This window comes from Dendrobates tinctorius, unplaced genomic scaffold, assembly GCF_039654945.1.
Source record: "Dendrobates tinctorius isolate UK_male_01 unplaced genomic scaffold, ASM3965494v1 ptg000103l, whole genome shotgun sequence".
NCBI classification, from domain to species: Eukaryota; Metazoa; Chordata; class Amphibia; order Anura; family Dendrobatidae; genus Dendrobates; species Dendrobates tinctorius.
Window position 1 is genome coordinate 39,515,609 of NW_027361771.1, and position 288,358 is coordinate 39,803,966.

A 288,358-nucleotide genomic window follows, 5' to 3' on the forward strand; every position below is an offset into this window, starting at 1 on the left:
TTCCAAAAGTTAATCATTTTATTTGATAAGGAAAAACTTCCTCAATTGTAGACATTTTTTTTTAACAAATATTAAGGTTGGCCCTTGACTTTGTGCTAGCATTTAACTTTGGCCCTCTGTGTATTTGAGTTTGACATCTCTGGCTTAAAGGGTTATTTTCATCATGATAAAGAGTTACAATTGCAAAGAGGTTGTAAAAACAAACAACTTTGCAATTTTACTTTTGATTCAAAATCCTCTCCATTCTCAAGAACAGACCTTCACTGCAATCGGTGGCTAGTATCTTAGGCTTGGAGTGCAGCGCTTACAAGCTCTTTCCCATAGACTGTATAGCGCGCTAATGTACAAGTTGTTTTTCTAATCTAACACCTCAGTATTCAGGTTAAATTGCCGTGTTGGCACTTTGCGATAAATAAGTGGGTTTTGGATTGCAGTTTGGGCACTCGGTCTCTAAAAGGTTCGCCATCACTGCAATAGGCTCATACTTTAACCCCATATACCTTCAATTTTATATGGAGGCATGAAGAGGTTCTTCTCACAGGTTACAACGCCTGCTGTGCTTTGAAAGGTATTTTTACCTAGAAACATTTTTTTGAGTGAACATGACCTCAATATCCAGTCCTAAACAAAATCGTGCATCCTCCTAATTTTTTCGACCTTTCTTCTCTTTAGCTCTATGCACAAGTGGCGCTGATTCTAGGAGATGGCAAGCAGACACTGATTTTCTAATACTGGTCATCTTTTCTAACATGCCATGTTATTGTCATGCTCTTATCCAGTAGTAGGTAGAATTAGCAAAATTACGGTGTCATCTGCCATCCTTAACACATGCCTGTCTATTGGTCCCTGAATCAGTTATAGTCTCTAGTAAACCTGGTCTAGTAATGAAGACTACCTGCAGCCACACTCCACTACTTTCATATCTTCAAGATTTTTCTTGATGACTATCTGTTTATTTTCCCGGTGTACCACATGCAAACTTTCCAACTTGGTTGGCACACAGCAAACATTTCCAACATCTTTTGGTTTGTTCATATGCATAACTGACTGGACTAGGGCATGTCTCGTTGGCTTCAGATTGTCTGTCAGGGGATAGTAACAAGTTCCTACACATTGGCCAGCATCATAACTTGGTGGGAAGATTATGAATGAGTCCCATCCAATGTCTTTGAAGTTGACCATTAGTGAAACTTTTGTGCAATGGTCCCTTTCTGCACCGCGCTTTGACCTTTTCTTACCTTCTAAGGGTTCATGTCCTTCACCATTATCAGTTGTAGAATTTTTAGACAATATTCCCAGGTCATTACTTTGCTTAAAGAGCATTATTTGTGTCAGATCCATGGTATTCTCCTTCACATTGTTGTCACTTTGATCATCTGAGAAAATTATTAGAATTGGAGGATGACTACGGTCAGAATCTATGGCAAACATTTTGGTTTTGAAGCATCTTTCCAATGGAGACTTCATCTTGAGAAAAATTTCCATTTTATTCAGTTGCACCTTGGATTTTATCCATCGTTTCACAGCCCTGGTGACATCAATTGTTACAGATTCATCTCCTTCAACATCTTTGGAAGCTAAAAAGGCACTGGCGTCCCTTAAGTTCTCTGAGGGCTCAATGTGTATGACATCAAACAAACTCAGGTGTCCCAAACTGGTGCTGCCTAAAGAAATTTTCAGCTTAAGTTCAGCCTTTGTGACCTCCTCATGTGGTGGGATTGTCACATTAAACAACAGGATGTGACTTTGTAGAAGATTTTCTTGAGAAAACGATGACAAAATGTCTGCAAGAGAATAAACATCCTGTTATTTCCAGAAAAGCATAGTGAAATTTTTAAGTTAGTATTCTGGTTTAAAGGCACCCAGAAAAAAAAATCAAGCCATGCATTTTGGTTACCCAAGACTTTTTTGGCTCAAGTTCTCTAGTCTTCATACTGCATTGTTCTATAAACCCCAATTCTTTGCATTGTGGTGTAGTGACCACTGTGTCTGCTAGGGGGCACTGTGTGGGTGTCCCAGGACGAGCGTATAGGCATATCCAGCGTAGTAATAGGAGTAGGATGCTAAAGGACGGTTATGTATCCCAAGGTGGGTGGCCTTGGGATGAAGGCTGGATTATGTGTTGATCAGCAGAGGTACTGCTGATGTTCTGCTTCAGTGGGTTAGGGAAGCCTTCAGGTGGTTGGTGAGATGGGTGGGACCAGCCACCTACAAACCCACCCAGGGGCATGTGTCTAAAACGCCCATAGTAAAGTGTATGAATGGTTGTAGGACCTACAATGAGGTCATAGCCATGTGATCTGGTGGGCGTGGCTACGGACCATATAAAGGTGACCAAGGTAGGTCACATGACTGAATGCCTGGACCCGGTTGGTATGTATGGAAGGTCTCTTCAGGTCGATGTGCTGGAAGATGTGGCTGCCTTCCTGAGAGCACATGTGGACGCTGAGTGTAATGGCTACGTATGTCTGACAGTTCCTGGAGGGAACAGACGTCTGCAGTGTGAAGCAGCCTAGAGGTAACCCGGACACCGGGAAAGTATAACTGAGAGACTGTATTACCTATTGGCTGGATGAGGCACAGCCTGTGTGACCAGAGGGCTATGGGGAGCAGAGCTCCACTATGAAGATACCCTGTTGTTTGCTGTAAGACTGTTGCTTGCTGCTTTGGTTTATGATGCCTTATAAACCGCATGGAGTATGTTGATTGTTTTATGAAAAACCAGTGCTGGACCTGGTTATTTGGCTGCACAGTGAGTATACCCAACAAGAACAACAGGCGCTACTTTACATCATATATAAAAAAACAAGAAGGTCTCATAGTAATCAAACATGGTTAAAACTGTGTAGATAGTCACAAGACTGAACACGTTCATTCAGAGGTGTAGTCAACATCCAAATGAAGTATGGGGGTGAAACTTAGAAATTTATACATACACAATCAAGTCAAGGTCTGCAGAGGTCAAACATGTAATCAAGGAAGCACAAGTGATTACATCTGGGCAATAACAAGTGATTACATCTAGGCAATAAAAATGAAAAGAGCATATATAGAATGGGAGGAATAGGGCTAAGTGACAGCACATGTGAAAAAGACTTGGGTATACTAATAGATCACAGACTGAATATGAGTCAACAGTGTGATGCAGCAGCAAAAAAGGCAAATGCAATTCTAGGATGTATTAACAGAAGCATACAGTCTAGATCACGTGAAGTCATTATTTCCCTCTACTCCTCTTTGGTCAGACCTCATCTGGAATATTATGTCCAGTTTTGGGCACCACATTTTAAAAAAGACATCAACAAACTGGAGCAAGTTCAGAAAAGAGCGACCAGAATGGTGACCGGTCTGCAAACCCTGTCTTATGAGGAAAGGTTGCAGGATTTGGGAATGTTTAGTTTGCAAAAGAGAAGACTGAGAGGAGACTTAATAGCTGTCTACAAATATCTAAAGGGCTGTCACATTGTAGAAGGATCAACTTTATTCTCATTTGCACAAGGAAAGACTAGAAGCAATGGGATGAAACTGAATGGGAGGAGACACAGATTAGATATTAGAAAAAACTTTTTGACAGTTAGAGTGATCAATGAGTGGAACAGGCTGCCACGAGGAGTGGTGAGTTCTCCTTCAATGGAAGTCTTCAAACAGAGGCTGGACAGACATCTGACTGGGATGATTTAGCGAATCCTGCTTTGAGCAGGGGGTTGGACCAGATGGCCCAGGAGGTCCCTTCCAACTCTACGATTCTATGATTCTATGATTCTATGATAAATGTGTCTTCACCTCAAGAATACTCCATACTTGACTCATTCAACATGAGAACAAATTCATCAAAGGGTTTGCCTATTCTCTCATCAGGAGCATACCGCTTCTCTGTCTCCTGGCTTCCTGTTTGCCAGAAGGTGGTGAGCTGTTGGACATTGACACTTTGGATCAGTTGCATGGTCAGGTCACACCTCTGATCGTGGGGGTAGTGCGGGAGACTGAAACGGGGCAGATCCATCAATCCGGTTAGCTTCAGAGCAGTGCTTGCTTGCAGTCTAATCACATACTCCTTGTTTTGTTAACCAACCTCTCTGAGAATGCAGGGTGGCTGGTAACTTAGGAAATGAGCAGGACACAATATAAATAAAATTCCCTCCATTTTGAGAATTGAGAGGATTTTTAATAAGAGGTAAATTGCAAAGTGGCTTGTTTTTAGAATCACTTTGCATTACCCATTACTGAGGATGAGATAACCCCTTTAAAGAATAATGCATATATTAAGGAGCCTCCTACTCAGGACCCCTCTAATAACCAAGGGAAAAAACAGTGAATGGCTGTATGAATATTTCCCACTTTCCTTAGCTATATCTGCTGTTTGCCCGGATTGTTGAAGCTTTAGGCCTGTTTCACACATCAGTTTTTTTGGTCAGTCAAAATCCGCTAAAATGTACTGACCACAACGTTTGGCACCGGACCGTTATTTTAACGGACCCGTCAAAGGAAGCATTTAGCATTTTAAAGGAACCGCTGCCTGGGGGGGGGGGGGGGGAGAGAGAGAATATTTTTCAGCTGCCAGAAAAGAGTTTAGGGTTAAATTTCCGGCTGAGTGAAGTCTTTCGGGCATGCGCGGTGAGAAGTGCGGATCCGGACGCCCGAAAAAACGTTGCATGGTCTGTTCGGGCATGTCGGCGGACGTCAAAATTTGGGCAGATCCGCAAAAAAACGGATCCAACGGATGGCCATCTGTCAAGATCCACCGGTAATGCAACTCAATGGGAAAAAAAAGCGGATCCGCCAAGGAAAATGGCGGATCCTTTTTTTTGCAAAACGGCGGATTTTTACTGATGGATACAAACGGAAGTGTGAAACAGGCCTTGGCCGCAAGCAATGATTTACCACATATAAAAATAAGTTGATTTATGGTACCAACCTCTTAAGCTGACCATACACATAATAGTTTTGCCCTGATTTAGCAGTGTACTCATGCATTTTCCTAAGAATTCTATTCAGAAATATGTAAATTTGAACAATATTTTCCATGTTAATGATTTTCCCTTTGGAAAATAATTGCCTCCACCTAATGACGAGAGCTGACACAGCAGCAAAGAAGCTATAACTAACAGGATGGATAATACCATCATAAATTACAGAGCCTACAAAATAATGCCAGATAGCAGGCCATTGTGTTACTCCCTACAAGATCCAATGCTCATACAAAAGAGTGGTCCTCTCAACCTCTGGACCCCGTAACAGCTGCGACATCATAGATTCTTAACTATGGCTGTATTGCAGCATTCTAAAAGTATCCCACTAATTATAATGAGGTGATATTCAATTTTTTTAGTGGGTAACAAATAGAATAACCTTACCCTGCAATTGATTTTGAGACACTGTACAATCCATGTATGACAGCATTTAAACAGCAGATGGCAGCAGCTGTCAAAATATCAACCATCATTTCCATTTCTTCTGTTTCTTCCCCTGATAATAAAGTGTAGTATAATGTCTTGGTATCACGTAGATAACGCTAGTCTCTCTGTTGCAGCATGCTTTTGTAACCTAACCCCCCCTAAATAATGTGATCTATACACTGCAAATAATCTGACAGCTGTTTCACCTCTAAGGCCAGGGTCACACTAACCGACGCAAAATACGGTCCGTAGTTTACATGCGTAATACGGATGAATGACCCCTAAACAGTGCTCCGTACGTCATCCGTAAGCAAGGTGTGGTCGCGTATTTTGCGCATGTAAGAATCCGTATGTAATCCGTATGCCATCCATATTCTGAGATTTTCTCGCCGGCTTGCAAAATGGACATATAATGGAGCCCTATGACAGGGTTTCTAACACAAAAGGAAGAATAGATATAGACACATAGAATACATATATATATATATATATATATATATATATATATATATATATACACACACACATGTAATTGAGACACATATATTTATATTTCACAGAGTTCTTCATAGCAGAATAGCCGCTAATTCAATTGCCGGCTTTTGTGAAATCATTCCCCAACCCGACATGAAATGAGACATGGTTTACATTCAGTAAAGCATTTCATTTCATGTTTTTTCATATGTCCCTGACTAATAATTAGATTAGGGTTTATGTGCCAAATTTGGGAGTTGTAGTTGTTATTTTAAGGGGTTAATTCGTTGTTAAAAATGCGTGGGCTTCCCATTGCCCTGTAGCGGTGGCGAATGGGTTAATCTAACAAAGGGTTAATGTCATCTTACAATCGAATGGTGACATTAACCCTTTGTTAGATTAACCCACTCGCCACCACTATAGGGCAATGGGAAGCCCACGCATTTTTTAACAACGAATTAACCCCTTAAAATAATAACTACAACTCCCAAATTTTGCACACAAACCCTCATCTAATTATTAGTCAGGGACATATAAAGAAAAACATGAAATGAAATGCTTTACTGAATGTAAACCATGTGTCATTTCATGTGGGGTTGGGGAATTATTTCATAGAAGCCGGCAATTTAATTAGTGGCTATTCTGCTATGAAGAACTCTGTGAAATATAAATATATATATATATATGCTACAATGACATGTATGTGTACGTTTGTATATATATATATATATATATACACACACTCACTGGCCACTTTATTAGGTACACCATGCTAGTAACGGGTTGGACCCCCTTTTGCCTTCAGAACTGCCTCAATTCTTCGTGGCAGAGATTCAACAAGGTGCTGGAAGCATTCCTCAGAGATTTTGGACCATATTGACATGATGGCATCACACAGTTGGCGCAGATTTGTCGGCTGCACATCCCTGATGCGAATCTCCCGTTCCACCACATCCCAAAGATGCTCTATTGGATTGAGATCTGGTGTCTGAGGAGGCCATTTGAGTACAGTGAACTCATTGTCATGTTCAAGAAACCAATCTGAGATGATTCGAGCTTTATGACATGGCGCATTATCCTGCTGAAAGTAGCCATCAGATGTTGGGTACATTGTGGTCATAAAGGGATGGACATGGTCAGCAACAATACTCAGGTAGGCTGTGGCGTTGCAACGATGCTCAATTGGTACCAAGGGGCCCAAAGAGTGCCAAGAAAAAATTCCCCACACCATGACACCACCACCACCAGCCTGAACCGTTGATACAAGGCAGGATGGATCCATGCTTTCATGTTGTTTACGCCAAATTCTGACCCTACCATCCGAATGTCGCAGCAGAAATCGAGACTCATCAGACCAGGCAACATTTTTCCAATCTTCTACTGTACAATTTCGATGAGCTTGTGCAAATTGTAGCCTCAGTTTCCTGTTCTTAGCTGAGAGGAGTGGTACCCGGTGTGGTCTTCTGCTGCTGTAGCCCATCTGCCTCAAAGTTCGACGCACTGTGCGTTCAGAGATGCTCTTCTGCCTACCTTGGTTGTAACGGGTGGCAATTTGAGTCACTGTTGCCTTTCTATCAGCTCGAACCAGTCTGCCCATTCTCCTCTGACCTCTGGCATCAACAAGGCATTTCCGGCCACAGAACTGCCGCTCACTGGATTTTTTTTCTTTTTCGGACCATTCTCTGTAAACCCTAGAGATGGTTGTGCGTGAAAATCCCAGTAGATCAGCAGTTTCTGTAATACTCAGACCAGCCCTTCTGGCACCAACAATCATGCCACGTTCAAAGGCACTCAAATCACCTTTCTTCCCCATACTGATGCTCGGTTTGAACTGCAGGAGATTGTCTTGACCATGTCTACATGCCTAAATGCACTGAGTTGCCGCCATGTGATTGGCTGATTAGAAATTAAGTCTTAACACACAGTTGGACAGGTGTACCTAATAAAGTGGCCAGTGAGTGTATATATATATATATATATATATATATATATATATATATATATATATATATATATATATATATATATATATGCATTCTATGTGTATATATCTATTATTTCGTTTCTTTATTAAACCTGTCAGTGTGAGTTTACTGTATAGTGCACTGAGTTGCCGGCTTTTCTAAAAGACACCGGGTGCGTATTTCTCGCAAGTCACACGTGTGGTCCGTGTGTAATGCGTATTTTTAGCGCACCCATAGACTTTTATTGGCATACTATGGGCGTAGTACGCTGACAATCGCAGCATGCTGTGATTGGCACGGACCGTAGAATACGCCCGAGAAATATACAGCTGTTGGGAGCAAACCCATAGAGAATCATTTGTCCGTGTGCAATGCGCGCTTTTCACGCCTCTCACTCGTCTGTATTCCTCTCTAGTGTGACCCCGGCCTAAAAGTTAAAACATTATCTCCCCATAAACAGTGATAAACCTATAGTTTTATAGCTGTGTAGGTTGCAGATAGGTCCATAAAATTCAACCTGTAACCTAAAATGATGAGGAAGGCAAAAACCCCATGAGTCAGATACTCATTACACCATAAGAGGGACTAAGAAAACCCTTCTCGATTTCAAATATGGAAATTAGATTAACTGTCTTGATCAATATCCCATCTACAGAAATCTATTAACCTTAATCTGCAATATTTAAGAATGAGTGAAAGTGCTTGGTGATACTCGAATGTCACTCCAGTATCCGAGTGCTAAGCAATTGGCGGGCATTAGCCGACGTTCGATTTCAAACTCAAATCCTCCCCCCCATTATGGTTTGCGCCTGTTACACAGCCAATAAGCATGCTGGGATTGTCTGCAAGTCACTGTCATGCCATAGTCATTTTGGTGGTGGCATTACTGTGATTGGCTGGCCATGTGACATTATCATGGGTATAAGAGGACAGACGCTGCCACGCTCGACACACTGACACCATTGCACAGCTCTGTGACAGTTGTTATTGAGGGGAGAGATTGCTTGGTTAACTAATCAAATTCCATATTATTGATGCTGAAGCTGAACCACGATACTAGCAGTCCTTGTAAGGGCCCCATCACACATAGCGACGCACCAGAGATCCCGACAACGATATGACCTTGTCAGGATCGCTGGTGTATCGCTACATGATCGCTGGTGAGCTGCCAAACAGGCAGCTTCACCAGCGATCAGCACCAGCGACAGGAGGGTAACAAGCGACCCACGTCGCTTAGTTACCCACTGTGTACCTTAGTTACCAGCGCGCTGGTACAGGGAGCTGGTAACCAAGGTACACATCGGGTTTCTAAGCAGCACGCGGCACTTAGAAACCCGACGTTTACCAGCTCCTGCTCGCTGATCGCTGGTCTCCCGCCTGTCACACGCAGCAATGCGTGCAGATCAGCGGGAGACCAGCGATCAAAAAAAATGTCCTGGCCATTCCAGGATGATCAGCGATACCCGGCAGGGGGGCCGGTCACTGGTCAGTGTCACACACAGCGATCTTGCTGGTGAGATCGCTGTTGGGTCACAAAACTTGTGACTCAGCAGCGATCTCGCTTGCGAGATCGCTATGTGTGACGGGGGCTTAAGGGCCAAATCTGTGCTTTGTTTGTATCAGATATATTCTGCATTTAGCCTAGAGAGGAGAGAGAGTTGCAGGGGCAGAGGGAGTGGCTGAATATAGTCTCTAGACAGGGAGTAGGGCTTTGCAGTTGACCACATTTTTTTTTTTGGGGGGGGAGGGGCAGCTGGGTGAAAAAATGACTAAAAATTGTTATCCATAGAGTATTACCTGTTATACAACACTCCAAAAATGCATTGAAACATTTTTCCGTATTCAGTTAATAATACTCACCCATTGAGTATTACATGCTTTACATTTCAGTGTTATATAACTGTCCCAAAAAGGCTTAAAACACTTTTCTGTATTCAATTTTTCATTTACTCATCCGTATACCGTATATAGTCTAGTATAAGGCGACACAAATATAAGCCGAGGCACCTAATTTGGCCACAGAAGACTGGGTAAGCTTATTGACTCAAGTATAAGCCGGGTATGCATTGTCACTTCATCCCTGTCCTGGTGTGCATGGCTCCCCCGTCCCTGTCCTTGTATGCATGGCTTTCCCATCCCTGTCCTTGTATTCGTGGCTCCCCCGTCTGTCCTGGTATGCGTGGCTCCCCCTGTCTCTGTCCTGGTATGCGTGGCTTCCCCCCTCCCATCCTGGTATGCATGCTTCATATTACAAAAAAAACAAACATCCTATTCACCCTCCTCCAGCATGCCCTCGCAGCATTTCGTTGGTGCCAGCTTCCAGCAACTCTTCCTGTGCAGAGCGATCATGTGGCACGGCTCATTAAGGTAATGAATATTCCCTCCACGCCTATGGGAGCGGAGATACGTGCATATTTATTACCTTAATGAGTGGTGCCACGTGAACGCTCTGCACAGGAAGAGTTGCTGGAAGCCGGCACCAATGAAATGCTGCGAGGGCACGCTGGAGGAGGGTGAGTAGTATGTCTTCTGGAAGCCGGTGGCTGCAGCTGTCGCTGTGCATAATATAAGAGAAATGAATATTCATTTCCCTTTAGCAGCAGCACAGGCTTTAGCCGCAGCTGCCGGCTTCTACCTCTGTGACCCACTGCTCCGCCCTCCCCCTCCCTCTCTGGCTTTGTCGGACAATGATTCATGTATAAGCCGACTTATACACGAGTATGTACGGTACTACTACTCGCTCTGTGATACATTTCTGTGGCATATAACACTCCCAAAAAACATTTAAAAATATTTCTGTATTCAATTACTCATTCATATACTATTACATACTCTGTGATACATTTCGGTGTTTTATAACAATAAAAAAATGTGTTGAAAAACGTCTCTGTGTTCAGTTACTTATCCATACACTATTACTTCTTCTGTGATACATTTTGGAGCATATAACACTCCCAAAAAGTGTTGGAAACTGTTTCTGTATTCATTTACTCTTATGTATTTTCAGTACATTTTGGTTTTATGTAACAGTCCAAAAATCATTAAAACATTTTTCGCTATTCAAGTACTCATCTGCATACTATTACGTGCTCTGTGGTACATTTCGGTGACATATAAAACTCCCAAAAAGCGTTGAAACATTTTTCGGGATTCAATTACTTACCCATAGAGCAGGGAGGTGGGGAATCTTTTTCTGCCAAAGGCCATTTGCATATTTATACCAACCTTCGGGGGCCATACAAACTCCGCCCACAAAGTACATCCTGACTTTGGTGTCAGGACGTAATCTTTCACTGCATGCCCTTCAGTGTTCAGTAGTGAACACTGCGTGTCTGTGCTCACAGAGCAAGAAGAAATTAATGAGCTGGTGGGAATCAAAATACAGCTTCCTGCCCAAGAATGCAGTCCCTGAGAATCTGCCTGGGGGCCTGATAAAAGGTCATCGAGGGCTGTAAATGGACTGGGGGTCTGAGGTTCCCCACCCCAGCCATAGAGTGATACGTGGTTTGTGGTAGATTTTGATGTTATATCGCACTCCAAAAAAGAGATGAAAAATGTTTCTGTTTTCAACTACTCATCCATAAAGTATTACCTGCTCTGTGGATGACAAAGATGGCAGAATCACACGAGATTCCTGAGGGTGTGACCGGAGGAATATCGGAGACAGAGGAAGCTGGCACGACAGTGTAGGTGGCAGAAGCCTGTGGTCCAGACCTGGCTGCTTTCCCAGAACCATCAAGGCCTAAACCCAGGTAAGAACCCAGGCCAGAACCTTCAATGCCAGGGCTCTTGCGTACTGCGCACAGTAGAGCCAGGATCCAGGAACTGGTGAGCAGACTGGATGACCCTCCTTATAATTAAGTGCTTTTCCATATTCAATTACTGATTCATAGAGTAGTACGTGCTCTGGGGTACATTTCAGTGGTATATAACATTCAAAAAAGTGTTGAAATTTTTTTCTGGATTCAATTAATCATCCATAGAATATTACATACTTTGTGGTACATTTCACTGGTATGTAACCTCCAAAAAGTGTTATAAAATTTTTCTGGATTCAATTTGTCATCCCTAGAGTGTTTTGTGCTTTCTATGACATTTCGGTGGTATATAACACTCCAAAAAAGAGTTGAAAATTTTGTCTGGTTTCAATTAATCATTCACACAGTATTACTTATTTTGCGGATTAAAAGATGCTTACCTGTGGTGGTGGCTGCGGTGAAGCTGTTCCCATTGTCGCTGCTGGTGGAGGCAAGAGTGGAGCATTGCTGCAGGCCGCAGGTTGGGGTGAGGGGGTGTTCGGATGTGCGGTGCGCCGCTGCAGGTGTCCGGTGCTGCTGAGGGTGTCCAGTGCTGCTGCAAGGGCTCTGCTGACATTTTGTGAAAGGCCAGAGTCCTCGCAGTTCCATTGTTTCCTATGCGGTGTACTCCAGGAAAATGTCTGCTCGGGGCGGTGCATGCGCAGATGGAGATCTCAGCACCAAGATCTTGGGAGATGAAATCTCAGTGCTGACATCTCATCTCCCGAGATCTTGGTGCCGAGATCTTCATCTGCGCATACATCTGCGCATATAATCCGAAAAATACAGTAGCTGCTTTCTGTTAAATTTCAGTAGTATATATCTCTCATTGAAAATTTTGTCTGGATTCAATTAGTCATCCATAGAGTATTAGATTTTTTCTGTTACATTTTTGTGGTATATACTGCAGCTGATTTATGCTTGTAAGCAGCGCATTGCAGTGACGTCATGCTCTACTAAGGCCTGTTTCACACTTCATTTTGATGTCATTCTAGTTCCGCCACTTTTAGAAAAAAAACGTATCTGCCCCTTTTTTTGGCGGATCCGTTTTTTTCCCCATAGACTTACATTAGCAGCGGATTTTGACTGATGGTCATCCGTTGCATCCCTTTTTTGATGGATCCGCTGGAATTTTAGCAGTTCCCAGGCAGAGCAGATGGACAATGAAACTTTTTTTTACACTGACGGACCTCTTTTTCTGACTGCGCCTGCCCGGGAGAATTTCTCGGCGATGCACTTTACCCCTAAACGCCGTTCTGGAAGCAGCAAAAAATCTCTCTCTCTCCTTTACCAAGTTGCTTTAAATTTCATCCACAAAACAGATCCAGTGACATCCCTTTGACACAAGACGGAAATGGATCCGTTTTTTACTGCTCTGGCGGATTTTGACTGACATAAAATGACGGAAATGTGAAACAGGCCTTAGAAGCCAAGGACAGCTGCCGGAATACTCTTTTTTTTTAATCAAATTTTTTTTATTGATTTTTATAAAGATTTACACAATGGGAAAAACAACAACCAAACATTAGAGAAACACAGTTCTCCACCCCCCAATCTTAAGAAGCATTAAACATGAGTTATTTATACATCTTGGCTCTGCAAAACCAGCATGATTAGATGAATAAATATTTGAACATGGTCACAATAGTCAAACCAATCACATATAACTTGCGGAAATACTAATAACATTTTAATTCATTTTCAAAGAAGTTTAATTTGAGGCATCAGATAAACATAACTCAAAGCATGCCTAGGCGAAATCTCCTCAGTTTCCTAGATGTTAAGCTAGAGCCATCAATCCATAAACCCCATATCTTGTCAAATTTAGAGATAGCATCTCTTTTTAGGTATATGCCTTTTTCCAAATTTACTAGCCAGTTAACTTTATCAATAAATTCTGATATCATAGGCTCCTGATCTGCTATCCATTTTTGGGCTAGCAATTTCTTGCCATATATAATATATGTGCTGCCGCAATTTTGCCGTACTTATCAATAGACAGATCTTCAACATATCCCAATATACATGCTAATGGTGAAAGCTCTACATCAATTGAATAAGCCCTGTTAATCATTGCTACAACACTCATCCAAAAGGACACCAAACTAGGACAGTTCCATATTATATGAAGCATATCTGCTATGTTAGTTTTGCATCTAGGACAGTGGGTACTTGAGCGAAATCCTATGTTAAATAAGAATTGAGATGTCCTGTATACCTAGTGTATCACATATACTGTATATGGTACAGTCTATAGGATAGCTGTCGGAATACTCACTGCTCCCATGCTGGAACTATGGACATGTGGAGCAGTGAATATTCATCATCTTTAATTGCAGACACAGTAACCTCAGCTGCAGGCTTCATTCAGAGGTTGTGGGATCACATGTGCCCACTACTAAAGGTAATGAATATTCACTGCTCTCCACTTCAATGGAAATGGATAGCAGTGAATATTCATTCCCTTAAGTAGCGTGCACCCTTCAGAGCCAAGCCACTGTAGGAAGTAGGCGGCTAACAGCGTGTCCACTATTAAAGAGAAATGAATTTTCACTTCACTCCCATGGGGGCGTGGAGAGCAGTGAATATTCATTTCTCTTTAGCAGGGAACACAGGTGTTAGCCGCAGCAGCTGGCTCCAGCCTCCAGTGACCCGCTGCTCCGCCGCTGCCGCTCCCCCACCTCCCCATTCAAAGCCACAACAGGTGCATTTGGACTATAAGACGCACCCCCATTTGCCTCCAAATTTTTGGAGGAAAAAAAGTGCATCTTATAGTCCAAAAAATACAGTAACACTCCAAAAATACTTTAAAAAATGTGTCTGTATTCAGTTAGTCATCCATAGAGTACTAGGTGCTGTCTGTGAAATTGGGATGGTATATAACACTCCAAAAAAGCATTGAAATTTTTTTGTCTTGATTCAGTTACTCACTCATACAGTATTGCATGCTTTGTGTTAAATTTCAGTGGTATATAACACTTCAAAAAATGTTCCAAATTTTTTTATGGATTCAATTAGTTATCCATACAGTTTAACAAGGTTCTTGTTACATTACGGTGAGATATAAAATGTCTGGGTGAAATGGTGGAGGAGGATGAGGAAAAAGCCAATATGCCAAATGACTTTTTTTCAAACAGTGTTTACACAAGAAAATCCCATGACGGATAACATGATCAGGGATAAAAATTCTCTATTAAATGTCACCTGCTTAACCCAGCAGGAAGTACGGCGGCGTCTAAAAATCACTAAAATTGACAAATCCCCGGGCCCGGATGGGATACACCCCCGAGTACTGCAGGAATTAAGCACAGTCATAGATAGACCATTATTTATAATCTTTAAAGATTCCATAATAACAGGGTCTGTACCACAGGACTGGTGTATAGCAAATGTGGTGCCAATATTCAAAAAGGGGACAAAAACTGAACTTGGAAATTATAGGCCAGTGAGTTTAACCTCAACTGTGGGTAAAATCCTGGAGGGTTTTCTAAGAGATACTATACTGGAGTATCTGGAGAAGAATAAACTTATGACCCAATATCAACATGAGTTTACAAGGGACCGTTCCTGTCAGACTAATCTGATAAGCTTTTATGAAGAGGTAAGTTCCAGACTGGACCTGGGGAATGCAGTGGACGTGGTGTATATGGACTTTTCAAAAGCTTTTGATACGGTGCCACACAAAAGGTTGATACATAAAATGAGAACAATGGGGATAGGGGAAAATATGTGCAGGTGGGTTAAGAGCTGGCTCAGGGATAGGAAACAAAGGGTGGTTATTAATGGAGCATACTCAGACTGGGTCACGGTTAGCAGTGGGGTACCACAGGGGTCAGTTTTGGGCCCGCTTCTTTTTAACATATTTATTAATGACCTTGTAAGGGGCATAGAGAGTAGAATTTCAATATTTGCAGATGACACTAAACTCTGCAGGGTAATCAATTCAGAAGAGGACAATTTTATATTACAGGAGGATTTATGTAAACTAGAAGCTTGGGCTGATAAATGGCAAATGAGCTTTAATGGGGATAAATGTAAGGTCATGCACTTGGGTAGAACGAACAAGATGTATAATTATGTGCTTAATTGTAAAACACTGGACAAAACTGTCACTGAAAAAGACCTGGGTGTATGCGTGGACGACAAACTCACATTTAGTGGCCAGTGTCAGGCAGCTGCTGCAAAGGCAAATAAAATAATGGGATGCATTAAAAGAGGCATAGATGCTCAGGAGGAGAACATAATTTTACCTCTATATAAGTCACTAGTGCGACCACACTTAGAATACTGTGTACAGTTCTGGTCTCCGGTGTATAAGAAAGACATAGCTGAACTGGAGCGGGTGCAGAGAAGAGCGACCATTGTTATTAGGGAACTGGGGGGTCTGCAATACCAAGACAGGTTATTACACTTGGGGTTATTTAGTTTGGAGAATCGAAGGCTTAGGGGTGATCTTATTACAATGTATAAATATATGCGGGGACAATACCAAGACCTATCTAATGATCTTTTTACTCTTAGACCTGTGACGGGGACAAGGGGGCATCCTCTATGTCTGGAGGAAAGAAGGTTTAAGCATACTAACAGACGCGGATTCTTTACTGTAAGAGTAGTGAGACTATGGAACTCTCTGCCATATGATGTTGTAATGAGTGATTCCCTACTAAAATTTAAGAAGGGACTGGATGCCTTTCTTGAAAAGTATAATATTACAATGTATATACACTAGTTTCCTTAGAGTTGCGTTGACCCAGGGAGCTAGTCTGATTGCCGTATGTGGAGTCGGGAAGGAATTTTTTTCCCCAATGTGAAGCTTACTGTTTGCCACATTGGATTTTTTTGCCTTCCTCTGGATCAACATGTTAGGGCAAGTTAGGATAGGATATAGGTTGAACTAGATGGACTTAAAGTCTCCCTTCAACCTTAATTACTATGTTATTATAAAACTCCAAAAAAATTCCAAACATTTTTATGGATTCAATTATTCAGCCATACAGTTTAATGCAGTTCTTTTTACATTATGGTGGTATATAAAACTGATAAATACATATACACACTGGCGCTTACCTACTCGAGAAAGGAAATAAAATGAATCTCAGCTGCAGCTGGTGAAAACAACAGGCTCTGTGCCAGTTCCTGTAAAAATGCTAAGTAAAGTAAATAGTGGATCACTGCGCAAATGCTGAGATAGATTGAATACTGTATACTCACACAATGAAAGAGTTGGTATGGAGCGTACTCAGAGATAAATGCAAATTTTCATCCATTTGGAGAGCAAAGCTGATGAAATATGGATGAAAAAATTATTGAATAGATTATTAAATAGAGAAAATATCAGAAAAATAGCGATGCACTGATGAGGGAATCCGAGTACTCACTGACTCATGCAGAGGTCCATGAAAAAGGAGAGGTCTCCCAGAATAAAGTGCTGAGTGCTAATTGTAACAGAGTGGCTAGAGCCAGGGCGTTAGCTGGTAACGTACTTTTGCAATCAAGAAGCTGTGTGCTTCAGGGAAAAAAAAAAAAAAAGCTACTGGTTGGTGAGTATATTACCCTTGTTAGTGATATAGACGCTGACTCACAAATTTGACAATTACTCTGGTATTAGCAGAAGTAACAAACAGGTTGATAAGCGATGGCAGCCCAATAAATGGAGACACTGGTGGTGCGCGCTAGATAGATGATGGTGACAGTTATAAGTGATCTCAATTGCATCTAAATGCTAAATATAGTGCGCTTACTTGTGAAGCCTGATGTTCAGATGAGTGGGTAGCATGGAGGTGCTGAGCGCTGAAAGTGCTGGCAGGCAGTGAGCTGGAGGGGAACGCCAACTCCTTGCGTGCTCCGGCCGGTAGTGATGTTGAGGGTTGCGACGTGGGGAGAAGCTTCAGTGACATCACAAGGAAGCAGGGATGGGTGATTGAGGTGCACAATTCCTACGTATTTCAAGGGGTGTCGCCCCTCTTCAAAAGTTCCAACATTTTTTATGGATTCAATTATGCATCCATACAGTTTAACGTGGTTCAAATTTTGAAAAATTGCTTGGCCTGGTACAGTTTACAGAATATTTTTTTTAAAAAATTGATTATTGTTCATTTGGTATTCGTTTCCCAGCTGTCACTATTTCTTCTGGTGTGGGATCCCCGATATGAACTGTACTGGTTTAACTCAGGACCCATGAAAAAAAGAAACGAATAAGAAGGGTACAAGCTGCAAAATTAAAAATAATGAAGAAATGAAAAAAAAAATAAAAATAGGAAGGGAAAAAGTAAAAAAAAGAAAAAGAAAAAACAACAAAATGGAAAAACGAAAGAAAATTACAAAATGGGGGAAGGAAAAAGAAAAACGGAGAAAAACTGAATAAAAACTGAAAAAAAGGGAAAGAAACTAATGTAAAAAGGAAAAATATGTGAGAAAATGTACAGGGTAATAATATAGACCAGGTATTACCTGTATTGAAACGGGTCTCTACTTATAATACGGAATTTTCAAGCCTGAAAGAAAGACATGGATCACTAAACTAAAGATTCTATAAGAAAAATTTATCAGTCTGGTGTGATAATTCCGATAAAAATATAATGGGAGGTATGAGGGTATATAACATACCAATAAAGGAGCAGATTTCCATGCAAGTGTTAAAGACAATCTAACTAAATGTCCATGCTTATATTTATATAGTTACCTTAGTGGTGCGGTGCACATGTGCTAGTGGACGCGCTCAGGGTGCTGGCATGGGAATTAGTGCTTCACAGGCTACTATTTATGCGCCCAGAGAGCATACACTAAATGATATCTAGGTCAGGACGGCACAGGGCCTCTGATCTTGGTGCGCGTTCGCAAAGAAAAATTGAGGCTGTAAACCACTGCATAAAAGATTGTGCGCAAGCGCAGAAAGTGACAATAAACAGAGACAATGTGCGCGTGAGCAGCCGAACAAGGACCGACAAAGAAGACACGCCTGTGTGGAAGAGGACAGGCTCAAGCGAGCCAATGCGCATGCACGCTACAGATAGAAGGTGGTTGAAGGCAGCTAAGTGACTATGACATGTCATGTGCTTAAGAGCAACGCATGCATACGGGATATCTGGGGCATTCCAAAACTAGGCAAACAATTGGGAGTTGAAAAAGCAAAGAAAAAACGGCATGTCCAAAAAATCCGTGAACACATAAAAGCTGGACATCCGTTGCACAAGAAGTACTGAACAAATTAACTAGAATAAGGAAAAAAAAGAATGAAAAAAGAGAACAAAGAAATAAAAAATAAACAGAATAGGAATGATACATAAATACCAGAACTGATAAAATGTAAAGAATATGAATGCACAAAAAATAAAATGAAAAAATGAAAAAAATAATACTACTATTGGGATTATTTACTTCAGAGCACCATAACCTTTAACAGTGTGCACCCCTTAGATTATTAGATCTCATCTACTCAGCGTGGATTGGTTAACAATGACATGAAGGCTGAGGAGGAGGTGGAGGAACAGGAGTTGTCTGTACAGAGGCTAGTACCCACACTAGCTTTGTCCCATCTCTCTTACAAGCATGAGCTAAGTAGGGAAATGAGGAAGAAGAGATGGAGGAGGAGATGGTGAGTAGAGTTGAGCGACTTTTGTTTTTTTAGGGTCGAGTTTCGTTTCGTGAAACCCGACTTTTCCAAAAGTCGGGTCGAGCAAGATCGGCCGATTATAGGGAAGAGTCGGGGTCATCCCGAAACACGAAACCCAATGTAAGTCAATGGGGAATAAAAGTCGGCAGTGAGAGGAGGACAGGAAACACACCTACAGTGCCCATTTGAATGCCAAAAGCATCAATTCTTCTTACTTAAGCTTGTCAATCTTAATTAACTTCATAATACAAGTTACGCACTGAAAAATGGGGGTTATTTGGCTAAAGTTGTGGGGGGTAGGGCTGGCTCCAGGTTTTCATGTGCCCTGGGCCAAAGAGCGCCCCTTTAACACATACCACAACTCATCATGCTTCGATACGGCAGAGAAATAGCGGTATAGTACAATGAAAAATACTTCACTTTTTACATCTCATGACGAGGCCCATCTATTTCTCCATACAGAATCATTGGTCCCATATAATGTTTGAAACAGTATATGATGAGCTCCACATAATGCTACAGTATATGTTGGTCCCCATGGATGAAGCTCCACTGTCCTATGGGCCCAAATAATGCTCCAAACATAATGGGCCCCATTTCTAATGCTCTAGTGTATAATGGGCCCTGTAAATGCTGCTCCAGTGTCTGATGTCCACCTTTGGAATGTACCAGTGTATGGTGGGCCCCATCTATCATTCTCCAGAGTATAGTGCTCCCCAAAAATTGCTGTCCCAACATTGAAAACAATCAAATAAGTCTCCTCGCTAGGGAATCCCTGTACTAGTCTGGACTCCTCGTCGTCCCCATCTTCCATCTCACTGCACAGTATTTCAACCTTGCAAGTGCTGTGATCCTGAGCAAGCAGGGGGGGCCCACTCGTTGGCGACGGCACTGGCACAGGGCCCCTGATAGTACGGTGGTGTGTCTGATGGCGGGTGGGCCGAACCTGCACTTTCATCTGCAGCTTCCTCTTTGTCACCATGTAAGATGGAACTGTATATGGGAAGGGTAACCTGAGTTTCATCAGGGTCAGATTCAGGCCGTGTAGCGTGCGAGGGGAATGTAGTGGTCTGGGTCAATGTACCAGCAGATTCATCGAGCAGTGGCTGGGCATCAGTGCACTTGTGTCGCCCCCAGGAGTACAGTCGCCACAGTGGCATTACCTTCCTCCTAGGGAGTGTGATGTCATGCTTGGGAGCAACGAAGGATCTCTCTAGCAGGTTAACTGATTGGGCGGCGTTATTCCCACGAGTCATGACCCTCCAAACAGCGTTCATGAAGGCAAAGTGTTTGTTTTACATGGGCAGTATGGTTGCAAAGCTGAACCTTAAAGGAATGTCCAGAAGGGCACCACCAGGAGTGGAGCCTACGGTTAAATTCGACTCCACCTGGGAAACCTCAACCATGCCAGCTACAGAACAGATGCACACATTGCAAGCTTAATTCCGTTAACGAACGAGACTCCGTCATGCCCCGCGGTCCGAGTCCGGCTTACTAGAGGGACACGTGAGGCTCTGGCACATGAGATTGGCCAATAACTGGTGTGTCATGCCCTTACATGTCCGTGGCTGCATGTGCGCTACACTGAAAAGGCCAGCGTTTGTCGCTTACAGGTGCAGATAACCCGCTGAACAACGTTAGTGATGGGGATCACTGATTACAATTATTACCCGCGAACAATGATTTCCCAGTAAGTGCAGGTCAACCGCAGTTCCGGAATTAGGCCTAACCGTCATTCCTGAAAAAATGAAAAACTTACGTGTGCAAACCACAGGTGCTGTAGCTTGCTTAACAGCTCGCCAGCCGTTCTCACGCCCTGTATGGATTACACGTGATTGCACAAAGGTGAGAAAGGGTACCGTATCCCCAGATAACATGTATGGATAGCGTACACATTCAAAATATATGTCTATACATCAGGAGGCAGGCTCAGACGGTGTCAGGCACAGTATGGATTTGACGGCCCAGACTACACAGCGGAGGAGCAGGGAGAGGTAAAGATTGCAAATGCTGCGGCCCTGCCCAAGCAGGGGGGGCCCACTCGTGGGCGTCGGTACTGGCACTGGGCCCCTCATAGTATGGCGGTGTGTCTGACGGCGGGTGTGCACCACCACCGTCAGAGACACTTGATGGCACTATGAAGGACCCTGTGCCAGTGCCCGCGCCCAAGAGTCGGCCTACCCACCTGTCCAGGGCAACGGCACTCGCACGGTGTCGTGCGCTAGGTGGTGACCCCGGCCATGGGGGGGGGAGGCAGCACAGTTAGGGAGTTTTAGAAAGTGGCATATGTTGATGTTGGACATTCAGCTGATGCAAAAGGTGAAATAGGTCAAGTCCCAGGAAGAGGTGGACCAAAGCAAGCCATTTTTCTGTCACCCTATGTGTCATCAGGGGAAGGTGGGACAAAATCCTTGGAAACCCATGCGTGGTTCATTTTAATGAAGGTTAGATCATCCACATTTTGGGTTGACAGACGGGTCCTTTTTTCTGTCAGTATTGATCCAGCTGCACTGAAGACTCTTTCCGATAGCACACTTGCAGCTGGGCAAGCGAGCTCCTGTAAGGCATATTGTGCCAATTCAGGCCAGGTGTCCAGTTTAGCGGCCCAATAGTCAAAGGGGAATGACCTGTGTGGGAGAACATCGATATGGGAGGAAAAGTAGTTTGTAACCATAGTTGACAACTGCTGTCTCCTGTCACTTTCCATCGATGCAGTATTACCAGTTGTGTGAGCGGTACTTGAAAAATCAGTCCACAACATTGTCATGAAACCCCTGTCTCCAACGCCACTTCTGCTGTGTGCACCACGAACACCTCTGCCAAGCTGCCCCCGGCCCGTACGGCTCGTGTGAGAACCATCACCGCTGCTGTGTGCTGGGAATGCCTCAAGCAACCGATTTACCAGAGTTGCTTGTTTATTAGCCAATATTAGGTCAAGGTTCTCCTGTGGCATGATGTTTTGTAATTTGCCTTTATAGCGTGGATCCAGGATGCTGGCCAACCAGTAGTCGTCATCGTTCATCATTTTGGCAATGCGTGGGTCCCTTTTTAGGATCTGCAAGGCATAATCTGACATGTGGGCCAATGTTCCCGGTGTCAATGATGCACTGTGAGTGCTGGTTGGAGGAGCACTTTCTGGCAAATCCACATCCCTCCAGTCACGCACAAACCCTGTACCAGACCTTGCCACGCCAACATTTTCACTTGCCCCACGAGATGCATCCTCCTCCCCTAAGTAATCATCCCCATCATCCTCCTCCTCCTCCTCTTCTTCCTCCACCTCGTCCAGCAGAGGTCCCTGAGCAGACAATGGCTGAATGTCATCAAGGATTCCCTCCTCCTCATCAACATTGGCTGCAGACGCCTGCTCCTTAAGGTGCGTCAAAGTTTGCATGAGCAGACGCATAAGTGGGATGCTCATGCTTAGGATGGCGTCGTCTGCGCTTACCAGCCGTGTGCATTCCTCAAAACACTGAAGGACTTTACAGAGGTCTTTCAGCTTCGACCACTGCACACCTGTCAACTCCATGTCTGCTCTCAAAGTGCCTGGCCGTGTATCCTCCCACAAATGCATTATGGCCTGCCTCTGCTCGCACAGCTGCTCCACCATGTGCAGGGTGGAGTTCCACCTTGTTGCAATGTCGATAATGAGGCGGTGGTTGGGAAGGTGGAGCAATCGCTGCAGCTTCTGCATACGAACGGAGTGTACAGGCGACCGGCGGATGTGCGCGCACAGTCTTCGCACCTTCTGGAGCAGGGCTGTTAACTCCGGATAATTTTTGAGGAAGCACTACCAGGTTCAAGGTGTGAGCCAAGCAAGGTATATGGCTGAGTTTTGAAAGGGCTATGGCTGCCACAAAATTACGGCCGTTATCACTAACTACCTTGCCTGCCTAAGGATGTACACTGCCCAGCCATGACTCAGTTTGTCGCTTCAAGTACTCGGCCAGCACCTCGGCGGTGTGTCTGTTGCCCAAACACATCATCTGCAACACAGCCTGCTGACGCTTTCCACTAGCTGCTCGATAGGGGGACACATCGTGTGCAACAGTGGCAGCTGCAGATGGAGTGCTCGTACGACTGCGCTCTGTGGACGAGCTTTCGCTTCTGGAGGATGAGGAGGAGGAGGGTCGAACGCCTACAGCCAACTGTTTCCTATACCGTGGGCTAGGCAGCACTTTCCCACCACCGCTGTCCCCTGTGGACCCTGCATCCACCACATTAACCCAGTGCGCAGTGATGGACACGTAACGGCCCTGGCCATGCCGACTGGACCATGCATCAGTTGTGAGGTGCACCTTTCCGCTCACTGACTGCTTGAGTGCATGGACAATGCGGTCTTTCACATGATGGTGGAGGGCTGGGATGGCTTTGCGAGAGAAGAAGTGGCGACTGGGTAGGTCATAGCGTGGTACTGCATAGGCCATGAGTTCGCGGAAAGCTGTGCTTTCCACCAACCGAAAGGGCATCATCTCAAACGAGATTAGTTTGGCAATATGGGCGTTCAAACCCAGTGTACGCGGATGAGAGACTGAGTACTTTCTTGACCTACTCATAGTGTCTGGGAGGGTGAGCTGGACTTGAGAGCTGCATATGGTGGAAGTAGCGGTGGACAGGGCGGACTGAGAGAGGGTTGATGATGGTGATGGAGTTGGTGTTCTTTCTGATGGCCTAGAATCAGTCTTTCGTTGATATAACAGTGGGATTCCCTGACTGCTGTGGCCTTGCAACGACACCTCAACATTTGCTGCTGTGCTAACCGGTGGGCTTACAGTGGGGGAAACAATGTAGCGTTGCTGACTACCTTCATTGTGATCAGTTGCACATGTGGCACTTGAGGTTTGGTGTTGTGTCCACGCTTGCAAGTGCATGCTGGTTAAATGTCTAAGCATGCAACTGGTATTCAAATTTTTCAGATTTTTCCCTCGGCTAAAGGTCTTTGCGCACTTCTTACAGATAACCTTGGCCTGATCATGAGGATTTTGTTCAAAAAAGTGCCACACTGCACTCTTCCTACTTTGGCAGACATTTTGCGGCCTAGCACGCTGTGATCTTTTGACCCTCTGGACAAGCTGTCCAGCAACTCTTTTGATTTTTGGAACCTGCCTTTGTAGTGCTCCGGGCCTGCCAGATAGCAGCTGTTGCGATGTCGATGTCTGCTGTGGATGCTCCTCATCTGAGCTATTGGAAGCAGCACCCTCTTCCCCCAATGGATGCCAATCTGGGTCAACAACTGGGTCATCCATCACCTCCTCTTCTATGTCATGTGCACCTTCCTCTGTGTCACCGTGTATGGTGGTATAGTGTGCGGGAAGGGGCACCTGAGTCTCATCAGGGTCAGAATCTGGCTCTGTACACTGCGAGGACAATGTAGTGCTCTGAGTGAATGTACCAGCAGAATCATCCATCAGCGGCTGTGCATCAGTGCACTCCATGTCAGATTCATCTTGGCCTGGGTAATTCACCATTTGACTTGATAATCCAGGCATGGTATGTGAAAACAGCTCCATGGAGTAATCAGTAGTATGGCCTGCGCCATCCTTCAATCTTGGTTGGGGTGAAGGACACAAGGAAAGGTGTGGTTCATGAACATGAGCCTCCAATGACGACTCAGTGCTTTTACTTTTTACAACTGAAGAAGAGGAGGCGATAGAGCTGGAGGCTGAGTCAGCAATGTAAGACACAACTTTTTCCTGATGCTCTGGCTTTAAAAGCGATTTGCCAACTCCTAGAAAACTAAGCGTTCGAGGCCTTATGTAGCCAGACGATGACGCAGGCTCAACACCTCCTGCATTCGGTCCTATTTTGCTCTTGCCACTACCATCAGATCCACCACCAACACCATCATTACCAGCTGCCAACCCCCGCCCAATTCCACGGCCTCTTCCACCAGCCTTCCTCATTTTTGGTAGAAATGTAGACAAAATCCAACAAACTATATAGTAATGTAAAACAAGGTACAAGGTGTCTATAGGACAGGGGAGATTTTGAATTTCTGCAGACACTTGTGGACACTGGACACTTTTGGATTGTGTGAGGCCCACTGAATATCACAGCGCTATGTCACTGGCTCGATGTCGCAGGTGTGAAAAATGTCACTAGAGGATAAGGGAGATTTTGAATTTCTGCACACACTAGTGGACACTGGACACTTTTGGATTGTGTGAGGCCCACTGAATATCAGAGCGCTATGTCACAGGCTCAATGGCACAGGTGTGAAAAAAGTGACTACAGGATAAGGGAGATTTTGAATTTCTGCACACACTAGTGGACACTGGACACTTTTGGATTGTGTGAGGCCCACTGAATATCAGAGCGCTATGTCACAGGCTCGATGGCACAGGTGTGAAAAAAGTGACTACAGGATAAGGGAGATTTTGAATTTCTGCACACACTAGTGGACACTGGACACTTTTGGATTGTGTGAGGCCCACTGAATATCAGAGCGCTATGTCACAGGCTCGATGGCACAGGTGTGAAAAAAGTGACTACAGGATAAGGGAGATTTTGAATTTCTGCACACACTAGTGGACACTGGACACTTTTGGATTGTGTGAGGCCCACTGAATATCAGAGCGCTATGTCACAGGCTCGATGGCACAGGTGTGAAAAAAGTGACTACAGGATAAGGGAGATTTTGAATTTCTGCACACACTAGTGGACACTGGACACTTTTGGATTGTGTGAGGCCCACTGAATATCAGAGCGCTATGTCACAGGCTCGATGGCACAGGTGTGAAAAAAGTGACTACAGGATAAGGGAGATTTTGAATTTCTGCACACACTAGTGGACACTGGACACTTTTGGATTGTGTGAGGCCCACTGAATATCAGAGCGCTATGTCACAGGCTCGATGGCACAGGTGTGAAAAAAGTGACTACAGGATAAGGGAGATTTTGAATTTCTGCACACACTAGTGGACACTGGACACTTTTGGATTGTGTGAGGCCCACTGAATATCAGAGCGCTATGTCACAGGCTCAATGGCACAGGTGTGAAAAAAGTGACTACAGGATAAGGGAGATTTTGAATTTCTGCACACACTAGTGGACACTGGACACTTTTGGATTGTGTGAGGCCCACTGAATATCAGAGCGCTATGTCACAGGCAGAAATTGGCTAGTGTATCACAAACTACAAGGTGTATGTAGAATTGGGCAGAATAGGAATCTCCCTAGAGTGTAGGTCTGTAAGAACGGAACAAGTCCTCCACAGTGACACACAGATAGCTTCACTGTGGCTGTGATAACAGCCGTTACACGGTACTGTGTGAGGAGCGTACACCGCTGTATGGTGTGAAAAAATGCACGCTCAGTACCTCAGCAGGACAAAAAAAAAATTGGGATTGCTTTTAAAAAAGCAGTTTGCAGGGCAGTGGGTAAACAGCAATGCACCTGTCAGGAAGCCTTAGAAGGCAGCCTAACAACCAACACCGCTGATCCACCACAATATAGCCTCCCCTTGCACTTCACACACAGTGACTGGTGTGTTGTACAGGCAAAATCGCTAGCAGCAGAAGCAGTTTTTTTTTCTTCTTCCCTGCCTAACGCTCTCCCTACAGAATCAGCAACCTCTCCCTATGCTAAGATCGGCAGAAGTAAGATGGCGGTCGGCGTGCACGCCCTTTTATAACCCCTGTGACGCCCACCAAAGCAAGCCAATCACTTGCATGCCCTTCTGAAAGATGGTGGTGACCCCTGCCTATGTCATCACGTTGCCCACAGTGTCCGTGGATCCTGATTGGCTGAAAAAGAGCGCAAAACAAACTTTTGAAACGCGACTTTGGCGCGTAAGTCGCCGACCTCGTGGCCGACCTCATCCTAGGGTCGGGTTTCGTTTCATGAAACCCGACTTTGCCAAAAGTCGGCGACTTTTGAAATTTTTCGACCAGTTTCGCTCAACTCTAATGGTGAGTAGTCATCATTGTGGAGACAGAAGTGTTGACTGTAGGGACCTTGGTACATATGGCAGAGTTTATGTACCGATGCCTTTCCCGTGACCCTTGCGTTACATTCAACTTGGCCAAAAAAAGAGTGCTCATTGCTCACACTAATAGACCCATGCTACAAGGAGAACTATGCATATTTTCTTCCTGAGGGGGAGAGGTATTCTAAAATGGTGCTATACCACAAGACAATTGTGGAAAATATGTTGAAAAAATTGCAATCAGACAATGCTAGCGGCAGGGGGCAAGCTTACTTGGGCAACCAAGGAGGAGAGGCATGGGAGATACACACCAGGTACAGCAAAGGCAGGGGTAAACTGTCAAAGGCCAGGGCCAATTTCACGATACCCTCTCAGCATCCATGCCCTAAAGACTGGGTATTTTTGACAAGGAGGGAAAAGGTTTTTGACAAGGATGGTCGAGCAATACTTCACTGACAAAACCAGTATACTCCCTAATTCCTCTGTGACCTTTAGCTATTGGGTCTCACAGCTGGACATCTGGCATGAGCTGACCCTCTAAGCCTTGGTGGTGTTGTGCTGCCTGCTGCTAGCATCTTGTCTGAGTGGGTTTTCGTGCCACCAGGGAGTCATAACAGAGAGGGGCTTTCGCCTCTCAAAAGAAAGTACTGACAGGCTCACTCTGATAATAATGAGCAAAGCCTGGATTAAACCTGACTTTTCCGCACCACCAGATGACAGCAGCACGTAAAATGTTGTTAATGTTCAATATTTGAATGAGGTCCATGAGCTGCTGCCTTCTAAGGTCTATGGATGACTCGATGACCGTTCTTATAATTTTTTCCTGGCTTTGCACTTTATCCTTTATTAGTGTAGAAGTACCACAACTACACACTATTAAGTTTTTTATGAGGCACTCCATTTGGTGTCTTAAAGGGTATATGGATGACCCTGCTTGTAATTATTGGCAGGCTTAGCACTGTGTGCAGAGCTTTTGTGAGGCTAGGAGTAAAGCTGGAGTCTCACTAAACATATGAAAAATCGGTCCAAGTCTCCCTGCCGAGTGTCACAGGAGTGTAATGCGAGTGTAATATGAGTGTCATGCAAGTACAATCTGATTTCTCACATCTAGCATCCGATTTATATCTGAGTGCAGTACGATTGCAATCCAATTTTAACATGAGCTTTTACATAAAACAATTCTCTATGTAATTCACACATCGTTTTCAAAGGAAACAATCTTCAAAACACACATATATATGATAGATACACACGTGGTCAAAATTGTTGGTGCCTCTTGTTTAATGACAGAAAGACCCACAATGGTCACAGAAATAACTTGAATCTGACAAAAGTAATAATAAATAAAAAATCTATGAAAATGAACAAATGAAAGTTAGACATTGCTTTTCAACCATGCTTCCACAGAATTTAAAAAAAAATAAAACTCATGAAATAGGCCTGGACAGAAATGATGGTACCCTTAACTTAATATTTTGTTGCACATCCTTTTGAGGCAATCACTGCATTCATATGATTCCTGTAACTGTCAAGGAGACTTCTTCACTTCTCAACAGGTATTTTGGCCCACGCCTCAAGACTGCTCCAGTTGTCTCGTGTTTGAAGGTTGCCTTTTCCAGATGGCATGTTTCAGCTCTTTCCAATCATTCTCAATAGGATTTAGGTCAGGACTCATAGAAGGCCACTTCAGAATTGTACAATATTTTCCTCTTAGCCATCTTTGGGTGTTTTAGCTGAGTTTTGGGTCATTATCCTGTTGCAAGACCCATGACCTGTGACTGAAACCAAGCTTTATGACACTGGGCAGCACATTTCCCTTTACAATCCCTTGATAGTCTTGAGATTTCACTGTATCCTGCACAGATTCTAGACACCCTGTGCCAGATGCAGCAAAGCAGCCCCAGAACATAGCCTCCTCCATGTTTCACAGTATGGACAGTGTTCTTTTCTTGATATGCTTCATTTTTCCATCTGTGAGCATAGAGCTGATGTGCCTTGCCAAAAAGTTCCATTTTTGTCACATCTGTCCATAGGACATTCTCCCAGATGCTTTGTGGCTTGTCAACATGTAGTTTTGCAAATTCCAGTCTGGCTTTTTTATGATTTTTTTTTCAACAATGTGTCCTGCTTAGTCATCTCCCATGAAGTCCACTTTGGCTCATATGACATATGGTGCGATCTGACACATGTTCCTTGAGCTTGAAGTTCACCTTTAATTTGCTTAGAAGTTTTTCTGGGCTCTTTTGTTACCATTCGTATTATCCGTCTCTTTGATTTGTCATCAATTTTCCTCCTGCGGCCACGTCCAGGGAGGTTGGCTAGGGTTCCATGGAGCTTAAATTTCTGAATAATATGTGCAACTGTAGTCACAGGAACATAAAGCTGCTTGGAGGAGGTCTTATAACTTTTACCTTTAACATGTTTGTCTATAATTTTATATCTAATCTCCTGAGACAACTCTTTCCTTTGCTTCTTCTGGTCCATGTTGAGCGTGGTACACACCATGTCACCAAACACTGTGGGTATCTGTAGCCCTATATACAGACCCACTCCCTGATTCCAAGATTGTAGAAACCTGTGATGCTAATTAGTGGACACACCTTGATTTAACATGTTCCTTTTGTCACATTATTTTCAGAGGTACCATCAATTTTGGCCAGGTCTATTTCATGAGTTTTTTTTGTTTTTTTTTAATTCTGTGGAAGCATGGTTGAAAAGCAATGTCAGACTTTCATTTGTTCATTTTCATAGATTTTTTTTATTTATTATTACTTTTTTTAGATTCAAGTTATTTCTGTAATCATTGTGGGGTTTTCTGTCATTAAACAAGGGGTACCAACAATTTTGACCATGTGTGTATATAGACAGATGTATCACTGACAAGGATCCCCAGACGAAGGTGGGTAAATATAGCCATCCTCAAACCAAAAGGATGCCATCCAAAATTAACCCTAAGAGGATAGGGAAGGAGCCCTCTCCACAACCACAACAGTAACCCCCTCTTAATGGGGGGCCACTGGACCCCCAGGCTTCCCAGGATGCCTGACATGAAAAGCCTGAACCAACCAATCGGCATGCACTGAACCGGCCGAGACCCACGACCGATCCTCCAGACCATACCCCTTCCAGTGCACCAAATACTGCAGATTCCGGTGCACCCACTGAGAATCAACGATGCGCCCAACCTCATATTCCAGGTGGCCTTCCACCAATTGTGACAAGCGTCAGCTTACGCTGAGTCATTTTTCCTTTTAGAGTGGACCCTCTGGGCCGTGGCACCCACCCACCTAGGGCGAGCAAACCTAGTGAGACCCCACCCCCTGTACAGGGAGTGTCAGGGGCAAGACCAAGGGGGTGAGCCACCACGGCAGCTGGACCAGACGGCCGGCTCAGGGAGACACTATTGACGAACAGGATATGAAACATAAGCGAGGTCACAGGGTTTCTTCAGCAAATGTGGTTACACACTTTAATCAGATACAAGGCAAAAACAGAGAATTAGATGCAGGGCACCAACGGTGAAACACGGCAAGGTGCATGCAAGGGCATGCCAAAAGTTCAGACATAACACGTGCAGAAAACATACCGGAGTCCAGGGCAGGGTACGTGTTAGGGATCACACAAGAGTTCCTAGGAGGGATGCGTGCTAGGAAACGCCAGAGTCCAAGATAAGGTGCGCGCCGAGAGACACGACAGAGTCCAAGGCAGGGTGCATGCAAGGAGACACGCCAGGATCCTAGACAGGGTGTGATGGCATCGGACTCCGGACTACTGGCAACAACCAACAGGATCCAGGCATCAGGCTGCGGAAATCAGCTCCGGACATCAGGCCGCAGTCATCTGGTTCCGGACCTCTGGCAGCGGTCGGCAGGTTTTGGGAATCTGGCAGGCAAGCCAGGGTTCAAGGCAGGGTGTGTGCTTGGAGCCAAGCAAGGGTTCAAGGCAGGGTGCATGCTTGGAGACACGCCAGGGTTCATTCAAGGACGGAGGCCTGCGCGTGCAAAGGGCACACCAGGGACAGATTCAAGAATGGAGGCCTGCGCGTGTAGAGGGCACGCCAGGGACAGGTTCAAGGATGGAGGCCTGCGCGTGTAGAGGGACACGCCAGGGACAGGTACAACATACAAACAAGGTGCGCGTATAGAGACACGCCAAGGTCAGAGTTCAAGGCAGAGTCCTGCGCATGCCGAGGGGCATGCCAGGGTCAGGTTCAAGGCAGAGTCCTGCGCATGCAGAGAGGCATGCCAGGGTCAGGTTCCGAGACAGAGTGCATGCCAAAAGTCATGCCAGGGTTCAGACTAAGGAAAAACATGCGCGTGCAAGGGACACGCTAGGGTAAAGGATAGGGCCTGTGTGTGCAAGAGGGCATGACAGGTTATATGGCAAAACCTGCGCGCACTTTTACAGAAGCACGGGGAGGTATGCCAAGGGCAGGCGAGAACCTGCACGTGCTATAGAGAGCACGTAGAGCACAGTGCAGAAACAGCGTGAAGTGTAAGGAAGCACAGAAAGCACGGCTGGGGCACTGGCTAGCTGATCGGTCTGCAGCACTAACAGGCAGGCAAGACTCCAGCGAACCCGGCTGAGTAATAGCAGGCGACACAGCGGTCACTGACCGACGAGCACGGCTGAGGCACAAGCAGGCGGGCACGGCTGAGGCACAAGCAGGAGGCTAGGAAGGCCAGGCACATGCAAAGGGCACACAAAGCAACAAAGCAAAGCAAGACAAGAAACAAGGCAGAGCTAGGCAGGTACGGAACACGGAGCGGAAACTTAGGCAGAGACACAGAGTCAGATCAGAGCGAGAACAGCGCTAGCAGCGGAGCGTAGGCCGAAGCCCAGAGCCGGACCAAGGCAGAGCCTTGGGACTTTCGTGGAAATGTGCAAGAGAGCACGATACGACAGGGTCTAGCATCGGAGCGTAGGCCGAAGCCCAGAGCTGGGTCAAGGGAGCACCTTGAGACTAGACTTGGAAATGTGCCACCATAGGGCAGAGTACGGAAAACCAGGCTGAGACAAGGCTCAGAATAGCAAAGACCAGACATGGCGAAACAGGCTAAGGCAGAGGACAGTGGAAGTACTACAAGGCAAAGCAAGTCAAGGACAAACATGGCACGAGAGACAACACAAGACATGGCACAAGACAAGAGGCAGAGTACAAGCACAGAGCGTGTGCAGAGACGCACGACAGGGCAGAGTGCAGGTGCACAGAATACAGGGAGCGACCGAGCAGACCAAGCAGCCATGCAGGGAAGCAACACAATACTCAGGCCCTGACCATAGGGAGGGGCGGTCTGATATAGCACCATAGCACCAGTACTTCCGGGTCAGAACCAGGGAGGGACTTTGGGTTCAGATATTTTAGGATCATAGAGAGCATCGCTGGAACAGCCTGGGTAGAACCATAGAGGAGGTCACATGATCAGGGGTTTCCAGGAATACAGCGGATTGCAGAATCAGAGCAGGACTGGAACATAGGAAGGGTCACATGATCAGGGGTTTCCAGGAATACAACAGATTGCAGAACCAGACAGAGACGGATGGTTACCCAGCAACAGCGTGCAGCCATGAGGTAAGGCGCGCGTGCACACTGCTCCAGGCATCTTGCGGCATGACAGACATGGCGGACATGACAGACATGGCGGACATGACACCAGTACAGGAGGACTGACGGATGAGGAGTCCTCCTTGACCATTCCCAATAGTTTCAAAAGGGACCTTTGAAAACCATTGGATATTTTGAAGGAGGTGGGAAGCTGTAACTTGTAGGCCACCGGGTTGACAACCTCAATAATTTTAGATGGGTCAATGAACTTAAGACCCAGTTTGGCCAAGAAGACCTTGAGCTTAATATTGCGGGTGGATAACCACATCTTCTCTCTCACTAGGAACGCAGGACCCAACCCCCTTCTTGTCAGTGAAAAATGTATACCTTCCCTGGGCCTTGGTGATGTTTCGCTGAACCTCCACCCACAGGGCCTTTAAGCGTTGCACCATACCCTCCGCCCCCGAACAACCTGAGTCAATGCAAGAAAACTCCCCAAAATGTGGGTTAAACCCATAGTTGACCAGGAAGGGAGACATTCCCGTGGACTGACTCACACGACCGTTGAAACAAACTCTCCCACAGGTAATGCATCACACCAGTCATCCTGTCTGGAAGATGCCAAACATCTCAGAATTTGCTCCAGGGACTGATTAGTGCGTTCGGTTTGCCCATTAGACTCCGGATGATAGGCAGAGGAAAAAGAGTGATTCCCAACTTCTTACAAAATTCCCTCCAAAACTTGGCCACAAACTGCACACCTCTGTCAGACACCACATTCATAGGCACCCCATGCAGACGGACCACATGCTGCACAAACAAACTTGCCAAGGTTTCAGCAGATGGTAAAGCGGGCAGAGGTACAAAATGAGACTGTTTGGAAAATCTATCCACCACCACCCACACAACAGAGTTACCCCTGGAAGGGGGGAAAATTAGTGATAAAATCCATGGACAAATGTGTCCATGGTCTATCCGAAATTGGTAAAGGCACCAATTCCCCGGCCGGCTTGCAATGAGAATTTTTAGAATGGCACAAACCCCACATGTAGACACAAACCTTTTAACATCAGCAACCAAAAAGGGCTACCTGAAAACCCTAGACTCTGCCTCCCGGATGGCTGAAATCCCAGGATGACGTTTCAGCTACCACCACTCCAGTCTGAAGAATGGAGGATGGGGATTCAGGAGGAGACACTGGATCAAAGCTTTGGGACAATGCATCTGCCTTAACATTCTTAGACCCTGGACGGAAGGTGATGCAAAATTGAAATCAGGGGAAAAAAAGCGACCACCAGGCCTGCCTGGGGGTCAATCTTTCGGCTGACTCGATATAAGCTAAGTTTTTGTGATCGGAGATCACGGTGACCGGATGAACAGCCCCCTCCAAAAAATGCCTCCATTCTTCAAAGGCCAACTTGACAGCCAGAAGCTCTCTATTACCCACATAGTAATTTCTCTCGGCAGATGAGAACTTTTTGGAAAAGAAGGCATAAGGTTTGAGGTTGGTCAGAGTAGCAGGACCCTGAGACAACACTGCCCTCAATCCCACCTCAGAAGTGTCAACCTCCACGATAAAAGGTCTAGATGGGACTGGCTGAACCAACACTGGGGCGGACCTAAAACACTTTTTTAAAGTCAGAAAATAGTTTTTCGCAGAAGTCGACCAATTTTTCACATCAGCCTTCTTGAGTGTGAGATCAGTCAGGGGCTTAACCACCTGGGAAAAACCCTTAATGAATTTTCGATAGTAGTTTGCAAACCCTTTATATGATGAGTTTGAACCCAATCAATAATAGCCTGGACTTTTTTCGGATCCATGCAAAACCCCTGACAAGAGATAATCAAACCCAAAAATGACAATTCCTGTACAAAGAATAAACACTTAGCATAAAAATGATTTTCTCTAAGTTTCAGAACAACAGTTCGCAGATGGTGCAAGTGGCATTGACTATCAGGTGAGTACACTAAAATGTCATTGAGATAAATGACCACAAAGCACCCAATCAGATCAGAAGAAAATGACATTAACCCCTTTCTGACATCAGACATACTATCCCGTCCATGGGACCCGGGCCCCTATGCCCATGGACGGGATAGTACGTCTAGCGCGATCAGCGGTGCCCACGTGGTGAGCGCCGCTGATCGCGGCCGGGTGTCAGCTGATTATCACAGCTGACACCCGGCACAATGTGTCAGGGGTGGTCACGGACCGCCCCCGACACGTTAACCCCTTGCACACCGCGATCAAACATGATCGCGGTGTACCGGGGGTTAAAGGGAAGCATCGGCAGGGAGGGGGCTCCCTCCGTGCTTCCCTGAGCCCCCCACGGCAGCGCAATGTGCAGCGCGGCTGCGGAGGGCTCTTTCCCTGCAGGCCCCCGAATACAAGATGGTGACGGGGGCCTTCGGAGGCCTGCAGAGAGCTGGCTTCCTCAGTGCCTGCAAAGCGCAGGCATGAGGAAGTCTGCAGTAGTGCCTGTGACAGATCGCTGATCTGTCACAGTGATCTGTAATGTGACAGATCAGTGATGTCACAGGACAGTGATGTCCCACATGGGACTATGTAATAGAGTAAAAAAAAAAAGTGTTAAAATAATTTTAAAAAAATTGCCAAATAAATTAGAAAAAAAAAAATATTCCCCCAATAAATCCATTTTTTGGAAATAAAAAAAACCAAAACAATAAAAGTACACATATTAGGTATCGCCACGTCAGTAACGACCCGCCCTATAAAACTGTCCCATTAGTTAACCCCTTTAGCGAACCCCTTAAAAAATAAAAATAAAAAATGAAGCAAAAAATAGTGATTTATTATCATACCGCCAAACAAAAAGTGTAATAACGCGCAATCAAAAAGACGCATATAAATATCCATGATACCGCTGAAAACGTCATCTTGTCCCGCAAAAAACGAGCTGCCATACAGCATCATCAGCGAAAAAATTAAAAAGTTATAGCTCGCACAATAAAGCGATGCAAAAAATAATTATTTTTTATATAAAATAGTTTTCATTGCATAAAACCACCAAAACATAAAAAAGACCTAAATGAGGTATCGCTGTAACCGTACTGACCAGAAGAATAAAGCCGCTTTATCAATTTTAAGTTCGTTCAGCACACCGGCATAAATGAAAAAAACTTTATTAGGCTAATATGCCATATTAAAATGCAAAAAACACCTGACGCGTTTCCGGTGCACAAAGGCACCCTTAGTCATAGGCCTATGACTAAGGGTGCCTTTGTGCACCGGAAACGCGTCAGGTGTTTTTTGCATTTTAATATGGCATATTAGCCTAATAAAGTTTTTTTCATTTATGCCGGTGTGCTGAACGAACTTTTTCTTCTTGTGGACTTCTGCTGTGCTCACCAGCGTATTCATGCACCCACCTGTGGATCAATGAACTCAGCCCAAAGTGGTTTTCATTTGGATGCGATGGAAGCTCCCAGTCCTCCCTCTCCTTTATCAATTTTACTGCACGCGGAACGGTGTAAACGCACCCCCCCCCCAAAAGAAATTCATGAAACGCTGGTTTTTGTTCATTCTGCGTCCCAAAAATCTGAATAAAAAGCGATCAAAAAAGTCACGTGCCCGAAAATGGCACCAATAAAAACGTCAACTCGTCCCACAAAAAATAAGACCTCACATGACTCGGTGGGTCAAAATATGGAAAAATTATAGCTCTCAATATGTGGTGATGCAAAAACTATTTTTACAATAAAAAGCGTCTTTTAGCGTGCGACAGCTGCCAAACATAAAAACCGCCATAAATAGTAAATCAAACCCCCCGTTATCACCCCCTTAGTTAGGGAAAAATAATAAAATTAAAAAAGTATGTATTTCCATTTTCCCATTAGGGTTAGGGTTAGGGCTAGGGTTAGGTCCAGGGCTAGGGTTAGGGTTAGGGTTAGGGTTAGGGTTAGGTTTAGGGCTAGGGTTAGGGCTAGGGCTAGGGTTAGGGCTGAGATTAGGGTTAGGGGTGTGTTGGGGTTCGGGTTGGAGTTAGAATTGGGGGTTTCCACTGTTTGGGCACATCAGGGGCTCTCCAAATGCAACATGGCGTCTGATCTCAATTCCAGCCAATTCTGAGTTGAAAAAGTCAAATGGTGCACCTTCCCTTCCAAGCTCTGCCATGCGCCCAAACAGTGTTTTACCCTCACATGTAGGGTATCAGCCTACTCAGGACAAATTGCAAAACAACTTTTGGGGTCCAATTTCTCCTGTTACCCTTAGGAAAATAAAAAATTGGTGGCAAAAATATCATTTTTGTGGAAAAAAATGATTTTTTTATTTTCACGTCCGAGCGTTATAAACTTCTGTGAAGCACTTGGGGGTTCAAAGTGCTCACCACACATCTAGATAAGTTCCGTGGGGGGTCTAGTGTCCAAAATGGGGTCACTTGTGGGGAGTTTCAATAGTTTAGGTACATTAGGGGCTCTCCAAATGCACATGACACCCGCAGACCATTCCATCAAAGTCTGCATTCCAAAACGTCACTACTTCCCATCCGAGCCCCGACGTGCGTCCATACAGTAGTTTTCTCCCACATATGGGGTGCCAGCGTACTCAGGACAAATTGGACAACAACTTTTGGTGTTCAATTTCTCCTGTTACCCTTGGGAAAGTAAAAAAATTGGGGACTAATTGATCATGTTTGTGGAAAAAATACTATTTTTTTATTTTCATGCCCGGGCATTATAAACTTCTGTGAAGCCCTTGGGGGTTCAAAGTGCTCACCACACATCTAGATAAGTTCTGTGGGGGGTCTAGTGTCCAAAATGGGGTCATTTGTGGGGAGTTTCCACTGTTTAGGTACATTAGGGGCTCTCCAAAGGCAACATGACACCCGCAGACCATTCCATCAAAGTCTGCATTCCAAAACGTCACTACTTCCCTTCCGAGCCCCGACGTGTGCCCATACAGTAGTTTTCTCCCACATATGGGGTATCAGCATACTCAGGACAAATTGGACAACAACTTTTGGGGTCCAATTTCTCCTGGTACCCTTGTGAAAATAAAAAAAATGGTAACTAAAAGATCATGTTTGTGGAAAAAATATGAATTTTTTATTTTCACGCCCGGGCGTTATAAACTTCTGTGAAGCACTGGGGGGTTCAAAGTGCTCACCACACATCTAGATAAGTTCCTTGGGGGGTCTAGTTTTTACAAAATGGTGTCATTTGTGGGGGGTTTCCACTGTTTTGGTACATCAGGGGTTTTCCAATCGCGACATGGTGTCCGATATCAATTCCAGCCAAAAACGTCAAATGGCGCTGCTTCCCTTCCGAGCTCTGCCATGCGCACAAATAGTGGTTTACCGCCACATGTGGGGTATCAGCGTACTCAGGATAAATTGCACAATAACTTTTAGGGTCCTGTTACCCTTGGGAAAATAAAAATTGGGGTGAAAAGATCATTTTTGTGGAAAAAATATGATTTTTTAATTGTACCGCTGTACGTTATAAACTTTTGTGAAGCCCATGTGGGTTCAAAGTTCTCACCACATATCTAGATAAGTTCCTTGGGGGGTCTAGTTTCCAAAATGGTGTCATTTGTAGGGGTTTCCACTGTTTAGATACATCAGGGACTCTCCAAACGTGACATGGCGTCCGATCTGAATTCCAGCCAATTTTGCATTGAAAAAGTCAAACGGTGCTCCTTCCATTCTGAGGTCTGCCATGCTCCGAAACAGTCGTTCCCCCCACATATCAGGTATCAGCGTACTCAGGACAAATTGCACAATAACTTTTGCAGTCCAATTTCTCCTGTTACCCTTGGTAAAATAAAAAAAATTGAACCTGAAGTATTTTTTTTGTGAAAAAAAAGTTAGATGTTCATTTTTTTTTAAATATTCAAAAAAATTCCTGTGACGCGCCTAAAGGGTTAATAAACTTCTTGAATGTGGTTTTGAGCACCTTAAGGGGTGCAGTTTTTAGAATGGTGTCACTTTTGGGTATTTTCTATCATATAGACCCCTCAAAGTGGCTTCAAATGTGATGTGGTCCGTAAGAATATACTGTAATGGTGTTACAAAAATGAGAAATCGCTGGACAATTTTTAACCCTTATAACTTCCTAACAAAAAAAATTTTGGTTCCAAAATTGTGCTGATGTAAAGTAAACATGTGGGAAATGTTAGTTATCAAGTTTTTTGTGTGCCGTATCTCTGTGATTTAAGGGCATAAAAATTCAAAGTTGGAAAATTGCAAAATTTTCGCCAAATTTCCGTTTTTCTCACAAATAAACGTAAGTTATTTGAATGAAATTTTACCACTATCATGAAGTAAAATATGTCACGAGAAAACATTGTCAGAATCACCAGAATCCATGGAAGCGTTCCAGAGTTATGACCTCATAAAGGAGCAGTGGTCAGAATTGTAAAAATTGGCCCGGTCATGAACGTGCAAACCACCCTTGGGGGTGAAGGGGTTAATAAAAAATTTTAAAACAGCAGGAGTGTTTGTCAGACTGAAGGGCATGACCAGATTCTCAAACAGGCCTTCAGACGTGAGAAATGCAGCTTTCCACTCATCCCCTTCACGCACCCTTATAAGGTTATGGGCCCCCGTAAATCAAGCTTGGAAAACCATTTGGCCCCCGAGAGTTTGTTACACAGGTCCAGAATGAGGGGAAGTGGATACGTGTTTCTCACGGTAATCTTGTTGAGTTCCCGAAAGTTGAGGGACGGCCGCAAACCAACATCTTTTTTCTTAACGAAAAAAAACCCAGCGGCAACAGGTGAGACAGAAGGGCGGATATGCCCTTTGCGGAGACTCTCCGCAATGTACTCCTTTAAGGCTTGGTGCTCGGGCCCGGATAAAACAAACGAGTCAATGGCACAATCGAAAGGTCTATGTGGTGATAGCGCCTCAGCCTCGCTTTCGGAGAACATGTCTTCAAAGTCTTTTAGGTACTCCGGAATACTTTCCAGACCAACATATGACACAGATACAGATTTTAAAGGGGTGGACAATGGCACAGAATTGCAACACAGACTGGTACAATTGGACCCCCATTGGACAATTTCCCCAGTTACCCAATCAATAATGGGGTTATGAGCGTTGGAGCCAAGGTATACCTAACACTAGATCTGCAGGCAAATTATTCAAGACAAAACAGCTTATGTTTTCCACATGAGCAGGACCCACTCTTAGTGAGAAAACCTCTGACACAAAACAGATTCCCTCCTGGGTGAGAGGAGAGGAGTCAATGGCCACCACCTTGACATAGGATTCAAGCCTAACTGTCCCTATCTTATAAAGATAATGAAAAACTAGGCACTCAACTTCAAAATTAATTTTTTGTGATTTTTTAATGCAGCCCAAAATAAAACGTTTCAGCCACATCTGGCCATTGTCAATTACTACATAAAGAAATAATAAGAAAAAATCAAATCAAATCAACACCATTATTAAATTCATAATGGATGAATAAACAAAAATAAAGTATATACAAGATTGGTGTCGATCCAGGTCATAGAAATATCTTTATACATTCAGTTAGAGCATCAATATACATTCAGTAGTATCCCTTTTCCACAGTTCTACATATACCGGTAGGCACCTAACTTTAACTCACTGTTAACCTATTGTGACATAAGGGTAATTATACCTATCTATCCTTAATAGAGATATGTCTTGCCTTTATACTTTGGATTCCCACGAATCCATGTCACTCTTTTCAGTCTGGTATGTTTTTATTTACTTGTCCTTCTTTTCACTCCTAGAGTGCACCTTAGTATTGAATTCTCAATTTGTATCTATTGTCAGGGTAGCACTGAATTTGAGTAATGTGTATTGATCCTCTAGCTGAATGTATAAAGATATTCCTATGACCTGGCTCAACACTCATCTTGTATATACTTTATTTTTGTTTATTCATCCATTATGAATTTAATAATGGTGTTGATTTGATTTGTTTTTTTCTTATTATTTCTTTACTAGCTATGAACCCATTCTACGCCTGGGTGGCGAGCATTTTTATTGGTATATGGTCTCCCATCCTGGTATGTGCTGCCCCCCTCCTATCCTGGTATGCATGGCACCCCTCTCCCCTATTCTGGTATATATGGTCCCCCCTCATCACTATAATGGTATGCATGGCCCCCTCATCCCTATCCTGGTATGTATAGCTCTCTCACCCCCCCTATCCTGGTATGCATGGTCGCCTCACACCCCAATCCTGGTATGCATGCTACCCCTCATCCCCCAATCCTGGTATGCATGGTCCTCTCGCCCGCCAATCCAGGTATGAATGGTCCCCTTGCCCCCCTTTTCGTGGTATGCATGGTCCCCTCACCCCGCTTTCGTGGTAAGAATGGTCCCCTCACCCCCCCCTTTTGTGGTATGCATGGTCCCCTGACCATCCTTTCGTTGTATGCATGGTCCCCTCGCTCCCCTTTCATGGTATGCATGGTCCTCTCACTCCCCTTTCGTGGTATGCATGGTCCCATCACCCCCCTATCCTGGTAAGCGTGGTCCCCTCAACCTCCTTTCCTGGTATGCATGGCCCTCTCACCCTCCTTTTGTGGTATGCGTGGTCCCCTCTCCCCCTTTCCTGGTATGTGTGGTCCCCTCACCCCCCTATCATGTTATGCATGGTCCCCTCACTCCACTTTCGTGGTATGCGTGGTCCCCTCACTCCCCTTTTGTGGTATGCATAGTCCCCTCACCCCCCCTATCCTGGTATGCGTGGTCCCCTCACCCTCCTTTCCTGGTATGCATGGTCCCCTCACCCTCCTTTCGTGGTATGCATGGTCCCCTCACCCCCCTTTTGTGGTATGCATGGTCCCCTCACTCCCCTTTCGTGGTATGCATGGTCCCCTCACCCCCCTTTTGTGGTGTACATGGTCCCCTCACCCTCCTTTCGTGGTATGCGTGGTCCCCTCACCCTCCTTTTGTGGTATGCGTGGTCCCCTCACCCCCCTTTCGTGGTATGCGTGGTCCCCTCACTCCCATTTCGTGGTATGCATGGTCCCCTCACCCCCCTTTCGTGGTATACATGGTCCCCTCACCCCTCTTTTATGGTATACATGGTCCCCTCACTCCCTGTTTCGTGGTATACATGGTCCCCTCACCCTCCTTTCGTGGTATGTGTGGTCCCCTCACCCTCCTTTCATGGTATGCGTGATCCCCTCACCCCCTTTCATGGTATACGTGGTCCCCTCACTCCCCTTTTGTGGTATGGGTGGTCCCCTGACTCCCCTTTCCTGGTATGCGTGGTCCTCTCACCCCCCTATCCTGGTATGCGTGGTCCCCTCACTCCCCTTTAGTGGTATGCATGGTCCCCTCACTCCCCTTTCCTGGTATGCGTCGTCCCCTCACTCCCCTTTTGTGGTATGCATGGTCCCCTGTCCCCCTTTCCTGGTATACATGGTCCCCCTCACCCCTATTAAACTACACACATACAAAAAAAAACATTTATACTCACCCTTCTTCCCTGTGCTCCAGCGCTGCCTGTCACGTTCTGCTGGAGGCCGGGGAAGGAGTCTGGCGCCAGAGTACGCGCATGCCCATAGCGCTGTCTGGTGCCATATTGCTTAAGACACTGCAAATGCGTCTTCAGTAAAATAGCGCCGGATCGCACTATGCGCATGCGCGATTCCGGCCGCTCTCCTGGCCCGGTCTTCGGCCGAAGAGAAGCACCGCGGCAACGCTCCTCCCGGTCAGGTAAGTATGGCGCCGGACATAGCGGTATGCAGTGTGTACGCGTACCACCATCTCCGGCGCCATACACACTCCTCACCGCTGGCTGCCTCATTCTGTCTGGAGACAGACTGCGCTGGCACGTCGCGCTTGCGCATCCTATAAAGACTTCGGACAGAGTGACGCCTAGCCGGTTATATTATAGATAGCTATGAACCCGTTATACGCCCTGGTGGTGAGCATTTTTATTGGTATATGGTCTCCCATCCTGGTATGTGCTGCCCTCCTCCTATCCTGGTATGCATTGCACTCCTCATCCCCCAATCCCAGTATATATGGTCCCCCCTGATCCCTATAATGGTATGTATGGCCCCCTCATCCCTATCCTAGTACGCATGGTACCCCCTCATTCCTATCCTGGTATGCATGGTCCCCTCACACCCCAATCCTGGTATGCATGCTACCCCTCACCCCCCAATCCTGGTATGCATGGTCCTCTCGCCCCCCAATCCTGGTATACATGGTCCCCTCACCCCCCTTTCGTGGTATGCGTGGTCCCCTCTCTCCCCTTTCCTGGTATGCGTGGTCCCCTCACCCCCCTATCCTGGTATGCGTGGTCCCCTCACCCCCCTATCCTGGTATGCGTGGTCCCCTCACCCCCCTATCCTGGTATGCGTGGTCCCCTCACCCCCCTATCCTGGTATACGTGGTCCCCTCACCCACCTTTCCTGGTATGCATGGTCCTCTCACCCCCCTATTCTGGTATGCGTGGTCCCCTCACCCCCCTTTCCTGGTATGCGTGGTCCCCTCACCCCCCTATCCTGGTATGCGTGGTCCCCTCACTCCCCTTTCGTGGTGTGCGTGGTCCCCTCACCCCCCTATCCTGGTATGCGTGGTCCCCTCACCCTCCTTTCCTGGTATGCATGGTCCCCTCACCCTCCTTTTGTGGTATGCATGGTCCCCTCACCCCCTTTTCGTGGTATGCGTGGTCCCCTCACCCCCCTTTCGTGGTATGCATGGTCCTCTCACCCCCCTTTCGTGGTATACATGGTCCCCTCACCCTCCTTTCGTGGTATGTGTGGTCCCCTCACCCTCCTTTCGTGATATGCATGGTCCCCTCACCCCCTTTCGTGGTATGCGTGGTCCCCTCATTCCCCTTTTGTAGTATGCGTGGTCTCCTCACCCCCCTATCCTGGTATGCGTGGTCCCCTCACTCCCCTTTAACGGTATGCGTGGTCCCCACACTCGCCTTTCCTAGTATGCGTGGTCCCCTCACCCACCTTTCGTGGTATGCATGGTCCCCTGTCCCCCTTTCCTGGTATGCATGGTCCTCCTCACCCCTATTAAACCACACACATACAAAAAAACCATTTATACTCACCCTTCTTCCCTGTGCTCCAGCGCTGCCTGTCACGTTCTGCTGGAGGCCGGGGGAGGAGTCTGGCGCCAGAGTACGCGCATGCCCATAGCGTTGTCCGGTGCCATATTGCTTAAGACACTGCAAATGCGTCTTCAGTAAAATTGCGCCGGATCGCACTATGCGCATGCGCAATTCCGGCCGCTCTCCTGGCCCGGTCTTCGGCCGAAGAGAAGCACCGCGGCAACGCTCCTCCCAGTCAGCTAAGTATGTAAGTATGGTGCCGGACATAGCGGTATGCAGTGTGTATGCGTACCGCCATCTCCGGCGCCATACACACTCCTCACCGCTGGCTGCCTCATTCTGTCTGGAGCCAGACTGCGCAGGCGCATCGCGCTTGCACATCCTATAAAGGCTTCGGACAGAGTGACACTTAGGTTATATTATAGATAGCTATGAACCCGTTATACGCCCGGGTGGTGAGCATTTTTATTGGTATATGGTCTCCCATCCTGGTATGTGCTTCCCCCCTCCTATCCTTGTATGCATGGCACCCCTCATCCCCCAATCCTGGTATGTATGGTCCCCCCTCATCCCTATAATGGTATGTATGGCCCCCTCATCCCTATCCTGGTATGCATGGTACCCCCTCATTCCTATCCTGGTATGCATGGTCCCCTCACACCCCAATCCTGGTATGCATGCTACCCCTCACCCCCCAATCCTGGTATGCATGGTCCTCTCGCCCCCCAATCCTGGTATGCATGGTCCACTCACCCCCCTTTTCGTGGTAGGCATGGTCCCCTCACCCCCCTTTCGTGGTATGCGTGGTCCCCTCACCCCCCTTTCCTGGTATGCATGGTCCCCTCACCCCCATATCCTGGTATGCATGGTCCCCTCACTCCACTTTCGTGGTATGCGTGGTCCTCTCACCCCCCTATCCTGGTATGCGTGGTCCCCTCACTCCCCTTTTGTGGTGTGCGTGTTCCCCTCACCCCCTTTTCGTGGTATGCGTGGTCCCCTCACCCCCCTTTTGTGGTATGCGTGGTTCCCTCACCCCCCTTTCGTGGTATGTGTGGTCCCCCCACCCCCCCTTTCGTGGTATGCATGGTCCTCTCACCCCCATATCCTGGTATGTGTGGTCCCCTCACTCCCCTTTCGTGGTATGCGTGGTCCCCTCACCCCCCTATCCTGGTATACGTGGTCCCCTCACTCCCCTTTCGTGGTATGCATGGTCCCCTCACCCCCCTATCCTGGTATGCGCGATTCCGGCCGCTCTCCTGGCCCGGTCTTCAGCCGAAGAGAAGCACCGCAGCAACGCTCCTCCCGGTTAGGTAAGTATGTAAGTATGGCGCCAGTCAGCGGTATCCAGTGTGTATGCTTACCGCCATCTCCGGCGCCATACACACTCCTCACCGCTGGCTGCCTCATTCTGTCTGGAGCCAGACTGCACAGGCGCATCGCACTTGCACAGTCTATAAAGGCTTCGGACAGAGTGACGCTTAGCCAGTTTTATTATAGATGTAATTGACAACGGCTGGATGTGGCAGAAACGTTTTATTTTGGGATGCATTAAAAAAATCTCCAAAATTAATCTTAAAGTTGAGTGCCTAGTTTTTCATTATCTGTTGTATGGTGTGGGAACCTTCGACGGCACCTTCTCTGATAGTGCACACGGTCCTCTCTTTACCCTACTTTATAAAGAGTCACAACACGAGAGTCAATTAAATTGATGGTAGATCCACAGTCAACAAAAGCGGTGGTCAAAACGATGCCACCAACAACCTCCAACTCCACCTGGAGAAGGATTTTAGAAAATGAGGAAAATTGTACCTGGAAGTCTGGGCAACCTCCTCGATCGTTACCCAGACAGGCATTTCTCGACATCTTAGATGAGGAGGGACAAGAAGGGCAGTCCTTTTTCCAGTATCCCGGGGCTCCACAGTAAAAGCACAGCTCATTATCTCTGCAACGTCTCCTCTCTCTCTCTTTGACCGAGATGGCTCTCACCTTCATGGGTTCTGTAGGCAAAGCAGTGTCCCCTGAGCTGTAGTATAAAGGGGTTTCCTGCTGCATCACCCCTTTGTCACAGAGCCTACGGTCCATATGGACAACCTAGGTCATGGCGTCCTCCTGGGAATCCGGGGGAGGATGCAAGGCCAAAGCATCCTGCAAACGGTTTGACAGGCCTCTGTGGAGAACAGCCCTCTTAAGGCGGCATCGTTCCAGGACATCTCAGCCGGCTAGTGTCTGAACTCGGAACAAAACCACTCCGCTGAGTGCTTCCTCTGTGTCACACTCATCACCATATCCTCAGCCAGATGCACTCTATCAGGCTCATCATAAATATGCCCAAGAGCCTCAAAAAACAGATTCACAGACATAAGATCAGGAGCAAAGGGAGAGAGAGAGAAAAAGCCCAAGCTTGTGGAGCCCCCCTTAATAAAGAAATAATAAATCCCACCCTCTGGCTTTCATTCCTAGAGGCACATGGACGCAGAGAGAAAAACAATTTACAATCCTCGTTGAACCCTGAATATTTTTTTATCCCCAGAAAAGGTGTCAGGCAACTTAACAGGTGGTTCGGGGGAGATTAAGGAATCATCTGTGGTACCCTCACCCCAGGCCCCAGAAGGAAAAGAACCCTGTACGGCATCAACATCCTCTCTCTAAACCTGTTGATGTGACTGAGCCAGTGTTCGCTTCTCCACAGATAGTTTTTGCATCATTTGAGTGAGGCTATTCACTTGCTCAGAGATAGCATGCAGCAGACCAAAGGAAAAAAAGTGCAAAATCTCGCTTAAATGTTTAGGTCAGTGATAATATCAAGAACCCTGCTGCATACAGCAGCAGTCTGTGAACGTGTTACAGAAGGACAGATAGTGTGTGAGGAGCACTACGGTGAGCTTACCTGCTGGAGTGCAGGACCTGAGACACGTCACCACCAGGGGAGTGGCCGGAGGTGGAGCCAGAGACCGAGTATCGGCTGTGACCTGCAAAGCTGGAGAGTAGTCTGAACATGCCGAGGTTAAGCCAGGAGGTCGATAAAGTGGAAAAGGGTTAGACACTAAGAGTGGTCAGGACATAGCAAAAGGTTGGGAAGCCGAAGATAGTGGTGCAGTACAAACAGGGCAGACAGGTGGGAAGTTAGAGTACCAAGTCGAAGGTCAGAGCCAGAAACAGACAATAAGCACAGAGTCACAAGGCAATGCACAGAACGAGAAAACAGACCGGGTCATACACAAGAAAGCAATCGGACTAAACAGTATGCAAGCACACCATGGGGTCATACACACAGCCAAGACAAATGTATCCCTGACAAGGATCCCCAGAGGAAGGCAGGTAAATATAGCCCTCCCCAAACCAAAAGGAGGCCATACAAAATTAACCCTGAGAGGACAGCAAAGGAACCATGTCCATAACCATGCTTCTACAGAATTAAAAAAAAATAAAACTCATGATATAGGTGTGGCGCCCCCAGGAGTATGGCCACCACAGTGGCTTTGCCTTCCTCCAGGGAGGGTAATGCCAGGCTTGGAAGCAGTGAAGGGTCTCTCTCGCAGCTAACCTATACATGCAACACAGTTCCACTCCAGGCCAGCAGGGGGGACCCTGAACCGGAATTGAAGGGAGGAGTGCGCTCTGAGGGCCAAGAGGAAGGAGTGGTCAGTTAGTGTGAGGAAGATGAAGTGTGCAGACGTGAGAGAGAAGCGCGGAGATCGAGCAGAGAGGAAAGGCTCATCTCCAGTGAAAGCGCATGAACTGGAGCCTGGTCTCCACGGTTGTACGGATACTTATGTTCCTGTAACAGACACCAGAGGAGTAGGAGGCTGTATATGCCCTACCCCCATCTAAGACACGGAGGCACAACAGCACGGAGTGAGCCAAGAGAGGAATAGCGGCTACAGCTGTCTGCCATACGAGTAGTGCTAGTTGAGGAGAATTAGGAGGAACTTCAGTGTAACTCAGTACTAGGAGTACTTCATTCAAATAAGCGCTAGGGAAGGAGACTGCACAGCCCATCTGCTGAGAGAGAATCCTGAGCTGCTTCCAGGCTAGCCTCCTTCGGTACCATCTGTAATCAGGACCCTGGACTGCATTTATCAAGTAAAGGTACAGAAATTGCACCCTGCTGTGTCTTTGTCTGCTTCCTACCCTTCCGGCACTGCTACATCCCCATGCCAACCACATCTACACTGCCCTGGGACTACAGCTTCACCTGTGGGGAGCTTTTACATCTTTGCTGCACCATACCATCAGTCCCAGTGGATCTTCATGCAGCGTCGGCTTAACATCTCACTTGCCAAAGACCACAGGTGGCGTCACAAACTATTCATTTGACCAACTACACTCCACCATTCAATCTCCCCCATTACTTGGGCGCCCAGGGCCACGGACCGGGTCACCGCTGCTGTGACACATCCCGCTGACACCGGCCCGGTACCGAGTACCCCACAGCCCTGGGAGGGCGACCCATAGGCCTGGACAGAAATGATGGTACCCTTAACTTAATATTTTGTTGCACAACCTTTTGAGGCAATCACTGCAATCACAGGTATTTTGGCCCTCTCCTCAAGAGCAAACTGATCCAGTTGTCTCATGTTTGAAGGTTGCCTTTTCCAGACGGCACGCTTCAGCTCTTTCCAAAGATGCTCAATAGGCTATAAGTCAGGGCTCATAGAAGGTATGTGCAGATGCATAGTGCAGATGCATTTAGGCCTCTCTGGTTTGTATCTGAATTTTTTGGAGGATTTTTTCCTCTTTTTGAGGTTTTCAGGTTAGAGTAGGACTGGCAAGAGTAAGGAACTTTGACGCAGTTTGCCAGCTTCCGTATTAATGCCTTAATATCAACCAATACCTTACATATATTGATATGTTTTTTGTGCACTTTTTATATTTCTTTCAGGGTGCAGTTGGGCCCAAATGGTTCTGCAAACTTGTGGCCTCTGTTCACATGGGATGCATTCTAGTTGGCACTGGGCAGCCCCCCTATATGGTGTTACTAAGAGGTTGTGAACCAGAAGCCCTGCATTCCCTGTGTGAACACTGCCACATGCGGATTATTTCTTCTGCACTGGTGTACCACACGGCCAATCCCTGATTGTAGGCTGGCTGTTTCATTTGGTATTTATGCACCTGTGCAGCTGCCACTTTACTTCGGTCCACTGCTCCCTGTATTAGTGCAGATGCATTTAGGCCTGTCTGGTTTGGGCCCTACTCTACTCTAAATTATTAAACATAAATAAATATATTTTTTATGTATTTTTCTTTAAGGGAACGAGTGACATACATTTACTTTTTTTTTAAAAAAAAAACAACCATTAATACCACATGCAAGGGACAAATATCGTCACACCATGACCAAACCACATATTACCACCACATAGTGACTGAATGCTATCACATACAAGGAACAAATACCGCCACCCCATGGCAAGACCACATATTACCACCACATAGTGACCGAATAATACCACATACAAGGAACAAATACCACCACACCATGGCCAAACCACATATTACCACCACATATTACCACCACATAGTTCAAATTACTAATACTGACCTAAAAGACCATCTATAACCTGCCTCCCCCATATGTCTCTGAACTAATCTCCCGATACCTTCCCTCATGTAATCTCCGGTCCTCCCAAGACCTCCTTCTCTCCTCCACACTTATTCGCTCCTCATCCAACCGCCTCAAGACTTCTCCCGAATTGCCCCTATCCTCTGGAATTCTTTGCCTCAAAAAGTCCGACTATCAACCACATTTGGATCCTTCAGACAGAACCTGAAAACCCACCTCTTCAAGAAAGCCTACAGCCTGCAATGACCCCGCTACCTCCTTCTCTCTCACAACTATCAGAGATATCACCTCAACCAACACCGGAACTGCTGCAACCCACCAACCTACTGTCTCCTTCCCCACCATCCTGTAGCATGTAAGCCCAAAAGGGCAGGGTCCTCTCCCCTCTGTATCAGTCTGTCATTGTTAGTTTGTTTACTGTTAGTGATATCTGTAATTTGTATGTAACCCCTTCTCATGTACAGCACCATGGAATCAATGGTGCTATATAAATAAATAATAATAATAATAACAGTGACTGAATAATACCACATACAAGGAACAAATACAGCCACACCATGACCAGACCACATATTACCACCACATAGTGACTGAATTCTACAATACTGATCATTAATTTAAAAAAAAACACAATACTAAGTGTCATTGTATACAGGAGCTCTGTATTTACTGTCAGTGTACAGGTAATACAGTGATCACTGGTGACATTATACACAGGAGCTCTGTATATATTGACAGTGTACAGGTAATACAAGGATGACTAATGACATTATACACAGTAGCTCTGTATAGAGTGTCAGTGTATAGTGTCAGTGTACAGGTACCAGTGATGTCTCTAGCTGATGTCCTTCATCTTTGCTTTTGTTTTTCATCCAGAACAGACCGTCATCACTGCTTCCAGCCAGGATTCGTCACTGCATAAAATAACACAGTTACCTAGAGCACCGCTTCCAGAGCACGTTCCCCACTTTTCCCCTTCTACACTTCACATCTGAATACAGAGGTGCACCCACAATCAATTTATAATTGGTTATTAAGCAACCTCATAGATTGCAAGCTTGCGAGCAGGGACCTCATTCCTTTTGATATCTGTTGATCTATGTGTTTATTGTTATGCTTAATGTCCATTGTCTGTACAAGTCCACTCTAAAATGTAAAGTGTTGCGGAATATGTTGGCGCTATACAAATAAAATTATTATTATTAACTCACCATTCCAAATATAAATTATAATCCACCACTGTGCACCCACTAACTATAAATAGCCACTTTCCCCATTTAATATATAAATTAATTAGCACCTTTACTCTTTCTCCCAATTCATTACAAGTCAGTTCATCCTCAACGCCCCCTACTGTGTACCTCCCGCTCTAACCCTAACCCCGATTCATTATATTTACATGCCCCTCCAGTCCCAATTCATTTTCATGTCTTCTCTCTCTCACCCTCTATTCATTATCAACTGCTCTACCCCACATTCAATACATCATTTACTCCCCCACCCTCAACATCATTATTTGTTCTCCCCCACATCATCATTTGCTCCCCCACCCCCTTCAATTTAGTAAATCCTGCTTTGAGCAGGGGGTTCAAAGTGCTCACCACACATCTAGATAAGTTGCTTGGGGGGTCTAGTTTCCAAAATGGGGTCACTTGTGGGGGAGCTCCAATGTTTAGGCACACAGGGACTCTCCAAACGCGACATGGCAACCGCTAAATATTCCAGCATATTTTCCACTCAAAAAGTCAAATGGCGCTCCTTCCCTTCTGAGCCCTGCCGTGCACCCAAACAGTGGTTTATGACCACATATGAGGTATCGGGGGACTCAGGAGAAATTGCCCAACAAATTTAAGAATCCATTTTATCCTGTTACCCATGTGAAAATGAAAAAATTGATGCTAAAAGAAAATTTTTGTTGGAAAAATTAAAATGTCCATTTTTTCCTTCCATGTTGCTTTCGTTCCTGTGAAGCACCTGAAGGGTTAATAAACTTTTTGAACGTGGTTTTAAATACCTTGACGGGTGCAGTTTTTAGAATGGTGTCACTTTTGGGTATTTTCTGCCATATAGATCCCTCAAAGTGACTTCAAATGTGAGGTGGTTCCTAAAAAAATGGTTTTGTAAATTTTGTTGTAAAAGTGAGAAATCTCTGGTCAACTTTTAACCCTTATAACTTCCTAACAAAAAAAATTTTGTATCCAAGATTGTGCTGATGTAAAGTAGACATGTGGGAAATGTTATTTATTAACTATTTTGTGTCACATTACTCTCTGGTTTAACAGAATAAAAATTCAAAATTTGAAACTTGCGAAATGTTCAAAATTTTCACTAAATTTCCATTTTTTTCACAAATAAACGCAAAAATTATCGACCTAACTTTGCCTCTAACATGAAGGCAATATGTCACGAAAAAACATTCTCAGAATCGCTAGGATCCGTTGAAGCGTTCCTGAGTTATTACCTCATAAAGGGATACTGGTCAGAATTGCAAAAAATGGCCCGGTCATTAAGGTCAAAATAGGCTTGGTCATGAAGGGGTTAAAGCAGGCACCAGCAAGCCTCCTGCACTGCCTGTCAGATCAGCTACCTGACACTATACAGTAATGTCCCAACCTGGGACAAAGTAAAAAAGTTTTTTTTTTAAATTAACATGTGTAAAAATAATTTTTTTTTAAATTCTTAAATAAAGAAAAATAAATAAATATTCCCCAATAAATTAATTTCTTTATGTAAACAATAAAAAAATAAAAGTACACATATTTAGTATCGCCGCGTCTGTAACGACCCGCTTTATAAAACTGTCCCACTAGTTAACCCCTTTAGTGAAACCCGCAAAAAACAATGCTTTATCATCATACCGCCGAACAAAAAGTGGGATAGCACACGATCAAGAAGACGAATATAAATAAACATGGTACTTCTGAAAACGACATCTTGTCCCGCAAGAAACGAGCTGCGATACAGCATCATCAGCGATAAGATTAAAAAGTTATAGCTCGCAGAATAAAGCAATGCAAAAATAATTATTTTTTTACATAAAATTGTTTTTATTGTATAAAAGCGCCAAAACATAAAAAAAGATATAAATGAGGTGTCACTGTAATCGTACTGACCCAAAGAATAAAACTGGTTTATCAATTTTAACACATACAGAATGGTATAAACGCCCCCCCAAAAGAAATTCATGAATTGCTGGTTTCTGTTCATTCTGCGTCCCAAAAATCGTAATTAAAAGCGATTAAAAGATGTCATGTGCCCAAAAATGGTACCAATAAAAAACGTCCACTCGTCCCGCAAAAAATGAGACCTCACATGACCCTGTGGGCCAAAATATGGAAAAATTATAGCTCTCAAAATGTGGTGATGCAAAAACTATTTTTTGCAATAAAAAGCTTTTTTTAGCATGTGACAGCTGCCAAACATAAAAACACGCTATAAATAGTAAAACAAACCCCCCTTTATCAGTTCCTTAGTTAGGGAAAAATAATAAAATAGAAAAATGTATTTATTTCCATTTTCCCATTAGGGTTAGGGTTGGGGGCTAAAGTTAGGGTTAGGGTTGGGGCTAAAGTTAGGATTAGGGGAGGGGCTAAAGTTAGGATTAGGGTTGGGATTAGGCTTAGGGGTGTGTTAAGGTTAGGTTTCTGGTTAGGGTTATGGTTAAGGTTGGGATTAGGGTTAGGGGTGTGATGGGGTTAGGGTTAGAGCTAGAATTGGGGGGTTTCCACTATTTAGGCACATCAGAGGCTCTCCAAACGCGACATGGCATCTGATCTCAATTCCAGCCAATTCTGCGCTGAAAAAGTCAAATGGTGCTCCTTCTCTTCCGAACGCCAAAACAGTGGTTTACCCTTACATATGGGGTATCAGTGTACTCAGGACAAATTGCACAATAACTCTTGGGGTCCAATTTCTTCAGTTACCCTTGGGATAATAAAAAATGGGGGCAAAAATATCATTTTTGTGGAAAAAAATATGATTTTTTATTTTTATGGCTCTACGTTATAAAATTCTGTGAAGCACTTAGGGGTTCAAAGTTCTCACCACAAATCTAGATAAGTTCCTTGGGGGGTCTAGTTTCCAAAATGGGGTCACTTGTGGGGGTTTCCACTGTTTAGGCACATCAGGGGCTATCCAAACGAGGCATGACGCCCCCAGACCATTTCATCAAAGTCTGCAATCCAAAATGTCACTACTTCCCTTCCGAGCCCTGACATGTGCCCATACAGTAGTTTTCTCCCACATATAGGGTGCCAGCGTTCTCACGACAAATTGGACAACTTTTTGGGTCCAATTTCTCCTATAACACTTGGGAAAATAAAAAAATTGGGACTAAAAGATCATGACTGTGGAAAAAATATGATTTTTTTTTATTTTCACGCCCGGGCGTTATAAACTTCTGTGAAACCCTTGGGGGTTCAAAGTTCTCACCACACATCTATATAGGTTCCTTGGGGGTCTAGTTTCCAACATGGTGTCATTTGTGGGGGAGTTTCCACTGTTTAGGCACATCAGGGGCTCTCCAAACGCAAAATGGCATCCAGCCATCCCTTCCGAGCTCTGCCATGCGCTTAAACAATGGTTTACCCCCACATATGGGGTATCAGCGTACTCAGGACAAATTACACAATAACTTTTGGGGTCCTGTTACCCTTGGGAAAATAAAAATTGGAGGTGAAAACATAATTTTTGTGGAAAAAATATGATTTTTTAATTTTACAACTGTACGTTATAAACTTCTGTGAAGCACTTGGGGGTTCAAAGCTCTCACCACACATCTAGATGTAAGGCTTCTAGGGAGAAACTCGAAAGTGGACCCTCTGGGTCACAGCTCTAGAGCCCCCGAGGGCGAGCGAACCAGGTGAAGACCACCCCCTATACAGGGAGTGTTAGGGACAGGCCCAAAGGGGTTGGAACCACGACAGCCAGAGCCAAAGAGGTGACTTAGGACAACACAGGAAAAGTAGAGTGGAAGACTGGAAGTAAGGACAATGTACAGATATGAGCCGGGAAGTACCAGAGGCAGAGGAGTACTGGAGGCAAGATGGACCAGGAGGACCTGGGTTGGCAGGGACTTGATGCTGTGAGAGAGGAAGGACAGCAATGAGTGAGGTGCAGGGAGATGGGGGTACGGCCAGGAGGACACAGACTGGTATGGATTGGGACACAACTGGGCAAGCAGGAATGACAGAAACACAGGACTGGCAGGCAGGGCAGAGACACGGGACAAGCAGGAACGACAGAACAGAGACACAGGACTGGCAAGCAGGGCAGAGGCACAAGGCAGGCAGGGCAGAGACACTGGACAAGCAGGAACGACAGAGACACAGGACTGGATGGAAAGCCAGAGACACAGGACAGGTGCTAAGACACAGGGCCTGAGAACAAAGAAGGACGCTAAGCAGAGGATGCTAGTGCCACAGCGTTAGTTAAACAGGCGTCTTACCGCCGCCAATGCCGAGTTGAAATTCCCAGTGGGTGCTGCCATGATGGGGCTGGACCACCGGGTCACGACCTCCCAGAAGACCGAGTGGCGAGGGAAGTGCGACCGCGCATGCATGAGCTGCTGATGTGCCGCAACCCCGAGAAGACAGGCGGGGACGGCGTGGGACCATGTTGGGGATGCGCCGGGAGGCGGAGACAGACGGGTGATGGATCGAGGATGTGACACTAGATAAGTTCCTTGGGGGTTCTAGTTTCCAAAATGAGGTCACTTGTGGGGGGATTTCACTGTTTAGGCACATCAGGGCGCTCCTTCTCTTTCAAGATCTGCCATTCGCCCAAACAGTGGTTCCCCCCACATATGGGGTATCAGCGTACTCAGGACAAATTGCCCAATAACTTTTGGGGTCTAATTTCTCCTGTCACCTTTGGGAAAATAAAAAGAATTGAACCTGAAGTAATTTTTTTGTGAAAAAATGTTAAATGTTCTTTTTTTTTTAAACATTTAAAAAATTCCTGAGAACCACCTGAAGGGTTAATAAACTTCTTGAATGTGGTTTGAGCACCTTGAGGTGTGCAGTTTTTAGAATGGTGTCACTGTTGGGTATTTTCGGTCATATAGACCCCTTAAAGTGACTTCAAATGTGATGTGGTCCCTAAAAGTAAATGGTGTTGTAAAAATGAGAAATCGCTGGTCAACTTTTAACCCTTATAACTTCCTAACAAAAAAATTTGGGTTCCAAAATTGTCCTGATGTAAAGTAAACATGTGGGAAATGTTATTTATTAAATAAACATGTGGGAAATGTTATTTATTAAGTATTTTATGTGCCATATCTCTGTGATTTAAGGGCATAAAAATTCAAAGTTGGAAAATTGCAAAATTTCCATTTTTTCAACAAATAAAGGCAAGTTATATCAAAGAAATTTTACCACTAAAATGAAGTACATTATCCTTTGCTAGGTGAAGAAAATGGGGCATCAGACTGCGCTGCTCGCCTGTCAGGATGATGTACCAGAGGAGTCCCAGTGGAAAATAGACTTTATTTCTACACTTTTCGTGGTGATCACACCACCTCCTCAGGACAGTCTGTACACATACACATACAGGGTCTGCTATTTATAGCAAGGAAGCAGATGGAGACGCCGCCTTTCAAAAAAAGGCCAAACCCAATGGGCGGGGAATCAGACTTAAGCACATATATATGATTTTGGTCTGTAAAGGGCCCATATATTGTTCTTGCACAGGAGTACATTTCTGTCTGTGTCTGCCAGTTACCTGCATTCAGCATAGGAAGAGTTGATCTGGGAGGGATAGTTTGGGATTAGAGGCATATAGGCAAGGTTTATTGCCTTACAGTCCTTTGAAAGGTCTACTGCTGCTGAAACCTAAAAAACAAAACTCCCTTTCAGGGCTATATATTTTCTTTTCCCTATTAATACCAGAACATTGGCAGGCATATATCATATACCTAATTTAAAATGCGCAAGGCGTGTAGTAAGAAACACATGTACTCAGGAGTGGACACTGAGAGCTTGGGGCCCTGTGCAAGAAATATTTCTGGCCTCCCCCTGCCTGCCTCTTATGATGAGGACAGTCTGGCCATGGAGGCCTGTAAGCAAGGGCGTACATAGAGTTCACAGGGCACCATAGCAAAAGTTCTATTTGGGCCACCCCATCGCACTAAAAATATATAAATTTATATTTTTTTACTGAAATGGAGATATACAGCTATGGCAAAAATTAAGAGAACACCACATCAGCCCATTCTCCAGACCTGAACCCCATTGAAAACCTCTGGAATGGAATAAAGAGGAAGATGGATAATCACAAGCCATCAAACAAAGAACTGCTTACATTTTTGCACCAGAAGCAGTGTGAAAGACTGGTGGAAAGCATGTCAAGACACATGAAAGCTGGGATTAAAAATCATGGATATTCCACAAAATATTGATTTCTGAACTCTTCCTGAGTTAAAACAGTATTGTTGTTTCTAAATGATTAGGAACTTGTTTTCTTAGCATTATTTGAGGTCTGAAAGCAATGGTTTGTTTTTTTTTTAAATTTTGACAATTTCTCCTTTTTAGAAAAAACCAACAAAATTTATTGCTTAGAAATTCGGAGACATGTCATCAGAAGTTTGTAGACTAAAAGAACAATTTACATTTTGCTCAAAAATGTACCTATAAAGAGAAAAATCAGACAAACTGAAAATTTGAAGGTGGTCTCCTAATTTTTGCCAGAGCTGTATATCTCCGTTAGGATTGGGTTCTGTTGAGACCAACAATGCATATATTATATTAAATATGTCTGGTATCTATATCATCTGGTATCTGATAAATGATTATTCCTGAAATTAACCAAGTTATCCCCAATCCTCAGAGGTGGGCATTGACAGCTTGGGGCCACTGTGCAAGAAATATGTCTAGGTCCCCACCTCCCTGCCCAGCATGCCACTTATGATGAGGACAATCAGGCCATGGGACCCCCAGAGGCTTCAGCTCTGAACAACAAGCAATATTGTCCTCATTGTCTCCGCCCTGCAAGTACGAGCGTACATAAGAGTTCACAGGGCACCATAGCAAAAGTTATATTTGCGCCTCCCAAATATACATTATATATAGCGGTACTTAGTGTTTTTTTTTAATGAAATTTAGATATATATCTCCATTATGATTTGGCGCTGCTGAGTCCAACCAAGTATAAATTATATTAAATTATATGTCTGGTATATATACACCATCTGGTATCTCATAAAGGGTTATTCCCGAAATAAATCAAGTTATCCCCAATCCCGATGATAAGGGATAACTTACCGACTTTTGGGGGACTGACTACTGGGACCCCCAGCAATCCTGAGAACAGGACTCTGCAGCTCAGCCATGAAAGGCTTGGAGAGGGTGTGTGGCGCCCCTGAGGCTCGGTCGCCACAGAGGTACTGCACCTTCTCCTAAGGTGTAGAGCCCCACCGTCCAGGTAAGGTGGGAACTCCTTTCCACACTCCAACACTTGCACCCCACACAACAGGGTAGTTCTGCACAACCACATTGCGGCTCAGTGCTTATAGAGTAGCAGAGCACCTTTGGTGGTTCCCTGCTTGGAACACTGGATGTGCTGGGAGGTGGGTGGAGTTGAGATACATAAAAAGAGTGGGAAAGTGTAGGATGACAGGTCAGTCTGACAGAAGGTCAGTCGGGTAGGAAGTCACACAGACAGGAGTGAGGATCCCTGGAAAAAGGGATGGAGGAAAGAGTGCTGCAACTGCCTCAGTGACCTGAGCCAGCTGGCACGGGAAAGGAAAAGAAGGAGAAAGACGTAGAACTGAAATCTAAGCTTCCATAAGAAAGAAAGACAAGTACGGAACGAAGGACTAGAGAGAACAGAGAGGACGTGGGTTAGAAGATGAACCCTGCCTATAGGTTCTCAGCGCAAGGCCGGGGCCCGGTCCCCGAGGTTGTATGGCCACTTATGGTCCTGCAGCAGACACCGGTGGAGTAGTTGGCTGTAAATGCACTACTCCCATCTAAGACTTGGGGCACAACAGCGATTGGATAGAGAGCCGGGACTCAGGAGAAGGGAGTCCCCGAAGCAGGCTACAGCTGTCGGCCGTACAAGTAGAGTTCTTGGGAACATCTGACAGGAGGAACTCCAGAGTACCACGGTACTGGAGATCTTCACACTTAAAGGTGCTATAGAGGAGAGGTTCAGGAAAGGCACATAAGTTGGCGGAGTGTTGGAGGGGAGCTTTCCATCTTGCCTGGAGGTTGACCGAGACCCTGACCCAGAGGACACGGTACAGAAGCGGGCATTACTGACTGTGAGTAAAGCTTTGGAACTATATGCCCTGGTGTCCTCCCTTTCTGCGTACGTCTGCCTGACAATGCTACATCCCCTGTGTCGGACACTACACCACCTAAGTGTCCCCACATCTACACTGCCCTGGGACAACAGCCCTGCCTGTGGAGGGCTATACCATCCTCGCTGCACCACACCATCTGTCCCAGGGGATCTGTTTGCAGCGTCGGCTTAATACCTCCCTTGCCGAACACCACAGGTGGCGTCACAAACTATTCCATTCCACTTAAACTACATTACAAACTCCCATTGATTTTTGGGTGCCCAGGGCCACGGACCGGGTCACCGCTGCTGTGACACATCCCCCTGACACCGGCCCAGTACCGAGTACCCCATGCCCCTGGGAGGGCGACCCAACTTGGCGTCACGAACAGGATGACGAGACCCAATGCCATCGGGTTCTGTGTGCCTGAGATTTGTTGGACGTTGAACTTTTGAAAATGTGTAGAAGACCCAATTTAATAGACTGTGACATGAATATTAAAAATGGCCGCTGGCGCGGAGAAGAAGGGCGTGAAGAGATGGAAGGTCCTAGGAAAAGACCGCGAAGAGTCTTGTGCCTTCCCTGCCTGAATTACTATGTGACAGCAACATGGCCCTCCCCCCGAGGGGTTCGTATACTGGCTTGGTATGGAGGCGCTGGAAGAAGACGCCGCCCCCGGAAGGAGGGGCAGAAGAAGCCAGTGGCAGGAAAGGGGCCGAGGTGGAGAGAAGAATGCCATTTTGGAGAGAGAGGGAAGGAGGCCTGTAGAGCGCGCAGAGGTTAAGTTGGATCTCCCCGGCGCCATGGCTGAAGGCTCCAACCCCATAGTGGAGATGAACCGTCAGTAGCTGGAGGACGAAATTGCCCAGCTGACGCGCCGCCTGCAACTGAGACAGGAAGCACTATGGACATTGAATCTGCAGCACGCCCAGGAGGGGCCTACACCTGCGGTGCCCGCGACACCGGTACCCGCCACTGCTGCACGTGACCTTTTCCCGGCCGACCCTGTGGAGCCTGCAATCGCTGCCATGTCACCAGCAGCGTGCCCTGTTCCCTCTCTGCCGCTACTATGGGAGGAGTTGTACACAGCCCAGGGAGCTCAAGCGGAGGAAGAGAAGCCCCTGCCCGGACCTGACGCGGCTGCGCAGGTCCCGCCAGCAACCCCCACTGAGCTGGAGCTGCGATTGGCTCCACCGCCGTCCCCGGTGTCTCACCGGGTGGCGCCCGTTGCCACCATGCCTGCACCGGAGCGGAGGCCACACCGCCAGGAGGCACCAGGTATATACCCCGGCCCTTCTAATGGGTTGACCTCCGAATTCATGTTGTCCGAGGTGGGTTTGCGACAACTCGAAATGGGGCAGTTGGAAGAGTCCGCTGGGGGTGCTAGTCAGTCAGAGATGGGACGGTGGAAGAGGTCCCTACTGAGAAGGGTACGGCTGGAACAGGCGCGCACGATTCGACATCTTCGGGGAATAGATGAGTCTCTGTCGCTTTGGGATAGTGACCTTGGGATCCCTTGGCGGCCGAACCCTCGTTTAGTTGCTTATCAGCGCCAACAAGCTGCGGAATCCCTCAGTGCTAAGCCTCATACCAGAGCAGCGGAATCACCTATTGAGGAGGAGCAGTTGATGGGCATTGAGATGCATCATGGGTTCCCTTTACCACAGCTTCAGTGCCCTATAGCCAGAAACCAGAATCAAGATGAAGATACAACATCTGGTAGCAGTTCCCAATCAGCTTCCAGAACCCCAGGAGGGGACCAACACTTACAGTAACTCTCGTGACCCAGGAGGGTATTTAGCACCATTGTGCCTTTTTGTTTGCATATCATGGTTTAGTTTTTGGTTTTCCAGAGTTGCCCTGTTTTGATTGGCAGCGTTTCTACATTTGGAACTGAGGAGATCATGAACGCTGTGTGATCAGGACTGTTATTGTGGGTGGTTGAACCTCTTTAGGTGCCCTCTCTTGGTTTTACATAAGGACACTTTGCGAAGATGATGTCTACCTCAAAGGACACTGCAAGAGATCCCGGCTGGGAGCAGTGTCCAGCACGTACAAGAATAATTGTTGAAAGTTTTAATGTGAAGTATTTTGATAATGATGTATCTTATGAGAGTATTAGTAACTAGGAAATGGCTTTTATATAGAATTAGGAATGTTTTTGAGTTGAAAGATTTGAATAAAGAGTTGAAAATGTAAATGGTGAACCAGGTCACAGTTGTCACTTGAAAGAAAGTAGAAAATGTGCACTAGAAAGAGAAGAAGAAATGTGTACTAGAGAAGGAAAGATGAAGAATACTGAAGTGATAGTGAGTCACAGATAATAGCACTTAGAATTACGTGAAGTATGAAAAATTGCACTTTTGACTTGAAATTTAGATAGTTAATTAAGAATTGTTTGCAATGTTCAAGAAACAATGCCTCCTATATTAGGAAGTTTAGTATAAGAAATGTTTATGCAGCAATATAAAATTTTGTATGTTCCTGTACTGTCAACTTTGTTTATCTTGCAGCCCGCGGACGTGCTGTGTTTAACGAGGGGGGTATGTGGCGCCCCTGAGGCTCGGTCGCCACAGAGGTACTGCATCTTCTCCTAAGGTGTAGTGCCTCACTGTCCAGGTAAGGTGGGAACTCCTTTCCACACTCCAACACTTGCACCCCACACAACAGGGTAGTTCTGCACAACCACATTGCGGCTCAGTGCTTAGAGAGTAGCAGAGCACCTTTGGTGGTTCCATGCTTGGAACACTGGATGTGCTGGGAGGTGGGTGGAGTTGAGATACATAAAAAGAGTGGGAAAGTGTAGGATGACAGGTCAGTCTGACAGAAGGGTAGGAAGTCACTCAGACAGGAGTGAGGATCCCTAGAAGAAGGGATAGAGGAAGGAGTGCTGCAGCTGCCTCAGTGACCTGAGCCACCTGGCACGGGAAAGGAAAAGAAGGAGAAAGACCTAGAACTGAAATCTAAGCTTCCATAAGAAAAAAAGACAAGTACGGAACGAAGGACTAGAGAGAACAGAGAGGACGTGGGTTAGAAGATGAACCCTGCCTATAGGTTCTCAGCGCAAGGCCGGGGCCTGGTCCCCGAGGTTGTGTGGCCACTTATGGTCCTGCAGCAGACACCGGTGGAGTAGTTGGCTGTAAATGCACTACTCCCATCTAAGACTTGGGGCACAACAGCGATTGGATAGAGAGCCGGGACTCAGGAGAAGGGAGTCCCCGAAGCAGGCTACAGCTGTCGGCCGTACAAGTAGAGTTCTTGGGAACATCTGACAGGAGGAACTCGAGAGTACCACGGTACTGGAGATCTTGACACTTAAAGGCACTATAGAGGAGACGTTCAGGAAAGGCACATAAGTAGGCAGAGTGTTGGAGGGGAGCTTTCCATCTTGCCTGGAGGTTGACCGAGTCCCTGACCCTTAGGACACGGTACAGAAGCGGGCATTACTGACTGTGAGTAAAGTTTTGGAACTATATGCCCTGGTGTCCTCCATTCCTTCCTGCGTCCGTCTGCCTGACACTGCTACATCCCCTGCGCCGGACACTACACCACCTAAGTGTCCCCACATCTACACTGCCCTGGGACAACAGCCCTGCCTGTGGAGGGCTATACCATCCTCGCTGCACCACACCATCTGTCCCAGAAGATCTGTCTGCAGTGTCGGCTTAACACCCCCCTTGCCGAACACCACAGGTGGCGTCACGAACTATTCCATTCCACTTAAACTACATTACAAACTCCCATTGATTTTTGGGAGGGTGACCCAGGTGCATGCTTGACTTCTGCTTTATTCATGATCTAAGGAACTGTTGGAGAAAGCTGAGCGCAACGCTCAGCAGCTCTATAGATAATGAAAAGCATGCACAGCTCTGCTCAATTCAGGATAAGTCTACAGACCCCTTTTCTCAGACTCTCGGAAAGGGGCTCATGGGGGGGCAGTGGTGGGACCCTATTGAGAGGAGATAACTTGATTATTTGGTGAATAAGCCTTTAACCCCTTAATGACAGGGACAATTTGCTACTTAATGACCAGGCCAATTTTTACAATTCTGACCACTGTCACTTTATGTGCTTATAACTTTAGAACACTTTAACGGATCCCGCTGATTCTGAGAATGTTTTTTCATGACATATTGTACTTTATGTTAGTGGTAAAATTTCTTTGCTATGACTTGCGTTTATTTTATGAAAAAAACGGAAATATGGTGAAAATGTTTAAAATTTTGTAATATTCAAACTTTTAATTTTTATGCCCTTAAATCAGAGAGATATGTCACACAAAATCTAATATATAAAGCTCAAAGTGTGTATGTATGTATGTATGTATGTATGTATGTGTGTATGTGTGTATGTCCGGGATAGGCATCCGCACCGTCGCAGCTACAGCCACAAAATTTGGCACAGTCGCACGTCTGGACCCCGAGAGCGTCCTAAGCTGTGTTGTGAGGCGAAATTTTAACCCCGTGCATTCCAATTCACCAAGCAATTTTGCCCCTGTCTAAATACTGGTGAAAAAGTGTTTGCGCGTCAAGCCTCGCCCCTCATTATGATGTCATAATGCCCCTATTTGCATACTGGGGAAACAGTGTGTGCGCACCAAGCCCGCGCCTCATTATGATATCACAATGGTTGCCATGGCGACGCTGATGTCATCATAGGTTGCAAGCCCCGCCGTTCATTATGATGTCATAATGGTTGACTATGGAATGGAGGATGTGTGATGGGTATATGGGCACTGGACTATGGGATGGAGGATATGTATGACGGGTATATGGGCACGGGACTATGGGATGGAGGATGTGTGATGGGTATATGGGCACTGGACTATGGGATGGAGGATATGTATGACCGGTATATGGGCACGGGACTATGGGATGGAGGATGTGTGATGGGTATATGGGCACTGGACTATGGGATGGAGGATATGTATGACGGGCATATGGGCACGGGACTATGGGATGGAGGATGTGTGATGGGTATATGGGCACTGGACTATGGGATGGAGGATATGTATAACGGGTATATGGGCACGGGACTATGGGATGGTGGATATGTATGAAGGGTATATGGGCATGGGACTATGGGATGGAGGATATGTATGATGGGTATATGGGCACGGGACTATGGAATGGAGGATGTGTGATGGGTATATGGGCACTGGACTATGGGATGGAGGATATGTATGATGGTTATATGTGCATGGGACTATGGGATGGCAGATATGTATGATGGGTATATGGGCACGGGACTATGGAATGGTGAATATGTATGATGGGTATATGGTCATGGGACTATGGGATGAAGGATGTGTGATGGGTATATGGGCATGGGACTATGGGATGGAGGATATGTGATGGGTATATGGGCACTCGACTATGGGATGGAGGATATGTATGATGAGTATATGGGCACGGGCCTATGGGATCATGGATATGTAAGATGGGTATATGGGCACGGGACTATGGGATGGAGGATAATTATAATTTGCTATAACTAACCACAGTTAGTTACTATGCCTGGGCAGCGCAGGGCTCTTCAGCTAGTACTTAATAAATAACATTTCCCACAGGTCTGCTTTACATCAGCACAATTTTGGAGACAATTTTTTTTTGGTAGGAAGTTGTAAGTAGAGATGAGCGACTTTTCCTTTGTTAGGGTCGAGTCGGGTTTCATGAAACCCGACTTTCTCAAAAGTCGAGTTGAACGAAATCGGCCGACTATAGGGAAAAGTCGGGGTCCGACTGAAACAAGAAACCCAATGTCAATGAGGAAGCAAAGTCGTCAAGGAATGGAGGACAGTAAACACACTTACAGTGCCCATTTCAATGCCAACAGCATCAATTCTTATTACTTAGGCTTGTCAACCTTAATGTACTTTATAATAATAGTTACGCATTGAAAACGGGGTTATTTGGCTAAAGTTGCGGGGGGGGTAGGTCTGGCTCCAGGTTTTCGTTTGCCTCGGGCCAAAGAGTGTCAGTGGGCCCCTTTAACACATAACTAGAGTTGAGCGATACCGTCCGATACTTCAAAGTATCGTATCGGATGGTATCGGCCGATCTTAAAAAAAAGTATCGGTATCGCCGATTCCGATACCGGAAGTCCCATTCAAGTCTATGGGACTTCCGGTATCGGAATAAGAAAAACCCTTTCCTGCCCTTGTACAGCCTCTCTGGGGTCTGTACGGGCCTTTCGGGGGGCTGTGCCGGCCTGCCAGGGGGTCTGTGCAGGCTCCGGTGGTCTGTGCCGGCCTGCCGGGGGGCTGTGCCGGCCTGCCGGGGAGCTGTGCCGGCGTGCCGGGGGGCTGTGCAGGCTCCGGGGGGCTGTGCCGGCCTGCCGGGGGGCTGTGCCGGCCTGCCGGGGGGCTGTGCAGGCTCCGGGGGGCTGTGCCGGCCTGCCGGTGGTCTGTGCAGGCTTCGGGGGTCTGTGCAGGCATCGTCCGATGGGACTACAAGTCCCATCGGGCGATGCCTGCTACCATGACAGTGATTGACACATTAGCCAATGATGGGACAGTAGTAGTCCTATCATCCGGCTAATGTGTTAAATGTAAAAAAAAATAAAAAAAAAAAAAATTACATGCTACATACATGCTACATTCATACAACATGCATACTACATACATGCTACATTCATACTACATACTACATACATGCTACATTCATACTACATGCAACATACTACATACATGCTACATTCATACTACATGCAACATACATACTACATATATACTACATACATGCTACATACTACATACATGCTACATTCATACTACATAAATACTACATGCAACATACATACTACATATATACTACATACATACTACATATATACTACATGCATGCTACATACATACTGCATGCTACATACATACCACATACATACTACATACATACTACATGCATGCTACATACATAACACATATATACTACATGCATGCTACATACATACTACATGCATGCTACATACATACTACATACTACATATATACTACATGCATGCTACATACATACTACATGCTACATACATACTACATATATACTACATGCATGCTACATACATACTGCATGCTACATACATACCACATATATACTACATACATACTACATACATACTACATGCATGCTACATGCATGCTACATGCTACATACATAACACATATATACTACATACATACTACATATATACTACATGCATGCTACATACATACTACATGCTACATACATACTACATATATACTACATACATACTACATATATACTACATGCATGCTACATACATACTGCATGCTACATACATACTACATGCTACATACATACTACATATATACTACATGCATGCTACATACATACTACATACATACTACATGCTACATACATACCACATATATACTACATACATACTACATACAATACATTCATACAATACATACATAGACATACAGTACATATAACATAGAGTAACATACTTACCAATACTTGTCACATTGTTCCCCGAAGCCATTGTCTTTTCCGGAATAAATATTAACATAACAAACCACAAAAATACTCACCCACGATCCGAAGCAGTCCACGAGTGTGTCCCACGACGATCTTGGGTAGAGAACTGCAGCATCAGATGATGCTGCCGTTCTCTACGGGCTGCAGGAATCCAATGACGGAAGGTAGGTATCCTTCCGCACTGTATTCCTCCGCCACTTAAAAAAAAAAAGTCCCTAGTCTCACTTTATGCCATTGCTGTGTGGGAATTTCCCACGCAGCAATGGCATAAAGTGAGACTAGGGACTTTTTTTTTTTAAGTGGCGGAGGAATACAGTGCGGAAGGATACCTACCTTCCGTCATTGGATTCCTGCAGCCCGTAGAGAACGGCAGCATCATCTGATGCTGCAGTTCTCTACCCAAGATCGTCGTGGGACACACTCGTGGACTGCTTCGGATCGTGGGTGAGTATTTTTGTGGTTTGTTATGTTAATATTTATTCCGGAAAAGACAATGGCTTCGGGGAACAATGTGACAAGTATTGGTAAGTATGTTACTCTATGTTATATGTACTGTATGTCTATGTATGTATTGTATGAATGTATTGTATGTAGTATGTATGTAGTATATATGTGGTATGTATGTAGCATGTAGTATGTATGTAGTATGTATGTGGTATGTATGTGGCATGTAGTATGTATGTAGCATGCATGTAGTATGTATGTAGTATGTATGTAGTATGTAGCATGTATGTAGCATGTATGTGGTATGTATGTGGTATGTATGTAGTATATATGTAGTATGTAGCATGCATGTAGTATGTATGTAGCATGCATGTAGTATGTATGTAGCATGCATGTAGTATGTATGTAGCATGCATGTAGTATGTATGTAGTATGTATGTAGCATGCATGTAGTATGTATGTAGCATGCATGTAGCATGCATGTATGTGGCATGTAGTATGTATGTAGCATGCATGTAGTATGTATGTAGCATGCATGTAGTATGTATGTAGCATGCATGTAGTATGTATGTAGCATGCATGTAGTATGTATGTAGCATGCATGTAGTATGTATGTAGCATGCATGTAGTATGTATGTAGTATGTATGTAGCATGCAGTATGTATGTAGCATGTATGTAGTATATATGTAGTATGTATGTAGCATGTAGTATATATGTAGTATGTATGTAGCATGTAGTATGTATGTAGCATGCATGTAGTATGTATGTAGCATTTTTTTTTTTTTTTTTTTTTTTAACATTTAACACATTAGCCGGATGATGGGACTACTACTGTCCCATCATTGGCTAATGTGTCAATCACTGTCATGGTAGCAGGCATCGCCCGATGGGACTTGTAGTCCCATCGGACGATGCTTGCACAGACCCCCGGACATCAGCACAGCCCCCCGGCAGGCCGGCACAGCCCCCCGGCAGGCCGGTACAGACCCCCACAGGGTGCACAGACCACCGGCAGGCCGGCACAGCCCCCCGGCAGGCCGGTACAGACCCCCACAGGGTGCACAGACCACCGGCAGGCCGGCACAGCCCCCCGGCAGGCCGGTACAGACCCCCACAGGGTGCACAGACCACCGGCAGGCCGGCACAGCCCCCCCGGCAGGCCGGTACAGACCCCGGGCAGTCCACACAGCCCCCCGGCAGGCCGGCACAGCCCCCCGGCAGGCCGGCAGAGACCCCCGGAAGGCCCGAAATGACGGCGCATCATGATGCGCACACACCGCGCATCATGATGACGTCAGTCTGTCAATCAACTTGGAACTTCCGATTCCGATGCCGAATTCCGATATTGAAAAAATATCGGAAGTCGGTATCGGAATTCCGATACTTGCGGTATCGGAATGCTCAACACTACACATAACACAATTCATGATGCTCTGATACGGCAGAGAAATAGTGGTATAGTACAATGAAAAATACTTCACTTCTTACATGACATGACTGATACCTATTTTAAATTCAACAATAGCTAAAAAAAGGGCGGTATATTACTTCATGCAGTATTATGGCCACCACATAGTGCGCCATACAGAATAATGAGCCCCATATATTGCTCCATACAGAATAATTGGTCCCATATTATTTTCCATACAGTTTATGATGAGCTCCACATAATGCAGTATATGTTGATCCCCATGGATGATGCTCCACTGTCTTATGGGCCCAAATAATGCTCCATATATAATGGGCCCCATTTCTAATGCTCCAGTGTATAATGGGCCCCATAGATGCTGCTCCAGTGTGTGATCTACCCCATTTAGAATTTTCCATTATATGATGGGCCCCATAGATGCTGCTCCAGTGTGTGATCTGCCCCATTTAGAATTTTCCATTATATGATGGGCCCCATGGATGATGCTCCAGTGTCTTATGGGCCCAAATAATGCTCTATATATAATGGGCCCCATTTATAATGCTCCAGTGTATAATGGGCCCCGTAAATGCTGCTTCAGTGTCTGATGTCCCCCCTTTGGAATGCTCCAGTATATGATGGGCCTCATGGATGATGCTCCAGTGTCTTATGGGCCCTAATAATGCTCCATATATAATGGGCCCCATTTCTAATGCTCTAGTGTATAATGTGCCCCATAGATGCTGCTCCAGTGTCTGATCTGCCCCATTTAGAATGCTCCAGTATATGATGGGCTCCATGGATGATGCTCCAGTGTCTTATGGGCCCAAATAATGCTCCATATATAAAGGACTCCATTTCTAATGGTCCAGTGTATAATGGGCCCCGTAAATGCTGCTCCAGTGTCTGATGTCCCCCATTTGGAATGCTCCAGGGTATGAAGGGCCTCATGGATGATGCTCCAGAGTATGATGGGCCCAAATAATGCTCCATATATAATCTGCCCCATTTAGAATGCTCCAGTATATTATGGGCCCCATGGATGATGCTCCAGTGTATGATGGGCCCCATATCTCATTCTCCAGTGTATAGTGCTCCCCAAAAATTGATCCCAACCTTTAAAAAAATTAAATATCTCTCCTCATTGGGCACTGCTCTACTCTGGACTCCTCAGCGTCAACATCTTCCAGCTCTCTGCACTTGGACTGTTTAGGCAGAGGGCATACAGATGTGATGTCATCACGCTGTCTGACCTGAATGTCATGGTCAGGAAACGCGGAAGACGTCACGGCGGTGGAGCAGGGAGAGGTAAGTATTGCAAGTGCTGTGGCCCTGAGCAAGCAGGGGGGGCCCACTCGTGGGCGACGGCACTGGTACAGGGCCCCTCATAGTACGCCGGTGTGTCTGACGGTGAGTGGGCCCTCCCACCGGCAGAGACACATTTGCGTACTATGAGGAGCCCTGTGCCAGTGCTGTCGCCGACGAGTATGCCCCCCCACCTGCTCAGGGAGCCGGCACTTTCATCAGCACCTTCCTCTGTGTCACTGTGTAAGGTGCTATAGTATGCGGGAAGGGGCACCTGAGTTTCATCAGAGTCAGATTCTAGCTCTGAAGCGTGCAAGGGGAATGTAGTGCTGTTGGTGAATATACCAGCAGAATCATCTAGCAGTGGCTGTGCATCAGTGCACTCCATCTCTGATTCATGTTGGACTGGGGAATTCAGGCTTTCACTTGATAACCCAGGCATGGTATATGAAAACAGCTCCATGGAGTAATCTGAAGTGTGGCCTGCCGCATCTTTCACTTTTGGTGGGGGTGAAGGACACAAGGAAAGGGGTTGTTCCTTACCAGAAGCCTGCACTGACAACTCAGTGCTTGCATTTCTTGCAACTTCAGAAGAGGAGGCGATAGAGCTGGAGGCTGTTTCGGCAATGTAAGCCAAAACCAGTTCCTGGTGCTCCGGCTTTAAAAGTGTTTTACCTACTCCGAGAAAAGGGAGCCTTCCAGGCCTTCAGGAGCAAGACCATGCCGCAGTGTCAACCCTTCCTGCCTTACCTGGTATTGTACTTTTGGCACTACCAGCAGATGCACCACCACCACCATCAGTATCAGCTAGCCACCCACACCCACATCCGCAGCCTCTTACACCATACTTCCCAATTTTTGTGAAAATGGACCCAAAATACCAGCAGATATATGGTATTGTATCAGAAGTGTACAGCTTTATACAGTGTAGGGGTCATTGTAAATCTCCGTATATATTTCCGTAGTCCCCCTCAGACAGTCACCCAGTAAGGATTTGACTGTAAGACAACATGTCTAACAAAGGTACTATATCACAAGATAGGAGGTGTATAGAGTATAGGGTAAAATGTTTTTCTCCATATATATTGAATGAGTAAAGCATACATGCTCACTGAGTATGGATTATACCGTAAGAAAAAATTTAGAACTAAGGTACTGTTTCATCAAATACCAGGTGTATATAGTGTAATCGAAAATGTTAATCTCCCTATATATTTCCGTAGTCTCATACAGATAGTCAGCATGTATTTCTCCTTGATACCATCCGGTACACGGTAGTGTGTGAGGAGCGTACAGCTCTATATGGTGTGTGAAATAACGAACGTTCGTTCACTGCAGGAAAATAGAATAAAAGTAGGAGTGCTGTGTAACAGCAGTCACAACAGCTGTGTCCACACATCAATACTGCTATAAGGCAGGCTAATAATCAGCGCTGCTGCACACAAGAAAATTGTCCCTGTCACTGGCAGGCAGCCTAATAACCAGCGCTGCTGCACACAAGAAAATCCTCCCCTGTCACTGCACACTAACAGAACACAACAATTGCGTTCAGCGCAAGCACATAGCAACTTCTGTTTACAGGCCTAAGTGTCTCCCAAATCATAAGCAACATCAGCAACTTCTCCCAACGGTAAAGATGGGCAGAAGAAAAATGGCGGTCGGCGGGGAGGGCTTTTATACACACTCCGTATATACAGGGATTGGACAAAATAATGCACGCAAACACCTAACGTGTTGTCATCATTATCTTCAACCATGTTCTAAACATGCAAACCGTGACATATGTTAATGTTTTGGAGTTGATTATTTGTGTCATGTGATATGTGTATGTAAATTAACTGTTTGTTTTGCATAATTCTAAGAACATTGAGGAAAACCTGCTACCAATGGCAGACCTCTCTGATTTTCAAAGAGCCCAAATTGTTGATACTGGTATGGCAGGCGCTAGTGCAGCTGAAAGTGACCGTATGCTTGGCGTGTCAAGTGGTACTGTCTCCAAAGTAATGACTGCGTTTGAAAGAGAAGGAAAAACGTCCGCGCAAAGCACAGGTCCGGCCGAAAGTCGAAGTTGACTGAGAGAGTTACTGTCGGACTGTAAAGCAAATTTGGAAAGAGGATTGCAAGACCACTGCTCAGAAAATCAATGCAGAGCTCAATGAACACCTACAGAAGACAGTTTCCACGAAAAAGTTTGTTGCGAGCTGCACAAATATGGATTCCACGGAAGAGATGGAATTGTAAAAATGCTTCTCTCAATGACAAATTTTTCCATGCAGTTAGAGTGGTGTAGAAACCTCCTGAATAGGTCTGTCGAGCTGTGAAAACATTTTATATTCTCAGATGAATCATTGTTTACCCTATTTCCGACCTCCGGCCGAGTGTACGTTTGGAGACAGCCTAAAGAAGCATTCCATCCAGACTGCCTTCTCCCAACCGTAAAACATGGCGGACGTTCTGTGATGATCTGGGGTGCTATTTCGTTGAGATACGCCGGGCCAATTATATCCCTTCATTGAAGAAGTAACAGCGGCGATTATTTAGGCATTTTGGGCAACCAAGTCCATTCTATGGATCAAGCACTGCTCCCGGAGGGGAACGCCATCTTTCAGGATGATAATGCACCAATTCATACAGCTCGAATCGTTAAAGCATGGCTCGAGGAACATTGTAATGAAGTTGAGCATCTCATCTGTCCCCCACAATCCCCAGACCTCCACATTATTCATCATTTATGGCAGATTTTATTGATTCAAGGTAGGCATCGAATTTCGCCACCATTGTCGCTCAAAGAACTGGAGGGTGTTTTAACTGAAGAATGGGCTACAATTCCTTTGGAAAAAATTCACACCTTGTATGAATCCATACCTCGGATTATCGAGGCTGTAATCGCCGCAAAAGGTGGACCTACACCATATTAACCTAAGTTTTTTTGATGTTTCCATGTCTTTCCATTACTTTTTCCAGCCACCAGATTTCATGAGTCAGCCACACCCGCTCACTCTGTCAGTATGGATTTAACCGTACTCAAACATGTTTAAAAAAGGTACTGTATCAGCAGATACAAGGTGTATCCAGTCCAGGGGTAATTGGAAATATCCGTCAATATATCCGGAGTCAGAAAAAGACACTCACAGGCTCAGTAGGGATTAGACAAGAATATAAAAAGTACAAAAAGGGTAATATATTACAAGCGTACAGCTGCATACAGTGTTGGTGTGATTTTAAATCTCCCAGTCCCTATAGTTTGAAAGCGTCAGACACAAACTCTGTCTATATATAGCCAGGGTTTTTATTGCCTTAAATGCAAACCTATCCCTCATCCAGCACCTATCACTACACTAAACGCTGCTAAGAGTGGTATTAATAGGGAATAGAATAGATGTATCCTTAATAAGGACTTATTATTTTAGGTTGCAGCAGCAAGAACTGTAAGGTAATAATCCCTGCTTAGATACCTCTATTTCAAAACTGAACTAGCGGCTGTCCCTTCATTACATACACCTAAAAGCAGTATGTATATGAATAGAATAGATGAAGCCTGAAAAAGACATTTGGTTATAGGTTTCAGCTGCAAGGACTGTAAGGCAATATAAACCCTGCCTATATGCCTCAAATGCAAACATTCCCTTCTCCAGCAACTCTCCCCAGGCTCGGACTGACCAATAGGAGAACGCGGGAATCCCCCCGGTGGGCCCCTGTGCAGATTTGGGTCCCCAACCACACTCTATTTGACATAATTCACTTTATTCACTCTGTACAGAAAAAAACAACATCTCATTCATTAACCAAACTACCCAGTTTATAATTATATAGAGATATAGGTAAATTTGTGAATGAGGGTCGTGTCATATTTGCATACATTTGAACAGTTGGCCCCCCAAAGCTAATGTTACTGGTGGGCCTTTGGTACCCCAGTCTGACACTGACTCTCCCTACTCTGTGTCCGGGGTACAGTGTGGTGAGCATCGCAACCCCGGATGTTATAAAAACTCGATGATGTGATGCGGCCAGCCAATCACAGTAATGCCAGTAGCCAATATGGCTACGGCATTAGCGTAATTAGCAGGCAATCACTGCATGTTTACTGACTGAAAAACAGCCGCAAAAAATCAAAAAATGCAGGACGGGGACTCGAGCATATTCTCATGCACCATGCAATATTGGGCCGAGTAATAAGAGAAGCCCGAGCACCCCGTTGCTCGAACGAGTATCGAGCAGTGCCGAGCACACTTGCCCATCACTAGTAGGTATGTTTACCCTCTACTGTGTGCAAAATCTTTGATGGTTTTCTGAGAAATGCTTTCCTGGAGTATCTCAATAAGAGTAGACTCGTTACCAAGTATCAACATGGGTTCATGAGGGATCGTTCCTGTTAAAATAATCTGATCAGCTCCTATGAGGAGGTAATTTCCAGACTGGACCACGGAAACATAGTGGATGTTGTCTATATGAACTTTTCAAAGGCGTTTCAAATGGTGCCACACAAAAGGTTGGTACATAAAATGAGAATAATGAGGCTAGGGCAGACCTGGGCAAAGTGCGGCCCGCGGGCCGGACTGAGACAGCCAGAGGGCTAGATGTGGCCCACGGGCCGCACTTTGCCCGATACAGCCTTGGGGCTGGAAACCTGAGGTCCGTGGGTGGCACTGTGCCCTCCCGCACGCTGTCTCCCGCCCGCTGTCAACATTGGTGGAAGAGGGGCCTCCGGCTACTTCCTCCACCAATCAGCATGTGAAACAGCTGATGCGATGACGTCATGTCATCGCGTCAGCTGTGTACCTCAGGAGAGTCAGTGCATTGGAGACACAGAGATGGGAGCAGAAGCAGGGCACGTGGGAACGGGCCGAGGTGAGTATGTGTTTTTTTGTTTTGTTTTTTTTTTCCATGTGTATGAATATGGGGGTGAATATGGGGATTCTGTGGATGCAAATGGAGATTCTATGTTTGTCAACATGGGGATTCTATAGGGGTGAACATGGGGATTCTATGGGGGTGACAGTACAAGGGGATTCTATGGGGGTGACGTACAGCACATGGGGATTCTATGGGTGTGACAGCACATGGGGATTCTATGGGGGTCACATGCTGCACATAGGGATTCTATGGAGGTGACATACAGCACATGGGGATTAGACGGAGGTGACATGCAGCACATGGAGATTCTATGGGGTGACGTGCAGCGCATGTGGATTCTATAGGGATGACGTGCAGCACATGGGGATTCTATGGGGGTGACGTGCAGCACATGGGAAGGCTATGGGGGTGACATGCTGCACATGGGGAGGCGGCTATGGGAAGGCTGTATACTGTCATGCTGTATATGCGAAGACTGTGTGGGGCTCAATCAGTATATAAGGAGGCTGTGTGGGGATCATGCCGTATATAGGGAGGCTGTGTGGGGCACATGCAATATATGGGGAGGCTGTGTGGGGCCTCATGCAGTATATGGGGAAACTGGGGCTCATGCAGTACATGGGGAGGCTGTGTGGGGCTCATACAGTACATGGGGAGGCTGTGTGGGGCTCATGTTGTATATAGGGAGGCAGTGTGGGGCTCATGCTGTATATAGGAAGGCTGTGTGGGGCTCATGCTGTATATGGGGAGGCTGTGTGGGGCTCATGCTGTACATGGGGAGGCTACGTGGGGCTCATACCATATATAGGGAGGCTGTGTGGGGCTCATGCTGTACATGGGGAGGCTGTGTGGCACTCATGCTCTACATGGGGAGGCTGTGTGGGGCTCATGCTGTATATGGGGAGGCTGTGTGAGGCTCATGCCGCATATGTAGTAGGCTGTGAGAGGTTCATGCTGCATATGGGGGAGGCTGTGTGGGGCTCATGCTGCATATGGGGAGGCTGTGTGGGGCTCATGCTGTATATAAGGGGCTGTGGGGGGTTAAAGATACATAGGGGTGTCAGCATACTTAATTCTGCTCAATATTAAGTGATACAATTAACATTAGTAAATTAATATTGAGTAGAATTAATTTCAAGCTATTGGTTTGGCCCTCCACAACAGTCAGGGTCTCTCATGTGGCTCCTCGGAAAATTAATTGCCCACCCCTGGGCTTGGGGAAATAATATGTAACTGATTTATCAACTGGCTCAGTGATAGAAAACAAAGGGTGGTTGTGTGGAGCTGGCCTTGTTATAAAGACTACTGGACCAATGGACATAGAGCGGAGTCTAAGGGATTCAGACTTTTTACAGCTCTTAGCATAGGTTACATCTAACTTCTGAAATCTCATAGCTTTTGCTAGTATTGTAAAACACAGTTTAAAATTTGCATAAAAAAGCACCCAAAAACGCAGCAAAATCTGCTTTTTGTAAGCAGCTTCTTTACTGCCAAGAGAGCAGGTTTTCCCTGCAGAAAGAAAATGCAGCAAAAACGCAAAGGGTGAACATAGCCTTAAGAGCACTTTTTCAGCCTCCCAATACAGGTTATTAATGATCCCTGAACCCGGTAGTATATCTAAACTCTACATGTGTGTGTTTAAAAAATGTTAAATGTGAGCACCTATACGAGAAAGTAGTCAATCCCTTTAAACTCTCAGCTTGTTTTTGTTGCTTGGGATAAAATTGCCACAGCTTTACTATGAAATGAGGGCAGGACACATTCACAGTCAACAGGTGAAAAGTTGCCAAGATCCACTCGCAGTAGTTAACAAGATAAATGTCAGTGTCAATCATTGATCATCATTTAACATGCGCTGGCCGGATGCGTGTCACATGTCCTTCCCATCGCCGCCGCTGTCACTTGTTAATGGGACTCGATGGGTTGTCATGAGAGGCGGGGTCTGCAGAAGACCTTGTGCTTGTCATTGTGAATCTCCTATGAATGACAGCCCGTGTACGGCATTCATAAAAGATCTTCATTTTTGCTAACGGCTATTAGGAAATGAGGTGCGGCAAAGAAGACCCTAAACAACCTACTCAGAAGGAAGGTAAGTAAATTTCAAAAACAATCCACATTGAGGAGATTGGAACTAAATCCTCTAAACTTCATGCTTGCAAACGCCAGAAGCCTGACAAACAAGATGGAAGAACTAGAAGCAGAAATATCTACAGATAACTATGACACAGTGGGAATAACCGAGACATGGTTAGATGAAGCTATAACTCGGCAGTTAACTTACAGGGTTACAGTCTGTTTAGAAAGGTTCGTAAAAATCGGAGAGAAGGAGGGGTGTGTCTTTATGTAAAGTCTTGTCCAAAGTCCACTTTAAGGGTGGATATTAGCGAAGGGAATGAGGATGCCGAGTCCATATGGGTCGAAATACATGGAGGGAAAATAGTAACAAAATTCTCTTTGGGGTCTGTTACAAACCCCCAAATATAACAGAAATCATGGAAAGTCTACTATTATGGCAGATAGATGAAGCTGCAATCCATAATAATAATAATATAATAATACATTTTATTTCTATAGCGCCGACATATTCCGCAGCACTTTACATTTCGGAAGGGATTTGTACAGACAATAGACATTACAGCATAATAAAAATCACATAGATTATAACAAATACCAAGAGGAATGAGGGCCCTGCTTGCAAGCTTACAGTCTATGAGGAAAGAGGTAGACACGCAAGGTGGGTGGTAACAGTTGCCCTGATTATATGGACCAGCCATAATGTTAAGTGTGTAACAGTACAGACACAGAGGGCTAATGGATGCATAAAGCATGTGGGAACATGATGCGGTGAACCTGGTTATGGTAAAACTTTTGGCTGTGCCACACAGGGATAGATTAGGTTAATGTGTTGAGGCGATAGGCCAGTCTGAATAAATGCGTCTTCAGGGCACGCTTAAAATTGTGGGGATTGGGGACTAATCGTATTGACCTGGGAATTGCATTCCAAAGAATTGGCGCAGCAAGTGTAAAGTCTTGGAGACGGGAGTGGGAGGTTCTGATTATTGAGGATGCTAACCTCAGGTCATCAGCAGAACGGAGGGCGCGGGTAGGGTGGTATACTGAAACAAGGGAGGAGATGTAGGGTGGTGCTGAGCCATGGAGGGCTTTGTGGGTGAGGGTAATAAGTTTATACTGAATTCCGTAGTGGATGGGTAGCCAGTGTAATGACTGGCACAAGGTAGAGGCATCGGTGTAACGATTGGTGAGGAATATGATCCTGGCAGCAACATTCAAGACAGATTGGAGAGGGGACAGTTTGGTAAGAGTTACAATAGTCGAGATGAGAATGAATAAGAGAAACAGTAAGAGTTTTTGCAGAGTCAAAAGTAAGAAAAGGTCGAATTCTAGAAATGTTTTAGAGGTGCAGATGACAAGAGTGAGCCAGTGATCGAATGTGGGGGACAAAGGAAAGCTTGGAATCAAGTATGACCCCAAGACAGCGGGCGTGTTGCTGGGGAGTAATAGTGTAGCCACTCACAGAAATGGCAATGTCGGGTATAGGTACATTAGTAGCGGGTGGAAACACAAGGAGTTCAGTCTTTGACAGGTTCAGTTTCAGATATAGTGAGGACATGATGTTAGACACAGCGTTTAGACAATCGCCGGAGTTTTCTACAAAGGCTGGCATGATGTCAGGAGAAGAAGCGTATAATTGGGTGTCATCAGCATAGAGATGGTACTGGAAACCAAATCTACTGATTGATTGACCAATAGGGCAGTGTACAAGGAGAAGAGGAGGGGGCCTAGAACCGATCCTTGAGGAACCCCAACAGTAAGGGGAAGGTGAGAGGAGGAACCGGCAAAAGATACAGTAAAGGAGCGGTCAGAGAGATAGGAGGAGAACCAGGAGAGAACGGTGTATTTGAGGCCAATGGGACGGAGCATAGTGAGGAGGAGCTGTTGATCCACAGTGTCGAATGCTGCAGAGAGATCCAAGATAATTAGCATGGAGTAATGACCATTTGATTAAGCTGTTAGTAGGTCATTAGAGACTTTAGTGAGTGCAGTTTCAGTAGAGTGTAAGGAGCGGAAACCGGATTGGAGAGGGTCGAGAAGAGAGTTATCAGAGAGCTAGCGGATAAGATGGGAGTGGACCAGGCATTCCAGGAGTTTAGAGATGAAGGGAAGATTAGAGACAGGTCTATAGTTAGCTGCACAGTTTTGGTCGAGGGATGGTTTTTTAAGTAGTGGATGTATGATGGCATGCTTAAATGAGGAGGGAAAGATACCAGAAGAGAGAGAGGTTAAATATTTTAGTTAGGTGAGGGGTGACAGCAGGGGAAAGGGACTGGAGGAGATATGATGGAAATGGGTCACTGATGCATGTGGTTGGGTGAGAAGATGCAAGGAGCCTGCTTACTTCTTCTTCTGTGACTGGTTCAAAATCAGAGAGTGAGCTAGATGCAGTGGAGGAGGGAGCACAGTGCATGGTATGAGGTGATTGGGAGATAATTTCCTGTCGAATCTGGTCAATTTTTTCTTTGAAGTAATTGGCCAGATCGTCAGCTTGGAGCTCCGTGGTTGGGGCCTGTACTCTTGGGTTGAGTAGAGAATGAAAAGTGTCAAAGAGACATTTCGGGGTAATTGGACAGTGAGGTGATGAGGGTGTTGAAATAGGTTTGTTTGGAGAGGTGAAGGGCAGTGTTGTATGTTCGAAGCATAAGCTTATAATGGACGAAATCTTCGTGTAGATTGGATTTTCTCCACAGACGTTCGGCGCACCTGGAGCACCGCTGCAGGAAACATGTTTGCAGGGTGTGCCAAGGTTGTCGCTGTCTGTGTTGAGGTGTTCTATTTATATGGGGTGCAAATTCATCCAGGGCACTTTGAAGTGTTTCTTTGTAATGCTTCAGTGCAGAATCAGGACATGAGAGGGAGGAGATAGGGGCCAATGAAGACTGCAAGTCCTTCATAAGTTTCTGGGTGTTAATGGCCTGTATGTTTCTATAAGTATGAACAGTGTGGGTGACCTGAGCAGCCTGGCAGTTCTTGATAGAGAATGAAAGAAGATTGTGGTCAGAGAGCGGGAGAGGGGAGTTTGCAAAATCATCCACTGCACAAAGCCGAGAGAAGCCATAACCCATAATGAGGTCCTTGTTATGGGGGACATTAACTAACCAGATATTAACCGGGATACAGAGGCCTGTGAAACCCATAAAGGCAACAGGTTTCTGCTAATTTCCCCATGGTGGGACGATTAAAGGACTATCTTATCTTAATAACCAAGAAAAATTATCTTTCACATTTGGTGTAGAATCCAACCAGAGGAGCAGCACTTTAGACCTAATACTATCTAATAGATCTGACAGAATAACAAATCTGCAGGTCATTGGGCATCTAGGAAATAGCGACCACAATATTGTACAATATTGTACAGTTTCACTTGTCTTTCGCTAGGGGGACTTGTTAGGAAGTCATAAAAACACTGAACTTTAGGGAGGCAAAGTTTGACCAGCTTAGAGATGCCCTTAATCTGGTTGACTGGGGCTATGTCCTCAGAAATAAGAATACATTGAGCTTCAAGTCCTTTTTATAGTAAGCGCGAATGTTATTGTATATATTTTTTGTTGTGCTTTTATTTTTTCATTTTTTATGTTTAGTATAACTAGCACATTTGGGTTCTGACTTCTGTGCTCATGCATGTGTAATTACTTACCACGTAAATATATAGAGCAAATGGATATATTGGTTATCCTGAATATCTGACATGGAAGAATTTTGCTGCATTCTATGTTTGGAAAATATATGTTAATTTGCAATTTATGTACCAATGTTATGAAAATGATTACAACAAGAATGTCAATAATAACCCTCTATGGTTTTTTTTAGAAAGGGTTTCTATATACAGTTAGGTCCATATATATTTGGGCAGAGACAACATTATTCTAATTTTGGTTCTAGACATTACCACTAGGGATGAGCGACTTTGCCTTTTTTCTGGTCGAGTCGGGTTTCATGAAACCCGACTTTCGCAAAAGTCGGGTCGAACGAAATGGGCCGATTATCGTGAAAAGTCGAAGGCCGACTGAAACACGAAACCCAATGCAAGTCAATGGGGAAGCAAAGTCGGCAGGGAGTGGAGGACAGGAAACACACCTACAGTGCCCTTTTGAATACCAAAAACATCAATTCTGATTACTGAAGCTTTTCAACCTTAATTTACTTCATAATGCTAGTTACGTACTGAAAAATGGGGGTTATTTGGCTAAATTTGTCTGGGGGTAGGGCTGGCTCCAGGTTTTCATGTGCCCTGGGCCAAAGAGCGCCCCTTTAACACATACCACAACTCATGATGCTCCGATACCGCAGAGAAATAGCGGCATAGTACAATGAAAAATACTTCACTTTTTACATCTCATGACTGATATCCATTTTTAATAGCTCCAAAAACGGACAGTATATTACTCCATACAGTATTATGGCCACCGCATAGTGCGCTATACAGAGTAATGAGGCCCATATATTTCTCCATACAGAATCATTGGTCCCATATAATGCTTGAAACAGTATATGATGAGCTCCACATAATGCTACAGTATATGTTGGTCCCCATGGATGAAGCTCCACTGTTTTATGGGCCCAAATAATGCTCCATACATAATGGGCCCCATTTCTAATGCTCTAGTCTATAATGTGCCCTGTAAATGCTGCTCCAGTGTCTGATGTCCACCTTTGGAATGCTCCAGTGTATGGTGGGCCCCATATATCATTCTCCAGAGTATAGTGCTCCCCAAAAATTGCTGTCCCATTTTGAAAACAATTAAATAAGTCTCCTCGCTATGGAATCCCTGTACTAGTCTGGACTCCTCGTCGTCCTCATCGTCCATTTCACTGCACTTGTCTGTTTAGGCAGAGGGCATACAGACGTGATGTCATTGCGCTCTCTGATCAGACTATCACTGTCAGGAAACGCGGAAGACGTCATGGCGGTGGAGCAGGGAGAGGTAAGTATTTCAACTTTGCAAGTGCTGTGATCCTGAGCAAGCATGGAGGGCCCACTCATTGGCGACGGCAGTGGCACAGTGCCCCTGTAATAGTACGGCGGTGTGTGGCGGTGTGTCTGACGGCGGGTGGGGGTGGTGGGCCCTCCCACCGGCAGAGACACTTTTGCGTACTATGAGGGGCCCTGTGCCAGTGCCGTCGCCCATGAGTATGCCCCCCCACCAGCTCAAGGAACCTGCTCTTTCATCTGCACCTGCCTCTTTGTCACCGTGTAAGGTGGTATAGTATGCGGGAAGGGGAACCTGAGTTTCCTCTGGGTCAGATTCTGGCTGTGTAGAGTGTGAGGGGAATGTAGTGGTCTGGGTCAATGTACCAGCAGAATCATCTAGCAGTGGCTGGGCATCAGTGCACTTGTGGCGTCCCCAGGAGTACGGTCACCACAGTGGCATTACCTTCCTCCTAGGGAGTGTGATGTCATGCTTGGGAGCAACGAAGGATCTCTCTAGCAGTTAAACCAACACACAACACATTTCCCACTCCACACCAGCAGGGAGACCTCTGAACATGACTGCTGAGGAGCTGCTCTCTGTGGTCGGGAGGAGGTAAGTTAGGCCATTCTGTGCAGGGAAGGGGAAGTGTGTGGACGTGAGAAGGGGAGCTGGAGGATGAGCAGAGTTAAGGCTCACTCCTAGCTGGAGCGCATGGTCCGGATTCCGATCTCCGAGTTTGTAGGGACACTGACGTTCCTGCAGCAGAATCTGGAGGAAGTAGCAGCTGTAAATGCTTTGTACGCAACTGAGGCTCGGAGGCCCCAGCATCGACGTGTGTGAGCCAGAAGGAAAAGGCTATGGCTGCCAGCCATACGAGAAAGTTCCAAAAGAGAGTCAACAGGGGGAACTTCATTGAGCTCAGCACTGCGAGTACCTCAGATAAGCGCTAGAATGGAGGCCACACTACCTATCTGCAGAGAGAGAAATCCGAATTGGCTTCCAGACTGACCAATTCCTTCTCCATCTGTACTCTGGGTCCTGGACAGCACCTACCAAGTACAGGTAAAGGAACTGCACGACTGTGTCTGTCATCTTTCTCCTGCGCCTGGCGCACGGCTCAGCTACATCCTGCACTGCACACCATCTCCCAACTCTTTCATCTGCCCTGCGACTACGGCCCTACCTGTGCAGGTCTTCTACATCTTAGCTTCACCACAACATCTGTCCCACAGAAGCGACACTGCAGTGCTGGTCAATCTAATCAGAAACCAGAGGTGGCTATTATTCGCCTATAAACGTAATTCACCCCTTTGCATGGACGCCCAGGGCCACGGAACGGTTCACCACCACCGTGACACATCCCTGTGAGTCACCGGCCCAGTACCGATTAACCCTACTGCCCTGGCTGGCCACCCACACTCCATGTCAGATTCATCTTGGACTGGGGAATTCACGATTTGACTTGATAACCCAGGCATGGTATGATAGAAAGAGCTACATGGACTAATGTGAAGTGTGGCCTGCTGCCTCATTCAGTTTGGGTGGGGGTGCAGGACACAAGGAAAGGGGTTCTTCCTGACCAGGAGCCAGCACTTGACCACTCAGTGCTTGCATTTTTTGAAACTTCAGAAGAGGCGGGCATATTTGATGGAGTCTGTTTCGGCAATGTAAGCCAAAACCAGTTCCTCATGCTCCGCCTTTAAAAGCGGTTAACCTACTCCCAGAAAAGGTATCATTCCAGGCGTTCCAGAGCAAGACCATGACGCAGGCTCAACACCTCCTGCCTTAGCTGCTATTGTGCTTTTACCACTACCAGCACATGCACCACCACCATCATCACCAGCTGGCCCCCCCGCGCCCACGTCCGCGGCCTCTTCCACCAAACTTCAAAATTTTGCACAAAATAGACACAAAATAACACCAGATATATGGCACTGTATCAGAAATGTACAGCTCTATTCAGTCAAAGGATAATTGTCAATCTCCATATATATTCCATCAGTCACACAGAGACGCTCACAGGCTCAGTATGGATTAGACAAGAATATAAAAAGTAGACAAAGTGTACAGTATCATCAGATAGCAGGTATATATAGCATAGTTTAAACATTAACAATGTACGTCTATAAATCAGGAGTAGTGTTGAGCCACCCCGCTAGTGTTTTGGTTCGTCACACAGGAGGCAAGTTCGTCGAATGTTCGTCGAACCCCATTGAAAACAATGGCAGGCAAACCCAAACACATACAAACACATAGAAAACAATTACAAAACACTTTAAAAGGTGTCCCAAAGCAGAGAAAATGCTCAGAAGACAAAAAGTACATATGTTAAAGGGCAACTACATTTAGAAAAGAGGTGGAGGAGTAAAAGGAGGAAGTGGAGGAGACACAGATATAGGCTTGTCATTCCCTTATGAAGTCAAGAAAGGCTGGAATAAAAATGTAAAATACCAACCAAAAAAAAAAAATTCTGAATTCGAACACGATCATATACCGTCGGACTTCCCACCAATAAATTATGCCAACTGGCGATCGGGCGGCGTTATTCCCACGAACCTCCAAACAGCGTCCATGAAGGCAAAATGTTTGCTTTCCGGGGGCAGTATGATTGCAAAGCTGAACCTTAAAGGAATATCCAAAAGGGCACCACCAGGAGTGGAGCCTGCGGTTTTAATGGACTCCACCTTGGAAACCACAACCATGCCACCTCAAGAAAAGATGCACATATTGAAAGCTTTGTCGATTGTGTGTGTGGTGTGGTATGTCCGTTTGTAGTTGTGCTAGCAATTTGTCAGCTTTATTCCGTTAACGAACGAGACTCCGGCATGCCCCCGCAGTATGCGTCAAGCTTACTAGAGGATACGCGAGGCTCTGGCACTATCATGGTCTATCATGGCGTTACATGTCCGGGGCTGCATGCGCGCTACACTGAAAGGACTAGCTGTTGTCGCTTAGAGGTGCAGATAACCAGCAGAACACCGTTAGTGATGGGGATCTGTGATTCCAATTATTCCCCGCGAACGATGATTTCCCAGTAAGTGCAGGTCAACTGCAATTCCTGAATTAGGCCTAACCGGCATTCCTGAAAATATGCAAAAAATTACGTGTCCAAACCACAGTTGCTGTAGCTTGCTTAACAGCTCAGCAGCCGTTCTCAGGCCCAGTATGGATTCGACAAGATTCTAGAAAGTTGATAAAGGGTACAGTTTCAACGGGTAACACGTATATGTGTAGCATAGTTTACACATTAAAAACCTATGTCTATATATCAGGAGGCAGGCTCAGATGGTCTCAGGCCCAGTATGGATTAGACGTGATTGGACAAAGGTGAGAAAGGGTACCATATCACTGGATAACAGGTATGTATAGCATAGTTTACACATTAAAAACGTAGGTCTATATAACAGGAGGCAGGCTCAGACGGTCTCAGGCCCAGTATGGATTAGACGTGATTGGACAAAGGTGAGAAAGGGTAACGTATCACCGGATTACAGGTATGTATAGCATAGTTTACACATTAAAAACCTATGTCTATAGATCAGGAGGCAGGCTCAGACGGTCTGAGGCCCAGTATGGATTTGACCAGCTTGTACAAAGTTGAGAAAGGGTACATTATCACTGGATAGCAGGTATATATAGCATAGTTTAAATATTTAAAATCTCCATGTTCTCAGTATGGATTAGACAACAATCTAAAAAGTAGAAAAAAGGAAATGTATTTGAAGCATACACCAGTATACACTTTTGGTGGTATTTTTAAATATTCATATATATTTCTGTCTCAGTAAGACAGTCCAGACTCTCCGCAATAGGAAATGAGATGCATACAATTACTGACATAAATTCTAGTGATTGCAGAAATCTAGGAATTCCTATTCACGGGATAAACTTCTGTCACAATTCTCAGAGGCGATGCAGACCCTCAATTAATTAGTGTGTGGAGACAGCGAAAACCTTTCTTTGTGAAGAAAGTGTTGCTGTATCGCAGTACCGTTGATCCCATCGTCATTACTCATATCCATATAATTTTGATCACAGGGAGAGATGTAAACATGGTGGTCACTGCCTATCATGCTCTGTCACGTAACTTTGGAGTGCAAAAGACAGAAGCCACAGGCCGTAGGCAATTCATTTAGATTGGCATGAGAGGGCACATTTAAAAATGTGCGCTGGAATGACACACGTCTGTGGGTAGGAAAACTGTGAAAGCTGATGAGAAACCACTACTGCATCTCATTTTGAGTCGACGTCCATAAGAAATGGAAGCCATTGATCATCTGAAGCTAGATCCCGGCCAGCGGGACAGGGCATAGCTACGTCTTAACCATCATCTTCTATCAGTTCACCAAATTTGTAGTGGCAGTCCCGGTGAAGGATTTGACAGCCCAGACTACACAGCGGAGGAGCAGGGAGAGGTAAACATTGCAAATGCTGGGGCCCTGCCCAAGCAAGGAGGGCCCACTCGTGGGCATCGGTACTGGCACTGGGCACCTCATAGTATGGCGGTGTGTCTGACGACGGGTGTGCACCCCCACCGTCAGAGACACTTGATTGCACTATGAGGGACCCTGCGCCAGTGCCCGCGCCCAAGAGTCGGCCCACCCACCTGTCCAGGGCAACGGCACTTGCACGGTTGCGTGCGCTAGGTGGTGACCCCGGCCATGGGGGGAGGAGGCAGCCCAGTTAGGAAGGTTTTCAAAATGGCATATGTTGATGTGGGACATTCACCTGCTGCTAAAGGCGAAATTGGTCAAGTTCCAGGAAGAGGCGGACCAAAGAAAGCCATTTTTCTGTCAACCTATGTGTCATCAGGGTAAGGTGTGACAAAATCCTTGGAAAACCATGCATGGTTCATTTTAATGAAGGTTAGATCATCCACATTTTGGGTCAACAGACGGGTCCTTTTTTCTGTCAGGATTGATCCAGCAGCACTGAAGACTCTTTCCGATAGCATACTTGCAGCTGGGCAACTGAGCTCCTGTAAGGCATATTGTGCCAATTCAGGCCAGGTGTCCAGTTTAGCTGCCCAATAGTCAAATGGGAATGATCTGTGAGGGAGAACATCGATATGGGAGGAAAAGTAGTTTGTAACCATAGTTGACAAGTGCTGTCTCCAGTCACTTTCAATTGATGCAGTATTACCAGTCGTGTGAGCGGGACTTGAAAAATCAGTCCACAACATGGTCATAAAACCCCTGTCTCCAACGCCACTTCTGATGTGTGCACCACCAACACCTCTTCCAAGTTGCCCCTGGCCCCTACGGCTCATGTGACAACCATCACCGCTGCTGTGTGCTGGGAATACCTCAACCAACCGGTTTACCAGAGTTGCTTGTTTGTAGGCTAATATTAGGTCTAGATTCTCCTGTGGCATGATGTTTTGGAATTTGCCTTTATAGCGTGGATCCAGAATGCTGGCCAATCAGTAGTCATCATCGTTCATCATTTTGGCAATGCGGGGGTCCCTTTTTAGGATCTGCAAGGCATAATCTGACATGTGGGCCAATGTTTCCGGTGTCAATGATGCACTGCGAGTGCTGGGTGGAGGAGCACTTTCAGGCAAATCCACATCCCTCCAGTCACGCACAAACCCAGTACCAGACCTTGACACGCCAACATTTTCTCTTGCCCCACGAGAAGCATCTTCCTCCCCTAAATAATCATCCCCATCATCATCCTCCTCCTCTTCTTCCTCAACCTCGTCCACGACAGTTCCCTAAACAGACAATGGCTGACTGTCATCAAGGCTTCCCTCCTCCTCTTCCTCATCATCCTCGCCTGCTCCTTGATGTGCGTCAAAGTTTGCATGAGCAGATGCATAAGTGGGATGCTCATGCTTATGATGGCGTCGTCTGCGCTTACTAGCCATGTGCATTCCTCAAAACATTGAAGGACTTTACAGAGGTCTTTCAGCTTCGACCACTGCACACTTGTCAACTCCATGTCTGCCCTCAAAGTGCCTGTCCGTGTATCCTCCCACAAATGCATTACGGCCTGCCTCTGTTCGCACAGCTGCTCAACCATGTGCAGGGTGGAGTTCCACCTTGTTGCAACGTCGATAATTAGGCGGTGCTTGGGAAGGTGGAGCAATCGCTGCAGCTTCTGCATACGACTGGAGTGTACCGGCGACCGGCGGATGTGCGAGCACAGTCTTCGAACCTTATGGAGCAGGCCTGTTAACTCCGGATAATTAGTGAGGAAGCACTGCACCACCAGGTTCAAGGTGTGAGCCAAGCAAGGTATGTGTCTGAGTTTTGAAAGGGCTATGGCTGCCGCAAAATTCCGGCCGTTATCACTAACTACATTGCCTGCCTCAAGATGTAGACTGCCCAGCCATGACTCAGTTTGTCGCTGAAAGTAGTTGGCCAGTACCTTCGCCGTGTGTCTGTCGCCCAAACACATCATCTGCAACACAGCCTGCTGACTCTTTCCACTAGCTGATCGATAGTGGGACACATCATGTGCACCACTGTCAGCTGCGGATGCAGTGCTCGTGCGACTGCGCTCTGTGGACGAGCTTTCGCTTCTGGAGGAGGAGGAGGGTCGAAAGCCTACAGCCAACTGTTTCCTATACCGTGGGCTAGGCAGCACTGTGCCATCACAGCTGTCCCCTGTGGACCCTGCATCCACCACATTAACCCAGTGCGCAGTGATGGACACGTAACGGCCCTGGCCATGCCTACTGGACCATGCATCAGTTGTGAGGTGCACCTTTCCACTCACTGATTGCTTCAGTGCATGGACAATGCGGTCTTTCACATGAAGGTGGAGGGCTGGGATGGCTTTGTGAGAAAAGAAGTGGCGACTGGGTAGGTCATAGCGTGGTACTGCGTAGGCCATGAGTTCACGGAAAGCTGCGCTTTCAACCAACCGATAGGGCATCATTAGTTTGGCAATGTGGGCGTTCAAACCCAGTGTACGCGGATGAGAGGATGAGTACTTTCTTGTCCTACTCATAGTCTCTTTTAGGGTGAGCTGGACTTGAGAGCTGTGTTATGAATGAGTCACCGAAGGAGGAAAAAACAAAAATACAAGCTAAGTCCAGAAAACCGGAGAGGTTGGTAGCTATCGGATTGCAGACCCCTGATCCTATTCACACAACTAACAGTAGCCGTGGGGGGTTCCTACGGTGCCCTAGACCCCTCGTTCACAGCCGGAGAACTAAATAAGCCTAAAGAAAGAAAGGGGAAATCTAAACTACCCCAGAGCAGACCCCAAAGCAATAGACAGCCCCCAACATGTATTGTCGGTGAAAAGCAGATGAAAACACAAACACAGACAGAAAGACAGTTTGAGCAAGCGATGGGGCCCAACTATCTAAATAGGAAAGGACAGAAAAGATGCTGGCTGCAATCCACAAAAATTCTGCCAAAATAATGTCCAATACGTCTGATAGAAAAAAGGCCCTGAAGTCACTAGACTTCAAAATCACTATATCAGCACTCAGGTATATTCTGAAGACTGAGCAAAAGATCAACTTGACCAGAGACAAAAATGGAGCTCAGCCTGTACCAACAAGGGCAGGCAGAACACAAACACTAAGTAAACAGACAATATCTCATGGAAAAAAAAAAAGAGAGCAAATACTCAGCTTTCAGAAGACAGGTACTGAACTGGTTTGCAAGAGCTCAGAGCAGAAAGGATCACCAGCACCCCTGTAGGGCGTCGGCTGCCTTATATCCACTCAGTGATTCCGGGTGTCCAGTCAGGCTCCACCTGTTCAGATGACAGGTTCTTCCCAACCCAATCAATTTCACTACCTCACTTCACCAGCAGAGGGAGTTCATCAGACATCAACGGTGAAGGGGAAAATGAACTCACAACAGAGCTGCATATGGTGGAACTAGCGGTGGACATGGCGGACTGAGAGAGGGTTGATGATGGTGATGGAGTTGGTGTTCTTTCTAATGGCCAAGATTCAGTCTTTCATTGCAATAACAGTGTGATTCCCTGACTGATTTGCCCTTGCGACGACAACTCAACATTTACTGCTGGTGGTGTGCTAACCGGTGGACTTACAGTGGGGGAAACAATGTAGCGTTGCTGACTACCTTCTTTGGGAGCAGTAGCACATGTGGTACGTGAGTTTTGGTAGTCCGTCCACGCTTGCAAGTGCATGGTGGTTAAATGTCTTAGCATGCAAATGGTATTCAAATTTCTCAGATTTTTCCCTCGGCTAAAGTCTTTGCGCACTTCTTACAGATAACCTTTGCCTGATCATTAGGATTTTGTTCAAAAAAGTGCCACACTGCACTCTTTCTACTATGGAAGACATTTTGAGGCCTTGCACGCTGTGCTATTTTGACCGTCTGGCCAAGCTGTCCTGCAACTCTTTTGATTTTTGTAACCCGTTTTTGGATTGCTCCGGGCCTGCCAGATAACAGCTGTTGCGATGTCGATGCCCACTGCGGATGCTCCTCCTCCTCTTCTGAGCTATTGGCAGCGGCACCCTCTACCCCCAATGGATGCCAATCTGGGTCAACAACTGGGTCATCCATCACCTCCTCTTCAATGTCATGTGCACCTTCCTCTGTGTCACCGTGTATGGTGGTATAGTATGCGGGAAGGGGCACCTGAGTTTCAACTGGGTCAGATTCTGGCTCAGTACACTGCGAGGACAATGTAGTGCTCTGAGTGAATGTACTAGCAGAATCATCTATCAGTGGCTGTGCATCAGTACACTCCATGTCAGATTCATCTTTGCCTGGGTAATTCACGATTTGACTTGATAACCCAGGCATGGTATGTGAAAACAGCTCCATGGAGTAATCTGTAGTGTGGCCTGCCGCATCCTTCAATTTTGGTTGGGGTGAAGGACACAAGGAAAGGTGTGGTTCATGAACATGAGCCTCCAATGATGACTCAGTGCTTTTATTTTTTAAAACTTCAGAAGAGGAGGCGATAGAGCTGGAGGCTGAGTCAGCAATGTAAGCCAAAACTTGTTCTTGAAGCTCCGGCTTTAAAAGCGGTTTACCTACTCCCAGAAAAGGAAGCCTTTGAGGCCTGGTGGAGCCAGACGATGATGCAGGCTCAACACCTCCTGCATTAGGTGCTATTTTGCTTTTGCCACTACCAGCAGATCCAACACCATCATTACCAGCTGCCAACCCCCGCCCACTTCCATGGACTCTTCCACCACACTTCCTCAATTTTGGGGAAAATGTACCCAAAAAAACACCAACTATATGGTACTGTAAAACAAGGTACAAGGTGTATATAGTAGTGGGGAGAATTGGAATCTCTGTAGACTTCAGGACACAGTTGGATTCTGTCAGGCCCTGTTTATTTTACACCGCAATGTGACAGGCAGATTCTGGATGGTGTAATAAAGGTGGATAGAGGACTGTGGATAATTGGAATCTCTGTAGACTTCTAGACACAGTTGGATTCTGTCAGGCCCTGTTTATTTTACACCGCAATGTGACAGGCAGATTCTGGATGCTGTAAGAAAGGTGGATAGAGGACTGTGGAGAATTGGAATCTCTCTACACTTCAGGACACAGTTGGATTCTGTCAGGCCCTGTGTCTATAACACCGCAATGTGACCGGCAGAAATTGCCTAGTGTATGACAAACTACAAGGTGTATATAGAATTGGGCAGAATTGGAATCTCCCTAGAGTGTAGATCTGTAAGAACGGACAAATTCCTCGGCTTTTCCTTACAGAGTCACACACTTAGATAGCTTCAATTTGGCCGTGATAACAGCCGTTACACGATACTGAGAGAGGAGCGTGCACGTACACCGCTGTACGGTGTATGTAAAATTATCAAGCTCCGTGTTTTTGTATACGGACTGACACACGCTGTCTCTCTCTAGTTTTGAATGTAATCAAACAGCAAATATACTAAACTGTTTGAAAAACGCACAAAACTATAAGGTGTAGGTCTGTAAGAACGGACAAACTCCTCGACTTTTCCTTAAAGAGTCACACACGTAGATAGCTTCAATTTGGCCGCGATAACAGCCGTTACACGGTACTGAGAGAGGAGCGTGCACGTACACCACTGTACGGTGTATGTAAAATTGTCAAGCTCCGTGTTTTTGTATACGGACTGACACACGCTGTCTCTCTCTAGTTTTGAATGTAATCAAACAGCAAATATACTAAACTGTTTGAAAAACGGACAAAACTATAAGGTGGAGGTCTGTAAGAATGGACAAACTCTTCGACTTTTCCTTACAGAGTCACACACGTAGATAGCTTCAATTTGGCCATGATAACAGCCGTTACACGGTACTGAGAGAGGAGCGTGCTAGTACACCGCTGTACGGTGTATGTAAAATTGTCAAGCTCCGTGTTTTTGTATATGGACTGACATGCGCTGTCTCTCTCTAGTTTTTAATGTACCGTATATACTCGAGTATAAGCCGACCCGAGTATAAGCCGACCCCCCTAATTTTGCCACAAAAAACTGGGAAAACTTATTGACTCGAGTATAAGCCTAGGGTGGGAAATGCTCCATAGATTATTCCCCCATATGCTGCCCCCAGAAGAAGCTCCATAGATTGTTCCCCCATATACTGCCCCCATAAGAAGCTCCATATTGTTCCCCATATGCTGCCCCCATTAGAAGCTCCATATTGTTCCCCCATATACTGCCCCCATTAGAAGATCCATATTGTTCCCTCATATACTGCCCCCATAAGAAGCTCCATATTGTTCCCCCATATGCTGCCCCCATTAGAAGCTCCATATTGTTCCCCCATATGCTGCCCCCATTAGAAGCTCCATATTATTCCCCCATATGCTGCCCCCATTAGAAGCTCCATATTGTTCCCCCATATTCTGCCCCCATTAGAAGCTCCATATTGTTCCCCCATATCCTGCCCCCATAAGAAGCTCCATATTGTTCCCCCATATACTGCCCCCATTAGAAGCTCCATAGATTATTTCCCCATGTGCTGCCCCCATTAGAAGCTCCTTAAAATTATTTCCCCATGTGCTGCCGCTGCTGCAGCATGTAAAAATAAAAAAAATGACATACTCACCTCTCCGTCGCTGGGTGTCAGATACTCATCTGTCCTGCGTCCATGGCTGCTCACCGCTATCTGCCACGTCATCAGTCAGTGACGTTCAGACTGCAGAGGGCGCGGCGCGCGCTAATCACGTCACCGCGCCCTCTGCTGCCTGAAGTCACTGACCGATGGCAGACAGCAGCAAGCAGCCATGGACGCAGGACAGGTGAGTATCGCTATACTTACCCGTCCTGACGCTGTGTCTTGAGCCCCCAGCTTCTCCGCGCTCTCTCTTCCTGCCTTCAGCAGTCACGCTTTAGATTTACTCCGTGTATTATACACTGATACATTTGCATGTCTGCTGACCAGTACCAGTCACCGGAGCCAGTGATTGTATATAGCGTTTCATCGCTATCATTGGCTTGGCCATTGATCTAACTATGCGCCACATGGCATGCGCAGTAAACCCTGAGTATGGGTGACATGGTAACTGTGAGTTGCGATACACTTCCTGGTATTACACGCCGGCGCATGCGCAGTGTCTCTGAAAACGGCTAGTCATCGGCGCCACAGGACATGCGCAGTAACCCTGTGTATGGGTTCACATGGCAACTGTGAGCTGTGACGCACTTCCTGGTATCGGACGCCGGCGCATGCGCAGTGTCTCTGATTACGGCCGGTCACCGGCGTTTATGCCTATGGGACAACAATCAATCCCCATGCTGGTCTGGTGTGCGGCGCAGCTGCGCGGTTTGTTCTATCAACTCCATCTATATAAGGACATGTCTCTACTGCATTCACTACCCCTGACGAAGCCACTGCGGGTGGCGACACGCGTCGGGCATCTGTCCTCCCTGATCTTGCTCCACATGGGCCCAGTGCCTTGATGCCATTTATACCAATATTGACAGGCTATTGATCCTGTCCATCAGTGATCATGAGCTCTTGTCTTTTTTATTTTCTTTGGGCTTGAGTGTATTTTGATTGGTGTATGATCATGTGCATCCATGACTCTCCATGACTTTCATGACGGGTACTGTGGGCGATGGTGACTAGGTGTGATATTTATGATCTCAATTTAGGGGATACAACACCATTGGTTTTCATCTTTTTATATGTTTCATGGTTGGTGGGTGTTATTTCATGCCCATGTATACTCATATCCCCTCTTTCATTTATTCATTTTTTTGATTTCTTCATTTTCTACACTAGCCACCAGTTGGTATGCTGTTTATATAGGCGGGTCTCCTGTGGAGTGTATTTGCAGGGTGTAGGTTCTATGGTGAGCCAGTATATGCGTTTGTCAAGTCACATGTGTGACTTTTTAATGTTTTTAATCTGTGTGTGGTTTATACATGTTCAATAAAAGCTGTCATTCTAAAATGCTAACCAATTGTTTGTGGTGATCCCCCCGTTCATAGCCCATTCCTGCTCCTTCGTTTTGTTCATACAGTTTTGTTGTATGGGCTGGGGTTGGATCCCACTTTGTTATCCATTGATAGTGGTGCCCCTACTCTTGTTTTGCATGTACTTTTGCCAGTGGTTGCTCTTCTTTCTTCCACTGTTTCTAGGTGTGGCACACTGTTGGTTGGTTTTTTTCCAACCTTCATTATAGTTTTATATAATATCTGTATTTATATATTCTTGCTGATTATGGATTTAGCGGCTAGAGAGGCAGCATGGAGTACCCAGGCCAATGGGCTTTTTGACACTGCACCTATACCATCAGGTGATTACAGTATTGGAGACACTGATTTTCAGAATGTTTCAAGGGAACTGATAGGGTTACATAAATCATTGACCAAGACTTGGTGGAATGTGAAAACATTGGAAGAGTAGAAGAGGCTTAGATTGGTTCCCAGGGGGTTGAGAGTTCAAATTTTCCCCGCATGGGAAGCAGATCTGGACTTTCAAAAAACCAGGGAGAATGGTCTATTGAACTGCTCTAAAATAATCATGGATATGCTCATACAACATGATCAAAGTATCCTGACTGTGGTTAGAGATAAAATCAAGACTCTTGAGGCGAGGTTGGACAGATTTGACAAAAAATCTTTGGTGGAACCATTTCAACTGCAACTTAAGTCTACCATTGACAGATTCGAGAAGGACGTAATCGGGGGTAAGAAACAAAAATTTAAAAGGGATCAAACAGATTTTGAAAACGGACGTGCCTATAAATGGGTACATAAGGCCAATAAGAGGGCCACCAGAACTCATGATGGGGTCACCAGCAATGTGGCTAATCTGCATGAACTTCCCTCGAGCGACGATTTTTTGTCATCCGAGCCAAGCGATGCCGAGGGCGCAATAGGAGGGGTCGACGCAAGAAGTTCCACATTGAGAAAGCGGACCCGCAATTACAGGACCTGGTCCCCCAAATACAAGCGGGAGACCCGACAAAACAGGAGACATTGATACCACTACCTGGTGTGGGGACCCCCTCTAATTCTGGTAAGTTACAGATTATTAATCTATCATCTTACAACTTGTCACCGGCTGAGACTGCTGTTCTAGAGAAGGGTCTCTCGTTTTGTCCGACCAATGTTTTGGATAAATTTGTCTTGATTAAAGATTTGTATCTGTTTTGCAGACAGTTGACTTTTAAACTTTTATACCATCAGCCATCGATGATGGATGATCTGCCCATGACGGAAAGACAGGCCTTGAGAGACCTATTAGATTTCGTTTCATGAAACCCGACTTTGGCGAAAGTCGGTGACTTTTGAATTTTTTCGACCCGTTTCACTCAACTCTAATTACCACAATGAGTTTTAAACAAAACAATTCAGTTGCAGTTGAAGTTCAGACTTTCAGCTTTCATTTGAGGGTATCCACATTAAAATTGGATGAAGGGTTTAGGAGTTTCAGCTCCTTAACATGTGCCACCCTGTTTTTAAAGGGAACAAAAGTAATTGGACAGATTAAATAAAATGTTCATTTCTAGTACTTGGCTGAAAACCCTTTGTTGGCAAAGACTGCCTGAAGTCTTGAATTCATGGTCATCACCAGACGCTGTGTTTCCTCCTTTTTGATGCTCTGCCAGGCCTTCACTGCGGTGGTTTTCAGTTGCTGTTTGTTTGTGGGCCTTTCTGTCTGAAGTTTAGTCTTTAACAAGTGAAATGAATGCTGAATTGGGTTGAGATCAGGTGACTGACTTGGCCATTCAAGAATATTCCACTTCTTTGCTTTAATAAACTCCTGGGTTGCTTTGGCTTTATGTTTTGGGTCGTTGTCCATCTGTAGTATGAAACGACGACCAATAAGTTTGGCTGCATTTGGCTGAATCTGAGCACACAGTATGGCTCTGAATACCTCAGAATTAATTTGGCTACTTCTGTCCTGTGTCACATCATCAATAAACACTAGTGACCCAGTGCCACTGGAAGTTTTACAGATGATGTGGCATGCTTTGGATCGTGAGCTGTACCACGCCTTCGCCATACTTTTCTCTTTCCATCATTCTGGTAGAGGTTGATCTTGGTTTCATCTGTGCAAAGAATGTTCTTCCAGAACTGTGTTTGCTTTTTTAGATGTTTTCTTTAGCAAAGTCCAGTCTAGCCTTTTTATTCTTGATGCTTATGAGTGGCTTGCACCGTGCAGTGAACCCTCTGTATTTACTTTCATGCAGTCTTCTCTTTATGGTAGATTTGGATATTGATATGCCTACCTCCTGGAGAGTGTTGTTCACTTGGTTGGCTGTTGTGAAGGGGTTTCTCTTCACCATGGAGACTATTCTGCGATCATCCACCACTGTTGTCTTCCATGGGCGCCCAGGTCTTTTTGCATTAATGAGTTCACCAGTGCTTTCTTTCTTTCTTTCTCAGGATGTACCAAACTGTAGATTTTGCCACTCCTAATGTTGTAGCAATTTCTCAGATGGGTTTTCTTGTTTTTGCAGCTTAAGGATGACTTGTTTCACCTGCATGGAGAGCTCCTTTGACCGCTTGTTTCCGTCACAGCAAAACTTTCCAAATGCAAGCACCACACCTCAAATCAACTCCAGGCCTTTTATCTGCTTAATTGAGAATGACATAACGAAGGGATTGCCCACACCTGTCCATGAAATAGCCTTGGAGTCAATTGTTCAATTACTTTCGGTCCCTTTAAAAACAGGGTGGCATATGTTAAGGAGCTGAAACTCCTAAACCCTTCATCCAATTTTAATGTGGATACCCTCAAATGAAAACTGAAAGTCTGAACTTCAACTGCATCTGAATTGTTTTGTTTAAAAATTCATTGTAGTAATGTCTAGAACCAAAATTAGAAAAATGTTGTCTCTGTCCAAATATATATGGACCTAACTGTAAGAACTGAGAGAGTTGTTAGTCCAAAAAAGCTTCATCTCCTTTTCCAGTAAAATGCCAAATTTGTGTTCCAAACTCTTGGTACTCAAAGAAAAAACCTCATCTCGTTGATCGCATTCCTTAAAAAACGCATCCACATTCTCCCGACCTGCTAAGAGGCCACTTGACACAGAGAAAGCCGCCGGCTCAGTATTGGGGTATCAACTGCAGTAATAGGGACACATACGGCAGCAGCGGCTCAGCATTGGGGTATCAGGTGCAGTAATAGGGACACATCGGCAGCAGAGGCTCAGCATTGGGGTATCAAGTGCAGTAATAGGGACACATACGGCAGCAGCGGCTCAGCATTGGGGTATCAGGTGCAGTAATAGGGACACATACAGCAGCAGAGGCTCAGTATTGGGGTATCATGTGCAGTAAATAGGGACACATATGGCAGCAGCGGCTAAGTATTGGGGTAGCAGGTGCAGTAATAGGGACACATACTGTGGGGTATGGTCGCCTGTTATGAATGGGTCACCGAGGAGGAAAAAACCTAAACATGCTAAGCCCAGAAAAAACAGAGGTTGGTAACTATGCAGATTGCAGATCCCTGATCCTACCACACAACTAGCAGCAGCTGTGGAGCGTGCCTACGATGAACCTAGACGCCTCGTCACGGCCGGAGGACTAAATAAGCCTAAAGCAAGGAAAAGGGAAAACTAACTGCCCCAGAGCAGACCCCAAAGGAATAGACAGCCCCCACACATGTACTGACGGTGAAACAAGATGAAAACACAAACACAGGTAGGAAAATAGGCTGAGCAAATGATGGGGCCCAAACTAACTAGATAGGAGAGGAAATAAAAGACACGGTCTGCAATCTGCCCAAAACCCTACAAAATAAAGTCCAACACTTCTGATAACAAAATTAACCCTGAAGTCACTAGACTTCTCCCACTATATCAGCACTCTGAAATATTCTGAGGCAGAGCAAAAAGAGGCCAATCTAATAAGGGACAAAAAGCAAATTGGCAAATACAGATAAATAAGAGTGGAAATTCAGCACAGCCCAAGCCGGGGCTGGCTGACCACACAAAAAACTGAATAGAACAACAAAATCAAGTGTGAACATTAACAGAGAAACTTAGCTTGAGCTGACTGGGACAGAGCTGAGAACCAAGACCTGACAAGCAGAAGGAATCGCCAGCACCAGAGTAGGGCGTCGGCTGTCTTAAATCCAATCTGAGATTCCTGAGTTCCAATCGTCATCCTCATTATCAGGTGGCAGATCTCTACTGATTAAATCAGCCTCACTACCTCCTGTTACCACCAGAGGGAGCCTGACTGGTAGACCAGAAAATGAACTCACAACAGTCGCCACAGTGGCATTACCTTCCTCCAGGGAGGGTGATGTCAGGCTTGGAGGCAATGAAGGGTCTCTCTAACAGTTAATCATTTTCATGCAACACAGTTCCCACTCCAGGCCAGCAGAGGGAGCTCTGAACCAGAATTAGGGGAGGAGTGCTTTCTGAGGGCCAGGAAGGGAGATGAGGAGTTAGTGTGAGGAGGGCAATGAGTGTAGACGTGTGGAGAGAAGCTGGAGGTTGAGCTGAGGACAGAGAGCTCCCTCCCAGTGATAGCGCATGATCTGGAGCCCGGTCTCCACGGTTGTATGGATACTGAAGGTCCTGCAACAGAAACCAGAGGAATAGGAAGCTGTAAATGCTCTATTCCCAACTAAGACTCAGAGGCACAACAGCGACGGGTGAGCCAAGAGAGATAGAGGGCTACAGCTTTCTGCCATGCAAGGTAGTTCTAAGAGAAGATAAGAAGGAGGAACTTCAGTGTAACACAGTACTGGATGTACCTCAAGCCAGTGCTAGGAAGGAGACTACACAACCCATCTGATAGAGAGATCCCTGAGTTGCTTCCAGGCTAGCCTGCTCCTGTGCCATCTGTAACCAGGACCCTGGACTGCGTTTGCCAAGTAAAGGTAAAGAAACTGCACCCTGTTTTTTCCTGGCCTCCTTCCTGCAACATCCTCAGCACTGCTACATCTCTGTGCCAAACACTGCACCCTCTTCCTAAACATTCCGCTACACTGCCCTGGGACCAACAGCCCTACCTGTGGAGGGCTGCAACATCATTGCTGCACTACACCATCTGTCCCAGAGGATCTGCTTGCAGCGTCGGCTTAACACATCCCTTGCCGAACACCACAGGTGGTGTCATGAATCACTTATAAACTTTATTTCCAACTCAACCCCTTTTACATGGGCACCCAGGGCCACGGACCAGGTCACCGCTGCTGTGACAATCCCCTCTGAGAGACCGGCCCGGTATCGAGTACCCCACAGCCCTGGGAGAGCGACTTATTTTGGCGTCAAGAACAGGATTACGGAGCCCGGTATCCCCAGGTCCTGTGTGCTAGAGACTGTGTTTGGTGCTATAGACTGTGTGCGAAATTGGCGCCATTGCCACCATTATCCCGCTGATTGGCACGCGCGGGAAGAAAAGGGGGCAGGCCTTCGTGGGCAGAGCCAGCCGAGAAACGCGAAAGGAGAAGAGCGCGCGGGAAGTGAAAAGCTGAGGCCTGCAGTTCCGGCGTCCCCTGATCCAGCCGACGAGCGGCATCCGGTAAGCCAGCGCAACCCCACGGCCTGGCCCACGTTAACTGGGGGGAGAGAAAATGTCTGAGGACAACGCCAATGCAGCGGCGGACGCCCCCGCCGACCCCACAGCGCCGCTGAATCCAGCAGCCAGTGTTGCTTCCAGGGCACCACAACAAACAGTGGGTCGCCCTCACACCCAGGACAGTGGGGTACTCGGTACCAGGCCTGATGTTCCTCAATGGGAGATGTCACAGTAGCTGGAACCCGGCCCGTGGCCCTGGGCGCCCATTGTAAATGTTCAGTGTCAATGCGTAAGTCGTGACGCCACCTGTGGTGTTCGGCAATGAAGATGTAAGCCGACGCTGCAGACAGACCCTCTGGGACAGATGGTGTGGTGCAGCAATGATGTGGCTCTCCACAGGTAGGGCTGTAGTCCCAGGGCAGAGTAGGTGAAGTGACATGTAGATGGTGTATTGTCAGGCACAAGGGATGTAGCGGTGCTGGGCAGGTTGGCGCAGGAATAAGTGGAGGACACCACGGCATGTAGTTCCAAAGCTTTACTTGCAGTCTGTTGTGCAAACAGGTGCCTGCCTCCGTGCCGTGTCCTCCGGGTCAGGGACTCAGTCAACCTCCAGGCCAGATGGAATACTCCTTTCCAACACTCCGCCAACATGTGCCTTTCTGAACGCCTCCTCTTATAGCGCCTTTAAATGAAGTATTCCTAGTACTGAGTTACACTGGAGTTCCTCCTGTCTGATGTTCTTATGAACTCTACTTGTACGGCAGACAGCTGTAGCCTGCTTCGGGGACTCCTTGCTACTAAGTCCCAGCTCACTATCCAGTTGCTGTTGTGCCCCCAAGTCTTGTGTGGGAATAAAGTGGTCACTACTTCTATTACTCCAGTGGCTGCTGCAGGACCATTAGTATCCATACAACCTCGGGGACCGGGCCCCGGCCTTGCCCTTAGAACTTCTGGGAAGGGTTCTCTTCTAACCCATGTCCTCTGTTCCCTTTTACTCCTCACGTTCCGTACTGATCTTTCTTTCTATGGAGAATCAGGCTTTCAGTCTATGTTGCTCTCTATCTTCCTTTCCCGTGCCAGCAGACCCAGGTCACTGGGATCTGCTGCAGCACTTCCATCCATCTATCCCTCTCTCCACGGATCTTCTTCTCTCCAACTCTCTAACCAACTAACTAACTGTTGTCCTAAACTCTTCCCGCTCTTTTTAATGTAATCTAACTCCACCCACCTCCCAGCACGTTTCGTGTTCCAATCAGGGAGCCACCAATGGGTGCTTTGCTATACTCCAAGCAGGGAGCCGCCGAAGGTGCTTTGCTACTCTACTTTGTGGTGTGGGGTGCAGGTATTGGAGCGTGGTCAGGAGTCTCCACCTTACCGGGATGGTGGGATACCACACCTCAGGAGGAGGTGCAGTACCTCTGTGGCGACTGAGCCTCAGGGGCGCCACATACCCCTCGTTAAACACAGCACGTCCGCGGGCTGCAAAAGAAGCAAAGATGGACAAATACAGGAACATACAAAATTTTTGTAATGCTATTAAACAGTTCTTTTCTAATCTTCTCAATATGAGAGGCAATCATTCTTGAACATTGCAAACAATTCTTAATTAACTATCTAAAGTCCTTATTCAAAAAGTGCCTTTGGCAATAACTCACTACCACTTCAAGTATTCTGCATCAACACACTTCTTCATTATATCTTCTACTTTCCATCATTAACCTTATGTGATAACCGCTGATGCCTGGTTCATCACCTACATCTTTCAAATCTTTATTCTCATTTCTCATCTCTTTATTAAAATATTCCTATAAAAGTTACTGTGACTAACTACATTTTTCATAAAAGCTGTTTTATACCTATTAATACTTTCATAAGACACATATCAAATACTTCACATCAAAAACTTCAATAATTCTTGTAAGTGCTGGACACCGCTCCCAGCCGGGATCTCTTGCAGTGTCCTTTGATTGGAGCTATGCTCCAGGTGAGGTAGTCTTTATCTTCAAAAGGTATATGTAAAATCAAGAAAGGGCACCTAAAGAGGTGCAAACTATTTACAAACACAGTCCGGATCACTCAGTGTTCATGATCTCCACAGTTCAATTATGAAAAATATGCTGCCAATACAACTGGGCAATAAAACTGAAAAACAGAAAAAGAACCATTATAGACAAATAAGGCACAACGGTGCAAATACCCTCCTGGGTAACGAGAGTCAATGGAATGTTTCTTTATTGGGGGTCCCCTCCTGGGGTACTGGAAGCTGGTTTTCTTGGCTGCTTCTTCCATGGAAGAATTTCTTGATATCTTCTTCCTGCAGACGGACTGACATAGGACGAGGTGGTGGCAGCTGGGTGGATTGCTGCCTGGGGTACTTTTGCAGGGGTGATACCACTGCAGGGGGTGTTCTTGCTGGGGGTACATACGCCCTCTCCTTTTTATAAGTTGCCAGCAATTCTTCAGGTATGCGGTGGATGTTCATGGCATACAATCCTCTTAACCCCTCATGCCGGGTGAAGGTCACGTACTCCACTGGCTGCAGATCTCTAGCAGGGTGTCCCTTCCTCAGGTGTGATTCTACGTCCCGCCGGTTAAAGAAAAGGTCACTAATTCTTTTGTGGTCTGCAATGAACCCGAATCCTCTTTCATGGTTCACATTCAGAACCTATCCCCATCCAGCTGAGTCCCGGGGACTGGATTGACCAGCACGGACCTTCTCCTTCCGGTCCAGATCAGATCTCCGCTGATCCCTCTCCCTCTGCTCCGCTGCCAGTTGGCAGAGGGTCTGTTGATAATAAGGTTCTTCCTCCTCTTCCTCCTCCCGTGACCTGCCTCTATCCACTGTGGACAAGGGTGCCACTGCCGGGGGTTCGGGTGTTTCCCCCCAGGGTTCAGCGTCCCGGTCCCAGACAAGGTCCAGCACGACCTGTCCTGACGCTGCCACGGGCTTACACCCCAGGGCCTTCCCAGGTGCAGGGACAGCAAACGTACCTGGGGCCTCCTGGCAGTGTTCCGGTGCAGGCCTGAGACGGTGGGCAGCTGCAGGGGTGTCCACAGGAGTGGCAAAGGAAACCCATGATGTACGGTGACACCCCTCAGCTGCTCAGCCTCTTCTGCTGAGATCAGAAGATGTCGAATGGGACGCGCTTGTTCCAGCCTTACTCTTTTCAGCAGGGACTTCTTCCATTTCCCCATCGCAGTCAGCTTGGTACTTTTGAATTGGGAACACAGCTCTTCCATTTGTCCCAAGCGGAGTACTGGCCCGTTGCACACGGTGTACGGGAACTCAGGGGGCAACCCGGTTGCAGGGGCGGCGGTCGTACCTGATGTCTCCGGTGGTGTCGCATAGAAGTTCAGACAGGGGAGGCCCAGGACAGTTCACGGTCTTTTCTTAGGACCACCCAGGCTGTCACGCCCTTCTTCACCGCACCGGTGGCCATTTTTAACATTCATTTCACAGTCTATCAAATTACGTCTTCTGCACATTTCCAACAGTTTTAAGTCTTAGGCACACAGAACCCGATGGCATCGGGTCTCGTTATCCTGTTCGTGAAGCCAAAAATGGGTCGCCCTCACACCCAGAGCAGTGGGGTACTTGGTACCGGGCCCAATGGTCCTCAATGGGAGATGTCACGGTAGCTGGAACCTGGCCCGTGGCCCTGGGCGCCCATTGTAAATGTTCAGTGTCAATTTGTAAGTCGTGACGCCACCTGTGGTGTTCGGCAATGAAGATGTAAGCCGACGCTGCAGACAGATCCTCTGGGACAGATGGTGTGGTGCAGCAGTGATGTTATAGCCCTCCACAGGCAGGGCTGTAGTCCCAGGGCAGAGTAGGTGAAGTGACACGTTGATGGTGTAGTGTCAGGCACAAGGGATGTAGCGGTGCCCTGCAGGTTGGCGAAGGAATAAGTGGAGGACACCAGGGTATGTAGTTCCAAAGCTTTACTTACAGTCTGTTGTGCAAACAGGTGCCTGCCTCCATGCCGTGTCCTCCGGGTCAGGGACTCAGTTAACCTCCAGGCCAGATGGAATACTCCTTTCCAACACTCCGCCAACATGTGCCTTTCTGAACGCCTCCTCTTATAGCACCTTTAAATGAAGTACTCCTAGCACTGAGTTACACTGGAGTTCCTCCTGTCTGATGTTCTTATGAACTCTACTTGTACGGCAGACAGCTGTAGCCTGCTTCGGGGACTCATTGCTACTAAGTCCCGGCTCACTATCCAGTTGCTGTTGTGCCCCCAAATCTTGTGTGGGAATAAAGTGGTCACTACTTCTATTCCTCCGGTGTGTGCTGCAGGACCATTAGTATCCATACAACCTCTGGGACCGGGCCCTGGCATTGCGCTTGGAACTTCTAGGAAGGGTTCTCTTCTAACCCACGTCCTCTGTTCCCTTTTACTCCTCACGCTCCGTACTGATCTTTCTTTCTATGGAGAATCAGGCTTTCAGTCTATGTTGCTCTCTCTCTTCCTTTCCCGTGCCAGCAGACCCAGGTCACTGGGATCTGCTGCAGCACTTCCATCCATTTATCCCTCTCTACAGGGATCTTCTTCTCTCCAACTCTCTAACCAACTAACTAACTGATGTCCTAAACTCTTCCCGCTCTTTTTAATGTAATCTAACTCCACCCACCTCCCAGCACGCTTCGTGTTCCAAGCAAGGAGCCACCAATGGGTGCTTTGCTATACGCCAAGCAGGGAGCTGCCGAAGGTGCTTTACTACACTACTTTGTGGTGTTGGGTGCAGGTGTTGGAGCATGGTCAGGAGTCTCCACCTTACCTGGATGGTGGGATACCACACCTCAGGAGGAGGTGCAGTACCTCTGTGGCGACTGAGCCTCAGGGGCGCCACAACAGCACCCACCGCAGCGGTCCCCATAATGCCGCTGTCTATGCCTTACATACCGGGAGCAGCCTGGCTACTGCAGTATTCAGGGGAGTCACATGCCCTGAGTGAATTTAAAGAGAGACTGTGCAGTTAATTTGAGGTGTATCCTCTATTTGAAAGCCAGAAGGTGAACATCCTGATTGGGCAGCTAACAGGTGCAGCACAGAGAGAAGTTAAAGCCTGGCAGGACACTGACAAAGAGACTGTTGAAAAGATCCTGGCTAAGCTAAGGAGCACCTTTGACACCCGCACTGCCGCTGAAATCAAGATGAGATTCTTTGGATGTAAAGGAAAGCACCGGACAATATAAGGGACTATGCTCTTAACCTGCAGGAGGCGCTGTGAGCCGTCAAGCAGATTGACCCTGACAGTGTGAAAGATGGAGACAGACTGTTAAAAGAGCAATTCATTGAGGGCCTCCTATCCAGCACCCACAGAGCACAGCTGCGCATCATAGCCCTACAGAACCCTGATCTAGACTTTGCTGATTTCAAGGACAGGTTTATCCGGGTGCTGCAGGAACCAACTGTCAGCCGTCCAGCGCCCCCTCGGCGCCCAGCGATCACCTACCACCAGGAAGCAACATCTTTCTCTTCTATCCCTGTGGAGGCTGATGCACAGACTCTGGATAAAGATCCAACTGAAGAACTGCGTCTTCAGGTCCAGGAGTTGACCAAAGGTATGGCTGCACTTACTAAAACTGTGCAGTCCCTGCAGGTGTCCTCCAAGGAGAAGATCCAGGTGGCTTCCAGTCCAGAGGATGTCCCGTGGCTCTGGAAGAGGAGAACTCCACCACTCCGAGGGAGGAGCAGCGATCGCTATGACCAGGACGGACGTCCCATCTGTCGTCACTGCCACAAGGCAGGTCACCTTGCAAGATTCTGTTATTTAAACGAGCAACCCCTGGGGCAGAGGGCCAACCCCCAGGAGTAGGACCACAAGGCCCAAAGAACTGGCGAGCCAAGTATGTTGGAGGGAGACCGATCCTTCCAGTAGTGATTGATGGCATCCACATGAACGCTTTGCTGGACACTGGCTCCCAGGTGACCACTATGCCCTATATCCTCTACAAGCGGTATTGGGCTGACTCTGAACTCACCCGTGGCCCAAGTGATGAACTAACAGTAGTTGCCAGTAATGGTCAGTCTTTACCACAAGTGGGATGTAAAGAAATTACTATTAAAGTGGGGAGGGTGGAGTTAAAATTTCAAGGTCTGATAGTTGTGGATATTGATCGACGAGAATGATGACTCTTGGTACAAATGTAATTGAAAATTGTCTCTCCGAGGTTATTGTGTTGTTGCATCAGGTGGCTGAGACTGCTGGTTCCAGTGAACAACGAGTCCTGCAGAAGGAGATCAAGGCCCTGATGCATAGACAGCAGGTAGAACTCTCTGGCGGAGAAATTGGCAGTGTCAGAGTGAGTGATGCTTTCCCCATTGCAATACCCCCCAGATGTGAAATGTTGATTTGGTGTCGGGCAGCCATAAGCCTCAGAGGAAAAGATTACCAGGCATTGGTGGAGCCAGTATACTCTGATAGCAGGCCCACTGTCCTGACAGCCAGAGGGGTAGTTGATGTACGTAAAGGGAGAGTACCTGTACGCCTTTTTAATTGTGGGGAAGAGGAGGCCACAATACCTCGGTATGCCACAGCTGCTAAGCTGCTCACTGTCAGTAATAATGCAATGCAGGCAGCAGAGCCCTTGGTCTCATCCGACCAGGTGGAGGACAATGGCTCTGTAAAGCAGTAGGAGGAGTGGTGTCAGCAACTGCAGGTGGGAACTGACTCCACACCTTCATACCACCAGAAAAATGGGGTTTACAGAAAAGTTCCACCTTTGAATGGACTGAGGAGTTGGAGAGATCCTTCACCAGACTGAAGATGGCTCTCACAGGAGATGAAGTTCTGGCCTACCCAGATAATGACAAACCCTTTGTGTTGTATACTGATGCCAGCATCATGGAACTTGGAGCAGTACTGTCACAGGTACAGAATGGCAAAGAAAGAGTGATCTCCTACGCCAGCAGGAAGCTTCGTCCAACTGAAAGGAACCCAGACAACTACAGTTCCTTCAAGCTGGAGTTCCTGGTCATAGTCTGGGCTGTGACTGAAAGATTCAAGCATTACCTAGCTTCAGCCAAGTTTACCATCTTCACGGACAACAACCCGTTGACTCACTTGGAAACTGCAAAACTAGGTGCACTGGAACAGCGATGGATGGCTCGGCTGTCTAACTATGAGTTTACCATCAAGTACCGGGCAGGGCATACGAATGCCAATGCTGATGCGCTGTCCAGAATGCGTAATCTGCCAGATGCAGGAGAAGACCCTGAGGCTCTTGAAGAAATTGAGTTACCTCCTTTCCACCGGCCAATTGCGGCCCAAAGTGCTCAAGGAGTGAGAAACAGACGGTCTGGCTTGAAAGAGGTCACTCTAAATCCATTGCCCCATAATGACTGGGCAGAAATGCAGGATAGCGACCCCGCAGTCCGCCTGGTGAAGGAGCTACTGTCACAAGCTGACTCACGCCCAGAGTCGGATGCTCCTGAAGAAACCCAGCAGTTGTGGAAGGAGAGAGGCCGGCTATTCATTTATGAAGGAAAGCTGTGTCGGAGGAGTATCAATGCCCGCACTCATGAGTTGGTCTGGCAGGTGGTAGTCCCAAAGAGAGAGGCATCAATGGTCCTGGAAGCATACCACAATGGAGCTGGCCACTTCGGATGGAAGAAGTTGGAAGCATTGCTCCGGGAGAGATTCTACTGGGCTGGTATGAGGAAAGCAATTGAAAAGTGGGGCTGGGAGTGTGGACAATGTAACCTGCGCAGAAAGGCTCGAAACAGCCAGAGAGCTCCTCTACAGCCAATAATAACCAAACAGCCACTTAAGTTGGTCGCCCTAGATCATGTGAAGCTGGTCCCAAGCCGTTCAGGCTACCTCTATGCTCTTACCATCGTGGACCACTACTCAAGATTCCTGGTAGTTGTGCCTGTCAAGGATCAAACAGCCAGGACAGCGGCCAGAGCCTTTCAACAGCACTTCTGTAGACCACATGGATACCCAGAGCGAGTGCTTACAGATCAAGGTCCAGCTTTTGAGGCAGAAGTGTTCCAGGAATTCTGTAACTTGTACGGTTGCAAGAAGATCAGGACAACACCGTACCATCCACAGACCAATGGCATGTGTGAAAAGATGAACCAGGTAGTGATTGACCTACTGAAGACCTTGCCTTTGGAGGAGAGGAATCTGTGGCCAGAAAAGTTGTCAGATCTGGTAGACCTCTACAACCACATTCCTGTGAATTCCACCAACTGCACTCCAGCCTACCTAATGAGAGCGAGGCCAGGCAAGTTGCCTATTGATTTGGATATGGGAGTCCTTATCCCTGAAGTAATATCCCCAGATGCTGACTGGGATACAGAAAGGCAACAGCAATATCGAAGAGTACAAGAGTGTGTGGAGAAGAGTCTAGCTCAGGCAAGACAAAAACAAGAAAGGCACTACAATCAGCATGCACCTGCAGTCCCCTTGTCACCAGGAGAACAAGTCCTCAAGAGGAAAAGAAGACTGCATAAATTGGATGATCAATGGGAAGCTGAACCCTACACCATTCTACCCTCAAATTTTGACAATACCAAGGTGTGCCTTATTAGTAAAGATGGAAACCTCAGCAGCAATATCAAGGGATCATTTGAAATTATGCCTTGACCAGTTAAGAGAAAGAATGGAAGAACAAAATAACATCCAACCCATAGAAGAAGAAAAGGTCAGCACTATACTTGGAGAATTCCCTGCCAATTGGACTAAAGTAAATGATGCCATAGTGGTGCCAGTGTTGACATTTCCCCAACTGGTAGTACAAGAAGAAGTGACTCATGAGAACTCTGAAAATCAGGAAGTTCAGGTAGCAGATGCCATACCAGCAGTGGAGCCAGAGAACCCTCGCCCACTCAGTGGTGAATCTGTCATACCCATGGTGAGACTAAAAGTCGGTAGGAGAATACTACCTAGTTTACCTACACCAGAGTTACGCGGGTCTACCCGTACTACACGCCCATCAGATATCGTGTATAGATAAGTTTATGTAAATGTTGAAATTGTGCATATATGTAACTGTTCTCAAGTTTTGTTCCTACAGATAACCTGTAAGAAGCTTTTTTGAAGTTCTTGTTTCATGTTTTGATGGACATTTGACCACAGGACTTGTGTGGTCACTACCCTTGTAAATAGTTCCCCAATTGCCCAGGAATGGACCATGGACATTGATGCTTGGACTTATCATCATAGGACTATTTTTGGAGCATGTGGTTTTTGTAAATTTTTCATTTTTCTTAAATCTTGTAACCTTCCTATTGTTTTCATGTTTATTTGTTTTTCATGTTTTTCTTTTATCAGTCCAGGAGTACTGACTTGCACTAGGGGGAATGTGGTGCCCCCAGGGGTATGGTTGCCACAGTGGCATTGCCTTCCTCCAGGGAGGGTGATGTCAGGCTTGGAGGCAATGAAGGGTCTCTCTAACAGTTAATCATTTTCATGCAACACAGTTCCCACTCCAGGCCAGCAGAACCAGAATTGGGGGAGGAGTGCTCTCTGAGGGCCAGGAAGGGAAATGAGGAGTTAGTGTGAGGAGGGCAATGAGTGTAGACGTGTGGAGAGAAGCTGGAGGTTGAGTTGAGGAAAGAGAGCTCCCTCCCAGTGATAGCGCATGATCTGGAGCCTGGTCTCCATGGTTGTATGGATACTGAAGGTCCTGCAACAGAAACCAGAGGAATAGGAAGCTGTAAATGCTCTATTCCCAACTAAGACTCAGAGGCACAACAGCGACGGGTGAGCCAAGAGAGATAGAGGGCTACAGCTGTCTGCCATACGAGGTAGTTCTAAGAGAAGATAAGAAGGAGGAACTTCAGTGTAACACAGTACTGGATGTACCTCAAGCCAGTGCTAGGAAGGAGACTACACAACCCATCTGATAGAGAGATCCCTGAGTTGCTTCCAGGCTAGCCTGCTCCTGTGCCATCTGTAACCAGGACCCTGGACTGCGTTTGCCAAGTAAAGCTAAAGAAACTACACCCTGTTGTGTCCTTGCCTCCTTCCTGCAACATCCTCAGCACTGCTACATCTCTGTGCCAAGCACTGCGCCCTCTTCCTAAACATTCCGCTACACTTCCCTGGGACTACAGCCCTGCCTGTGGAGGGCTACAACATCATTGCTGCACTACACCATCTGTCCCAGAGGATCTGCTTGCAGCGTCGGCTTAACACATCCCTTGCCGAACACCACAGGTGGTGTCACGAATCACTTATAAACTTTATTTCCAACTCAACCCCTTTTACATGGGCGCCCAGGGCCATGGACCGGGTCACCGCTGCTGTGACAATCCCCTCTGAGAGACCGGCCCGGTACCGAGTACCCCACAGCCCTGGGAGGGTGACCCAATACGGCAGCAGCGGCTCAACATTGGGGTATCAGGTGCAGTAATAGGGACACGTACGGCAGCAGCTCAGCATTGGGGTATCGTGTGCAGTAATAGGGACACATACAGCAGCAGTGGCTCAGCATTGGGGTATTGGGTGCAGTAATAGGGACACATATGGCAGCAAGTCAGCATTGGGGTATCGGGTGCAGTAAAAGGGACACATACGGCAGCAGCCACTCAAAAAAGAGAAGAGCCAGCACTGCCAGTGGTCAGAACGCATAACATGAGGTGCATATGCACATATCTTACTGCATTCAAAATGAGACATTTAGCAAAATATTGATCAATATATTGAGCCACCCCGCCATGCCAAGGCAATCTCATATGGGGGGTCCTACTCTACATTTTTATTTATTCAATGTGCCATTGCGGCCTCCTAAATGTTTTAAAAGCAAGACCATATCAAATGCAATCCATACCTGAAGCATATCTGCATCACTCCCGTGCAGCCAGATGGAGCAGGTGTAGATGAAGGCCAACCAGGTCTGAACACAGACATCTCAGGTTTGACTTCCACACACTGCCTGACCACCAAACACAGATGAAGGGCAATGCAGGCCCAGACATGGATGCAAAAATAAATAAAGCCTGGGGCAGGGCGGGGCTGCCGTGAGTGTGCACAGCAGCCTAGATCAATCACAATAAACACAGAAAAGATGGCGAACATGACCCAGCGTGCACGGCAACAGTGGTGGTCAGCCACAAAACCAATTTGCAATAAAAAAAGAGAAGAGCCAGCACTGCCAGTGGTCAGAACGCATAACATGAGGTGCATATGCACACATCTTACTGCATTCAAAATGAGACATTTAGCAAAATATTGATCAATATATTGAGCCACCCCGCCACGCCAAGGCAATCTCATATGGGGGGTCCTACTCTACATTTTTATTTATTCAATGTGCCATTGCGGCCTCCTAAATGTTTTAAAAGCAAGACCATATCAAATGCAATCCATACCTGAAGCATATCTGCATCACTCCCGTGCAGCCAGATGGAGCAGGTGTAGATGAAGGCCAACCAGGTCTGAACACAGACATCTCAGGTTTGACCTCCACACACTGCCTGACCAGCAAACACAGATGAAGGGCAATGCAGGCCCAGACATGGATGCAAAAATAAATAAAGCCTGGGGCAGGGCGGGGCTGCCGTGAGTGTGCACAGCAGCCTAGATCAATCACAATAAACACAGAAAAGATGGCGAACATGACCCAGCGTGCACGGCAACAGTGGTGGTCAGCCACAAAACCAATTAGCAATAAAAAAAGAGAAGAGCCAGCACTGCCAGTGGTCAGATCGCATAACATGAGGTGCATATGCACATATCTTACTGCATTCAAAATGAGACATTTAGCAAAATATTGATCAATATATTGAGCCACCCCACCACGCCAAGGCAATCTCATATGGGGGGTCCTACTCTACATTTTTATTTATTCAATGTGCCATTGCGGCCTCCTAAATGTTTTAAAAGCAAGACCATATCAAATGCAATCCATACCTGAAGCATGACTGCATCACTCCCGTGCAGCCAGATGGAGCAGGTGCAGATGAAGGCCAACCAGGTCTGAACACAGACATCTCAGGTTTGACCTCCACACACTGCCTGACCAGCAAACACAGATGAAGGGCAATGCAGGCCCAGACATGGATGCAAAAATAAATAAAGCCTGGGGCAGGGCGGGGCTGCCATGAGTGTGCACAGCAGCCTAGATCAATCACAATAAACACAGAAAAGATGGCGAACATGACCCAGCGTGCACGGCAACAGTGGTGGTCAGCCACAAAAACAATTTGCAATAAGAAAAGAGAAGAGCCAGCACTGCCAGTGGTCAGAACGCATAACATGAGGTGCATATGCACATATCTTACTGCATTCAAAATGAGACATTTAGCAAAATATTGATCAATATATTGAGCCACCCCGCCACGCCAAGGCAATCTCATATGGGGGGTCCTACTCTACATTTTTATTTATTCAATGTGCCATTGCGGCCTCCTAAATGTTTTAAAAGCAAGACCATATCAAATGCAATCCATACCTGAAGCATATCTGCATCACTCCCGTGCAGCCAGATGGAGCAGGTGTAGATGAAGGCCAACCAGGTCTGAACACAGACATCTCAGGTTTGACCTCCACACACTGCCTGACCAGCAAACACAGATGAAGGGCAATGCAGGCCCAGACATGGATGCAAAAATAAATAAAGCCTGGGGCAGGGCGGGGCTGCCGTGAGTGTGCACAGCAGCCTAGATCAATCACAATAAACACAGAAAAGATGGCAAACATGACCCAGCATGCACGGCAACAGTGGTGGTCAGCCACAAAACCAATTAGCAATAAAAAAAGAGAAGAGCCAGCACTGCCAGTGGTCAGAACGCATAACATGAGGTGCATATGCACATATCTTACTGCATTCAAAATGAGACATTTAGCAAAATATTGATCAATATATTGAGCCACCCCGCCACGCCAAGGCAATCTCATATGGGGGGTCATACTCTACATTTTTATTTATTCAATGTGCCATTGCGGCCTCCTAAATGTTTTAAAAGCAAGACCATATCAAATGCAATCCATACCTGAAGCATATCTGCATCACTCCCGTGCAGCCAGATGGAGCAGGTGTAGATGAAGGCCAACCAGGTCTGAACACAGACATCTCAGGTTTGACCTCCACACACTGCCTGACCAGCAAACACAGATGAAGGGCAATGCAGGCCCAGACATGGATGCAAAAATAAATAAACCCTGGGGCAGGGCGGGGCTGCCGTGAGTGTGCACAGCAGCCTAGATCAATCACAATAAACACAGAAAAGATGACGAACATGACCCAGCGTGCACGGCAACAGTGGTGGTCAGCCACAAAACCAATTAGCAATAAAAAAAGAGAAGAGCCAGCACTGCCAGTGGTCAGAACGCATAACATGAGGTGCACATGTGCATTTTCTGTGTTTATTGTGATTGATCTAGGCTGCTGTGCACATTCACGGCAGCCCCGCCCTGCCCCAGGCTTTATTTATTTTTGCATCCATGTCTGAGCCTGCATTGCCCTTCATCTGTGTTTGCTGGTCAGGCAGTGTGTGGAGGTCAAACCTGAGATGTCTGTGTTCAGACCTGGTTGGCCTTCATCTGCACCTGCTCCATCTGGCTGCACGGGAGTGATGCAGATTTGCTTCAGGTATGGAATGCATTTGATATGGTCTTGCTTTTAAAACATTTAGGAGGCCGCAATGGCACAGTGAATAATAAAAATGTAGAGTAGGACCCCCCATATGAGATTGCCTTGGCGTGGCGGGGTGGCTCAATATATTGATCAATATTTTGCTAAATGTCTCATTTTGAATGCAGTAAGATATGTGCATATGCACCTCATGTTATGCGTTCTGACCACTGGCAGTGCTGGCTCTTCTCTCTTTTTATTGCAAATTGGTTTTGTGGCTGACCACCACTGTTGCTGTGCATGCTGGGTCATGTTCGCCATCTTTTCTGTGTTTATTGTGATTGATCTAGGCTGCTGTGCACATTCACGGCAGCCCCGCCCTGCCCCAGGCTTTATTTTTTTTTGCATCCATGTCTGAGCCTGCATTGCCCTTCATCTGTGTTTGCTGGTCAGGCAGTGTGTGGAGGTCAAACCAGAGATGTCTGTGTTCAGACCTGGTTGGCCTTCATCTGCACCTGCTCCATCTGGCTGCACGGGAGTGATGCAGATATGCTTCAGGTATGGAATGCATTTGATATGGTCTTGCTTTTAAAACATTTAGGAGGCCGCAATGGCACAGTGAATAATAAAAATGTAGAGTAGGACCCCCCATATGAGATTGCCTTGGCGTGGCGGGGTGGCTCAATATATTGATCAATATTTTGCTAAATGTCTCATTTTGAATGCAGTAAGATATGTGCATATGCACCTCATGTTATGCGTTCTGACCACTGGCAGTGCTGGCTCTTCTCTCTTTTTATTGCAAATTGGTTTTGTGGCTGACCACCACTGTTGCTGTGCATGCTGGGTCATGTTCGCCATCTTTTCTGTGTTTATTGTGATTGATCTAGGCTGCTGTGCACATTCACGGCAGCCCCGCCCTGCCCCAGGCTTTATTTTTTTTTGCATCCATGTCTGAGCCTGCATTGCCCTTCATCTGTGTTTGCTGGTCAGGCAGTGTGTGGAGGTCAAACCTGAGATGTCTGTGTTCAGACCTGGTTGGCCTTCATCTGCACCTGCTCCATCTGGCTGCACGGGAGTGATGCAGATATGCTTCAGGTATGGATTGCATTTGATATGGTCTTGCTTTTAAAACATTTAGGAGGCTGCAATGGCACAGTGAATAATAAAAATGTAGAGTAGGACCCCCCATATGAGATTGCCTTGGCGTGGCGGGGTGGCTCAATATATTGATCAATATTTTGCTATATGTCTCATTTTGAATGCAGTAAGATATGTGCATATGCACCTCATGTTATGCGTTCTGACCACTGGCAGTGCTGGCTCTTCTCTTTTTTTATTGCTAATTGGTTTTGTGGCTGACCACCACTGTTGCTGTGCACGCTGGTTCATGTTCGCCATCTTTTCTGTGTTTATTGTGATTGATCTAGGCTGCTGTGCACATTCACGGCAGCCCCGCCCTGCCCCAGGCTTTATTTATTTTTGCATCCATGTCTGAGCCTGCATTGCCCTTCATCTGTGTTTGCTGGTCAGGCAGTGTGTGGAGGTCAAACCTGAGATGTCTGTGTTCAGACCTGGTTGGCTTTCATCTGCACCTGCTCCATCTGGCTGCACGGGAGTGATGCAGATATGCTTCAGGTATGGATTGCATTTGATATGGTCTTGCTTTTAAAACATTTAGGAGGCCGCAATGGCACAGTGAATAATAAAAATGTAGAGTAGGACCCCCCATATGAGATTGCCTTGGCGTGGCGGGGTGGCTCAATATATTGATCAATATTTTGCTAAATGTCTCATTTTGAATGCAGTAAGATATGTGCATATGCACCTCATGTTATGCGTTCTGACCACTGGCAGTGCTGGCTCTTCTCTCTTTTTATTGCAAATTGGTTTTGTGGCTGACCACCACTGTTGCCGTGCACGCTGGGTCATGTTCGCCATCTTTTCTGTGTTTATTGTGATTGATCTAGGCTGCTGTGCACACTCACGGCAGCCCCGCCCTGCCCCAGGCTTTATTTATTTTTGCATCCATGTCTGAGCCTGCATTGCCCTTCATCTGTGTTTGCTGGTCAGGCAGTGTGTGGAGGTCAAACCTGAGATGTCTGTGTTCAGACCTGGTTGGCCTTCATCTGCACCTGCTCCATCTGGCTGCACGGGAGTGATGCAGATATGCTTCAGATATGGATTGCATTTGATATGGTCTTGCTTTTAAAACATTTAGGAGGCCGCAATGGCACAGTGAATAATAAAAATGTAGAGTAGGACCCCCCATATGAGATTGCCTTGGCGTGGCGGGGTGGCTCAATATATTGATCAATATTTTGCTAAATGTCTCATTTTGAATGCAGTAAGATATGTGCATATGCACCTCATGTTATGCGTTCTGACCACTGGCAGTGCTGGCTCTTCTCTCTTTTTATGGCAGCAGCCACTCAGTATTGGGGTATTGGGTGCAGTAATAGGGACATGTACGGCAGCAGCGACTCAGCATTGGGGTATCGGGTGCAGTAATAGGGACACATACTGTAGCAGCGGCTCAGCATTGGGGTATCAGGTGCAGTAATGGGGACACATACGGCAGCAGCGGCTCAGCATTGGGGTATCAGGTGCAGTAATAGGGACACATACGGCAGCAGCGGCTCAGCATTGGGGGATCAGCAGGATGAGGGGTTTGTGCAGGTTGGGGATAGATGGTGATGGGGCTGGAATATGAGAAGTGAAATGTGGCTTTGTTGTATTCTCTCTAGCCGAGTCCTGGCTCGAGGAGTTGTCATGTCGGTCTGGGCCAGATGGAAAAGACGTGAAAAGTGAACGATTCCATCAGAAAGAATGTCAGCGGTAAGACACCAACTATAACTGTGCAGTAGTCACTTATATGTTTTGTAGGACTGGTATTTACCACTGACCATGTAATATCCATGTTTGTCTTTTTATAGAGATTTTCAGTAACAGCGCAGTCATCTCCTACATCCACTAGTAGGGTGCGTCACCGAGTTGTAATCAAAGTTACCTAGTTAGGGGCCCACTCAGAAGTTTGGCCCCCCTGAACCAAAACCCTAGCAACATCTCTGGATGGGGGAACTACAATACCAGAGAGTTTTACAAAATTAGGATTATTTAGTCTAGAAAAAAGACGACTAAGGGGCGATCTAATAAGCATGTATAAGTATATAAGGGGACAATACAAATATCTCTCCGAGGATCTGTTTATACCAAGGAAGGTGACGGTCACAAGGGGGCATTCTCTGCGTCTGAAGGAGAAAAGGTTTTTCCACCAACATAGAAGAGGATTCTTTACTGTTAGGGCACTGAGAATCTGGAATGGAATTCCCTGTCTGAGGAGGTGGTGATGGCGAACTCAGTCGAAGGGTTCAAGAGAGGCCTGGATGTCTTCCTGGAGCGTAACAATATTGTATCTTACAGTTATCAGGTTCTTTAGAGGGATGTAGATCTGGGGATTTATTCTGACAAAATGTAGGATGGACAAATGTATTTTTTGGCCTTGCTAACTATGTTGCTGTGTTACTATTAAATAAAGTAAAAAATAAGTTTTAAAAAATATTTTTTAAAAAACACAAATGTTCAAATCACCCCCCTTTTGCCCCATTAAAAATAAAACAATCAAAAAAATAAAAATAGACATATTTGGTATCACTGCGTTCAGAAATGTCTGATCAATCAAAATATAAAGTAAACTAATCAGATCAGTGAGCTGCATAAAGAAAGAAAAAAAATCAAAACTCCATAATAACGTTTTTTGGTTGCCGCAACATTGAAATAAAATGCAATAACAAATATCAAAACATTGTTTCTACGCCAATATGGTATCAATAAAAATGTCAGCTCAGGGAGCAAAAAATAAGCCCTCAACCAGACCAAGATAATGAAAAATGAAAACATTATGGTCTCATTATGGCGGCAAAAAAATGTTTTCATACAAATTTCAGAATTTTTTTCACCACTTAAATAAATAATAAACTATAAATGTTTGGTATCTGCATACTCGTACTAACCTGGTTATCCATATTACCTGTATTACCATATAGTGAACATGGTAAATAAAAAACTAGAAAAAAATAATTGTGGAATTGCACTTTTTTTTTGCAATTTTACCTCAGTTGGAAATTATTTTTTTTACAGCACACTATATGGTAAAACCAATGGGATTATTCAACAGTACAACTTGCTCCGGTAAAAGATTAATAGCTGCTGAGTAAAAAAACGGATTGTACCCGGATGACAAGTGAGAAAAAAAAATCCCACTCTCCTGGATGAGTCTCTGACCGATGTTTTATACGCCACTGTGAGCAAACCCTAAGGCCCAAGATTAGCTTCAGCGGTCAGCCAACTAGAATGGTTTATGATCGATTGTTTCTCTGAAAACACGCCATTCAAGTCACCTGAATGCTGCATCCAATCACAGACCTTCACAGTCCTTAGACAGAAGAACAGCGACGTCACGGCATCTGATGCTGCTGCAGACCACCAGAGCAGCCTATGCAACAGCAGGTTACAATACCTCACTTTATTATTTTGGACTGGGGTAGTGTAATGGGGTGAGATAGAATTACCTCCTTGCTTCCCTTCCTTTGATTGTCTTCCATCTGTTGATGTTTACATATGCTAATGTTGATAATGTCTTTGATAAATATTTGTGGTACTGCTACATAGTAAGATGTATTATCGTTCACATTTATGGTACTGACACATTCATACATGTGTACTAATGTTCATGAACAGTTTAGGGAAAGTAAGGTGCATCCTTTTGGGACATTAGAAGAGGGCACCTTAGTATATAGTTCTAATAGCTAAGGGTAGGTGTAGTCCCTTTATGGGCCACTAGATGGGGGCATACTAGTGGGCACTGTAAGTATAGCGTATAGGATGGCTATAGAGGATTAAGTGTAGGAGGGGCTGCTGGGTAGTAAGACAGGGGTTTGTAGGAAGTTAGTTCAGACATGGCCAGGGTGCCCATAGTGTCCACATGGGCTATAGGCCCGGGCAGCTTGGCAGCCACGTAACGTTAAACGCTGCAGCCCACGTTATCCATGGCCACTATGCATCATTGCGGTGGGCCATGACAGGGAAGGAAATATGTGGCGACTCTTTGCTTGGACAGATGCCTTTAGGGCAGGAGTCGGTTGGACTAAGGAGATGAAGGAAGCTGGAGCTTCGACGAAATTAGTACAGATGGGCCGGATGCTTTACCAGAGGCAACCAAACCTGGTGGCTGATGATTTCGAGTCTGGGCCGAAACAGGCAGAAGGATTTGTCATCATGGCGATGTTAGGCCAGGAAGGAACTGGGGAGCAGTCTAGGACAGTCTGGTCCGGGCGTGTACTGCACAGAAGCGACAGCCAAACAGGGAAAGATGAGGAAACAAGTGAATTCCATGATGTACCAACTGTGGATGTAACTTGTGAAGTGTTCAGTAAAGAGAAAGTTAAAGTTATCTAGGACTGTGTCTCCATTGCTGGGGGAGGGACTGTCATCACCTGGGAAGTGCCCGGGGGAAGCTGAATTTGGAGATGCAAGTACGCTGAAGAGAAGAACACAGTTTTCTGTAGGAGAAGGACTAGACATAGATGTTTCAGTAATTCAGGTCACGGCTATAGTCCTGTCTTCCCCTTACAGTGCCAATGATACAGCAATAACTGTCATTATGGAGCCCACTCTACAACTATATGCAGGGGCCCACCTATATTGAGGCAAGTTGAGCCTGTTGCCTCAGGCAGCAGGCAGCTGCTGTGCACAGGGGGCGGCATATGCACTCTGCTACCCACAGCACCTACAATTTAGCCTCTGCACACTACCCGCAGCAACTAGAATTTAGCCTCTGTACGCTACCCGTAGCACCTACAAGTTAGCCTCTGCACACTACCCGCAGCAACTAGAATTTAGCCTCTGTACGCTACCCGTAGCACCAACAATTTAGCCTCTGCATGCTACCCGCAGCAACTAGAATTTAGCCTCTGTACGCTACCCGCAGCACCTACAATTTAGCTGCTGCGTGCTGCTTGTGACCCTGGTGGATGTTGAAACGGGACATGTGAAGTCAGAGAGGTGAGTGCTTACAGTGTGCGCTGCCATCTGAGATATACTAACTAGAGAGCGATATACTTGAATCGCTCCGGTGTGCTTTAGCTGGAAAGGCAGAGCGCATGTTAGGTGTGGTGCCGGTGATGGCCGATTCATACCACATAGCGGTCGAGGACAGTCGCCCAGGCCTGGATTGATAATTTGCCCAGGAGGGCATTTGCCCGGTGGGCTGGAAGCTCTGAATTGCAAATTCGCCACGGGCCCTTTAAAACTTTTGAAGAAGCTGGTCAGCGCGCACTGTCTCTTGTGCACGCGCTGACAAGGCCACATGACGGTCCTCCCTAAAGCTTGCACAGTGGCCGAGGCCAGCGTCGGACTGGCCCACCGGGGAACCGGAGGATTCTCCGGTGGGCCCTGGCATCTGGTGGGCCCTGGCACCTGCTGGCATACAGGGCCAGCAGTTGCCTAGGGCCCCCGCTGCTCCAGGGGCCCCCAGCCAGTGGTGTGTCGCACACCATGCAGCTGCTATGGGGGCCCCTGCCAGCGGAGCAGCAGCGGGTGTCAGGACGCAGGAGCCCCTGTCCCCGCTGCTAAAGAGAAATGAATATTCACCGCGAAGCAGTGAATATCATTTCAGGTCTCCACCCCAGAGGCCCCGCCCCCAGCCCAGTGAGCCGCTCTGCAGACTACAGCTGTAAGGCGCTGCCCTCAGTCCTCTCTGCTCCTGGCTCACAGCCAGTGCGCGATGACGTCACTACATCGCGCACCCGCTGTGTGTCTGGCAGAGGGGGTAGCTCCTGACACTGAAGCCGGGATCAGCGTGGGAGCGAGGAGGAGAGGTGAGTATTGTTTTTTGTTTTTTTTTTATATCTCTCTCGCTCTCTCTATCTGTCTCTCTCTATCTATCTATCTCTCTATATATCTCTCTCTCTATCTCTCTTATATCTATCTATTATCTATATCTATCTATCTCTATATCTATCTCTATCTATCTCTATATCTCTATATATCTCTATATATCTCTCTCTCTATCTCTCATATCTATCTTTCTATCTCTATCTATTATCTATATCTATCTATTTCTATATCTATCTCTATCGCTCTATCTTTATATCTATCTTTCTATCTCTACATCTATCTCTATATCTATCTATCTATCTCTATATCTATCTATCTTACTCTATCTATCTCTATATCTATTATCTCTATATTTATTATCTATCTAGCTACCATCTATATCTATCTATCTTTATCTATATATATCTCTATCTAATATATATATCTATCTATCTCTATACCTATCTATCTATTTATCTATCTGTTATCTATCTCTATATCTTTTCTCTGTATCTATCTATCTCTATATCTATATCTCTCGCTATCTATCGCTCTATCTCTATATCTATCTTTATATCTATATCTATATATCTATCTCTATTTCTCTCTATATCTATCTCTATATCTCTATAGCTAGCTATCTATCTATCTCTATATCTATCTCTCTGTATATCTATCGCTCTATCTCTATATCTATATATCTATCTATCTTTATCTATTTATCTCTATATCTTTTCTCTGTATCTATCTCTCTATATCTATATCTATCTATCTCTCTCTCTATATATATATATATATATATATTATCTCTATATCTATATCTCTCTATATCTATCTATCTATCTCTATCTCTATATCTATCTCTCTGTATATCTATCTATCTTTCTATCTCTATATCTATCTATCTTTCTCTATCTATCTATCTATCTATTTATCTATCTCTATCTATTATCTATATCTATCTCTATCTATCGCTCTATCTCTATATCTATCTTTCTATCTCTACATCTATCTCTATATCTATCTTTCTATCTATATCTATCTATCTATATCTATCTATTATGTTTCTATATTTCTATTATATCTATCTTTATCTATCTATTTATCTCTATTATCTATATCTATCTATCTATCGCTCTATCTCTATATCTATCTTTCTATCTCTACATCTATCTCTACATCTATCTTTCTATCTATATCTATCTATATCTATATCTATCATGTCTATCTATCTAGCTATCTCTATTATCTATATATACCTATCTCTATATCTTTCTATCTTACTCTATCTCTATATCTATCTGTTATCTCTATATTTATTATCTATCTCTATCTATTATCTATATCTATATCTATCTCTCTATCTATTTATCGATCTCTGTATCTATCTCTCTCTATATCTATCTCTCTCTCTATCTACCGCTCTCTCTATCTCTATCTATCTTTATATCTATATCTATCTATCTCTATATCTATTATCTCTATATCTATCTACCTATCTGTCTCTATATCTATCTCTATATATATATATCTGTTTCTCTCTATATCTATCTCTATATCTCTCTCTCTATAGCTATCTATATATTATCTCTATATCTATCTATCTATCTATCTCTATATCTATCTATCTATCACTATATCTGTTATCTCTATATCCATATCTATCTCTATATCTATCTATCTCTATATCTATCTTTCTATCTAACACTATATCTCTATATCTATCTCTATATCTCATTATCTATCAATCTATATCTCTATCTCTCTCTCTTTATCTATCTATCTATTGATCTATCCATCTATCTCTATATCTATCTCTATATCTATCTATTATATATATCTATTATCTATATATATCTATCTAGCTATCTCTATCTATCTCTATATCTCTCTATATCTATCTTTCTAACTCTATATCTATCTATCTCTATACATATCTCTATATCTAGCTATTATCTCTATATCTATCTCTATATCTATCTTTCTATATCTATCTGTCTCTATATCTATCTCTATATCTATCTATCTCTATATCTATTATCTCTATATCTATCTATCTCTATATATCTCTATATCTATTTTTATTTATAGCCATCTATCTTTATATATTTATCTCTATATCTATCTATATATGTCTATATTATTATTATTATTATTATTATTATTATTATTATTATTATTATAGCTGTCTATCTCTATCTATTATCTATCTCTATCTATATATCTATCTCTATATCTTTCTATCTATAGCTATCTATCTATCTATCTATCCATTATCTATTTTCTATCTATCCATTATCTATCTACCTATCGATCTATCTATCTATATTTCTTTCTATATCTATCTTTATATCTATCTCTATCTATCTCTATCTATCTCTATGAATCTTTCTATCTATATCTATCCATTATCTACTTTCTATCCATTATCTACTATCTATCTCTATATCTATCTATTTCTACATCTATCTTTCTATCTATATCTATCTAACTCTATATCTATATATCTATATAGCATTATACCCTATGAGGGGGTGCATTATTCCCTATGATGGGGGCAGTATTATACCCTATGAGGGGGGCAGTATTATACCCTATGAGGGGGTGCATTATACCCTATGAGGGGGTGCATTATTCCCTATGAGGGGGGCAGTATTATACCCTATGAGGGGGGCAGTATTATATTCTATGAGATGGCTGCATTATATTCTATGAGATGGCTGCATTATACTATGTGAGGGGGCTGCTTTATATTCTATGAGGGGGCTACCCCAACTCCTGCTACATAATTAAGACATGTACAACCTTATATTATACCCGGATATTAGCGTGTTTTACCGCATAATTGGTGGTCTGGCATTTAACTCTATGCAGCTACATAGTGGGCCCCAAGAATGATTTTCTCTGGTGGGCCCAAGGTGTTCCAGTCCGACGCTGGCCGAGGCGGCCCCTGTTGATGATGCGCACACGGCAACTGTGGTGGCACTTGTCGTGACGCGTGCACGGCGGCCACGATGGCACGGCACTCAGTGGGAACGGCGCACACAGGGGCTTTATGTAAAAGGTTTTTTTTCCTGGTTACTGCCACCGGCGAAATTCAGGATCCGCTCCAGCGTCCTCTCCTCTGTATGTCCGACACTGCATGTGCTGCAGCTCCTTATCGCTTTCCCCCTCAGCACAAGGATCTGGGTAAAGGCCCCGTCACACTAAGCGACTTACCAGCGATCCCGACACCGATATGAAGGTGTCAGGATCGCTAGTAAGTCGCTATGTGATCGCTGGTGAACTGTCACACAGACAGCTTCACCAGCGATCAGCACAGCGATGCCGAGCGCCCGGCATCGCTGGCCATCCTGTAAAAAATAGAATCAAAATAAAAAATATAGTTATTCTCACCTTCCGACGTCCCGCTCAGCCATCCTGCCTCTCTCCACGCTACAGTCCCAGTGATCCTTTGCACGAATGACCGCGAGATGTCACGGTCTCGAGGGATAACAAAGTCTCGCGGTCATTCGTGCAAAGGATCACTGGGACCGGAGTGTGGAGAGAGGCCGGATGGCTGAGCGGGACGTCGGAAGGTGAGAATAACTATATTTTTTATTTTTTTTATTATTTTTTACACCTGATCGCTGGTCTCCCGCTGTCACACACAGCGATGCGTGCTGGCCAGCGGGAGACCAGCGACCAAAGAAATGTCCAGAGGTTTCTTCCAGCGATCAGCGATACCGGCAGGGGGGCCGCTCGCTGATCGCTGTCACACACAGCGATCTCGCTGGTGAGATCGCTGTTACGTCACAAAAGTTGTGACTCAGCAGTGATCTCGCTACCGAGATCGCTTAGTGAGACGGGGCCTTAAGTCCCAGCCAAGATCAATGTGTCCATGTACATACTATATGTAATACTGCTGTTATGTAGGTGATGCTGTAGTAGCATTGTAACCTATATAAGGTATATACAGCACTAGCAGTATCACCTATATAATGTGTATGCAGCAGTGTACAGTATATACAATATGTAGGTGATACTGCTGCTGATTTATATAATTGCACTATCACCTATATATTGTATATATAACCATTGCAGTATCACCTATATGATGTATACAGACTGCTCTCTATACATTATGTAGGTGATTCTGCTCTATATACATTATAGAGGTGATACTGCACAGTATTTCCTATACATTGTATATAAAGCACTCTGTGTACATTATATAGCCAATACTGCAATTATACACAGCAGTTGCTGTAATATAGATGTACTTCTGTGTATAATTTCAGTGTCGCCTACATAACATATATACATATACCTACAAAGATACGGAAGCAAATGCCAAATATTAAAAAAAAAATAGATAGATCTTTATTGAACAAAAAATTACATAAAATTTAAAATTTCAATGGGAAAAACAAGTTACAAAACAGATCTGCAAACACAGGGGTAGCTATACCTAAAGTATATGGTAAGTTTGGTTTATTTTTTTAGAAGTAATTAAAATCCTTTTTATATAACGGATGAAAAGGTGGTTAAAAAATGAGCAAAAAAGTACTTCCCTTATGTGAATTTAACCCATATTCATTACATCAAGAAAAGGGGTTGGACTCTCTCAGGACATATATTTGCACGGTTAGTGCTTGTGAGAGTCAACGTACAAAAACCAAGTACTAGAAAAAAAAAAAGAGATTTTCTGATATGGTCAGAAAATTTTTAAGGCCTAATAGCAGTTTGGAAGTCTAAAGATTGCTATATGTTGAACAGCAGTTAGAATATATATCCAAATAGACACAAATTGAGTGCAATAATGCGGAGGTCTAATTTAGAGAGGACACTAGTGTGAAATTCAACACCAAGAAATAAAAATGGGTATTCAGTCAGACATATTTGATATCACGGTTAGTGCTCATAAAATTAATGTATAGAGCAACCTACTCACTGAAAGTAATGCACACAAACCTTATACATCCAATAGGTAAAGTATAATATAAGGTGCAATTAACAATGCTCAGAGCTTCCAAATGAAGATAATGGCAGTAAATAGTATCTGGGATGAGTCCCATAGTATCAAGAGTATACATAGTGCTAAGGTGCATGGTCACGACCACTGACCCCCAAAGGAAGAAGCTAACGCGAAACTCACGTAGGAGCGCTACTATGCAACCAGGTCATGAATACCTTTTGTTTCTAAGAGCTTTCCTCTCTGCCTTACCATCTACCTAACCAGCTAGCACTTATAGTGGCACCATGCACCTTAGCACTATATATACTCTTGATACTACAGGACTTGGTTTTTGTAAGTTGACTCTCACAAGCACTAACCTTGCAAATATATGTCCTGAGAGAGTCTAACCCCTTTTCTTGATGTAATGAATATGGGTTAAATTCACATAAGCGAAGTACTTTTTTGCTCATGTTTACCATCTTTTCATCCTTTATATACAAAGAATTTTAATTACTCCTAAAGGTGATACCTAACATACCATATACTTTAGGCATAGCTACCCGTGTTTGCACATCCATTTTGTAACTTGTGTTTCCCATTGAAATCTTACATTTTTTGTAATTTTTTGTTCAATAAAGATCTATCTATTTTAAAAAAATATTTGTCATTTGCTTCCGTATGTTTGTAGGTATATCTTTAATTGTGGAAGTGTCACTAATAGCTAGGCCATCTTTCATTTGCTTGTATAACATATATACAGCAGTCATAGTATCACCTATATAATGTATGTACACCAATCTATATACATTATACAGGTGATACTGCTGTATATACATTATATAAGTGATACTGTGACTATACACAGCAGTTGCAGTATCACCTATGTAATGTACAGTATATATAGCAGTCTGAATGTGATAGTTGACACCGCATGTGCTGAATATATATCACATTGAGACTACTGCATATACATTATTTAGATGATACTACGACTGCTGTGTGTATATACATTATATAGGTGATACTGTGACTATTGTATATATGCCATGTAGGTGACACTGCAATTATACACAGCAGTCTATCTATATTACAGCAACTGCTTTGTATAATTGCAGTATCGCCTATATAATGTGTACAGAATGCTGTATATACAATATATAGGTGACACTCCTGTATATACAATATATAGGAAATACTGTGCAGTGTCACCTATATAATATATATAAAGACGCAGCAGTATGACCTACATAATGTACAGAGAGCATATCATCCTACAAAATGGAGAACAGGAGCACATAGCTCAAAAAAAAGAAAATAGTACATAAAATTGACAAAGTCAGTATAAAAATGTACAAAAGTCTTTATCATTGAATTACTCACTTAGAAAAGGTATGGGCATAAATAGCCACAAACTACAACAACAGGATGAGAATAAGAGGGGTAGGAAACTAGGTGGCACTGTTCACATTGAGCCTCTCATACTTTTTACTGGTGTATAATCATATGCCGTGTGCACCCCCATAAAGTGGGCCAGCCCCAGACAACAGGGTACAAACAAATCACTATTACTATCAGTCCAATGGACAATTATATACAGTGGGGCAAAAAAGTATTTAATCAGTCAGCAATAGTGCAAGTTCCACCACTTAAAAAGATGAGAGGCGTCTGTAATTTACATCATAGGTAGACCTCAACTATGGGAGACAAACTGAGAAAAAAAAATCCAGAAAATCACATTGTCTGTTTTTTTTTTTCATTTTATTTGCATATTATGGTGGAAAATAAGTATTTGGTCAGAAACAAAATTTCATCTCAATACTTTGTGATATATCCTTTGTTGGCAATGACAGAGGTCAAACGTTTTCTGTAAGTCTTCACAAGGTTGCCACACACTGTTGTTGGTATGTTGGCCCATTCCTCCATGCAGATCTCCTCTAGAGCAGTGATGTTTTTGGCTTTTCGCTTGGCAACACGGACTTTCAACTCCCTCCAAAGGTTTTCTATAGGGTTGAGATCTGGAGACTGGCTAGGCCACTCCAGGACCTTGAAATGCTTCTTACGAAGCCACTCCTTCGTTGCCCTGGCGGTGTGCTTTGGATCATTGTCATGTTGAAACACCCAGCCACGTTTCATATTCAATTCCCTTGCTGATGGAAGGTGGTTTGCACTCAAAATCTCACGATACATGGCCCCATTCATTCTTTCATGTACCCTGATCAGTCGTCCTGGCCCCTTTGCAGAGAAACAGCCCCAAAGCATGATGTTTCCACCACCATGCTTTACAGTAGGTATGGTGTTTGATGGATGCAACTCAGTATTCTTTTTCCTCCAAACATGACAAGTTGTGTTTCTACCAAACAGTTCCAGTTTGGTTTCATCAGACCATAGGACATTCTCCCAAAACTCCTCTGGATCATCCAAATGCTCTCTAGCAAACTTCAGACGGGCCCGGACATGTACAGGCTTAAGCAGTGGGACACGTCTGGCACTGCAGGATCTGAGTCCATGGTGGCATAGTGTGTTACTTATGGTAGGCCTTGTTACATTGGTCCCAGCTCTCTGCAGTTCATTCACTAGGTCCCCCCGCGTGGTTCTGGGATTTTTGCTCACCGTTCTTGTGATCATTCTGACCCCACGGGGTGGGATTTTGCGTGGAGCACCAGATCGAGGGAGATTATCAGTGGTCTTGTATGTCTTCCATTTTCTAATTATTGCTCCCACAGTTGATTTCTTCACTCCAAGCTGGTTGGCTATTGCAGATTCAGTCTTCCCAGCCTGGTGCAGGGCTACAATTTTGTTTCTGGTGTCCTTTGACAGCTCTTTGGTCTTCACCATAGTGGAGTTTGGAGTCAGACTGAGGGTGTGCACAGGTGTCTTTTTATACTGATAACAAGTTTAAACAGGTGCCATTACTACAGGTAATGAGTGGAGGAAAGAGGAGACTCTTAAAGAAGAAGTTACAGGTCTGTGAGAGCCAGAAATCTTGATTGCTTGTTTCTGACCAAATACTTATTTTCCACCATAATATGCAAATAAAATGAAAAAAAAACAGACAATGTGATTTTCTGGATTTTTTTTTCTGTTTGTCTCCCATAGTTGAGGTCTACCTATGATGTAAATTACAGACGCCTCTCATCTTTTTAAGTGGTGGAACTTGCACTATTGCTGACTGACTAAATACTTTTTTGCCCCACTGTACATAAAGTTAATGATGTCCCTGTGCCAAGCAGTGCGGAGGATCAGAATACACTGAGGAGACCAGAGCAGCGGGGTATGGGGAGAAGAATTATATGGGGCCCATTATGCTGTATGAAGTAATATATGGTGCCCATTTTACTGTATGAAGAAATATATGGGGCCCATTATGCTGTATGAAGTAATATATGGGGCCCATTATAACTGTATGCAGTAATATATGGGGCCCATTGTACGGTATGAAGTAATATATGGTGCCCATTATACTGTATGGAGTAATATATGGGGCCCATTATGCTGTATGAAGTATTATATGGGGCCCATTATACTGTATGCAGTAATATATGGCTCCCAATATACTGTATGAAGTATTATGGGCCCATTATACTGTGTGAAGTATTATATGGAACCCATTATACTGTATGGAGAATTATATGGGGCCCATAATACTGTATGCAGTAATATATAGGGCCCATAATACTTTATGGAGCATTATGTGGGGATAGGGGATGACTTTCTGTTTATTGTGGATCTGACCGCTGGGACCCCCATGATCCTGGGAAACGTAGCTTTGAACAGCACCATGTAAATGGAGCTGTGGTCGATCATACGCACTGTGGTGCCATTCACATGTGGTCTTCAAATAACTCCTTTAAGAGAGTGATGAGGGGACAACAAAGTATAGCAAAAACTCACTGATCGGGGTGAGGAGTGCTATAGTTTGTGGGCTGGTGGGATTTGTGTGGCAGGGCTGCATTTTTGTCCCAGTCTGGCCCTGTGCCAGGCCTACCATTGCCATTATTGACCCTTGTTCTGGATACTTCTGTGTTGCTCTTGTATGTGCGTGTGATGGCGCTGACATCCTTGTGTTTGGACACCTTTTTTTTTCTATTTATCTAAATCAAAATGTCCACTATTGTACTCAGTTTTACAGGATAGATATAAAAATTTACTTTGTGGGGGGTGTGTCATTTTGCTGTTCGCCTCAGGCAGCAGAGAGGCTAGGTTCACCCCTGACTACATGCAGTAGTACCACACAACACTGCAGTTTTAAAATTGATTGGTAATGGCTTCATCAGCTGTTAGCAGTAAACAGTGCATGGAACTGGGGACTGCAGCTCAGCTCCTATTCAAGAAGGTTTGGCCTGGAGAGGGTGGATATTCAGTGATCTGCTACTACTTTGTTACGCTATCTCAGCCTGCCTCTTCATATAATAATAATATGTCACTTCCTCTGTCTGTATACAGAGAATCACGTGTACGTATTATACCAAGAAAACACTACTCATGTAGTGGCATTTGGAGCTAAAGAACCATCTCTATGCAGGGGCCCTTCAGAGGATTCCTCTGTTCCCCTGAGGACCAGTCCGACCTTGTATATAAACATGTATGTGATCAATACAAAGTAGCTCATGATTTATTTATTCCAAGTATATCAGAAAGGGCTAGCAGATACTGTTTAAAAATGAAGGACCCGTCTTTGGACAGGCATTTTAGTCAAATGTCAGACCACAAGATGTAGATGACAGATGATACCATTGCATTGACCCCTTGATGCAATATCACATACGCAGAATTAGAAAACTCAAAAGTAAGCAATAATACACAAACGTATGTCAATACTGTAAATACATATTGACTGAAATCAGACCACATGTGGAAAGGCACATCCCCATGAAGGTGCAAGCGTGTAAATGAGTCTACGAGAGACAATGTATGGGAGCAGCAGGGACTTACATGGGGGTGCGCCCACCCCGACGTGCGTTTCAGCCTGACATAGGCAGATGTCGAGCATACGCGTTGGGGTGGGCACATTCTCGTGGAGAAGTCCCTGCTGCTCCCAAACAGGTATATGCGTACCTTAATTATTGCTGCACTTATATATACTGGGAGCATCTATTCCTTTAGGTATCTATGCACTATGGAACTTTATTACTCTCATGTAGACACATTTACACACTTGCATTATTTTCCATGGGCTTACACCACAATGCTTATTATGCCATTATACTTCTTTTTATATACCTCATGATATTTTTTATATATGGCATTCACTATTGTAACTACATGTGTGTGTTGCATAACCCATAAGTGTGTCTTCTTTTATACCTATCTACAGTGGGTATGGAAATTAGGCCGGTTTCACATTAGCGCTTTTTAAGCGCACGCACGGCCGGGGGTAGCTCCGCCCCCGAGCCGGCTCTCTGCCCGGCGTGCCCGCCCCTTGCTTGTAGCGCCGCCTCCTAGCGGTCAGCGGCGCCTGCGATCGGCGCACCCTATCTTTAGCATAGGGTGCGCAGATCGTGCACAGGCCGTGCGCTAGTTGCGCTTTGACCTGCGCTGCGCACTTTTGACGGTGCGCCGTGCGCGCCAAAATCGAACTTTTCGGATTTTGGCGCGCACGGCGCACCGTCAAAAGTGCGCAGCGCAGGTCAAAGCGCAACTAGCGCACGGCCTGCGCACGATCTGCGCACCCTATGCTAAAGATAGGGTGCGCCGATCGCAGGCGCCGCTGTCCGCTAGGAGGCGGCGCTACAAGCAAGGGGCGGGCACGCCGGGCAGAGAGCCGGCTCGGGGGCGGAGCTACCCCCGGCCGTGCGTGCGCTTAAAAAGCGCTAATGTGAAACCGGCCTTATTCAGACCCTTTTAAATTTTTCACTCTTTGTTTCATTGCAGTCATTTGGTAAATTCAAAAAAGTTTGCAAAAATTTCTACATTTCTGTTTTTTTTTCAGTCAAGATGGGGTGCAGATTGTACATTAATGAGAAAAAAATGAACTTTTTTGAATTTACCAAATGGCTGCAATGATACAAAGAGTGAAAAATTTAAAGGGGTCTGAACACTTTCTATATCCACTGTATCATTCATGTTTTCCATTTGGATTTGTGTCCGATTTTTTTCTCCTGGTTGTTTTCCTCTGTGCATCAATTGCTTGATCAATAAGCTTGTGATTTATTTTTCAACTAAACATTATTAGCCATTTTTTGTTTTTTCTTCGCTTTTGGTTTTTAATATCACATATACGTATGTACAGTATGTCATCTGCATGTTGTGTTTCCTGCAGAATGCTGTACAGTCCATAATAATAATTTTTATTTCTATAGCGCCAACATATTCCTCAGCAGTCTATGATCTTATGGGCTCAAAAGCTCATGGAATTTTGTAATTAGATAAACTTCTGATTTTGTCTTTTCAGCCCATCAGATGACACAAATATCAACTAGCAATAAGTGGATCAGACAAAATTCGAATTCACCTCTTTGCTCATTTTTCCCGAGAAATTTGATTCTTGAAGCAGTTATTCTCCACAAATTAAATGTCCCTTATTATGCTCTGAGGTCTCTACGGCTGCTCTGCTTCTCACTGCCACTAGTCCAACTGTTGCCATATCTTATGATCCCCTGCCACTTGTGTTGGAAATTTTGGGCCTTTTGCACTGTGCCGGACTTTCAGGGTGTCATGGTGTCCTGGAGGGTTCTGCACAAGCACAGGAGGTCAACAGCGCACGTCATGATGCCTTTAACCTTTCGTACACCTGAGCAGAATCTTCCCAGATGCCATGAAACCCGGTAACCGGCACAGTACTAGAGGACTGAAGATTCAATCGCAAGCGGCACGAGATCAGAAATTACAACAAGCACTGGACAGGTGGTGAGGGGCTGAAGAGGTGAGCAGTGAAGTGAGTAATGATTTTTAATTTTTTTTAGCTTTTAGATTACCCATTATGGTTACAAAAAATGGTGACCACTGAGCGCCTTTTTGCCGAATCCGCTCTGAAGCAAATTACAACAAAAAAACCCAAAACGTTTTGGCGAATTTAGATTTTTGTAAAATTTGAGTAGAATTCAATTCCAATAAAATTTATTAGCTCATCTCTAATAGTAACCACTATAGGTTAAACAAAGGGTGTCTGTCCCATCAGTCATCCCATTAGCTCTTATGATCGCAGGTTATCAGCAAGTTGCCATGACCTATCAGATTGTCTTTTGGCTTATTACTGACAGGCAATATGCTTTGGCATATTGTGTATACAAAAGCATAATGTAAACGATGAGAACATCTCTAGTAGGAATTAAGAAAAATTATTAACAATAAAGGGATTGTGAGGTCCAAATCGATAAGTCTGCAGTCACTCTGTGTGACTGCAGTCTTATGAATCCCCCAGTTAGTCCACGCCCACTAGACAAGCTCTGGCCGGGAGTATGTATAACCCATGCATATCCTATGGTTATGGCTCAGAAACCGGCGACTCCTTGCAACTCACAGAGCATGTGCTGTGGGGATTCATAAGTCTGCAGTCACACAGAGTAATTGCAGACTTATCGATTTGGACAGGACAACCCCTTTATGGAACTTTTTTTAAGTGTTAATATTAAAAAATTACAATCAAAATTATTCAGTCCCACTGTAAATTAGGTTTATTAGCAAAATTTACAAACATTCTGTTTGCGATAAACGGGTCACATAAAAATAGTTTAAATAGCTCAACATAATTAACATATCAAGTGGTTCCTCTAATTTCAGCAAATTTTCGATTGCGTTCAAGTCAGGCAACTGTATAAGCCACTCCAAGAATCTTTCAGGGTTTCTTCTGAAACCATATAAGGTGGACTTTGAGTTATGCTTGAAATTATAGTCCTGTTGAAAGTTCCAATGACAAGAAAGCTTAATCTACCTCTCAAAAGACATGATGTTTTCTCCCAGGATTTCCTGATAACTGATTTAATCCATCTTGCCCTCAACACACTGCAGGTTGCCAGTATCAAAAGAAGCAGAAGAGGATCACGGAGCCACTGTCATGCTTCACTGTAAACAGGGTGTTCTTTTCAACGTATGATTCGCTCTTCCTCTTCCAGTCATACCAATAAACCACAGGCCCAAAATGTTTCATTTTTTTCCCCAAAATGTTTGTTGCTAATCTGTATGGCCTTGAGTATATAGGTGATTACTTTTCTTATGCTTTTGGGCCAGCAAAGATGTATGTCATGGAGACCATCAGCGTTTATTATGCACCTTCCTCGGCAAACTGAAACCTTATAGCCTGCTCCCACCCAATCTTGCAAGTATTTTACAATCCTTAGAGGCTTTTGACCAACTGCCTTCTCAGGAACCTGGTGGCACCTGGTGATAGTTTCCTCTGTCTTCCACATCCAGGTAGTGTAGTCATTGTTCCTATAACTTTGAACTTGTGAACATCCATTGGTTTTGCTATCTTATTGTAGGTAATAACAGCCAAAAGGTGCTCTATTAAGTATGAAAGACGGTCTTCGCGAAGGGGTTGAGTTATCAATAAAAATTAAATTTTGTGCTAAATTTGGAGAGATCACCTGTTATATTAGTTGTGTTGAGCTACTGAAATTGCTCTCGTTTCACTGGTTTATTGCAAACAGAAGAAAATTTGTAAATGTTGTTAATAAACCTGGTTTGCAATGAAGGTTGAATCATTTTGATTTCAACTTTTAAGGGGGTGCAAGGATTTCAGTAACATCAAAGCTCTAGTGCCATGACAGTCAAGTTGTCTATGCAATGCAAACCTTATAGATTTTGCATTGCAGTCAATGAACTTAAATTACACCTATATTTTACGTTAGGAAACAGAAACATTATAAAATAGTAACGCGAGGAAAACAGAAGGCAACTTAATGAAATGACATATAGGCATGCATAAAAGTTGATAATATTATGGGCAATGACATGAATTTATAAATATAGAACAATCAATCTATTATTATTTGATTTTAGGCAGTATGTAGAAACATGGCTAATATTGTAGTGGTGGGGCAAATATGGTATTTTTGAAATTTGATAAAGCATTCAGTGATGTCCCTCATGTATACCTAAGTTAGTTCTGTTGGTTTAGAAAGCATAATTTGTGATTGGGTAAATAGCTTGCTCAAGAACTGATTCCAGAGAATTGTGGTCAATGATTCATAGTGTGAATGGTCCCTATAAGTGATGTACCCCTAGATACCGTATTGGGGCCACTATTCTCCAACCCATTGATTAATTATTTAAAAGTTAGAAAAATTAAAATCGTTTGTATATCTCTAAGTTACAATTAACCTATATTCACCAGATGTTATAGGGGAGTAAAAATGAGAGAGTCACTTTTAGAGAAGATCTGAAGGAGAATGCAATGCCAATCTCTGCTTCTTATTATATTCTTTTGTATCCAAAGAGGTATAGACTCAAGAGAGAGGAACATGTTTTCTTTACAATTAGTACAACCATATTTTATAAAAATGTAGATCATTATAGGGCACCAATTCTTACATTTCCAACAACGTGCACTGAATTTGAAAAAGGAGCAAAGATTGTTAACAGAACAATTCAGAAGCATAGAAAATTTTGATTTGGGGAAAGATAATGCCTGGTGGATAACATTGGAAGTTATAGAAATGCATAAGTGACCCATCAAAAAATATTATGTCCATTGTAAGAATACTTCACAAAATAATCTTCAAAAAAATAACCAAAAGCTATAAAACTGTGGAATAATCAACCCTAGGAATTATCTTTAGGGAGATACTTTCTTGAAAACAACACAATGCAGAACGTTGTAATAAATATTTTATTGGATGTCTATTCAAGAGTGCACAGTTTTTTTTTCCTATTTTAGGGAAAATTTAACTCAAGTCTACCCTTTCTATTGGTAGACAAGAGTTCAAAAGAAGCCTTCACCATTTAGTGATACACCTGTTCTCAAGCTTACCCCTTCTTCATTAAAATATACATTTCTTAGTAAAAGCACTATAACTCGAACAATTGAAGCAACATGTTATTACATTTCAGGTTGCGTGAATAAGTACATAATAAATAGATGAGTAGAAGGTATATTCACATCAGCCATACAAAAGTCACATCCTACCTTCCACATTAAAACTTCGTATTATGTTGGACACTGGCATAGACGTCCTATTATCTGCGTATCGGTTATAGAGATCAATCATATACTGAGGAAGCTTCATTGGGGTCTTCTCGTGAAATAAAAATCCTGTAAGGTTCAGACTCTCTTTAAGATGCTCTTCAATGGTTCCATTTATGGAGCTCAGAATTCCCTCAGCTTCTTCTTCATGATGCATCAGAAGATCTTCTTCAACTCTTTTAGGCAACGGTTTGTTCAGTGTAAAGTTTGCTTGGAATATAACTAGAGAACACAGAATGGGTAACCTGACATACTTCATCATGTTTGGATTTCCCCTTAACGTTGGAGCTGCTTATATTATCTCAAGATTCCTCCAGTGGTAAATCGATTTAGCAGGAATAAACCAGGCAAGGCTCTTCTTTAAGTTATTTTTCAAGCTACTATCCCGACAGTTATGAAGCAGACCAAAGTGCTCACTGTCTCTTATCTGGGGTTTCAATTGCAATGTATCAACTGAGCTTATCACACTGAAGTCCTTCGTTAATGAAGATTCTATAAACATCTTGAACTGGTGTGGGGCATGAAGGGAGGCCCTCCATATATTACATGGAAGAGGCTACTGCTTAATTAACTGTCCTTGACCAAATATCCGCATTCTTGATTTGTGAAATTTCCTAAAACTTTGTTTATTCCACTAGACATGACGCCATCCATCATTTTGTTCTTTGAAAGGTTTGTATCCAGAAATAAATATATTAAACTATTTATGGAGGATTAAGACATAGATTTTCAAACATGCCTACCTAATCCTGCATTATTTTCTTTTTTTTTCTTTGAGGACATGAAATTACTAAAATTTCAGCCTTACAGAACTAACAAATTTGTAACAGGGACTTGTACCTTATGTAAGGTATATTACTAGTCTCCTCATATGGGGCAGACACAAAGGCAGACCGGGGTTCTTTATTGTCAGGGCTAACATCTATACAGAATATGTTCTCTTTTATTTGAAAGTTTTTTAATATCATTATACACTGAAGACATATCATTATGATATGATCTAATAGGATATTTGTGACCCACAAGAAGCAGACTCTTGTGTTAATTAATTTTCTCCAAATCCACCTCATAAAGGCTTAGTCGTAAATTTACTTCACTTGGTCCTGTGTTTTGTCTCCGCACTATAGTAAATTTCTGGCGTAGGGTTAAAACTTGTGCTCTTGCAAAAGTAATAGCAGCGGGTTTGTGTGTCCAGGTGTCGGACACTGTTATGAATCCTGGGGAGAAGACAGAAACGGTTTGCTACCACTTGTCTTTAATTTTGCTGGCTACAAAGCGCTCAATAAGTGCTATGTAATGTACAGAAGCATTGGTGCCACTTGGCAATCGGTGTAGGAGTCATGATGTTTGCTGTTGACCTGGCATGATGCTGCAGACCGGAATAATGGCCAGTGCTGGACCCATGGAGGGTGATTACTATTGTCACGACACAACTGTCGAGTGACCTGGAACCAGGAGCTACTTTCCTGGCCCTAGCTCACCCTGTTCCCCAGGATACTTCAGATGGCCTTATCTCCTAAGTTAGCCCTTCGTCTGTCTCCTTCCCCCCACCCAGGGAAGCGGGGTGCTACTGTGCACTGCAGTACACCAACTCGACAGACAGAGTATTTTATTATTACTATTAATATTTATATATATAGCGCCATTGATTCCATGGTGCTGTACATGAGAAGGGGTTACATACAAATTACAGATATCACTTACAGTAAACAAACTAACAATCACAGACTGATATAGAGGGGAGAGAGGACCCTACCCTTTCGGGCTTACATTCTACAGGATAACAAAGACAAGGGAAAACTGAAAACTCCACACACAAAACATTCCCTCACATATAATAGAGGAATCCACCAGAATGTGCATTAAGGGAAAGAAAGCAAAACAGGGAAGGATTATTATTATTATTATGCATTTACAGTATATAGCGATATTTATTCCATGGCACTTTACATGTGAAAAGGGGGGAAAATATAGACAAGTACAATAAACATGTGTAAGACAAGGGACACACAAGTACTGAAGGAGAGAGGACTCTGCCCGCGAGGGCTCACAATCTACAGGGATGGGTGAGGATACACTAGGAGAGGGTAGAGCTGGTCGTGCGGTGGTTCAGTAGACTGAGGATCATTGCAGGCTGTAGGCTTGTTGGAACAGGTGGGCCTTCAGGTTCTAAGGATAAGGAATTACCAAGCGTACAAACCAAACAACAGTCACTTCTAACTCTTCTCCAGCAATCCTTCTCGAACCAACTTCTCTCCCTCCTATTGTCATGCAGCAAGTGCTAACTCTGACAAGGACTAGGTAAAAGAGCCCAGATTTTATAGGGAAAAGGAGTGGCTAACTAAACACAGGTGAACACAGGAATTTCCAGCATGGACGATTAAACTGAACGCAGGAATTTCAAACATGGCCGATAAAACCCTGTTCTGTTGGAAGAAATAAACACGTTTAATAAACTGGAGAAGTGCTTCTTCTCAGCGGCGGAGTAGGAGCAACCAGACGCTGCGGTCTTCTGGCTCCGCTCCGTTGTGATAACCCCGTGACAACTATTTGGCTTTATAATTTTACATGACTTCTAGCTTTAATTGTGGAACACTCCTTTATGTGTCACTAAGGCTGGTTTCACACTTGCGGTTTTTTTTTCATACATGCGCATGCGTTTTTTTTCCTATATTTAACATGGTATGCGTTTGTATGCGTTTTTCGTGCGCTGCGTTTTTTTCCGGCGTGCGTCCATAATTTCCAGATGCTACATGTTGCATTTTTTGGTCCACCCAACCGCTTAAAAAAAACGCATGCGCACGTATACGCACGTTTTGCGCAAAAAATTAACATTATAGTCTATGAGTGCGCATATGTGCGCATTGGCATGCGCACGTATGCTTTTTTTGCTCATGCGTTTTTTAAGTCAACATTGTCTAGACACATGATAACCCCCCCTCCAAAAAAAACATGTCTATATAAAATTAGTTGTCTGCCAAAACTGTACCACAACTATAGAGACAGCCTGGAGAGCAGACAGACTGCAAAAAAAGACACCATTTTCAATTCCAGCTTCAGCGGCAAGAATGTGAGTATTATTACATCTAATGTATGCCTGTCATTTTAAATTGTATAGGTACTAATGCTTTGTATTATTTTTACATGCAGTATGTCTTCAGAATCTGAATATTCACCATCCCGGCAGGAACTGGCACAAGCAGACCGTGAGGTGATTATTTTCGTGCGTTTGGTAAGTATATCTACTGCTTCTCAAAATATCTAACATTTTGTGTTTTTTTTTCCAGACATCGTCATCTTCAGCGGACGCGACTAGTGAGGGCGAACAGCATGAGCAGCCAAGCCAAGTCCCGGTGGTGATACGGAATGTAAGTATCAAATGATTTGTAATGTCCTTTATTTTTTTATCTTCTATCTTTCCTCTTTTCTTGATTTTTTTTAACTTTTTATTCACACAAAATTCAAATATTCTAATGAATGTTTTTTCTCTAGGTTCCACAATGGGATGAAGACGTCTACCTGGATAATGAGCACCTTATCCGCCTGGTCCAGGAGCGTGCCCCGCTGTGGGACAGCCGTGACCAGCTGTTCAAGGACAATGTGGTGACCTGGCGGCTATGGAATGAGGTGGCAGCAGCATTGATGGATGGCTGGGACAGCGCCCCTGCAACCTCCAAAAAGGCGTTTAGTAAGTATTTCCCTGCTCTGTTATGCCGCAGTGACTATTATCCTTGATGGCACTGTTGTGTTTCCTGCTAGATATATTCTAGCAGGAAACCCAACAGTGTCATCTGGATAAACAGTGACTGCTTTGGGTATTGTATTGCTGTATTGTGCCGCATTGACTCTTGTTCGTGATGACACTGTTGGGTTTCCTGTTAGATATATTCTAGCAGGAAACCCAACAGTGTCATCTGGCTCAACAGTGACTGCTTTGGGTATTGTATTGCTGTATTGTGCCGCATTGACTCTTGTTCGTGATGGCACTGTTGGGTTAATGATAGCATATATCGTGCATCATACACAATTGTTAAATGTTGTTTGTTTGTTTTTCCAACAGTGAACAAAGTCTGAACACGTTGGCGCTCGATCAAGGACCGCTTCAACAGTGATGTTTCTGCTGAGGGGCAGGTTCGCAGTGGTTCAGCGGCAAGGACCAGAACAAAATACCTGTACTATCAAGCTTTGAAGTTCCTAAGACCGGTCCTTGCCACCAGAGCGTAAGTATTATAATTTTTTGTTTTTTATTTTTATTCATCTGTGTTTTTCTATTCCACAGCTGATGCTTCTTGTAAATGCATGATAGTAATGTTTTTCCTTTCTTCCACAGCTCCTGGAGCAGCACCCTGCAACCTGGCCCTGGAGAGGTCCTTCATCGGACGACCTCGGACCCGTCTCAGCCATCCGACAGCCAGGAAGCACCTTGCACGTCTGCAACACAGACAGCTGCTGACCAGGAAGCTGGTCAATCAGGTGTTTCCCTGTCCCAGGTCTCTGCCACTGGTTATGCGGGCACTACGCGCCAGTGGCAGAGGGCCTTGGACAGGAATGTCTTGCCCGAGTTTATGCACTTGAGCGAGGCCTTTAATGCCAGCCTTAAGTCGCTGTCAGACAGAGTGGAAAGCGGTTTTTCACTCATGGAACGTGGTTTTAACCACATGGAACACTGCTTCCACTCTGTCGAACAGCGCCTTGACCATCTGGAGGCCGACCTCAACAGACCAGCGCACCATTTTTTTAGTAAAATTGAAAAGGGCATGGCGGAACACCTTAGTCTTGAGCAACAGCTAAGTGTGCTGCAGGCCTGCAACAATGCTTTCTTGCAGGCTATGCAGCAGAATCGGTACGGGCAGCAGTCAGTGGTGTCATTTCCAACTGTGCCACCGTTGACTCGCTTCACCTCACTACCGACTTGTGCTGCATACCACTGTACGGACACCTCTGTTCAAAGCCAGGACACCCACCGTTACACCACCACAAGTCTGAGTGCTGCTGGTAACTTCACGGACACCACCATGGCAAGCGCTGCTCCTGTCTGGAGCACCACTGCCACCCCCATGCATGCTTGGAGCACAGCCACCGTGACCGCTCAAACGTGGAACAGCCCTGCCGCCAACACTATAACATGTACAAGCCCTGCCACCACCACTCCGCAAACCTGGACCATCACTGCTGCCACCAGTCCTCCTGCAAGGATGAGTACTGCCACCGCCACCACAGAGCATCAGCAGCAGCCACAGCAGCAGCAGGCACAGCAGCGGCACAGCAGCAGATGGGGAACCCACATTCCTTATTTGCCCCAAGTTCCGGGTAGGGCCAACAATCAAGGTTGGCATTGGGCCCAAGGAGGTCCAGACATTTTAAGGAGACAAAAAACAGTTAGGACCACTGTCACTGAACCTATGTCCTCTCCTCCTAGTGTGTCTAGCTTCATTCCCATCACTGGCCTCCCTTCCCCCACAAGTTTTGTTGCCCCTTCCCCTAGAACACCTTCATCCACTATAAGCTGTTAATCTTCACTGCACACCCACAACTTGCAACCATCTGCCACCAAACGCAGAAAAAAAATAAAGTTTTTTATAATTTTTTTGGTTAAAAAGAAATTTAAATTTCTGGTTTAACATAACAAAGTTCGATTAATATTTTTTGCGCCACCTACACACACTGCGCCGTACACACAATGCGCCTTTAACTTTGCAAGGTGTCATAAAAAGTGTTTTGAGGATGGGCTGTTTTTACCATCCTCATTTCACTTATTGTGATACTAGGCCAGGGGGATTATAGATATACCTTGTAATTAACAACATACTCTTACTAAGTGTGTGTTGAATCAACTGATGGGTAAACTGCACATCATAAGGCCAATACCCAGGCCTATGGCCAATACCCAGGCCTAGTATCATAACTATTTATCAATCATGGGCAGGTGAATACACCTGTTTAACCTGCAGCGTCACTTACGTGCCAATATATTTCACGCAGACTAGCGATGCTGCAGTTTAACTCATATGTGTATTTACCTGCCCAGGTGTGAGAACATCATGAATTCACAGGTATACATGGGAAGTTGTTTATTTTATTGGAGTGTAAAAAGACATAGTGCACTCAGTACAGGTATCAAAACAGGTTTTTTATTAACATACACACACGAAAACATTTTTACACCATTTCGTCTTGCCAGTGCACCCATCCTACATCAGAGATAAAGTAGGCCGCAAATTAGGCCCTCATTTGGCCAACTTCAACGGATGACCAGAGAGGGTGCTGAGTGAATTCAGGCAATGGGTTAGGAGCAGCATCATCGAGTTCAAAGGTCAGGTGCTCTTTAGCCATTACAAAATTCTGAAGAACCACACACGCCTTCACCCCCTCATCCAATGTTTCAAGTTTAAGATTAATGGCTGTGCCGAGAATTCACCATCTGGAGACAAGAATCCCAAATGCACACTCTACAGTTCTTCTGGCCCTGGTCAGCCTGTAATTAAAGATTTTTTTGGTGTGGTCCAAGTCACGGCTGCAGTAGGGTTTCAGTAGGTTTGCGCACATTTGAAAAGCCTCATCCCCAACCATTACAAAGGGCAGTGGCGGAGCTTCGGTGTGGGGAAGAAGCCGTGTTATAGGGAAATTAAATTGGTTCCCATACAACCTCCGGCCCATGTCTGAGTTTTTAAAAGCCTGGGAGTCATTACCACGGCCAAATGCTCCAATGTCCACTGCTACAAACATACATACAGTCCATACCTAATGCAGCGGCCAGGATCGTCCATTTGGCTAATCGGTACTCGGACGCATCCGCTCTTCGCCAGTCCTTACATTGGCTGCCCATTCATTATAGGATCCAATTCAAAGTACTTGTTCTCACCCACAAAGCTCTCCACAGTGCAGCACCCCCTTACATTTCTTCCCTCATTTCTGTCTATCGGCCTAGCCGATCACTGTGCTCTGCAAATGACTTTCGACTAACCTCTGCACTAATCCGTACCTCCCACTCCCGACTCCAAGACTTCTCCCGTGCTGCTCCTATCCTCTGGAATGCTCTACCCCAAGAAATCAGGACTATCCACAATTTGCATAGTTTTAGGCGCTCCCTCAAAACACACTTGTTCTGAGCGGCCTATCACATTCACTAATCAAAGTCATTCTCTGTGTAAGTGTGCGTGTGTAGCCCATTCACTATCTCCATCCATCCTTCACTCCCTCAAGATGGCTGGACCTTCATTGTAAATATACAATTGTAAATACACACCTGTACTTTGTATCTCCCCCACCTCATTGTAGATTGGAAGCTCTCACGAGCAGGGTCATCTCATTTCGTCTTATTTTGCTTCAATTATTGTATTGTTAACGTTGTTACTTATGACTTGTGTTTTGAAACTGTTAAACTGTAAAGCGCTACGGAATATGTTAGCGCTATATAAATAAAGATTATTATTATTATTATACATCCGGCAACCGCAATGGCCATGAGTACTGTTGAAAAGTACTTTTTGTAATTATAGTACTCCGATCCAGTTCTTTTGGGTTTGATGATCCGTATGTGTTTACCATCAACAGCTCCCAAACAGTTGGGGAAATTGCAGACTGTCCAGAATTTGTCAGCAATTTCCATTCACTTTTCAGCGGTGGGCAGGGGCATAAATTCTGGACAAGAACGTTCCAGAGAGCCCGGCAGGTGTCCGCAACAATTCCAGACAAGGTGGAGAGTCCAATACGGTACTGGAAGTGTAGTGAAGAAAGGGTCTCTCCAGTCGCCAGGAATCTGCGACAAAGAGAAAGAAGTAAAATTAATATTTCTGTATATGGTTTTTTAAAACTATAAAATAAAAAATTAGTACATTCACGAAAAATAATTAGGCCAGGTTTTGAATAGTACATGTCACAAAAAAAAAGCAAAAGGAGACACCCCCCTTGGTTTTTAAATATTACGTAATGTCACCAGGAGACGTTCCTCCGGAGGAATCACACGACGGAGCTGTATGTCCTGTCTCCGGATGGATTCTTGGACACGAGCAAGCAAATCCCTGAAGCTTTCTTGGGACATCCAGATATAATCTGTAAATTTATCCAGGTTTGCCTGTAGCTTGCTGTAGAGGGTGTGGTACGCCCCACTGCTCTCCTGGAGTTCAACAATCGGATGTATCCACAAACGCCGCCGCTGCCGTCTTCGCTGTCTCTCTCTCTTCCTTTGTTCATGGCAAGCAACTGCATATGCCCTAGCCATCACGATGTCCAAATCCAAGTTGAAGTGAAAACTCTTGCAGCGCAGATCCATGTTGACACGAGAAAAATCAAGCAAATGTGAAGAATACGGCTGTAGACAGGGTCTATATATTACCATACCACACCGCCACTGATGTCCCATTGGTGGTGTGTGTGGCAAGATTGTTATCTATTTTTTTTTTGGGTGAAGACAAACAATGTGCAAAAAACGCAAACGCATTGAAAATGCATACAAACGCTGCGTTTTTTTGCTTCATGAGCACGAAAATGCTGCAAAAAAACGCGGCGTTTGTATGCTTTTTTTAATGCGCTTGTGTGCGCAAAAAACACAGCGCAAAAAAACGCAAATATGAAAGTAGCCTAAAGGTGTAGTCACAAACGGAGAATGTCACCTTGCAACTAACCATTATCAGTAACTACCTAGTTGTTTGTCCTAAACAAATAATTTTCATTGAGGAGAACTTAGATGTTCTGATTGTGTACCCTTCAAGTAAGTGGGCTTTTCCTTAAAGTACTTGCCCATTTTTGTTTTGGTTGTGTTATGCCCATATTTAGTAAGATTCTTCTAAATAGACTTGGCACAAATGCGTACATCTAAGGAAAGGAATGTATCAAAATCGTTAGTATGTGAACTAAGTGTTAGTATGTGAAAGTGAAATTATTTCCCAATGTAGTCACCAAGTATAATTATGCAGCTAGTCTTTTCAGACAACTGCCATAAGCAATAAAGGGACACTATCACTTCATAAAACTCATCACGTCATAGTGAAATGCCAGAATTTTTTATCAGGGCTGCCACTAGGAATTTTGGGGCCCCCTTGAGACTCCGCCCAGGCTCCACCCAGCCCCGCCCTCCACCCCTTGAACTGTCCACAGCCCCGCCCTCCACCCCTTGAACTGTCCACAGCCCCGCCCTCCACCCCTTGAACTGTCCACAGCCCCACCCTCCACCCCTTGAACTGTCCACAGCCCCGCCCTCCACCCCTTGAACTGTCCACAGCCCCGCCACTCTCTCTTGGAAAAACACCACTTCTCACCAATCACACATCAACAGTTCCCATCTCCAGATCACACACATAGCCAGCAGCTCTTATTTTGGCCAAAAGATTTTTTAAATCTGCCACCATGACAAGGTAGACTCTTTTGGCCGGGCCCTACTCTACTCTAACCTTTTAAACATTTGCTAAAATATCCAATACTATTTAGGTATATTTTTATTTATTTTTCCATTTTTAAAATGACCAATAATATCACATCCAAAGGGACAAATACCACCGCACCATGTCCAGTCCACATATTACCACCACATAATGACCTATAATACCACATACAAGTAACAAATATAGCCACACCATGACCAGACCACATATTACTAGCATAGTGACCGAATAATATCACATACAAGGAACAAATACCACCGCACCATGCCCAGACCACATATTACCAGCACATGGTGACTGGATACTACAATAATGATCATTAATAAAAAAAAATAATACTATCACCATAAGTGCCAGTATACACAGGGGATCTGTACTTAGTATATAGTGTCTGTAGTGTCTGTGTACAGGTAACACAGTGATCACCGGTGACATTATGTACAGGACCTCTGTATATAGTGTCAGTGTACAGGTAATACAGTGATCACTGGTGACATTGTACAAAGGCACTCTGTGTATAGTGTCATTGCACAGGTAACACACTGACTCACCAGTGACATCTCTAGGTAAAGTCCTTCATCTTTGCTTTTCATCTTTCATCCAGCACAGACCGCCATCACGTCTTCCAGCCAGGACTCGTCTCTGCAGGAAATTACACAGTTATCTAGAGCTCCACTTGCAGAACACATTACTTAATTTTTTCCCAACTTCTACACTACACCAGAAGAAGAAAAAGAGGTGACATAGTATCCCTCTGCACAGTAACAGAACCTCCCCCCATTTAACAGTATCCTCAAAAAAATAAAATAAATGCATCACTGCAGTAATAATATCCCTTAATTAGCCCCTATGGTAATAATATCCCTTATCCTGACCCCTGTGTGTCTCATTCCTGGCTCCAACCATATTTTCTCTCATCCTGCCCTCATGCGTATCCATTCTGCCCCCATATGATCAACCAATCCTGCCCCATCTGTCTACATCGTATCCATCCTGCCCCATGATCCTGCACCATGTCTCCCTTCCTGCCCCCTGTGTTAGGAACAGTGGAACGCACTAAATAAAAATGAATAATAAAGTGCGTTCGCCGCTCGGGGTCCACCGTACAGTAGGTGTTACACTGCTGCTAGGTAATGACAGAGGAGCAATATGACGGTATAATGCGCACGGGTTCAACTTCACCCGAAGTGTGCAGAGCAGGCCCTGTTCACACACAGAGGCACCGCAACATAAACATACAAAAACACTGAGCCTGTTAGTGACACAGGCCTCAGGTAAATGCACACACGGTATCTGGTCACAGTAGCAGAACCTAAGACACAGGAGCTGCCTCCCTCTAGACCTACCGTGTGTGCGGCGTTGCTACTGCGAGCGCCAAGAAGGGCTGCAACTGCAGCACGGCGTAGGACACTGCCGCTCAACGACAAAGCTAGAAAGCAAGCGCAATGTCGGACGCTAGCGTAGCGGTGCGGTGTGCACAGTGGCCTAAGGCTTGCCACTGACTGGCGCTGACTGCTGAACTAATTCTCTATCCACATACGTAATATCAGAGGGAAGCGGTTTTATAATGAGTCAGTCACCAGAATCATACATCCGTCACCTTTCACACATAGCAAGTATAATCTATACTAGCGCATGGCGGAACGGCCATGTGCGCTTTTTATAGCTGTGCGAGACCTTCCAGATCTCCGAGATGAACCAATGAGATCTGGAACAGGACCTGGGCACATGACTCCTGATCTCCAATGGGAGATCATCTTGTGAGCATGCTCAGTAGAAGCACAGAGGGACTTAGTCTCTAGAGCGGTCTGCTGCAAAGTAGTCTCCTCTGCAGTAGAAAGACAGCAGGAGACCTCAGAATGTGAGGCTCTGGATTCCTGCAGAGCAGACGCAGAAACCTGATGCCTAACACCCTGTGTCTCACATTCTGCCCCCTCCTGTGTCTCACTGTCACATTCTGCCCCTCCTGTGTCTCACTGTCACATTCTGCCCCTTCCTGTGTCTGTCACATTCTGCCCCTCCTGTGTCTTACTGTCACATTCTGCCCCGTGCCTCACATTCTGCCCCCTCCTGTGTCTCACTGTCACATTCTGCCCCCTCCTGTGTCTCACCGTCACATTCTGCCCCGTGCCTCACATTCTGCCCCCTCCTGTGTCTCACTGTCACATTCTGCCCCTTCCTGTGTCTCACGGTCACATTCTGCCCCCTCCTGTGTCTGTCACATTCTGCCCTCGTGCCTCACATTCTACCCCCTCCTGTGTCTCATTGTCACACTCTGCCCCCTCCTGTGTCTCACGGTCACATTCTGCCCCCTCCTGTGTCTCACTGTCACATTCTGCCCCCTCCTGTGTCTCACGGTCACATTCTGCCCCCTCCTGTGAGTCACATTCTGCCCCCTCCTGTGTCTCACGGTCAAATTCTGCCCCCTCCTGTGTCTCACGGTCACATTCTGCCCCCATGTCTGCATTCTGCCCCCATGTCTTGCATTTTGCCCCCACGTCCTGCATTCTACCCCCATGTCTCACATTCTGCCCCCATGTCTCACATTCTGCCCCCAGGTCTTGCATTCTGCCCCCAGGTCTTGCATTCTGCCCCCAGGTCTTGCATTCTGCCTCCATGTCTGCATTCTGCCCCCATGTCTGCATTCTGCTCCCATATCTGCATTCTGCCCCCATGTCTTGTATTCTGCCCCCGTGTCAACATATTTGCCCGTGTGTCTCCAATCCTGCCCCCAAGTCTCCATTATGCCTTTGTGTGTCTCCATTCTGCCCCTTTCAATAATAAAATAAAATAAAAACTTTCTTCTTACCTGACCGCGCTCTGCGATGAAGATGGAGCTGCTGTGTGAGCTGAAAGGTCCTGTGGTGACATCATCGTCATGTGATAAGGGGGCGGAGCTGATCAATGCTGAAGGCCTGTGATAATGATGATTTCACCACAGGTCCTTCATCACTTATGCAGCTTTCTGATGTCGGCCGCTGTGGCGGCTCTGCTGATGTGTGTGCTGCAGGCCTGGCCGCAGCGCACACTTGGGGCCCGCCCGGCGCCGGATGACGCACAGCACTTGGGGCCCGATGACTGGTAGCACAGGAGCGGGGCCCCTGATCTTTGGGGCCCCCTTCTGTACTGCTGTTCACCGGGCCCCATACAGCAGTAAGGGCTGTCATGCACTGATTTTTATTAAAGGGGGTTCTGGGTTGTGAGAACTCCAGCGCTCCTTAACATGTAGGTCATATGTTGTGTCCCTGCATTTGATACAGGCTTAGATGCCATGCCCACATCTTTTCCGGCAAATGATGGCTGATTTAATCAGTCATCATGTGCCTTTAACAACCGTGTGTTAAATGTCAATCACTGTGCTATTTAGCACATGCATTCAGAAGGGAGCATCATTCCATACATCCATCCATCATCAGATGGGTTGCCATCACAGCTGGAGGACAGCTGAAGACCTCTGTGATGATCATGACGATCTTCCTGATCACAGATTAAATGGTGACGAGTTGCTATTCTAGATGCAGCCTATCGACTAGACTTTTTTTTCCAGCTCTTGACAATTCCTTCAATTACTTTATTGCTATTGCTATGTCTGTCATATCTACCATACATAAAAAGTAAGAAAAACACACAATAAACAAGAGTAAGTTTTATTAGATCATGTGTACTATAGAAATACTTTAACATTATTACGAATGACATAGGCAGAATACATATTATATAGTCGTCTAATAAAAAAATATTCCATACGTATTATTAATAAAGAACATAAATTACATCTTCAGAGCAATGGGCACAATGCAAAAAATCCTACAAGCAATACGTCTAGCGGTGACCTAAGAGTAATAGAAAAGTGATTCATCCAATGTACATTATGTACCTAAGTACCAGTTGTGTCAGCTACTAGTTATATTAGGAGTTGGCTTGTGACATAGACCCATTTCATGTGAATTCTTGAAACTGAATTCATACAATAAGGCCACATTCACACATTCAGTATTTCGTCAGTATTTTACATCAGTATGTGTAAGCCAAATCCAGGAGTGGGGGATAAATCCAGAAGTGGTGACGTGTTTCTATTATACTTTTCCTCTGACTGTCCCACTCCTGGTTTTGGCTTACAGATACTGGGGTAAAATACTGACTAAATACTGAATGTGTGAACATGGCCCTAGGATAGGTGATTACTCTTTTTCACCGGAGAACCATTGTAAGGGCATATTTTCTACTATGTAATAGTCACAGGACAGAGGGACATTATAGTAAATCGCCAGTGTCCTACTTACATCATATTATAAAATATTCCAACCTGGAAAAACTGAGATACTGTTGAAAGTATATCCTGACCTGTTAACAGCGTGTCATTTTAGGTCCAAGAATCGGGGCTGGTTTTCCTCATACAGTACATGTTTCTTGCATAGGTGCTCCATTCTTCTACTGTGCTTCATGTCTGCAGCATAGATTAATCCTTCGGCTCCCAACGCGCACCAGTAGAAAGAGCTACTGCATGCTGTTTTACTGCTGATATAAAGGGTTTGTCCAACAGTGAAATACGTCTTTTTTTTAGTAATGTATTGATTAAAAATAATAAACACAGACATATGCCCTAACAGATACTGCACAGGCTGCTCCGAAAGGCTCCACCAGCTCTGGGAGTCTGTGATTGGCTGCAGCGGTCACATTGGAGAAACAACTGGTGCTGTGATTTCTGACAGGGGCAAACAATGCTTCCACACTTAGCGGAAACCACTGACACAGCATACGCTGGATCCTAGGAGCGCTAGAAGGCGAGTATGCCTATGTTTTTTTATTTTTAATCAATCCATAGCTAAAGGAAAAAAATACTGTTGGACAACCCTTTTGGGTCTATCACCGCATCTGTCTTCTCTTGCTCCGTCACAATACTGATGCTTCTGTTGTATTCAGGGGACTTGTGGCAGAGCAGAGGGTTTTATTTCCTGTAACTGGGGCTCCTATAGATGCCCCAGTTACAGTGAAAGAGTGAGCAATAAAAGAAAATGGAATGTCTCCAAGAGGTCATTTTTCACCTCTTGGGGAAAATCTGAAAATGAATAAAACAAAACCTGATACAGCCATGTCAGTGATAAAACACAAATGTTATGGCTGCTTAAATATGGAAAGGCAAAAAATAAAAATTATTTCACTGGTTGATAACGGCTCTCGAGGCCTGGTCATTAATATGTTAATATATGTCGTAATCATCTATGCTCACTCTACAGGTGGTTGCCAGCAGCAAGGATGTTATAGTTTATAACAGTGCTGCTATAGCACTACTTTAAAGGGAATCCATCACCAGGTTTTGCTATGGAATCTGAGAGCAGCATGACGTAGAGGCAGATATCCTGATTCCAGTGACGTGTCACTTATTGAACTGCTTGGTGTAGTTTTGATAAAATCCCTGTTTTCTCTGCTGTAGATGTCAAAGTAGTCAGAATGCTGAGCTGTGTATAACCCCGCCCACACTGCTGATTGACAGCTTCCTGTGTACACTGTACATTTTACGCAAACCAATCAATGATGAGGGTGGGGCTACACAGATTAACTGGACTGTCTGGCATGCAACACCTAGTTCTGCAGTGATAATCTGCTGCTGATAAAACACTGATTGTATTGAAACTACAGCAAGATGCTGAGCAAGTGACACATCCCTGGAATCATGGTGTTTTCAGATTATATAGAAAAAGCCTGCTGACAGATTCCCTTTAAGAACATATTCTGAACCAATTTAGGCAAAGGCGGACATTTACTTTACACCAACCAGATGACTACATCTGGACCCAGTTAATTAGAGGATATAGTAATTCACCTAAACTAAATCAATCATTAGACTTACTACCATCTCTCATAGCGAGTGGAGACAGCCATGTTAAACCTTCTTCTGAGGATTTGCATGGTGTATTATATGCGTGTATTACAACTCCATGCAACCTCCAAAGGGGCCTGTAATGAGGTATGGTATGAGCCATATGAAATTATTAAACTATTACAGCTACCCTAGTATTACCTCTAGGGGAGAATATTTCTATAATACCGCATATAGAACACTGACGTTATAACAGGGAACACAAGGCCTCATTTTTACGGATCTGACTGCTGAGACTGTTTTATGCCATGTAAAATTGGATGTTTTATAGAAATTATATATATTATTAATAATAAAAAACAACTGTACAGCTATAATGCTAAACTATAAGTGCTAAGGATAGAGGGGTGCATCTATAAGGCCCTCCTATACACATTAGGGCTTGTGCACACATTGAGTATTTGCAGTGTTTTTAATGCATTTTTTCAAGGTATTTTACAGTACTAGCAAACTGAATGAGATTTCTGAAATGTCAATGCTGCCTTTTATCATTGCATTTTTTCAAATCTGTAGCTGTCAATTGTTTCAACGTTTTTACAGCGGCTTTCATCCATTTAAATGAATGCATTAAATAGAAAGTAATAATGGATGCTGTATTTTTACTGCCAAGAGACTCGTATTTAGGGCAGAAAACTCCTCTGCAAACACTCATGTGCACATACCCTTGGAGCAAAGTCGTCCGCAAGGGAAGTTTATATGTATGGGGGTCAGAGATGATGGTGGGGAAAGTGCTTGACAGCTGATTACCTCCCTCTCACCACTTAAAATAAGGTTTGAATAAAGAAATAAGACAATCAATACTCAGGCAACAATTCCCGATCTCTCCCATAACGACGTTCCCCAGTCCCCCCAGCAATCTCTACTTTCCGGCTGCAGTAATAGTATCCCATCACAAGGAGAAGAAGTAGAGATCACCAGGAAACCTGGCAGTGTAGACATGCGAGTGGAAGGGGATCACTGCCAGTTTGCAGTAGAAATGCAGATTTATGGCCCACCTAAAATCTCATGACATTATTCAGCACAACAGATGCACATAGCTGGAGGTAAACTTTGACTTTCCATGGAGTAACCCTGTATAAAATATTACTGCAAACAATATGGCTGTACAAGAAATATATACTATACACATGGAACACACACAATCTCCATCACAACATAAAAAGTTGAAATCCACTCCGGTAAAGTGTAAGACAAGAATGCCATCTCCAGATCAGGTTCATTCATTTCTCAAGCTGTAGGTGTATGGTTCCTTCATACAACGATGTCGCTGAAGGAAAATATTGGGGAACTATCCGCATCTTTCCCAATATATTAGGTTTTTGCTTTTTTCCTTCCAAAGAAAATCCATTTCCTTACAATGACACTTGTGTCCTGTCCACCGTGACAAATTGTTAAGGAAAGACAAAAAAAGAGGCTCTGAAGGCCTCGCAGTAATGACTTTGCGGTGGACCTCAGCATTGCGTTATCTGCAGGAACAACTCTCCACTGACATATTGGGGTACACTTTCAGTACCACATTTCGACCTTCATCCAGGAAAAGGACGCTTAGGGAATTCATTCTTTCAGGTGTACAGCATGGTTCTGGGACACCAGGGATGATGCCAACAGCCTTGACTATGCTCTGTATTGTAGCATGGTTCGAAGGGCGCACCACCTGTCAGAGAGGAGCAATGAAAAATCGTGTAAGACTTACAGTGGTAAAAAATGTATTCTTAAACCTCTATTACCAATTAAAGGAAACGTCCAAAATTATTAAAACATGAATAAAAATAAAAACACATAGATTGCGTCTGCTACTGCACATAAATCCTAATTACTTGAATTGATATAAGATGCAATATCAAATATATATCATAGAAAAAGGTGGCACAAATTCTGTAAAAATAGTCCTGATGTGAGATCACATTCCACCCCAGACAACCTTTTTGCACCTTCCTCTGACCAGTCTAGGCTGTACTATCTACCCTGTACTGCCCTGCTCAGTCACTGTAACCTACTGCCTAATATCTGTGAGGTACAGCTACAAAATCAGTCAATAGTGGGCATTTAAAGGGAACAGGTCAGTAGGATCAACCCTCCTCAGCTGTCTATATGGGCATGTAGATCATAGGAAGCTGAATAAAATGATACCTTGATATCTGCGATCCGATGTCATATTCCACAGATCTATGGGATGGACACAGATCTCCCTGAGAAGCTGCTTCCAATGTCCATGCCTATTTCTCATCTGTACTGTTTGTTTATTTATTTTCATATATATATATATATATATATATATATATATACTAGCTGAAGAGCCCGGCGCTGCCTGGGCATAGTAACTAACTATGGTTAGTTATAACAAATTATAATGATTATATCTATATTTCTAAAGATGAGTGTATAGCCCCACCCACTCCGCATAGCCACATTCACTTTAATATCCCACACCATCCCGTCAGCCAGATCTACCGGACTACTACCCCTAATATCCCACATCGTCCCGTCAGCCAGAGCCACCGGAATACTACCCCTAATATCCCACATCATCCCGTCAGCCAGAGCCCCCGGACAACTACCACTAATATCCCATATCATCCCGTCACAGCCGCCGGACTACTACTCCTAATATCCCACATCATCTCGTCAGCCAGAGCCACCGGACTACTACCTCTAATATCCCACATCATCCCGTCAGCCAGAGCTACCGGACTACTACCCCTAATATCCCACATCATCCCTTCAGCCAGAGCCACCGGACTACTCCCCCTAATATCCCACATCATCCCGTCAGCCAGAGCCACCAGACTACTACCTCTAATATCCCACATCATCCCGTCAGCCACAGCCACCGGACTACTCCCCCTAAGATCCCACATCATCCCGTCAGCCAGAGCCACCGGACTACTCTCCCTAATATCCCACATCATCCTGTCAGCCTGGCGTCAGAACCAGAGCGCTGAGTGGATTTGCCCTGACTTCCATACGAATGATCCCTTTAATAGAAGCCTGGGGTGAGAATCAGTGCTGAGGGATTTACCATAACTTTCATACCGGTGATCCCTTTAAGAGAGTCCTGGGGTCAGTACCAAAGCGCAGAGTGGATTTGCCCTCACTTCTATACCAGGGATCCCTTTAATAGAACTCTGGGGTCAGAATCAGAGCGCTGAGGGATTTGCCCTAACTTCTGTACAGGAGATACCTTTAAGAGAGCCTGGGGTCAGTACCAGAGCATTTGAAGGCAATTGCCCTGACTTCCATACCAGGGATCCCTTTAAGAGAGGCCTGGGGTCAGAACCAAAGCGCTCAATGGCTTTGCCCTGACTTCCATAGCAGAGATCCCTTTAAGAGGAGCCTGAAGTCAGTACCAAAGTGCAGAGTGGATTTGCCCTGACTTCCATACCAATAATCCCTTTAATAGAAGCCTGGGGTCATAATCAGAGCACTGAGGGATTTGCCCTAACTTCTGTCAGGATCCTGTCAGCGCCGGCGTGCAGCCTCCGCTGAGCAGGGACTCACCCGCACTGTAGGGGGGCCCGGGGTCAGGTACAGCTGGAAAGTACAGATACACAGGACGCTGAAGTTTAGCAAGCAGTCACAGGACCTACGGTCATGTGACTGCAAGGGGGCGGGGCTTAGCGTCCTGCTTTCAGAGATGGCAGGACACTATACAGAAATACGCAGAGTCAGGCAAAGCAGAGGTCATACACATAGATATTAGTAAAGCACCAGGGATGAGACAGAAAGGATAGTCAGGGCCAAGCAGAAGTTAAAACCAAACAGACATAGAAGGTACCAAGCAGAATCCAAAGCAATATCCAGAGAACAGACCGAGTCATTCACAGAGAATCAAGCAACCAGAACACAGCACAAACACACTCAGGGGTCACCACACTATGCCAAGGGAGAAAGTATAACTGACGGGGATGGGAGCATCCTGAGGCTATAAGAAGCCTCTCCCAGAACCAGGGAGTGGCCACAATCACAGCCCCAGGTCTGCAGGTAAGCTTGCACCAGGATCACAACCTTTAACCCCAGAAATGCCAGTCATCAGCACTGGTTCCAGACATTAACCCGATGTGTGCGAGTCAAACCCGCACTGAGATCATGACAACTTCCATACAGGAGATCCCTTTAAGAGAGCCTGGGGTCAGTACTAGAGCATTTGAAGGCAATTGCCCTGACTTCCATACCGGAGATCCCTTTAAGAGAGGCCTGGGGTCAAAACCGAAGCACTGGAAGGATTTGCCCTGACTTCCATACCGGAGATCCCTTTAAGGGAGGAAAATGTGACTATGAGATGGAGGATGTGTGATGGGTATATAGGCACAGGAGGGGGGAATCATTTCTGTCATGTACTCACTGCTCCTTTCTGGGGGACAGACGATAGCTGAGCTTATGTTCCCGGGGATGCTAGATTTCTCCTACCATATCAATGTCTGCTGAGGTGTTGTCAAGTGGGAAAACTTGCTCATAGCAACCAATCACAGCTCAGCTTCTTTTAACCAGCTCTGGTGAAATGAGAGATGCTTAGTGATTGGTTGCAAGGAAAACTGTTGCTCACAGCAACCAATCACAGCTCAGCATCTTTTCAACAGCTCTGGTGAAATGAAAGATGCTTTGTGATTGGTTGGTGATACACACACACGCGCACACACACACACACACACACACACACATTCATTTCATTATATATATTCAGGAAAAGATGACAAATGAAGTACATGAAATATTGTTGGAAAATGTAGGAAATAAGCAGCAAAAGGGTAAGGGTTAATGCTAACTTGATTTAAAAGGGTTATGTTTTGATATTTAAGAGAGGGATTTGAGGTGGGATGTGAGTGAGGCTTAAAATATGCCATGGGTTTAAGTACTGGTAAGTTTGCAGCTGTAATGTGACATTACCAGTACTGTTTTCCTAAGATGAAGCTTTAAAGAGTGCCTATTATCTGTGTGTCACTTCCTTTTTATAAATAAAAAAAGAAAAAACAATTGGCAGCATGTCACTTTAGACAGTGATTAGGATATATTTGCTGCATTTTTGAATCAGTCATATTTTGATAAATTATTTGTGTGTGGCTGCCCATTGTTTTCTACAATAAATGATAGGCACTCTTTAGAGCGTTATTACTACAATCACATTATTTTTCACAAGCACAGTAAATGCATACTTATTGCTAAACAGGACTTTCCACTAAATTTTTCATGGTGAACTGGACGTCACGCCACACAATGTAAGAGTGGCTGCAGAGAAGAGCAAAACATTTTTGTGTTTATTTCTTTTCACCTCTATGAGAAATTAGAAAATAATCTATTTGGCACCTAATGAGTTAAAGAGAATCTGTCAGTAGGATGTAAGCCGTCTGAATAAAATGATACCTTTATAACTCCCAGCACTTATTAGTAATGCAGGATGTTAGACCAAGACACCAGAAGGCCATAGCTGTATCATTACATCTCACACACTGAGAAACCTGCTCTAAACTATTGTTGGGGTGTGTTTTTTCTCCAGTGTGTTGCTGCCTTCTTATGATTGGTCAGAATTATACAGGGAGAAGAAATACATGCCCCCAGTTAAGACTATCTAATAACACGTACTTGACTTAACAAAAGTTGATTCACTAGGTGAAAAGGCTTTGATTGATAATATCTCTGCAACAGCAAGGCACAATAAAAAAAAACAAAAAAATATTTAGTTACCACTGTTAATCATCATAAAGCTAATCTAATATATAAAGCTGAATGTGTGTGTGTATATGTATGTGTGTATGTCTGGGATTGGCATCTGCACCGTCGCAGCTACAGCCACAAAATTTTGCACAGTCACACGTCTGGACCCCGAGAGCGTCATAGGCTATGTTGTGAGGTGAAATTTTAACCCCACGTGTTCCAATTCACCAAACAATTTTGCCTATAATTCTTATCTTTTCTATGGTGTTATCATCCTTCTGTAAAGTTGGAAATAACACAATTTATTACCGTGCCAACACAGACCACCCTCTGACACAGACTGCAGTGGGAGCCCAGTATCACACAGGATAGGATTAGATACACGGCTCAGCAGTCAGTATCACACAGGATAGGATTGGATACACGGCTCAGCAGTCAGTATCAAACAGGAGAGGATTAGACACATGGCTCAGCAGTCAGTACCACACAGGATAGGATTAGATACACAGCTCAGCAGTCAGAATCACACAGGATAGGATTAGATACACAGCTCAGCAGTCAGTATCACACAGGATAGGAATAGATACATGGCTCAGCAGACAGTATCACACAGGATAGGATTAGATACACAGCTCAGCACACAGTATCACACAGAATAGTATTAGATACACGGCTCAGCAGACAGTATCACACAGAATAGGAGTAGATACACGGCTCATCAGTAAGTATCACACAGGATAGGATTAGATACACGGCTCAGCAGTCAGTATCACACAGGATAGGATTAGATACACGGCTGAGCAGTCATTAACACACACGATAGGATTAGGTACACGGCTCAGCAGTCAGTATCACACAGGATAGGGTTAGATACATGGCTCAGTAGACAGTATCACACAGGATAGGATTAGATACACTGCTCAGCAGTCAGTATCACACAGGATAGGATTAGATACATGGCTCAGCAGTCAGTATCACACAGGATAGGATTAGATACACAGCTCAGCAGTCAGTATCACACAGGATAGGAATAGATACACGGCTCAGCAGACAGTATCACACAGGATAGGATTAGATACACAGCTCAGCACACAGTATCACACAGAATAGTATTAGATACACGGCTCAGCAGACAGTATCACACAGAATAGGATTAGATACACAGCTCAGCACACAGTATCACACAGAATAGTATTAGATACACGGCTCAGCAGACAGTATCACACAGAATAGGATTAGATACACGGCACTGCAGTCAGTATCACATAGGATAGGATTAGATATACGGCTCAGCAGTCAGTATCACACAGGATAGGATTAGGTACATGGCTGAGCAGTTAGTAACACACATGATAGGATTAGGTACACGGCTTAGCAGTCAGTATCACACAGGATAGGATTAGATACACTGCTCAGCAGTCAGTATCACACAGGATAGGATTAGATACACAGCTGAGCGGTCAGTAACACACGATAGGATTAGATGCACAGCTCAGCAGAAAGTATCACACAGGAGTGGATTAGGTACACAGCTCAGCAGACATTATCACACAGGATAGGGTTAGATACACAGATACACATGTTGTTTATCAAAAAGCTCTTGAATGAGTTGAAAATAAAATACTATCAATACTTGGGTAATCGTTTAGTTAATTTGTGTTGCAGATCTGTAGTGTTGAATATATGATGTGAAATGTTTTTATGTGCAATATAATCATTATAATTTGTTATAACTAACCACAGTTGGTTACTATGCCCAGGCAACGCCGGGCTCTTCAGCTAGTTTAAGCATATAATTCACCTTATGCTTCTGTGCACTCTCTGCTCTTGTACAGTATCTGCCTGGACAATTTTGTCTTCTGCCATCTAAATCAGTGTAGCTGCCAATGTGTTTTTACATAATTGTTAGATCGTTTCTAGAATAGCTCAACTTTCCTGCAGTCCTCTGCAATAGAGTTTGTGATTACTTGGCAGAGCTAAGCTATGTTACTTGCTTGCTGCTGAGAGATCAGTGATGTGAACCTCCAAATGTTACTCTGTTGATGCATATAACAGAGGATTTCATCTTCTGCCATATGTATCGACAAAGCAGCCTTCACAGCTTCACATCACTAATCAGTCAGTAACAGCCAACAAACACAGTTCAGCGCTGCATTGCCTTCCTATTGCAAGCTTTGTTGTGGAGGGGTGCAGGAAATGTGTGCTTTGCTAAAAATCAGCCAGGCAGGGGATTGTGCATGAGCATACAGTGTACAGGAGAACAGAGTGTATTCTAAAAGTAGATTACACCTTGTCAGTGCAGGAGGCAGGAATCCGGCTGAGAGACACTGCATTAGGAATAATTGTCCAAGGACATAGAATCTACAGCAGGATAGTTGTAATGGCAATTGGAGGGTAACTAAAGCCTGGAAGGCCATCCTTTGGGAGGTGGGGGTGATACAGTGCCTTGCGAAAGTATTCGGCCCCCTGCAACTTTTCAACCTTTTCCCACATATCTTGCTTCAAACATAAAGATACCAAATGTAAATTTTTGGTGAAGAATCAACAACAAGTGGAACACAATTGGGAAGTTGAACGAAATTTATTGGTTATTTTAAATTTTTGTGGAAATTCAAAAACTGAAAAGTGGGGCGTGCAATATTATTTGGCCCCTTTAACATAATACTTTGTTGCGCTACCTTTTGCTGCAATTACAGCTGCAAATCACTTGGGGTATGTCTCTATCACTTTTGTACATTGAGAGACTGAAATTCTTACCCATTCTTCCTTGGCAAACAGCTCGAGCTCAGTGAGGTTGGATGTAGATCGTTTGTGAACAGCAGTTTTCAGCTCTTTCCACAGATTCTCGATTGGATTCAGGTCTGGACTTTGACTTGGCCATTCTAACACCTGGATACGTTTATTTGTGAACCATTCCATTGTAGATTTTGCTTTATGTTTGGGATCATTGTCTTGTTGGAAGACAAATCTCCGTCCCAGTCTCAGGTCTATTGCAGACTCTAACAAGTTTTCTTGAAGAATGGTCTTGTATTTGGCTCCATCCATCTTCCCATCAATTTTAACCATCTTCCCTGTCCCTGCTGAAGAAAAGCAGGCCCAAACCATGATGCTGCCACCACCATGTTTGACAGTGGGGATGGTGTGTTCAGGGTGATGAGCTGTGTTGCCTTTACGCCAAACATATCGTTTGGCATTGTTGCCAAAAAGTTCGATTTTGGTTTCATCTGATCAGAGCACCTTCTTCCACATGTTTGGTGTGTCTCCCAGGTGGCTTGTTGCAAACTTTAAACAACACTTTTTATGGATTTTGAGAAATGGCTTCTTCTTGCCACTTTTCCATAAAGGCCAGATTTGTGCAGTGTACGACTCATTGTGTTGTCCTATGGATAGACTGTCCCACCTCAGCTGTAGATCTCTGCAGTTTATCCAGAGTGATCATGGGCCTCTTGGCTACATGTCTGATCAGTCTTCTTGTTTGAGATGAAAGTTTAGAGGGACGGCCAGGTCTTGGTAGATTTGCAGTGGTATGATACTCCTTCCATTTCAATATGATCGCTTGCACAGTGCTCCTTGAGATGTTTAAAGTTTTAGAAATCACTTTGTATCCAAATCCGGCTTTAAACTTCTCCACAACAGTATCACGGACCTGCCTGTTGTGTTGCTTGGTCTTCATGATGCTCTCTGTGCTTCCAACAGAACCCTGAGACTATCACAGAGCACGTGCATTTATACGGAGACTTGATTACACACAGGTGGATTACATTTATCATCATTAGTCATTTAGGAAAACATTGGATCATTCAGAGATCCACAAAGAACTTCTGGAGTGAGTTTGCTGCACTGAAAGTAAAAGGGGCCGAATAATATTGCACGCCCCACTTTCAGTTTTTGACTTTCCACAAAAATGTAAAATAACCAATAAATTTCGTTCAACTTCACAATTGTGTCCCACTTGTTGTTGATTCTTCACCAAAAATTTACATTTGGTATCTTTATGTTTGAAGCATGATATGTGGGAAAAGGTTGAAAAGTTCCAGGGGGCCGAATACTTTCGCAAGGCACTGTATGTGCAAATTAGAGCAGCTCTAAAAGAAAACTTAAAAAAAATAAAAATACTAGAACAAAGGGAAAAACATGTTTACACTATTATAAGACCACATTATGATTTTGAAAATGACTCTTTACACTTTTTAAAAATGACTCCAACCACCATCATGTGCCATTTAAGGCCCCGTCTCACTAAGCAATCTCAGTAGCGAGATCGCTGCTGAGTCACAACTTTTGTGACGTAACAGCGATCTCACCAGCGAGATCGCTGTGTGTGACAGCGATCAGCGAGCGGCCCCCCTGCTGGTATCGCTGATCGCTGCAAGAAATCTCTGGACATTTCTTTGGTCGCTGGTCTCCCGCTGGCCAGCACACATCGCTGCGTGTGACAGCGGGAGACCAGCGATCAGGTGTAAAAAAATAATAAAAAAAATAAAAAATATAGTTATTCTCACCTTCCGACGTCCCGTTCAGCCATCCTGCCTCTCTCCACGCTCCGGTCCCAGTAAGCCTTTGCACGAATGACCGCGAGACTTTGTTATCCCGCGAGACCGTGACATCTCGCGGTCATTCGTGCAAAGGATCACTGGGACCGGAGCATGGAGAGAGGCAGGATGGCTGAACGGGACGTCGGAAGGTGAGAATAACTATATTTTTTATTTTGATTCTATTTTTTACAGGGATGGCCAGCAATGCCGGGCGCTCGGCATCGCTGTGCTGATCGCTGGTGAAGCTGTCTGTGTGACAGCTCACCAGCGATCACATAGCGACTTACCAGTGATCCTGACACCTTCATATCGGTGTCGGGATCGCTGGTGAGTCGCTTAGTGTGACGGGGCCTTTAGACTAGCACTAGTTTTGCGTCTCCTTAATTTCCATGCCTGAGAGTGATTGCTGTCTCTTCACTCCCTGTAGATAAGCGCCTTGCTAACTTTTAATAAAAACTTTAAAGGTAACATGACTCTTGGATCAACACCTATAAACAAATGATATGGCTGCATGTGTCTTCTAAGGCAAATTACAGGCAACCCTATTGTGTGGGGAAAGTTTACAATATATTGATGCTCACTGTTTCAAACTTCTTTTGCTTCATATCCAAAGGACCTTGACTAATTGAAAAGGCATGCACTACAGACGGACCAGTCATGCCGATCGCGCGCCCACTAAGACATGACTGTGATCCCTATCTGTCCTCCGAGAACTTTGCATTCTGCGACTGCATTTAAACATTGCAATTTCGACATGTAGTTAGAGGTCCACTGCTCAGGTCTGGAGGCTTGAGGTCACTCTGTGCATGACAGAAGTCGCAACGTTCACAAGCAGCCGTAGGATGCAAAGTTCTGGGAGGAAAAAATGAGGCCGGATCAGGGAATCTTAGTCACACCTCGGTGGACATGATATTGGCAGATGGGACAGGACTGGTTTGACAGTAGAGCACTCATTTTATGACAAGTCAAGGTTTTTGGATATGCAGCAAAAGAAGTTTGAATGAGTATCACTATATACTGTCCACTTTCCTCACACTATGCAGTGGCGTGTAATCAGCCTTAAGAGACAGATGCTTGCAGCCATGTATGATTATTAATTTATCGGTGTTGATTCAGCTGTCAGATTCCCTTTAAGAACTGTTCTAACCTTTTGGGAGACAAGATGCAATGAAAAACATCTCAAAATAAATGCTAATAAAACAAAATTTAATAAAATAAAACAAAATACTGTAACAAACAATTAAGCAAACCTAATATCCTTCTCCTAAATGGAAACCCTAGCCGCCACCCAGTTCCCTAAACAAGGCCATGGTATACATTGTACAAATGGTAGACAATAACGGACACAAGTATAATTTCTATTTCAAGGTTTCATCACTTGATTAAAAAAAATATAGCTTTTATTTTTAACTAGTCTGCCCAGAGTTTCATGAGAAACATAAAAGGTTTATCTGTGGGACATGCCTAGTAGTGTCCAGGCCACTCTGTCCGTTCACAGCCGAACATTGGAATGAAGTTGCACTGGTGCTAGGAAAGAGACACTTATTTGGTCTCTTGGCTGTAAAAGACCAATCCTATAGAAACAGAAGAAATATGTACAGAACCAACTGGATACCAAGGTCCAAGTCTCTTTCCTGGTGCAAATACCACTTCTAGACTTAAGAGCTTCATGATGACATATGCCTTTGAGACAATCCCTCTGGAATGGCAAAATACACCCGTAAGTGTATGAGAATCCTATCCAAAATCTGTAACATGACTTTACCCACTACGTGCCATTTATTTTTTGGTAGTTGACGGTCCTGTTACAATTTCTACCTGTGTGAATCCTATGCTGTGCCTCTGCCCCAATGTGTGAGCTTGGCAGATCTCTGAATATAACATGTTATGGTGAAAGTGCTAAACCCATCCTCCACACTCCAGGAATTCCCCTCATAATGACAACCTATAAACTACAAACTTTATGGCCCTGAAAAATGGGAATAATTACTGCGACCTTGGTATACTACTCCTTTAAATTCCAGAATGGATACAGGCCCCTAAGGCATAGGCCTGACTTATAAAGGTCTACTTAAAGCATGATTTCCCCCTTGGGAGAAGATGAATCTACAAACAAGAACAAAACCCATCTTGTGTCACACATCAATGACTACTTCATGTAAGAATTACAAAACACTCTAGGACATGCCTCTTGCTCATAACTTCCATGCCATACACATATGTACCCCCTAGAATCAGCACGTTAGTGCTACAACATGAATTCCGATGCCTATGGAGATGCAGTAGGGTCCAGAGCTGCCAACTTGACTTTTTATTTTTTCTGCAGTTCATAATTTTGATATGAGGATTAGTTTAGTCACTGCAAACTGTAAAATGATGATAACTAAAGTCAAAGTAATTTGTATAATTTGTATAAATTTCTTCAGCTTCAAAAAATTAAGGAACCCTTAATTTTATTTTACAGACAAGGCAAAAACAGTTCTGTATTTTTATGGATGGTTGCAACCCTGCTAACGTCCCAGAGAAGTCTATGAGTGCAGTATTACAGCTCGACATAACTCAAAGCCATATAACACTCTAGACTAGAGCATGAGCTCTCAAGGCGTTCATCCATTGGAAGATATTCATGTGCTCCTTTATCCATTGGGTGGTGCTGTACTATAGTGTAAGTGCATGGGCGATTCTGTTCCATAGTTTGCCAAGTGAAAACAAGGGATTCCAAGCGCAATAGGGTCTTATCCGATGACAAATTTGCAAAGGTGAAGAGTGAGGCTATGTGCACACGTGCGGAATTGCCGCGGATTTTATGCATTTTTGCTGCATTTTTCTCCTCGAAAACGCATAAAATAAACAACCCATTGAATTCAATGGCATTCCGCACATGCTGTACTAATGCTGCATATCTTTCCGCTGCGGAATCACATTGCGGGAAAATACGCAGCATGCTCATACTTTTTGCGGAATCGGGGGGATTCCGCACACATAGGAATGCATTGTTCCGCTTACTTTCCGCATGTGGCTATGCCCACCATGCGCAAAGTAAGCAGAAAATGTGCGGATGGTACCCAGGGTCTGGAGGAGAGGAGACTCTCCTCCAGGCCCTGGGTACCATATCCCTGTTAAAAAAAAAGAATTAAAATAAAAAATTGTGATATTCTCACCTTCCGGCGTCCCCCGCAGCGTTCCCAGGCCTCAGCGATGCTCCCGGCAAGTCCCATTCCCAGTGATGCCTTGCGACAATGACCTGTGATGATGACGTAGCGGTCTCGCGAGATGCTACGTCATCTGGGGTCATTGTCACAAGGCATCACTGGGAAGGCGACTTGCCGCGAGCATTACTGAGCCCTGGGAACGCTGCGGGGGACGGCAAATCCACACGTGTGCACATAGCCTTAAATCAATATTGTGGTACTCCTGATGAAGAAGTTGGTTCAATTTCGAAACTCATTGAGAATAAACTGAATGGTCAATCCTGTACAACGCCTTCTGGATTCTTGAATTACATTTGCAGCGCAGACTCCTATCCTCCCACTACTTGCCATATCTTGCCAAGTGCTTAATAACGTAAAGGAATATCATAAAGGGATACATCATACAGGTTGACCCCCATGTCCCAACATTGCTTCTAGGGAAGAATTATTATTAATATTTATTTATATAGCACCATTGAGTCCATCTACAGGATGTTGAGGAAGGAGACAGTAGGTTGGATGGTTGCAGTAGCTCCGATGGTGGTGAGGTGGCAGTGTGGTCATTGCATATTGTAAGCTTTCTTGAAGAGGTGGGTTTTCAAGAATCACCCTATAATATGGTCCTATATAAAAGGGTAGTAGCTAGAAGGGTGGAGAGCCGAGTGACATGTATCTCTGGTGCAGAAGTAGCGTCACTATTAGTTTCATATTTATTCCGATCTGGCAGCCAGTTAGAACACTTATGGATTGCTGATTGAATGCTACATAATTTACTTACATTAAGTGTTATTCCCAATTAGATGCAGGTTCAAGTGACATTCCCCACACTCAGAGAATGAGGCCTTGTCGCCTGCCACCAAGGATGGAGAGTCAATTTTCAGAACTCCCAATTGAATTAAGACAGACCACACATGTGCGAATACTGCTCCATTCCAGGGGAATGAAGAGCCCTTGTTCTGAGATAGATCCTGGTCTCACTATTGGGCTCTGCATCTAGCTGACAGTTTTGGGGCATGTCCAATTAACATGCTATAAATGTCCTAAATATCCTAGCCTTTTGAGTAACAGAGACACCTATAAGTGTTGAGACAGCCTGGCCCCTGCAGCCCTCCACAGCATTCCCATACCCTTCTTGTGTTATAGCATCTGTTATAGCATCTGCGCCATCTCTAATGTAGTAACGTAACATCATGTCTGTTCGCCTACTGTCATGATCCAGACTGGGTTTTGAGTCCTGTCTTTCCATGTTCCCAGTCTGGTCATGTCAGGGGTTAACCTTTCTCAGCTGAATTCAGGTTTGCTATTTATTGTCGCTGCTTCCTGCAGGCGATGTCAGTTATAGTTCTGCCTATGGCGTGAGTAGCTGAATCTGTTTCATTCTGATCTGTCCTGCTGTGATTCCTGACTTGACCGTGTCTGTGTTATTCCCCTCTCCCTGTCCTGACTCTGTGTTTTGTTTGGACTTCCTGGTACTTGAACTCGGCTTGGACCCTGACCTGCCTTTTGTCTCTTGTCTTTGGCATATCCACTCCTGACCGTTACTATTCCTTTGCCTTATCCCTGACTCTGAGTTTGCTTGTTCCTTTGGTACTGCGCTACAGTCTAGGATTTGACCTGGCTTGTAAGACTATTCTGCTGCCATCTGGTAGTAGCCTCACTGCTGCACGGCAGGTCTGCTCCGTCTGTGTCCAGACCCCCTTCCACTCTATCTCCATCTACTGGAGCTTGCATCTACCTGCATTGCAGCAGCGTGACACCTGCCTTCTTGTGCTAAGCCTCCCCCCATCTTATGACAGTATATATATTTATAATTTATAGATTATTATTTTTTAAGTTATTCCCACCACAGAAAGTGATAGTATATGGTTAAGAATGCCTGATTAGTTGGCGTTAGACAGTCAATTCTAAAAGAGGCGCCATTTTTCAATGTGGTTCCCTCCACTTCAGAACTATTTGCCTCTCATTATAGAGGGAACTAGAACACTGCTCCATTCAAATGAGTAGGACTATGTGCAGTCCTAGCTGGTGGTCAGGAAATCTAATAAAACATGCTTGGGGTAAAATTCCTTGCACTGGGGAACTTTTTGGTCCTGGTGAAGTACAGACCAGCTATGACTCCATTACCAGTCTCTATACTACATGCCCTGTACTTGATTAGATTGAAACAGAATCTGTCACCAGATTTATGCTACCTATAGAGTTGGAGCAGAAACTCTGATTTTTTCGCTGGGTCTCTTAGCTTCTTACTGTAGTTTTGTTAAAACACTGTTTTATGTGCTATATCTCTGTTAGTCTTCTCAGTTGCTATGTAGTCCATGATATTCTGATAGGAACGGCGGAATGCACTAAATAACAATAAATAATAAAGTGCGTTTGCCGCTCGGGGTCCACCGTGCAGTAGGTGTAACATCCGCTGCTGAGTGATGACAGAGGAGCAATATGGCGGAATAATGCACACGGGTTCAACTTCACCCAGAGTGTGCAGAGCAGGCTCTGTTCACACACAGAGGTGCCGCAACAAAAACATACAAAACACTGAACCTGTTAGTGACACAGGCTTCAGGTAGCATACAAAACGCTGAACCTGTTAGAGACACAGGCTTCAGGTAAATGCACACACGGTATCTGGTCACAGGAGCAGAACCCAAGACAGGGGAGCTGCGTCCCTCTAGACCTACCGTGTGTGCGACGTCACTGCTGCAAACTCCAAGAAGGGCTGCAACTGCAGCGCGGCGTAGGACACTGCCGCTCAACGACAAAGCCAGATAGCAAGCGCGATGTCGGACGCTAGCGTAGCGGTGCAGTGTGCACAGTGGCTTAAGGCTTGCCACTGACTGGCGCTGACTACTAAACTAATTCCCTATCACCATGCGTAATATCAGAGGGAAGGTGTTTCAAATGAGTCAGTCACCAGAGTCATACATCCGTCACCATTCACACATAGCAAGTATAGTCTATACTAGCGCATGGCGCTGGTAGCCGGGACCTTCTGCACGCTTCCAGATCTCTTAGATGGACCAGTGAGAACTGGAGCGGGACCTGAGACATGACTCCCGATCTCCAATGGAAGATCGTCCCAAGAGCATGCCCAGTAAGAGGACAGAAGGACTTAGCCTTGGGAGAGATTAGCTGCAAGGCAATCTCCTCTGCAATCTCCTCTGCAGTGGGAAAATAGGAGGAGAGTGCAGAATGTGAGGATCTGGATCCCTGCTGAGTAAACGGAGAAATCCGACTCCTAACATATTCATTAGCTCTGGTTATTTACCATCACCACTGATTGGCAACTTTCTGCAACTGGCAATGTAGGCAGAAAGGTGTAACGGAAAATAGTGACACCAAAAGTGACACCATTCTAAAAGCTGCACCCCTGATGGTACTCAAAACCACATTCAAGAAGTTAATTAACCCTTCAGGTGCTTCACAGGAACTTTTTGAATGTTTAAAAAAAATGAACATTTAACTTTTTTTCACAAAAAAATTACTTCAGGTCCAATTTTTTTATTTTACCAAGGGTAACAGGAGAAATTGGACGGCAAAAATTATTGTGCAATTTGTCCTGAGTACGCTGATACCTGATATGTGGGGGGAAACCACTGTTTCGGCGCACGACAGAGCTCGGAAGGGAAGGAGCGCTGTTTGACTTTTTCAACGCAAAATTGTCTGGAATTGAGATTGGGAGCCATGTCACGTTTGGAGAGCCCCTGATGTGCCTGAACAGTGGAAACCCCCCACACGTGTCCCCATTTTGGAAACTATACCCCCAAGGAACTTATCTAGATGTGTGGTGAGAACTTTGAACCCACAAGTGCTTCACATAAGTTTATAACGCCCAGGCATGAAAATAAAAAAATCATATTTTTTCCACAAACAAGATCTTTTAGTCCCCAATTTTTTTTATTGTCCCAAGGGTAACAGAAGAAATTGGACCCCAAAAGTTGTCGTCAGGCCCCGCTGTTGTCAGGCTCGCTGGGCCGCTGTCATGTGGGCCGCAGGCGGCAGCGCCCGATCATCTGGCCGCTTACCAGCTGATGCGGCCACTGGCCTGGCTGTTGCTCCTGCCGCCGGCCCTCAGCGGGCACGGCAGTTATAGGTTCCAACCCTCCCGCACTGCAGGGAGATAAGCCGCCACGCCCCCCCCACCTCATCCTCGCTGTAGCATGAGACCCCCCCGCAGCCACTCACAGCGTCGCTTGCTTGCTCTCTTCTCTGGTCACAGGACCTGTGATGAGGTCACAGGAGGGGAGGAATGAGGGGTCACATGATCAGGAGCCTTTGTCCGGACCCCTGATCATGTGACCCCCTGACTCCGCCCCTCCTGTGACCTCATCACAGGTCCTGTGCACTCAGCCTTGCCTCTTGGTGTCTGCAAGACTCTGCTGTGCTGTTGTCATGGTGTTGGATGAGGTAAGTATGTGTGGGGTCAGGAGGGGTATACAGGGTAGATGTAGCAGAGCTGTGTGTGTATGAGGTGTACGGAGTGGAGCCATGTGTGTACGAGGTGTACGGAGCGGAGGCGTGTGTGTACGAGGTGTACGGAGCGGAGCCGTGTGTGTACGAGGTGTACGGAGCGGAGCCGTGTGTGTACGAGGTGTACGGAGCGGAGCCATGTGTGTACGAGGTGTACGGAGCAGAGCCGTGTGTGTACGAGGTGTACGGAGCGGAGTCGCATGTGTATGGGGTATACGGAGCGGAGCCGTGTGTGTACGGTGTGGAGCCATATGTGTACGGGATGTGCGGAGCCAAGTGTGTACGAAGCATACAAAGCGGGCTTTTCCCACGGACACAGGAGTACACGGCGGAGCCCAGAGGAGCATTTTAAAACACACACATGACGTTCCACCTGAAGTGATGTGCTGGAAGCTGACCGGAAATGAGATAATTTCTTGAGGAGATTGTGACGGAACCAGGAATGCTTCAGATCCATCACCGTGTCCTCCTCCGACAGCGCAGACAGCATGATCGCCTTGGAATCAGGGATGCCGGTCATGTGAGCGGATCATGATATGTCCTGCATCGGTAGGCTCAGGTGGGCACTACAATGGGAGCCGGGCTGCTATAGTATCTTTATAGAATCTTTCTTTATTTCTTTCTCTCTTTTTCTTTCTTTCTCTGTTCTTTCTTTCTCATTCTCTGTTCTGTATTTCCCTCATCTTCTTTCTCTCTCTCTGTTCTTTCTTTCTCTCTCTAATCTTTCTTTTTTCTTTCTCTCTCTGTTCTTTCTTTCCCCTCTTTCTTTCTTTTTCTTTCCTCTCTTTCTTTCTCTCTACTCTTTCTTTCTTTTCTTTACTTCTTTCTTTCTCTCTCTGTTCTTTCTCTCTCTCTGTTCTTTCTTTCTTTCCCCTCTTTCTTTCTCTCTCTGTTCTTTCTTCTTTCTCTCTGTTCTTTCTTTCTCTCTCCTTTTTCTTTTTTCTCTCTCTCCCTCTGTTTTCTCTCTTCCTTAGTGCCAGTCAGTGTGCCCATAATGCCAGCCACTGTGCCCTCAGTACCAGTCAGTGTGATCAGCAGTGCTAAATTGGTGCGATTAGGCGTGGACATGAGTGTGACTAGTTGTGAAATGGGTGTGGCCGGGCGTGGCCTAAAATTTGCGGCTGTGCGCGCCGCAGTCTTTGTCCCTTTTTCCCTTCTTCAAAAGTTGGGAGGTATGATAGGGGCAGCTATGACCAGGGGGTCTGGTTTCCCAATGGATAGCAGTTCTGCCAGGAATTCTGTCATCGTGCATACAAAAGGGGACAGAGCTTTGGGAGGAGTACTATACCTAAAAGCAATAAATAGGTCTGAGCTGAAATACTGGGCACATCTCTGACTACATGTTATATAGTCGTGTTAATCTCCTCTCACTTCTTGTAACCTACAACTGTACAAAAATATTATATAGTCACCATGTGACTAGTGGGCCTGTGTAACTTCAAATGCCAGGGCTGAATTTTAGTCCCAGTCCGGCCCTGGTTGTTGTCCAATTTGTCCTGAGTACGCTGATACCCCATATGTGGGAGAAAACTACTGTAAGGGCACACGTTGGGGCTTGGAAGAGAAGTAGTGATGTTTTGGAATGCAGACTTTGATGGAATGGTCTGCAGGTGTAATGTCGCGCTAGGAGATCCCCTGATGTGCCTTAACTGAGGAAAGCCCCCACAAGTGTCCCCATTTTGGAAACTAGACCCCCCCAAAGGAACTTATCTAGATGTGTGGTGAGCACTTTGAACCCCCAAGTGCTTCACAGAAGTTTATAACATAGAGGCATAAAAATAAAAAAATCATTTTTTATTTTTCCAAGGGTAACAGGAGAAATTGGACCCTAAAAGTTGTTGTGCAGTTGTTGTCCTGAGTAGGCTTATACCTCTTATGTGGGGGTAAACCACTGTTTGGACACATGGCAGAGCTTGGAAGTGAAGGAGCACCGTTTGACTTTTTCAACGCAGAATTAGCTGGAATTGAGATCAAATGCCATGTCGAGTTTGGCGAGCCCCTGATGTGCCTAAACAGTGGAAACTCCCCAATTCTAACTCCAACCCTAACCCCAACACACCCTTAACCCTAACCCTAGCACACCCCTAACCCTAATCCCAACCCTAGCCCTAACCCTAACCCCAACACACCCCTAACCCTAGCCCTAACGCTAGACCTAACCCTAACACACCTAACACTAATCCCAACCCTAACCCTAGCCTAACACGAGCCCTAACCCTAACACACCCCTAATCCTAATCCCAAACCTAACCCTAGCCCTACCCCTAATGGGAAAATGGAAATACATTTTTTTAATTTTATTATTTTTCCCTAACTAAGGGGGTGATAAAGGGGGTTTGATTTACTATTTATAGCGGGTTTTTATGTTTGGCAGCTGTCACACGCTAAAAGATGCTTTTTATTGTAAAAATAGTTTTTGCATCACCACATTTTGAGAGCTATAATTTTTCCATATTTTGACCCACAGAGTCATGTGAGGTCTTATTTTTTGCGGGATGAGTTGACGTTTTTATTGGTACCATTTTCGAGCATGTGACATTTTTGATCACTTTTTATTCCGATTTTTGGGAGGCAGAATAAACAAAAACCAGCATTTCATGAATTTCTTTTGGGGGGGCTTTTACACCATTCTGCGTGTGGTAAAATTGATAAAGCAGCTTTATTCTTTGGGTCAGTATGATTACAGCGATACCTCATTTAAATCATTTTTTGTGTTTTTGCGTTTCTACAATAAAAATAATTTTATATAAAAAATAATTATTTTTGCATCACTTTATTCTGCGAGCTATAACTTTTTATTTTTTCTCTGATGATGCTGTATGGCAGCTCATTTTTTGCGAGACAAGATGGCATTTTTCAGCGGTACCATGTTTATTTATATCCGTCTTTTTGATCGCGTGTTATTGCACTTTTTGTTCGGCGGTATCATGATAAAGCATTGTTTTTTTGCCTTGTATCTTTTTTTTGAAGGGGATCACTAAAGGGGTTAACTAGTGGGACAGTTTTATAGGGTGGGTCGTTACGGACACCGCGATACTAAATATGTGTACTTTTATTGTTTTTTTTCATTTACAAAAGAAAGAATTTATTAGGGAATATTTTTTTATTTATTTAGGAATTTTAAAAAAAATATTTTAGGCTGTGTGCACACGATGCAGATTTGCTGCGGTTCCGCAGTGGATTTTACCGCGCAGAAACGTTGCATTTCTGCATTGTGATGTACAGTAGCCTTAAAATCAATGGAAAAATAAAAACGCTGTGCAGACGCTGCAGATTTTTCCGCGCGGTTTTCCCGCGGTACAAAATCCGCAGCATGTTACTTCTTTTGTGCGGTTTTCCATCTCCCCTGTCACCAAATCCGCAGGGGGAAAACCGCGATGGAAAACCGCACAAAAAACGCATGAAAACCGCATGAAAAATGGAAGACCTGCAGATTTCTTCCATTCTGCGCGGAAAAATCCGCAGGGCCAAAAGGTACGTCTGCACACAGCCTAACACTTGTTTTTTTTTTCACTTTATTATTTTGTCCTGGGGGACACTACTATATTGTGTCAGATCACTGATCTGACACTTTGCAGTGCACTGTGTTAGATCAGCGATCTGACAGGCACTTCTGGAGGCTTTCTCAGCGCCTGCTCTCTGCAGGCACTGAGAAAGCCGCCTTCCTACAGGACCCCGAAGGCCCCCCGTGGCCATATTGGATCTGGGGGCCTGCAGAAAGGAGGCCCTCGGAACAACGCAAGCACATCGCGTTGTTCCGAGGGGCTCAGGGAAGCACGCAGGGAGCCCCCTCCCTGCACAATTCTTCCCTATGTCCCCGGTACACTGCGGTCATGTTTGATCATAGTGTGCCAGGGGTTAATGTGCCGGGGGCGATCCGTGACTGCTCCTGGCACATAGTGCCAGGTGTCAGCTGTGATAATCAGCTGACACCCGGTTGCGATCAGTGACGCTCCCCCCGTGAGTGCCGCTGATCGGCTATGACGTACTATCCCGTCCTTGGGAATTAAGCCCCAGGGCACATGGACGGGATAGTACATCACATGACAGAAAGGGGTTAATATTCTCCTTTTTAGTGGTTTTAGAATTTACAACTTATTCTCTCGAAGTTATGTTACACTATTCAAGTTGTCTTATTTTCTTAAGTCTTGTTTTTCTTTTTCCTCAACAACTTTGCTTATCGAGATGTTTTAGGCAGATTCGTGAAATCCAACATTTACCAAAAGTCATATTTTTTACTTGGTGCTTCTCACTCCAATCCGTGCTTCTCCCACCACCATGCAACTTTTTTAAAGGTTTTGCGACTCTTGTTTCTGAAAAGTCACAAAAACAATTAAAAACCAAAAGATGCATTTTTTAACCACATGCGCCATTTTGAACAATTTGGCACAACTCAATAAAAAAAGAAATTGCAAATTATGAGTCAGGGCCATTGTCTCTGCTTCTATTTTATGTTTCCCTCAGATGGGGAGAGTAAACCTGCTGACAGATTCAAGAGCTGCTTAAAAAGAGTATGAACAAGTATTTTCTGGGCACAGCGACACCATCGTAGGCTGTGTCTTATCTGGTGTTAGACATTAATGCAGTTTTTTATATATACATGAAAATTCTTCTATTGCCCTAAAAATCTGCCAGCAGAATTCAGATGCAGATTACATATATGGAGCAGCACATCAATGATGTAGTGATTTGTATATGTGGACTAATAATTTTTAGTGAATCTGTTAGATTCAGGACCTCCACTTAATGAAGGGTGAACCCATATGTCTATATAGGATCTAGAACCCTACAAAGGCCCATACATCTGACCATCATGAAGGTGGGAACCCAAGTCCAAATTTTGCCCCGGGGCCCATGGGACTCTATTTATGCCACTGAATAGCAGTGCTGGTGCTGTGAGGTGAATCTATCATTTAACCTGTTAATAACCACCCAGTATAAATTATAAATGTAACCCTAAACCAAGGTTCAGGTGGCCATATTTCACCATTCATATGTCTAATGGACCCAATACTGGATATACCAGAAGTGCTGAGGTAAGAAGAGGCTGTTCACACTGTTGTCCACCCTGTCTATCTGATCTAATGCTGGTGACACTATGGGTGCAGAGGTAAGAAGAGGATGCTCACACTGCTGTCCCTTTGTCTTCCCAATCTAATACAGGAGATATCAGGGGTGTGGAGGTAAGAAAATGCTTTCACATTGCTGTCCACCCGGTCTATCTGATCTGATCTAATGCTGAAGATACTAGGGGTGGTAAGATAAGAAGAGGTTACTCACACTGCTGTCCACCCGGTCTAACTGATCTAATATTGAAGATACTAGAGGTGGTAAGATAAGAAGAGGTTGCTCACACTGCTGTCCACCCTATCTATATTATCTAATATTAGAGATGCTAGAAGTACTTAGGTAAGAAGAGGCTGCTCCCACTGCTGTCCATCTTGTCTTTATGATCTAATATTGGAAATACCAGGGCGACTGAGGTAAGAATAGGCTGCTCAGGCTGCTGTCCATACTTTCTGATCTAATACTGGAAATACCAGGGGTGCTGAGATAAGAAGAGGCTGCTCACACTGCTGTCCACCCTGTCTACCTGATCTAATACTGGAAATACCAGGGTAGCTGAGGTAAGAAGAGAATTCTCACACTGCTTTCTACTCTGTACTATGGGTGTTGAAGTTACAAGTGGCTATTCACGCTACTGTTCACCCTGTTTACCTGAATGACTAAACATGGTATATGCTTCAACAGGTCACCCCCACCTCTTAGCCAATTGGGCAATACATTGAGGTCTATGCCACTACAGACAGGGCATAGAAGAGAATAGAAGATATAACGTGGCACTGCTGTGAGTGGTGCCTAAGTAGGATCCCAACCCATGAGTAATATCAAGAGAAAACTTGGCACTCAACTTTTGATGATTATGAAAATTTTAATGCAGTCCAAAAGCAACAATGTTTCGGTCCCAGAGTGGACCTTCATCATGTGTAGGTAGGGTGACCGACGGGGGGTGACCCGCTTCTTGCCGCAGACAGACACGAGACTGAGACAGAGTTTGTATTTAACAGGTCCTTTTATTGGCTGTCTTTCTGACGACCACTGCAATTCACCACAGGAACTCTACACTTCTCTTGTACACAGACCCGGGTACCTTCACTTCCTTTGTTACTATAATCGTGGCGTCCTCTGTGGTTCTTTTCACTGTGGCTGCCCTAGGCCCATCCACCACAGCGCTTCACCAGTCTGAGTACACCGTCCGTTCAATACCCACAGGCCGTCTTCGTCTGCGGCTACCGAACTCTGGGCCACCCCCCACCGTGACCGCCTCAACTGTCAGTCCTCTCTAGAGCCTTTCTACTGTCTATCTCCGCAGCAGCACCTCCTCTCTAGTGTGCTCCCCTTGCTGACTGAACCTTCCAGAACCTTCCCTCAGCCTTTTATACTACCAGTCCTGGTAACTCCGCCCACTATCACCTGACAGTTTCTCTGACCAATGACAGTTATTCAGTCCCACTCTTACACTCTCCACTGCCCTCTAATGGTCAAACTATAATACGGCACCCTTTCTCTTTATCGCAGCGCTTTCACACCTACACTGCGCCAACCCTTTGCCTCTCACTACAGGCAGCCCAACTTCCCTACATGGCGTCGGTGTGGAGGGACTGGGGGACCCAGGGGCCCGGCTGATGATGGAGGTCTGGCGGAGCAAGGCGCCCGGCTGAACATGGGGGACTGGGGGACCCAGGAGCCAGGGGCCTGGCTGATGATGGAGGTCTGGGGGACCCAGGAGCCAGGGGCCCGGCTGATGATGGAGGGACTGAGGGACCCAGGAGCCAGGGGCCCGGCTGATGATGGAGGTCTAGGGGAGCAAGGGGCCCGGCTGATGATGGAGGGACTGGGGGACCCAGGAGCCAGGGGCCCGGCTGATGATGGAGGTCTGGAGGAGCCAGGGGTCTGGCTGATGATGGAGGTCTAGGGGAGCAAGGGGCCCGGCTGATGATGGAGGGACTGGGGGACCCAGGGGCCCGGCTGATGATGGAGGTCTAGGGGAGCAAGGGGCCTGGCTGAACATGGGGGGTTTGGGGGACCCAGGAGCCAGTAGCCCAGCTGATGATGGAGGTCTAGGGGAGCAAGGGGTCCGGCTGATGATGGAGGGACTGGGGGACCCAGGAGTCCGGCTGATGATGGAGGTACTGGGCGACCCAGGAGCCAGGGGCCTGGCTGATCATGATGGTCTGGGGGAGCAAGGGGCCCGGCTGGTGATGGAGGTACTGGGGGACCCATGAGCCAGGGGTCCGGCTGATGATGGAGGTACTGGGGGACCCAGGGGCTCGGCTGATCATGGGGGTCTGGGGGACCCAGGGGCCATGCTGATGATGGAGGTCTAGGGGAGCAAGGGGCCTGGCTGATGATGGAGGTCTAGGGGAGTCATGGGCCCGGCTGAAGATGGAGGTCTGGGGGAGACAGTGGCCCGGCTGATGATGGGGGGAGTCAGGGGGCCCGGCTGATGAGGGGGGAGCCAGGGGGCCCGGCTGATGATGGAGTGAGCCAGGGAGCTGATGGGGTGAGCCAGGGCCCAGCGGGACGAATCTCCAGCGACCATGATTAGTAGGTACATTGTTGACTGTCTCCACCTGCAGCTCAGCCGTTGTCCTATCCTTTTAGTCAGCACAGACTGTGCCGTGACCAGTACCAACATCATGTTGACTGTCTCCACCTGCAACTCAGCCCATAGTCCTATCCTTTTAGTCAGCACAGACAGACTGTGCTGACCAGTACCAGCATGTTGACGGTCTCCACCTGCAGTTCAGCCCGTAGTCCTATCCTTTTAGTCAGCATAGACAGACTGTGCTGACCAGTACCAGCATGTTGACTGTCTCCACCTGCAGCTCAGCCCATAGTCCTATCCTTTTAGTAAGCACAGACTGTGCTGACCAGTACCAGCATGTTGACTGTCTCCACCTGCAGCTCAGCCCGTAGTCCTATCCTTTTAGTTAGCACAGACTGTGCTGACCAGTACCAGAATGTTGACTGTCTCCAGCTGCAGCTCAGCCCGTAGTCCTATCCTTTTCGTCAGCACAGAATGTGCTGCCCAGTACCAGCATGTTGACTGTCTCCACCTACAGCTCAGCCTGTAGTCCTATCCTTTTAGTCAGCATAGACAGACTGTGCTGACCAGTACCAGCATATTGACTGTCTCCACCTGCAGCTCAGCCCATAGTCCTATCCTTTTAGTCAGCATAGACAGACTGTGCTGACCAATACCAGCATGTTGACTGTCTCCACCTGCAGCTCAGCCCGTAGTCCTATCCTTTTAGTAAGCACAGACTGTGCTGACCAGTACCAGCATGTTGACTGTCTCCACCTGCAGCTCAGCCCGTAGTCCTATCCTTTTAGTTAGCACAGACTGTGCTGATCAGTACCAGCATGTTGACTGTCTCCAGCTGCAGCTCAGCCCGTAGTCCTATCCTTTTCGTCAGCACAGAATGTGCTGCCCAGTACCAGTATGTTGACTGTCTCCACTTGCAGCTCAGCCCGTAGTCCTATCCTTTTAGTAAGCACAGACTGTGCTGACCAGTACCAGCATGTTGACTGTCTCCACCTGCAGCTCAGCCCGTAGTCCTATCCTTTTAGTTAGCACAGACTGTGCTGACCAGTACCAGCATGTTGACTGTCTCCAGCTGCAGCTCAGCCAGTAGTCCTATCCTTTTCGTCAGCACAGAATGTGCTGCCCAGTACCAGTATGTTGACTGTCTCCACTTGCAGCTCAGCCCGTAGTCCTATCCTTTTAGTTAGCACAGACTGTGCTGCCCAGTACCAGTATGTTGACTGTCTCCACCTGCAGCTCAGCCCGTAGTCCTATATGGGGTATCAGCCTACTCAGGACAAATTGCACAACTGTTAGGGTCCAATTTCTCATGTTACACTTGGGAAAATAAAACATTGTGGGTGAAAAGATCATTTTTGTAAAAAAAAAATTAGATTTTTTATTTTTATGGCTCTACATTATAAACTGTCAAGCACTTGGGGGTTCAAAGTGCTCACCACATAACTAGATAAGTTCCTTAAGGGGTCAACTTTACCGTAGCGTTTACTGACGGTGGGAACATACCCTAAAGAGTTTTTGAATTATGACTGTATAAAAGTTAGTAAACTAAATGGGGTGATCAGCCCTTTAGGCTACGTGCCCACGTTGTGTGTTAAAACGCAAACAGAAAACCGGACTCCTTCCCAGAAATCGCGCGGTTTTTTCCCTCGCGATTTCACCGCGATTTTACCGCGATTATGATCGCGATTTTGCCGCGATTTTCGCGTGCGATATTCAAGCACTTTCCAAGCGATTTGAAGCATCGCTTGGAAAGTGATTGACAGGTTGGTCACACTGGTCAAACATAGTGTTTGACAAGTGTGACCAGCTTTTTACTATTGAGGCCGCCTATGCAGCATCAATAATAAAAGATAGAATGTTAAAATGCTAAAAAAAAAATAAAAAATCGGGGTATATTTACCTTCCGACGTCCCGCGCTGCATTCCCGGCCTAAGCGTTCCCAGCGATGCCTTGCGAGACCTGTGATGACGTTGGTCTCGCGATAGTATAGCGATCTCACAAGACCTCTAGAGTCACGCGAGACCACGTCATCACAGGACCTTGTCGCAAGGCATTACTGGGAACGCTTAGGCCGGGAATGCAGCGCGGGATGTCGGAAGGTAAATATACCCCGATTTTTTATTTTTAATTCTTTTTTACAGGGGTATGGTACCCAGGGCCTGGAGGACAGTCTCCTCTCCTCCACACCGTGGGTACCAACCGCACGAGACACTTCACTTCCCGCATGGTGGGCATAGCCACATGCGGGAAGTAAGCGGTTCTCATGCATTCCTATGGGTGCGGAATCGCGGCAATTCTTTGCGATTCCGCACAAAAGAATGAGCATGCTGCGATTTTTTCCGCGATGCGACTCCGCAGCGGAAAAAAGCGCAGCATTAGCACAGCATGTGCGGAATGCCATAGGAATGCATGGGGCGTGTCATGTACAAGATTTTTAAACGTTTTCGCAGAGTTTTCACGCCGAAAATCGCGGCAAAAATGCTTAACAATCGCTACGTGGGCACACGGGCTTACTCTTGACTCCTATTTTATTTATTTGTTTTTCTTCATAAAAACATACAGTTATGTTTTGAGGTGTATTTGCGTTCTATAATTTATCGTTTTTTAATAATTACCAATAAAGATAGTTTTTTGTAGTGTATAATCATTGATTATATATGCAATAATATACACTTGCCATTTATTTGGTGGGCAGGCTGGGACGACCATTAGATTCTTCTTGACTGGGTGGTGGGCACGGCGGCAACTCCGGCTGTGTGAGTAAGCAACAAGTCCATGTATTCATTTGTCCACCATTTCAGTATGATTGTACTTACCGTATATATACATTGCTATTGGGGAGTCGAAGGGGGGGAGGAATGATTGTATAATGATTCCTTCCCCCTCCCCCTTCGACTACCCAATAGCAAAGTATATATAAGCTACTGGATGATCCTGACCTGCTGGAAAACCAAATGCCCAAGGCAGCAGTGCTCAGGATAATCCAGTAGCTTAGAAGTTTTGTTTGGGGTTTGGAATGGGGGTGGGAATTATTGATACAAGTGAGTTGATATGATTGGCAAAAATCTTTATTATGGCAGTGTAATTTTTGAAAGGGGAAAATCGGTCTGCGCTTGCACAGCAGTGCGTGGACTGGGCGCCAATCTCCTGACCAGCATCCTCATACATGCTGTGAGGCTGCTGAGTTCAGGTCAGGAGACCCGTGGCCAGTCCATGCACTGCGGGCCAAGTGCAGACCGATATTCACTAATGGTTCCTAAAATCTGCATGTCTGGGGCACTGCACCTATATCCGTGAAGCCAAAGCGCTGCAGTGGATCCATCAAGGTGCACACATTTTGTTTAGAGCTGTTGTCTCGATGCATGCTTTTTTTGTTTCCATCACAGGAATGTTGCCTTAAAAGGACTCCGTCACCCAAAAATGACTATTCAACTAAGTCCAGGTGCAGGTGCTTGGTGCTTCACAAAGGGCAATCATAGAAATACATCTTCCCACCTGCTTGGTTTCCCTCTGTCTCCAACCTTCTCTGTTGATATGAAGCCAGAGCTGTCTATTGAAGGAGAGGGGATTCACTTAGAGGGAAAACAAGCAGGTGGCAAGGTGAATTGAAATGATTGGGCCCAATGTGAGACAGAATGGAGGGACTTTTTTTGAACAGTCATTCTATGCTGACAGTCCCTTTAAACTGAAGTTACCTCCTATACCATCCGAAATATTCACCAATTTTCAGCACCACTCTGGTATTTCGGTGCCATCTTGTACACGCAGCTTCTGACTGGCTGGAAGTCAGAAGCTATGTCATAAGTAGAGTTGAGCAAATATCTTCGTGTGCCTGCTTATTCTGCAAGCTGTAGTGCTTACCGATTATGCTACAGCGGTAACCCGGATACCTGGAGCGCTCCCGATGATCAGCTGTTCGGCGCCGCATCTGCATGTGCCGTCGTGGCTGTGTGACAGTCACAGCACATGCATGGAGACCCTTTGTTTTGGGCTCTCCATGCATGTGCTGTGACTCTAACACAGCCCAGCCGTGACACATGCAGCTGTGGTGCCGATCAGCCAGCATGCTCCATGTATCCAGGTTCCTGCTGTAGCTTATTCGGTAAGCGATATAGATTGTTCAGGTCCTCACTTATTCATCAAATTTGCTCATCTCTAGTCATAAGCTCTCAATGCAAGTATATGAGAGCTACAACGATGTTCTCATAGATTAGATCTGGTCATGATGTTGCGGTATTTATCTATATGGTGTAGTCATGGTGAGATGGTATTTGTCCCTTGTATATGGTATTTTTCGGCCACAATGTGGTGAGAATATGTGATCTGGTCATGGTATGGTGATATCTCTCCATTTAATGTGGTATTATGTTTTTGTTATATATGATCTGTTCATGAAGTGGTGGTATTTATTATTTGTGGCGTGGTGGAGGAGGAGCTAGGGTGGAGGTGGAACTGGGGGTGGAGCCTGGGCAGAGTCTCAAGGGGGCCACATATATTTTGCCAGTATGGGGCCCCGAAATTCCTAGTGGCAGCCTTGGGCCAGACTAACAAGGCGGATGAGACAAGCAGTACGCGCGCTAAGCAGAATGCCGAGGCCGAGACACCGGAACATGCCAGGAGACCTAAACCAGTTGTTGTATGCCCGTGAGCGGGGTCCAGATAACGCCTGTCAAGATTAGTGGTCCAGTCCCGCTGGTCAAGACCTGAGGACAAGACTCGTTAGATTCAAGGTCTGCAAAGCTGCTCGTGCCAGTCAAGACCCGGGGCCCAGCCCTTGTTCATCCAGGTCTGATAGATGACTATTGCAGGTCAAGCACCGAAGACCCCGGCTAAGGCTTTTCACAACATTGTATTGTGAGAACATTGTATTGACACCCTTTCTGAATATAAACACTGCTTTCATGAGAGATTAGTCAGTTAGCTTAGAGAACTTGCTGTAAGAGTTATAATGGGCTTGATTTAAGAGAATAACATACTTTAAAAGCCAGCCCAGAGACTGAGCTGCTAAGGAAGCAAGATGGAAAGACAGGTCCTCGATGGCTTCTCTCCACCAAATCCCAGTGACTGACAAGTCTCTTCCTGCATGCATGTATAAGGAACGACCTGTCAGTCATTGATAGTGGGTGGGGAGATGTCACCTTTCCGAATATTCTGTCTTGAGGCTTGGTCCACGGTGCCTATTATGCCATGTTTTTCTTTGAAACACTGTGGCATTACATACCTAGCTGAAATCATACAACCAGTGTCTGACACATGCTGCCTTTGAATCAAGCAGCATGTATCAGCTGTCAGGTTCCCTTTAAGTAAAGCCTCTGGAGGAATCTATGTAGTATCCTTCGTAATATAAATATCAGTTGTTTCAAGTTTGGAAAATGTAATAGGCTACTCGGGCATGATTAATGCTCAGAAAATATGAGAACAAAAATTAGGCTAAGGAGGCCAACAGGGCTAAAGCGATAATGACAATAGTAAAACAAACATTTGGGATTTAACCTTGTGTCACGTTCATAAGGCTGGTCCACATAAGTTTGAACCCTACCAATCAAACTGACCTCAGTGGTTTAGTCCTAGTGTACCACTTTGGAATATTAGCAAGTTTGGAAATCAGCATTTACTCTACAAACTATTAACTTCTTTAACTTCTTACCTTTGGCATAGGAAATTCACAAATACCAGAGCAGTAAAAAGCATCAAATGATTTGGGAGATATAATCCATTCACTCCATCCAATGTCTGCAAAATCCACCTTGAGATATCTACGGGAGCAGACCCTTGGCTCATCCCACTGGCGTCTCCGAGCTTTCTTCATTGTCCTCTCATCAAAGTGAAGGACTGGAGATTTGGGCAACGTATCAGTGTTTTCATGCCCCTTCTTCTTCCGCTCCTTCCTTTGGGGCTTTTGTTTTAGTGACTTGTATGTACTTTCCCACAGGTCCTGCTTGCTATAGTGAATATACTTAACATCGGGTAGTTCATTATTATGGGTTGAAGCCAAAAATGTGGCATCTCTCCTCACTCTGCTCTCTGAAGATGCATTGGGAAGCTGCTTGGCATCACCAACAATTGATTGGAGTGGGTCGTATCTTTGTAAAGTTACTGCCACACTGTTAGGCTCTGATATAGCCCTATCGTTGGCAAATACTAAGATGTATGGGGCTTCCCTTGGATTACTTTCATGAATATTAGAAAGTTTATGACCAAAATCAATTTCAGTTGAGATGAAGAAGTCTTGTTGATGTTGGGCCTCCTTTATAATGCTAGTTATATCCTTCACATGCCAGGCATCCTTTTTATTAGATGTAGCAATGCTGATATTCCACTTCACCAGACCTAAATCTCTTTGATGAAGAATACTTTTAAAGACCACACTAACCCTCTGATTTTGTGGTTGAAGCAGAAAACGACAGGACGTATTCTTGGAGCGTTTGCAGAATGAGTCCTTGGGAGGCCTGGGACCTTTGTCAGGTCCAAAATGAAGAGTGGCAGCCAAGACAACTTCAGACTGTTGTAGAGATGTTAAATTGAAGCGATATGTGGGACGGGAAGCCATAAAATCTGTCAGATAAAGAAGCTTTATTACATATGAGGAATATTTGTGCCAACACTTTATTTTTCATGGACAGATTGGACACATGATGAATGTATGGGTTCAGGCCCCTCAGTGTGTCTGCATGATTAAGTTATCCATAGAAGCATTTGTCAAACTTCTAATATACTGTATTGTTAATGCTCACATGAAAGCCAAGTCACCCAACTCACAAAGGATCGTTCACTTCTACAGCTTAGTCAGGTTGCGTTTTCAAGACCAATCTCAGGCATTCTCACTGTATGTTAGTTTACCTTTACTATTTGTTGGACTATCAATATGTTTTTATCATTTTTGCTTTTTTTTAGAATAATCAGGTATTACCCTCTTCATGGTAAGTCAAATTTTTTTCCCACTTTTTTTAGAATCATAACTTCATTTTTATTTTTCCTTAAATGTTTTTTTTTTTTACCTGCATTGTAGTTTTTAATGATACCAATTATTTGAACATATAATGTACTTAAAAGGAATCTGTCACTAGGACCAACCCTCCTAAGCCATCTATATGGGCATGCAGGTCATAGATAGTGGAATAAAATCCATGTTTTTCTTAATATGTAAATGAGATGTCAAGATCTATGGGCTGGACATAAAACTCCCTGAGAATCTGCCTCCACAGCTTCTTTTAAAATGAAAGGGAACATTTCCAATGTGAGACACATAGATCATTGGAGCAGACTGTTAGTCATTACATGTCTCTCACACTGGTAATGTGCCATTTTATTTAAAATAAGCTCTGGAGGCAAATTATCAGGGAAATCTATGTCCTATCCATAGGTCTTAATTGTGCACTTCAAGAAAAATGTGAATTACTCTGGAATAAAACATCGGATGACAGATATCAAGGTATCATTTTATTCAACTTTCTATGATGGCTTAGAAGGTTGATCCTACTGACATATTCCCTTTAGAAAAGCTCTACTGAGCCCACTTTATATAATCTTACTTGACAAATGAAGGAGTTAAAGTTTGTGAGTGCATTATATTTCATGTTATTATCATATTATTATTATATTCATTTTTATGTCACACATTCAATTTACTTTTTTTTTTCATTTTTTTATTTTTTGGGGGGCAGAGTATTTATATTTTTTTCTATCTTTTGTTTAGTAAAGCCACTGGGTAAATGGATTATAGCACAGGGCTTATTTCTGTACAAAATGTCAGAGTTGTTCTGAAAATAATTAGATCAATTAACTCCATCCTTATACAGATGTCCTGGTGATAGTAAAATAGCCTCTACTTTATATAGGGCAAATAGAGAGAGGATTGGAAAGGGGGTACTCCTCAATTCTCTATTGGGTGGTGGCTGGTCTTTGACAGTCAACCACTAAAAATTTGCCAGTCTAAAAATTACAATAACCATAACTGACTAATTTCAGACAGACAGTCCTAGGAGTTTTCTGGTTTATAAAATGCATTAGGAAGTTAAGGGTTATTGGAAGGGGTCTTCGCATTCAGAATCCTCATGTACAAAGACCATCTTTTGCTCTGAAGGTCCCAATCATCTACGCTTCTTGTAGACAGGCCATTGATTTCATTGAGCACTATGTAGTACCTAATTTCCCCTTTGATGGCACTTTAGTGGCATTGAGGACCTGCTGCCAGATCCTAGCACAGATTACGGATGAATGCTGCAGTTGCATGATCTAACCATTTTAAAATGAAAACTGTGATATATATGAGAAGTTCATGTGGCAGGTTGATAATCCACCCATCTGATCAGTCCAAATGTTAATTCAATTTCATACATATTCACACAGTGATCCTGTTTGTAATTTATGGACCTTTGTGGAAGAAAATCAAAGGGTGACAATATGATCAGTCCTTAGTGGGAGGAGGAAATGAATGAAAAAAAGCCCTAAATAATCATAATGACTACTTGGATCCCGTGCAATGACTAGGGGGTGAAAGGTGTCAAATGACAGACATTGGTTGCCCCTTTTAACTCTAGTTAGAGCCCATGATTAGTGCCTCACCTGTACTGCCCTGATGGTGGCATTGGTAAGATGAGCAATGTTTGTGATATGCTACAGGCACTAGCCTTTCTTTGTCAATCTTTGGGAAGGACTTACAGGAGGTTTCATCCATTTACCCCCAAAAAATATAGATTTCAATGTAATTAAATAGTAATTCAATTATGGCTTATCCTTTTTTTATTAGAGGGGTCCTTTTCATAATAGGATTTCTTGTGAATCCAGTAACAACCAGTACATTTCCCTGCAGCACAACCAAAGGGAAAATGAAGCATTACATGATACCAACTCTAATTTATGTCCACGTTATGTATGAGCATGTTGAGTAACCAGAGAGAATGACAGAATAGCTGAGGGTCTTGAACATTAGATCCCCTTGGTTTAATTCTTCTTAAAACTGATTATCTAACCCAGACAGCCTTTTTACTCATAGGAGCATCATATCCTCTTAGAATGAGAAGGGACAAAATTGTTCCTAAGGACTTTGCTAGTAGGGTTCTCCACTAAACATCATTTACAATGAAGCTAGGTTCACACTTGAATTGGAGCCTCATAACAGAGGTCACAAGTTCTGCCATTGTTACTGGGGAAAAAGCAGCCTGCTGCACAATTTTTTTTGTCAAAATGACAGCCACCCAAAACTAAATAGACCGCAGTATTAACCCACTGGGCTCCAATATTTGTCTGTCCCAGGAATGAGCATTTTTTCCAGAAGTTCTGGGTGTTTTTTTGTTTCTTTATCAGAATGGAAAAATGGAACTTCAAACACTAGTGTGAGCCTAAACTTAGTGTGTGTAGCCATAAAAATAAGATAATCAGTTAAGCGAGTAATATTTTAGTAGGATCCAGTTGATCCAATCAAACTGATGAAGCTCAGAGTAAGGGCTCATTCACAGGACCATATTTTTGGTCCCAGTGCTGTCAGACCACACTTGGAACAAATGCTATTCAATGGGGCACTGCACACGAGTATTTTTTTCACAGATTGAATCTGTGTGTCAAAAAAAAATCTAGTTTCTTCTGTAAATCGGATGAGAATTGCCCAATCAAGCCTATGGGTGTGAACAAAAAAATCCATAAGTATACGTTGTAATTCTTTAACATAGGAAACTGTAAATGGTCTTGTAAATTAAGAACAGCTGCTGCTGTTAAAATAAAAGAAAAGTGAATTGCATACAGAGTGCACACATGACAAGTGGAAAAAAAATTGAGTTTTCTGGATGAAACTCTTGTTTTTTTAATATGTTTGTGTGAACCTAAGCATAATTACTGTATATCACCTCAATATTAGAAATATCTTGTGTTAACAGTGAGATACTCCACTGGGCTGGATAGAAGATGCTGTAGTTTGGTGAGTACTTTGGCTATAGAGAGGACCTGGAAACTGACACAAATCCGGCACAACTGCATGCATCCTCACTACTTGCTGTAGGATCTGTCCATTAACGAGCTTTATATCAGATCATAAATTACTTGAAGCATCTACTGTTTATATAGAAGGAGATGGGGGTGTATTGTATTTAAGAACAAAGTGAGTGACGCTATCATTTATGGTCATAATGATCAGTGTAGTCCTTTCTCTAACAAATTCCATGATTGTTTTTCTAAACTTTCTATAGACTATACCTTGAACTTACGAGAATTGATGCTATAATGATGTATTAGGGTCCATCGTTCTCTTTACGGTATTGATAGTTAAACGGCGCACATAGTTAAAAGATACCGTACAGGTGAGTGATTATAAAAAAAAATGCGGACATCAAGCCCATGACTTATTTTGAGCAAAGAGATGAAACCATTGTGTAACCTAGAAGTGCCCTTTAGTGTAGCCACTCTCTGAAGAGTTGAAACTGACCCTTTGGATTGCGTTACGTAACATTGTGGATATTCGGATGCTTTGCCCTCAGTATGGACCCCTATGGGTTTACGCTTACCTGGCTGTGCCCGAAAGCTCCGCACTGTATTCCCATCCTGAGGACGACTGCCATCTCGGCTGTACTTCTCGTAGAGCTTCATCATGTGCATTGACAGGGGGTCTGTGGTGGGTAGCAGCAACCCTGGAGCTGGGTTAGAGCTTGAGGCAGAGCCCTGTGGTTGCTTTCCTTTAACCATAGTCAGGAACAGTAATAACATCCAATATTGAGACATCATCATAAAGGGGATACACTATATCCAGCCACCACTGTGATGATAGCTACTCTATATGCTTCTGAGCAGTTGTGGTCTCCTTCTCCCCTTTCTCCCAGTGACTAGGTTATTCCCTGCTGATGTCTGTGTTGCTCTGTCTTTCTCCCGGGTGTCACATTCAAAGCTCAGTTTACAGCTCTACACAGGGGCTGGGGGGAGTGAGGTTGGGCCTTCCCGCCCAATCACCGCTCACCTCATGCTAGTTGATGGCACACGATTATTACTGCGAGGGGCTCATTTTTACTGTAGAGCTCCCTGGGATGCATTTCCAGTTTGCATCTAATCAGTTTCCTTTACCCAAGATGTATTTATTTTGCAGTCGTCATCCTTCTCCGCACTTAGACGTCTCATCTACAATTTATTCCTACACATAACATTGCGGCTATTAAACTGGTGCGCACGAAAAAAAAACCTAAACTGCAATCACACACTGGTGCTGAAATAGTAAAAAATACATGATAACGGCCACACGCTTAAATATTCATGTTTAATCTATTATAATTGAAATTTTAATTTCAAGAGCAAAAACAAACAAAATAAACCACAGTTCCAACCTAGCACATTAATGGACTTATATGACAAGAATGAAAGGGATCTTACGTAAGTGTTAAGAGTTTCTTAACAATATGGAACAGATCTTCCCCGTGTCATCATCTGCTTAACTGTGGTAATTATCTGCAAATTTATATGACCTAGAGTCAGGATTGTCACCAGGGTTGCCAACTTGACTTTTCATTTTTTTTTGGACGGCTTAGGCTGGGTTCACATAGAGTTAGGGGGGTGCGTTTAACGTATCCGTTACATAGCGTCATTAACGCTATGTAACGGACACATTAACGCACCCATAGACTGCTATACATGAGCGCATCGCTAACGCATGTCATAATCGGCATGCGTTAGCGATGTGCCGTCATTCTGTGACGGACCCTCGGACACGGTCTGCAACATCCTAGTTTCCGTCACTGCTAGCGCAGATGGAGCATCTGCGCAAGCGGGATCGCATAACGCGATCGTGTTAGGAAATAGTGTTACCGCAGTCCGCCAACGCTATGCATTGAACGGACTGCATTAACGCTATGTGAACCTGGCCTTAGCAAAAACTCACGGACGGACATTAATTTTTACTGACACATTGGAAAATCGTAATAAATCATTATGATTATTAGTGATACATGTATACAATGCATAATGCTGATATGAAGACATGAGCTGCATTCACTGTGAACTGTAAAATGATGCTAATTACAGTTAAAATAATCTGGATATCAAAAAAATCACAAACTCCTTAAATATTTTTTAATGGAAAGGGCAAAAAAGAGTCCTATTTTTACAGGCTGTCCGTGAATTTCTCGATGATTGGCAAACCCGATTGTCACTATGTACATTACCAGGCACTCAACTTAATTGGATGAGTAGAGAAATACTTTAATTAACAGTCAGTGGTACAAAATTCACAGACGTTTTGGTCTTATTCGACCTTCATCAGTGTACAGACTGTCGCTATTGGTGAAATTATAATGAGGACATATAATGTCCATATTTCCATGGAGCTAGATTTCTCAGATTCCGTGAATAATATCACTGAAAGTAAATTCCTGTCTTAATAAAGAGAGCGCTATCCATGCGCAAGTTTTTCTCTTGTGGGACGTGGTCGTCCTTTAGATAAGTGACTGCCTGGGTCTGACACAGCGTCCACCGCTGGTTGCCGATAAAAGTAGTTTTTGACCACATATGGGGTATCAGTGAACTCGGGAGAAATTGCACAACAAATTTTGGGGTCCATTTTCTCTTGTTACCCTTGTGAAAATACAAAATTTGGAGCTAAAAAAGATTTATCTGTGAAAAATGTGATTTTTTTTTTTATTTCCACGGCTCTTCGTTATAAACTTCTGTGAAGCACCTGTGGGTTCAAGTTGCTCAATACACATCTAGATAAATTCCCTAAGGGGTCTAGTTTCCAAAATGGGGTAAATTGTGAGAGGTTTCCACTGCTTAGTCACATCAGGGGCTCTCCAAACAGTACATGGTGACTGCTTATTATGCCCACAAATTTTATATTCAAAAAGAGAAATGATGCTCCTTACTCTCCGAGCCCTGCCATGTGCTCAAACAGTGGTTTTCCCCACATATGGGGTATTGGCATGCTCAGGAGAAATTGCACAACAAACTGTATGGTCTATTTTCTCCTGTTACCTTTGTGAAATTAAAAAAAAAATTGGTCTAAAGGAAAATTTTTGTGAAAGAAAGTTAAATGTATATTTTTTTTCCTTCCACGTTCCATTAATTCCAGTGAAGCACCTGAAGGGTTAATAAACTTCTGGAATATGGTTATGAGCACCTTGGGGGTGCAATTTTTAGAATGGTGATACTTTGGGGTATTTTCTGTCATATACGCCCCTCAAAGTTACTTCAAATGTGAGGTGCTCCCTAAGAAAATGTTTTTGCAAATTTAGTTGTAAAAATGAGAAATCACTGGTCAACTTTTAACCCTTATAACTTCCCAACAAAAAAGATTTGAAAATTACCAAATTTTAAATTTTTTTGCCAAACTTCCAATTTTTTCACAAATAAGCGCAAGTCATATAAAATAAATTTTTACCATTTTCATGTAGTTCAATATGTCACGAGAAAGCAGTCTCAGAATCAGTGGGATCTATTGAAGAGTTCCAGAGTTTTGACCTCATAAAGTGACAGTGGTCAGAATTGTAAAAATTGGCCTGGTCAGGAAGATGAAAACAAACTTCGGGGTGAATGGGTTAATTACTGTATGGGGCCAGAATGAGGAACATACATTATTAATTTATGGTGGCGAGTGGGGGACATGATTACTGCTGTAATATTTTCTTTTTAGGAGACTGTTTCCATTGGGGAGGAGGAAACAAAAGGTGGGCCCTGTTAGTGACACCCTGCATAGTATATTGCTTTTCATCTACATTTGACATAGTGGGGATGTGTTCTAGAAGAGATCAGCTATAGATAACTGTGTGCTACTTTCTGCCGAGACGAGCCCTGGCACGAAGAAATGATGGCGGTCTGTGCCAAATGAAGAAGAAAAGTGAAGACATCACTGGCGAGTCAGTGTATCACATGTACATGCAAACGTTACACTATATACAGAGCTCCTGTGTATAACGTCACTGGTGATCACTGTATTGCCAGTACACTATACACTATATACAGAGCTCCTGTATATAATGTCACTGGTGATCCCTGTATTACATGTAAATTGATACTATATGTACAGAGCTCCTGTGTATAATGTCACTAGTGAACATTGTATTACCTGTACACTATACACAATATACTGAGCTACTGTGTATAATGTCACTGGTAATCACTGTATTACCTGTACACTAATACTATATACAGACAGAGCTCCTGTGTGTAATGTCACTGGGAATCCCTGTATTACCTGTATACTGACACTATATACAGAGCTCCTGTGTATAATGTCACCGGTGATCACTGTATTACCTGTACACTGACACTATATATAGAGCTCCTGTGTTCAATGAGGATATAATGAGGATAGTTTGAGGATACAGTTTTAAATGGGGGGGCGGTCCTGGGGGGCAACACTATGTCATCTTTTTTTCATCAACTGGTGTAGTGTAGAAGTTAGGAAAAAATTAAGTAATGTGTTCTGCAATCACTGTATTACCTGTACACTGACACTATACACAGAGCTCCTGTGCATAATGTCACTGGTGATCCTTGTATTACGTGTACACTATACACTATATACAGAGCTTGTGTGTATGATGTCACTAGTGATCACTCTATTACCTGTACACTGACAGTATATACAGAGCTCCTGTGCATAATGTCACTGATGATCTCTGCATTACCTGTACACTATCCACTATATACAGCACTCCTATGAATAATGTCACTGGTGATCCCTGTACACTTACACTATATACAGAGCTCCTGTGTATAATGTCCCCGGTGATCATTGTATTACCTGTACACAGACACTGCATACTAAGTACAGATCTCCTGTGTATAATGGCACTTATGATGATAGTATTGTTTTTTTATTGATGATCAGTATTGTAGTATTCAGTCACTATGTGGTGGTAATATGTTGTTTGGCCATTGTGTGGCGGTATTTGTTCCTTGTATGTGCTATTATTAGGTCACTATGTGGTGGTAATATGTGGTCTGGTCATGGTGTGGTGGTATTTATCCCTTGTATGTGCTATTATTCAGTCATTATGTGGTGGTAATATGTGGTCTGGTCATGTTGTGTTGGTATTTGTTCCTTGTATGTGCTATTATTAAGTCACTATGTGGTGGTAATATGTGGTCTGGTCATGGTGTGGTGGTATTTGTCCCTTGTATGTGCTATTATTCGGTCACTATGTGGTGGTAATATGTGGTCAGGTCATGTTGTGTTGGTATTTGTTCCTTGTATGTGCTATTATTAGGTCACTATGTGGTGGTAATATGTGGTCTGGTCATGGTGTGGTGGTATTTGTCCCTTGTATGTGCTATTATTTGGTCCCTATGTGGTGGTAATATGTGGTCTGGTCATGTTGTGTTGGTATTTGTTCCTTGTATGTGATATTTGTGGTCACCATGTAGTAGTAATATGTGGTCTGGACTTGGTGTGGTGGTATTTGTCCCTTGTATGTGATATTATTCGGTCATTGTGGTGGTAATATGTGGTCTGGACATAGTGTGGCGTTATTTGTTCCTTGTATGTGGTATTATAAGTCATTATGTGGTGGTATTATGGTGTCTGGCCATGGTGCGCTGGTATGTGTCCCTTGTATGTGATATTTTTTTCATTTTAAAAATTGAAAATAAATAAAATTATTTCTAAATTGTATTGCATATTTTAACAAATGCTTAATAGGTTAGAGTAGAGTATGGCAGGGCCAAAAGAGTCTACCTTGTCGTGGTGGCAAATTTAAAAAAATCTTTTAGCCAAAACAAAAGCTGCTGGCTATATGTGTGATCGGATGATGGGAACTGTTAATGTGTGATTGGAGAGAAGATGAGCTTTTCCAAGAGAGAGCGGTGGGACTGTGGACAGTTTGCGGGGTGGAGACAGGGCTGGGGTGGCCACATTGGTCTATACACGGCCGCTGATGAGAGTAATGGGCTGCATTTGGGCACGGCCACTGATGAGAGTAATGGGCAGCATTTGGGCCCTGTACCACAATGTATGTGTGAGCCAAGGATCCATTGCTATTTCTCCTACTCCGTGACCCCTCCAGCAGCGGTCCCCTGGCTCCCAAAACTTCCGGCTCTGGTGATTCAACTGCGGCCGCCACATTGTGTCCAGGCACTGCTTCCTCCAGTCTAGCTGCAGGAGCTGCAACCATTGCAGTCGGCCACATATCAAGTCGGGCTGCATGCACCCGTTGCTCCTCCGGGATGGAAACCATCCTGACGGCCACCACATATGGCTGCCGAGGTCCCTGCTCCTTGATAAATGACACCCAATCCCATTCCTGTATTGGGCCGTCACAGCTAATAGACCCGGCGTTGACATAGACCTTCTCTCAGGTCTCAGGCTCATAGATGAAGCCATATCCTCAGGTAGGATGAAAGTACTTAATGTACCAATGGGTGATCCTGTCTGACATGGCTTCCCCGCCGGAGCCTTGTAACTCCCTCACAATTTGGCGTTCCTGCCGCTTTTTGTCGCTAATCACCCCTTGGATCCACCGGTACTCCTCGGGAGAGTGCACTCTGGACTCCTCCAGGAATGCACCGGGAGAGGAAGCAGGAGTTGAAGAAGAAGGCGGAACTGAGGGAGGTGAGGAGGTAGGAGTTGATGTGACAGTCTGGTTGTACACGAGTTCCCTACTCACCGCCGCTGTGCCCGGTGACGATCTTTTCCGACCGCGTGAGCCGGGAACTACGGTCACGACAACCCCTCTCAGAATAGCCTCCAAAGTTTTTCGGGCCATTTCCAGTTCGGCCAGTCCTGCGATATCCTCGTCTTTGACAGCCTCCTTGTCCGACCGTCGAAAAGGGCGCCACTCCCACTCACTCATCCACCAGGTCTCAAAGTGCAGGCCTGTCTCTGCCCAGGCCACAGATTGCTTCCAGTCCCGGCGTCTGATGCCACCACAGAAAGACATGCTTCACCTCTGCATGTTGTCAGGCAATGGAGTCTCCTCTCCCGACACGCTATCTTGTCCTTCTGGGCTCCTCCTGTTTGTGGGCAGAGTCACTTCTGGCTGCTCCACCTGTTTCCTCGCACTCTGTTGCAAAGGCTGAAGTTTCTTCACCTGCACCCATTTCGGGTGGGCATTAATCACAGTGAGATGTTGCCTCGGCTCAGGCTACGGCCTCCTTCCTTTTGGCGCCAGTTTCTTTCTAGGACACCCACGAAAGATGGTACTGCCCTCCATTTTTGCACCACTGACTCTCCTTCTCGACAGTGTTTGGCACCATCTTGGATCACAGCTTAGTCATCAGTTCACAAGTCCTGGGTATCTTTTCCACCAGTCCTGTAGCTGCAGGGCTTCTGGATTCGATCAGTAGTCATGGGAGTGTCCCTTATGCAACAGTCAACGAGCACCCCGACACCTTGCATATGCAAAGACAAGTGAATTCCCAGTTCGGCGATACATACAGCTACCTTCATCACACATTTACTTCAGTTGCAGGGGGCCAGATCTCAGGAAACACCACAAGCCACAGTTCTGTTCCAACAGTAAAACTTTACTGAACATGGTGCAAACAAGACAATTTTCCTGTACTTTCCCTGCAACTTCTGTATGTTACATGCAACCAGCTCTTATCCTGGTTTCGAACCCCATATTTCTCCTGGGGTTGATCCCGTAGATCCAGTGTCCATCCACGCTGCCCATCAGCGTTGGGCAGCTTTTATCCCCACGACCGGGGAATCCTCTGCCCTCACTATGGTGCATGTCTCGCCCTGGGCAAGCCTGACCGGGCTCTGCTCTAAGAGCAGGAAGTCCTTCTCCTAAGTCCCTGAGGCTTTGCACCGTTCCCCTTTTAACTCTTCCCAACTGTTTAACCCTTAGTACTCTGTCCGTAAGATAAACATGTACAAATGCATTCACATTACAGTGTAAAACATTAAGAGAACATATACAGCACATTGCAAGAACATTAGAAAACGTCAACATCAAGAAGCCACACGTAACACCAGTGTTGATTATTCAGGAGAGAAAAGGCAATTGAGGGTCCCCGCCACCTCCTTACACTGATATTTTTTTAACGTTGGTCTTTATATATTGGGTTTTGTTCAGTAATAGTAACACTTCCTTTAGGATATTCCAAACAAATGGAATTAATGTTCAAAATAGACCCATCTGCTAACTTAATCAAATGGAAGCAGAAGGACCCCATGGATTTTTATGTTATGGGTACTGTTATATGTCCAATCAGAGCTTTTCCCAGGTGGACCTCAATGGAAAACGCCATATATATAGCAAAATTTTAGTGCAGCCTCGAATTGGCCAACATTTGCAACTTTTCAAAGTTTTTTACACCAGAATTCTGGCATAAAAGCTTTGATGAATCAGCCCTATGTTTGTTTTTTTATGATCATGTGTCTGTTAGTTAAGGGGAGGAGTAACTACCTTGAATGTCTTTATGAATGAAATTTGCACCATAACTATTGCATCTATCTATACAAATGATCATAATTTATTAATGCTGGATTAAACCTAATACCAGTACAAGCTTTCAAGCAGTTTACCTGATGAATGGAAACCCAAATGTTTAAAGAATAAGCAAAAGTATATCTAGGACAACCAATGAGCTTCCTTCTTCATTTTCTTGGCCAATTTAGATACATGACAGCTGTAAGCTAATTGTTTACTCTGATATAGCACATTCTCAAGCCTCCCAACCATACTGGATCTAGCGGGACAGTCCCGATTTTGACTGCCTGCCCCTCTGTCCCGGGCGGGAGCTTATTTTTCACGAACTGCACTGAGCCGCTACGCCCCCCCATGCACTGACCCCTTCCATTCCTCGCCCTCCCAGAGACCCACCGCAGCCCCTCACTGATAAATCCCAGCAATGACGTCGCTGGGCTGCTCTCTGCGCACAGGACCTGTGATGAGGTCACAGGAGTGGAGGAGTCAGGGGTCACATGATCAGGGGCCTCAGTGTATACAGGGGACTGTAGCAGAGCCATGTGTGAATGAGGTGTACGGAGCAGAGTCACGTGTGTATGGGGTGTGCAGAGCAGAGCTGTGTGTGTACAAGGTGTACGAAGCGGAGCCGTGTGTGTACGAGGTGTGTGGAGCGGAGCTGCGTGTGTACGATCTGTGTGGAGCAGAGCCGCGTGTGTATGAGATGTGCAGAGCCGTGTGAGTATGAGGTGTACGGAGCGGAGCCGTGTGTGTACGAGGTATATGGAGCGGAGCCGTGTGTGTACGAGGTGTACGGAGCGGAGGTGTGTGTACAAGGTGTACGGAGCGGAGCCGTGTGTGTACGAGGTGTACGGAAACAGAAACAGAACCCTGTGTGTACGAAGTGTACGGAGCTGAGCCGTATGTGTACAGAGCAGAACAGAGCCGCATGTGTGCGAGGTGTACTGAGTGGAGCCGTATGTGTGCAAGGTGTATGGAGAGGAGCCGTGTGTGCACAAGGCATACAAAGCGGAACCGTGTGTGTATGAGGTGTGCGGAGCCGTGCATGTACAAGATGTATGGTGGGGAGCATTCATACCTCCAACCGTCCCTGATCCAGCGGGACAGTCCTGATTTTGAGAGTCTGCCCCACGGCGTGGACGGGAGCTTACTTTTCCCACGGACACAGGAGTAAACGGCGGAGCCCCGAGGAGCACTTTAAAACTCGCACGTGACGTTCCACCGGAACTGATGTGCTGGAAGCTGACCGGAAATTAGGTAATGCTTCAGATCCATCACCGTGTCCTCCTCTGACAGTGCAGACAGCGGGATCGCCTTGGAATCGAGGATGCCGGCCATGTGAGCAGATCATGATATGTCCTGTATCGGGAGGCTCAGGTGGGCATTACAATGGGAGCCAGGCTGCTATAGTATCTTTATAGAATCTTTCTTTATCTCTGTTTCTTTCTCTCTCTCTCTCTGTTCTTTCTTTCCCTCTCTAATCTTTTTTTCTCTCTCTCTGTTCTCTTTCTCTCTCTGTTCTTTCTTTCTCTGTTCTAACTTTCCCCTCTTTCTTTCTTTCTCTCTGTTCTCTTTCTTTCCCCTCTTTCTTTCTTTCTTTCTTTCTTTCTTTCTCTCTCTCTGTTCTTTCTCTCTCTGTTCGTTCTTTCTCTTTCTCTCTCTGTGTTCTTTCTTTCCCCTCTTTCTTTCTCTCTCTGTTCTTTCTCTCTTCACATCTTTCTTTCTTTCTCTCTGTTCTTTCTTTCACCTGTCTTTCTCTCTCCCCTCTTTCTTTCTCTCTCTGTTTTTTTCTGTTCCTTCTTTCATCCTCTCTGTTCTTTCTTTCTCTGATCTTTCTTTCTCTCTGTTCTTTTTTTCTCCTCTTTCTTTCTCTCTCTGTTTTTTCTTTCTTTCTCTCTCTGTTCTTTCTTTCCCCTCTTTCTTCATCTATCTCTGTTCTTTCTTTTTTCCCCTCTTTCTTTTTTCTCTCTGTTCTTTCTTTCCCTCTCTATGTTCTTTCTTTTTCTCTCTCTGTTTTTTCTTTCCCTCTCTCTCTCAATGTTCTTCCTTTCTGTTCTTTCTTTCTCTGTGTTCTTTCTTTCTCTCTCTGTTTTCTTTTTTTCTGTTTTCTTTTTTCTCTCTCTGTTCTTTCTTTCTTTCCATCTTTCTCTCTCTGTTCTTTCTTTCTCTCTCTGTTCTTTCTTTCTCTCTCTGTTCATTCTTTCTCTCTCTGTTCTTTCTTTCTCTCTCTGTTCTTTCTTTCTCTCTCTGTTCATTCTTTCTTTCTTTTCCTCAGTACCAGTCAGTGTACCCACAGTACCAGCCACTGTGCCCATAATGCCAGCCACGGTGCCTATAATGCCAGTCACTGTGCCCTCAGTACCAGTCAGTGTGATCAGCAGTGCTAAATGGGTGCGGTTGGGGTGTGGACATGGGTGTGACTAGATATGAAATGGGTATGGCCGAGGTGTGGTCTAAGATTTGCTACGGTGCGTTGCACGCACCACAGCCTTTGTCCCACTTTCCCTTCTTCAAAAGTTGGAAGGTATGCATTCTACACACACTACAGAGTAGGCCCTGTTGATGCCACTATTCCATATCCAAACAAGGTGCACACGTTGAGAAAAGCCCTGCCTAACTGCTGCAATGGGGCTTGCTTCACCTGTAGCAGGTACTGTGCCAGTACCAGATGCCAATTGTCCACTCCTTGCATTACACAATATGGTCTCCCAGGGTGACATTTCTAAATATATAATCTAAGTAGGGCAGCTGACAGATCAGAAAACTTCCTGGAAGGCAACAACTTGAAATTTTCACTCACCACTAAAAAAAATCTTTTGGTTTGATATATTTTATAAACAGACAGTAGGGACTGCTATGGGGGAAATATTCAACCCCAGTTTCACCAGTTTACATGTGGAGGAGTGGGACAACATATCAAATATCTATATATGCAGTAAGATAACCTTTTCTTTAGACGCAATACATTGATAACTGTATAATTCTAGAGGTGTCACACAAGTCTTAATGAATTTATAAGAACTCTCAATAATAATACATACAAATTAAAATTTCCTAATGCAATGTAAGAATGTGTTTTGAATTTGGGGATATTTAAAGAAAAAGGTTGCAGAACAAATAAGAATTATTTCAAACCAACTGAGCTCAATAGTTCCATAGATTTTGACAGTTGTAATTATCGTCATTGTAAATGTAACATCACAAAATAGCACATACATGGAGGAGTATAAAAAGAATCATGGGAAATTTTTAAAGAGAAATTATAAAGAAAATATGGTGCAAAGGGCTGCAAGTTCTAGAAGAGAAAGAGTGCAATTAAAGAGAATCTCTCACCATATGTGACCTATCTAAACTACTAACATGGGCATACAGGTTAAAGAATACTGAGAAAAGTCCTCTGTGTGTGTCTCATATCAGCTATGTAGTTGTTGAGAAATCATCTTTTATCAGTTTATATATATACTTTAAGTAGAACAGGTGCAGTGGTGGAAGTTCAATTGTTAGATTTTGTATCTTATCTAGATATGAAATAAATAATAATGTTGGAGTGGAAATAAGAGGAATATTTATTAGGGGAACTTAAAAAAGAATGTTGGGAAGTGTCTGTAGTTATAGTAGTGATATTGTGGATAGTGGATAGATATGTGAAGAAGGTGGCACTGTGAGATTAGTGGAAGGAAGGGAAAAATAATTGATGCTAAGGTTGGTTGTGTGAGGAGGGTATTTAGAATGAGTAGATACAGTGGCGGACATATCTGCTATAGGCCCCCTTCACTGCCCTTTTGGTCTTTGTGTAAAGCAAGAGTGTAATTTTCACTATATACCTTATATGTTGTATATACCAAAATTAGTCCATAAATGTTATAATATATTGGCACTTCTCCAAAATTATAAAACACCAATATTCGGACATACATAAGGAATTAGCCGAAAAAATGAAAAGATACAATGAACAATAAAAAATTCTTATTTTATTAGTGAATTTTTTTTTTTTTTAAATTAAAAAATATAATAGAATAAATAAACAAACAAAAATGCCCAGAAAGAGGCACGCAACCACCTGATTATAGCCAATATAAAATAATGGTACCATAAAGTATACAATTAAAGTAAAATACTAGTATATAACACATTTGTGCCAGTGAAATATTCAAAAGTACATACGCAAAGCAGCCAGTTTCAGTGAAAAACTGCATCAGTATATAATCACAATAGCAGCATGACACATAATGTGTCTAAGGCCTGTTTCACACTTCCGTTTTTGTGTCCGCCAAACGGATCCGTTTCCGTTTTTTTGACGGAAACTGATGCAAACGGATCCGTTTTTTTAAAAACGGATCCGTTTTTTTGACGGATCCGCGGTAACCGTAATGGAAGTCTATGGGACAAAAAAAACGGATCCTGCAAAAAAAGGCGGATCCGTTTTTTTACGGAAAACAACGGATTTTGACGGATTTGAAAAAACGGAAGTGTGAAACAGGCCTTAGTGTATGTGATAATCAGAACCTAAATAAACACTGAAAGAAGGCTGCCAATGAAAAAAAGGAATTAACCGCAAACAAATGGTCACTGTACCTGTGGCATATAATGTAAGTGACAACGGTGGCGTGGCCTCCTCACCCCAACGCGCATTTTGCATCGAGTGTAATTTTCACTATATACTATATATGTTGTATGTATAACAAGCAATCAAAAAATCCCAGATCCACTAAGATGACTTAAAAAATAAAAAAGTCCTTAAAAATATAAACAATTTAAATTTGAATCCCATCCCCTTTTCCAGTTTATAAAGATATAGAAATAAACATATTTGGCATTGCTACATCAGTAAAATCCAATTTATCAAAATTTGGCAAGAGAAGAAAATCAAAATGTCAGAATCACTGTTTTACAGGGACACAGACAAAAACTTACTGAGTTTGTTATTTTCAACAAATACAGACCAAAGGACCTACAAAATGTATTCCCGGAATTAAGAAATGGGAAATAATAACAGGAAAACCCTTTAAAGGGCTAAATTAAAGTCTTAAAACTTTTTTTTTACATATTTGGTGTAACTATATCAACTAAAAATGTCTAATGCTAAATGATACAGTAGAAACTTATATGTGCCCTACAGCAGTAATAGTAATGAGTAGACCATTTACTGAACTCTTCATTATTAAAAAAAATCAAAATAATTTGTAGCATTTGTGATTATTATTCATGTGATGCCATTTCAATACTTTGCATGCTAAAGTTGAAAATTAATAAAGTTGTATTATGGAACAAAATATTTGATCACACTTTGTGGCAATCCAAACAGAAGGAATTGAGAACAGAATCTGTTGGCAGAGAAAGGGAATCTGTTGGCAGGCTTTTGCTACCTCCTCTGACATAAGCAAAATTTAGGCAAAGAGAAGCTGAATCCAATTATGTATGCCTTAGTTTACTGGGTGCAGCCGTTCTGACACAATCAGAGCTTTTTGATTTAGAATGAAGCAGAGCTGAGAAAGCTAACCCTGCCCACACCAGACTCTGTATGTACAATGTCCACACCTGTGAGATGCTTAGTTGCTGGACTAGTCTGGCAATGTTCATCTCTTAGTGATAAATCCTTCACGCTTAGTAAACAACAGCGAGCACTTTGACAAGTGACACATCCCTGAATTCTATGTTTCAGCCTCTATCGCCTGCTGTCTTCAGATTACATAGCAAAAACCTCCTGACCGATTCTCTTTAACCCCTTTACCCCCAAGGGTGGTTTGCACGTTAATGACCGGGCCAATTTTTACAATTCTGACCATTGTCCCTTTATGAAGTAATAACTCTGGAACGCTTTCATGGATCCCGGTGATTCTGACATTGTTTTCTCGTGACATATTGTACTTCATGTTAGTAGTAAAATTTCATTCATATAACTTGCGTTTATTTATGAAAAAAATGGAAATTTGGCAAAAGTTTTGAAAATTTCGCAATTTTCCAACTTTGAATTTTTATGTCCTTAAATCACAGAGATATGGTACACAAAAAACTTAATAACATTTCACGCATGTTTATTTTACATCAGCACAATTTTGGAACCAAAATTTTTTTTTGCTAGGAACTTATAAGGGTTAAAAGTTGACTAGAGATTTTTCATTTTTACAACACCATTTTATTTTTAGGGACCACATCACATTTGAAGTCACTTTGAGGGGTCTATATGATAGAAAATACCCAAAACTATTCTAAAAACTGCACCCCTCAAGGTGCTCAAAACCACATTCAAGAAGTTTATTCACCCTTCAGGTGCTTCACAGGAATTTTTTGAATGTTTAAAAAAAATGAACATTTAACTTTTTTTCACAAAAAAATTACTTCAGGTCCAATTTTTTTATTTTACCAAGGATAACAGGAGACATTGGACTGCAAACGTTATTGTACAATTTGTCCTGAGTACGCTGATACCTGATATGTGGGGGGAACCACTGTTTCGGGGTATGGCAGAGCACCAGAAGGGAAGGAGCGCCGTTTGACTTTTTCAATGCAAAATTGGCTGGAATTCAGACCGGACGCCATGTCACATTTGGAGAGCCTCTGATGTGCCTAAACAGTGGAAACCCCCTACAAGTGACCCTATTTTGGAAACTAGACCCTCCAAGGAACTTATCTAGATATGTGGTGAGAGCTTTGAACCCCCAAGGGCTTCACAGAAGTTTATGACGCCCGGGCATGAAAATAAAAAAATCATATTTTTTCCACAAACATGACCTTATAGCCCCCAATTTTTTTATTTTCCCAAGGGTAGAAGGAGAAATTGGACCCCAAAAGTTGTTGTACAATTTGTTCTGAGAATGCTGATACCCCATGTGTGGGAGAAAACTACTGTATGGGCACACGTTGGGGCTTGGAAGGGAAGTAGTGATGTTTTGGAATGCAGACTTTGATGGAATGGTCTGCTGGTGTCATGTCGTGTTTGGAGAGCTTCTGATGTGCTTAAACTGTTGAAACCCCCCACAAGTGACCCCATTTTTAAAACTAGACCCCCCAGGGAACTTATCTAGATGTGTGGTGAGCACTTTGAACCCCTAAGTGCTTCATAGAAGTTTATAACGTAGAGCCATAAAAATAAAAAAATCATATTTTTTTTCCACGAAAATTATACTTTTTTATTTTCCCAAGGGTAACAGGACAAATTGGACCCCAAAAGTGGTTGTGCAATTTGTCCTGAGTAGGCTGATACCCCATATGTGGGGGTAAACCACTGTTTGGGCGCATGGCAGAGCTTGGCAGGGAAGGAGCACCATTTGACTTTTTCAATGCAGAATTGGCTGGAATTGAGGTCAGACACCATGTTGCAGTTAGAGAGCACCTGATGTGCCTAAACAGTGGAAACCCCCAATTCTAACTCCAACCCTAACCCCAACACACCCCTAACCCTAATCTCAGCCCTAACCCTAGCCCTAACCCTAATGTGAAAATGGAAATAAATACATTTTTTTTCACATTTTATTATTTTTCCCTAACTAAGGGGGTAATGAAGGGGGGTTTGGTTTGCTATTTATAGCAGGTTTTTATGTTTGGCAGCTGTCATAAGCTAAAAGACGCTTTTCATTGTAAAAATAGTTTTTGCATCACCACATTTTGAGAGCTATAATTTTTCCATATTTTAACCTACTGAGTCATGTGTGGTCTTTGTTTTTTGTGGGACGAGTTGACATTATTATTGGTACCATTTTCGGGCACGTGACATTTTTTGATCGCTTTTTATTCTGATTTTTAGGACGCAGAATGAACAAAAACCAGCATTTCATGAATTTCTTTTGGGGGGGTGTTTACACTGTTCCGCGTGTTTTAAAATTGATAAAGCGCTTTTATTCTTCGGGTCAGTACAATTACAGCGATACCTCATTTATGTCTTTTTTTATGTTTTGGCGCTTTTATGCAATGAAAACCATTTTATATAAAAAATAATTATTTTTGCATCGCTTTATTCTGTGAGCAATAACTTTTTTATTTTTTCGCTGATGATGCTGTGTGGTGGCTCATTTTTTTGCGGGACAAGATGACGTTTTCACCGGTATCATGGTTATTTATATCCGTCTTTTTGATCGCGCGTTATTGCACTTTTTGTTCGGTGGTATGATGATAAAGCATTGTTTTTTGCTTTGTTTTTTATTTTTATTTTTTAAGGGGTTCACTAAAAGGGTTAAATAGGACAGTTTATAGGGCCGGTCATTACGGACATGGCAATACTAAATATGTGTACTTTTATTGTTTTTTTTATTTCCAAACAATGAATTTATTAGAGAATATTATTTTTTTTATTTACTTAGTGATTTTTTATAAATTATTTTTACACTTTTTTTTACACATTACTGTAATGTGTCAGATCGCTGATCTGACAGTTTGGACAGCACTCTGTTAGATCAGCGATCTGACAGGCGCTGCACAGGCTTCCTCTGTGCCTGCTCTCTGCAGGCACTGAGGAAGCCACCTCCCTGCAGGCCCCTGAAGGCCCCTGCAGCCATCTTGGATCCGGAGGCCTGCAGGGAAGGAGGCTTTCAGAGCAGCGCAGCATATCGCGCTGCTCCGAGGGTCTCAGGGAAGCACGGAGGGAGCCCCCTCCCTGCCGATGCTTCCCTAATCATGTTTGATCACAGTGTACCAGGGGTTAACATTCATGACACATAGTGCCGGGTGTCAGCGCTCCCCCTCCGGGAGCTCCGCTGATCGCTTAGTTGTACTATGCCATCCCCAGTAATACGGGCCCGGGTATCGTGGACGGGATAGTACGTCTCATGTCAGAAAGGGGTTAAAACACATTTAATGACATTATATGTTTCTGTGACAATTTTCTTACAGAGAATGTCACTTTGTGGCTAAAAACATTGAAGAAAATCTAGGTTTTTCTACCAAGTCAGAGAGTAGAATAATGAAGGGGCAGAGATGGGGTAGCAAAAACCTGGTGACAGATTACATTTAAGTTGGAGAAAATATTATTTTGTGTTATACTTAACATACCATTCTGTGAACATGATACCGATGTATGACACAGAATAAACTATTTTACCAAATGATATAATTCTGTGACAACAAATTAGGTGGTTTCTCAATCATAATTTTAATCCTATTACATCAAGGTGTTTATGCCACAATTCTGTCACAAAATGTTTTACTCCTCAAATTTTGCAACCTTTTGGTGTTTTTATGCCAGCTCTGGCCTAATTTATGGGTGGCGCTTTGGTGGGACTGAGCATGACAAAGCCCACCCTAATAATTTTTCAAAGCTTCCGCCACTTTAGTGAGTGTAAATTACATCAGGAATGTATTCTAGTAAATGACTGTAGTAATATTTCTGGCAGAGGAGCATGCCAGTTGTAAGCTGTGAATAATTCATTAATTATGCAAATTGCCTCTTCATAGAGGAAGATGACCGGAACTGTAGTGCCACTTACTGGAAGTGGCAATACTAAAAGTCAATAGACCACAGTGAAGGCCTGGCAGAGCATCAAAAAGGAGGAAACACAGCGTCTGGTGATGTCCATGAGTTCAAGACTTCAGCAGTCATTGCCAACAAAGGGTTTTCAAGCAAGTACTAGAAATGAACATTTTATTTACAATTATTTAATCTGTCCAATTACTTTTGGTCCCTTTAAAAACAGGGTGGCACATGTTAAGGAGCTGAAACTCCTAAGGCCTGTTTCACACATCCGATTTTCAGCTCATTTGAAATCCGCTAAAATGGTGGAAAACGGATCCGTAGGCGGATTGTAAGAAACGGGTGGCACCAGACCGTTGTTTTGACGGATCCGTGTAAGGTTAAATTTTAAAGGAAACCGTGCCTGGAAAAAGGAGAGAGTTCTGAACTTCAACTGCATCTGAATTGTTTTGTTTAAAATTCATTGTGGTAATGTCTAGAACCAAAATTAGAAAAATGTTGTCTCTGTCCAAATATATATGGACCTAACTGTAGTAGGACTTGTTGTGCCTTAGTGCTCCACTGTATTATTATTATTATTTATTATTATTTATTTATATAGCACCATTGATTCCATGGTGCTGTACATGAAAAGGGGTTACATACAAATTACAGATATAACTTACAGTAAACGAACTAACAATGACAGACTGATACAGAGGGGAGAGGACCTTGCCCTTTTGGGCTTACATGCTACAGGATGGTGGAGAAGGAGACAGTAGGTTGGTGGGTTGCAGCAGTTCCGGTGTTGGTTGAGGTTATATCTCCGGTAGTGGTGAGAGAGAAGGAGGTAGCGGGGTCATTGCAGGCTGTAGGCTTTCTTGAAGAGGTTGGTTTTCAGGTTCCGTCTGAAGGATCCAAATGTGGTTGATAGTTTTACTTATTGGGGCAAAGAATTCCAGAGGACAGGGGCAATTCAGGAGAAGTCTTGGAGGTGGTTGGATGAGGAGCAAATAAGTGTGGAGGAGAGAAGGAGGTCTTGGGAGGACCGGAGATTACGTGTGGGAAGGTATCGGGAGATTAGTTCAGAGACATATGGGGGAGACAGGATATAGATGGTCTTGTAGGTCGGTATTAGTAATTTGAACTGGATACGCTGAGGGAATGAGAGCCATTGAAGAGATTTGCAGAGGGGAGAAGCGGAGGAGTAGCGAGGAGAGAGATTAATTAGTCGGGCAGCAGAGTTAAGGATGGACTGGAGAGGTGCGAGGGTGTTATCAGAGAGACCACAGAAAAGGATGTTGCAGTAGTCGAGGCGGGAGATGATGAGGGCATGCACAAGCATTTTAGTAGATTGAGGGTTGAGGAAAGGACGGATTCTGGAAATATTTTTGAGTTGGAGGCGACAGGAGGTAGAAAGAGCTTGGATGTGCGGTTTGAAGGACAGGGCAGAGTCAAAGGTTACTCTGAGGCAGCGGACTTCTGGTACTGGGGAACACGTAATGTCATTAATTGTTATAGCTAGGTCGGGTAAGGAAGATCTGTGAGATGGCGGAAAGATAAGTTCAGATTTGTCTACATTTAGCTTGAGGAAGCGAGAGGAGAAGAAGGAGGATATGGCTAATACACTCTGGGATTCTGGACAGCAGAGAGGTGACGTCTGGGCCAGAGAGGTAGATCTGAGTGTTATCAGCATGTTTTTAATAGGTTATTTTAAGACTTGCAGACTCTCAAGCCCCCGTTACACACTGCGATATCGCTAGCAATATCGCTGTAAAGTCACCAATTTTGTGACGTTATAGCGATATTGCTAGCGATATCGCTGCATGTGATACTTACCTCCGACCGGCTCCCCCGCTGGTTATCGCTGATCGCGCGAGAAGCTCCTGGACCGTTCCTCGTCGGTCACTTCCTCCGGCGCTTCCTGTGGCGCCGACGAGCGACGCGTGGAGCAGGGCGGGAGGACGCAGGATCGCCGCGTCTGACAGGTAAGTAGCGATTCCCGTCCCCAGCGATGTCGCTGGTGAGATCTGCCTGTGTGGCAGCTGCTAGCGACCACCTAGCGATGCACCAGCGATCCTGACCGCGTCATATCGCTGGACGGGATCGCTGGTGCATCGCTAGGTGTAACGGTACCCTTAGTGTTCCACCGTGTGTTTATTTATCTATCACTTGGACATGCTGGAAATTTATAGTGTCAATGTGTAATCCATATCTGCAGGTTAATAGCGTTTTTTAACATGACATTTTCCCTTTAAATACCGCTGTCAGTGATTGACAGTGGTATTTAAATAGCTAAACCGCAAGGCCTGAGGCTAGCTCTGATCGCTGCTGTTACAAGCAGATGCTGACTTTGTAACAGAGCTAGCATATACATGATATGGGTGAGTTCAGCTCCTGAACCAACTCCATACACGCACTGTTACATACAGTTACAACAGGGTGAACTAAGGGGTTTAGTTCACTTGTCTGTTCCTAAAATTGGAAAGACAAATGGAATTCCCTAACAAATATATGAAAGACCCTTTGCAAATTTATTTATTATTTATTTATATATACAGCTTTGGCAAAAATTAAGAGACTGCTGCACAGTGTTATAAAAATCAGCTTGTCTACATGTCTGACAGCCATTCCATTCCAGTGTCAGTTGAATTCCACCCACAGTACACCTCATTCTACTTAATGTGCTTCTGATTAGGTGATCACCTGAACCAAATCTTATTTAACGAAGGAAAGTATAAAAAACCCTGCTGTGGTGTTCACAATCCTCTTGCAATAGGACAAGCTGGATGGCAAAACAAGTGCAATAAATATCCCAAAAGTAATAGGAATGAAAAAATCACTGATTCACACTGTAGGAATGGAGAAAGCGAAAATAGGGTCTTATCTAATAAACAGGGTACGAGCAGTACTAAAATTCTACTCACCTGGTATAGGAGAGGTAAATCACATATAATTGCCAGTCAGCTGACGCACATCCACAGGTCAAACCAGTGACCGCAGAGATATATGAATTAAAAGAGCTGTTTGTGGATTTTATGCGCTGCTTAATATGACACACATTCGCTGGTACATCAAAAGATCGCTGTTTTATTTATATTTCCAATGCGTTTCAAAGTGAAAATCACTTCTTCCTTAGCTCTTTTAATGCATACAGGAATGAAAAAATAACTTTTAACCATGCCAAAAGAGTTGAAAAGTCTTGAGTGAGGAAAAGAAGGGCTCAATTCTGGCTTTACTAGCAGAGGGATACAGTGAGCCTCATGTTGCCTCCATCCTTAAAATTTCTAAGATGGCAGTCCATTACAACAAGGTCAAGCAGCAGACATTGGGGACAACAAAGCTACTGATCGGCAGAGGGTGAAAACAACTCTCCACTAACCGGGATGACCATAATCTTATTCAAATGTCACTCAGCAACCGCAGGATGACATCAAGTGACCTACAAACGGAATGGCAAATGGCAGATGGGGTGAAGTGCACGGCAAAAGCGGTTCGTAACAGGCTCCTAGAGGCAGGGCTCAAGTTATGTAAAGCTATAAAAAAGCCTTTAATCAATGAGAAGCAAACGAGAGCCAGACTGAAGTTTGCCAAAGACCATAAGGATTGGACCATAGAAGACTGGATTAAGGTAATCTTCTCTGATGAGTCTTATTTTCAGCTTTGTCATGTAATGGTTAGACGGAAACCTGGAGAGGCGTACAAGCCACAGTGAAATTTGGTGGTGGATCGGTGATGATCTGGGGATGCTTCAGTAAGGCAGGAATTTGGCAGGTTAATCTTTGTGAAGGACGTATGAATCAAGAATACAAGGTTATCCTGGAAAAACAATTGATTCCTTCTGCTCGGACAATGTTCCCCAACTCTGGACCGGTTTTTCCAGCAGGACAATGCGCCATGCCACACAGCTAGGTCAATCAATGTGTGGATAAAGGACCACCACATCAAATCCCTGTCATGGCCAGCCCAACCTCCAGACCTGAACCCCATTGAAAACCTCTGGAATGTAATCAAAAGGAAGATGCATAGTCACAAGCCATCAAAGAAGAACTGCTTACATTTTTGTACCAGGAGTGGCATAAGGTCACCCAAAACAGTGTGAAAAACTGGTGGAAAGCATGCCAAGACACATGAAAGCTGTGAAAAAAAATCATGGTTATTCCACAAAATATTGATTTCTGAACTCTTCCAGAGATAAAACATTAGTATTGTTGTTCCTAAATGATTATGAACTTGTTTTCTTAGCATTATTTGAGGTCTGCAAGCACTGCATTTTTTTTATTATTTTGACCATTTCTCGTCTGAAAATAAATACAAAATTTAGTGCTTGGAAATTTGAAGACATGTTGTCAGTAGTTTATAGAATAAAAGAGCAATTTACATTTTACTCAAAAACATACCGATAAAGAGTATATATAGCGTATATACAAACAATTCAACATACAGTACATAAACACATACAGACATATGCATACATACAGTATATACTCGTACTGCACATATACACTTACATGCAGCATGTGAAGTACTTAAAAAGTCATATTTCTAAGGATATGTGCACACGCTGCAGATTCTGCTGCGGATCCGCAGCGGTTTTGGCCCTGAGGATCTGCAGTAGTTTCTGCTGCGGTGTACAGTACCATAATATCCTATGGGAAATGGAAACCGCAGTGCAGACGGTGCGGATTTTTCCTCGCGGATTTGCTGCGGTTTCTAATCCGCAGAAAGAATTGACATGTCATTTCTTTCTGCGCATTCCGCTGCGGTTTACTATCTCCTCCATTGTAGAGATGACAAACCGCAGGGCAAAACCGCAGGCTAATCCGCAGATAAACCGCAGGTTACAATGAGCACCGTTGGGGCCATACTCTAGAAGTGGAAAGAACATCATTTCACCATACATCGGCCATTACCAGGTGCTCCCCACAAGACTTCACATAGAGAAGTGAAAAAAATTATCAAAAGAGTTGACCAAGAGCCAAGGACTACCAGTGGAGAGCTGTAATCAGCAGGTACAATTATTGTAAATAAAACAATAAGTAATACACTCACCCTCCGTGGCCTGTATGCACACTAACCACTAAAGACTTCATTTCTGAACAGAAAACATATTTAAGCACATTTAAAGTTTGCTCCACAACATTTAGGCAAACCTGTGAAATACTGGGAGAATATAGTCTGGTCAGATGAGATCAAAATTGAAATCTTTGGATGCCATAATACACACCATGTTTGGCAGCCAAAAGGCAATAGATATCACCCCAAAAATACCATACCAACAGTGAAGCTTGGAGATGGGAAGAGCATGACGTGGGACTGTTTTTCAGCATACGGCACTGGCAAACTTCAAGAGATTGAAGGAAGAATGAATGGACAATTGTACTGAGACATTCTTAAAAAAAATCTCCTGCAATCTACCCAGATGATGAAGATGAAACGAGAGTGGACATTTCAGAAAGACAATGATCCCAAACACACAGCCAAGGAAACTCTAAATTGATTTCAGGGAAAGAAAATAAAGCCGCTAGAATGGCTCAGCCAATCATCTGACGTGAATCCAATAGAAAATTTATGGAAGGAACCATCAGAAGTTCATAGAAGGGCCCATAGAACCTTCAGGATTTGAAGAGTGTTTGTGTGGAAGAATAGACCAAAATCACACCTGAGCAATGCATGTGACTAGTTTCTCCATACATGAGGTGTCTTGAAGCTATGATCACCAACAAAAGTTTTTGTAGGAAGTGTTAAATAAATTTCAATAAGCGTGTTCAATATTTTTTCCCTGTGTCATTAATAGATATAACTTAATTTGTGGACATCTATGGTTTGATTTCTTTGCCTGTGTGGATTGGATGGGTTGTTACCAACAAATAGAACCTTTAGAAACATATTTACTTAGAAAATTGTTGACATGTTCAATGCATATTCCACCCACTATACATACGAAAAAACATACATATAAAAAACATACATATATTCACATACATACTGTACATAAACACATACATACAATTCCAAATATATGTACTCACATTGGGGATGCTTTTAAATCCTCAGATTGGAGCAAGCAGCCAGTCACACCGCACTCACCTCCTGCTGCGCTGGAATTTATCCTACTGCAAAACTCTGACAGCGGCATTTAACATGCGCTTCTAGCAATCACGTCGGAAATTCACCCAAAGGTGACCCCCGTCAAGTGATCTCGTGTCACCGATGGGTTGGCATGACAACCAGAGGTCTCCTGCAGATGCCTGGTGGTCAGAGCTCACAGCAAGTCAGCAATTCTGCTACATACAGGTGATCTAATCATTGCCTGTGTTCAGCGGAGCTGATCAGGTTATGGCAGCTTATAGTCTCCCATGGAGACTATTGAAGAATGCCTAAAGTGAAAAAAAGTTTTAAAAAATATTAAAAAATAAAAAAATATAAAAGTTTAAATCACCCCCCTTTTGCCCCATTCAAAATAAAACAATGAAAAAATCAAACATACACATACTTGTTATCGCCGCATTCAGAATTGTCCGATCTATCAATATAAAAAAAGAATTAACCTGATCGCTAAGCGGCATAACGAGAAAAAAAAGGCAAAACGCCAGAATTCCGTTGTTTTTGGTCGCTGCAGCATTGCATTAAAATGCAATAACAGGCAATCAAAAGATCATATCTGCACCAAAATTGTATCATTAAAACGTCAGCTTGGCGCGACAAAAATAAGCCCTCACCCAACCTGAGATCATGAAAAATAGAGATGCTACGGGTATCAGGAAATAATAACACCAAGCAAGCGGAGCAATAACCACCATAATAACAGAATATCCAAAAATATTAAAGAAGTCTTTAATGTAGTAGTATCAAAATTTAAAATTCACATAAATGAATAGTACAGCATGTAACACGAAACAGATAGTTGTTAACACCTGAACCGTGAAAAAACGGATGAAAACGCAGTCTTGCGTCCAGACATGGACATAACTGGGCTAAGAAACAAGAGGTATAGGTTCCTTAATTAGGATCATATCCCTTAGTCTGTAGTATAATGCCATCAGGGAATAAATCCCAGTCACCATATAATACTCTTCCCTGTAGTAGATCCCCGTACACATGTAACCATGGCTAGTAAATGGATCCAGGTATATGGGACAAAAACATGCGGCATAGAGACAGAGTAATCAGGGGTTAATCTTACCCATGTCCATGTCTGGTGTGCAGGAACGTGCCCCTACGCACGTTTCGCAGCTGCTTCCTCGGGGGGCCTTAGGCATTATACTACAGACTAAGGGATATGATCCTAATTAAGGAACTAATACCTCTTGTATGTAACAAAATACCTCACTTGCTATGAGCGCCAACCACTGGGCGACATTCATAGCAATCTGGCACTGACAACCATAGTGGTCTCCAGGAGATCTCTGTTTGTCATGCCAACCCACCGGTGACCCGCAATCAATTGACGGTGTCATCCGGTAAGCGGATTTCCAGCCCGATGGGCAGAAGTTCGAGTTAAATGCCGCTGTCAGATTTTGACAGCAGCATTTAATGGGGTAATAGCTGAGGGTGGATTGCGATTCCACCTGCAGCTATTCCGGGCACATGTCAGCTGTTCAAAACAGCTGACATGTCCCAGGAAAGATGTGGGCTCACTGCAGGAGCCCACATCAAAGGGAGGGAGTCTGTCATCGGCGTAAATTTACGGGTGATGTTGGAAAGGGGATAAAATAGCAAAAACTTTCAATTGAAATCTACAGGGAATGCATATAAGTAGCAAAAAAAAAGTAAAGTAGTTATTACTTAATGAATGAGTGATACTACAATGCATCATAAAAATGTATGCATTTTATTAAATAAATATAAAAATACAAGTATTATATATTCAGAAAGAAAGGTGACTCCTGAAAAGAAAAATAACATATAGCAATTACATGCATCAACACAAAAATGAGTAAATATATACAGGTGTTTCTCACAAAATTAGAATATCATCAACAAGTTATTTTATTTATATTCTTCAATACAAAAAGTGAAACTCATATTATATAGAGTCATTACAAACAGAGTGATCTATTTCACGTCTTTATTTCTATTAATGTTGATGATTATGGCTTACAGCCAATGAAAACCCAAAAGTTTCAGTAAATTAGAATAATTAACAAAAAAACACCTGCAAAGGCTTCCTAAGTATATAAAAAGGCTCCTTAGTCTGGTTCAGTAGGGTCCACAATCATGGGGAAGACTGCTGACTTCACAGATGTCCAGAAGGCAGTCATTGACACACTCCACAAGGAGGTTAAGCCACAAAAGGTCATTGCTAAAGAAGCTGGCTGTTCACAGAGTGCTGTATCCAAGTATATTAATGGAAAGTTGAGTGGAAGGAAAAAGTGTGGTAGAAAAAGGTGCACAAGCAAACGGGATAACTGCATCCTTGAAAGGATTAAGAAAAGGCCATTCAAAAATTTGGAGGAGATTCACAAGGAGTGGACTGCTGCTGGAGTCATTGCTTCAATAACCACCACACACAGACATATCCAGGACATGGGCTAAAAGTGTCACATTCCTTGTGTCAAGCCACTCATGACCAATTGCCAATGCCAGAAGCATCTTATCTGGGCCAAGGAGAAAAAGAACTGGACTGTGGCTCAGTGGTGGGATTCAAATTTTTAACAACAGGTTCTGTGTTTGTGTGCAGGAAAACCACCCCCATTTTAAGCCACACCCATTTTAAGCCACACCCATTATTAAGCCACACCCATTTACATGCACCTTTTCCTCAAACATATACAAGTAGGGGCGCAGTCAAACAGTTGAAAAAAAAATAAATTGGAATGAGATCAGAACAGTGCACATTCTGGCCAGCGGCTCTCCTGACCCGAGTGTGACAGCTGCATATATTTCTATGCAGCTGTCTCACTTGACTGTCCGGCTGGCCAGGCTGTGCACTACATGTCTGCGTCCTAATGGAAATTAAAAGTAAAAATCACCATACCCTTCCTGCAAACTGGTGTTACGCAAGTCCCATCTATGTCAAACAATGATGATTTTAATTGCAGGGTTAAATTGGCATATTTCCACAACTAGAACACCACAAAAAGAATGGTTCATGAAAATATCACAACCACAAGTATAAATCGACAGAGTAATAATAATTTATTAATGTATAGTACTTATAAAATCACATCAGAACTACAAAGTGCCAAATTCCCAATAGGCAGCCACAGGTCCCCAATAGACAGCATTGTTCCCTAATAGGCAGCACAGGTCCCCAATAGGCAGCATTGTTCCCTAATAGGCAGCATAGGTCCCCAATAGGCAGCATTGCTCCCTATAGGCAGGCACAGGTCCCCAATAGGCAGCATTGTTCCCTATAGGCAGCACACGTCCCCAATAGGCAGCACAGGTCCCCAAAAGGCAGGCACAGGTCCCCAATAGGCAGCACAGTGCTGCACAGGTCCCCAATAGGCAGGCACAGGTCCCTAATAGGCAGTACAGGTCCCCAATAGGCAGCACAGGTCCCCATTAGGCAGGCACAGGTCCCTAGTAGGCAGCACAGCACAGGCCCCCAATAGGCAGGCACACAGGTCCCTAATAGGCAGCACTGCACAGCACAGGTCCCCAATAAGCAGCAGCACTGCACATATACAACTGAGCTGGTGTTGGCCTGTGTGTACCACAGGCTGAAGTTGAACTGAAGACTGAAGTAAATAATCCCGCGGTGAGGCAGGCGGGCGGTGGGCCACGGTCACCACACACAGACTAGTGTCCTCCTGTCCAGGCTCAGGCGCTCTGCTCACTGGGCAGCCGCAGCAGCGGGTAACTCCTGAGTCCAGTCCAGCGAGCTCCAGAGTCTAGTTACCTGCCAATTATAGCCACACTGCGCCGCAGGAATCAGTGCACGGGCAGCGGGGGCCGCCGGGATGTGCTGTGCTGCTCTGTCAAGTAGTCAGCAGACAGAAAGCAGCACATCAAGTATCAATGCGCGCACGGTATCCGGCAGGAAGCAGAGCAAGAGTCCTCCTCTGCTCCTTGCCTGCAGGCAGCGCCGCCAGCAACATCAGAGGACCGGATCGCGGCTCTGGATCTCCCCGGCTGCTTTTTTTAACAACCGGGTCCACCGAACCGGGGAGAACCCACTGAATCCCACCCCTGCTGTGGCTCAGTGGTCCAAGGTGTTGTTTTCAGATGAAAGTAAATTTTGCATTTCATTTGGAAATCAAGGTGCCAGAGTCTGGAGGAAGAGTGGAGAGGCCACAATCCAAGCTGCTTGAGGTCTAGTGTAACGTTCCCACAATCAGTGATGGTTTGGGGAGCCATGTCATCTGCTAGTATACAGTTGTGGCCAAAAGTATTGACACCCCTGCAATTCTGTCAGATAATACTCAGTTTCTTCCTGAAAATAATTGCAAACACAAATTCTTTGGTATTATTATCTTCATTTAATTTGTCCTAAATGAAAAAACGCAAAAAGAATTGTCCTAAAGCCAAATTGGATATAATTCCACACCAAACATAAAAAAAGAGGGTGGACAAAAGTATTGGCACTGTTCGAAAAATCATCTGATGCTTCTCTAATTTGTGTAATTAACGGCACCTGTAACTTACCTGTGGCACCTAACAGGTGTTGGCAATAACTAAATCCAGTTGACTATGGATTAAAGTTGACTCAACCTCTGTCCTGTGTCCTTGTGTGTACCACATTGAGCATGGAGAAATGAAAAGACCAAAGAACTGTCTGAGGACTTGAGAAACCAAATTGTGAGGAAGCATGAGCAATCTCAAGGATACAAGTCCATCTCCAAAGACCTGAATGTTCCTGTGTCTACCGTGCGCAGTGTCATCAAGAAGTTTAAAGCCCATGGCACTGTGGCTAACCTCCCTAGATGTGGACGGAAAAGAAAAATTGACAAGAGATTTCAACGCAAGATTGTGCGGATGTTGGATAAAGAACCTCGACTAACATCCAAACAAGTTCAAGCTGCCCTGCAGTCCGAGGGTACAACAGTGTCAACCCGTACTATCCATTGGCGTCTGAATGAAAAGGGACTGTATGGTAGGAGACCCAGGAAAACCCCACTTCTTATCCCGAGACATAAAAAAGCCAGGCTGGAGTTTGCCAAAACTTACCTGAAAAAGCCTAAAACGTTTTGGAAGAATGTTCTCTGGTCAGAAGAGACAAAAGTAGAGCTTTTTGGGCAAAGGCATCAACATAGAGTTTACAGGAGAAAAAAAGAGGCATTCAAAGAAAAGAACACGGTCCCTACAGTCAAACATGGCGGAGGTTCCCTGATGTTTTGGGGTTGCTTTGCTGCCTCTGGCACTGGACTGCTTGACCGTGTGCATGGCATTATGAAGTCTGAAGACTACCAACAAATTTTGCAGCATAATGTAGGGCCCAGTGTGAGAAAGCTGGGTCTCCCTCAGAGGTCATGGGTCTTCCAGCAGGACAATGACCCAAAACACACTTCAAAAAGCACTAGAAAATGGTTTGAGAGAAAGCACTGGAGACTTCTAAGGTGGCCAGCAATGAGTCCAGACCTGAATCCCATAGAACACCTGTGGAGAGATCTAAAAATGGCAGTTTGGAGAAGGCACCCTTCAAATATCAGGGACCTGGAGCAGTTTGCCAAAGAAGAATGGTCTAAAATTCCAGCAGAGCATTGTAAGAAACTCATTGATGGTTGCCGGAAGCGGTTGATCGCAGTTATTTTGGCTAAAGGTTGTGCAACCAAGTATTAGGCTGAGGGTTCCAATACTTTTGTCTGGCCCATTTTTGGAGTTTTGTGTGAAATGATCAATGTTTTGCTTTTTGCTTCATTCTCTTTTGTGTTTTTTCATTTAAGACAAATTAAATGAAGATAATAATACCAAAGAATTTGTGTTTGCAATCATTTTCAGGAAGAAACTGAGTATTATCTGACAGAATTGCAGGGGTGTCAATACTTTTGGCCACAACTGTAGGTCCACTGTGTTTTATCAAGACCAAAGTCAGCGCAGCCTTCTACCAGGAAATGTTAGAGCACTTCATGCTTCCCTCTGTGGACAAGCTTTTTGGAGATGGAAATCTCATTCTCCAGCAGGGCTTGGCACCTATACACACTGCCAAAAGTACCAATTTCCTATGTGTGAATGTGTGTTTTCCTTTGCGTGTATGTGTTTTCCTATGCGTGCATGTGTGTTTTCCTATGTGTCTGAGCTTGCATGTGTGTCTTTTTCCTGTCTTTGAGAATGCATGTGTGTGTTTTTCGTATGTCTTTGAGTGTGCATGTGTGTGTTTTTTCCAATGTGTGCATATGTTTTGCAATGTGTGTGAGCATGCTTGTGTGTATTTTCCATTGTGTGCGTATATTTTGCAATGTGTGTGAGCATGCTTGTGTGTATTTTCCATTGTGTGCGTATATTTTGCAATTTGTGTAAGCTTGCATGTGTGTGTCTTTTCCAATGTGTGTGTGTTTTTCTATGTGTTTGCTCGTGCATGTGTTTTCCCTTGTGTGTGTGTGTGTGTGTATGAGCAGGCATGTGTGCATATTTTCCAATGTGTGCGTGTGTTTTGCAGTGTCGGTGAGCATGCATGTGTGTGTTTTGTAATGTGTGTGAGCATGCATGTGTGTGTCTTTTCCAATGCGTGTGTGTGTTTTTCTATGTGTTAGAGCGTGCATGTGTGAGCGTGCATGTGTGCGTATTTTCTAATGTGTGCGTGTGATTTGCAGTGTCGGTGAGCATATATGTGTGTGTTTTGCAATGTGTGTGAGCATGCATGTGTGTGTATTTTCCAATGTGTGCGTGTTTTTTGCAATGTATGTGAGCGTGCATGTGTGTGTCTTCTGCAATGTGAGTGTGAGAGTGCAGGTGTGTGTTTTTTCCAATGTGTGCGTGTGTTTTGCAGTGTGGATGAGCATGCATGTGTGTGAGCGTGCATGTGTGTGAGCGTGCATGTGTGTTTTCATATGTGTGTGTGTGTGTGTGTGGATAGCCCATAATTTCACTTTCAAATATCACATATGTATATATCAGTCCCAGCGTACCCCGTGTGGTGTAAAGTCGTTGGCCCTGGCGTATCCCATGTGGTGGATACTAGTCAGCCCCGGCGTGTCCCTTGTGATGTAAATGACATATGGTAATTAAAGGGAAGCTGTGAGCAGGATTGTGCACAGTAACTACACACAGTGTCAGGTCGGAGTCGTTATACTGATTACACTGATACCGGTGATGAAATCCGTCTGGTGGTTGTTGTGCAATCTGGATTTTCAATTTTGAGTTAATGATCTGCTCGTTCTTTGGGGCGGGTCTGTGGGGGGGGTTCATGTGGTGCTCTGATTAGGTATTCATCATTATGGCTTCTGACAGGTCACTGATCTCTCACTGACCCTCCCCTATTTTACATACTGAATATTATATATATGTCTTGGGGGAAAAAAATCCCCTTCTGCACGCCAACGGTGGCCCCTGCGCTGCAGCCTGATCGCATATGTAATGTGTATATAATTAATTTGATAAAGGTTATCCTGAAATTCTTAAAAAAAAAAAAAAAAAAAATCTGTTTGAAAATGGCACCGGCCGCGCCTGCACAGTAGCAGCTATTGGATCACCTTTATATATACACCGATAGCTGCTACTGTGCAGGTTGTGGTTTACAAATAGTGATGTCATGTTGTCGGCAAAGGCTTCATTGCACTTCTGGATTGTCATTATTGGTTTATTTTTTTATATTCCTATGACCAAACAAAAACAAATCTTGGAAAACATGTTTAAATGTGTTACTCCAAGTAATCCCCTCTCCTCGGGATATGGGATAACTTGCCAGTCTCTGGGATCCCCATAATCTCGAGAACCGGAGCTCTGAAGAGCATCATGTAAATAATGCAATGGTCGATCCTGCACACTGCGGCGCCATTCATATGTAGCTCCTCAAATAACCCCTTTAAAGCACCACTCTAGCATTTTTCTTTATTGCACAGCTGGAGTGGTACTTTAGATGTAAGCACCACTCTAGCATTTTTCTTTATTGCACAGCTGGAGTGGTACTTTAAATGTAAGTCTGCTACCCTCTGTATCATACTCGCCTTCCACTGCCTTCATTGGTCTCCAGCATTGCTCTGGTTCATCTCCTGTGAAAAGTGATCTGCTTGCAGCTCTATTGTTTCATAGAGCCGTGCAGAGGTCACTTTTCAGGACAAGTCTATGAGAGCCTCGTCCTGGCCTTGTTCTTGCTCTTATAGACTTGTATTGAGAGATTTAGAGCTTGTGATGTAACTTTTGACTTCCAGCTGTCAGAAGTTGCACTTACAAAATGGCGCCGTGGGACCGGAGTGGTGCTGAAAAGTGGGGAAGACACCGGAGGGGGAGAATATCACTGGGGCTAGGGGGTTTACACTTGAAGCACCACTCCAGTGCTGAAAAACAACAAACCGATAAAGTAAGTCAATAAAAATGCAGGGGGTGGGATGTGTTAAAGTATTTGGGCTGATGGAATTTGTGTGGCAGGGCTGCTTTTTTCTCAGTCCGGCCCTGTAGGGTGGTATAATATATAAAGACCTAGCTCTATGTGCTTCTATCAAAATGCAGTGGTATAGTGATTTACAACTGCTATGTATTTGGGTCACCCTCCGAGGGCGGTGGGGTACTCGGTACTGGGCCCGATGAGCTTCAATGGGAGTTGTCATGGCAGCTGGGACCCGGCCCGTGGCCCTAGGCGCCCATTGTAAAAGGGGGAAAAGTTCAGTGTGCTTATGATGATTAGAGTCGTGACGCCACCTGTGGTGTTCGGCAATGAAGATGTTAAGCCGACGCTGCAGACAGATCCTCTGGGACAGATGGTGTGGTGCAGCAATGATGGTATAGCCCTCCACAGGCAGGGCTGTAGTCCCAGGGCAGAGTAGGAGCAGTGACACGTAGATGGTGTAGTGTCGGGCGCAGGGGATGCAGCATTGCCGGGCAGGTTGACGCATAAATAAGTGGAGGACACCAGGGCATGTAGTTCCAAAGCTTTACTCACAGTCTGTTGTGGCACAAGAGCCTGCATCCGTGTCGTGTCCTCCGGGTCGGGAGCTCAGCCAACTTCCAGGCAAGATGAAGTACTCCTTTCCAACACTCCGCCAACATATGTGCCTTTTCTCAACTTCTCCCTCTTAGCGCCTTTAGTGAAGTACTCACAGTACTGAGTTACACAGGAGTTCCTCCTGTCAGATGTTCCTATGAACTCTACTTGTACGGCAGACAGCTGTAGCCTGCTTCGGGGGACTCCTTGCTACCTAGTCCCGGCTCACTCACGATGCTGTTGTGCCCCCAAGTCTTGTGTGGGAATAAAGTGGTGACAACTTCTATTCCTCCGGTGTCTGCTGCAGGACCATTAGTATCCATACAACTTCAGGGACCGGACCCCGGCCTTGCGCTTAGAACTTGGGAAGGGTTCTCCTCTAACCCTAATCCTTTGTTCTCTTCTTCTCCTCACGTTCCGTACTAATTCTTTCCTTCTTATGGAGAGTCAGGTTTTCTATCAATGTCCCTCTCCTGTGCCAGCAGACCCAGATCACTGAGGTCGGCTGCAGCACTTCCTTCATCCATCCTACTCAGGGGATCTCCTTTCACAGACTGACCTCGTCAGACTCCTGTGACTAACTGACTAAATCCTATCCTCTTCCCGCTCTTTTTGTGCAAACTAAACTCCACCTGCCTCCCAGCACGCTTCGTGTTCCAAGCAGGGAGCCACCAAAGGGTGCTTTGCTACACTAATATGTTGTGTGGGATGCAGGTGTTGGAGTGTGGTCAGGTGTCTCCACCTTACCTGGATGGTGGGGTACCACACCTCAAGAGGAGGTGCAGTACCTCTGTGGCGACTGAACTCTCAGGGGCGCCACATACCCCCGTTAAATACAGCACGTCTGAGGGCTGTAAAAGAAGCAAAGATGGACAAATACAGGAACATACAAAATTTTTATAATGCTAATTAAACAGTTCTTATCTAAACTTCCCAATGTGGGAGGCACTCATTCTTGAACGTTGCAAACAATTTTAACTATCTATGTTCTAATATAGTATCTATTTCAAAAGTGCTATTGGCAGTAACTCACTACCACTTCAAGTATTCTTCATCAACACATCACTTCATCTTCTCTTCTTTCACATTTTCTACTTCCTATTGTTAATCTTAAGTGACAACCGCTGATGCCTGGTTCATCACCTGTCAATTTTTAAATCCTTATTCATATATTAAGGCATTAGTCTAAACTCCATAAAGCATTCACTATTTACTTTTTCTTTTCTATCAAAAATACTAGACATTATCAATAAGTGCAATATAGACATTGAGCCAAGATGTCTTGAAAAGTCCTTATTATCAGTGAGGTAGTCCTTATTCTTAAAAGACTTATGTAAAACCAAGAATGGGCATCTAAGGAGGTGCAACTATTTACATTACAGTTCTGGATCATTCAGTGTCCATGATCTCCACAGTTCAATAAGGAAAAACGCTGTCAATAAAACTGGGCAACAAAACTGGAAACATCATGATAACAAAAATAGAAAAATAGCAAATTAGCAAACAAGCACAATGGTGCAAATACCCTCCTGGGTAATAAAGTTAGTTTTTGGTATTTTTAGTGTTGGTGGTCCCCTCCTGGGGTACTGGAAGCTGTTGACCTGGGCTGCTTCCAGGGAAGAACTTCTGGACATCTTCTTCCTGCTGACTGGCCACAAATTGCAGATACTCCTTTTCTCCTGGAGTGATGTTGGCATCTGCCTGTGTAGATGGGATGGCAGCGGAAGTAACTGCTGCCTGTGAGGGTAGCACATCAACTGCTGCTGGTGGTATCTCTGCTGCCTGTACTTCTGCAGAAGTTGCAGCTGCTACCAATGGATATGGTTCCTCAATTTCAGGAGTTACTGCAGCGGCACAACTATCTTGGTTTTTGGCCTGACATCTGGTGGTACCGGTGTCTGTGGGCGCTTATAGGGTGAAATGCGGGGACTCTGAATCTGTGGCAAAGGGAACCCATGATGCATATTAATGCTCCCCAGCCGTTCAGACTCTTCTGTCAAACCCACGAGATGCTGAATGGGACGTGCCTGCTCCAATCTCACTCTTTTCAGCAGGGACTTCTTCCACTTCCCCATCTCCGTAAGCTTAGTGCTCCTAAATTGAGAGCACAGCTCATCTAATTGTCCCATGTGGAGTTCAAGCATGCCGGCCTCAGTACACGAAAACTCCAGGGGCAACCCGTTAGGAGGGGTGGCGGTCATACCTGGAGCCTCTTGGCGGTGTACGATGTTCACTGGCGCTGTCTGACCCAAGGTCGGGGACGATGGTGGAGCAGATGGCGGCTCCAGGTCCGCAGGGGTCTCCGGTGGGACCTGCGCAGCCGCGTAGGTCCAGGCGGGAGCACAGCTTCTTCGTCCTCAGTTCCCGAGCCCTCCGGTATCTCCTCCTGGCAGGCCGCGACCAGCGGTAATTGTAGCGTGGAGGTGGAGACAGGCGCTGCTGCTGCCATTGCAGCAGCCGTCGGTTCCACCTGTGCGGCGGCAGGTACCGCAGGTGAAGGTACTGGTATGGCAACAGCGACAGCGGGTACCAATGGTGAGGGTACTGGGATTGGAGGTGCCGATGGTGTAGGCCCCTCCCGGGCGTGCTGCCAGTTCAACATCCAGAGCGCCTCCTGCCTCACCTGTAGACGGTTTGTGAGTTGGGTGATCTCAGCCTCCAGCTGCTGGCGGTCCATCTTGGAAGTCGGATCGGAGCCTTCAGCCATTGCGCCGGGGAGGTTAAGTTCAACCTCCTTGCGCTCTTCGGGCCTCCCTCCTTCCATCATGGCGTTCTCTTTTTCTTATTCTTCCTGTCTGGCCTCTTTTCCCGCCACCGGCCCGCGCTCCTCCTTCTGAGAGCGGCCGTCTTCTTCCTACTCCTCCATACCAAGCCAGTATACGAACCCCTTGGGGGGGTGGGCCATGTTGCAGTTGCATAGAAGTTCAGGCAGGGGAGGCCCAGGACAGTTCGCGGTCTTTTCTTAGGACCACCCATGTTGTCACGCCCTTCTTCTCCGCATCGGCGGCTACTTTTAGAGTCCATTTTACAATCTATCAATTTGGTTATTCTGCAATTCTCAGCAATGTTTAAGTCCAATAAATCCTAGGCACACAGAACCCGGTGGCACCGGGCTTCGTCATCCTGTTCGGGACGCCAAGTTGGGTCACCATCCCAGGGCAGTGAGGTACTCGGTACCGGGCCCGATGAGCTTCAATGGGAGTTGTCACGGCAGCTGGGACCCGGCCTGTGGCCCTAGGCGCCCATTGTAAAAGGGGGAAAAGTTCAGTGTGCTTATGATGATTAGAGTCGTGACGCCACCTGTGGTGTTCGGCAATGAAGATGTTAAGCCGACGCTGCAGACAGATCCTCTGGGACAGATGGTGTGGGGCAGCAATGATGTTATAGCCCTCCACAGGCAGGGCTGTAGTCCCAGGGCAGAGTAGGAGCAGTGACACGTAGATGGTGTAGTGTCAGGCGTAGGGGATGTAGCAGTGCCGGGCAGGTTGACGCAGGAATAAGTGGAGGACACTAGGGCATGTAGTTCCAAAGCTTTACTCACAGTCTGTTGTGGCACAAGAGCCCGCATCCGTGCCGTGTCCTCCGGGTCGGTAGCTCAGCCAACTTCCAGGCAAGATGAAGTACTCCTTTCCAACACTCCGCCAACATATGTGCCTTTTCTGAACGTCTCCCTCTTAGCGCCTTTAGTGAAGTACTCAGAGTTTTGAGTTACACTGGAGTTCCTCCTGTCAGATGTTCCTATGAACTCTACTTGTACGGCAGACAGCTGTAGCCTGCTTCGGGGACTCCTTCTACCTAGTCTCGGCTCACACATGTTGCTATTGTGCCCCAAAGTCTTGTGTGGGAATAAAGTGGTGACAACTTCTATTCCTCCGGTGTCTGCTGCAGGACCATTAGTATCCATACAACCTCGGGGACCGGACCCCGGCCTTGCGCTTTGAACTTGGGAAGGGTTCTCCTCTAACCCTAATCCTTAGTTCTCTTCTTCTCCTCACGTTCCGTACTAATTCTTTCCTTCTTATGGAGAGTCAGGCTTTCAATCAATGTCCCTCTCCTGTGCCAGTGGACCCAGATCACTGAGGTCGGCTGCAGCACTTCCTTCATCCATCCCACTCAGGGGATCTCCTTTCGTCAGACGCCTGTGATTAAGGCTAAGTGCACACGTACCGGAACTCTCGCGGAAATTACCGCGAGAATTCCGGAATTCCAGTCCGCGGGAAAATCGCATTTTAAATTCCCGCGATTTTCCCGCGGAAAAACTAGCATTTTGCAAGCGTATTTAGCTTGCAAAATGCTAGCGTTTTCCAAGCGATCTGGAGCATCGCTTGGAAAACTGATTGACAGGTTGGTCACACTCGTCAAACATAGTGTTTGACGAGTGTGACCAACTTTTTACTACTGAGGCCGCCTATGCAGCATCAGTAGTAAAATGTAGAATGTAAAAAAAAATAAAAATGGTTTTATTCTCACCCTCCGACGTCCCGCGCATCCGTTCCCAGTAATCCTTTGCGAAAATGCCCGCGATGACGTCAGTTCTCGCGGGATCGCGACGTCTCGCGGTCATTCGCGATGACGTCGCGCGAATGACCGCGAGACTTCGCGATCCCGCGAGAACAGACGTCATCGCGAGCATTTTCGCAAAGGACTACTGGGACCGGAGCGTGAAGAGAAGCGGGAAGGCTGCGCGGGATGCCGGAGGGTGAGAATAACAATATTTTTTATTTTAAATTCTATTTTTTACAGGGAAATGGTACCCAAAGCCCGGAGGACAGTCTCCTCTCCTCCGGACCGTGGGTACCATCCGCAATTGTGCTGCTTACTTTCCGCATGGTGTGCACAGCCACATGCGGGAAATAAGCGGAACAATGCATTCCTATGGGTGCGGGATCGCCGCGATTCCGCAAATTAATGAGCATGCTGCGGTTTTTACCGCGAAGCGATTCCGCCGCGGTAAAACCGCAGCATTAGCACAGCATTGCGGAATCCCATAGGAATGCATGGGATGCTTATTTTTCGCGTTTTCGCGGCAAAATCGCGCGGTTAAAACCGCCGCGGAAACGCGAAAAAAATGCAACGTGTGAACTCAGCCTAACTGACTAAATCCTATCCTCTTCCCGCTCTTTTTGTGCTAACTAAACTCCACCTGCCTCCCAGCACGCTTCGTGTTCCAAGCAGGGAGCCACCAAAGGGTGCTTTGCTATACTACTATGTTGTGTGGGATGCAGGTGTTGGAGTGTGGTCAGGTGTCTCCACTTTACCTGGATGGTGGGGTACCACACCTCAAGAGGAGGTGCAGTACCTCTGTGGCGACTGAACCCTCAGGGGCGCCACATATTATTAAGTATTGCCTAATGCTAATCAAATAGTTTATTCAGTAAACAAATAAAAGGCGACTACTAGCCCTACAACACAATGCCCCATCATAAGAAGCAATATAGCTAATTGCCTAGAGTACCCCAAATTTTGACCTGTCTAGACAGATAATCAATTTATTCATAACGTAACAGTGTCTATAATAGCTGTGCTTTAAACACTAACCAGTCAAACTAAGCCGATGTGAGGAAGGAGGTATACTGGCCCTGCATACCACCCCTGCTGTACACCTACCTATTTGCGGAGGTTGGCACCCTAAGAAGGCGAGTTAGTTTGTTGATTTTAGGAACACCATAAATAAGGTGTAGCGTCAGTGTCCCTGCGTGATCCACATCTTCCTCCACTCCCCTGGCAGGGACACCAACTCACTCACCGCTCCAGCCCTTGGCTCATGATTACCCCTGTTCACACGTGCTCCCAGGGTATGTGCATGTCTGGCAGATCCCCGGGCTCTATGCTTAGGGCGTGCTCTCGGTCTCTTAAAGATACAGTGCCCACTGTACTAAAGTGATCCCAGCCAATGCCTGGGAGACACTTATGTTTTAAGGCAGAGAAGAATACTGCAGTGCGCAGGTGCCGGACCTCTCCCGGCGCCTGCGTACTGCAGTACTCTGCTCTGCCTTCAACAGGGCTGCACAGGAACCACGACAGGCAGCAAAGAAGAGGACATCACCGTTAGAAGATGGGAGGCGCCGGACTGCAACACCCATCGGACCAAGACCGAAACGCCCCCCCGGTGAGTATAATATAACTCATTTTTCTTATCTTTCAGGTTACATCGGGTGCTTATCTACAGCATTGCAGAATGCTGTAGATAAGCCCCTGATGGTGGTGCCGTCAGCTGATACTTGAAAAATGGGGTGACAGATTCCCTTTAATGGACATGTGGACATGGCTTTACATTGGGTTTCACGCTGGTTTGTACATGCACACTCCATGCACGCTCCATAGTTTTTGTAGCAATATGCATGGTAATCTAGCTATTTCCCATTCATTATCTTCAGAGGCTGTTGGTCAAGGAGCAAAGACAGCCCACTCCTTGTGGGGCCCCTATTGAGTAAGGCTTAAGAACAAGATTTGAGTTTTCTCTGATCCCGGTGGTACCCATTAATCAAACTTATTAACTATTTCATCTATATTCTCATCATGTGAATCTATGATCTCATTTGTCTTTGCAGAAACTTTCTGGTGGTAATTGCCAAATTTAAGTTTTATGTTAATTAATAGCATAAATCAGTTCTGCCTAGTCTTTTCCCATCATTGTACTGTGTTGAGGGTAGGTCTTCTCATGTAGGACCACTTTATCATTGTGTCAGAACCTTTAAATGGCAGCATACGATAGACTAATAAATACCAGATTATATCTATATAATATTTACATAATGAAGTTTCTTTCAAGGTCTTGTTTGCATTCCTGACAATGAGAGAAAAAGCTCCTTGACGCCAATTAACTTGTTGCTGTCTATAAACTTCCTCCTTTGATGAATCTGGAGGGGTGCTCGGCCAGTGACCTCTGGAGTGGGGGGGATACTTTACTCATTTTGTTGCTTTATTTTTCTGCCGACAGTCTCTACACAATTGAGGTCCTGTGAAAAAGAGGAAGGTCTGCAGGAGGCCACATCTAACAAGGTCTATCCTCTAAGATAGGTTCCCCTTGTTCCCCGCCTCCTATATCTAGACCTATTCAGGTCTACATTTTGTAGGACTCTTTAAAACCTGCAGGACATGGATACTTTTACATAGTAAGTAGGAGCCATAAAACATCACAACAGCCAGAAATAACAGATATTCTCCTGGACAGTTTTACTGCAAAGCAGCAGGATGACAAGTCTTTTGTATGCCTCTGCTGGGTCTCAATTATATGAATGGGGATGAAGTAAAGTGTGTTTTACTGAAAGAAATCAGCCTGAATGGGGAGCCGTGATGACATATCTAAGGGAGACACAGTTGTTTATGGGGAGCTCATGCAGAATAATCCTCTCTTCTTTTCTGACATTCCTGGCTATAAGATGGCTGCTTAGGCTAGCCTAGACCCCTTACAGCTCGAGAAGAGCGATTGTGAGCCTTTTTGTGATGGATGTGTAGATCATATCTCAGCAACCAAGATGGTGTCCAATAATTAACTTGTCATAAAGTCAGAGCAGGGCAATAACAGCAGCTAGAACATGATTTTAAGGATAATCATCATGATAAGATTTTTTAATATACAGAGTCAAGCTTGATTGAAATACCCTGGAGCCATATAAAAATAGAAGAGGCAACACAGATAAGTTTTATAAATATTTTTCATTTCAATGAAGTTACAGCACATACACATGATGTTGGAATATGTTTGGTGCAACAACTCCATGACTGTCTGAGTGTTTAGTTGCTAGATTTGTATGCTGTTCACAAAGTTTGACATAAAAAAAAACCTCTCAGTGGCTCACACAGGGACAGCATGTGACTGTATTTCCAGTTTTCCTGTGTCTGTGTATGAGAGAAGCTGCCTGCTGTAGATGCTGCACAGATAGAGACACACAAATGATTTATTCCTGATCTATTAAGCTTATCATATATTGTTACTGATTGTTCCTGAATAAACATGTTCTGCTGTCACACGCTTGGAGAGTATCATGATTATCCGCTACCAACACATGATGACCTGCCCCTTTTCGTAATATGTCTGCTTCCTCTGCCCGAAGCTTCATAGGCCTTTGGTCCAGTGGATACTTTCTTCTGTGTGTAATTTTGGGTAATAAAGCCATACCTTCTGACACAAACTGATAAGGGTCATTGAGGATTTTAAAATAAATTTAGTCAGGCCATTAATCGGAGAAACAAGTGTTCGTAGGAATGCACGTTCCTGATTATCAGCCTGTCTAAGCAGGTCGGTAATCATGCCAATTGTCTGGTAAGCAGATATAAAAGTCATCATTATTGGCAGCACATAGTTTTGTTGTGTCCAACGGGTGATGTGCTGCCGATTCTATGGACATTGAACAATTATATAAACAATTGTTCTGTGTGCATAGAATTCTTCGGCCTGTGTAAACAGGTGAGTACTTGAAAGCCAATCAGCTTGCATATAGCCAAGGACTTTGCCACGCACTTCTAAAATAAGCTAGACCAAACAAGGCAAGTCTTTGTTGTCCGACCACCACAACCCCTTTGCATACCAGACCAATGCCTTAACCCCATAAATTCCCTCTCCAAAATCACTGGAGAGCTTCCTCATCTTCTCTCCAAATCACACGTCATCACTTGTGCGCTTGACCCCCATCCCATCCCATCACACCTTAACCAAGTCGGAGGCTAATGACAAAGCCTAGTTTGAGTCAGCCATTTCGGCCTTCCAGCATTTGAAAGAGTCCTACATGAGTGCTCCAGTGCTTAATCACCTGATCCTACCAAAAAGTTTCTCTTGAAGATAGATGCCTCTGTGGCACCCCTGAGGATTCAGTTGCCACAGAGGTACTGCACCTCCTCCTAAGGTGTGGTACCCCACCATCCAGGTGAGTTGGAGGCTCCTAACCACGCTCCAACACTCACATCCCACACAACATGGTAGTTCAGCAAAGCCACATTGCGGCTCCCTGCTTGGAGTGTAGCAGAGCACCTTTGGTGGCTCCCTGCTTGGAACACGAAACGTGCTGGGAGGTGGGTGGAGTTTAGAATACATAAAGAGCGGGAAGGTTTAGGGAGTCAGTCAGTCAGCGAGAGGAGAGAGGAGTGAGGATCCCTGGAAGAGGGATGGAGGAAGGAGTGCTGCAGCTGCCTCAGTGATCTGAGCCAGCTGGCACAGGAAAGGAAAGAAGGAGAAAGACATTGGTCTGAAACCTGATCTTCTATGAGAGAGAGTGATTAGTATGTAACATAGGAGTAAAAGGGAACAGAGAGGACATGGGTTAGAGGAGAACCCCGCATAGAAGTTCTAAGCGCAAGGCCGGGGCCCGGTCCCCGAGGTTGTATGGATACTGAAGGTCCTGCAGCAGACACCGGTGGAGTAGTGGGCTGTAAATGCACTACTCCCATCTAAGACTTGGGGGCACAACAGCAACGTGAATAGTGAGCCGGGACTCAGGAGAGAAGAGTCCCCGAAGCAGGCTACAGCTGTCTGCCGTACAAGTAGAGTTCTTGGGAACATCTGTCAGGAGGCACTCCAGTGTAACTCAGTACTAGGAGTATTTCACACTTAAAGGCGCTATAAGAGGAGACGTTCAGAAAGGCACATGTTGGTGGAGTGTTCGAAGGGAGCATTCCATCTGATCTGGAGGTTGACTGAGTCCCTGACCCGGAGGACACAGCACGGAGGCAGGCATCTGTGTGTGCTACAGACTGTGAGTAAAGCTTTGGAACTGCACGCCCTGGTGTCCTCCAATTATTCCTGCGCCAACACACCCTGTACCACTACATCTGGGTATCAGCTTCTACACCGCCTGCACCTGTCCTCTGCCCCTACATCTACACTGCCCTGGGGCTACAGCTCCACCTGTGGGGAGCTTCACCATCTTGGCTGCAACACACCACCAGCCCCAGAGGATCTGCATGCAGCGTCGGCCCAACATCCCACTTGCCAAACACCACAGGTGGCGTCACGAACTATTCCATTAACTACAAACCACCATTCAACACCCCTGATTACTTGGGCGCCCAGGGCCACAGACCGGGTCACTGCTGCTGTGACACATCCCCCTTACACAGGCCCGGTACCGAGTACTCTATGGCCCTGGGAGGGCAACCCAATTTTGGCGTCACGAACAGGATGACAAGACCCGATGCCATCGGGTTCTGTGTGCCTAAGATTTGTTGGACTTAAAACTTTTGAGAATGTGCAGAAGACCCAATTTGATAGACTGTAAAATGAATGTTAAAAATGGCCGCTGGCGAGGTGAAGAAGGGAGTGACAACATGGGAGGTCCTAAGAAAAGACCGTGAACTGTCCTGGGCCTCCTCTGCCTGAATTACTATGCAACGGCAACATGGCCCACCCCCCGAGGGGTTCGTATACTGAATTGGTATGGAGGCGCTGGAAGAAGACGCTGCCCCAAGAAGGAGGGGCAGAAGCCAGTGACGGGAAAGGGGCCGAGGCAGGAAGAACGCAAGAACGCCATTTTGGAGAGAGACGGGAGGAGGCCTGCGGAGCGCAGGGAGGTCATGCCGGATCTCCTTGGCGCCATGGCTGAAGGCTCCAACCCAGTGTCCGAGATGAATCGCAAGCAGCTGGAGGAAGAAATAGCCCAGCTGATGCGCAGCCTGCAACTGAGGCAGGAAGCGCTATGGACCTTGAACCTGCAGTGCGCCCAGGAGGGGCCTACACCTGCGGTACCCGCCACACCGGTACCCACCGCTGCTGCACCAGATTCTGTCCAGGCAGACTCCATGGAGCCTGCAACCACCGCCATATCGTTTCCCCTCTGCCGCCACCACCGGAGGAGTTGTACCAGGCCCTGGGAGCCGAAGCGGAGGAAGAAGAGCCTCCATCCGGACCTGACGCGGCTGCACAGGTCCTTCCAGAGGCCCCTGCGGACCCGGAGCCACCCTTAGCTCCGCCGCCATCCCCGGCATTCCACCGAACGGCACCCGCTGCCACCATGCCTGCATCGGAGCAGAGACCACGCCGCCGGGAGGCTCCATGTACGTCTGATGCCCCTGAGGTGTACCGTGGTCGCAGTGGAAGGCCAGGTCGTGTTAGATCTGGTCTGGGACCGGAATGCCAGTCCCCCAGGGAAAACAGCGGAACCCCTAATGGTGGTGCAGCGGTACCCGACGAACCGGGATAGGTCTCAGGAAGAACGGGAGGAGGAGGAAAATTGGGCTAGCTGCCAAGCAACTATACACCAGCTGGCAGCCGAGCACCGGGGAAGGGAACAGCGCAAGTTGGCTGTGCTGGGGCCTGACTTGGACCGGAAAGAGCAGGTCCATGCCGGTCACTACGGTCCCCGGGACTCAGCAGGTTGGGGGCACGTGCTAAATGTGAACCATGAGAGGGGGTTCGGCTTCATCCATGACCCCAGCCGAATTTCCGATCTGTTCTTTAACCGGAGGAATGTAGAGCCACACTTGCGGAACGGGCACCCTGCCAGGAACCTACACCCGGGAGATCATGTGATCTTTACCAGACATGAGGGACTGAGAGGCTGGTATGCGAGTAACATCAGAAGGGTCCCAGAGGATCTCATCAAGTCCTGCAGGCAGAAACCGACTACTGCCCCTCCAGCCGCAGTCATCAAACAAATAGTGTTTGTGCCTACCCCTATGTGCCAAGCTGAACCAACACCAGTCTGGCAGACAAATTTCACCCCAATGGAAGAAGATTACCTACGGACTGTTAATGCATTTTTCTCCTCTGGAAACAGCCCTAATCACCAGTTTCCAGAATCCCCAGGAGGAGACCACCACTAGCAAAAATAACTAACTCTCGTTACCCAGGAGGGTATTTGCACCGTTGTGCCTTTTGTTTTCCTATCATGGTTTAGTTTTGGTTTTTCCAGTTGTTGCCCAGTTTTGATTGGCAGCTTTCATATTGAACTGCAGAGATCATGAACGCTGAATGGTCCAGAACTCTCCTTGTAAATAGTTTGCACCTCTTTAGGTGCTCTCTTGGTTTTACATAGTTCTTCTTTCGAGGATAAGGACAACCTCATCTGGGGCATGGCTCCAACTAAGGACACTGCAAGAAATCCCGGCTGGGAGCGGTGTCCAGCACTTAGAAGAATTATCTTATCTTAAGGACATTTCCAGACTCGTGTCTACCTTTAGCACTTATTGATAATGGTTAATATATTTTTTGAAACAGAAAGATAGAAACTGATAATGTTTTAATGACAGATTTTATAGAGTATAACTGAGAGAAGAAATATAGTGAATGTTTACAGAACTTTGAATAAAGATGTTGAGGATGTGAATATAGAATTAAAAAGTACAGGTGACGAACCAGGTATCCACGGTTGTCATCCTACATCTAGAAGAGACAGTAGAAGGAGGAAAATCTGAAAGATAGTGAAAAGGAGATGTGTTGCTAGCAAATGTGAATTGATATTGAGTTTGCTTATATAGCACTTTAAATTAGGTAGCATAATTTAAGATTTAGACAGTTAATTTGTTTGTAACGTTCAAGAAACCGTGCCTCCTATATTAGGAAGTTTAGTATAAGACATGTTTATTCAGCATTACAAAATTTTGTATGTTCCTGTATTGTTAACTCTGTTTGATTTGCAGCCCACGGATGTGCTTTGCTTAACGGGGGGGATGTGGCGCCCCTGAGGGTTCAGTCGCCACAGAGGTACTGCACCTCCTCCTATGGTGTGGTGCCCCACTATCCAGGTAAGGTGGAGACACCTGACCACACTCCAACACCTGCATCCCACACAACATAGTAGTGTAGCAAAGCACCCTTTGGTGGCTCCCTGCTTGGAACACGAAGCGTGCTGGGAGGCGAGTGGAGTTTAGTTTGCACTAAAAGAGCGGGCAGAGGAGAGGATTTAGTCAGTTAGTCACAGGAGTCTAATGAGGTCAGTCTGTGAGAGGAGATCCCGAGTGGGATGGATGAAGGAAGTGCTGCAGCCGACCTCAGTGATCTGGGTCCGCTGGCACAAGAAAGGAACATTGATAGAAAGCCTGACTCTCCATAAGAAAGAAAGGATTGATACGGAATGTGAGGAGAATAAGAGAACAAGGACCAGGGTTAGAGGAGAACCCTTCCTAAGTTCGAAGCGCAAGACCGGGGTCCAGTCCCCGAGGTTGTATGGATACTAATGGTCCTGCAGCAGACACCGGAGGAATAGAAGTAGTAACCACTTTATTCCCACACCAGACTTGGGGGCACAACAGCAACGTGTGTGAGCCGAGACTAGGTAGAAGGAGTCCCCGAAGCAGGCTACAGCTGTCTGCCGTACAAGTAGAATTCTTAGGAACATCTGACAGGAGGAACTCCAGTGTAACTCAGTACTGTGAGTACTTCACTAAAAGGCGCTAAGAGGGAGACGTTCAGAAAAGGCACATATGTTGGCGGAGTGTTGGAAAGGAGTACTTCATCTTGCCTGGAAGTTGGCTGAGCTCCTGACCCAGAGGACACGGCACGGATGCGGACACCTGTACCACAACAGACTGTGAGTAAAGCTTTGGAACTACATGCCCTGGTGTCCTCCACTTATTCCTGCGCCAACCTGCTCGACACTGCTACATCCCTCCTGCGCCCGACACTACACCATCTAAGTGTCACTTCTCCTACACTGCCCTGGGGCTACAGCCCTGCCTGTGGAGGGCTATAACATCATTGCTGCACCACACCATCTGTCCCAGAGGATCTGTCGGCTTAACATCTTCCTTGCCGAACACCACAGGTGGCGTCACGAATCACTTATAAACTTTCACCACCATAAGCACACTGAAACTCCCCCTTTTGCAATGGAGCCCCAGGGCCATGAACCGGGTCACTGCTGCCGTGACAACCCCCGTTGAGAAGATCAACCGACCCAGTACCGAGCACCCCACGGCCCTGGCGAGTGAGGGCGCTCCAAATATCCTAAGTAACCACCCAAATTGAGGACAAATAAGAACAACTGCATAGTAAATGACAAAAACAAAAAGACAGCAGTCATAAAGTTCAAAAAAAGTGCTAACAACTTTATTAAACATGTAATAAATATTACCAGACAGACTGCAAAAAATGAGGCTAAAAGATGGAACTTGATGGATCACAACATCATAAGAAATTGCCCAGGGTGGGTATGCCCATGTATAGAGGTATTCACAGAGGTATATATAAAAAAGTAGTATGTGCTACAAGTAAAGTGTCCATATGGGACTACATACCCATGCTAACAGGCAATATCATCATGTAACATGGGGCGTGAGGGTCGGTCCTGTAAGGCGTTTCACTCTCCACAAGGTATTTATCTATTATACTGTGATTTTGTGTTACATGCAAAAGGTTATTTATTCACCCTGCTGTGGCATCTGCAAGGGATTGTGGCTTATATATGCCAATTAATGCATGATTTCATGATGATATTGCCTGTTAGCATGGGTGATACTCTATGTAGTCCCATATGGACACTTTACTTGTAGCACATACTACTTTGTTTTTATATATACCTCTGTGAATACTCCTATACATGGGCATACCCACCCTGGGCAATTTCTTATGATGTTGTGATCCATCAGGTTCCATCTTTTAGCCTCATTTTTTGCAGTCTGTCTGGTAATATTTATTACATGTTTAATAAAGTTGTTAGCACTTTTTTTTAACTTTATGACTGCCGTCTTTTTGTTTTTAATACTACAGATTTACAACACAAATTAACTAAATGATTACCCAAGTATTGATAGTATTTTATTTTTAACTCATTCAAGATTTTTGGTTTTTCCTTTCGGTGCAAAGATGAACAGATTTTTGGCAGTTCCAACTCTTGAACAGACCACGTGAAGTTGACCATGAGAAAAGCATGGAGATTGCAAATCGATCCCTACTACTTTCAAGGACTGTCCCTGAGCATTGTTAATGGACATTGCAAATAGAAGATGAACTGGAAACTGGAGGCGTTTAAAATCAAAAAAGAATCAGATGGAATGAGTGGAATTCTTGGAATGAAAATGTCCTCTCCTTTGGCACATCCTGTTTCTGAGCTATGTATCTAACCCTATCCTGTGTGATAATGTCTGCTGAGCTGTGTACCTAATCCTCTCCTGTGTGATACTTTCTGCTGAGCTGTGTATCTAATCCTATCATGTGTTACTGACTGCTCAGCCGTGTATCTAATCCTATCTTGTGTGATACTGACTGCTGAGCAGTGTATCTAATCCTATCCTGTGTGATACCGTCTGCTGAGCCTTGTATGTAACCCTATCCTGTGTGATACCGACTGCTGAGCCGTGTACCTAATCCTATCATGTGTGTTACTGACTGCTCAGCCGTCTATCTAATCCTATTCTGTGTGATACTGACTGCTGAGCTGTGTATCTAATCCTATCCTGTGTTATACTGACTGCTGAGCCATGTGTCTAATCCTCTCGTGTGTGGTACTGACTGCTGAGCTGTGTATCTTATCCTATCCTGTGTGATACTGACTGCTGAGCTGTGTATCTAATCCTATCATGTGTGATACTGTCTGCTGAGCCGTGTATCTATTCCTATCTTGTGTGATACTGACTGCTGAGCTGTGTATCTAATCCTATCCTGTGTGATACTGACTGCTGAGCCATGTATCTAATCCTATCCTATGTGATACTGGGCTCCCCCTGCAGTCTGTGTCAGAGGGTGGTCTGTGTTGGCACGGTAATAAATTGTGTTATTTCCAGCATTACAGAAGGATGATAACACCATAGAAATGATAAGAATAATAGGCCAAATTGTTTGGTGAATTGGAATGCGCGGGGTTAAAATTTCGCCTCACAACATAGCCCATGACGCTCTCGGGGTCCAGACGTGTGACTGTGCAAAATTTTGTGGCTGTAGCTGCGACGGTGCAGATGCCAATCCCAGACATACACACATACATACATACATACATACATACATACACTTTTTCCCCATTATGTAGATAGGGGCAAAATTGTTTGGTGAATTGGAAACCCCGGGATAAAATTCCACCTCACAACATAGCCTATGATGCTCTAGGGGTCCAGACGTGTGACTGGGCAAAATTTGGTGTCTGTAGCTGCGACGGTGCAGATGCCAGTCCTGGACATACACACATACATACATACATACACACATACACATACACACACACACACACACACACACATTGAACTTTATATATTAAAGAAGGCATTTTTTACCCGGAGCTGGAATAGATTGCTCATGTTTCTCCAGAAACCAAAAAACACAGTATTTATGCAACATGTGTACATGGACTTATAGAAGCAAAAAAGCCAGATAGCATATAGCGAAGGTTACAAAAAGATGAGAAAGTTCTGACTGCTAAGACTATGAATGAATGAACAAAAAATAAATCTGTAGGTCGGAAATAAAGATGAGCATGACACTCAGATGATGTTGTACCAACCCTAGCTAATCATAAGCCACGCCAGGAATGCCGAAAGGTAAGAGATTTGCATGCCTTCTATCCAGCCACCAGGTACAGTACCACTAATGTGGATGCTGGACCAAAGTCTAGGTAATCGAAACTCATCTACAGTCTAAAACCTCCTGGATACAGCAGGTCCATCCCGGATTGGGGTTTACGCCCTTCAGTCTCTGGCATCTGATGAATGTCCATCACTGTCACTGCCATCTCTGACATCTACTTCTACTAGGGTAGAAAAATGGTAAATGGGTGTGGCTTGGGATGTGGCTAGGACGTGGTCCAAATTTGCCATGGCCTGGATGATTTGTCACTCTTTCTACTCTTCAAGAGTTGGGAGGTATAACAGAGGCACACACCGTCTTTAAGATGTGTCTGACTCATTAAAAGGAATGTGGTCTTAATAAATAAGGTGCATCTCACTCCAACACAACACCTCATCAAGATCAGAGTGAGTAATGCTGGCTCTGAAGAATCAAGGCCTTCATTTTTCTTTGTGAATCCAGATGGGCCAAAATGTTTGCTAAATTTACTTTCTTCTCATCACTTGCCACAATTTTTCCCTCATAAATTTTTAGAAGGGCAAAAGTTTGAGTTTTAATTTTTTACTATTTATAATTAATAAACATTTCAGGATTTGTTTTATTTTGTTTTTCAGCAAGCCTCTCTGTGTCTAGCATTGCTGCTTTCATCTGTGTTTTTTGGCCTTTGAGTTATTTGGTACAACCTTGCAGTTTTATTAGTTTAAATGTATTTTTTTGTTATTTATTGCCCCCTACATTTTTATTCATCCACACTGGTTTACTCCTATTTCAAACCCTTTAATTCCCTTAAGGTCTGTACCTCTCACAATAAAACTTTAAGATGCTTTTAAAATTCTTCCATTTACTACTAGTATCTGTCTTATTATAAGGACATTTTCCCATCCAATGTGGTTAAGGAAGAACATCTCTAAGGTGATCAAATTTCACCTTCGTGAATTTTATTGTTTTTATCTCCTCTACAAGACATCCTATTAAAAGTGAAATGGAAACTATTATGCTATGGTAATTTTCTCCTAGGTGTCACCCAATCTTCACAGTTAGTTTTTTTTTTATCTGTTTGCATAAAAATTCAAAAAAGGCCGCTCCTTTAGTTGGGTACCATGCCTGGATTTATCTTCTTCAGTAGTTGACAAAAACCTGTTTCTTTTATTAACTTACGCTTTTTGGTTCCCAATTGATATCTACATAATCAAAATCCCTTAATCAACTATCTCATTGTGATTTGTTATTTCCCTTCATAATTCAATTTCCCACTACCGACACCCGTCTGACATTCCCTTCACTCCTAATGGCCCACTTTCTACTCCATAGAGGGCATTAAAACTGTCATGGTGGACTAGGGCACTGTGGTTGTTATCGTGGCATTGTGGCTGTCATGTGGACATTCATAGCAATGTGGTGATTATAGGGGCATTAAGGATGGAATAAGGAGCATACTGGCTGTCATGGAGTCTTATACCTTTTCCGCAGCATTGTGTCTGGCGTAGAAGACATAGTTGGCAGACTTGTTACACTTTATGTCCCCCACGAAGACCAATCAAAGCTTTTATTCATGTATTATGACTGACAGTATCTGACGTCAGACCTAAAACTTTCTTAGGCTATGTGCACATGGGTCGCCCTCCCAGGGCTGTGGGGTACTCGGTACCGGGCCGGTCTCTCAGAGGGGAATGTCACAGCAGCGGTGACCCGGTCCTTGGCCCTGGGCGCCCATGTAAAAGGGGTAGAGTGGTGGAATAAAGTTTATGAGTGATTCGTGACGCCACCTGTGGTATTAGGCAATGAAGATGTTAAGTAGTGCAGCTATGATGTTGTAGCCTTCCACAGGCAGGGCTGTAGTCCCAGGGCAGAGTAGATTGGTGTTGGGGAAGAGGGTGCAGTGTTTGGCACAGAGATGTAGCAGTGCTGTAGAAGTTGCAGAAAGAAGGCAAGGACACAGCGGAATGTAGTTTCTTTACCTTTACTTTGTAAGTGCAGTCCAGGGTCCAGATTACAGATGGCACAGGAGATGATTAGCCTGGAAGCAACTCAGGAATCTCTCTATTCAGATAGGTTGTGTAGTCTCCTTCCTAGCGCTTACTTGAGGTACATCCAGTACTGTGTTACACTGAAGTTCCTCCTTCTTCTTCCCTTTTGGATCTACCTCGTATTGCAGACAGCTGTAGCCTTCTATCTCCTTTGGCTCACATGTCGCTGTTCTGCCTCCGAGTCTTAGATGGGAATAGAGCATTTACAGCTTCCTATTCCTCTGGCATTCTGTTGCAGGGCCGTCAGTATCCATACAACCTTGGAGACCAGGCTCCAGATCATGCGCTCCAGCTGTGAACGAGCTCTCAACTCTGCTCAGTCCCCCAGCTTCTCTCTCCATGTCTACACATTTCGCCCTCCTCACAGAACTGACTAATTTCCCTTCCTGGCCCTCAGAGAGCACTCCTCCCCCAATTCTGGTTCAGAGCTCCCTCTGCTGGCCCGGAGTGGGAACTGTGTGGCATGTTATGGTTAACTGCTAGAGAGACCCTCTATTGCTTCCAAGCCTGACATCACCCTCCCTGGAGGAAGGCAATGCCACTGTGACGACCATACTCCTGGGGGCGCCACACACACGCTGCAGATTCTGCTGTGGATCCGCTGCGGATTTGGCCTCTGCTGATCTGCAGCAGTTCTGCAGACAGTGTACAGTACAATGTAGGTCTATGGGATTTACAATCTGCTGTGCACATGCTGCGGATTTACAAATGCTGAAAAGCTGCGGTTTTGAATCCGCAGAAAGAATTGACATGTCAATTCTTTCTGCGGTTTCCGCTGCGGTTTGCCTCCTATTCCATAGTCCAGGTGTCAAACTGCAGGGGAAAACCACTGGCCAATCCGCAGGTAACACCGCAGGTCATTTTAGCTGCGGTTTTACCTGCGGATCCGGAGATACAAATCCACGGGTGAATCCGCAGCGTGTGCACATAGCCTAAACTCTAGATAAAGCGGATTGCTAAGTGTAGATGTAATACCAATATAATGAACGCTGGCTGGTATTGTATCTAAGCATCCATGGCTACAGCGAATTACCCGTGAGTGCCTCAAATTTTGCAACAGGACATAAAATAATGCAAAGTCTTATGTTTTCCAATGGGTTCACTGATTATATATATATATATATATATATATATATATATATATATATATATATATATACACTGTGTTCCAAAATATTAAGCAAATGATATTTTTCTCTGATTTTCCTAAATAGTCGGTACAAATGACAGTCAGTCTAATAAAGGTCATCACCGGTTAGAGTATACATCAAATTTTATTGAAGAAACCTCCCAATGATAACAGTATAATCTCCAAAATGAATAAAAACTCAAATTGCACTGTTCCAAATTATTAGGCACATTAGAATTTCTAAACATTTGATATGTTTTAAAGAACTGAAAATGCTCATTTGTGGAATTTGCAGCATTAGGAGGTCACATTAACTGAACAAAAAAGCTATTTAACTCCAAAACATCCTAACAGGCCAAGTGACAAGTTAACATAGGAACCCTTCTTTGATATCACCTTCACAATTCTTGCATCCATTGAACTTGTGAGTTTTTGGAGAGTTTCTGCTTGTATTTCTTTGCATGAAGTCAGAATAGCCTCCCAGAGCTGCTGTTTTGATGTGAGCTACCTCCCACCCTCATAGATCTTTTGCTTGATGATACTCCAAAGGTTCTCCATAGGGTTGAGGTCAGGGGAAGATGGTGGCCACACCATGAGTTTATCTCCTTTTATGCCTATAGCAGTCAATAACTCAGAGGTATTCTTTGCAGCATGAGATGGTGCATTGTCATGCATGAAGATGATTTTGTTCCTGAAGGCATGTTTCTGCTTTTTATACCATGGAAGACAGCTGTCAGTCAGAAACTCTATATACTTTGCAGAGGTGATTTTCACACCTTCAGGAACCTTAAAGAGCCCTACCAGCTGTTTCCCCATGATTCCGGCCCAAAACATGACTCCTCCACCTCCTTGCTGACGTCGCAGCCTTGTTGGGACATAGTGGCCATCCACCAACCATCCACTACTCCATCCATCTGGACCATCCAGGGTTGCTCGACACTCATCAGTAAACAAGACTGTTTGAAAATTAGTCTTCATGTATGTCTGGGCCCACTGCAACCATTTCTGCTTGTGAATACTGTTTAGGGGTGGCCGAATAGTAGATTTATGCACCACAGCAAGCCTTTGAAGGATCCTACACCTTGAGGCTCGAGGGACTCCAGAGGCACCAGCAGCTTTAAATATCTGTTTGCTGGTTTCTAATGGCTTTTTAGCAGCCACTCTCTTAATCCGATGAACTTGCCTGGCAGAAACCTTCCTCATTCTGCCTTTATCAGCACGAAGACGTCTGTGCTCAGAATCAACCACAAATCTCTTAACAGTACGATGATCACATTTAAATTTTTGGGAAATATCTAATGTTTTCATCTCTTGACCAAGGCATTACACTATTTGATGCTTTTCAGCAGCAGAGAGATCCTTTTTCTTTCCTAAATTCCTTGAAACCTGTGCCCTGCTTAATAATGTGGAACATCTTTCTTAAGTAGTTTTCCTTTAATTGAGCTCATCTTGTAAACTAATTATCACAGGCGTTTGGGATTGATTTCAGTGATCCAAAGAGCCCTGATACACAATACCATCTATGAGTTTATTTGAAAAACAAAAAATTACATCTTTAGGACACTTAAATCCAATTTGCATAATAATTTGGAACACAGTGTATATACTGTATATACACACACATATATGTATATATATTTTCATGACTTGCCTTAAAGGAATAGTAATGTTCTATCTACCAGTAATCATCTACAGTGCAAGGCATGATGTCACTTATTCAGCCGTCTAAAGAACTAGTTTTCTCCCCCACTTCCCAGCATTTCCTCCTAACATGACCTTATGCTTTCCAGGTCTATTTGAATAGTTCTTGCTCTGTACAGAAGCTGATCAGTAACTATTGTGAAGGAATGTGCAAACCACTAACCTAATATTTCCCTTCCGCATCCTGCACAAATCATCATGTGCCATACTCCGTGCCATAAATAATGACTGCCACACTCCATTAGCAGAGGTTTATACAGCACAAAGAAAAAGGGGTTCTTTCTTTCTCTGCTGCTAATTCTTCCCCATGGAAATCTTGTAACATTAGGTAGCACAGGAATATTTCACATTACGGATATGGAACACATACATGTGTTTGTGTATTCAGATATGTATGGCCATATGCACAGATATAGAATTATTGAATATGTTGTGCTCAGTGTACAGTTTCCAGAAGATGTTAGGGTTAGTAGCCAACAACTACAAGAGAATATAACATGATGGCAAGACTACATGGTAGTGACAGCCTTTTATTGGAAACGACAACCTTTAGGCTTTTGTTGTAGCTGTCTTCCAGTCTGTGACATGACTAGAGACAAACGGGAAATGGTTTAAGGCTCATTTAGACATCTGGGATTCTTGTCCAAGATCTGGCTGTCATTTTTACAGAAAAAAATACCCATTATTATATATTGGCATGTTCACTGTTAAAAAAAACAGAAAGCAATAGGATGCCTCAGAGGCGTAGCTAGGGTTTTGGTTCGGGGGGGACGAAACTTCTGAGTGGGCCCCTAACCAGAGAACCTCAGATGACCGCGCTGTTGCCAAAAATAATCTATATATAAAAAGACCAATATTGATATTACCGCCATATGGTCAGTGGTAAATAATACCAGTCCTACAAGAACATATAATAGATTACAGCAGAGGTACAGATAATGACCTGCCTCTGACGTTGTTTCTGATGGAATCGTTCACTTTTCACATCTTTTCCATCTGGCCCAGACCGACATGACGGCTCCTCCAGCCAGGACTCAGCTGCTGAGAATACAAGAAAGACACATTTCACTTCTCATATTTTCAGCACTGTCCAAAACGGGACTATTCGCAACCTGCACAAACTCCTCATCCTGCTGATACCCCAATGCTGATTCGCTTCTGCCGTATGTGACCCTATTAATGCACCTGCTGTGTGGCCCTGTGTGACCTCTAAATTGTTAAGCAACTCTCTACAATATAATAATGCCTGGTGCAAGTGCCCTAGAAAACAGTGCCCACATTTTGTCCACTAGAATGTAATAATGCCCTCTGTGTACCCCTTTGACAGTCACTGTAACCTAAGTTCCCCTATAACAATAAGTGCCCACTTTACATTTAATAATGTCCCGAGTCTCCCCCCTGTACAGCTCCTCTATACACAGTATGATGCTCTCTTATACACAGTATAATCCCCCTCACTGTATATATACTGACCCCTAAATATCCCCAAACTATTTAATGGCTCCAACACTATATGATGGCCCCGTCACTATAACCCCCACACTGTATGATGGCCCGTCACTATAACCCCCACACTGTATGATGGCCCCTTAGATGGCCTTAATATAGCACAGTGGTCTCCAACCTTTCTGACCTTGAGAGCCACATTCAGCTTAGAGAGAAGGTCACAAGCCACATTCAGCTCCCACCCCCTTCAAAGTAGTGTCCACCAAAGCCCCCATTACAGGTATAATGATAACCAAAGCTTTTCCAGAGAAATATTGTATCTACTATTTTTGCAAACATATTAGTTTTGAACGCCCTTTCGGCACTTCTACTTAAACTCTAAGAATCTGTAGTGAGGCAGACAGAGGACTGCTCACACCTGGTGTGGTTGTCATTCTCTCTCCATGCCGGCATGACCAATAAAGAATCTTACTTATTCAGGTCTGGACGATTTCTAATTGGAAGACTGAAACTCCACTGACAGCATCCCCATAGTCAGCCTTTGTAGTGTAATGTACCCCAATTACAAAAATAATAACTCCAATACTCACCTCTCTTCTTCCTGGCTCCTGCGCTTCTCACTGCTCCCGCTCATCCCCTGACAGCGGGCACTGGGGCCCGCTGTCAGATGCTGAGAGGGGGATGATGGGAGAAGGAGCACTCGCTCCTTCTCTCATCAATGCGATCAGCTGTATCGGCTAGATGCCAATACAGCTGACCCTGCGTTGACAGGTGGGGGGCCCACTTCTGGCACCGGGCCCACCACTGCCTGCTCAGGGGCCCATAGGGGCCGGGCTGCAGAGCAGGGAGATCGATTCTCCCTGCTCTGCTGCAGAATGCAACTGTATCAGGGCGCTGCGCACACCGATACAGTTACAGTAGCGTAGCTCTGGGTGGGCGCCCTCAGAGCGCGGGGCCTGGGGCCACAGCCCCCTCTGCCCCCGGTAGCTACGTTACTGGGATGCCTAGTTGCATACTGGTGTGCTGTCCATTTGTCACGTTTGTTTGATAGAAGAAGCTTGAGAAACCTTCCTGCATGCAAAATATAAACTGATGAAGCTCTAATGGTGAAAACTGATACACCGATCAAACAGCAATGGAAACCTGATCCATAACACTGAGGACAATCAGTCTGTTTTACCTCAAGAAAAAAAACCCCCACTGATTTCTGAAATAGCTCCTTGCTGTACCATGCTCGAGTAGACTTCTTGTATGCAGAGATACTTCATATCCCCCCTTTTCAGAGCATCTTGATGGGATTTAGATGTAGATGTTATGACTCATCAGTGAGGTGGATTTGATAAGCCATAGGTCAAGGTGAGCAGCGGACTGCAGGCATTGATTCAGAAGAACTAGATAGGCCATAGGACCTATAGAACAGTGAGGATCAGTAGAGCAGAGTAGGAGATGTGGATAGGAATCTTGGAATAGTAGAGTCAAGTGTGCAGAGAGCACCTTGGAGCAGTAGAGCAATGCACGCAGTGCAAGCAAGCTCGTACAGTAGAACTGATTGTGCAGACTGCACTTCAGAAGAGTAGTTATGTAGACAAACAGGTACCTTGATGCAGAAGAGCTGAGTGTGTGGACAGAACAAAAGAATAAAGTCATGTTAACAGCCAAGTAGACCGATGTAGCGGAGTCAAGTGTGCAGACAGCAGCTTGGAACTAAAGACCCCCAGTTGGCAGACAAGCAATTTATTATAGCAGAGAAGAGTTTGTGGACAGCACTTTGGCACAACAAAGTCGAGTTGGCAGACAGACGCTTTGATGTAGCAGAGCCAAGTGTATGGACAGCACCTTTACAAAGAATAGTCGAGTTGGCAACAGGCAATTTGATGTAGGACAGCTGAGTGTGCAGATAGCACTTTTTAGCAGCCAAGTTGAGCTGTCCTTAAATGTCCTAACTAGAGATGAGTGAACGTGTTCGGAAAACGTTCGCCAATCTCAAATTCAGCACGAATGTAGCACTTTCGGATTCGTGTTCGAATTCCCAAACATTTTTCCTCAAAGTCCGCAAAATCGGCCACAGTTCCGTACATAATTGCGTTTTCACCAATTCTTTTTTAGGATTTTGGCTAGGATAGTGGTGCTGCATGATGTGCGGGGGAGACGTGTTTGATGTGGAGAGAGGTGAGAGATGGGGAGTAGCGACAGACTGTAGTTTTCGAGGGGTTTTTTAACTTAATCGGTGGAGATTCCGGCTGCCAATCAGGTCGCAGAAACAATCCATAACATCCAGACGAAAGGGCTTCTGTCATTGGCTGCTGAAGTCACATTTTCCTCTTCATATAAAAAGCGGATTTGTAGTTTTGGCGTTATTTTGTCAGTGTAACAACACAGAGAGGCTGCTTCTGCAGCTGCAAGTAGTCACATAGATAGGCGGTTTATACATAGGATCCTGTGTGAAATCAACCTTCCAGCATCTAAATCATTTGTGCTAATAGTGTGGTGCAGGCAGGAGGCCACATTTCATAATCTAAATCATTTGTACTAATACCGTGTTGCAGGCACTAGGCCACATTTCATAATCTAAATTGTTTGTGCTATTACTATGGTGCAGGTAGGATTCCACATTTCCTAATCTAAATCGTTTGTGCTATTACTATGGTGCAGGCAGGATTCCACATTTCATAATCTAAATTGTTTGTGCTATTACTCTGGTGCAGGTAGGATTCCACATTTCATAATCTAAATTGTTTGTGCTATTACTATGGTGCAGGTAGGATTCCACATTTCCTAATCTAAATTGTTTGTGCTAATACTGTGGTGCAGGCACTGGGCACATTTCATAATCTAAATCATTTGTACTAATACTGTGGTGCAGGCACTGGGCACATTTCATAATCTAAATCATTTGTACTAATACTGTGGTGCAGGCACTGGGCACATTTCATAATCTAAATCGTTTGTGCTATTACTATGGTGCAGGCAGGATTCCACATTTCCTAATCTAAATTGTTTGTGCTAATACTGTGGTGCAGGCACTGGGCACATTTCATAATCTAAATCGTTTGTGCTATTACTATGGTGCAGGCAGGATTCCACATTTCCTAATCTAAATTGTTTGTGCTAATACTGTGGTGCAGGCACTGGGCACATTTCATAATCTAAATTGTTTGTGCTAATACTGTGGTGCAGGCAGGAGGTCACATTTCTGAATATGAATCCTTTCTGCTAATAGTGTAGTCCAGATACACTATCTCAACAAATAAATTCTTATTGTTAATTTAGTGACAGGTGACTGACAGGTCTGAGCCTAGTGTTGTGAAACAGCTGGTTAAAAAAGGGGAAGGGTACATCCAACATGAGTAGGAAAAAGCGAGGTCATGGTGGAAGGGGGAATAGGCTTGGTGATCGACGAGTATGTGGGTTAGGTGATAATACTACTGAAAACTCTACTGTACTGAACAAACATTGTCTTGTCCTATCCAAAGACAACTGACAGCATCTGTTACTGAATGAGCTACTTGACTCCTTTCTTTGGCAGCCGCACAAAAGTATGCCTTGTAGATGAGGGCCAGAAAGAGCATTGCTCCAGTGGATGGCAAGCACTGGATTAAGTGGCCTTTTCTTCTCTTTCTCAACTTAACACATCATAAACAGTACAATTCTCAGAGGTGACACCAATTTACATTTGTCTCCCCCATGTCACAATTCTTCACCCACCCAACTGACTGTGGGGAACTACAGATGGGGGAGTCTGTAGAGCTGTTCACACATTTTATTCCATTAGCAATAGAGGTCTGTTCCCAACATTCACATAATCAAGAGGAGGAAAGCATCTGCCTAATGCCCAAAATGTTTTTCTGCTGGATCCAGGGCCGGACAAACTAGGGTCTGAGCAGAATCCAGACCCTTGTCACCAGACGTTAACCCCCGAGAATGGAGGTAGTCCTGATGAGACTCAGATACCTGAGGTACACGCAGACTGTACTGTGCTTTCAGGGCAGGAAGTGGAGGAGGTTGACTATCAGGACGAGGAGTGAGAGAACAGAGAGGATGACGATGAGGTTGTAGATCCCACTTGGAGTGAATTAAGAGGCACACAGCTGAGTAGCTCAGCAGAAGAGGAGGAAGACAAGGAGGCTACGTTGCGGCTAGCCACCAGGCATGGAGTGATGCAACCACAACAAGCAATGTATTCTCAGCCACAACTCTGGCTGTGTCAAGCAGCAGTCATGGGTCTGCAGTTCGCAGGGGCAGCAAGGGTTGCCTAGCCTAGGCCTTTTTGGAGACTGTAAAAAATGATCCAAATAACGTTATCTGCCAACTTGGAAAAAAAAAGACTCAGTACAGACAAAAATTGCAATAATTTGACTACTAAATGCATGAACCCTCACATGCGCGATAAACATGCCTTAGTCTGGGAATCTCACTGCGCTAAAATGCGGACTAGCAGGCCTCGCCAACCACCTGCCTTCCCATCAATCACATCTGCTGCTTTTTCCTCCTCCGTCACTTTAGCAAGTGTACCCACACAGGGCTCCAGCAGCAGAATCTTCACTTGTTTAAGCCCTACAGTTGGGGTGAGTGAGAGCCCGTCAGCTGTTACAGAAGTGGAGATGCCAGCTGGTTTTGTTTCAACAAGCACACCACATCTTTCGCAATCCACCATAACATCTCCGCCTGCACCTCACTCACAGTCCAGCAGCTTGGCATCTTCACCCTACTCCACCCTCTCTCAGAACAGCAGTCAGCCCTCAGTCCCGCAGTTGTAGTCACGTAAAAGAATGTTTTCTCCTGCACATGCCAAAGCTAAGAGTTTGAACTCCACCATATCCAATCTAAGGCCATCGCAGTCCCCCAGTACCAGTAGCTCAGTTGCCATTACTTCTTTAAGAAAGTTATGCCTGCGCTACACCAGCATGTCACATATATCACCCGCTCCTTGAAAAAATCTATGTCTGTCAGGGTGCATTTCACCACTGACACCTGGACTAGCAAACATGGCTAGGGGGGTTACATCTCAATGACTGGACACTGGGTGACCCTGGTGGCTGTGGGGGCAGGCAGGCAAGGGGCTGCTCCACAAGTCTTTGAATCACCAAGGTTTGCAGGACAAACCTCTGTATCTAGTGCTTTCTCTACTGCTTCTGCCTCATTCACCTCTTATAGGGTCTCCACTTTCACCCTCATCCTTTCCCTTAATGAGACATGCGTTCCAACAGTGCAGAAAGAAATCCTCCCACTTCTGTACTGCCTATCCAGGGCTCACCTTAATCAGTCAGTGTTAAATTAATATGTCTTGGAGATCGCAGTCACATAGTTCAAGAGCTATAGACAGCTATCCAGGCCAAGTTTGAGCAGTGGCTGTCTCCACTGAACCTGGAGCCAGGGAAGGCCATGAGCGATAACCTGATGGTGGCCTCACACACGTGCATTACATGGCTCACGTACTCAACTGGTGGTACACCAATTTATCCGCCACTAACCCAACCTGGATGTGCTGCTACAGAAAGCACGGTCGCTGTGTGCTCACATCTGACATTCGCACCCCGCAGATCATCGACTTGCATCACTACAGAGGTCTTGTGATGTGCCGCACATGATGCAGCGACTGTGGCAGCAGTGACAAACCCTGGTGCATTATGTCCTTTTGCATAGCTTTGGCCAATGCAGTACGGAGGTGGTGCAAATCACGCTTGCAGAGAGGACACAGACAAAAGACCTCTGCACCCTTCTGCACAGTTCTGAAATGGCTACTAAGATTTTTAGCACTGACGATGCCATCATCAGCATCACTATTCCGGTCATCTACATACTGGAGCACACATTGAATAGTCTGCAGGAAGAAGTGGTGGTTCCATAGAAAGAGGTGGAAGCAGAGGAGCATGCAGAAGGGATAACAATATCTCTAAGTTCCGGACTGTCATCGCACAGGCGGGTGCCATGGGAGGGTGGATTACAGCGATTGAGGGAACTCAGTACCAGACAAACTGTTAGTGAAGGTGCAGGAGCTGAGGAAAAAATGAAGAAGGATAAAGAGGAAGAAGTGATGGGCACATAACAATCAGGGGATGAAGATAATAATGATCCCCTCTCTGTTGTCCATGGTTGGTGGGAGGGGACGGAGGAAGCAGGCTAGGCGACAGTGTAGTTTTTAGTGTGGTGCATTTATGACACCTTTCTCATGGCTTCTGTGCCTGCTATTGCTACTGCTCCTGACTCCAACTTGGGTTGCCTGTAATGGAAGGGATGTCAGAGCCCCATTATACTATTTCTACTTTGGGGAAATTGATGCCACTTTAGTGGTGTGTAGCAATAATTTTTTGAAATGTGGAGACTCCAAGTTAGGTTTCCTTCATGTGTGTTGCCTGAACTTACTTTTAGTCAACTACCTCTGTTACTAGCCTTTAATTGTTCTAACAATAGTGGTCTACCAAGATGATATTTGTGCCACCTGAGGGTGGCTGAGGAAAAAGCCAGTTTGAGCTATTGCATGAGGTATCAGGGCTCCCAGGGCTTACACTGGTCCCTCACCCACCCCATCTTAATTTAAACTGCTGCTGGCCCAGACCCTCATACCTATTGCATGGCCCATGGCTGACTGCTGCTGTGCCATTATCAAATTTCTACTCTGGGTCAATTGATGCCACTTTTCCTGGTGTCTATCCCTAATTGTTGTAAATGTTTGGACCCCAAGTTTGGTCTCCTTCATGTGTGTTGCCTGAATTTGTCCAGGCTCTCAGAGCACCAGGCCTACATCTGTCACTCATCCAACTGTTACTGATAAATGTTTATGATAGAAATACTGGTTCAAGACCTGTCCCAAGCCCTGTCCCATGCATCAATGCTGCACAATTATACTATTTGTACTCTGGGTCAAGCGATGCCACTTTTCCTGTTGTCTGTCCATAATTTGAGCTGTATTGGCAGCTTTTTGGCCCCCTGAGGATGTTGTCTATGCATTTGGTTTTGCCTTCCATTGAATTCCATGAGATTCATTTACGATCGACGAACATGTTCGACGAACATCAGGACGTTCCTCGAATCGAAACGAACCTTGAAAGGTTCGCTCATCTTTAGCCCTAACATCAGAGGTGCATCTAGTTACTATTGAAACCTGAGACGCACTAGAGCAGAGAGAGTCAAATAATCCAAATCAAAACATTTTCACCAATATAATTATTATCAATTATTTTGGCCAAACACTTCTTTTGTTACTGTGGTTATCGGAACATATTTCGAGAAATTTATCAAGGCACCTCTTACTGAATTGGTGCATCTTTTAGGAGGTCCATGCAGCATAAAATTAAATATATAAGTAAGCCTGATGGACTGTTCTGCTTCTTACCCCTGATGACAACAATCACGCTATGTGTACATTGTCATGTGTTTTTACGGGTAATATGAATACTATGTGCTTATTTTATATTGTATGATGGTAATATACAATTTGAGTAGTGCATAGTGCAGGGTAAGGATAGAGTTAAGGGGTCGTCACACATAGCGATATCGCTAGCAATATTGCTAAAGCGTCACCGATTTTGTGACGCAGCAGCGATATTGCTAGCGATATCGCTATGTGTGACACTTACCTCTGACCGGCTCCCCCCCGCTGGCTATCGCTGATCGCGCGAGAACGTCCTGGCCTGGGCCGTTTCTCGGCGGCGGCTTCCTGCTGGGCTTCCTGCTGGTGCCAACATGCGACGCGTGGATGCGGGCGGGAGGACGTCTTCATCGCAGCATCTGACAGGTAAGTAACTACCGCCGACCGCTGGTGAGATCTGCCTGTTTGGCAGCTCACTAGCGACCATTTAGCGATTCACCAGCGATCCTGACCGGGTCGTATCATTGTTGGGATCATTGGTGCATCACTAAATGTGACGGGACCCTTAGACTTGGTTGAGTATAAGTATTGTTTGTATAGTTAAATGGCTTAGCAACTGTATAGGACACAAGATAAGGACAATAGGTTTAGTCTATAGGATAGGATACAGTTAATGGATAGAACTAGCCCAGTGGATGGGGCTAGTGGGTGTTAGTGAAAAGTGGGCAATTTCTCATAGTGGGTCAGATAAGGAAGTTCTGTGACAAGGTCAAGTTCAGGTGCAGTGGGCTGCTAGGGCCAGCATGTACCTGTCGTTCAAAGCAGTGGAAAGCCCTACTGGAATCCCGAGCAGACTCCCTTGTAGTGTGTGCAGCCCAAGGTCTGGCATAGGGGTGTGGGAGGAACGGCTCCCATCGAGTCCCCGGGCAGGGACCATGGGAGCCGTCATCTAGGTTCCGGGGGAAACGGTCCCCGGGGGACAGGATTCAGGGACGGACCACTGTGACAGACAGATGGGCTGGGGGAGGGACCAATATAAAGAAGGCGGGGAATTCCCGGGGCGATGAGTCAGCAGACCGACACAGAGAGAGCAGGAGACAGTGGGAGCGGCTGCAAGGGAGAGCGACTCACCAGTGCCAGGGAGGACGCTCACCGAGGACTCCAGAAGGACGGTACCGAGGCCTTGTTGCCCCACTCCAGTCCGCAGCCACTGCGGCCCCAGTTCAACCCACGGCCGCTGCCACTTCCCCTCAGCCCACGGCTGCGGCCTGCTCACGGTAACCCGCAGCCGCTGATGTCCCGCCTGAGCCCGCGGCTACAGCCTGTTCCCCGCCGCCAGCAGCCGCCCTGTTCTCACAAGTGGCCGCAGCAAGCACAGCACCGCTGGCGGCCATCACTGTCCCGCTTGGTCCGTAGCAGAGGCCGGGCCTCCGCTGACCGCGGACCCCCCATCGCAGCCGTTAGCTGCGCAGGTGGCCAAGCCCTTCGCCACCACACATCGCTGCCTCTGGCCCTATAAACGTTAATACAGAAAGCATCTACTTGTCTCGCGACTCGTCACTGCATCCTGCGCATCTGCGAGTACCACATTTGGTGTAGTCGGCAGGATGCAGTCTCCGAGCGCGGACAACGAGGGCCCCCGGCCCAGCATTTCTTTGGGGGCCATGCTAAGCAATCTACCCAAGTTCTCCGACAGCAATACCAAGCTGTGGAACTGGACTGAGTGAATGCGTGGGTTATTCAGGATGCATCCGCTTACCCCTGACCTAGGGGCAGAAGTGGCCCTGATGGCGTTGGATGGGAAAGCCCGGGATACCATAATGTTGAGGCCCCAGGGGCAGCGAGACACCTTCGTCAGGGTGTCACAGATCTCAGAAGAGGCCTATGGGGACCCAACTGATGTGGGGGAACTGAGAACCCAGATGTTTAGACGCATGCAGAAAGAGGGGAAAACAGTGACCCAGTATATGAATGTTTTGCAGGAACTGTTTATAGCCATTGAAAGGAAGGATGGAGTCGGCGTGGGGACCGTGGACGTAACATTACATGACCTGTTAGTGACCGGGTTACGAGACACCCTGACAAGACAGGCTTTGCGAGAGCGGGTGCGAGTAGATCCACATCTGACCTTTTCAGAGATAGGGAAGGAGGCACGGGTTCGGGAGCAGGAGCAAGAGATGACGGTCCCCGTGGGGATGGCTCGGAGTATCGAAGCATCCGTAAGCGCCATGAGCGAACCCCACTGGGTACAAAAGGTGAAGCGAGAGATACAGAGTATTAAAGGTGAACTGGCTGAAGACAAAAAAGCGGCCACAAGGAGTTGGGCAGGGCCGGGTAAAGGGGGCATGAACCATCGCGGCCCCCACCCAAGTCAGTCCCCACGACCATTCGCCGGTTACGATTGTGGAGAGTTGGGACGCTCCGCCCGAGAGTGCCCACGTTCCAGGGGAAACTCGCCCCGCTGGTCAAGAAGAGCAGAGGACCCTAAGCCGTGGAGATGCCGCCCGGAGCTGGAGCCCATCGCACGGGGTGGAGGAAGTTACGAAGACCTGGTCGCGCAGTGCCCAGTGGTATGGGCAGAGATCGAAGGCCGTGCCGTGCGATGCCTAGTAGATATGGGATCGCAAGTTACGACCATGCCAGAGACTTATTTTCGGCAGCATTTTCCCGAAGCAGTGAGACCTCAGTGGGGGACAGTGATAAAATTGGTAGCCGCCAACCAGCTACCAGTTCCTGTTGTCGGAGTAGCCTGGATGCAGATTTCAATAAGCGGCAAATCACTCGGCCGCCGGGGAGTGGTCCTGACCCAGGGAGACACCAACAGCAAACATCCAGTTCTTCTGGGTATGAACATACTATGAGAGTTCGGCAACCTCCTCCTCAATGAACCCACACAAGAGACTCTGAGCCCGGCCCAGGGGCAGGTCTTCCAGCATTTGGCGCTGGGCAAGGTCATCGCGCCTGCGGGCCCCCCGCTCGTGCTTCCTCTGGGGCAGACGGTGGTAGCTCTGCCGATCCGCGCTCCGATACCACTGGAGGACGTGAAGGTGCAGGTGGAACCATGTTACGCAGAGCGCCTGCACCCTGGCATCCTGGTGGCCCGCTCCCTGGCCACATTGTGGGAGGGGACTGTTTTGGTACGTTGTGTCAGCCTAGAAGATCAGGATATCGTCCTGAAGCCCCAGGCCGAAATGGCCAAACTAGTAAGACCATTTGAGGAGATGCTGCTGGACCCCGCAGTCCAGTTGAAGGTGCAGCCAGAAAATCCTTGGGCAGTAACGGTACGAACCCAACAGACTGCCGTATCCTCGACCCAGGAGAAAGGTCGAGCCATCCTGGAGAGAATGCGGGCCGAACTTTCCAGCCTAGCGCCAGCCCAACTTCTCCAGGTAGAGACACTTCTCGGACAATTTTACAGTGTCTTCACCAGCCACGAGGACGACTTCGGATGTACCACGGCCATCACGCATGGGATCCCCATGGCAGGAGCGGCCCCCATCCGGGAGCGATATCAGCAAATACCACCACAGCTATACCAGGAAGTGAATACTCTATTAGCCCAAATGCTCCGGAAGGGGGTCATACGAGAAAGCCAGAGCCCTTGGGCGGCCCCTATTGTCCTGGTTCGGAAAAAAGATGGCACTCTGCGTTTTTGCGAGGATTATCGGAAGTTGAATGCCTGCACCATCAAGGATTCATATCTATTGCCCCACATAGAAGAGTCTCTGTCCGCCCTGGGGAATGCGACGTACTTCTCAACCCTAGACCTGGCCAGTGGGTACTGGCAGGTGCCGATGTCGGAGGAAGACAGAGCCAAGACGGCATTCATCCTTACCATGGGACTGTTCAAGTTCAATCGGATGCCGTTTGGGCTGGCCAACGCCCCAGGAACTTTTCAGTGGTTGATGGAGCGGTGTCTAGGAGACCTCAACTTTGAAGCCACGTTGATATACCTGGACGATATTATCATCGATTCTGCCACGTTCGAGGACCACCTGAGGCAGTTGGGGCAGGTGCTCGGCCGTCTGTAGAAATACGGGTTAAAGGTAAAGCCCCAGAAATGCCACCTGTTCCACACCCAGATCGAATATCTGGGGCACACCGTCTCGGCAGAGGGCGTCCGACCATCCCTGGAAAAGGTCGCTGTCGTCCAGGGGTGGCCTACCCCCGAAATGGTAAAGGACGTGCAGCCTTCTTGGGTTTGGCTGGCTACTACCGTCGATTCATGAAGAATTTTGAATGCCAAGCTCGAGCCCTGCAAGACCTGCTGAAGGGGGCTCCCACCGGGGCGAATGGACGGAAGATCCAGTGGCAGCAACCGCAAGAGGATGCGTTTCAAGATCTCAAAGCTGCTCTCTCGGATGCCCCGGTATTGGCGTATGCGGATTTCTCACCACCGTTCATCCTGCATACAGACGGGAGCCTCCAGGGACTAGGAGCTGTGTTGTCACAGGTGCAGGACGGCTGGGAGAAAGTGATCACCTACGGTAGCCGGTCGTTGCACGACTCAGAACGTAACCCGGACAATTACAGCTCCCTTAAGCTCGAACTCCTCGCGGTAGTGTGGGCAATGACGGAGCGATTCGCAGAGTACCTGACGGGCTCCGAAGTAGTTGTGCAGACCAATAACAACCCGTTAGCCCATTTGGAGAATGCCAAACTGGGGGCCCTGGAGCAGCGGTGGGTGGCTCGGATGGCCAAATTCAAGTATAAGATCATCTATAAACGGGGTGCTGAAAACGTGCACGCCGACACACTCTCCAGAATCCGATACACCACCCCAGGAAGAAGTCGAGACGACGAATTAGAAGCAGACGAGACACCGTTCGCCCTCACCACCGCCGCGCCTACAGTCAACACGCAGGAAGTGCCTCATCCAGGGCTCCTAGGAGGGATGCTGGAACAGCCCCGTAACAAATGGATTCAGCAGCAACAGGAAGATACAGAAGTTGGACTCCTGCACCGATGAGTGGCCACCAGTAAATTGCCCATGGGCTCACAGACACAGGCTTTAACCCAAGATATGTTGCGAATGTTGCGCCAGTGGGAAAGACTAATCATCAAAAAGGGACTTTTATATCGAAAAGCCATGTCACGAACCACATCAGCTACAATATGGCAGGTGATCATGCCAGGAGCCCATCTCAACCAACTGGCCCGGGAATCCCATGAGAAGGGGGCTCAAAAGACTTTACAATGGTTGCAGCAGATAGCATACCACCCACGCTTGCACGCTGCTGTAGAAGAAGTTTGTCGAACCTGCCGCCCGTGCAAGCTTGGTGAACCCCCCCGCGCAACGAGCCCCGGTGCACACTATCATACCATCAGCCCCTCTGGAGCTTCTTATGGTGACTATCTGACTATAGGTCCGAACTATCAGGGGTATGAACATTGTCTCGTTATGGTGGACCATTTCACCAAATTCGCCGTGGTCACCTCCACTCGAGACCAAACAGCGGAGTCGGACGCCTATGCGATTTGTAAGAACTTTATTCAAGTGTACGGCTGTCCACAATGGATACATTCGGACCAAGGAGCATGCTTCCTAGGAAAAGTCATGGAAGAGCTACACCATCTTTACGGCATCGATATGTTGTGGACTACGCCGTACCACCCGCAGGGAAACGGAGCCTGCGAACAATTCAATTGCACACTAATCCAAATGCTGCATACTCTAGAGAGCGACCGCAAGGCCCGCTGGCCTGAATATGTCCCCGAGCTGGTGTGGCTATACAACAATTGGGTGCATCGAGTGACTGGTTACACCCCCTACTCATTGTTGTTCGGACGGGAAGGCAAAGGAATTACAGAGGTGGAGTTGAACCCGGAGGAGCCCCTACCCTGGACCGGGGTATCCTCGTGGGTCCGAAACCACCGGCACTGGCAGCAGACCCATCACCGTATTGTCCACACGAAACTTCAGGATCTAGAACACCAGGGGGAGCACTGCCCCCACCCATTGACTTTCAGACTGGGGATCGGGTCCTCGTACTTGATCAAGGTCCCCAAAACAAGTTAGAGCCACGGTGGGAGGTGAATCCGTACCGAGTGTTGCACCGAATAAGCCCCGATGGGCCTGTGTACGAAATACAATCAGAAGGAGACAGCGCGCCTCTCACTCGAGTTGTGCACCGAAACATGTTACGACCTTGTATGTCTACCGACCGATCCCCCGCGGCTTGAACAAATCCTCCAGGTCCCCGACCCCCTACCCACAGTCTGGGACCTGGATGATGAAGAGGACTCCCCTGTCACATCTGCGGGTCACCCCAGTAGTGACACTCCAGTAGACCCGGACATCCCACCAGAACCCACTATGCGACCACCCTCCACCACCCCAGAAGACTCCACGATACCCGAGCTTCGACGCTCCGAGCGGGGAACAGCTGGCAAACCCCTTGAACGTTACGAACAGGACCAGTTCGTATGGCGACAAGAACTGGCGTCCCGAAAGACTAGCCCGAGTCTACAAAAACCCTCGCCCGAGGACTGGCGAGCATACAGGGCGGGGGAGTGTGGGAGGAACGGCCCCCGTCGAGTGCCCGGGCCGGAATCATGGGAGCCGTCATCGAGGTTCCGGGGGAAACTGTCCCCGGGGGACAGGATTCAGGGACAGACCACTGTGACAGACAGATGGGCTGGGGGAGGGACCAATATAAAGAAGGCGGGGAATTCCCAGGGCGATGAGTCAGCAGGAGACAGTGGGAGCGACTGCAAGGGAGAGCGACTCACCAGTGCCAGGAAGGACGCTCACCGAGGACTCCAGAAGGACGGTACCGATGCGACTATCCGGGACTTGTTGCCCCGCTTCAGCCCGTGGCCACTGCGGCCCCAGTTCAACCCGCGGCCACTGCCGCTTCCCCTCAGCCCGCAGCTGCGGCCTGCTCGCGGTCACCCGCGGCCGAAGCTGTCCCGCCCGAGCCCGCGGCCAGCAGCCGCCCTGTTCTCACGAGTGGCCGCGGCAAGCACAGTCCCGCTCCGGGACAGTCACTGTCCCGCTCCGGTCCGCAGCAGAGGCTGGGCCTCCGCTGATCGCGGACCCCCTGTCGCAGCCGTTAGCTGCGCAGGTGGCCTGCCCTTCGCCACCACACATCGCTGCCGCTTGCCCCAGGCCAGGGCCTGTGGCCCAACCATCCAAGGACCCCGCCGGAGCCTGTGGGGCTCCAGTGTCATCAGCGCGCCGGAGTGCGCAAAGACTTCGTCATCATCTCAGCTACTGGGCCCAGCTGAAAGACCACCAACCCGGAAGGTGAGGGACATCTGGACGGCTAAGTTGACTTTATAATTAAGGACCCATAGTCGGCCATACCGCGGCTATATAGTGACCGGCTATTGCCGGAAGTAGTCGTGTTCTACCGTTTCATGTGTGCCTGTATAGAGCCCCTGCGAGGGCAACCCTAGTTACCCCTGTTTTTGGTGATCAGGCCGGGACTGAGGAAAGTTCCCTCTGGCCCTATAAACGTTAATACCGAAAGCATCTACTTGTCTCGCGACTCGTCACTGCATCCTGCGCACCTGCGAGTACCACAGGGGCTGCCTGGCACACTGTGTCCTCTGGCATATAGTGGAAGATGGAAGTTGTAGACGGAAGGTGGTGGATCACGGGTGCACTACTGAAGTGAACAGGAAATTCCTGAGGCTGACAGAGTCAGTGGGGATAGGGATAGTCCAGGATGAATGAGTGGTAGAGCTGAAGATGCATTGTACTAAGGAAGTAAGAAACATGAAGTGCTGTGCCCTATCCCACATGTTACACCCTGATGACCTTGAACTGACCAGTAAATGTTTGCTTGCTGCAATGAACTTGGTGTCCCTTGAAGTGTGTGCAGCACTCTTGAGAGTAAAGGCCTGGAGACAGCAGAGACCTACAAGTGAGTGTGATGCACCCCACACCTGACAGAACACTGGAACTGGGACACTGTTTTCCTGTAAAGTGCCAAAGCATAACTGTATAGCAGCTTGGCCATGACCACCACACATGGTAACTTTACAGATGCTCAAGGCTGGCTCAGATTTCTACTGCAATGTACACCAGTAAAGTTGTGTAACAATAGCCAAAACCCCTTTGGTAAAACCTGCCCAATCTTTAAAAGAGTGATGTATCTGTCTGGTGCAAAAGGGCAAAAAGATCACAAAATGTTGAGCAATGTAACACTTGTGACAAATCTTGTGACTTTTTGATGCCCGATTTCTACCAAAGAAGGGATGATAAAAGTTTTGAAAAAGATAAATTTCAGCTCACCTCTTGTAAGTTCGTAAGAACTATTGAAAAGCTCTGAGCTCTGCCAGGACGTATAATAACTCCAAGAAAAGGAAGAAAGAATATCCCCATGCGGTGAACTTTGTTGACGTTACTTGATCACAAGCAGCCATGAATGTATTTTAAACATGATACAATAAAAATCCTGGATTTTAAATTTCTGGAGCTGAACCTTTCTTCCTTTTCTTGATGATAAAAGTTTCACATTGTTCCTGAAGTCCTGGTGCTTTTTAGATGTCATTAGAAGACTTTAGAATTGCCTGATGTTCTTTCTAAATAGTTAGGGTGTGTTTACAAGCTCCATATTTGCTGCAGATTTTGTTGCGGAAAGTTCTGCAACTGCTCTACTTATATGAAGTAACCCCAGCAGATGATTTTCAGATGTAGAAATTTCTGCTGCAAAATCAGCAATGTGGACATTCTGGGCTGAGAACTCTTCCTAGTACCTCCCATGTAGATAAATGATGTGTAGTCTCTTTCCAATGGTAGACTCATATAATAATATCACTAGTGGTGAGTGATGGTGTAGATCCTTTGAATCTGATTCATCAAAGCTTTTATGCCAGTATTTTGGCATAAAAAGTTTTGAAAAGTCGCATGATTTTGGTGCACCTGGAGGCTGCGCTAAAATTATGCGACTTTTGGCATTCTACACCATTTTCACCAAGCTCCAAAAAAGTAGTTGAAGCTGGGGCATGACAGGGCTATAGTGACAACTGCTTGTCAAATTCATGATGAGTGGCAGCATTCGCTAACCCACAAATCTTACTCCAGTAGGAACTGGAGTAGGATTCGTGGTAACACACACAAAGGTGTACAGCACTCCTCCAACGCTCCTGATTCCTGTAGAGGTGTACACCTCTTCATTAAACATTACACTGCATACTGGGCTGTGATATGTGGTGAAACGCAGCCCACAGCCCAAGCAATGGGGGGGTACGTGCAACTGTGTTACACCTGGGTGAATCCAGGATATCTGGAAGTTGACATGACATCAGCGGTTGTCAGCGGAGGCTGCAGCCGGGGTCACGTGATGCGGACTGATCAAGCAGCGATAGCACCACTCAAAGGCACATATGGCAGCACAAGGAATTTACAAACATACTTAGTTATAGGGCTCATACTCACTTACGAGAGACTCGCACGATTCTCGTGCGAGTCTCTTGCATGAAAATCTGTCACTGCCGCCGGCACTGGAACCGGAGCGTGTGGCTACATGTATTTTTATGCAGCCGCAGGCTCCGGTCCCAGTGCCAGCGGCAGTGCCAGGTTTTCATGCGAGAGACTCGCACGAGAGTCGTGCGAGTCTCTCGCAAGTGAGTATGAGCCCATAAACTAACTAACTCAGCTTTCCTGTGATAAACCGCAGTTAATTTATGTTTTAAGGGGCAATCATTTTTTCACACAGGGCCTATAGGTTTGGATTTCTTTTTCCCCTTAACAATAAAGGCTTTCTTTTTAAACTACATTTTGTGTTTACTTGTTTTATCTTTGTCTAATATTTAAATTTGTTTGGTGATCTGAAACATTTACGTGTGACAAACATGTAGAAAGTTAGGAAATCAGTAAGGGTGCGAACATTTTTTTCACGCAACTGTACATCTCTTGCAAAAATTAAGAGACCGCTGCAAAATTTTCAGTTTGTCTGATTTTTATCTTAATAAGTATATTATTGAGTAAAATGTAAATTGCTCTTTATTCTATAAACTACTGACAACATGTCTCCGAATTTCCAAGCACTAAATTTTGTATTTATTTTCAGAAAATGAGAAATGGTCAAAATAACAAAAAAAATGCTAAGAAAACAAGTTCATAATCATTTAGAAACAACAATACTAATGTTTTAACTCGGGAAGAGTGCAGAAATCAATATTTTGTGGAATAACCATGATTTTTAATCACAGCTTTCATGTGTCTTGGCATGCTTTCCACCAGTCTTTCACACTGTTTTGGGTGACCTTATGCCACTCCTGGTACAAAAAAGTAAGCAGTTCTTCTTTGTTTGATGACTTGTGACTATCCATCTTCCTCTTGATTACATTCCAGAGGTTTTCAATGGGGTTCAGGACTGGAGATTGGGCTGGCCGTGACAGGGATTTGATGTGGTGGTCTTTCACCCACACATTGATTGACCTAGCTGTGTGGCATGGCACAATTTCCTGCTGGAAAAAACAGTCCTCCGAGTTGGGGAACATTGCCTGGGCAGAAGGAATCAACTGTTTTTCCAGGATAACCTTGCACTGTATGCGGCTTGATTTATACGTCTTTCGCAAAGATTAACCTGCCCAATTCCAGCCTTGCTGAAGCTTCCCCGATCATCACCGATCCTCCACCAAATTTCACAGTGGGTGCAAGACACTGTGGCTTGTACACCTCTCCAGGTCTCCTTCTAACCATCATATGACCAGGTGTTGGGCAAAGCTGAAAATTAGACTCATCAGAGATGATTACCTTACTTACTCCAGTCCTCTATGGTCCAATCCTTATAGTCTTTGGCAAACTTCAGGCTGTCTCTCCTTTGCTTCTCATTGATGAAAGGCTTTTTTCTACCTTTACATGGCTTGAGCCCTGTCTCTAGGAGCCTGTTACGAACTGTTCTTGCCATGCACTTCACCCCAGCTGTCATTTGCCATTCTTTTGGTAGGTCACTTGATGTTATCCTGCGGTTGCTGAGTGACATTCGAATAACATGAAGGTCATCCTGGTCAGTGGAGTCGTTTTTCGCCGTCTGTAGCTTTGTTGTCCCCAATGTGCCGTCTTAGAAATTTTAAGGATGGAAGCAACATGACTCTCACTGTATCCCTCTGCTAGTAAAGCCAGAATTGAGCCCTTATTTCCTCACTCAATACTTTTCTTTTCAACTCCTTTGGCATGGTTAAACATTATTTTTTCATTCCTATTACTTTTGGGATATTACTAGCACTTGTTTTGACATCCAGCTTGTCCTATTGCAAGAGGATTGTGAACACCACAGCAGGGTTTTTTATACTTTCCTTCGCTAAATAAGATTTGGTTCAGGTGATCACCTAATCAGAAGCACATTAAGTAGAATGAGCTGTACTCTGGTTGGAATTCAACTGACACTGGAATGGAACGGCTGTCAGACATGTAGAGAAGCTGATTTTTATAAAACTGTGCAGTGGTTAATTTTTGCCAGAGCTGTATATATATATGATATATAAATAAAAAAAACAAAACAAAATATATATATATATATATATATATATATATATATACATACACAATATATATATATATATATATATATATATATATATATATATATATAAATGTATTCAGTATGGGGGAGCCCGGTCCAAACTTTTCACTGGGGCCCACCAAACTCTAGTTATGCCACTGACGTAAAAGCTCATTGAGAATCAACTTAGGCAAAATGGAATACTGTTCTGTGATACGATTAATCAAAATTTGAAATTCTTTATGGAAACCATAGACATCCTGCAAACTTAAGAGGAGGGGGGAACATCCATGTTATCAGCGCCGTAGAGTTCAGAAGCCTGCATCTCTAATGGTATGAGGTCACTTAAGTGCTTATGGCATGGGCAGCTTACACATCCTGAAGGCACTATCACTTCCTAGACTTTACAGACTGTTGTGAAAAGAAGAGGAGATGATACACAGTGGTAAACATTCTCCTGTTCCAAGTTTTTCAAAGGGCCCGTTACACACAGCGATCTCGCTGGCGATATCGCTGATTGTGTGACACATCAGCGATCTCTCCAGGGAGATCGCTGTGTGTGACATCCAGCAGCGATCGCCCCCCCTCGGGGTATCACTGATCGTGCTGGATCGTCCTGGCCCGTTTTTTCATCGCTGGTCTCCCGCAGGCCAGCGCGCATCGCTGCGTGTGTGGCAGCGGGAGCCAGCGATGAGCAACGCTGCATGCTGGTTACCAACGGAAACATCGGGTTTCTAAGGGCTGCGGTGCCCTTAGAAACCCGATGTTTACCCTAGATACCAGGAGCACTGCAGGCAGGGCAGGAGGTGGAGGCAGAGCGGCGCACAGACCGGAGTAGCTCTGCTATCTGCTACTCCAGTCTGTCAGTCAGTAGCAGATAGCAGAGCTACGCCGGTCTGTCTGCGCCGCTCTGCCTCCACCTCCTGCCCTGCCTGCAGTGCACGCTGGTATCTAGGGTAAACATCGGGTTTCTAAGGGCCCTGCGGCCCTTAGAAACCCGATGTTTATGTTGGTAACCAGCGTGCTCGCTGGTCCTGATTGCTGGAGGGGCTGTCTATGTGACAGCTCACCAGCGATCAGCTAACAATGTCCCAGTGATCCCATCCACGTCGGATCGTTGGTGGGATCGCTGGGACATTGTTATGTGTAACGGTACCCTAAAATGCATTTTTGCCATCAATTTCCAGTTATTTTGAAAAGTTATTTTTTTCAAATTACCTAAATGGAAAAATGCCTAACGTTCACCTTCTGATCCATGTTCTATGTTCAGCAGTAAATAGAGTTGAGCGATACCGTCCGATACTTCAAAATATCGGATCGGAATGGATCGGCCGATCTTTAAAAAATGTATCGGTATCGCCGATGCCGATACCGGAAGTCCCATTCAAGTCTATGAGACTTCCGGTATCGGAATTGGAAAAACCCTTTCCTGCCCTTGTACAGCCTCTCGGGGGTCTGTACGGGCCTTCCGGGGGTCTCTGCCGGCCTGCCGGGGGGCTGTGCCGGCCTGCCGGTGGGCTGTGCGGACTGCCCGGGGTCTGTACCGGCCTGCCGGGGGGCTGTGCCGGCCTGCCGGTGGTCTGTGCACCCTGTGGGGGTCTGTACCGGCCTGCCAGGGGGCTGTGCCGGCCTGCCGGGGGGCTGTGCACCCTGTGGGGGTCTGTACCGGCCTGCCGGGGGGGCTGTGCTGATGTCCGGGGGTCTGTGCAGGCATCGTCCGATGGGACTACAAGTCCCATCGGGCGATGCCTGCTACCATGACAGTGATTGACACATTAGCCAATGATGGGACAGTAGTAGTCCCATCATCCGGCTAATGTGTTAAATGTTAAACAAAAAAAAACTACATACATACTACATGCATGCTACATACATACTACATGCTACATACATACCACATATATACTACATGCATGCTACATACATACTACATGCTACATACATACCATATATATACTACATGCATGCTACATGCTACATACATACCACATATATACTACATGCATGCTACATACATACTACATGCTACATACATACTACATATATGCTACATACATACTACATGCTACATACATACTACATACATACTACATGCTACATACATACTACATACATACTACATATATACTACATGCATGCTACATATATACTACATGCTACATACATACTACATACATACTACATACATACTACATGCTACATACATACTACATATATACTACATGCATGCTACATACATACTACATGCTACATACATACTACATATATACTACATGCATGCTACATGCTACATACATACCACATATATACTACATGCATGCTACATGCTACATATATACTACATGCATGCTACATACATACTACATGCTACATACATACTACATACATACTACATACATACTACATGCTACATACTACATACATACTACATATATACTACATGCATGCTACATACATACTACATGCTACATACATACCACATATATACTACATGCATGCTACATGCTACATACATACCACATATATACTACATGCATGCTACATGCTACATACATACTACATATATACTACATGCATGCTACATGCTACATACATACCACATATATACTACATGCATGCTACATACATACTACATGCTACATACATACCACATATATACTACATGCATGCTACATACATACTACATGCTACATACATACCATATATACTACATGCATGCTACATGCTACATACATACCACATATATACTACATGCATGCTACATACATACTACATATATACTACATGCATGCTACATACATACTACATGCTACATACATACTACATACATGCTACATACAATACATTCATACAATACATACATAGACATACAGTACATATAACATAGAGTAACATACTTACCAATACTTGTCACATTGTTCCCCGAAGCCATTGTCTTTTACGGAATAAATATTAACATAACAAACCACAAAAATACTCACCCATGATCCAAAGCAGTCCACGAGTGTGTCCCACGACGATCTCGGGTAGAGAACTGCAGCATCAGCTGATGCTGCCGCTCTCTACGGGCTGCAGGAATCCAATGACGGAAGGTAGGTATCCTTCCGCACTGTATTCCTCCGCCACTTAAAAAATAGTCCCTAGTCTTACTTTTGACATTGCTGTGTGAGAAAGTTCCCACGCAGCTTTTGCCATAAAGTGAGACCAGGGACTTTTTTTTTTAAGTGGCATGTATGTATTGTATGAATGTATTGTATGTAGCATGCATGTAGTATGTATGTAGTATGTATGTAGCATGTATGTAGTATGTATGTAGCATGTAGTATATATGTAGCATGCATGTAGTATGTATGTAGTATGTATTTAACACATTAGCCGGATGATGGGACTACTACTGTCCCATTATTGGCTAATGTGTCAATCACTGTCATGGTAGCAGGCATCGCCCGATGGGACTTGTAGTCCCATCGGACGATGCCTGCACAGACCCCCGGACATCAGCACAGCCCCCCGGCAGGCCGGCACAGCCCCCCGGCAGGCCGGTACAGACCCCCACAGGGTGCACAGACCACCGGCAGGCCGGCACAGCCCCCCGGCAGGCCGGTACAGACCCCGGGCAGTCCACACAGCCCCCCGGCAGGCCGGCAGAGACCCCCGGAAGGCCCGAAATGACGGCGCATCATGATGCGCACACACCGCGCATCATGATGACGTCATTTCGGCTGTCAATCAACTTTGAACTTTCGATTCCGATGCCCGATATTGAAAAAATATCGGATGTCGGTATCGGAATTCCGATACAGCAAGTATCGGCCGATACTTGCGGTATCGGAATGCTCAACACTAGCAGTAAATAAAATATGGTGGTAAGAGATTTCTTAATCATTGCATTATTGTTTTCTTTACAGTTTACACTTCATCCCAACTTTTTGGGAATTGGGGTTGTACTGATATATTAATATTAGTTCCCCAAAATCACATCCCCAACACATTTGTTAAAATAAAGTGGCCAACCTATTTGAGAGATACATATTTTGCACCATTATAGTGAAGATTAGGTGAGTAAAGACAACTGAATACGTCTTAATATTTGTATAAACTATTCTGTTTGCAGTAGCTCAAAATATTGCAAAAACAGATATCAGTAGCATAATGAAATTCTATCATTACTTTATGAAGTGAAGGTCAGCAAATCCAGGAAGATGCAACAACCGTGAGGTATTTCCAGAACAGCAGCAAAAACCATAAGGATCCTATGATTAAATAGATTTTTCCGAAGTTTTTAACAAGGAGACCAAGAGTTCCCAATGCTCAGATTAGAGGCCAAGTAAATGCTCAGTTTAGTTCAGGCAGTAGACACATCTCACCAAATTTAGAGGAGACTGTGAATCATGCTTTCATGGTAGAAATGCGGCAAAGAAACCTCTACTGAAGGAGTATTATAAAACAAGGAAAGAGAAGCTTTTTTAAGGCCAAGGAACACACGAAAGAGGCATCTGAAGAGTGGAAATGTTCCCTTTGGTCTGATTAGTTTATTGCATTGTTACGAGATGCAAAGAAGGTTATGTCTGCTAGCTCTCAACAGTGGCGGAGTTGGAATCCTGTGAGCATCAGACAAGTTTGTATTTCAGGTCTCCCTCCCCAAAGGCCAAAAGTGACAACTGTAAACACTTCTCCAATAAAAGACATTATGTATCCCACAGTATAGATAACATGACCTGAAATGGTTGAATTGTCCTATGAGCATTGCTGAACTCTAAAAAAAATCCAGGTAGATAACAACAGTGTTTAGTCACCTCACTTCTGCCCAGGCGGTAGAGAGCTGATTCTTCTGCCACTTCCAAAAAAAATAGAGTCCAAGCAGTATAATAGCTAGTCCCTCTGGAGTACAGAACCCAGCAATCCAGAGATGGTAACTTCATAGAAACTGTGGCCCTCTTCACCTTGGATCCTGCTGTTATGTAATAATGATGGACTGTTCTGCTGCATTCCCACCCCTGAAGACAACAATCTCGCTGAATACAGTGTCATGCTGTTTTACATGTAATGTGAATGGTGATGTGTGTCGTATATAATGTTTTATAGTAATGTACAGCATGAAAGTCATTTAAAGTGTTAATGTATAATGTGAGTAGTGCAGGGTAAGCAGAGGATTAGATTAGGGATTAGATAAATAATGTTCATATAGTAAGTGGTTTAGGAATAGCATAGGACATACTGTAAGAAGGTGGGGTCCGTTGGATGCAGTGAATAGCCGGAGACAGAGAAGGGCTTATCAAGGGTTTACTGAACAGGCAATTAACAAGTAATACTCCATGCAGGAAGGCAAGACCAGTAAAGGAGCAGCGGAAATTACATACAAACACAATGCTCGGGAATAAGATATATAAAAACATGGTAACTTATTGGTTGCAGTTCTTGCAGGGAAAAGGCTGGAAAATCACGCAATGGCATCGCAAATCGTGGAAAAAGTCTCTGGCTCTGCTACGGAGATACGAGAAGCACTGTCTCCCGACGGTGCTGATGCATTCGGTCATGCTTAACTTGAGTGCGCCGAAACATGGAAACAGTCCTTTATGTGGATTCCTCAAAAATGGCGCCAGACACAGGACATGGGCACGCTTACAGGCCGCGGCAGCTGCCAGCCTTACAGAGTAGTCTCTAGGCAGTTTATCCTCTATCACAGGCAAAACAAGGGTATCCGAAAGTACGGGTTCAGACGGTAGATTAATAGCGTCAAAGGAAGTCTTAAGGTCGGCACGCTGAGGATTGTGTGACGTGGCGTTGTCAGCGTGAGCTGCGGAGAGGGAGTCAACCGTCTCTTGTCACCTTCCCGCCAAGTCTGACCCGTTCCCATGCTCAGGTCTCCTTTTATACCCCGTGCCTCTTGCTGTCTAACAGAAAGGTCTCTCCTTCCTAGAAGAACCCTCCCCCGCCAACAGTAGTGACAGTCTGATAGTTCCGGCTTTAAAGGGCACCGGACACCCCTGACTCTGTCTCGGCTCATCTTCTTACAATACAATAAGGCCAGGCATTTTTAATCAAACCAGGGCCATTTCCCCTCCACAGAGATATAGACTTCAGTCCTAACAGAGGATTTTTCATAGGTTCCCATTCACATGGAGATTACAGTCTTAGTGAGGATTGGCATAGAATAGGGACCTGGAAAATGAGAAATGCCTTAACGTGGCTTCCAGGTACACATAACTTGGCCATTTTATGTGCTAAACTTTCTCAATTTTTCATACTTCTAATGCAGTAATGCAATTCATTATTCATTTTTCATGTTTGCATGGTTTGGCACTACAGTGTGCTTCCTTTTTTGCTTGAATGTATATGAGTTGGTGACTCTAGGTTAAGCACCTGTTCAGACTATGCTTATGCTTGGATGTGACGGTCAGTTTTTGAAATTAGTCTACAGTATCGGACATAGTTGATGATGGAACTAGCCCAGTGGGTGGGAACTAGTGTTAATTATAGGTGGACACTTACTGATAGAGAGGGAGATTGAGAAGTGTAGTAACAAGTCCAAGTTCAAGTCCAGTTACTCCTAGGGTCAGCATGTGACTACCATTCGAGGCAGTGGGACACCATACTAGAATCCCAAGCAGGCTCTCCCATCGTGCCCAGAGGCCAAGGTGTGGCATAAGAGCTGCTGGGCACATCGTGTCCTTTGGCGTAAAAGGGAAGATGGACAGGGACATGTAAAGTTGAAAGGTAATGGATCCCGGGTGCACTACCGAACGGGAAGGGAGAACCCTAGTGCCAGCAGACCAAGTGGGCGAAGGGATGCTCAAAGAGGAACAGATGGTAGGACTGAAGATGTGTTGTGCTAAGAAAGTAAGGAGTATAAAGTGTTGTGCCCTATCCCACATGTTGCCACTTGATGAACTTGAACTGTGCATTGTGATTGCTATAAGTGTGTGCTAGAAGTGTGAAGATTAATTTAAGAATTAAAACCAGAAGGATGTATACAGACTGTGCCCTGCTACCTGCCACCATCGCACTCTAACAAGCATCTCTATTCTTCCGACAGGTATGTCCATCCACCCAGCTCTCCTGCTCTCCTGCTGTCTGTCTATGAAGGACACACAGTGCATCACCCAGCTTTGCACATAGACTTGCCTCTGCACCTAGCATTCACATGGTATGTCCATCCACCCAGCTCTCCTGCTGTCTGTCTATGAAGGACACACAGTGCATCACCCAGCTTTGCACATAGACTTGCCTCTGCACCTAGCATTCACATGGTATGTCCATCCACCCAGCTCTCCTGCTCTCCTGCTGTCTGTCTATGAAGGACACACAGTGCATCACCCAGCTTTGCACATAGACTTGCCTCTGCACCTAGCATTCACATGGTATGTCCATCCACCCAGCTCTCCTGCTGTCTGTCTATGAAGGACACACAGTGCATCACCCAGCTTTGCACATAGACTTGCCTCTGCACCTAGCATTCACATGGTATGTCCATCCACCCAGCTCTCCTGCTCTCCTGCTGTCTGTCTATGAAGGACACACAGTGCATCACCCAGCTTTGCACATAGACTTGCCTCTGCACCTAGCATTCACATGGTATGTCCATCCACCCAGCTCTCCTGCTCTCCTGCTGTCTGTCTATGAAGGACACACAGTGCATCACCCAGCTTTGCACATAGACTTGCCTCTGCACCTAGCATTCACATGGTATGTCCATCCACCCAGCTCTCCTGCTCTCCTGCTGTCTGTCTATGAAGGACACACAGTGCATCACCCAGCTTTGCACATAGACTTGCCTCTGCACCTAGCATTCACATGGTATGTCCATCCACCCAGCTCTCCTGCTGTCTGTCTATGAAGGACACACAGTGCATCACCCAGCTTTGCACATAGACTTGCCTCTGCACCTAGCATTCACATGGTATGCCTTTCAGCTTACCCCAGTGTTATTTATGACCTTGTTTACTCTGGCTTGATCATATACATCTGGTCCACTCTTAATTGTCTGGCCAAGATGAGCAGAGACCACTCCTCTCTGCTTCACACCTGACTGCACTTAGTTGTACATATATTGCAGAGCACAAGTCTGCATAGACTTCAGTCTGCATTGTGATTGCTATAAGTGTGTGCTAGAAGTGTGAAGATTAATTTAAGAATTAAAACCAGAATTGAAGCAGAAGGGAACTGGACACAGTCACTGTAAACAATGTTTCTGTTTGTTTTCACTTTCACCCCAATAATCCTTCACTTTCTGCTAATTCCCCTAATCCCTACTCCTAGTAAGGAACTGTTCATCTCTTCTTCAATCCTCCCCATCCACCTCACCTCCGCCTCAAAACTGTTCCTTAACATACAATCCTCTGTCTCCAAACACAGACAGCCCCCTCATGCCCTCTCCTGCTCCCACCTGGTAACACTTTCTCTGCTCCTTCTCACTGCTGGTGATATCTCTCCAAATCCTGGTCCTCCTCACCACATTCCCACAGTCATTTCTACCTCCCATCCACACTCTATCACAACCTTCCGTAACCTCTCCAACCTTATACCCATTCACCCAGCCCCCGCTTCCCCAGTCCCACTAACAGGAGCTCTGTGGAACGCTCGCTCTGTCTGCAACAAGCTTTCCTACATCCATGATCTTTTTGTTACTACCAAACTCTCCTTCCTCGCCATCACCGAAACCTGGCTCACCCCTTCTGACACAGCCTCTCCTGCTGCACTTTCGTATGGCGGCTTCCACCTTTCTCACACCCCCCGCCCCAGCAGCAAACATGGTGGAGGAGTTGGTTTTCTCCTGTCAGATACCTGCTCCTTCACCCCAATCCCACTGCCACCCTCTGTTACCCTCCCTTCCTTTGAGGTGCACTCTGTGCGCATCTACTCCCCCTCCAACCTCCAACTGGCTGTCATCTACCGCCCCCCCAGGGCCAGCCACCACCTTCTTTGACCACTTCACCACCTGGTTACTTCATTTCCTTTCCGCGGACATCCCTACTATCATCATGGGCGACTTCAACATCCCCATTGACACTTCCCTCTCAGCTGCCACTAAACTTCTATCTCTCACTTCCTCCTTCGGCCTCACTCAATGGTCTTCTACAGCCACCCACAAAGATGGCCACACACTGGACCTCATCTTCACCCGCCTCTGCTCCCTATCTAACCTCTCTAACTCACCTCTTCCTCTCTCTGACCACAACCTGCTCACATTCTCTTCCCTCTTCACTCCATGTCTACAATCCCCACCCCACAAACTTTCACACCCTCGCAGGAATCTTAAACACCTTGACCTACACTCATTCTCCGAATCCCTCCTCCCTCTTACAGATATAAGTTCCTTACACAATGCGGATGACGCTGCCGCTCTATATAACACCACAATAGCTGTAGCTTTGGAATCCGCTGCCCCACTTACACATACCAAAACTCGCAAAATCAACAGACAGCCCTGGCACACCAGCCTGACCAAAGAGCTGAGGCGAGCTTCCAGGGCTGCTGAGTGCAGATGGAAAAGATCCACTCCAACGAGCATTTCATCGCATTCAAACAGTCCCTCACTACTTTCAAGACCACACTCGCCACAGCTAAACAAACCTACTTCTCATCTCTCATATCCTCCCTGTCTCACAACCCTAAACAGTTATTCAACACCTTCAATTCTCTCCTCCGCCCCCCAGCACCTCCTCCCTCCCCACTCATCTCAGCTGAAGACTTTGCCTCATTTTTCAAGCAGAAAATTGATAACATCAGGGACAGTTTTGGTCAACAACCCCCAGAGCCCTTCCTCCCGACTTCCCAGCCCTCCACCTTCAAAACCAACTTCTCCACCATTACAGAAGATCGACTCTCCACTCTACTCTCAAGATCACATCTCACCACCTGTGCACTCGACCCGATCCCATCCCACTTCATCCCAAACCTCACCACAGTCTTCATCCCAACCCTAACCCATCTCTTCAACCTATCACTAACAACTGGTGTTTTCCCCTCAAGCTTTAAACATGCCTCCATCACACCTATCCTCAAAAAGCCCTCTCTTGACCCATCCTCTGTATCTAGCTATCGCCCTATATCACTTCTCCCATACGCCTCCAAGCTACTGGAACAACACGTCTACCTTGAACTGTCCTCCCATCTCTCTTCTTGCTCCCTCTTCGACCGCTTACAATCTGGCTTCCGGTCACACCACTCCACTGAAACTGCCCTTACTAAGGTCACCAATGACCTCTTAACTGCCAAGAGCAAGCGACACTACTCTGTCCTCCTCCTCCTGGACCTGTCGGCTGCCTTTGACACAGTGGACCATTCCCTATTATTACAGACCCTCTCATCCCTCGGCATCACAGACTTGGCCCTCTCCTGGATCTCATCATACCTAACAGACCGGACATTCAGCGTCTCCCACTCACACACCACCTCCTCACCTCGCCCCCTATCTGTCGGAGTCCCACAAGGTTCAGTCCTAGGGCCCCTGCTGTTCTCTATTTACACCTTTGGCCTGGGACAGCTCATAGAATCTCATGGCTTTCAGTATCATCTTTATGCTGATGACACACAGATCTACATCTCTGGACCAGATATCACCTCCCTACTAACCAGAATCCCTCAATGTCTGTCCACTATTTCATCCTTCTTCTCCACTAGATATCTGAAACTCAACATGGACAAAACAGAATTCATCATCTTTCCCCCATCTCACGTGACCCCCCCTACGAACCTATCAATTACAGTAAATGACTGCCCACTCTCCCCAGTCCCACAAGCTCGCTGCCTCGGAGTAATCCTTGACGCTGATCTCTCCTTCAAACCACATATCCAAACCCTTTCCACTTCCTGCCGACTTCAACTCAAAAATATTTCACGCATCCGTTCATTCCTCACCCAAGAATCTGCAAAAACCCTAGTCCATGCCCTCATCATCTCTCGCCTTGACTACTGCAACCTCATGCTCTGCGGCCTCCCCTCAAACACTCTCGCACCCCTCCAATCTATTCTAAACTCTGCTGCCCGACTAATCCACCTGTCCCCCCGCTATTCCCCAGCTTCTCCCCTCTGTCAATCCCTTCACTGGCTCCCAATTGCCCAGAGACTCCATTACAAAACCCTAACCATGACATACAAAGCCATCCACAACTTGTCTCCTCCATACATCTGTGACCTCGTCTCCCGGTACTTTCCTGCACGCAACCTCCGATCCTCACAAGATCTCCTTCTCTACTCCCCTCTTATCTCCTCTTCCCACAATCGCATACAAGATTTCTCTCGCGCATCACCCCTACTCTGGAACTCTCTACCACAACATATCAGACTCTCACCTACCATCGAAACCTTCAAAAAGAGCCTGAAGACCCACCTCTTCCGACAAGCCTATAACCTGCAGTAACCACCGATCGACCAAACCGCTGCACAACCAGCTCTACCCTCGCCTACTGTATTATCACCCATCCCTTGAAGATTGTGAGCCCTCGCGGGCAGGGTCCTCTCTCCTCCTGTACCAGTTATGACTTGTATTGTTTAAGATTATTGTACTTGTTTTTATGTATACCCCTCCTCACATGTAAAGCGCCATGGAATAAATGGCGCTATAACAATAAATAATAATAATAATAATAATAACTGACTAGTAAACAATTGCTTGTTGTAATGAACTTGGTGTCCCCTGAATTTTGTGCAGTGGAGATGGAAGCCTGGAGACAGCAGAGGCCTCAGGCCTTCAACTGAGTATGATGCACCCCACACTTGACATCACACTGGGATTCGGACACACTCAGTTCTTGTGCTCAATAGTCCTCTGGCAGCTTTGTCCCTTACAGGGGTAAGGAAAACTCCCAGCAGGGGAGCACAACCTGCCACGGGCCAGCCTGCCCCTGTCCCAGCCCCTAAATTAACTCTTTGCTATCCCTAAACTACATACATTTCAATAGACAATGATGATACAGTAAGACATAGCAAGCACAGCACATACAGTAAACAATACACATTAATGACCACATACATGGAAAGAGAGAGGGGAGGCAGATGAGGGTCTCTGCAACCTCCATATACCCCTCCCCCCTAAAACATGGTCATCCCTGACCATGACCATACCTGCGGGTTAAAAACAGCAAATATATATAAAACAGTAAGAACAGTACAAAGAGTCTCAGTTTATCTTGTAGGGAGTCTGCCTGACCCTGGTCCCCTTGCTCCTGGGATCGGCAAAACAGTCATACTGGCCCGATGGCCAACTTATCCTACAGTCTTGACCCGGCTCGATCCTTGGGTTTTCCTGACCAAGCTCTCCCCCTCCTTCCTTTGACCAGACCATGGGCTTAGCAGCAATTTGGTGGGCTGTGATCAACAGGGGGCTAGTCCAGGGTAAACAGGGGACAAAGTTCTGAGCTAAGAGAGTTCAGTCCTTGCAACAGCCGCACGCCTAGTCCCTGTCAGGCAACCCTCATAGGTTATCAGGCCCGTGATCCAGCAAGGGGTGCGCAAACGTGCGCAAATAAACTTGGAAGAGGGGGGTAAACAATACACAGTTCTTCATCTGTGACCATGGTGGCCACACCTGATGCCTCAGTCCCTTGGTGCCATACAGGGCTCACTGCACTCATAGGGACGCGGAACAGTCCCTTTTCACTTATCAGGTGCAACTGGTACAACTCACATTTTCTCTTAAAGGGGCCGCATTACTCAATACACGGCTGTGGGTTACTGTGGTGGGCCGCATGCGGACCCTGCAAAACAATATAGGTGTGGGACAAGGATCTGCTGGAGGAGGAGTCTCCACTGTTCCTTCTGCTCCACAACCCCTCCAGTGGCGGTCCCAAAGCTCCCAGAGCTTCCGGCTCTGCTGCTACGTTTGTGGCCACCTCACTGCGTCTAGGCGCCACTTCCTCCTGCTTAGCTGTCGGACCTGCAGCCGCGGCAAGTGGCCATTCTCCATACTGACCCTCCAGTGGTGGGTCGTCCTCTGGATCGGAGGCCTTCCTCATGGCCACCGCATATGGCCCTTGGGGCCCCTGCTCCTTGATGAATGCGACACGATCTCGTAGCTGCAGGGGACCTCCAGAAACAACAGATCCGGCATTAACATATACCTTTGCTCCAGTTTCGACCTCCTGGATAAAGCCGTATCCCCTTGCAAAGTCAAGATGCCGGACCACACTGCTGGTCATCCGACCAGCTGCATCTCCCCCCCAGGGCGCTGTAATTTTCTGACAATGCGGCGCTCTCTCCGCTTCTTTTTCCAGAACATGCTCCGGATCCACTGAGCCTCGCCTGCAATGGGCATACAGGGCTCCTCGATGTACGTAATGAGCGCGCCCGACAGGAGCAGACCGGGAGGACACAGATGTCACCAATATCATAGACTATGGCGGGGCTACAGGAGATGCAGGGACAGCAGTCAGGGCAGCAGGTCGTTTGGACGGAAACTTCCTATTCACCACTGCTGCATCCAATGACCGTTCTCCTGTGCGGCTGCGAGGTCTGGTGATTGCAGCCGCAACGATCCCCCTCAGTGCAGCCTCTAATATCCTCTGGGCTCCTTCCGGTTCTGGCTCCTCCAGTTCCACAGGTGATTTGCTCTCCACCGGCTGCTTGTGTGGCCGCCGGAAAGAATGCCATTCCTCGAGCTCCTTTGACCACCAGGCCTTGAAGCGCAGGCCTGTCTCCGCCCGGGCCACGGATCGACTCCAGTCCTGGCGGCCGATGCCGCCGTGGAAAGATGTGTTGTGCCTCTCCATCACGTCCAACAATGGCATCTCGTCCATTAACATGTAGTCACTATTTGCCAGGCTCCTCCCATTCGTGGTTGGGGTCACTTCCTGTGGCTCCACCCGTTTCTTCACATTCTGTTGTGGGGGGCATCCATCACAGCGGGGTGCAGCCTTCTTTCTTTTTTCTAGCACTAAATCTCTTGCATGATGCCCACAAAAAGGGGCACCCTCCTTCATTTTCGCGCCACTGGCTGTCTCCTTACCGGTGTTTGGCGCCATATTAAAGTCACTGTCAGTCGCCATCTTCAGTTCCTTCACAGCAGTCAAGAATTCACAAGGCTCGGGAGTCTTCTTCATCAGCATTTCAAAATCACTGTCAGTCCCTCATCCGGTTCCAATTAGGAAAGGTGCCAGGAACACCATCTCAGCTGCTCCCGCCCCAGTCGTAGACCCCGGATCCTTCTCTGGCAGTCTTAGGGTTTCAGGGCTGCTGGGTTTGATCCAGCCAACTACGTCAAATGTAATAAGGTGGCACAGGGTGATAGTCGTGGGCGAGTCCACTAAGGCATAGTCAGTGAGCACCCCAGCCCCTTGTACATGAATAGACAGTTCTAGTCCCAGCTTCAGGTCACAATGGGTTACCTCAGAATCACAGCTGCTCTCCATGTTGGAACGGCATCCTCTAGATGCACAACACATAACATGTTGTAGGGCCCAACAGTGGCAACTTATATTTAATAAAGGTGATGAAGAAAAGCTTTCCATATTCACAGCAACGGCTAAACCAGTCCAGGCAATAAATCCCAGTAGGCTCTCCTGAGCTCAAAGTCTATGGTGGGACACACATTCAGTCCTTGTGTCCAATAGTCCCCAGCTGGCAGCTTTGTTCCCTCCAGGGGTATGGCAAGCTCCTAGCAGGGGAGCACACCCTGCCATGGGCCAGCCTGCCAGGGCACTGAACTGCAGACAGGGACTTCCTGACCCAGCCCCCTTAATTAACTCTTTGCTATCCCTAAACTACATACATTGCAAAAAACAATGGTGATACAGTAAGACAAAGCAAACACAGCACATACACTAAACATTACAGGACAATACATAATAATGACATCATACATGGAAGGAGAGAGGGGAAGCAGATGAGGGTCTCCACCATCTCCTTACATCGCAACAAGGTGTACCAATTGGGACATTCTATCGCTAGTATTAACCCCTTTATCACATTAGACGTATAGGTATATCTAAAGCTGGCTCCCCCCTGTTTGCTACTGGCTTTCACGCTGAGCCCACAACTTTTACGACACATGTCAGCTGATTTCATCAGCTGACATGTGCCCCTAACAGCCGTGGGTGGAATCCCGATCCACCCGGGGCTGTTAGCATGTTAAATACCACTGTCAATCTCTGACAGCGGTATTTAACATACTCTCGCCAGAAGTGTGTCACTAATCCCACCCATCGACGATCGTGGCACATGACTGCGAGTCGCATATAGGTTGACATGACAACCTGGTGTCTACAGGAGACTCCTGTGGTTGTCATTGCTGGATAGCTTTGAGTACCTCCCAGCAGTCGGCACTCATAGCAAGTGAGTATTTCTGCTACACAGAGCAGGGCTGCAGCCCTGCTCTGTAAAGCACAAGCAATCGGAGTATCACAGCTTCTAGTCTCCCATGGAGACTATTGAAGCAATTGTAAAGTAAAAAAAATGTTTTAAAAAGTATTTTTTTAAAAATTCAAATCACCCCCCCATTCGTCGCATTGAAAATAAAACAATAAAACCAATAAAATGTATTATTGCCAAGTTCAGAATCACCCGATCTATCAATATAAAAAAATAATTAATCCAGTGGGTAAATGACGTAACGAGAAAAAAAATTAAAAAAAGTTTTTTTGGACACTACAACATTGCATTAAAATGCAATAACAGGAGATCAAAAGATCGCATGAACCAATAGCGATAAATAACAGGCAATTAAAAGATCATATGAAACAATAGCGATATAGAAGGAACAATACAATCAGATATATTAAAATATAATATTTGTATTAATTTATCAAGTTAAAAAATATACAACATATATATTAAAGTGCAAAAATATATTCAGAGTTGATATATATAGTATGGACTACTATGGGGTACTATGTGACCTGTCACACATGGAGCATAAGAACAGTAATGGAACAATGAAAGAACAGACCAATACATTCAATCTGAATAAATGCTAAAATAACATTCTGAATGTGTATGGCAGCATAGAATATCTGGCCATGTGGTTACCAATCAAGTGCTGCTAGACGCATTCACTAATACATATTGGCTACACAGGCAGTGTGCATATGTACAGTATATGTGTATAGTTGTCTATGATGTTCAGCTGTAGTACAAGTATAAACCCACTAAATAAGGCTGGCACTAGTACATAAGAGTCACTGTATGATAAATAGTGAATTACCTGTAGCCATGATGAAGTAACAAATAAAGAGAAAAGTATATGCACACAAATAGGGATCACCATACACTAATATAGTCAAAAATCAAATTTTATTATAGTGAACACAACAAGCAAACACTTAGTTTAAAAACAATTAAATTGTCTGAACTCACAGACACACATAGACAAACAAAAACAATGGGTCATGTTAATAGACAGTTAAATACTGTGGGCCCCAGAATTAACCATTTAATCAAATAACAAATATCTACTGAATTTCAATATCTGGGATCTAACACCACAGGTTAACAATCCCAATCTTATTCATTGTCATAATATCATGGTGTTAATACAAATATACCAGAATATCTACATATCAAGTCCTATAGGGAAACACTGTGATTGCATAAAGGCCCTTTTACATTTAGCGATGCACCAGCGATCCGACCAGCGATCCGACCCGGTCAGGATCGCTGGTGCATCGCTAAATGATCGCTAGTGAGCTTTCATACAGAAAGATATCACAGCGATGCAGCAGCGACGCAGAGAACGATACTCACCTTTCACACACAGCGATCCTGACGTCCTCCCGCCCGCCTCCATGCGTCACTCGTCTCACACAGCAGGAAGCCCAGCAGGAAGCAGACGACGAGAAATGGAGCCGGACATTCTTGCGCGATCAGCGATGGACAGCGGGGGAGCCGGTCGTTGGTAAGTATCACACATAGCGATATCGCTAGCAATATCGCTATAACGTCACAAAACCAGTGACGTTTTAGCGATATTGCTAGCGATATCGCTTAGTGTAAAACCCCCTTAAGGGATACACAGGCAAAATAAATGCCATGTGTATGCATCAAATTCTCAACATGTTACCACTAAATCAAATACAAGAAAATAGGGACAACATAACCCCTTTCCCTAACATGATATCACCTGGTTTCTGAGGACAAGCAGACCAATGGTTAAATTGTATGGGACCCCCAAACCCACGCGTATCGACACTATGAAGTGTCTTTCTCAAGATCAGTGTCACTGTAGCCATGATGTGTGAACGATGTATGGTCCGTGACCGCACCTCGACGCGCGTTTCACCACCTCTGCAGTTTCATCAAAAGATCATACCTACACCAAAATAGTATCAATAAAAATGTCAGTCCAGCACAAAAAAAATAATCCATCACTCATTCTCAGATCACAAAAAATGGAGACGCTATGGATCTCGGAAAATGGCAATTTTTTTAATTTTTGAGAAACTTTGGAATTTTTTTCATCACTTAAATAAAAACGAACCTTAGACATGTTTGGTATCTGCAAACCCACAATGACCTGGAGAATCATAATGGCCGGTCAGTTTTAGTGAACATGGTAAAAAAAAATTGTAGAATTTCTCTCTTTTTGTTATTTCACCACACTTTGAATTTTTTTTTTGCCGTTTTCCAGTACACTATATGGCAAAACCAATGGTGTCATTCAAAAGTACAACTCATCCCGCAAAAAAACAAGCCAAAATATGGCCATATTGACGGAAAAATAAAAAAGCTATGGTTCTGGGAAGAAGGGGAGCAAAAAACGGAAACTCAAATACAGAAAAACCCAAGGTAGTGAAGGGTTAAAACCTCAGATTGTGTCAGCCAACCTCAATATAGAATCATAGAATGGTAGAGTTGGAAGGGACCTCCTGTGTTATCTGGTCCAATCCCCTGCTCAAAGCAGGATTCACTAAACCATCTCAGACAGATGTCTGTCCAGCCTCTGTTTGAAGACTTCCATGGAAGAAGAACTCACCACCTCTCGTGGCACCCTGTTCCACTCATTGATCACCCTAACTGTCAAAAAGTTTTTTCCAATGTCTAAGGCTAGTTTCACACTAGCGTTCTCGGGTGCAGCGCAGGGCCGCAGCTAAGCCCTGCCCCCAGCCGCGCCCCCTCTGGTCAGTTCCTCCTCTGATCGCATGACGCTGCATGCGATCAGTGTACCCTATATTTAGCGTTGGGTACGCTGACTGTGCTGCATTTTTGTGCGCTGGGTGCAGCCAGGGCCGCCATCAGGGCATGACAGCCCTTACTGCTGTATGGGGCCCGATGAACATCAGTACAGAAGGGGGCCCGCAGATCAGGGGCTCCGCTCCTGTGCTGCCAGTCATCGGTCCCCAAGTGCTGTGCGTCATAGGGGCGCCGGGCAGGCCCCAAGTGTTCGCTGCGATCGGGCCTGCAGCGCACACATCAGCAGAGCCGCCAGAGCACCCGACATCCGAAAGATAGAGAAGAGCTGAAGGACCTGTGGTGACGTCATCATTATCACAGGCCTTCAGCATTGATCAGATCCGCCCCCTGATCACATGACGATGACGTCACCACAGGTCCTTTCAGCTCACAAAGCAGCAGCTCCATCTTCAGCGCAGGAGCGAGGTCAGGTAAGAAGAAAGTTTTTATTTTTGAAAGGGGCAATATGTATCCCTGGCAGAATGGAGACACGGGGGCAGGATTGGAGACACACAGGGGAAATATGGAGACGGGGCAGGATTGGAGTCACACAGGGGCAAATATGGAGACAGGGGGCAGGATTGGAGACACAGGGGCAAATATGGAGACAGGGGGCAGGATTGGAGACACAGGGGCAAATATGGAGACAGGGGGCAGGATTGGAGTCACACAGGGGCAAATATGGAGACGGGGCAGGATTGGAATCACACAGGGGCAAATATGGAGACAGGGGGCAGGATTGGAGACACAGGGGCAAATATGGAGACAGGGGGCAGGATTGGAGTCACACAGGGGCAAATATGGAGATGGGGCAGGATTGGAGACACGTGTAAATATGGAGACAGGGCAGGATTGGAGACACAGGGGCAAATATGGAGACAGGGGCAGGATTGGAGTCACATTGGCAAATATGGAGACGGGGCAGGATTGGAGACATACAGGGGCAAATATGGAGACAGCGGGCAGGATTGTAGTCACACAGGGGCAAATACGGAGACAGGGGGCAGGATTGGAGACACAGGGGCAAATATGGAGACAGGGGGCAGGATTGGAGTCACACAGGGGCGAATATGGAGACAGCGGGCAGGATTGGAGTCACACAGGGGCAAATATGGAGACAGGGGGCTGGATTGGAGACACAGGGGCAAATATGGAGACGGGGCAGGATTGGAGTCACACAGGGGCAAATATGGAGACGGGGCAGGATTGGAGACACACAGGGGCAAATATGGAGACAGCGGGCAGGATTGTAGTCACACAGGGGCAAATATGGAGACAGGGGGCAGGATTGGAGTCACACAGGGGCAAATGTGGAGACGGGGCAGGATTGGAGTCACACAGGGGCAAATATGGAGACAGGGGGCAGGATTGGAGTCACACAGGGGCAAATATGGAGACAGGGGGCAGGATTGGAGTCACACAGGGGCAAATGTGGAGACAGGGGGCAGGATTGGAGTCACACAGGGGCAAATGTGGAGACAGGGGGAAGGATTGGAGTCACACAGGGGCAAATGTGGAGACGGGGCAGGATTGGAGTCACACAGGGGCAAATGTGGAGACGGGGCAGGATTGGAGTCACACAGGGGCAAATATGGAGATAGGGGGCAGGATTGGAGTCACACAGTGGCAAATGTGGAGACAGGGGGCAGGATTGAAGTCACACAGGGGCAAATGTGGAGACGGGGGCAGGATTGGAGTCACACAGGGGCAAATGTGGAGACAGGGGGCAGGATTGGAGTCACACAGGGGCAAATATGGAGACAGGGGGCAGGATTGGAGTCACACAGGGGCAAATGTGGAGACAGGGGGCAGGATTGGAGTCACACAGGGGCAAATGTGGAGACAGGGGGCAGGATTGGAGACACACAGGGGCAAATATGGAGACAGGGCGCAGGATTGGAGACACACAGGGGCAAATATGGAGACAGGGGGCAGGATTAGAGACACACAGGGCCAAATATGTAGACACGGGGCAAAATGCAAGACATGGGGGTAGAATGCAAGACATGGATGCAGAATGCAGACATGGGGCAGAATGCAAGACATGGGGGCAGAATGCAGACATGGGGACAGAATGCAAGACATGGGGGCAGAATGCAAGACATGGGGGCAGAATGCAGACATGGGGCAGAATGCAGACATGGGGGCAGAATGAAAGACATGGGGGCAGAATGCAGACATGGGTGCAGAATGCACACATGATGGGGGCAGAATGCAGACATGGGGGCAGAATGCAAGACATGGGGGCAGGCAGAATATGACAGTGAGACACAGGAGGGGGCTGAATGTGACAGTGAGACATGGGGCAGAATGTGAGACATGGGGCAGAATGTGAGACATGAGGGCAGAATGCAGAACGTGAGGGCAGAATGCAGATCTGGGGGCAGAATGTGACAGTAAGACACGGGGGGGCAGAATGGGACATTGAGACACAGGAGGGGGCAGAATGTGAGCTATGGGGGCAGAATGTGACAGTGAGACACAGGAGGGGGCAGAATGTGACAGTGAGACACAGGAGGGGCAGAATGTGAGACATGGGGCAGAATGTTACAGTGAGACACAGGAGGGGGCAGAATGTGACAGTGAGACACAGAAGGGGGCAGAATGCCCATGGGGGCAGAATGTGAGACACAGGGTCAGAATGGACATGGGGGCATAATGTGACAGTAAGACACAAGAGGGGGCAGAATGTGACAGTGAGACACAGGAGGGTGCAGAATGTGACAGTGAAACACAGGAGGGGACAGAATGTGAGGCACGGGGGCAGAATGTGACAGAGAGACACAGGAGGGGGCAGAATGTGACAGTGAGACACAGGAGGGGCAGAATGTGAGACACAGGGTACAGGATGGGAGACACATGGTGCAGGATCATGGGGCAGGATGGATACGATGTAGACAGATGGGGCAGGATATGGAGATCATGTGGGGGCAGAATGGATACTCATGAGGGCAGGATGAGAGAAAATATGGCTGGAGCCAGGATGGGGGATATTATTACCACAGGGGCTAATTAAGGGATATTATTACTGCAGTGATGTATTTATTTTATTTTTTTGAGGATACTGTTTTAAATGGGGGGAGGTTCTGTTTGTCAGGAACACCGCACTGCACTTGCTCACTGTGCCAGTGCGGGTGTCCTGAGTACAAAGACAGTACTCACAGATACCTGTGGAGCAGGGCAGCAGCGGTGACGAGGCGTGCTTCAGAGTATCAGGACCTGAAGCACATGACTGCTGGGGGCGTGGCCTAAGCTCCACAGATCTAGGAGCTGCAGGGAAACTCCTAGAAAGGTAACTACGGGGCAATGTTACCAAGGGGCATAGACAGAGACAGAAACCAGACAAAGCCAGGGTCAAAGCACCAGATAGCAATACAGTACCACGGGGTTTAGACAGAAAGAATAGTCAGGACATAGCAATAGGTTAGAAAACCAGAACAGGCAATAGACGGTACAATAGGGACAAACTGTAACAGAGTAACGATAGCCAAGCCAGGAGGTCAGAACCGGAGAAGACAGTAGTACCAAAGCGAGAGACGGAGTACAGAGTGAGGGAACAGGCCGGGTCATACACGGGAAGCAAACAAGCAACGCAGAATACACGCACACCAGGGGTCAGACACACCAGAACAACAGTATAGCTGACAGAGAACCCTGGTAAAGAGTGAGTATAAATACCCCTCTCAGATCCAGAAAGAGGCCACGAACACTTAACCCTGTGAGTGCAGGGCAAGAACCCTGTTCAAACCATGACAGTACCCCCCTCTTAATGGGGGGCCACTGGACCCCCAGGCTTGTCTGGGTATCTGGCGTGGAAATCCCGCACCAGACGATCGGCATGCACCGAACTGGCCGGAACCCATGACCGATCCTCCAGAGAGCACCCCTTCCAGTGTATCAGATACTGGAGTCTCCGGCGCACCCACCGGGAGTCAACAATGCGCCCTACTTCATACTCCAGCTGCCCCTCTACCAGCACTGGCGGAGCATTTGATGAGGGATCCTCTCTCACCGTCCCCACAGGCTTTAACAGGGACCTGTGGAAGACATTAGAAATTTTAAAGGAGGTGGGCAGCTGCAGTCGGTAGGCTACTGGGTTAACAACCTCCACAACTTTGTATGGGCCAATAAACTTGGGGCCCAGCTTTATAGAAGGTATCTTAAGCTTGATATTGCGGGTGGATAGCCACACCTTCTCCCCTACTGCAAATGCTGGACCTGGCCCCCTCCTCCTGTCAGCAAACCGCTTATAGTTTTCCTGGGCCTTGGAAATATTCCTCTGAACCTCCCTCCAAAGAATTCTAAGACGTTGTGTCACATCCTCAGCACCAGGACAACCTGAATCCATACGGGAAAACTCTCCAAAATGTGGGTTAAAGCCATAGTTGACCTGAAAAGGAGACATCCCAGTAGACTGACTCACACGACCGTTGAATGCAAACTCTGCCATGGGCAATACCTCACACCAGTCCTCCTGCCTGGAAGAGGCCAAGCATCTCAGAATCTGCTCCAACGATTGGTTCGTGCGCTCCGTCTGTCCATTAGACTCTGGGTGGTAGGCAGAGGAGAAGGACAACGAAATCCCCAGCTTTTTGCAAAAAGCCCTCCAGAACCTGGCTACAAACTGTACCCCTCTGTCTGACACCACATTCATAGGCACTCCATGTAACCTAATTATATGCTGCATAAATAAGCGGGCCAGGGTTTCAGCAGATGGTAACGCGGGGAGAGGTACAAAGTGAGCTTGTTTTGAAAACCTATCCACCACCACCCATATCACCGAGTTGCCCCTGGAAGGAGGAAGATTTGTGATAAAATCCATGGACAAATGTGTCCATGGTCTATCCGGAATTGGCAAAGGCACCAATTCCCCAGCCGGCCGGACCTGAGAACTTTTAGAACGAGCGCACACCCCACATGCAGTCACAAACTTTTTAATATCTGTTACCATAGAGGGCCACCAGAAATCCCTCGCAATTGCCCCCCGGGTAGCTGCAATCCCAGGATGAGCACTCAACACAGAATCATGAAATTCCTGCATAAGTCCGAGACGGAAACGTTCCGGTACAAACAATTTACCCGGGGGTTTACCACCAGGAGCCCGAGCCTGGGCCTCCAAAATCCCTCTCTGTAACTCAGATGAGATTTCGGCCACCACTACTCCTGGTTGAAGAATGGAGGAGGGAGGTTCTGGAGGGGACACCGAATCAAAGCTTCGGGATAAGGCATCAGCCTTGATGTTTTTAGATCCCGGGCGGAATGTGATGGTAAACTGAAAACGAGAAAAAAAAAGCGCCCACCAAGCCTGTCTGGGGGTCAATCTCTTGGCAGACTCGATATAGGCCAAATTTTTGTGATCAGTGATGACTGTAATGGGATGAACAGACCCCTCCAGGAAATGCCTCCATTCTTCAAAAGCCAACTTTACCGCCAACAACTCTCTATTGCCGACATCGTAATTTCTCTCGGCAGAGGAAAATTTTTTAGAGAAGAAGGTGCAAGGCCTCAGGTTAGTAAGGGTAGGAGGGCCCTGAGACAAAACTGCCCCCACCCTCACTTCCGAGGCGTCAACCTCCACGACAAAAGGTCTTGACGGGTCGGGTTGTACCAATACAGGGGCTGAAGAAAAGCACTTTTTTAATGTCATGAAAGAGTTTTTTGCAGCTACAGACCAATTTTTTACATCATCTCCCTTGAGAGTGAGGTCCGTTAGAGGCTTTACCACCTGCGAAAAGCCCTTAATAAATTTCCTATAAAAGTTGGCAAAGCCCAAAAATCGTTGCAACCCTTTCAAGTCATGAGGTTGAACCCACTCCATAACAGCCTGGACTTTCTTAGGATCCATGCGGAACCCCTCCCCTGACACAATCAACCCCAGAAAGGATACTTCTTGCATGAAAAATGAACATTTTTCCAGCTTGGCATACAAATGATTCTCCCTCAGTCTCATGAGAACCATCCGCAAATGGTGCAAGTGAGATTGACTGTCCACTAAGTACACCAGAATGTCATCCAAATAGATAACCACAAAACGACCGATTAAATCAGAGAAAATTACATTAATAAAATTCTGAAAAACAGCAGGAGCATTGGTGAGACCAAAGGGCATAACCAAGTTTTCGAACAGCCCTTCAGTCGTCAGGAATGCTGTTTTCCATTCGTCCCCTTCACGGACTCTTATAAGGTTATATGCCCCACGTAAATCCAGTTTAGAGAACCACTTGGCCCCGGTGAGTTGGTTACATAGATCAGGAATTAGGGGGAGAGGGTATGTATTTTTCACAGTAATTTTGTTTAATTCCCGAAAGTCGAGGCACGGCCGCAAACCACCATCTTTTTTCTTAACAAAAAAGAAGCCCGCTGCCACAGGTGAAACAGAAGGCCTAATATGCCCTTTGCGGAGACTCTCAGTAATGTACTCCTTCATGGCTAGACGTTCGGGCCCGGACAAATTGAACAGGCGAGCCTTGGGTAACTTGGCTCCAGGGACAAGATTAATGGCACAATCAAAGGGTCTATGTGGTGGTAGCGCCTCAGCCTCACTTTCAGAGAATACGTCTTCAAAATCTTTCAGGCACTCCGGAATACCTTCCAGATCGACAGACGACACTGACACAGATTTTACTGGGGTGACAAGGGTTGTCAAGTTACAACATAGACCGTTAGCCATACAACCCCACTGAATGATCTCCCCTGTGACCCAGTCAATAATAGGATTGTGACGTTGAAGCCAAGGCATACCCAGTATCAGTCCAGCCGGCAGATTATTTATGACAAAACATCTTAATTTTTCCACGTGAGTGGAACCCACTTTCAGAGAAAAGGTATCAGTCATGAAACAAATTCCCTCCTGGGTGATAGGAGAAGAATCAATTGCCACAATTTTAACAGGATCTTTTAACCTGACTGTCCCTATCTTATGAAAAGTCACAACTTTGGCATCGATCAGATTAATAGAAGAACCACAGTCAACAAAGGCGGTAGTCCCAACCGGACCGCCTGTAAGTTCCAGTTCCACCGGAAGCAGAATTTTAGTAAGCGAGTAAAAGGGTACCTGGGAGTCTGGGCAACCTCCTCGATTGTTACCCAGACTCAGTCGTTTTCCTGACGGCTTCACTGAAGAAGGGCAAGAAGGACAGTTCCTTCTCCAATGTCCAGCGGATCCACAGTAAAAGCACAATTGGTTGTTTCTTCGGTGTCTCCTCTCTTTTTCCTCCAATGACGTGGCACCAACCTCCATGGGCTCAGGACTAGATGCAGAGTCTCTCAGATTGGAGAATAAAGGGGTCTCCTGCAGCATGACCCCTCTTGCCCGCAGCCTACGGTCCATGCGGACAGCCTGGATCATAGCGTCCTCCAAAGAATCCGGTGGAGGATGAAGGGCTAGGGCATCTTTCAAACGTTCGGACAGGCCTCTACAGAACAAACCCCGGAGGGCAGCGTCATCCCAGGAGACCTCCGCTGCCCAGCGTCTGAACTCAGAGCAGAACCATTCAGCAGAGTTCCTTCCCTGTGTCACACTCATCACCATATCCTCTGCCAGATGCACTCTATCAGGCTCATCATAAATGTGCCCCAGAGCCTCAAAGAACAAATTCACAGACATGCGTTCAGGAGCAGAGGAAGAGAGAGAGAAAGCCCATGCCTGTGGAGCCCCCCGAAGTAGGGAAATGACGACCCCCACCCTCTGGAACTCATCCCCGGAAGAGCGGGGCCTCAGAGAAAAAAAAAGCTTGCATCCTTCTCTGAAAGACCTGAACTCCTTTTTATCCCCTGAGAAAAGGTCTGGCAATTTGAGATTCTGGGAATGCCAATGACACATCTCTATCCCCAGCACAAGAATCCCCTGTAGCGGCAGGCCCCTGTACCGTATCCACCAACTGTTGCTGGGTCTGGGCCATCGTGCGCTGTTCCACATTAAGTTTGTGGAACATTTGGGTCAGGTGCTTGACCTGACCAGCCAAAGCTTGTATGGGATCCATGAGGATAACACAATTTTTTTTTTTTTCCTCAGAGGGGGAAAAAAAAACTGAAATGGTCAGCTATAATGTCAGGAACACTGCACTGCACTTGCTCACTTTGCCAGTGCGGGTGTCCTGAGTACAAAGACAGTACTCACAGATACCTGTGGAGCAGGGCAGCAGCGGTGACGAGGCGTGCTTCAGAGTATCAGGACCTGAAGCACATGACTGCTGGGGGCGTGGCCTAAGCTCCACAGATCTAGGAGCTGCAGGGAAACTCCTAGAAAGGTAACTACGGGGCAATGTTACCAAGGGGCATAGACAGAGACAGAAACCAGACAAAGCCAGGGTCAAAGCACCAGATAGCAATACAGTACCACGGGGTTTAGACAGAAAGAATAATCAGGACGTAGCAATAGGTTAGAAAACCAGAACGGGCAATAGACGGTACAATAGGGACAAACTGTAACGGAGTAATGATAGCCAAGCCAGGAGGTCAGAACCGGAGAAGACAGTAGTACCAAAGCGAGAGACGGAGTACAGAGTGAGGGAACAGGCCGGGTCATACACGGGAAGCAAACAAGCAAACAAGCAACGCAGAATACACGCACACCAGGGGTCAGACACACCAGAACAACAGTATAGCTGACAGAGAACCCTGGTAAAGAGTGAGTATAAATACCCCTCCCAGATCCAGAAAGAGGCCACGAACACTTAACCCTGTGAGTGCAGGGCAAGAACCCTGTTCAAACCATGACACTGTTACTGTGCAGAGCGACACTATGTCGCCTTTTTTTCTTCTTCATCTGGTGTAGTGTAGAAGTTGGGAAAAATAATTAAGTAATGTGCTCTGCAAGTGGAGCTCTAGATAACTGTGTTATTTCCTCCAGAGACAAGCCCTGGCTGGAAGACGTGATGGCGATCTGTGCTGGATGAAAGATGAAAAGCAAAGATGAAGGACTTCACCTAGAGACATCACTGGTGAGTTTGTGTTACCTGTACAATGACACTATACACTATATACAGAGTGCCTTTGTACAATGTCACCAGTGATTACTGTATTACCTGTACACTGACACTATATACAGAGGTCCTGTGCATAATGTCACCAGTGATCACTGTATTACCTGTACACTGACACTATATACAGAGTTCCTGTGTATAATGTCACTGGTGATCACTGTATTACCTGTACACACACTACATACTAAGTACAGATCTCCTGTGTATAATGGCACTTATGGTGATAGTAATATGTTTTTTTATTAATGATCAGTATTGTAGTATTCAGTCACCATGTGCTGGTAATATGTGGTCTGGTCATGGTGCGGTGGTATTTGTCCCTTGTATGTGCTATTATTCTGTCACTGGTGGTAATATGTGGCCTGGACATGGTATGGCTGTATTTGTTCCCTGTATGTGGTATTATTGGTTACCATGTGGTGGTAATATGGTGTCTGGGCATGGTGTGGTGGTATTTGTCCCTTTGGATGTGATATTATTGGTCATTTTAAAAATTGAAAAATAAATAAAAAAATATACCTAAATTGTATTGGATATTTTAGCAAATGTTTAATAGGTTAGAGTAGAATAGGGCTCAGCCAAAAGAGTCTACCTAGTGGTGGCAGATTTAAAAAATCTTTTGGTCATAACAAGAGCTGCTGGCTATGTGTGTGATCTGGAGATGGGAACTGTTAATGTGTGATTGGTGAGAAGTGGAATTTTTCTAAGAGAGAGCGGTGGGGCTGTGGACAGTTTGAGGGGTGGAGGGCGGGGCTGGGGTGGAGCCTGGGTGGAGTCTCAAGGGGGCCAAAAAATGTTGCCAGTATGGGGCCCCAAAATTCCTAGTGGCAGCCCTGGGTGCAGCACCAAAAGGGCGCAGCGCCAGCAAAATCATACCAGTGCACGACCAGCGCACGGTCAGCGTACCCAACGCTAAATATAGGGTACACTGATCACATGCAGCGTCATGCGATCAGAGGAGGAACTGACCGTAGGGGGCACGGCCGGGGCGGGGCTTAGCGGCGGCCCTGTGCTGCGCCCGAGAACGCTAGTGTGAAACTAGCCTAAAATGTGTCTCCTCCCATTCAGTTTCATCCCATTGCTTCTAGTCTTTTCTTGTGCAAATGAGAATAAAGATAATATATTATATAGATAATGGCAGAGCAGGACCCAGGCCCAACTATTCAGACACCTGCACATGGAAAACTATATAAATGTAATGCCTAACTCAAAAAGGGGGGGCCATGCTCCTGTTTGTACAAAGTACAAGAAACTACAGCAAAACCAAAGCTATGAACTGGAGCATAAGTTGGTATACGTGCAACGTGTAAGAGCAGATTCACACTGTGGCCATTTCACAGAGAAGTTCCGAGAGAAAAGCAAAATGAGCATATACTCTGCAGTAAGTAAATAGAAATAGTACATGTAAATAACAAAAGAAAAGAAGTTAGTAATAATAAACTATATATTGAATGGTAGTAGTTGATGTTGAGTTATATCCAGGGGAATGGACATGTTGGAATTTGGAGCCAGAACAGCCGCTTCAGACTCTTTTTTCCAATGAACTACTCCTAAGATCTGATATAAACATGATGTGCATTGCAAGTTAGAGAGGAACAGAGCCCTTCTGTCTATCAGTTGTCCAGGACAGGGTAAATCTTTTTGCCCCATTTTGTTCATCAGACATTGAATAAGCCACTTTTCAAGTTCAAACAACAGTGAAGGACACAAGATCACGTGCTACAAAATAATTAATCTGTACAGCCAGTTAGGCAGACTTCTCACAGCCTCATGTTCAAGTGATTATTGCTTCCCAGAGAATGGGCTATTCATAGCTTCAGCGGTAATGAGAATGACAAGTGGCGGTAGGTTTCATTTTGAAGACATTACACGCTTCAGCTGAGAA

The 288,358-nt window shown here is 45.3% G+C and overlaps 2 protein-coding genes across 2 annotated transcripts; both read right to left on the minus strand.

Moving 5' to 3' along the window:
• Positions 1–891: 891 nt before the first annotated feature.
• On the minus strand, positions 892–134,692 carry LOC141100232 (dorsalin-1-like). Its single transcript, XM_073588560.1, has 2 exons — positions 134,374–134,692; positions 892–1,784 (listed from the first exon to the last, which is right to left on the minus strand). The coding sequence occupies exons 1-2, from the start codon at positions 134,690–134,692 to the stop codon at positions 892–894; spliced, it is 1,212 nt and encodes a 403-aa protein (XP_073444661.1).
• Positions 134,693–147,443: 12,751 nt separating this feature from the next.
• GDF10 (growth differentiation factor 10) lies at positions 147,444–185,995 on the minus strand. The gene is made up of 3 exons (XM_073588258.1): positions 185,639–185,995; positions 180,790–181,697; positions 147,444–151,345 (listed from the first exon to the last, which is right to left on the minus strand). The coding sequence occupies exons 1-3, from the start codon at positions 185,856–185,858 to the stop codon at positions 151,154–151,156; spliced, it is 1,320 nt and encodes a 439-aa protein (XP_073444359.1). The 5' UTR covers positions 185,859–185,995; the 3' UTR covers positions 147,444–151,153.
• Between the last annotated feature and the right edge of the window lie 102,363 nt (positions 185,996–288,358).

Excerpts from the sequence above, each read along its gene's own strand:
- LOC141100232 (XM_073588560.1), bottom strand. The coding sequence starts at position 134,692 with ATGATGAAGTATGTCAGGTTACCCATTCTGTGTTCTCTAGTTATATTC. Across the intron at positions 1,785-134,373 it reads ACGAAGTTTTAATGTGGAAG|ACATTTTGTCATCGTTTTCT; the intron begins GTAGGATGTGAC and ends ATTCTCTTGCAG.
- GDF10 (XM_073588258.1), bottom strand. The coding sequence starts at position 185,858 with ATGATGATGTCTCAATATTGGATGTTATTACTGTTCCTGACTATGGTT. Across the intron at positions 181,698-185,638 it reads GAGCTTTCGGGCACAGCCAG|ATTTTATGGCTTCCCGTCCC; the intron begins GTAAGCGTAAAC and ends TTTATCTGACAG. Across the intron at positions 151,346-180,789 it reads GTGAATTTCCTATGCCAAAG|GTGGTGCGCCCTTCGAACCA; the intron begins GTAAGAAGTTAA and ends CCTCTCTGACAG.